The sequence below is a fragment of the Dendropsophus ebraccatus genome, chromosome 2 (assembly GCF_027789765.1).
Source record: "Dendropsophus ebraccatus isolate aDenEbr1 chromosome 2, aDenEbr1.pat, whole genome shotgun sequence".
Taxonomy (NCBI): Eukaryota; Metazoa; Chordata; class Amphibia; order Anura; family Hylidae; genus Dendropsophus; species Dendropsophus ebraccatus.
The window spans coordinates 151560044-151848401 of record NC_091455.1 but is presented as its reverse complement, the minus strand read 5'-3'; the positions used below and the strand labels follow the sequence as shown (position 1 = coordinate 151848401).

General features: G+C 43.6%; 1 protein-coding gene and 1 long non-coding RNA gene across 4 annotated transcripts; one reads left to right on the top strand and one right to left on the bottom strand.

Annotated features, from left to right (window-relative positions):
- Window positions 1–71688: 71688 nt before the first annotated feature.
- On the bottom strand, window positions 71689–262444 carry TNS3 (tensin 3). 3 transcript variants are annotated; one of them, XM_069958542.1, is made up of 32 exons: window positions 262239–262444; window positions 172454–172565; window positions 168111–168148; window positions 165394–165432; window positions 163647–163688; window positions 162841–162890; window positions 162156–162327; window positions 161345–161395; window positions 160593–160715; window positions 154247–154311; window positions 153057–153140; window positions 152160–152272; window positions 150505–150565; window positions 148302–148377; window positions 142552–142681; window positions 141009–141074; window positions 138984–139088; window positions 116209–117405; window positions 110699–110865; window positions 109548–109671; window positions 109383–109463; window positions 94964–95105; window positions 92388–92974; window positions 88176–88262; window positions 83976–84107; window positions 83234–83329; window positions 81602–81679; window positions 80939–81016; window positions 77666–77834; window positions 75582–75650; window positions 75467–75493; window positions 71689–74847 (listed from the first exon to the last, which is right to left on the bottom strand). In XM_069958542.1, the coding sequence occupies exons 1-32, from the start codon at window positions 262329–262331 to the stop codon at window positions 74706–74708; spliced, it is 4596 nt and encodes a 1531-aa protein (XP_069814643.1). In that variant the 5' UTR covers window positions 262332–262444; the 3' UTR covers window positions 71689–74705. The 3 variants fall into 3 exon arrangements, with proteins under 3 accessions (XP_069814643.1, XP_069814644.1, XP_069814646.1); XM_069958543.1 differs by lacking the exon at window positions 262239–262444 and adding an exon at window positions 248277–248389; XM_069958545.1 differs by lacking the exon at window positions 262239–262444 and adding an exon at window positions 177896–177915.
- Window positions 200818–210623, top strand: LOC138783621 (uncharacterized). The gene is made up of 3 exons (XR_011361724.1): window positions 200818–200864; window positions 206678–206775; window positions 210337–210623. It is a non-coding gene; the product is annotated as an uncharacterized lncRNA (long non-coding RNA).
- Window positions 262445–288358: the final 25914 nt, after the last annotated feature.

Genomic DNA, 288358 nt, shown 5'->3' with positions numbered 1-288358 from the left:
GCTGGTGCCATCATCACTGAAAAGCCCACCCGCCTGTCCGCTGACAGGCTGACATTTATAAAAATTAACAAAGCCTGGATTTCACCTGAATTCAACTGTCCACCCGGGGAAAGCAGCTGAACATGAAGATTCTTGGTATCTTCTCTCCTCCTACTCTTCCTACAATTCTCAGCCAACTGCCAAGTCTTCTTCTGCCATGCAGGGTCTGGCCTAATTATTTGGAGGCTCAATTGCTTCCTCACTCCTAATGGTTCTCTGTGTCCTCACTGCCATGCTCTGATGTCACACTACGTCTGCGGAGGAGCAGGACTGGTTGCCGGGGCCCGACGATCACTCCCACGCCAACCAGCCTGCTATTTTATTTATTTATTTTTTTGTGTAGCCATGGCCGTGGCCTCACCACCCCCGGTCGAGAGGCATCAAGTGTACCCTTGATGGTGAGTGCTGACTGACAACTGGCCTAGCCAGTTAGCTGTCAGCAGCCGGGTTCATGTCCACTACATATCCCAGCCCCTGGACTCACTCCAATTTTTGGGAGGCTCACTTGCTTCCTCACTGACTTGTAATGGTTGTCTGTGTGTTCAAGGCCCTGCTGTGTCTGGCCTAATTTTTGGGAGGCTCACTTGCTGCCTCACTTACTTGTAATGGTTCTCTGGGTGCTCAATGCCATGCTGCTTCTGGCCTAATTTTTGGGAGGCTCACTTGCTTCCTCACTGACTTGTAATGGTTCTCTGGGGTGCTCAATGCCATGCTGCTTCTGGCCTAATTTTTGGGAGGCTCACTTGCTTCCTCACTGACTTGTAATAGTTATCTGTGTGTTCAAGGCCCTGCTGTGTCTGGCCTAATTTTTGGAAGGCTCACTTGCTTCCTCACTCACTTGTAATGGTTCTCTGTGTGCTCAATGCCATGCTGTGTCTGGCCTAATTTTTTGAAGGCTCACGTGCTTCCTCACTCACTTTTAAGGATTCTCTGTGTGCTCAATGCCATGCTAGGTCTGGTATAATTTTTGGAATGCTAACTGGCTACCGCTTCTACCTTGTTCGCTCTGTTCTCACCGCCATGCTGTGTCAGGCTGAATTTTTGGGTGGTTCATGATATGCTTCCTCTGTTTTAATGGTTCCCCGTGTTCTCAAATTCCAGGGCTTCTTAAGAAGACTGTATTGTTCTATGTGTCCTCACTGCCTGATGCCACACTACGTCTGCAGAGGAGCGGGACTGGTTGGCGGGGCCCGCCAATCGCATCAAGTGTACTCTTAATGGTGAGTGGTGAGTGAGAGCAGGCCTAGCCAGCTAGCTGTCGGCACCCGGGTTCATGTCCACTACATATCCCAGCCCCTGGACTCACTCCAATTTTTGGGTGGGCTCACTTGATTCCTCACTCACTTGTAATGGCTTTTTGGAAGGGCCTTTACTGGCATCCATGTTGATTACTGCTGTGCCTGCCCTTGTTTTTTTTTTTTTTTTTATTATTTGTATAGCGCACACAGATTCCGCAGCACTTCACCTATCTGTATGTTTTTTGGTGTGGGAGGAAACCGGAGTACCGGGAGGAAACCCACGCAAACACGGAGAGAACATACAAACTTTTTGCAGTTGTTGTCCTTGGTTGTATTTGAACCCAGGACTCCAGCGCTGCAGGGCTACAGTGCTAACCACTGAGCCACCATGCTGCCCTTGCCTCCATTTTGCCTACTGCTGGGTCTTTACTGGCATCCATGTTGACTACTGTTGTGCCTGCCCTTGCCTCCATGTTGGCTACTGCTGGGCCTTAACTGGCATCCATGTTGACTACTGCTGGGCCTTAACTGGCATCCATGTTGACTAATGCTGGGCCTTAACTGGCATCCATGTTGACTACTGCTGGGCCTTAACTGGCATCCATGTTGACTACTGCTGGGCCTTAACTGGCATCCATGTTGACTAATGCTGGGCCTTAACTGGCATCCATGTTGACTACTGCTGGGCCTTAACTGGCATCCATGTTGACTACTGCTGACTACTGGTGTGCCTGCCGTTGCCTCCATGTTGGCTACTGCTGGGCCTTTACTGGCATCCATGTTGACTACTGCTGACTACTGGTGTGCCTGCCCTTGCCTCCATGTTGGCTACTGCTGGGCCTTAACTGGCCTCCATGTTGGCTACTGCTGGGCCTTTACTGGCATCCATGTTGACTACTGCTGACTACTGGTGTGCCTGCCCTTGCCTCCATGTTGGCTACTGCTGGGCCTTAACTGGCATCCATGTAGACTACTGCTGGGCCTTAACTGGCATCCATGTTGACTAATGCTGGGCCTTAACTGGCATCCATGTTGACTACTGCTGGGCCTTAACTGGCATCCATGTTGACTACTGCTGGGCCTTAACTGGCATCCATGTTGACTAATGCTGGGCCTTAACTGGCATCCATGTTGACTACTGCTGGGCCTTAACTGGCATCCATGTTGACTACTGCTGACTACTGGTGTGCCTGCCGTTGCCTCCATGTTGGCTACTGCTGGGCCTTTACTGGCATCCATGTTGACTACTGCTGACTACTGGTGTGCCTGCCCTTGCCTCCATGTTGGCTACTGCTGGGCCTTAACTGGCCTCCATGTTGGCTACTGCTGGGCCTTTACTGGCATCCATGTTGACTACTGCTGACTACTGGTGTGCCTGCCCTTGCCTCCATGTTGGCTACTGCTGGGCCTTAACTGGCATCCATGTAGACTACTCCTGGGCCTTTATTGGCATCCATGTTGACTATTGCTGTGCCTGCCCTTGCCTCCATGTTGGCAACTGCTTGGCCTTAACTGGCATCCATGTTGACTACTGCTGGGCCTTTACTGGCATCCATGTTGACTACTGCTGACTACTGGTGTGCCTGCCCTTGCCTCCATGTTGGCTACTGCTGGGCCTTAACTGGCATCCATGTTGACTACTGCTGACTACTGGTGTGCCTGCCCTTGCCTCCATGTTGGCTACTGCTGGGCCTTTACTGGCATCCATGTTGACTACTGCTGTGCCTGCCCTTGCCCAGCAGCACTCGAGTATCGGGAGATATTCGGTTCGAGTAACGACATGCAAGCATTTTAGTACTCGCTCATCACTAATTGCCTATTATTCACCACCTGTGTTACCACAGCACCTGGGCTGTATCTTTAAGACACCTGTGCAATGTTCAAACAGAAGTAAATGTTCCAGTGGCATTCCTAATGATGAAGAGAGTGGGGAGGAGGGACAGAGGGGGTGGTGCAAAGTTAGGGCAAATTACTTTTTTATGACAATAACTGCATCACCTGCCGAACGGACCGCAAGACAGATCTTGGATTAAAAGCAGCTATCCGAAGGTACAAGTGGTTTGGGGGGGGGGGGGGGGTCAGATTGTGGGTAGAGAGTTACTTTAATTGCTGGAGGTAACTAGCACCTAGGATCCATCTACAGGAAGCTGGGAGCAGCACAGGACCTCTGTACGGCGCCCTCCTCCCACATTTGAATCAGACACACATGATGAAATCACTTTTGCATGCATGGGGGAAGAAGAAAAGTGGGGCCTGCTGGTGAGGGAGCAAAAAGAAAGTAAGTATAGAATGTTTATTTTTATTTCTTTAGTTAAAAGTTGTTAAAGGAGAAGACCGGCGAAAATTGTTATAAGAGTATTGTATTGCCCCATAAAGTTATACAAATCCTCAATATACACTTATTATGGGAAATGCTTATAAAGTGCCTTTTTTCCTGCACTACTACTGCATCAAGGCTTCACTTCCTGGATAAAATGGTGATGTCACGACCCGACTCCCAGAGCTGTGAGGGCTGTGGCTGATGGGATGAGATGATGATGGCAGGGGGACACTGAGGGACACAGGGCACTGGAGGAACACTGAGCATCCATCTGCCATCATCCTCTCCAGCAGCCACAGCCCGCACAGCTCTGGGAGTCGGGTCGTCACATCTCCATTTTATCCAAGAAGTGAAGCCTTGATGCAGTATTAATTGCAGGGAAAAAGCACCTTTTAAGCATTTTCTGTAATAAGTGTATAAATGACTCCATATATACACTTTATACAGACCAATATCACTGCCATAGACTGACTGCCATATAATGACTCTATATAAACTATATACAGACCAATATTACCGCAATAGAGTGACCGCCACATAATATTAGTCTATGGCAGTAAAATTGGTCTGTATATAGTATCATTATGCAGTGATCAATCTATGGCGGTAATATTGGTCTGTATGTAGTATAAATAGAGTCATTATGTGGTGGTCAGTCTATGGCAGTGATGTTGGTCTGTATATGGTGTATATATAGTCATTATGTGGCGGTCATGGTGTGGTGCTAATATTGGCCTGTATATAGTGTCATTATGCGGTAGTCATTCTATGGTGGTAATATTGGCCTATACATATTGTGTTTTCTTCAATAATGGTATGGAGGTAATATTTGGTCCTGATATAGTGATTTTTTTATTATATTTTTTAAAACAATGCATATAAATAGTTTTTGTGCTTACACCACTAGCGGCAGTCTTGGCAAGGAGCAGCAGTCCCAGCATGTAGCGGCAGGCCCGGCCTGTAGCAGCAGTCCTGGCCTGTAACCTTCTGAACTGACTCATTGTGAGTAAGGGCCCTAATACACGGAGCAAAAAATTTCTGAATTAGGCCAATATCACTCTGTGTAATAAAGACAACAGTCATTAACTGATTATTGTCTTTTGGGAAGTTTAAAAATCATTGGCTCATTGGCAGCCAACATACAATACCCCCCATGTTTGTTTGCAGTGCCCTCATAAGGTACAATTAACTAAGCAGGCAGGCCACACAACTGATCATTATATTGCTATTGGCCACAGTGAGATGTGCAGGCGATAGCAATATATTTTACTGCCTGCACAAAAGATAAGATCAGCTGATGATTCTGTGTTAAGGCCCTTTTACACGGGTTAGTCATCAGCCGAAGGAGCATTTCTAGCATTGCTCCTTGCCAATAATCAGCTCTTTTACCAGTCTTAAAGGGAACCTGTCACCCCCCGTGCCGGGGTGACAGGCTCCCGACCCCCCGTTAGAGCCCCCTATACTCACCTAATCCCGCCGGGTCCCACTTCTGGAGGTGGTCGGGTGGGCGCGTGCTGAGAGATGAGTCCAACACCCATAGAGAATGACAGGAGAGTCCAGCGCTCCGTCATTCTCTATGAGCGTTGGACTCATTTCTCAGCCCCCCTGTGTAGCCCCCCATAGTATAGACCGCCTGTGTAGCCCCCATCAGTAAAGACCCCCTGTGTAGCCCCTCCTCATAGTATAGACCCCCTGTGTAGCCCCCCCTTAGTATAGACCCCCTGTGTAGCCCCCCCATAGTATAGACCCCCTGTGTAGCCCCCCATAGTATAGAACCCCTGTGTAGCCCCCACATTGCAGCATTTATGTGATAATGATAAAAAACCAAAATACACTCACCTGGATCCTGGATATCCCTCTGGTCTGGCAGCTTCTCTTGAAAGTTCAGTGAGCTTCCGGGACGCCGGCCCCGGTCTGGCAGCCGTGGCCTTTTAACGGCACGTGGGGCAGCCCCCCCGTATTGGCAATTGGGCAGCCCAGCGGGCATTTGTCCAGTCTTCCAGATTACCAATCCAGACCTGCTGATCATGTTCCCAAGTGTCCTCAGGCTTTGTCTGTTTGTTATGGCCAGCGATAGGTTGCTCAGCCAATCACTTCAGAGATGGGACTAGAAGTGAAAGCTGCAGCCGCAGTGACTGGAAGATCACACAGACAAGGCCTGAGGACGCCGGAGAACGTGATCAGGTAGTATATATCAGAGCTCCATTCTACCAGATTTGCACTCACTTATCTAGAATATCTGGCCATGTGGCCCTTAAAGTGACCATACACTTTTAATAACTGCTGGCTGAACAATCCTTCAGCTAACAATAATCTCTCCCACTTGGCCCCGTCCTCCCCATACACAGGAATGTTTGGCACAGCTGACTGTTCCTGTGTTCTCTGTAGGAGTGGTAAGTCATAACAGATCTGATGGCAGCTTGTCTCTCTGAGAACAGAGAGGTTGGATGTTGATTTTCCATCAAGCCTGACCCCCTCTTTCCACTGATATCATCTGTCAGAGGACTGTCCAGAGAGCCTCATACACCTTACACTGATGGTCGAATCTACCACAAGCAGCAGGTACCACCGACAAAAGTGTAAAATGTATGGGGACCTTATTTTGTTGCTACAATATTTCAGCATTTGGGGCCCCACCTTCAACTTCGCCCAGGGCCACATTTAGTCTAAAACTGGCCCTGCCTAGGGCAGTAGCCTGCAGGGGAGACACTGATTCCTCCACAAAATTTAATTAATTATGCTATGAGGCGTGGTGAGGAGTTTTGTTTGGTCTCCCTGCCGGATCTGCTGGTACAGTGGTGTGGTAGCTGAGTGGATCTAGGGTCACTTGGGCACTTGTCACGGTAACCTGAAGTGGCGTAGGACCCACCCCAGACAGTCTGGCGCCTCATCAGCACTTTGACGGAATACAGTTCAGTGCAACACAAAGAAACAATCTTGCAGCCGAGGTAGAGATCAGGTGCTTTTGAGAAAAGAGTGTCGCAGAAGAGAGAGCAGAAAAGAGAGGGTGCCTGAAGGGTATTGTCCAATGTATTAGTGTACTCTGCCTGGAACAGTTAGAGGTGTGTAAAAGAGATATAGAGAACACTTGTACTCACGTATAGACTTCAGTCTGACTGCCTTCGTCCTTACAGTTGCGAGCTTCTCGGCCTTTTAAGGTTGGACAAGCCTCAGGCCTAGTTCTCTGGGCTAAGCAGACTCCCGAGACTTCCCAGTCGTCCTACACTGCGCAGTGGAATAAGTAGACTTTTAGTAACTTTGTTTCACTGGGGTCAGTTCCTGTCACTGCTGAGGTAATTGCCCTACATGTTTAGAAAGGTTTCTGGTGTGGACAAGTTGATCCTTGTGTGGCTTTTCTTCCCTTGGTACTTTCTTAGCACTGCATAGTGGTTTTGTTACTCATAAGGAAGAATTTGTGGCTTACTTCCTTGTGTCTCTGTCAGAGGACCTGGCCGAAGCCAGGCCCTAGCTTAGCTTCAGCTGTTCTTAAGCGCATGCAGTTGCCATCAATAAATGGCCCTCCTAGTCTGGGCGGTGGCAGGTTAGTATTATTAGGCTGAGAAGGGTCAAAATAAATGGCCCTTCCCACCCTAGTTACTAGGCTGCCTCTGTTTGTTTTTTACCTAGCAGATTATGTAAAAAAAAGGAGGGGCATTTTTCTTTTTTAATTGTTTATTCATTTCAAAAAAGTGTGTAGGGTTTCCAGTCTATTCCATAACCAGACACATAAAATCAAACAGTTTTGCAATAACGGCCATTATTTGACCTTTTTTTTACATTGTGGGAACATGACCTAAATGTCTTGTGTCAGGACTGTGCACTGGCGTCCTGCACTGCCCAGTGGAATACGTAGACTTTTTGTAACTTTGTTCCATTGGGCTCAGTTCCTGTGACTGCCCTACATGTTTAGAAAGGTTCCTGGTGTGGACAAGTGGATCCCTGTGTGGCTTTTCTTCCCTTGGTCTTTTCTTAGCACTGCATAGTGGTTGTGTTACTCATAAGGAAGAATCTGTGGCTTACTTGCTTGTGTCTCTGTCAGAGGACCTGGCCAAAGCCAGGCCTTAACTTAGCTTCAGCAGAGACTTGCCCATATTTGCCTCCTCACACAGTGACTACAGACTAAAAACTGACTAACTCCTCCCACCATGAACTAACTCCTTCCTACAAGAGTCTGTCTGTGATTGGTGGGGCTGTGTGTGTGTGTGTGTGTGTGTGAGAGAGAGAGAGAGAGAGAGAGAGAGAGAGAGAGAGGAGAGAGAGAACAGAGGATAGGATAGAAAAAGGAGGGAAAGCACCTGCAGCTGTGAGTGGATGAGGAACAACACGTGACACATAACAGTTAAATGGGTTATCCAGAGCTACAAAAACATGGCCACTTTTCCCCCTACTGTTATCTTCAGTTCAGGTGCGGTTTGCAATTAAGCTCCATTTACTTCAATGGAACTGAGTTTCAAAACCACACCTAATCTGGAGACAACAGTAGGGGGAAAGTTGCCATGTTTTTGTAGCGCTGGATAACCCCTTTAACACTTAGCATCCTTCAGCCGTTCATAGAAGATAATAGACACTTTAGTGACCCCTAGAGGGAAAAACACTAATTGACGTGGATACTTCATCCCACGTGTGTGAACTTGAGGGAATTACCTTACTCAGGTGCAATAAAGACTTAGGGGCCCATACCTAGTCTGGGTGGTGGCAGGTTAGTATTATTAGGCTGAGAAGGGTCAAAATATATGGCCCTTCCCAGGGCTGGGACAAGGAGTTTTGGTGACCCAGACAGAGAAAGTAAATGGCGCCCCCCCCCATTCTATAGTCCCCACATACAGGATAGCCACCTGGCTGCCCCCACATAGTTTATAGCAGGCATCCCCAAACTTTTTACACAGGGGTTCAGTTCACTGTCCCTTAGAGCGGTGGAGGGCCGGACTATATGCTGCTGCTATATATGGTCTGCAGGGAGCCGCTGGGGGATGACACTGTCTCTACTTATGAGGAGGAGGTGGAGTAGAGACTCATACTGTTCATCTGTCCCTGGTCCAGGGGAGGAGCATTGGGGCCGGCTTATGATGTGTTTACACAGAGAGATTTATCTGACAGATTTTTTTAAGCCAAAGCCAGGAATGGATTTGAAAAGAGGAAAAATCCCAGTCTTTCCTTTATAACCCGTTCCCTGTTTTAGTCTGTTCCCAGGGCCGCTTCTGCCATGAGGCGGAATGAGTATTCCGCCTCAGGTGGCAGATTCTGTGGCCATGCAGGGGGCGGCAGATAGCCGCCTTGCAGCCGCTCACTTGTCCTGCGGCAGCCGTCCGTTCCCGCCACCAACGCTCACCGATGTCCCCCGCCGCGCTCCCTCGCTGTCAAGTCAGCAGCTTTCATGGTCCTCCAGCAAGTCGTGAGTGCCCGGGGTCAGCGGGGGCCGCGATGAGCTGGGACAGCGGTTATCGTTGGCGGCGGGATGGCGGCGATGACAGCCGCTGACTGACGGCGCGGGAGCGCGGCAGGGGACAGCGGTGAGCTTTGGCGGTGGGAGTGCTGCGGCAGGACAGGTGAGCGGATGCAGAGCTGGAGCGCGCGCGGGGGGGGGTTTCTTTGTATACGGGGGTGCCGGGTACGCATTGTGGTCTGGGGGGGAAGGGTCGGGAGCTAGTGAGGGGGCGGCCGCCTGCGGTTTGCCTCAGGCGGCGGAGACCCCAGAATCGGCCCTGTCTGTTCCTTATTTTGGCTTCAAAGATCTGTCAGATAAATCTCTCTGTGTAAACTCACCATTAGGATGGTGGAGTTGTAGTTCTATCACAGCCACACAGGAGCATGCTGGGAGTTGTAGTTCCTTCTCAGCCACACAGGAACATGCTGGGAGCTGTAGTTCTACCTCAGCCACACATGAGCATGCTGAGAGCTGTAGTTCTACCTCAACCACACAGGTCATGCTGGGAGTACTTTAGCCACACATGAGAATGCTGGGAGCTGTAGTTCTACCTCAACCACACAGGTCATGTTGGGAGCTGTAGTTCTACCTCTGCAACACAGGGCATGCTGGGAGCTGTAGTTCTACCTCTGCCACACAAGTCATGCTGGGAGTTGTAGTTGTACCCCAGCCACACAGGAACATGCTGGGAGATGTAGTTGTACCTCTGCAACACAAGTCATGCTGGGAGCTGTAGTTCTACCTCTGCCACACAGGTCGTGCTGTGAGCTGTAGTTCTACCTCTGCCACACAAGTCAGGCTGTGAGCTGTAGTTTTACCTCTGCCACACAGGTCATGCTGGGAGCTGTTGTTCTACCTCTGCCACACGAGTCATGCTGGGAGCTGTAGTTCTACCTTGGCCACACATGAACATGCTGGGAGCTTCAGTGCTACCTCTGCCACACAGGTCATGCTGGGAGCTCTAGTTCTACCCCTGCCACACAGGTCATGCTGGGAGTACTTTAGTCACAAATGAGCACGCTGGGAGCTGTAGTTCTACCTCTGCTACACAAGTCATGCTGAGAGTACCTCAGCCACACACATACATACACACACTCACATACATATACTCACCCACAAAGCAGTAGCTGTGGAAGAGGACACTGTCTGGGAGCGGAGGATACTCCTTATCTTTCTCTGTCGGGAGGGGACGGGGGTTGGGGCATCTGTCACTACAGTTGCACTTCTCCCCTCTCCTGATTGGCTCCGGAGGTCATGTGACATTGGTCAGAAGATTTTCTTCAGCTCCAAAGAGAAAAGAGGAGGAGAGCAGATGCCTGCCACTGCGGGGCTGGAGCCTTCAGCAGCTGTGGGGCAGAGCGGGGGAAGGGATGCTGCCATGGGTGAGGTCAGGTGGGGGGATTTTTACTTTAGCATACATTGCGCCCCCTGTAATTCACTAGGAGATGACACCCTAGGCCATCGCCTACCCTGGCCTACCCTTTGTCCTGGCCCTGGCCCTTCCCACTGTAGTGTTACTAGGCTGCCTCTGTTTGTTTTTTACCTAGCAGATTATGTAAAAGGGGCATTTTTCTTTTTTAATTGTTTATTTATTTTAAAAAAAAAACACACATAAAACCAAACAGTTTTGCAACAACGGCCGTTATTTGACCTTATTTTTACATTGTGGGAATGTCAAGGTGATGAGTCTACTTTTAGTCACCTTGCATCATATATGGGTCCCACAGCATGGATGATGCAGAGACAGTGGAGGGTTGTGAAGTTTCTGCCTCCATTTGTTTAAAGCGTAACTGTCATTTCAGGGTCATTTTTCTGAAAACATTAAATATCAACAGTACAAGCGATTTTAAGAAACTCTGTAATAGGTTTTATGTACTAAAAGAGTTTCCTTCTGTACTGAAAAAGCAATCTCCCAGCCTCCCCCCTCACATCAAATGAAGCAGGATTTCTGTCTCCTTTATGTGGCTATGGAGAAGGGAGGGGCTGTTAGGAGTGACTGAGCACGGAGGATTTCTGCACAGCACAACACCCTGCAATCTTCTCTCAGTAAGTTCATAGATAAGCACTGACCTTTCTGACCCCTGAATTTAGCATTTTAGGTGCCCAGAGAGTCTACAAACAGCTGACCTTCATGTCACCTCTTCCTGCTCCCTCATCTCCCTCGGCCCCTCCCCCCTCCATAGGCTTACAATGGAGAGAGCAGAACCCGTCTTCACTGGCTTCTCTGTAATGAAGACGTGCTTGCCTGATAATGCACAGATAAGAAGTCAGGGGGGGAGGCTGGGAGATTGCTTCTTGAGTACAGAAGGGGCTTTTTTGGCTGATAAAACCTATTACAAGAGTTTCTTAAAATCGCTTATACTACTGATTTCTGCAATAAAAAAAAACATGACAGTTACGCTTTAAGGCCATCATGATAGTCATCATCAGGACTTCCCTCGTGGGGTGTTTGGTTAGGGAGTATGTCTTCATAATCTGACTGATAGTCCCCCCTTGAGAGAGGAAGCAGAGTAGCAGGATTTAAAAGAGTACATCTCTGCAAGGTAACATATTCAGGCATAAGCAAGGAACATTGGAGACGCATTTTGCGCTGCATAGAAAGATGAGGTTGTTGAGACTGTTTGAGAATTGCTTGAAGATCGTGAGCAGCAAGAATAGTGAGTGGATGACCTAGAACAATGTCTTCAATCTTGTCAAGGAGGGCCTGGGCCGCTAGAACAGCTTTGAGGCATGTAGGCACTGAGCAAGCCACTGGGTCTAGTCTGCATGAGTAATAGTCAAGAGGCCTCATCCGATGGCCATGTTTCTGAGCTAAGACTCCAGAAGCATGGCCTTGATCTTCTGAGATTAATAGGTAGAAAGGCTGATTGTTATCAGGTATCCCTAGGGCAGGGGCTTCCAAGATCAGTTGTTTAAGTTTCCAGAAACAGTCTTCAGCGTCAGGGGCATATCTTCTTGTTTCCACAATGTCTTTGAAGGAGTCATAAAGAGGTTGCATAAGGGTGGAGGCATTGGGTATCCACTGACGACAATAGGTGATCAGACCAAGGAAAGCTTGGAGCTGTGTTAAGGTGGTAGGTAGAGGGATTGCTTGGACAGCTTTTTTGCGTTCTGCAGTGAGATGTTTGGCACCTTCTGATATGCAATGACCATGGAAGACAACTTTCTTGAGGCACCACTTAAGCTTGGACTTAGAAACTTTACAATTTATGGACGCCAAATGTTGTAGAAGACTGATGGAGTGTTCCTGGCAGGCAGATTCATCTGGAGCACAGAGGAGTAGGTCATCCACATATTGTAGTAAGGTTATCTCCGGGTGAGCCAAGATTCATGGTTGTAGACAAATCTGAAGAGCCTGAGGGAATTGATTGGAAGAGTTTTGGGCTCCTTGGGGCAATCTGGTCCAGGTGTATTGGGCCCCTCGATATGTGAAAGAAAATAGGTATCTGCTGTCCTCCCTCAGAGGAATGCTGAAATACGCGTTGGCCAAATCTATGACTGTGAAACAAGCCGCAGTAGGAGGGATTTGGCTGAGAAGGGTGTGGGGATTTGGTACCACAGGGGTCTCCAAAACAGTAACAGCATTCACAGCTCTGAGATCTTGAACCAAACGGCATTTGGTAGGTCTGTAAAGAGTGCCAGCATTCTTACATAGTACTTTTCCACTTACTCGGATTCTTCTTGAGAAGAGTCAGTAAGAGTAACTGAGGAGTCAGTCAGTCGATCTTTTGCTTATACCAGCAGTCTGTGGCAGAATTCCTCACCTGAGGAATAGCTAAGAGTATTTATAGTACCATCTTCTTTCAGAGCTGACTTAATAATAGGCCAAAATGAATCACTGGCCTTAATGCCGACAACATTACTGAGATCCTGCCAAGGGGCAGAATAGGTCTTCTGCACCTCATTTAGTCTCCGATAAAAATGCATGGGGTGCTTTTCAGGATCAAGCAACTGACTTATTAATTCGTTTACCTGAGTTGGAGTGAAAGGCACATATCGCGGACGCTCTTGTTCAATAGAGTAGGGTCAGGTGGTGGCCATGATGCTGGTGGTGGTGGCTGTGGTAGTAGCTGTGTCTCTGCTGCTGGTGGTGGTGGTGGTGGTAGTGGTATCTCTGTTGGTGGTGGTGGCAGTGGTAGTAGCTGCATTTCGATCAAAGGTAATGGTGACTGTAGTTGAGGTTGTGGTGGCAGTGGTGTTGGTGTCTTTGGCATTAATTCCTCTTTTATCAGGTTGTGAGAGGGAGCCATCACATTCTGCAAAGCAATTTTTGAAGGCCAAAAGGGGGTCTTGGGCAAAGTAATATCTTTTCAGGTCTCCACCAGTAGATCTGCCGTTTTAGGTAAGGGCACAACAATCCATACTTCCCCAATGTGGGAATAGGGTTATGTTTAAGTATTGCAGAAAGAATTGTGGAGGCACAGGATAACATAGGCAAGCCAAATAATCCGGCAGAAATGAGAGGTAAAGAGACAGATTTAAATCTCTTAATTTTAACCACATCAAGGATGTTGTGTATGGCTTGTTTCAATAAATGGACAGACACATCATGACATTGGGCATCATATATGATGCAAGGTGACTAAAAGTAGACTCATCACCTTGACAGGAACCTAGCCTAAATGTCTTGTGTCAGGACTGTGTGGCCGAGAAGGCACTGAGTTGGTGCAGTTCCAGAACCCTGTCTGAACACAGGTTTATTTTAGGTTTGTTAAGCCCCACCCATCTTGCTTGTTATGCCTTGGCATGAGGGTTAACCTGTTGCTGTGCAGATGAGCTGTGTGGAGGATCAGGGGCAGGTCCAATCAGCTGCTGGACTGAGTTCCTGATCCTCCATAAATAGTGTGTAATCCCAGCAGACAGTGATGGCTATTAATGTTCCTCCTAGGTTAAACATACTCTTGCTGTGACTTGTAGTTCTCATGACCGTTTTGCTCGATCTTTGACTTCTCTATCTGCTGCCTGCCTTGACCTTTCTGCTTGACTTTTGACCCTTTGCCTGACAAGTTTGTGCCTTTGCTGCCCGCCATTCCCGACCCAGACTGTTGACCACGAATTATTGTGGGACAGTGGGCAGGAACAGACAGGGCTCACTGTTATTGTGTATCTGTCTTACAGCCTTTGCCACCATCCAGTGCTAAAATCTTGTGAATGAATTATTGGCCAAACTTACTAAACACTGAAGAAAAACATAGTTTAGGCATAAGTTATGCCCACAATCACTGAACCCAATATTGGCCTGTTTTTGTTTGTTTTTTTTAACCCTTTTACTGTAAACAAAACAAAACTGTTAACTAAATTAAAATACATTTACTCAGTGTTTCAAAGAGACAAAATGATAAAGATTATATGGGAACTCAAATTATGTCATGGACCTTGCACCCAGAATTGAAAGACCCCATCACAGCTCTCTACTACATGCTCCATGCTTTTTAGCATGACAGTATACCTCATTCACACATCCCATAGGTTTCTATGGCCCTATTCACACATCTGCAATTTTATGTAAAGTGTATTGGAAAAAAAAAAAAAATGAAAAAAAAAAAAAAAGAGTGACATGCACATGAGTGATCATATACATGCCAGGTAGCAACATGGATCCAATCCTATAAAAAATAAAAAAAAAAGTAAAACTATATGGTAATTAGATGGTATTTGTATTACAATATGCAAACTAGATTTGCATTTCCTGGGAAATACATAGTGCTTGAAAAGAGCGCCCCTTTAATAGTGACTTCCCTTTAAGAGAAACTTTAACCCTTGATACCCTTCCCTTAAGAGCGACTTAGATACAGTCCTTTTAAGAGAGACTTGGGTACCGTCCCATAAAGAGTGACTTGGCTACCGTCCCTTTAAGAGAGACTTGGGAACCACTCCTTTAAGAGAGACTTGGGAACCATCCGGGTACTGTCCCTTTAGGAGTGGCTTGGGTACCGTCCCTTTAAGAGCGGCTTGGGTATGGTCCCTTTAAGAGCGACTTAGGTACAATCCCTTTAAGAGGGACTTGGGTACCGTCCCATAAAGAGCGACTTGGCTACCGTCCCTTTAAGAGCGACTTGGCTACCGTGCCTTTAAGAGAGAATTGGGTACCGTGCCTTTAAGAGAGAATTGGGTACCGTGCCTTTAAGAGAGAATTGGGTGCCGTGCCTTTAAGAGCGACTTGAGTACCGTGCTTTTAAGAGTTCCCTGCTACACAGCTGCCTCAGCTCTGCTACGTAGTGCGGGTGTCGGCTCTGCTACACAGCAGCCTCAGCTCTGATACGTAGATCGGGTGCCGGCTCTGCTACACGGCTGGCTCAGCTCTGCTACATAGTGCAGGTGTCGGGTCTGCTACATGGCTGGCTCAGTGCGGCTGCGTAGTGCGGGTGTCGGCTCTGGTACAAGGCTGGCTCAGCTCTGCTATATAGTGCGAGTGTCGGGTCTGCTACATGGCTGGCTCAGCTCTGTTACATAGTGCATGTGTCGGCTCTGCCACACATGACAATCTTACTCATGTCAGTGAGACAAAATAGTTAAGGACCTTCCATCTTCTACATCTTCTATTGGCCAATAGTGGACATGTGACTGTGTGGATGTTGTGAGGCATTGACTGAAAAGATCTTAGAATTTCTATTGGCTGCTCTATTTCAGCTATTTGCATATTTGCTGTGATTGGCTGTTAGCGTTTACAGTGTGGCCATTATTTTCAATGGGCCATTAATTCCTATGGGAAATTAGGGTCCTTTAAACGTAAATTTCCAAAAATAGATATCACACCTATCACCGCCGAGGGCTTCGTAACGCAGTTTGAATGGAGTCTGTGCGCAAAGCGGTTCGGGCTGTATTAATTGCAAAAAAATGGCTGGAAGAAGAAGAAGCGGAAGAAGAAGAATACAGATTACAATATAATGCTTTTTCAAGCACTATAATGAACAAAAGGTAAAAAATAAATAAAATAATCACAGAAGTTCTACTACCTGAATTCCAGCAATCATCTGAGGATTTGTAGTCAGACATTAAGCCACATTTAAAAAAAGAAAAAAAAAAAGACCAAGATATTTAGAAAATTTGTTAAATGTAAAAGTCAGACTGTACATTTCTAACTGGAATTTAAATTTACATTTGGTTATTACTAAGATTCAAATAATCTGCTGTTTTGCATATCAGCACATATTGTCATTCTACTCAGGGGCGTAACTAGAAATGGCTGGGCCCCATAGCAAACTTTTGATTGGGGCCCCCACCCCCTCAATCGACCACTACGCCATCAACACACTCAGCTCTACACAGGTTCTGTACACCATATAAATTACAGTACAGTTATATTAAGTGACTCACAGGGGACGTCTTCTCTGATCGGAGTTGTTTCCTTCATTTTCTTCTTCATCCTTCCTGGGCCATTAGAACTTCTCCGAGCCACGAATCCACAGAATCTGCCAGAGAAACATATTAGGCTCCTCACTATGGCACCATCCTCATCTCTATACAAACTGCACATCTGTATTGGCCCCTTTACCCCCTTGTTTAGTGGATAGCCCTGACACTATGTGATCCCCTTATAGTATATGCCCCTCTGTGTATTCCCCCTTACCGATGCCACCCTTGTTGGCCCCTTATAAATTACCCCCCGTGTTGTCCATCCCCCTTAAAGATGGTCCCCCATGTTGTCCCCCTATAGATGAACTCTCATTTGGTCCCCTTATAAATGCCCCCTCATGGTGTCGCCCTATAGATGGCCCCCTGTATTATCCCCCTATGTATACCTCCCTGTATAATCCACCATAGATTGGCACCCCTGTATTATCCCCCATAGATGGCCCCCTGTATATCCCCCATAGATGGCCCCCTGTATATCCCCCATAGATGGCCCCCTCTATATCCCCCATAGATGCCCCCCTGTATATCCCCCATAGATGGCCCCCTGTATATTCCCAATAGATGTCCCCCCTGTATTATCCCCCATAGATGGCCCCCCTGTATATCCCCCATAGATGTCCCCTTTGTATATCCCCCATAGATGGCCCCCTGTATTATCCCCCTATATATACCCCCCTGTATATCCCCCATAGATGGCCCCCCAGTATATCCCCCATAGATTTCCCCCCTGTATATCCCCCATAGATTTCCCCCCTGTATATCCCCCATAGATGGCCCCCTGTATATCCCCCATAGATGGCCCCCTGTATATCCCCCATAGATGTCCCCCCTGTATATTCCCCATAGATGGCCCCCTGTATATCCCCCATAGATGGCCCCCTGTATATCCCCCATAGATGTCCCCCCTGTATATCCCCCATAGATGGCCCCCCTGTATATCCCCCATAGATGGCCCCCCTGTATATCCCCCATAGATGGCCCCCCTGTATATCCCTCATAGATGGCCCCCTGTATATACCCCATAGATGGCCCCACCCTGTATTATCCCCCTTTGCAAAGCAGATAGAAAATAAAAAAAAAACACAACTCACCTAACTCCCCCGTCGGCTGTCTTCTCCTCTTCTCCCGGGGGGGCGTCCTGGGGATTCCCAGGCAGCACAGGTGTCGGGCTCAGAGTGGCTCAGTGTCCGCCGGGGCAAGTACTTCCGGCGCAGGGTGCATCTCTAACAAGTGCTCCTGTGCCGGAGGTACAGACTGGGGGCGGACGCTGAGCTCACCGGTACCTGTGCTGCCGGAACAGCAATACGGTTGCAAGGGGGGGGGCAGCATCCCCGGAAGCACCGGTACCAGTGAGCTCAGAGTCCGCCTCTAGCCTGTACACAGGACTGCTTGTTAGTGCTTGAAGTCCCTGCGCCAGAAGTACTTACCCTGGCCCCCGGCGGACGCCAAGCCACTCCGAGCCTTTCACCTGTGCTGCCTGGGAATCCCCGGGACACCCCTGGACCCAGCGGCGTAGCTAATGTCTCCTGGGCCCTGGTGCGAGAGGCCAACTTTGCCCCCCCCCTCCTTTCACGACCAAGTGATGCTATTGGTGTGTGTGTGTGTGTGTGTATAAATATTATATATATATATATATATATATATATATATATATATATATATATATATATATATATATATATACACATACACCAAGACAGATATTACCAATAACACCAGCATAGAAGAGAAAGTATTATCACTGTACATATTACCGTACATATTACTGCCATACTGTTACCGACCAAATCCTGTATACTGAGACCAATATTACCAGTAATACCAGTATATAGGAAGGAAACATTACTGCCACACCACAACCATCACCACCATATTGTTACTGACCAAATCCAGTACACTAAATCACCTCATCCAGTCATATAGAGGTGGCCCCAGCTCTACACAGGTTCTATACACCATATACATTACAGTGCAGTTATATCAGGTGACTCACAGGGGAAGTCTTTTCTGATCGGAGTTCTTTCCTTTTCATCTTCTCCATCCGTCCTGGGCCATTATGAGAACTTCTCCGAGCCACGAATCCACAGAATCTGCCAGACAGACATATTAGTCTCCTCACTCTGGCACCATCCTTATCTCTATACACACTGCACATCTGTACTGTCCCCTTTACACCCTCATTTAGTGGGTAGCCCTGACTCTATGTGACCCCCTAATAATATATGCCCCCCTCTGTGTATTCCCTCTCTCCCTATGTTGCCCCCCCAAATAGATGGCCCCTCTCACCCCATGTTGCCCTCCTTATAGATGGCCCCCTCTCCCCCCACCCTCCCTTATAGATGGCCTCCTCTCCCCCCCACCCTCATAGATGCCTCCTCTTCCCCCCCCACCCTCATAGATGCCCCCTCTTCCCCCCCACCCTCATAGATGCTTCCTCTTCCCCCCCATCCTCATAGATGCCCCCTCTTCCCCCCCACCCTCATAGATGCCCCCTCTTCCCCCCCACCCTCATAGATGCCCCCTCTTCCCCCCTCTTCCCCCCCCCCTCCATATAGATGCCCCCTCTTCCCCCCCCACCCTCATAGATGCCCCCTCTTCCCCCCCACCCTCATAGATGACCCCCTCCTTCCCCCCACCCTCATAGATGCCCCCCTCCTTCCCCCCACCCTCATAGATGCCCCCCTCCTTCCCCCCACCCTGCAGGCTGATAAAAAAAAAAAAAAAACTTAACTCACCTGACAACGCGCTCCCACGTTGATTCTCCTCCTGGTCTGTCCCCGGCTGCTGCGCGGCTGCCGGGGGTGTCGCGTCTTATCCCCAGCAGCGCGCATCCCAGAGCTCCCTGCGCGCCGGAACAGGAAGTCAGGGCCCAAGGCGCGCAGGGAGTTCTGGGATGGGCGCGCTGCCGGGGATAAGATGCGACACCCCCGGCAGCCGCGCAGCAGCCGGGGGAGCAGGACTCTTGTGACCGCAAGCAAAACAATGCTTGCGGTCACAAGAGTAATTGATCGGGAGGGCCCCGAGGGCCCCCCTTCGTGGCCACTGCCTGGACCCCAAACAGCTGTAGCACCTGGGAGGCCTGCTCGGCCGCCGGGTGCTACAGGCTATGTGAGCTCCGGGGGCCCGCGCCACGGGCCCCCGATACGGCGGGGCCCCGTAGCGGCCGCTACGGCTGCTACGGCGGTAGTTCCGCCACTGATTCTACTGTGTATCAGCAGGTGGCACTGTATTACCATGAATACTGTATTTTTGCCTTATACACCGAAAAATGTTAACCCCTGCCTGACCACTGCCCTGCTGCTAAATTTAAAAAACAAACAGTTAACTCACTTGGGGCCCGTTTTCCGCCTCCGCGTCTCCTGGCCCATTGCTGGCGCAGGCAGTGTGACGTACACTGACTGCACCAGGGATCCCCGGAGATGCTACAAGACGCTCGGCTCCCGAAGCTCTTTCAGCAGCCAAGCATCTCCGAGCTCCTCCGATGAGACGCTCAGCTGCTCAGGAGAGCTTCGGAGATCCCCGGCGCAGTCAGTGTACGTCACAAAGGGGCCAGGAGACATGCAGAGGCTGTGAACGGGCCCGAGGTGAGTTAACTGTTTGTTTTTTTATAGTGGTCGCCTCATACAGTGGGGATGTGGCCATTTTTGAGCCCCCCACCGTATGGGGCGACCACTCCCAATGTAAAAGATGATCCCTGTCTTATACGCCGGAAAATATGGTAGTAATAAAAAGTGTAAGGCTGGGTTCACACCATGTTTTTTCTTTATATTTAACATATATGGTTTTATACACTCAAAAACAAGTTATACAAAGGATTAGGGTTACCAAACAGGAACATCACAAGATCAAAAACACATTACATGAATAAGCTAAACTGCAGACTGGTACATGAGGAGAGAGGACCCTGCCTGCGAGGGCTTATAATTAGGGATGGTCCGAACCCGCTGAGGTTCGGGTTCGGCTGAACCCGAACGCTCGGCATCGGATTCCCGCTGTCTGCCCGCTCCGTGCAGCGGGCGGATACAGTGGGAGGACCGCCTGGAAAACTGGGATACAGCCTATGGCTATGGCTGTATCCCAGTTTTCCAGGTGTTCCTCCTGCTGGATCCGCCCGCTGCACGGAGCGGGCAGACAGCGGTAATCATTGCGGAGGGTTCGGGTTCGTACGAACCCCGTCCGAACCAGGTTCGGACCATCCCTACTTATAATCTTTGAGGTAAGGGGAGAGACAGAAGGTAAAGTGTAGCCAGTCAAAGTGTGATCCAGAGTTATTATAGGTTGTAGCCTAGTTTAAAGAGATGGGTTTTCAGGTTCCTTTTGAAGGTCTTAATGGTTGATGAAAGCCGGATGTGTTAGGGTACAGAATTCTACAGTATAGGGGAGGATCGGGCAAAATCTTGGAGGTGCTTGTGTGAGGTACATACAAGGGGGAGCACAAAGGGAGGTTGTTGGAGGATCAAAGGTTGCATGAGGGACATTAATGGGATGTTAGATCAAACATAAATAGATGAGACAGGTTGTGGATGGCCTTGTATGTCATGGTCAAAAATTTTAAATGAATATGTCAGCCAATGGAGAGCTAGAGAAGAGATTGGCAGAGGGGAGAGTCAGAGGCAAAGCGAGGGGAAAGGTGGATTAGTCGGGCAGCAGAGTTAGGGATAGACTGAAGGGGAGCAAGGGAGTTAGATGGAAGGCCAGAGAGGAGTATGTTACAGTAGTCCAAGCGGGAGATAAAAAGCATGTACCAGCAGTTTTATTGAGTCAGGGGTAAGAAAATAACAGATTTAGGAAATGTTTTTGAAGTAAAGGCAGGAGGACGAGGCCAGATTTTGAAGATACGATTTTAAAGAAAGGGTGGAGTCAAAAGTGACCCCAAGGCAGTGAAATTGGGGGACAGGGGACAAAGTGCAGTCATTGACTGTGATTGAGAGATTCAATGAAAAGGGTGGAGGGAGATGGGGGAAAGATGATTAGTTCGGTTTTGTCCATGTTAAGTTTTAGAAAGCTGGAGTAGAAGAAGGAGGATATGGCCGATAGACACTCTGGAATTCTGGATAGCAGGGAGTTGACATCAAGACCAGACAGGTAGATCTGAGTGTCATCAGCACAGAGGCTTGAAGGGATTCCGTGGGATTTTATGATGTGCTAGGCCAAAAGTACAGAGCCATGGGGGACACCCACAGTCAGGGGACAAGGAGAGGAGGTGGTGTGGAAGTGGGAGACACTAAAAGTGCGATTGGAGAGGTAAAAGGACATCCAGGAGAGGGCTGAGCTGGTGACATCAAGGGATAGAAGAGTTTGTAGGAGGAGAGAATGGTCAAGATAGGTCAAGGAGAAGAAGCACAGAGTGTCATTGGACACTTTGGTGAGGGCAGATTGCAGAGGTCGAACAGTGAGTTTGATAAAGATGGCAAAGGGTAGACATGAGATGGCAAGCTAAAGGGATGGCTTTTTAAGGATGGATGTGATAATTGCATGTTTATATGGCGATGGAAAGATGCGAGTGATTAGTGATAGGTTGAAGAGTAGAGATGAGCGAATAGTATTCGAAAGATTAGTGTTCGATCGAATATACGATCGAATATTCGAATCTAAATTAACTTTACTAAAACAGCTAAACAATTATTTAGCTTAGTTTTAAAGAGGTTATTCAGCGCTACAAAAACATGGCCAATTTCCCCCTACTGTTGTCTCTAGATTGGGGGGGGGGTTGAAACTTAGGGCCCTATTCCACCGGACGATTATCGTTAGCATAGTCGTTAACGATTAACGATCTCAAACGACCGCTATTGCGAAAGACCTGAAAACGTTCACTCATTTCCATGGAACGATAATCGTTACTTATGATCGTAATTGCGATCGTTTCTTCTTCCGTATTTCTTCGCTATTGCGTTCGTATCTATTGCGAACGACCGAACGATGTCTTATTCAATGCGAACGATTTGCGAACGTTTTGCGAACGAGCAACGATAAAAATAGGTCCAGGTCTTATAAAGCGATCAACGATTTCTCGTTCGGTCGTTAATCGTTACTGCATTTCAACCGAACGATTATCGTTTAGATTCGAACGATTTAACGATAATCTGAACGATAATCGTCCGGTGGAATAGGGCCCTTAGTTCCATTGAAGTAAATGGAGCTTAAATGCAAACCACACCTGAACTGGAAACAAAAGTAGGGGGAAAAGTGGCCATGTTTTTGTAGCGCTGGATAACACCTTTAATAAAGTTTACTGCTCCCTGGGAAAGCAGGGAAGCAATATTACAGGGATCGGTATAAACGGGGTTAGCGATCCCCGGCAATAATGCTGATTCCTGTAATATTTAATATTTAATTAATTAAAAAAAGTTTTGTTCTAAAAAAGTTATTTTTGTTGTTCAGTAGCTTAATTAAAATGAATCCATGCTTTTGCAATTAAATATACTGTTAATAAAAAAAATAAAAAATATGTATATTTATTTATTTATTTATTTGCAGTATATTTAATTGCAAAAGTATGTATTCATTTTAATTAACCTATTGAACAACGCAAATAACTTTATTAGAATGAAAATGTGTTTGATTAATTAAATATTAACTACTACAGGAAGCTCTATTGCCGGCAATACATATTGCCGATAATAAAGCTCAATGTAGTAATTAATACTTTACTTTAATCAAAACAGCAAATGTTTCTTCTAATGATGCTATTTTTTTTTATCACAATAGCAACATTAGAAGAAACATTAAAATTTATATATCCGCTCAGCTGATTTACTGAGCGGACATATAAAGAGCTGGTCCCGTCACACTAAGCTCAGTGTGCCGGGTACCGGCGAAGATAGAAGAAAGAAGAGAGAAGATAAAAGAAAGAAGATAGAAGACATTGGAGGGTGAGAAGAAAGCTCCCCCCCCCCCGCACTACACCCATCCCAGCAAATAAGGGGGGTGGACTCCCAGATGTATTCCAGAGGTGTTTGCATCACTTTCTAAAGATGTCTTGGACTTGGTGACCTCCAATTCGTTGAATCCTGATTTCCAGGTCCCAAGGATTTCTCTCCCATAGACTATAATGGGATTCGATATTCCATTGAATAGTCGAATATCGGGAGCTATTCGAATTGAATCCCAATATTTCACTATTCGCTCATCTCTATTGAAGAGAGGAGTTAGTGCTGGTACAATTGCTGAGGTAAGTTTGGGGATAAGGTGGGATGGGATTGGGTCAAGTGTGCAGGTGTTGAGGTGGAGGTTGAGGTCATGTGGAGAGTGGTTTAGCAAGGCATTGTTCAGTGATGATGGAGAGGTGTTAGTGTGGAATTGCACGGAACTGGCATGAGGGGGAGATGAGAGGACTGTAAGGGGAAACTTTCTTGGATGTCATCAATTTTCTGTTTGAAAAATGTGGAAAAGTCCTCTGTTGAGATAAGAGATGTGGGGGGTGGCAGTGAGGCTTGCTTTATGATGATGGTGGGAAAATCTGTAGAGAGGAAGTGCATTAGCCAAGTGGTGAATTGGTCAAGGAAGGTTGTGGAGCCTGGTGGTCGGTAAATGACGGCCACTTGGCGGTTGGAGGAGCAGTAGATACAGATAAAGTGTACTTCAAAGGAGGTGAGGGTAAGGGTAGGGAGAGGAGGAGTTGGGGTAAAGGAGCAGTTGTCCATTAGCAGCAGGCCAACAACACCACCCTATTTGTTTCAAGGGCAAGGGGTGTGAAAGATATTAGAGCCTACTGGGGGGGCAGTGCAGCAGGGGAAACCGTGTTAGTTGGGGTCAGCCATGTTTCAGTTAGGCCTAAGAATGAATGAAACTTTATTGCAGAGTGCAACTGAGGAAGGGACAGGGGGAGAGTGGGTGGGGAGGATGCATATGGTGTTAGAGGGGCGTTGTGGTGTAGAAGAAGATGGTGGATGAAGGGATGGCATTAGGGTAGATGAGAGCGAGTAGGGACGGCCAGGGTTGGGAGAAATGTCTCCCACAGCAAGAAGGAAAAAAGACACAGAAAGTAGGTATGAGTAGAAGAGGTGGTGTAAACGTTGGAAGCATTATGAAGTAAACGTTTTAATGTATGGGAAGAGCATAGCACGGAGGGGTCAGATCAGTGGGAAAAAGGGAAGGAGAAATAATAGGGTTTTGTAAATCTACCACTTTTGCTAATGCTAATACAGGTGAGAGTAAAGCCCACATACCAACAAACTAAAGACACAGTTCAGGGATCAACAAAAGATATAGTGCAATATGACTATGGACTAAATGGTGATACTGATGGAAACCGTTTGTTATTTTTTTGGAGTAAGATAAGTTAAATTATAGAAGTTTTCCTTATAATCATAGCAACTATGTTCACACCATTTCACACATGTATGTGTGTGCCTCAAAAGCGAAGTAGGCCATGATTTTTGAGTTCCACAAGTTAAACATATACGTGCAGGAAATAGTCCAAGTGACATTTGATATTATTTGGGACAAGTTTCCACTGAGATTACTTAAATGCTTGATTGATTTATTGCTAATTAACCTGTCTTTTGGTGCGTTTACACAGAAAGATTTATCTGACAGATCTTTCAAGCCAGAAACTATAGACTATTGACTAGACTAAGAACAGAGAACAGGTCATATAGGAAAGAATAGGATCTATCCTCCTTTCACATCCATTCCTGGCTTTGGCTTAAAAAATCTGTCAGATAAATCTCTCTGTGTAAACGCACCATTAGTTTGATTGTACCATTTGTTGTGCTGCTGTAGGAAGATCAGGAAAGGACACAGTACAAATGTCTACATTGTTATTGGTGGGTGGTGAGAAGGTCAGCACTGAAACTTGTATATCTATCACTAAACACTAGACACAAGTAAACACAGAAATCAGCTCTACAAGGAGAGGCACAATATCAGCACAACATCAGAAGAACAGGGGGCACTATCACTAACATCACTAAGTTATCTTAAAAAATATTATCAATTTCTATGGAGAAAATACTTATTTTCATATGTACTGTGGAAATATATTTCCACAGTATATTTTAATTAACTGCTTTATTTTTATAAACTTTTATGCCTATGTATATACTTGCATATCTATTGCTGCCATATTTGAGAATGTATGAACTGTGTGTAATAATCACCATTGGACACAAGGTGTCGCTGGTTCACTTCTTGTGCCATGAAGTAAATTATTCCTGTTTTTTTCACTTTTTGGCTCTATTTAGTGTCAAAAATGGATAACTCAATTCAGTCCATCTAGCTTTATTCTCCTTCTCTTAAGACAAATATAGCTAAGAAGTGGATGAATTTCTTTTAGAAGAATGATTCTGTCACATACACAGAAAACCTGTTCTATTACTAAGCTGTATTTGCTCCTGGTTTACAGTTGATCACAGAATAAGTGACCCTACTAAAGTAGCATTTATGTCAGAACTTGTATGCTTGGAAGGGCAATGACTCTCTGTGTGCAGCCAACTTACACCTGTCCTGTGCACTGTAAAACTGGCGAAAGTCCCTAACTATTATTAAATGATAGACCTGTAGGACAAATGTCTTTGACTTTCCTCTAGGTAGGGACTTCTGCCTTCTTGGCAGCAGCATAGCTATAGGCACTGGCGTAGCTACCATGGGGGCAGGGTACGCCGTCGCTATGGGGCCCGGGGGGGCGGGGCCCCGAGCCCCCGCATTAAAACGTGTGGCCTGCATTATTGCATCCCATCCATGTTGAGTGCTAATAGTGCTGAGCGTGACAGTGATTCCCGCTCCCATCCTCTGTCCCCCGTCCTCTGTCTCTCTGCGGCTCCAGCCCCCGTCCTCTGTACCCCTGCGGCCCCCGTCCTCTGTCTCTCTGCGGCTCCGGCCCCCGTCCTCTGTCGCCCTGCGCCCCCCGTCCTCTGTCCCCCTGCGGCCCCCGTCCTCTGTCCCCCTGCGGCTCCCGTCCTCTGTCCCCCTGCGGCCCCCGTCCCAGTTCTGTGTCTCCCTGTGCCACTGTGGCCCCTGTCCCAGTTCTGTGTCTCCCTGTGGTCCCTGTCCCAGTTTTGTGTCTACCTGTGGCCCCCCTTCCAGTTCTGTGTCTCCCTGTGGCCCCTGTCCCAGTCCTGTGTCTCCCTGTAGCCCCCCCATACAGTGTCCCCTGCAGTGTCCCCAGCAACAGGCATCCCATATAGTGTCCCCAGCAGCCCCCGCATATAGTGTCACCAGCAGCCCCCCCATATAGTGTCTCCAGCAACAGCCCCCTATACAGTGTCCCCTACAGTGTCTTCAGCAAATCCCCCATATAGTATCCCCAGCAACCTCCCCATATAGTGTCCCCAGAAGCCCCCCCCATATAGTGTCCCCAACAACAGCCCCCCCATATAGGGTCCCCAGCAGCCCCCCATATAGTGTCCCCAGCAACAGCCCCCATATAGTGTCCCCAGCAACAGCCCCCCCATATAGTGTCCCCAGTAACAGCCTCCCATACAGTGTCCCCAGCAGCAGCCCTCCACACAATTTCCCCAGCAGCAGCCCTCCACATAGTGTGCTCAGCAGCCCCCCATATAGTGTCTCCCCCAGCTTCCCAGAGCCAATCCCCACCCCCTAAGTGTGCCAGCCCCCCCCAATGTCCCAGAGGCCCCTGTGCAGCCCCCCCCCCCCCAACCTCATGACCTGCGGGGGCCCCACACCTCAGTGGCAAGGAACAACCATCACCCTCATCACATGACTGCCCCCCACAGACCAGAGAGAAGAGGGAGGCAGGCACAGATACCACACAGCTGACGGAATTCCGCGGACATTTTCTGCGATAATTCCTCAGTCTGAACCCACCCTTAGAGAGGACAATTCAGAAATCACCCCCAACCCATGCCATGAAACAGTCTAAAAGTGCAGGACAGTATCCTGAAGAAAGAGGAACTGATCCGGATAGAGCAAAGTTGCTAGAAGTCTACAAACTCTATCTCGCAGCTCGGGTGTCATCAGAGAACTCTCACATTCTGCTCATCCCAGGTGACAAGGTCTGGGGCTTGTGTCACCCTCTAGGATGGGTCGCCTGACACTGGTGGGCAATAGAACCAGCAAAGACTAAAAAGCCAAAACACAGGCACAAGTATTCCCTCTACTCTCAAGTATTCTACTTATTCTCCTTCTAAAGTTCTGGCAGAGCACAGTACTACATTGGGTTGGGACTCTCGCGACATCCTCCTCTCTACTTCTCTGAACCTCTTCTACCTCTCAGCACGCAACTCAGTCAGCATGGCTGTACTTCTCCTTAAGCTCTCAGCACAGGTCGTGTTACTAAAGATTAAAGTATATTATCAAGTCAAGATCCTACTGTATATCACTGTATTAGGCCTTCCTGCAGTAAAGAAGAGTTTATTTATTTTAACTGGACTCAGTGGTTATTCACTAAGCATCTACACAGCCATTGCATCTTCCTTGGGTCATCACTCCTTTCCGTGGGTGGTGGTACCAATAGTCCGGGTGGGTCAGAACTCCACTCCATACCACCGTGATAAGCGCCCAAGGGACCCCCAAACGGCCCAGCAGCTCACCAACCACAGGGGAAAGGGTTAAGCCAGCCTATGTGAAATAAAAGCAGGTGTGCCTCCATACCTGTGTGCCCAACCAGAACTGGCGTCACGACAACTTAACATCTGGCTTAGCCATAATCTGACCAACCGCCACAGAGGTGGCGTCACGCCTCACCATCTGGCAAGTGACCAGTCGAGCCTCCAAGCAGGGCGACACCACAACTGGATCACTGGTGCCTAGTGGTAAATACGGCCCTGCTCCTTGCCGCTGTTCCGGTGCAGTTAGTCATTTGCTCCATGGCCTGGTGAGACTGTTAGAAGCACTGCCCTCCCCAATAGCGCAGATCCGGGCTGCCCCCATCCAGTCAGGCCAGATGGCCGCTAGGGGGATGGGCAGTGCTTCTGACAGGTGCCCCAGTGCTCCTACCAATTTCACCAGGCTATGGAGCAAAAGGCTAACTGCACCAGAATAGCCCCAAGGAGGAAGGTAAGAGACATAGCTTCATACTCGGTGTCTCCTGCAGTGAAATCAGACGCCATGGTCTGCTGTCAGTTTTGATAGCAGCATTTAAATGGCTAATTAGCCTGCACAGCCGACCGGCTCTGCAGGCTAATAGCCACAGTCCTCAGCTGCTGATAGAAGCCAGGAGCAACGTCGTGACTCCATTCTGGACCCCCTTAATGGCGCCAGGACGTATGGGTGTGTCATGGGTCGTCAAGGAGTTAAAGGGATTCTGCCGCGAAATGGTTAAAAAAAATGTTTGGAATAATACCACAATTTTAGCACTAGCCATTTGAAAACAGCAGTGCCCCAGTGTTATTTAGCCTATTTCTTAGTCTCTCTGTTAGGCCCTGTTCACACTACGGAATCTGCGCTGAGATTCCGTGCGGAATTGTGGGTGGGGCCCAGTGTTAACCATGTGACCAGGAAGCTTATGTATTTCATTGCAGCCTTACCTTTGTTACCATAGATACAAGATAACAGGTGCTCTGATTTCTTCCACTACATAACCTGCATAAAAAAATAGTCTCTTACACACAACTGTAGTGATCTCACTACTAGTGCAATGATTTATAATTTCCCCAGGTACTAGATAGATAGATATTACCATACATCTTTCTATTTATGATAGATTGATGGTGGCACACCTGCTCTTATTTTAAAGGGTCGGTTACACCTTTACTTTACCTTTACCTACCTTTATTTTAAAGGGCCGGTTCCCCTGTGGTCAGTGACCTGCCGGGCTGCTATGGGGTCCCTTGGGTTGTTATCACGGTGGTCCAGAGTGGATAGTGACCCACTCGGACTATTGGCATTGCCACCCACAGAAAGGGAAGATGTCCCAAGGATTGCTTGTATACTGTGTTGGTGCGGGACAAAGAATCACAGAGTCTCTTTACCATAAATAAAAGCTTGTTTACTCGGGGTATACTTGTGTGCAGCAGAACATACAGCTTTACCTTGACAGAGTACATCACACTTGATAATACACTTGAAAATACAAGATCCAGATCTGTAATAGGAGTATAACGAGGAGTACAGTCGTGCTGACTGGGTTGTGTGTTGAAAGATACGTAGAAGAATCAGAGAAGCAGAGAGCATAGCGTTGTGTAGCGTTACTTGAAGAGAAACTGTTAGCTGCATCGTGTCTTGCTTCCTCACCATACAGGAACCTGACTACGACTACTACTGCTGCTGCTGGGGACCTGACAGAGGGTCAGGGCCCAAAAGAACCACTGTAGGGAGCGTTCTAGCTTGCATCCTTTCCCTACAGACTCCAATACGAAAGAACCTCTACACTTCCTATACCTATGTGACTTCTTTTCTCCAGCTTCCTGTAAGGTGGGCTGTGAATGGATGAAGAGTGCATAAAGAAGAAGTAAAGAGAAAGATGATAGGAAAGAAAAAGAAGATACTCCCATCAGTGGCGTAGCCACCGTGGTCGCGGGGGTCGCCGCCGCGACCGGGCCCGCCACAAGGGGGGCCCGCGGGGCCCCCCGATCAATCACTCTTGTGACCGCAAGCATTGTTTTGCTTGCGGTCACAAGAGTCTGGCTCCGTCTTTCCCACGGCTGCTGCGCGGCTGCCGGGGGTGTCGCGTCTTACCCCCGGCAGCGCGCGCATCCCAGAACTCCCTGCGCGCCTTGGGCCCTGACTTCCGGTTTCTGGCGCGCAGGGAGTTCTGGGATGCGCGCGCTGCCGGGGATAAGACGCGACACCCCCGGCAGCCGCGCAGCAGCCAGGGACAGACCAGGAGGAGTGAGAATCAACGTGGGAGCGCGATGTCAGGTGAGTTAAGTTTTGTTTTTTTTATCAGCCTGTACGGGTGGGGGGAAAGGAGGGGGGCATCTATGAGGGTGGGGGGAAAGGAGGGGGCCATCTATGAGGGTGGGGGGAAAGGAGGGGGCCATCTATGAGGGTGGGGGGAAAGAGGGGGCCATCTATGAGGGTGGGGGGGAAGGAGGGGGCCATCTATGAGGGTGGGGGGAAAGAGGGGGCCATCTATGAGGGTGGGGGGGAAGGAGGGGGGCATCTATGAGGGTGGGGGGGAAGGAGGGGGGCATCTATGAGGGTGGGGGGGAAGGAGGGGGGCATCTATGAGGGTGGGGGGAAGAGGGGGCCATTTATGAGGGTGGGGGGAAGAGGGGGCCATTTATGAGGGTGGGGGGAAAGAGGGGGGCCATCTATGAGGGTGGGGGGAAGGAGGGGGCCATCTATGAGGGTGGGGGGAAGGAGGGGACCATCTATGAGGGTGGGGGGAAGGAGGGGGCCATCTATGAGGGTGGGGGGAAAGAGGAGCAATCTATGAGGGTGGGGGGAAAGAGGGGCCATCTATGAGGGTGGGGGGAAAGAGGGGCCATCTATGAGGGTGGGGGGAAAGAGGGGGGCCATCTATGAGGGTGGGGGGGGAAGGGGACCATCTATAAGGGAGGGAGGAAGGGGACCATCTATAAAGGGGGGGAAAGGGGACCATCTATAAGGGAGGGGGGGAAGGGGACCATCTATAAGGGAGGGAGGAAGGGGACCATCTATAAAGGGGACCATCTATAAGGGAGGGGGGGGAAGGGGACCATCTATAAGGGAGGGGGGGAAGGGGACCATCTATAAGGGAGGGGGGGGGAGGGGACCATCTATAAGGGAGGGGGGGGAGGGGGACCATCTATAAGGGAGGGGGGGGGGAAGGGGACCATCTATAAGGGAGGGGGGGGAAGGGGACCATCTATAAGGGAGGGTGGGGGGAGAGGGGGCCATCTATAAGGGAGGGTGGGGGGAGAGGGGACCATCCATAAGGGAGGGTGAGGAGAGAGGGGGCCATCTATAAGGGAGGGGGTATAGGGGGCCATCTATAAGGGCGGGGGTAGAGGGGGCCATCTATAAGGGAGGGGGCCATCTATTTGGGGGGGCAACATAGGGGGAGAGGGAATACACAGAGGGGGGCATATAATATTAGGAGGTCACAGAGTCAGGGCTACCCACTAAATGAGGGTGTAAAGGGGACAGTACAGATGTGCAGTGTGTAGAGAGATGGAGATGGTGTCAGAGTGTGGAGCCTAATATGTCTGTCTGGCAGATTCTGTGGATTTGTGGCTTGGAGAAGTTCTCATAACGGCCCAGGACGGATGGAGAAGATGATGAAAAGGAAAGAACTCCGATCAGAAAAGACGTCTCCTGTGAGTCACCTGATATATCTGCACTGTAATGTATATGGTGTATAGAGCCTGTGTAGAGCTGGGGCCACCTCTATATGACTGGATGAGGTGATTTAGTGTACTGGATTTGGTCAGTAACAATATGGTGGTGATGGTAGTGGTTGTGGTGTGGCGGTAATGTTTCCTCCCTATATACTGGTATTACTGGTAATATTGGTCTCAGTATACAGGATTTGGTCGGTAACAGTATGGCGGTAATAGGTAATATCTGTCTTGGTGTGTGTGTGTGTATATATATATATATATATATATATATATATATATATATATATATATACATACAGTGGTACCTTGGTTTAAGAGTAACTTCATTTAAGAGCGTTTTGGTTTAAGAGCTCACAGTTTTTCAAAATTGTGACTTGGTTTAAGAACATTGCTTTGGTTTAAGAACTTCCTGTATTGGGTGGGAGCGCGAGTGGAGAAGGGGCATGGCCTGCATAGCGGGGTCTACAGCACTGTACTCTAAACACCTTCCAAATCATAGCAGATCCCCTTCAGGCTGGGGCTTACATCAGGGGACAGGACTGTGGGGGGGGGGGGGTAATCTCTCCATAGCTGTAACCCCTCTCTCCCTGGACAGAGAGTGCTGCATGTATGTGCCCACATCTGTACTGCTCATTCCTTCATGCTCCCTGCAGTCTCTGTCAGCCCTTGTGTTTCCCATGCTCTCCATTACTGTACAGTACAGAATAATAAATATATTTGGGGTGCGGAACCAATTGTCTGCATTTACATGATTTCTTATAGGAAAATTTGCTTTGGTTTAAGAGTGGATTTGGATTACAAGCACGGTCCTGGAATGAATTATGCTCATAATCCAAGGCACCACTGTGTGTGTATATATATATATATATATATATATATATATATATATATATATATATATACACACACACACACAACAATAGCATCACTTGGTCGTGAAAGGAGGGGGGGGGCCCAAGTTGGCCTCTCGCACCAGGGCCCAGGAGACATTAGCTACGCCCCTGACTCCCATAAGTTCACAGATCCATGTGACATACAAGCAAACAATAATCCTTTCTATACTTCAGCTTTGCAGTAACTAAGTATGCATACCCACAATAGCTGTTAGGATAGGGACAGGGAAACACAAGGACAGGTGAGCCCTGAAGCTGGCACCCGCCCCACTGCCCCTACCTGCTTGCCTCAGAAGCTCTAATATCAACGGACAACTGGACGGCAGTCCCTGATCTAACTGAGTGGAACACAGAACAAAACAAGACAATACACAACACAATAAAGGGAAAGTCAGGAGTCCAAGTCAAAACCAACCGAGCAGCAAAGTACAAAATCGTGTCCAGTGGGGTAGTCAAAGGGTTAATAGCCGAAGTCAGGTAACCAGATAATAAATGCAGGAAAGCGCTAGATCAAGTAAACTAGGAGCTAGATACTATTACAGGCAGGAACATGATACAAATGCTGGTACTTATGCAACCTGTAGTCCCAGCCTCAGGCTTGATTGGGGCTGAGGCTCTAGGTCCTGCACAGATACTGGTGAGTCAGCTGTCAGTCAACAATCAGTGAGCACACACACAACACCTAAGTTGATCAGCCAGGGGAGTGAAACCCTAGCCTCTGCTACAACATGGAATAGTAGAGCAGAGTAGGTGAAAAACAAGAGAAGCAGTCCGGCTGCTATGGACGCCGTAGTCGCGCCCACAACAATCGGCCTGAGCGGTTGTTATGAATGCTTTGGCCGCACACATCTGCGATGCCAGGAGCTGAATGCATGGCTCGAGTCCTAACAATAGCAACATCTAGTGGCAAAACTTTATCACTACTACATCACCATTTACTCACAGTAAGTACAGGCTTTTGCGAAGGGTGTAACCAATAGCAACACCCGTGGTCAAACACCACACATACATCTTTCTGTTTATGAATATCAATGGGCTGTGTGTTCCGGACGCAGGTTAAGGGCTGCAGCAGCCGCCTACCCTGTATCGGGAGGAGAATGAAGTCTGCCTCTGCTCCTTTGCGTATCTGCTCCAACGCAACCCCCCCGGCCGCAGGTTAAAGGACCCAGGGCCATAGCGGCCGGCCGTTCACCCAGCAACAGGGCGGAGGAGGATGTCTGGCTCTGTCCCTGCCCCCAGCCTCCTTCCAGCGCCTGCAGCCGCACTACCCAGCCAGCGTCAGGCCGGAGGAGAAGGAGGGGGATGCCATCAGACGGGAATCCCAGGCGCACTAATAGCAGACAGCTCATTGGCTGTCTGCCTTGTCAATCACCGCCACGCTGTTTCTTGCCACCCACGCGCTGGTGATGTCACACGTCTACAGCGGGGAGAAGAGGAGCTGTGCGCAAGCCTGCCAGATCTGTAGGTGAGTATAGGGGATCCTTTTTTTAATGAGTTTTGCAGCTACAGCCAGAATTCTTAAATGGAGGGGGTCTACTACTACCCCTAATACTGCTCCCACTACCATTCCTATTATTACCCCCACTCCTGATACTACTCCTACTCCCAAAACTGCTACTCCCCTTATCTACTACTACACCCCTCATCTTCTATGCTTCTACTGTTACTACACCCCTTATCCACTATGCCTCTACTACTACACCCGTCATAATTAGCAAAAAATAAATTTTAAAAAGAATCTTGAATCTTTAAATCTTGAATCGAAAAAGTAAAATAAATAAAATCGAGATTTTATGTTTTGCCCATATTGCCCAGCCCTAGTTCCAGCCATGAGGTAAGGATGGGAGTTGTAGTCCCAGCTGTCAGGGTGGGAGTTGTAGTTCCAGCTGTTAGGATAGGAGTTGTAGTTCCAGCTATGAGATCAGGATGGGAGTTGTAGCTGCAATTATGAGGTCAGGATAGCAGTTGTAGTTCCAGCTGTGAGGTCAGGGTGGGAGTTGTAGTTCCAGCTGTGAGGTCGGGATGTGAGTTGTAGCTGCAGCTATGAGGTCAGGATGGGAGTTGTAGCTGCAATTATGAGGTCAGGATAGCAGTTGTAGTTCCAGCTGTGAGGTCAGGGTGGGAGTTGTAGTTCCAGCTGTGAGGTCAGGATGTGAGTTGTAGCTGCAGCTATGAGGTCAGGGTGGGAGTTGCAGCTGCCGCTATGAGGTCAGGGTGGGAGTTGTAGTTCCAGCTGTCAGGATAGGAGTTGTAGCTGCAGCTATAAGGTCAGGGTGGGAGTTGTAGCTGCCAATATGAGGTCAGGGTGGGAGTTGTAATTGCAGCTATGAGGTCAGGGTGGGAGTTGTAGCTGCAGCTATGAGGTCAGGGTGGGAGTTGTAGCTGCTGCGATGCCCTGGCCCCTGGGGGGCACTTCCGCAGTGCTGGTGTTATGAGCGGGCAATGACCGGGGCAGCTGCAGGGGTTTTACTTGTCACGGTATAGGCCTGAGGGCAGCACAGCTGTAGGGCCGGTCTGTGGAATCTGCGGGTGATGATGGGCATGCGATTCTTCGCTGCACCTAGTCAGGGCACCAGTTAGTGGACACCAATGCCAGGGTTCAGTAACAGCGATTTTATTATAGATGAGGTAACTAGTAGCAGCAGTTCTGTCCGGATGCAACCGGGTATATAGCAGGCTTTGACAAATAAAGCAGGAGTGGTGCTGCATAGGCTGTGAGAATACGTGCCGGATGATGGGAGTAGGAGTATGAGAGAAATAGCGTTGCTGGGTGGATTAGCTTGAGAATAATACTTGCTGTGAATCCTTGCAGCGATGAGGAGAGATAACGGAATGACACCCAGATGAGAGAGAAGAATCCGGTCACTTGAGCAGGCAGATACAGCCGAAGACTTGAATACAGCAGAGCACCTGATCCACACTTCTAGTGGGGAAGTGGGAGCTGCAGAGAAGCCCAACTCCTCTGAGGCAGGGGAGGGACGACACACATCCTCCTTGCTTGGAAGCCGGGGGAAGACTAACTTGTTAGGAGGAAGTGGGAGGTCACATGGTTGCTCCTGGCCAGAGCTAGTCGGCCATTGGAGGAACCATGGTTACAGGTCACGTGATCAACAGCCTTGCATACCACTGTACAATGCAATAATACACAGGAATACATGAGAATACACATGAGAATGCACATTACCAGAGAATACTAGGGGAAAACCAGCAGCAGTTGCAGTGCAAACACTTACCAGAACAGGCATTGACACAGCAAGAGAAATGGCCATAATAGGAGTAGTAGTCTGCATGTTCTGGGACACTGCATACCTCCCTAGCAAGTTTGAGCCGACCTCGGCGAATCTAGAAGGCAGCAAACATGAGTAGACTGGACAATCAAACAGCAGGAATGAATGATGAGAGTGAGTGTGATGAGGTGTGTGTTTCCCACGCCCAAGGAACAGGTGAGAAGAGAGAGAGGATGAGAAACCCTAGTGTTAGGATCCGGACAGCAGGACAAGACAAACAGTGAGCCCTAAGCTCAGCCCCGCCCACTGTCCTCTACCTATTTGCCACAATCCGCCCTAAAATGGCGGCGAGCAACTGGGCGGCAGTCCCTGCGCTGGCTAGGTGGGACACAAGGACAAGACAGACAGACAAAACACAATAACGAATGGTCAACAGTCCGGGTCACAACAAACGGGCAGCAAAAGTACAAAATCACAATCCGAAGGCAAAGTCAATATACAGGCAGTATGGTCAGGGGCAGGCAGCAAACAAGAATGGTCAGAAAGGCAAAGCAGGGTCAGAATCAACAGAGCAAGAATAGAAACACAGAACCAGGCAGAGACAAGCTCAATATCCGGCAAAGATATCCCAGACTGAGGTAGTTATATAGGAGGCCAGGGTTCTGATCCAGAACATAATTGGACCATCCCCCTGATCTCCAAGCACAGACAGCTGAGAACAAAACAGATCCACTGGCAGGAAGACCTGTCAGTCACAGCAGAACCAAAACACAGATTAACCCTGACATGGCCAGACAGAACTCAGCAGGTGAAGTCGGGTGTGTCTCCCAAAGAGAGCAAATAAACCAGTGTTCAGACACAGCAAAACAAAACACAGAACAGAATAAGAGAATATCAGCGCCTTCTCGGCCGTACAGCACGAGCAGAGGGGCGCATAATGCTCCGCAAAGATACAGTCCTGACACCTAGTGTTAGGAATTCACCTAGGGGTGCCTAACGTACTCTGGCGACCAGGTAGCTAGTGCGTGAACCATCTGACGTGTAAGCCAGGACAACTTAACTGCTGGCGGGTGACCCTCCATATTCCAGCCAGTTAGACAGTAGGTTTTCTGTTAAACGTGTTACCCTACTGGAAAAGAGAACTGTGAAGACCTGTGTACTACCTTAGCGTGTCTGAGTAGTGTCTTGGATACCTGGAAGAGAAAAGAACAAAATAATAAAAGCAAACATACATGGGGAGCTCCCTTTCATACCACTCAATCACACACACAAGCACTCCACAGGCCAAACACACGAAAAGGTATCCAAGGTGCGATATGTATGGACCAGTGTGAAGGTTAGGTATGACTATGTGTTATAACTACTGTGTTGGGACAAGACAGAGGCGAACAAATACTGGAAACAAAAGGAAGGGAAACAAAACAGACAACAAATACTGCGAGATCTTGAGGAGAACTGGCTCACATGAATCTGAATGAAAATCTGAGAAAAATCTGAATGAAAATCTGAGAAAAATCTGCATACGAACTGGCTCAACTAAATCTTTCCAGCTATAGATATGATAATAATACACAATACTGAGACTGGATAAGAAAATACACTCCTACATAATCTGGACTTTCTCTGAGGTATATATATATATATATGTACTAACTTCCCTTACTCAGAGGAGGAGCTATCTGACTTAGACACTGGAAAATATACAGTTTTACAAAAGAGGCGCTCTACTCTGAGGCAATCTATGTAACCTTGTGCTTACTCAGAGGAGGAAATACAAAGACTTCGATAACACTGGAATGCAATAGTACAATAAGTGCAATAATACCCTGTGTGGAACACACAATCACAGGAAAGTGCATTAGGAAGGAATGGGTTAAGTGTCTCTGTTAGGTAGAGTCTCTTTTAGGCAATTAGACATCGTCCATGTAAAAGGCTCTGGGACAGGCACTAGAGAACCTTTTGTTATTGTAAGTGTCCATCAGCTCATGGCTGGTTAGTACAGGGAACTTGGTCAGGAGGACCAGGCACGAACTTTGAACGTTGCAGGAACTGGAACAAAACAGTTAGACAACAAAAACAGTTAAGGACTCATCTCTGTAGCGGAGTGGAGGAATTCCTCTGGTAGAGCGCTCAGACCGTCTCAGCGGAGGATCCTCTTCAACAGTGATTGGTGCAGGTACAGGTGGAAGATCACCCCCAGTGTCTGGTTGTAGAGATGGAGCTGTTGGAGGCACAATTGGAAGTGGAGGGGCCACTGGAATGGGTACAGGGACCGCTGGATAGCCTATGGCCATGAGGAACGGTTCAACTTGGAACATTTCTTCCAGAGAGAGAGGTTTAGCTGGAGCTGCTGGGGGAGCCGGAGGTGTGGATGCAGGTACCGGACACAGTGCTGTAAGGCCCTTTAGGTCCTCCTTAGTGCAACGTTTTATCCTATTCCGGTGCACCGTCTGTGGGGCTAGCCCTAGCTTTTTTACTTCATACACATCAGTCTCTGGGTAAGGGATAGAAGAGATGACATAGGGCTCAGGCTCCCAAAGGCTTTCAAGTTTGTGAGAGCGATGATATTTCTTTAGCCAAACTTTATCTCCCACTTGTAGTGGTGTGGCATTCGCCCTTTGGTTGTAGGAATCCTCTTGGCGCTGCTGAGCTTCCCCCATCCTCCGGTCAACAATTTCCCGGCATCCTGGATTCTCCTCTGATGCTCCCGAACCCAGTCAGTTTCAGGTAGGGGGTTGAAGGTGTCAGGAGCTTGGACTCCAAGAGCACGGTCCTGAGGAAGCTGGCCTTGGCGGCCGAACATCAGGTAGAACGGGGAGTAGCCAGTGGAACAATGAGTGGTATTGTTATAGATCTCCACTAGTTCATCCAACAAGTGGGGCCACTCTACTCTCTTCGTCACTGAAGCCGTTCGGAGCATGTTAATAAAGACCTGGTTAACTTTTTCACACAGACCATTCCCTTGAGGGTGATAGGCCGTGGTACGGAGCTTCTTACATTCATGGTAGGCACACAGCTCCTGGAAAAGTTGCGACTCGAAGGCCGGACCCCGGTCCGTCAGCAGAGACTCTGGGCACCCATAGTGCTTTACATACTCCTTGTAAAAAGTAAGGGCGGTGGTCTTGGCGGTCAAGTCCCTGACAGGTACCACGACTACCCACTTGGAGTAATGGTCGACCATGGTGAGGGCGTAGGTATACCCGCATCTTGTAGGGGCCAGCTTCACATGGTCCAGGGCGACTAGCTGATTCGGCCGGTGGGAGGTGATTGGATGCAAAGGGGCCCTGACTTCTCTTCCCCCAGCTTTGGAGATATTACAGGCAGGGCACTCGGCACACCAGTTCTCGATGTCAGCCCTCATCCCGATCCAGTAGAACCGCTGTCGGATAGTGGCCTCCGTCTTGTGTACCCCGAAATGACCGGACCGGTCATGGTAGGCATCTAGCACCATCTTAGCGTCTCGTCGGGGAATGAGGATCTGGTGGCACCTCTCCCCGGAGACCGGGTCAAGAGAGTTCCGCAGGATCAGTCCCTTCTGTAGGAAGAGCCTCTTTCTTTGCCTCCAGAGTCGCCTTAGCTCGACATCAGGATAGGGCCTCTTTATCCGCATGGGGACCCGACCAGTAGAGAGGTAGTCATAGATCTCCCCCAGGACGCGGGACTCTTCCTGGATGGTCTGCCACCTGGCCAAGTCTTGCGGGGCCCTAGGTGGAGGCGAAGGCGTTTCAGGCCTAGCTGCATCAATAGCACTCTGGGTAGCGAACCTTTGGTAGAAGAGAGAAATTTCTACATCTTCCCAATCGCTGTCCTCTGGGGCCTCTTCGCCCTTGGGTAGTCGGGACAGGAGGTCTGCATTGACGTTAGCCTTGCCACTGCGGTACTTAATTTCAAACTGGAAATTGGCCAGTCGAGAAGCCCACCGCTGTTCCAGGGCGCCCAGCCGAGCAGTGTTGAGATGCGCCAACGGGTTGTTATCCGTATAGATGGTAACAGGGGTGGCAGCCAGGTAGTCCTTGAACTTTTCGGTGACGGCCCACACTAGGGCTAGTAACTCCAACTTGAAGGAGCTATAATTGTTGTCGTTCTTTTCAGCGCCCCGAAGACTCCGGCTGGCATAAGCTACAACTCTCTCTTGGCCATCTTGAACCTGGGACAGCACAGCTCCCAGGCCTTGGAAGCTGGCGTCCGTGTAGAGCCGGAAAGGAAGGTTATAGTCCGGGTAGGCCAGGATAGGAGGCGTAGTCAACAGGCGTTTCAGGGTTTGAAAGGCAACCTCCTGCCGTTCGGACCACTCGACGGGGAGCCGTCGGTTGTAGCTTTCTCGAGGGCAACCCCGGAGTAACTCATTGAGGGGCTCGCCCACTTGGGCAAAGTGGGGAATGAAGCGGCGGTAATAGCCGGCAAATCCCAGAAAACTTCTCACCTCCTTGACGGTCTTAGGGGTATCCCAGTGTTCCACAGCCGAGATCTTCTCTGGATCGGGTTGTATCCCCTCAGCACTCACAAAATGCCCCAGATAGTTCACTTGGGGTTTGAGAAGGTGGCACTTGGAAGGCTTGATTTTCAGGCCGTGATCGATTAGGACCTGGAACACTTCAGCCAGATGATGGACGTGATCTTCGTAGGTACGTGAATAGACAATCACATCATCTAGGTAGAGCAGGACACTCTGAAAGTTGAGATGGCCGAGACACCTTTTCATCAACCGCTGGAAGGTAGCGGGGGCGTTGCACAGACCGAAGGGCATGCTGGTGAATTCAAAGAGCCCCATGGGGGTGGTGAAGGCCGTCTTCTCACGGTCTTCGGGTGCCATGGGCACCTGCCAGTACCCACTGGTGAGGTCCAAGGTGGAGAAGTAGGCGGCTGACCCCAAAGCAGCAATAGACTCTTCGATCCGGGGCAAAGGATAGGCATCCTTGTGGGTGATTGTGTTTATCTTCCTATAATCCACGCAGAACCGGATGTTACCGTCTTTCTTTTTCACAAGGACAATAGGGGCAGCCCACGGACTCTGACTTTCTTGGATAACGTTAGAGTCTTTCATCTCCTTGAGCAGTTTCTTGACCTGCTGATAGCTGGCAGGGGGGATTGGCCGATGTTTCTCTTTGATAGGCAAATGGTCCCCAGTGTTGATCCGATGCTGGACCAGATTGGTCTTTCCGAAATCGAGGGAGTGTTTGCTGAAGGCCTCGTGATACCTTTTGGCCACCTTGAGGATGCCGTGGAGGTATTCAAGTGGGGTATTGGCATCGCCAATATGGAGCTCGTCCCACCAAGGGGCGAGAGCCCTGTTTGAGTCCCTTTGAGTGCCACGGATGGATCTCTGATAGGCAATGGTCTCCTCACAGACGATGTCCTCAGGATCGAGTTGGTATAGCATGGCCACGGTGGTGAACTTGGGTAGGTCAGCTGGGGAGTCTCCAAGGTTCACCAGACGGACAGGGACCTGACCATTGGAGACGGTCACCAGGCTTCTAGCGGCCCTGACAAGAGGTTGCCCCTCAATTTCAATAGCATCCAGAAGGGCCACATAGTCAGCATTGTTAAGGCCTGGACGGACCCTGCACCAGATGAGGAACTCACTGTTAGCTGGGATGGTGATCGGACGAGCATCTCTAGTGCGGACACGGCAGATTTCTCCTCGAGGATTGGCAAACTTCCGCTGAGCGGTGAGCACTTTAATGGTCTTCTGGACGGCTTGCCTGTACTGAGGAGAAGCACAAGACATAGAGGCATTCAAGGCATCCAACACTTCAGTGAATACATGACGGATAATATTCATGCCTAATACCACGGTCCCACTATCTCCCTGAGCCTCAGTAACAATGATACCCTGACGTGCTAGCTCTTGCTTCCCTATGCAGACAGTGGGTTCCCAGTAACCTAGTTGCACAATAGGACGACCATTACTAGCAATAAGTTTCAGACGGTATTTCTCAACTGGACCTAGGGTTCTCAGATCCCAATGTTCTTCAAACACATGCCTCGGGATAGTGGTAACCTGGGAACCTGTATCTACCAGAGCCTCCAGGGGGACTCCGTCCACCCAGAGAGTCACATGCGGGCATTGTGAGAGGAACCTTGAGAACCACTGTGCTTCCTGCGGGCCTGGATCTCGACCTCCTGGGTGTTGGCCCTCGGACCCAGGGGTAGCCCGTTTAACTGATAGCATTGGGAGCGGTAGTGTCCATGTCGCCTACAGTGGCGGCAATAGGGGCGCTCAGGGGATCTAAGTCTCTGTGGAGGAGGCCGATCGGGAACTGCATACTAAGGGCAGGGGTCCTGTGGTGGTGGAGGTGTTGGATAGGCCCCTTGTAGCCCCCTTAGGGCTTGGCAGAGAGAGTCAACCACTTGCGTAAGGAGAGCAGGGATTGCTGGTGAGCTAGCCGGGATAGACTGTTGGGCAGCTTGTATAGCGGAAACCGGCGGAACCATAGTGGGCACTGGAGGTGAGGGTATAGATCCCACCGGGTCCGGCCAATCTGAACCTGGAGTACAGCCGGCACAGGGATTGTCAATGCCAACCACCCTCAGAACCAGAGTCTTGAAGTCCAGGAAAGGCATTGTAGGGTTTTGGGCAGCTAGCATACGCAATTGGCTCTGGATGAGTCTAGAGTCCACCCCCTCTATGAAGCGGTCAGTGATCATACTCTCCACAGCCGAGGGGTCTATGGTATCAACCTGTCTCAGGGCCCGGTAGGCAGATTGGAGTGCTAGTGCATAGTCTCTGAGGGTCTCACCTGGCCTTTGTCGTCAGTCATAAAACTTAAGGCGGACCTCCGTGGGTGACTGTACCTCAAATTCTTTACTCAGCCGGGCCAGGATCTGTTGTACATTAGCTTTCTCCGTAGCTGGCCATGACCGCACCTCCTCTGCAGCGGGACCCTCCAGTTGTCCTAGCAGCAACTGCACCTGCTGAGTGGGAGAGAGTGAGACAAGTTCAAGGGTGCGGGAAATTTTTTCCTTGAAATCAGCCAATGTGTGGGGTTCTCCTTTATAACAGGGAAGGTTGTTGGGCCCAATGAAGAACGGAACCGCTGCGGTAGCCATAGCAACGGGAGCCGCGGGTGGCGCCCGGGCCATCGGCGGACTGCCGGACCCGTCAGAGTCACTGTGATGGCCGGTGGACATGATGAGGGGTTCTGGTGCAAAGCGCCTGGAAGAAAGCAGAGGCGAGGAGAGCTTGCGGGAACAGCAGGCACCGATAGGCAGGGTGTCCGGGGCCGGGGAGGGATAGGCCGGAAGTCAGCACCAACACTTCCGGTGGTCCGGGCACAATCTCCTTCCTTCCTGCAACAGAGGCTTGGATACTGCAGGGCCGGGGCGGAGCTGGGGCGGAGCTTGAGCGGAGCGCGCGCGCGCGCGAAGACGGTGCGTCACCAGCTGACTTGACCCCTTAGCAGGCCGCAGCGCGGCAATAGCAGAGTCTCTGAGGATGATGAGAGGTAGCAAATATGAACACCGCGGGGTGTACGTATCCTGTTCGTGACGCCAAAAAAAATGCGATGCCCTGGCCCCTGGGGGCCACTTCCGCAGTGCTGGTGTTATGAGCGGGCAATGACCGGGGCAGCTGCAGGGGTTATACTTGTCACGGTATAGGCCTGAGGGCAGCACAGCTGTAGAGCCGGTCTGTGGAATCTGCGGGTGATGATGGGCATGCGATTCTTCGCTGCACCTAGTCAGGGCACCAGTTAGTGGACACCAATGCCAGGGTTCAGTAACAGCGGTTTTATTATAGATGAGGTAACTAGTAGCAACAGTTCTGTCCGGATGCAACCGGGTATATAGCAGGCTTTGACAAATAAAGCAGGAGTGGTGCTGCATAGGCTGTGAGAATACGTGCCGGATGATGGGAGTAGGAGTATGAGAGAAATAGCGTTGCTGGGTGGATTAGCTTGAGAATAATACTTGCTGTGAATCCTTGCAGCGATGAGGAGAGATAACGGAATGACACCCAGATGAGAGAGAAGAATCCGGTCACTTGAGCAGGCAGATACAGCCGAAGACTTGAATACAGCAGAGCACCTGATCCACACTTCTAGTGGGGAAGTGGGAGCTGCAGAGAAGCCCAACTCCTCTGAGGCAGGAGAGGGACGACACACATCCTCCTTGCTTGGAAGCCGGGGGAAGACTAACTTGTTAGGAGGAAGTGGGAGGTCACATGGTTGCTCCTGGCCAGAGCTAGTCGGCCATTGGAGGAACCATGGTTACAGGTCACGTGATCAACAGCCTTGCATACCACTGTACAATGCAATAATACACAGGAATACATGAGAATACACATGAGAATGCACATTACCAGAGAATACTAGGGGAAAACCAGCAGCAGTTGCAGTGCAAACACTTACCAGAACAGGCATTGACACAGCAAGAGAAATGGCCATAATAGGAGTAGTAGTCTGCATGTTCTGGGACACTGCACTGCCGCTATGAGGTCAGGGTGGGAGTTGTAATTGCAGCTATGAGGTCAGGGTGGGAGTTGTAGCTGCAGCTATGAGGTCAGGGTGGGAGTTGTAGCTGCCGCTATGAGGTCAGGGTGGGAGTTGTAGTTCCAGCTGTCAGGATAGGAGTTGTAGCTGCAGCTATAAGGTCAGGGTGGGAGTTGTAGCTGCCAATATGAGGTCAGGGTGGGAGTTGTAATTGCAGCTATGAGGTCAGGGTGGGAGTTGTAGCTGCAGCTATGAGGTCAGGGTGGGAGTTGTAGTTCCAGCTGTCAGGATAGGAGTTGTAGCTGCAGCTATAAGGTCAGGGTGGGAGTTGTAGCTGCCAATATGAGGTCAGGGTGGGAGTTGTAATTGCAGCTATGAGGTCAGGGTGGGAGTTGTAGCTGCAGCTGTGAGGTCGGGATGGGAGTTGTAGTTCCAGCTTTGAGGGCACACAGTTGGGGGAACACTACCATAAACCAGTCATTTAGTAGAGGATAATGACACCATAATTGTCCTATAACACACAGCAATTCTCTGCCTAATCAGATATCGCCCCATGTTACATCATCATGACCAGCAATCAGCTCGCTTGTCGGCTGATTGTGCACTTTAAGGCCAGGTTCACACACAGGGTAAGACACCGACCGTTTTCTGACCCAGCCATGTCACAGAACGGCCGGTGTTAGTAAAGTTTAACTGCAGTACCACCCGGATGATCATCATTTCTGTTGAATTGGGATGCGGATGCACCTGTGTGCGCCCACATCCCAAATCACCATTGCAGACAATGGAGAGTACGGCCGGAGCCGCACTCTCCATTGTGTGAACTGTCAGGCTTGTGCGGCCACTATTCAATAAATAGCAGCAAAACAAAACTGACGTGTCACTCCGGCCCGGATTCCATTGTCTGCATCACAATGTAAATTATCAATAAATAATGGCCATTGTTGCAAATTTCAACAACAGCCTTGATTAATTGATAATTTACATTGTGTGAACATAGCCTAAACCTGTCCACCTGTATCCACCATTGGCTACGCATTTCTCTGTGTAATGGGAGGGCAGAGAGGGTTTAACTATTATATGGAGACACAGAGGGGGGTTTAATTACTATATCTGGTTGGTTACGCACAGAGAGGGTCTATCCTCCATATATGGAGGCACAGGGGGGGGGGCTTATCTACTATATGAGGGTACAGATTGGGGAGTCTTTCTATTATATGAGGACATAGAGTGAGCCTGTCAGCCTGGCTCTAAATACTATGTGGGGCATAAAGTGGGCACTGTTATAGTGTGGAGCAATAGAGATGGGGAGTGCAGCCTCGGACTGGGCCACCGGGGAGCCAGGGGGTTCCCAGGTGGGCCCCAGCAGAGCAGGCTCAGACAGCGTGAGCTAGCTGTCATCTGACTGGGGCCTGGGTGATCTTTCCCAGTCAGATGACAGCAAGTCCCAGGGCCCCCTGATACAGGCAAATGCATGGACAGCTCTCCTAGGGCCCTCAGTGAGCCCCAGCACACTGGTCCTCCTCTCCCTGCCATGGATGCTGGTGTCGGGATGTGCAGGAGGCTGCAGCTATGACAGGAGCTCTGGCTGCTCTTCTCCTCAGTCCTGCTCTGACAGAAGGGAAAGAAGTTCTTTTCAGCACCCAGGAGGTCAGAAGTGGAGCTGTGGCTGAAGAGTTGTCTGCTGTCCTGGGGTCTAAAGAGAAAAAAGCTCCAGGGATACTGCCAGGTATGGTGGATAATGGGAGGTCTGACATGGGAGGTGCAGGGTGACTATACTGTATGTGTGATGTGTGACTGAATCTGCAGTGGGTGTGTGTATATAGAGTGTGTGTGTCGGGGGGGGGGGGGGGGGTGCAGGGTGTATATATGTGTATTTGTGTGACTGAATCTGCAGTGTGTGTGTGTGTGTGTGTGTGTGTGTGTGTGTGTTTGGGGGGGACGGGGTGCAGGATGTATATATGTGTATGTGTGACTGAATCTGCAGTGTGTGCACATAGATATAGTGTGTGGGGGTGCAGTGTCTGTATATAGATATAGTGTGTGGGGGTGCAGGATGTATATATGTGTATGTGTGACTTAATCTGCAACGTCTGTGTGTATATAGATGTGTATATAGATATAGGGGGAGATTTATCAAAGGGTGTAAAATTTAGACTGGTGCAAACTACCCACAGCAACCAATCACAGCTCAGCTTTAGGCAGTGCTGAAAGGAAAGAGGAGCTGTGATTGGTTGCTGTGGGTAGTTTGCACCAGTCTAAATTTTACACCCTTTGATAAATCTCCCCCATAGTGTGTAGCGGTGCAGTGTGTATATCTGTGTCACATCAAAAGAGAAAGACTTGTCACATGGAGACACCAGCGCCCCACCAATAAATGTAGCAGCCAAAAAAAATCTTTATTGTAAATAGTATACAACATGCAAAAACACCAAAAGATAAAAACCAGGAGGCCATGATAAGTAACAAACAGCCCCTCAGACCAACCGACCCCAGTGTGAACAGGAGAAAAATAAGAATTCTAATGTAATACTCCAATACGTGTGTAACCAATACAACAATGTAGTGCTGGTCTATGTTAGCATATATGTACCATGCAGCCTACAAACATGATACATATATGCTTGTATACGGCAGCAGTGCATTGCTGTATTGGAGTAGTACATTGTACCTCATTTTTCTACATTGTGTCTCGTTCATATTAGGGCCAGTTCACACAGAGTAAAATGGAGTCTATGGGAGGCTCACGTGCCTCCTCTCTCCGCACAGAAGAATGGGCATGTGAATTCTTCCAAATGGAGAGAGGAGGCCATAGCCTCCCATAGACCCCCAGTATGACACACAGGCTGGCGAGATTCTCAGCCGCAGAATTCCACCAGTTTTACTCCATGTGAACAGGGTATGAGTCACTATGTGGTGGTAATATTTGTCCCTGATATATTGGTAATATTGGTCTTTTTTGGAGTGTGGGTGTGTCTAATTTTTTGTTCTATCCCCTATTAGTGCTGCTCTGGGGTCACTTCCATACACTAAGCCCCCACAGAACTATTCTGTGTATTCTGCTGCAACAGCTGCAAACACTACAACTCCCAGCATTTACTGACAGCACACAGTTCTCAGGATATGGTGGGAGTTTTAGTATATCTGAATAGAAAATCCCCTGATAATAGCTGGTGCTGTATATAGAATTATTGATGGATCTTCAGGGCTGATTGGTTGTATCAGATTGCAGCCACCAGAAGCCTCTAGACAACTCACTTGTTAAAGGATTTTCCTCTCTGGAACTACAACTCCCAGTATACCCTATGAGCTTCATAAGTGTAGGGCATTCTGAGAGTTGTAGTTTGACTAACTGTGAACACAGATCAATCCAACATAGAAATGGGTCAGCATGTCGCTTCTCAACAGTTCTTCATTGGTGGGTCCCCAGGGACATTTCCTCTGGTGGGCCCCAAGTAGTCCAGTCCGACACTGGGGGAGTGTATAGAGGTGAGGATGGTGCTGCAGCCATGAGTCTAACATGTTTCTCTGGTTAATTCCGCATAGACTATTCATAGACTGGAGTAGTCTTTGTGATGGCCGGGCCAGATGGAGATGGAAAGCGAAACAACTTTGATTAACAACACATTACCTGCAGTCCACACAGAGAAGAAGCCTTAGATGTAACTGCACTAGAATATGCTGCTGGTATTATTAGTAATATTTGTTCATATAGTGGATTTTATTCAGTGACTGTACAGGACACAGGTGTCAGCTGTGGCCCTCCAGCTGTTACCATCATGATGTAGTTTTGCAGCATCTGGAGAGCAGCGAGTTTGATCCCCAGGTATAGTGGTATTAGTTGCTATGTTGTCATTAGAGATGAGCTAATCTACAGTAGAATGAAGTGAAACTCTTCATTCCGATCTGCATTCAGCTCATCAGGCTGCAGGCTTTGAAGTCTGCTCTGCTTGCTGCCGCTTCTCCCCGGGTGCTGGGATCTAGTTTCCCAGGACTGGATCCATCTTTTCCCCGCACTTGGGGAGGAGTGACACAGAGTAGAATAGCCCACAGCCTGATGAGCAGAATGCAGATACAAAAATGAGGCGCTTCACTTCATTTGTACTGTAGATTCGCTCATCTCTAATTGTGATGATGGCGGTGGTCATGGTGCGGAGGTATTATCTGTTATACTGGTATTGTTGGTAGTAATAGTCCCTATATAATTGTGATGATGGCGGTAGTCATGGTTCGGAGGTATTATCTGTTATACTGGTATTGTTGGTAGTAATAGTCCCTATATAATTGTGATGATGGCGGTAGTCATGGTGCAGAGGTATTATCTATTATACTGGTATTATTGGTAGTAATAGTCCCTATATAATTGTGATGATGGCGGTAGTCATGGTGCTGAGGTATTATCTGTTATACTGGTATTGTTGGTAGTAATAGTCCCTATATAATTGTGATGATGGCGGTGGTCATGGTGCGGAGGTATTATCTGTTATACTGGTATTATTGGTAAACAAAAAAAAAAAAAAAAAAAAAAAAAAAAAAAAAAAAAACTTGCACAACCATTTACAAATATACAAAAAATCTTTATTAGAGGTCAATCAATTCATAAAAGCAAGTAAAATAACACATGGGATAGAACACAGAGGTCAAAACCAGAGGAGGAGAAAGACATCAGTGTGGCATCACATAATTAAATGGAAAAAGTGGGTAGTTGTTACAGTATAATCATATTAGAACACTACCATCTAGTGGTCATTGCTGTTATGGCACAAAACCAGGATTCTCCAGCCTAAAAAGCAAGTAGTAACTAGCAAATACTCAGAAATTGTATTAAAAAAAATCAAATCAAACTGCTAAGGGAAACTGTATGTAATTCCAAAGGCAATTTCTATTAATATAGGTAGGTGGATATAATAGTCAGCCCACCATAGTATACCCGGATTATACACTTATGCCATATATACTATCAATGCCACAAACCACCACTGAGGTCCTACCCCCCGTCCAGCACAGCAGCCCGACGTACGTTTCGCTCACTTCATCAGGAGCTAATGGACTCACTTCAAGTACTACAGCTATATATACATACATACATACAAAAACACACCTATAATAAATTGGTATCACTTACAACGTGTGGATGATAGACTCGGATACAACAAAATGGCGGAAGGTACCGGAAAGAGGAAGTAAAAAAGCCAAGGGCCAATGATTTATAAGAGGAGAGCCGGAGATCACGTGACACCAGTCCGGGACCCACATAACCGCCCACTATGCCTGTGTATATATCAAAGCCCTTCCCCTGATGTACAATCACTACTAGCGTACACGGCGTTTGTAATCCAGCCTCCCTTCCGCCTACGTCATGGCGTACAAGCGTGCGTTTCATATGCGTTCCACCAGCAAACTAGATGGCACGCACGGACATAATGCCGTGCGCGTCAGCTAGCGCATGCGCATTACAACCAGTAAATGCCGCAGCACACCACAATGCAACGTAGTAGAAGCTACACAATCCCATGCACATATTATCAGTGGGGGCCTTATTAGATCTACAAAAAATTAATGAATACAAGGACAATTCCGGGTACACAATGCCCTATCATTACGGTCATATACAATGTCTATATTTACTCATACAAAATAAATACATAAAGTGACCAAGTGCTAATAATTTATTATTTATTTGTATATGTGTTATTATGTATTATGTGTTATGTATTTACTTTATGTATTTATTTTGTATGAGTAAATATAAAGACATTGTATATGAGCGTAATGATAAGGCATTGTGTACCCGGAATTGTCCTTGTATTCATTCATTTTTCATAGATAGATAGATAGATAGATACAGCAAGTCCTCACATACAGCAGTCAGAAAGAGCTACTGGAAGCTGTAAATTTCTTTCTATATAGAGGACTAGAGTGTTTTCAGGGTTCTGTACAGATAACACAGGGTCCCAGAAAAATAAAATGAAGCTGCCTTCACCTGATGCCCAAAGGGGGAACTCATCCTGGCACAGGTAGAGAGCAGCACAGGACATGTAGCATCACACTGTATTGTAGAGAGGAGATACTAGACATCTAACCACTGCATGCACTTCACTAATACTGGGACTTTACCAGTAAAATGGCCATTTTCATTGGTCGATCAGCTAGTTTTTTTTTTACATGTGCTGCAGATCAGGACTGTCTGTAGTATTGTATGTTGAGTCTGGTCTCAAGTTACGATGGTCCAGAAAGGAACATTGTATGTTGAAAATATTGTATCTTGAGGCTATTGTAAGTTGAGGGATCACTGTATAGATTTATAACTGAAGAAGATCGATATATAACTAGATTTGCCTTTCCCGGGAAATACATAGTGCTTGAAAAGAGCGCCCCTTTACCAGTGACTTCCTTTTAAAAGAAACTTTAATCCTGGGTGCCGTCCCTTTAAGAGCGACTTGGGTCCCATCCCTTAAAGAGCAACTTGGCTCCCATCCCTTTAAGAGCGACCTGGGTCGCTTTAAGAGCGACCTGGGTCCCTTCGCTCTAAAGGGACCCAGATCACTCTTAAAGGGACCCAGGTCGCTCTTAAAAGGACCCATTTCGCTCTTAAAGGGACCCATTTCGCTCTTAAAAGGACTCAGGTCGCTCTTAACCCCTTAACGACATCGGGCGTAAACTTACGCCCTGGCGCCATGGTACTTAGTGCATCAGGGCGTAAATTTACGCCCGATGTTTCCCCGATCGCTGCGTGTTCACACACAGCGGTCGGGGAAGATGGCCTGCTATAAATCATAGCAGGCCATCATAGCTTCTCGGCACGGGGGGTGGTTAACACCCCCCGTGCTTACGATCGCTGCTATAGGCTGATCAATTCAGATCAGCCAATAGCGGCGATCGGAACCTTTCCGGGTCATCGGTGACCCGATGACCCGGAAAAAAATGGCGGTCGGTGCTGTCCGAGGACGGCACCGACCGCCATTACTGTAAAAAGTAATGTTGATCGCCGTGCCACCGGCCCGATCGCCGTGAACGGCCGGCCGGCCGTTCACGGCGATCGGGCCGGTGGCACGGCGATCAGAGTCCCACAAAATAGTAAATACCTGCCCTGGACCCCTCAGCTAGGTAGCCGAGGGGTCCAGAGCAGGTATTTGTACATTACTCACCTGTCCCGGGCTCCTGATCGGCGTCTTCCGGGTTCGCGGCGTCCTCCGTCATTCCGTTCGGTCTTCGGGTCTTTCCGCCGTTCCCCGTCGTCTTCTTTCGGCTATTTTCGGCTCCAGCCTCGTCATTTTCCGGATTTTGCGCTCTGCTGCCCCCTAGCGGCTGATATGTGTAATACACTTATCAGCAGCTACAGGGATATTCAGAATATAAAAAAAAATTATTTTTTTTTCCCAAATTTTTTTTTTTCTATTTTCCGCACCCTATCGCCGCTGAGTGTTGATCAGCATCGCACGAAAGTGCGCTGCTAATCAGCAACTCCTCCTTTTTGGCGTAGGGTGTTTTTTTTCTATATTCTACTGCCACGGTCTGCTTATAAGTGCCGCACATTGCGGCATTTATCAGCAACTCCTTTGTTGGCGTAGGTTTTTTTTTTATACTTACTGTAAAAAAACACGTAAAAAACACTACATTACACCACACTACATTGAATAAAGTTTGACACTACACCACTACATACCCCATATACTAGTCCCCGTATAAAGATGGCCCCCAGGGTGTTTTCGGCGTCAGAGGGATACGTTATTATTGCCTCCGACACCAAAACAGCCAGTGAGGATGAATGGGGGGATCCATCTTTCCTCCATTCATCCTCATCATCCAGTGACGTGTCTGGGGGTAGCGTAGCGTACGCTGCCCCCCAGACACGTCTTTTCCGCCAGTACCGTCCCAATAAGAGATGACGGCATGGTGTGAAATTCTACACACTCTGTGACAGTACCTCTGGGTACACTTACAGATTTCGGGTACGTGCAAACTGCGGAATGGCGAAGGATAACCCTTTGTGCATTCCGCAGCTGGCACCCACCGGCGGACTGATGCGGGCGCATGTCTCCACCCGTGTCATAGACTCCATTCTATGCACGGGCGGAATCCGTCGTCCATCCAAAGAATGAACACGTTGGACGGAGAGCGGAATCCGCCCGTGCATAGAATGGAGTCTATGACACGTGTGGAGACGTGCGCCTGCATCAGTCCGCCGGTGGGTGCCAGCTGCGGAATGCACAAAGGGTTATCTGTCGCGATTCAGCAGTGTGCACGTACCCTTAGAGTGTATGTAGGAAGGGACACCCGAATCCAGCCCCCAGATGCCCCCTTCCCCCCCATCCTTGGAGTTAGTGGGGAGATCGTCCGGGAACTGATCTTCCCACTGCTGGATAAAGGTTACCACCTGTACGGGGATAACTTTTATACCAGCACCCCCTCTTCCGGTCCCTCGCTGCCTGAGCTACTGTAGCTTGCGGCACGATCCGAAAATATCAGAAGTAGTAATAGCGCCCTAATATTTAGCAGCCATGGAGCGGACCCAGCACTTCTGGATATGAAGGACCCCGTATCGCACCAGGACAACATTTTCCAGGTGACGTCCCCCACACTGGAGAAAGGGAGACCCCAGAAGAAGTGCAGAGTGTGGGGTAACAGGGGGATCAGGAAGGACGCCATTTTCCCGTGTGACACCTGTCCTGATCCCCCCGGCCTCTGCATACTGGATCGCTCCAAGGCGCACCACACGTCACTGGGGTTCTACATTATCTAAATTCTGTCCCTTATTCCTATTTCAGGGGTCACGTTGATCCGGGGATTATTCTGATCGCCATTATGGAGTCAGGGAGGAATTTTTCCCCTGTGATGAGGCTACTGTCGTCTGCCTCACGAGGGGTTTTTGCCTTCCTCTGGATCAACACAGGTTGAGTTTGATGGACACCTGTCATTTCAAACCTTATAAACTAATAATTGGCCTAATACCCCCAAATAAATTAGAATTGTCCCTTTTCCCCAGCTAAATAGGTATGGCCGCCATTCCCATTAGAGGAAGCCATGATGCAATTACAAAGCCTCTGTGCGGCCAGGACAGTAGAAACCCCCCACAAGTGACCCCATTCTGGAAACTACACCCCATAAGGAATCTAAGAAGGGGGCAGCGGGGATATGGCCCCCTGGTGACGGCCACATTTGGGACGTGAAAATGAAAAAAATTGTATTTTTTATTTTCTCGGCACATGTTCTACGTAAGTGCCCGTCACCAGTGGGGTCCATATGCTCACTGCACCCCTTGTTAGATTCCTTATGGGGTGTAGTTTCCAGAATAGGGTCACTTGTCGGGGGTTTCTACTGTCCTGGCAGCACAGGAGCTTTGTAATTGCGACATGGCCTCCATCCTCCATTCCAGCCTCTAAATGGCGCTCTGTCCCTTTGGTGACTTGCCCTGTGCCCATATGGCACATTATGCCCACATGTGGGGTATTTTCGTACTCAGGGGACACTACCCTACACGTTTTGTGTTCATTTTCTTTTTTAACCCCTTGTGGAAATGGAAAAAAATCAAGGCTAGACCAACATTTAGTGTAATTTTTGTAAAATTTTTACTCTAAATTATTAATCTTGTCATGTTTTTTCATTTTCACAAGGGGTTAAAAGATAAAAAAAAAACATTTAATGTGTAGAGCAATTTCCCCTGAGTACGGAAATACCCCACATGTGGACATAAAGCGCCATGCGGGTGCAGGGTGAGCCTCCGAAGGGAAGAAGCGCCATTTGGTTTTTGAAGGCTGGATTTGGATGGAATGGATTTCGAGGGGCCATGTTGCATTCAAAAGGCCCCTGTGTTGCCAAGACAGTTGAAACCCCCCACAAGTGATCCCATTATGGAAACTGCACCCCTCAAGGAATGTAACAAGGGGTGTAGTGAGCATATGGACCCCACTGGTGACGGACACAAATGTGGAACAATGTGGCGTGAAAATGAAATATTACATTTTTTACACTATAATGTTGGTTTAGCCTTGAATATATCATTTTCACAAGGGGTTAAAAGAGGAGAAAAAAAACAAAATGTGTAGCGCAATTTCCCCCGAGTCCGTAAATACCCCACATGTGGACATAAAGCACCATGTGGGCGCAGGGCAAGCCTCCGAAGGGAAGGAGCGCCATTTCGTTTTTGAAGGCTGGATTTGGATGGAATGGATTTTGAGGGGCCATGTTGCATTCAAAAGGCCTCTGTGTTGCCAAGACAGTTGAAACCCCCCACAAGTGACCCCATTATGGAAACTACACCCCTCAAGGAATGTAACAATGGGTGTAGTGAGCATATGGACCCCACTGGTGACGGGCACAAATGTGGAACAATGTGGCGTGAAAATGAAATATTACATTTTTTACACTATAATGTTGGTTTAGCCTTGAATTTATCATTTTCACAAGGGGTTAAAAGAGAAAAAAACACACAATATATGTAGAGCAATTTCCCCCGAGTCCGTAAATACCCCACCTGTGGACATAAAGCGTCATGTGGGCGCAGGGCAAGCCTCCGAAGGGAAGGAGCGCCATTTGGATTTTGGAGGTTGGATTTGGCTAGAATGGATGATGAACGCCATGTCGCATTTACAGAGCCCTCGTGCTGCCAGGACAGTGGAAACCCCCCACAAGTGACCCCATTCTGGAAACTGCACCCCTCAAGGAATCTAACAAGGGGTGCAGTGAGGATATGAACCCCTTGATGACGGGCACATTTGTGCCATGAAAGTGAAAAAATGAAATTTTTCCCTTTCACGTCACATTGTTCCACATTTGTGCCCGTCACCAGTGGGGTCCATATGCTCACTGCACCCCTTGTTAGATTCCTTGAGGGGTGTAGTTTTCAGAATGGAATTACTTGTGGGGGGTTTCCAGTGTCTTGGCAGCACGAGGGCTCTGTAAATGCGACATGGCCCTTGAAATCCTTTTCAGTGAAATTCAGCTTCCAAAAGCCAATTGGCGCTCCTTCCCTTTGGAGGCTCGTCCTGCGCCCCCTTGGCACTTTATCGCCACATGTGGGGTATTTCTGTACTCAGGAGAAACTGCGCTACACATTTTTTGTCTTTTTTTGCCTCTTATCCCTTTAAGAAAATGAAAAATTGAAGGCTAGAACAACGTTTTAGTGTAAAAAATAAATTTTTCTTTTTTCACGCCATATTGTTCGGAAAATCTGTGAAGCACCTGTGGGGTCCAGATGCTCACCGCACCCCTTGTTACATTCCTTGAGGGGTGTAGTTTTCTAAATGGTGTCCCTTTAGGGGTGTTTTTTAGGTTTTGACACCCCAGAGCCTCTGCCAACCTGAAGTGGTACAGTCAAAAATGACCAAATATAACGGAGGCGTTGAAATTCACTAGGCGCTCCCTTATATCTGAGGCTTGTGGTTGCGTCAAATAGCGCAATAGGGTCACATATGGGGTATTTCTATAAACTGCAGAAACGGGGCAATAATTATTGGGGTGCATTTCTCTGGTAATAGGTTTATAATTATGAAAAATATTGGATTACAATAAAATCTCTGCACAGAAAATTAAAATTTTCAAATTCCTTACACACTTCGCTTTTATTTCTGTGACTCCCCTAAAGGGTTAAAACACTTTCTGGATGTGCTTTTGCAGAGTTTGGGGGGTGCAGTTTCTGAAATGGGGTGCTTTGTGGGGCTTTCTAACATACAGGCCCCTCAAATACACTTTAAACCTGAACAGGTCCCTAAAAATATCTGATTTTGAAATTTTACTGAAAATTTGGAAATTTGCTGCTAATGTTTTAAGCTTCCTATCGTCTAAAAAAAATGAAAGATAGTTTAATAAATGCCGCCAATATAAAGTAGACATGTTGCTAATGCTATTTAATATATAATTTATGTGGTATAACCACTTTCTGTATACGCAAAAAAGTTTCAAAGTTGGAAAAATGCATTTTTTCACATTTTTTCACATTATTTGGTTTTTTTTCATAAAGATTTGTTATGAGTATCGACTCCAATTTACCAGAAATGTAAAGTACAATATGTCACGAGAAAACAATCTCAGAATCAGCCGGATAGGTAAAAGCATCCCGAAGGTATTAATGACTAAAGTGACACTGGTCATATTCATAAAATTTGTCTCTGTCATTAAGGCCATTTCAGGCTCTGTCCTTAAGGGGTTAAAGGGATCCAACTAGCTCTAAAAGGGACCCATTCCGCTCATAAAGGGACGCATTCCGCTCTTAAAGGGACCCATTTAGCTCTAAAAGGGACCCAGGTCGCTCTTAAAGGGACCCAGATCGCTCTTAAAGGGACCCAGTTCGCTCTTAAAGGGACCCATTTTGCTCTTAAAGGGACCCATTTAGCTCTTAAAGGGACCCATTTAGCTCTTAAAGGGACCCATTCCGCTCTAAAAGCGACCCAGGTCGCTCTTAAAGGGACCCATTCCGTTCTTAAAGGGACATATTTCGCTCTTAAAGGGACCCAGGTCACTCTTAAAGGGACCCAGGTTGCTCTTAAAGGGACCCATGTCGCTCTTAAAGGGACCCAGGTCGCTCTTAAAGAGACCCATGTCGCTCTTAAAGGGACCCAGGTTGCTCTTAAAGGGACCCATTTTGCTCTTAAAGGGACCCATTTCGCTCTTAAAGGGACCCAGTTTGCTCTTAAAGGGACCCTGGTCGCTCTTAAGGGGGACCCATTTTGCTCTTAAAGGGACCCAGGTCGCTCTTAAAGGGACATATTTTGCTCTTAAAGGGACCAAATTCGCTCTTAAAGGGACCTGGGTCGCTCTAAAAGGGACCCGTTTTGTTCTTAGTGTCAAAGTTTTTATTAAGGAAGATTTAATGCATACAATAAACAGGATCAAGGCAAAATCGCCCCACGCAGGGGGGATAAAGTACATTGGATACCTCCTCTAGGTTTGGAAGAAGAAAACACAAGATCAGGGAAGAGGAAACATAAAACAAACAAACAAACAAACAAACGGATATACCGTATTAGCATACAAGGTCGTTCAAGTGCCTGCAGGGTTTAAACATGAAGGGTAGTAGAGTCCCTTGGGGGGGGAGGGGGGAGTGGAGGGTTCAGCTCATGCATAGGTACGGAGGATTCCATCACTAGGAAGCTAGACGGAGCATTGAAAGTAGGGATGGGGTGGTTGCGTAGTCTAGCCATGGTTGCCAGACTGGGGTGTATCGTTCGAGTGTGTCAGTACGGGTGGCTTCAATTTTTTCATAGAGCATGATTACATTCACCCTGTCAACAACTGCCTGGACTGACAGTGTGGGAGATCTCCATTTGGCCGCTATGTGGATTCTGGCAGCCATAAGGACGTGTTGGAGTAGTTTATGTTGTTTGAAATTAGTGAAGGGAAATTTGTCACCTAGTAAGAGTGCTGATGGCCTTTTAGGGAGGGCTTTGTGAAGCAGGGAGGAGAGAATTACCAATATAGAATCCCAAAAGCTAGAGAAAACAGGGCAGGTCCACCAAGTATGCAGTGTATTGCCAGTATCTGAGCAGCCACGGAAACAGGTCGGTGGCACATGGGGATAGAATTTATGAAGGAGGCTGGGCACATAATGGACCCTATGTAGCACCTTAATCGAGGATTCCATAAGGGACACTTGCCGGCTTCCTTTAGTGATCTGTTCACAGCAATGATCGCTCTGGGGATAGTGTAAGAGCAAGGTCAGTTTCCCATTTGATCATGAAAGGTAATTTGGTCTGTGTGTGTGTGTGTAGGGGGGGGGGAGTTGAATGTGGAATAAAGATCGGAGATTATCCCCTTCCCAGTTGGGTCAGAATGGCAAATGTGTTCAAATGATGAGAAGGAGGTGCTAGTGTTGCCTTGCCATGGGAGGGATTCGAGAAAATGGTAAATTTGGCGTAGTCTAAACAGTTCTGAGGGCGGAACGAGGTGGTCTTGGCGAAATCTGTCTAAAGGGACTAATATGGAGTGTTGCGTAAACTTCTTGAGGGTGGTCAGATGGTTTTCCGTCCACCACCGAAATTCTGAGGGGGAAAGGCCAGGGGGGAACATAGGATTGCGAAGTATTTCTAGCATAGGGGAGGGGTTTAATTGCAATTTGTACTGGAAGCGGAGGGTTCTCCAGAGAATCAGTGAATGGTGCGTTAATGGGGACTTGGCTTTCAGTTCTCGTGGGAGAAGACAGGTGGACCATAGTAAGCCATTCAAGGAGTAGGGTTCCAACAAGGCTGATTCCAAGTGAACCCAGCGGGGTGCATTTTGTCGGGCGGAGATCACAGAAAGTTGGGCAATACGAGCAGCCTTATAGTACCTGTCAAAATGAGGAACTGAGAGGCCTCCCAGTCTATTGTGCATAATAGATTTAGCTATACTGGCTTTAGCATTGTTCCAAATAAATTTGAAAACTTGTGCTTGAAATCTATGGAGGTCATGGGCAATTATGGGTATTGGGAGGGCCCTGAATAGGTATAGCAACCGGGGGAGGGTTACCATTTTAATTGCATTTATCCTGCCGACCCATGATAGGGAGGGGGAGGACCACTGAGTCAACTCTTGGGCCAAACGACTAAATAAGGGGGTATAGTTCCATTTATAGACTGACGCCAGTGTTGCAGGGATATTTACTCCCAGGTATGTGAGGTAATGCTCTCTAAATTGGAAAGGGAATGTATCTATAAGGTGGTGTCGCTCTGGAGGGGCAGTGTTGATAAGTAAGGCCTCAGATTTAACTACATTAACTCTAAGTCCAGATAATGTTTCAAAGGCGTGGAGGAGTGAGAGGAGATTTGGAACAAAGATGAGAGGGTTGTGGAGGGTGAGGAGAAGGTCGTCCGCAAAAAGGCTGCATTTGTAGGTTTGGTCTCGCATGATAGGTCCCTGAATGTCCGGGTGCATTCGTAGGGTTTCATTGCTAGAGCAAATAGGGCTGGGGAAAGACGGCATCCCTGCCTAGTACCTCTGGTGATAGGGATTTGGTTAGGAAAGCTAGAAGGGAGTTTTAGGAATGCTGCAGGTGAGTCGTATAAGAGCTGTAGTGCTTTAACAAAGGGGCCTGAAAAGCCTAGTTTTTGTAAAACTTGGAAGAGATATGGCCATGATAAGGAGTCAAAGGCTTTCTCTATATCGAGTGCCAAGAGAAATAGGGGGCGCTTGTTCAGGTGAGCGGCATGGATCATATTGAGGGTGCGGCGTATATTATCAGGGGCTTGTCGTCCTGGGATGAATCCTATCTGGTCTTTGTGTATTAGTGAGGGGAGTAGTAGGTTAAGTCTCTGGGCTAAGATGGAGGTGAAAATTTTCAAATCAATGTTGAGGAGGGAGATAGGCCGATAGTTTTTAGTCTGCAGGGGGTCCTTGTTAGGTTTTGGGATGACAGTGATTAATGCTGTGTAAAATTCAGGTGGCATTTGCTTTCCAGCTAGGATGTCATTATAGGCTGATTTAAGGTGAGGTATGAGGAGGGTGGAGAACTTTTTAAAATAAAGGGCAGTGAGGCCATCTGGGCCCGGGGACTTCCCGTTTTTTAGGTGTTTTATAGTGGCTGCTATCTCTTCTTCAGTTATATCCCATCCTAGTGAGGTGGCCGCTTCAGCTGTCAGTGTGGGTAGACATGCGTTTGTAGGAAAGTTGTAATGTCAGGTAGGGAAGGAGGAGTGGGTTCAGAATGTTTTGTAAATGGTGTCAGGGTTAGACGTAGGGGAGCCTCTCGGTCCATTTATCTGGTATATGGTGTTGAGTTTTTCTTTGGAAAGGAGTTTTGCTGCTAGTAGTTTGTCTGGTTTGTTAGCAAACCAATAGTAGGTGGCTTGGGTCCACCTAATGGCTTTTTCAGCTCTATTTGTTAGAATGGAAGCTAACTGCATCTTAATAGTTTTAATCTGTCTATGGAGGAACAAGGAGGGGGCATGTTGGTTTGCAATTTCTAGGCGGTGTAGTTGATGTTCTAAGGTAGTTTGCAGTTTGGTTCTCTCTTTCTTCCTTTGCGCTGCTTTTTTAATTAGGGTGCCTCTGACAAAAGGTTTATGAGCCATCCAGACAACACTGGAGGAGACATCCGGCGTGGTGTTAATACTAAAGTAGGAGCGCAGATCAGCCTCTATTTCAGACCTTACTGTCGGGTCTGTCAGCATGGCCTCATTGAGTCGCCAGCGGAATGGAGGTGGAGAGGTGGTGTTGAAGAGGAAGACTGATAAGACACTGTCATGGTCTGACCAGGAGGAGACCACGTGCCTATAATACAGCAAAGATGGAAGAGCTGGGGAATTTGTGAGGATCATGTCAATTCTTTAGTATGATCGGTGGGAAGGTGAGTAGTAGGTGTACCCTTTGTGTGGGCCATGCGATTCTCTCCACGTATCTGTCAGGACGTGTGTTTTAATAAGTGCGTGAAATCTGGCCCGGTCTGTCTTGGACAAGTCGGAGCGGGTGGCAGTTGTGCTATCTAGAGATGGGTTCCATGTAAAGTTAAAGTCTCCGCACCAGATGAGCGTATGATATTGTAGGGATGCTAGTTTGCGTAAAATATGTTGGAAGGTGTGGAACGGCTTATTGGGGGGAGCATAACTATTCACTATGCAGACCGTGTGTGACATGAGAGAACCAAGCAATATGATATATCGGCCTTCAGTTTCTGCTATTGATGAAGTAATTTGGAGCGGAAAGGAATTTTTAAGAAGTGTAAGGGTTCCTCGTTTTTTTCGTTCATGCGTTGCTACATAAAAACGAGTATAGTTCTTGTGGAAGTACCTGGGTTGTGAGGTGTTAGAGAAATGGGTCTCCTGAAGACATATGATGTCTGGGTGGTGTTTACTGTAATCAGTAAAGGCTTTCCGTCTCTTTTGGGGTGAGTTGAACCCTTTAACATTGTGGGAGAGTACCCTGCACATGGTTAAGAAGTGGAGGAATGTTGCTAAGGGAGCTCATGAATAGAAAGGGGTTAGAGTTAGGGACCTGCACGGTAAGGAAGGCATTGTAAAATCTAGACCTAAGCAAAACAGTATATGACCAATAGATAATGTAAAACAGATGAAAAGTAATAAACAGCGTAACAAAATGGGGTGGTGTGAGCACCCCGATAGGAATGCCAGAGGACATCAAGTGGGTCGGATGTCGTGCATCTGGCATTATATTGGGCAGCACAATTCACAACTGCCAGGGTGACCATGTGAAAAAACAATAGAAAACAAACGAGGAAGTAGAAATAGAAATCAGTCCAGTTCCCCCATTAGACTCCCATAGCAAATACCTGAGGGTCTGCAATGTTGGGTTTATGTGGAGTATAAGGCAAGAGAATCTGGTGGTCATTGCAGACTTGGAAGTCTATGAAGGTTTACACCTTCTTGGAGTGGGATGAGGGAATGGTAAACTCACAGTTCTGAAGTTCTATGTTCGAGATGACTGGCACGTTCAGTCATCAGGTGGTTCAGGATCCCGCAGAGGTGTCTGGGCTCGTCCCACTGCTGTCCAGGTTCTGGCAGGTCGTCTTGGTTCAGGTGGAAGTGGATCTTGGGGGTCCATCGGGATGTTCAGTCTTTCCAGTGTCTGTCGTCCATCTTCCAGGGTGCGAATGGAGTGTTGGGAGTTGTCATGAAGAAACGCCAAAGTGAACGGGAAATTCCAGCAGTATTTTATGTTGGCCTTTTGCAAAGCCATGGTGATTGGCCTGAGTTCTCGGCGCCTGGCTAAGGTCATCGGACTTATATCAGCAAATAGTTGCACTGCACCCGGCACTCCAGGTAGAACTGCAGAGTTTCTGGACGCTGCTAGGATCATATCTTGGGCTTCGGCATGGTGTAGATTGAGAACAACGTCCCTAGGTATGTTTGGGTTTTGGGGTCTGCCCAGTGCTCGGTGAATGCGGGTAATGCGAAAGGTCTCTGGTGGTAGCTGAGGTAACAGAGCGGAGAAAAGGTTAAGGGCTGTCTCTTTGAGGGCAGTTATGTTTTCCGGGAGGCCTCTAATTCGAATGTTCGCTCTACGAGACCTGTTTTCAAGGTCTTCTAACTTTAGCTCAAAGGCGGCGATCTTGTGGTCTTGATCTGTAAGTCGCAGCTTGTCTTCTTCTAGAGCATCTGCCACTTCGTCCATACGTTGTTCCAGGTCTGATGTGCGTTGGCCCAGTTCATGTATTTGCTTGGTAAAGGTTTCCACAGCAGCGGATAATTCCAACTTGAATGTGGCCTGGATAGATTGTAAAAGTTCTGTGGTAGAGATTACCGAGCCATCTGTTGGGCGAGTGGTCGATGTCGTGAGCTGTGAATGTGGGGGGGGATGACGACGGTGAGGTGGAAGCCATGTTGGGGCGTGTGTTCTCAGAGGCTGAAGAATAGAATTACTGTAGAGTACGGGTGGTAGCAGTCTTGGAAGATGTACGTTTATTCCGGTTCATATTGCAGAGCAGTGAGTAGCTTCAGTAGAGCATCGAAGATCGCTACACGGTCACATTAGGCTGGCAGTTGGGGGCAAAGAGCTACTGGCTACATTTAGCTTGCCAGATGTTGCACGTGCGCCCGTTACATCCTAAGAGAGCGTGGGTACAATTAATGTAAGGAAGGCACTACAGCGGACAGAAGTGTCTCAGAGGAGGAAGGTGGAGCAGTAGGGGTAAGTTGTTGCGATAACAGCTCCTTCTGCGGGAATGTTCTGTTATATGAGACAGGTATAGGTAGTAGTCAGCAGGTGACCGCAGGACTCTGTGGTGCGAGACCGCAGGTAGATAAGGACTAGCAGTAAAAGCGTGCTAATGGGAAGTTTCTTACCCGTGTGAGTTCTCTTGTAGATGAAAGTTGTTGGTACTGGCCAGTGGGTGGCAGCGGAGGACTGTAGATTGGGACCGCAGGAAGATCTCAGTTAGATGAGGCTTTGCGGTAGGAGCAGGTTATTAAGAGACCTCTTCCCTGTGTCACTTGTTCACTTGTAGATTGGATTTACTGGTAGTGGAAAATACGTGGCATCAGAGTGCTGGAAGATTGTGAGAAAGATTCTAGCCCCTGTATTAACTTGTATAGGGGGCAGTGTCAGGTTATGGCCAGAAGGTGGCAGCAGAGAGCTGGAAGACTGTGGTAATGGTTCTAGCCTCCGTATTAACTTGTATAGGAGGCAGTGGCAGGTTATGGCCAGAAGGTGGCAGTAGCGCACTGTAAGTTAGGATCTAGTGTTCCCAGTAGGAGATTTCTAATAGATGTGGCCTGGCTGTGCAGTCGGCACAGTCACCAGGGTGTCAGTTGCTGTGTCACCAGGCCACTGGAGTGAAGGGGGAGCTCTGCAGGTGTGGAATTCTGTGCCAGTGCAGCACTGCAGGTTTGGTGCACTGTGTCAGTGCAGCCCCCGGCAATTCCAAGATGGCGGAATTCGCGCCAGTTCTTTTCCCTGTAGTTCTGTGGAGAGCCCAACTCACTGTGTTCCTGATTGCTGTGGGGGCCTCCTGGGGATGATCCGACCTGGAGGTGAGCTGATGTTGTCCCTGTGGCTTCTCTGCACTTGCGCGAGTCCGGGCGTACTCCCGACCGGAAGTGTGTGGGGCCCGGCTTGCTGGGGCTACTAGAGGCCGGGGCTTCAGAGCAGCAGGTAGGCCTCGGCTGGAGGTAGTACAGGGCTGGGTCGGGGATCTCCTGGCTGTGAGCCCTTGTGATGCAGGGGGGCTGTGATGGGTTTGGGGATGTTTGGAGTGTGGGAAATGGGGTAGAATAAGGGAAAAGCTGCAGAGCTGCAGAAAGTGCGTCTGGCAGTCCCATTTTGTTCTTAAAGGGACCCAGGTTGCTCTTAAAGGGACATATTTCGCTCTTAAAGGGACCCAGGTTGCTCTTAAAGGGACCCATTTCGCTCTTAAAGGGACCCAGGTCGCTCTTAACCCATAGCTGCACCAGGACGTTACTGAACGTCCTCGTGCCGCTATGGGAGTTCAGAGGGGGGTCGCGCGGCAACCCCCCTCTGAACTGCCGTGATCCCGGGTGCCGCATGTAGCCCGGGATCGCGCCTATTAGCGAGCACGGTCCGATCGCCTTGCCCGCTAACTAAGTACTTAGAAGCAGCTGTCAAAGTTGACAGCTGCTTCTAAATACTTGCTCATCTCCATCCCTGGTGGTGCGATTGCGGGGGAACGATCCCCGCATCCATCCCGGGCCGGGGTCTGCGCCGTAATGGCGCTGATCCCGGCTCGGCATTCTATTGCTTTTGGCTGCAGCAGCCAAAAACAATAGAACACCTATCTCATGGATTCATAACTATACTGCATGGATCTCTATGAGAGATCAGAGTGCATATACTAGAAGTCCCCCAGGGGGGCTTCTAGTATATGTGTAAAGTAAAAGGAAAATGTATTTTTAATAACACAAAATCCCCTCCCCTAATAAAAGTCTGAATCACCCCTCTTTCCCCATTTTATAAATAAAAATAAATAAATAAATAAACAAACATGTTTGCTATCGCCGCGTGCGTAATCGTCCGAACTATTAATTGATCACATTCCTGATCCCACACGGTAAACGGCGTAAGCGCAAAAATATCCCAAAGTGCAAAATTGCGCATTTTTGGTCGCATGAAATCCAGAACAATTGTAATAAAAAGCGATCAAAAAGTCGTATATGCGCAATCAAGATACCGATAGAAAGATCACATCATGGCGCAAAAAATGACACCTGACACAGCCCCATAGACCAAAGGATAAAAGCGCTATAAGCCTGGGAATGGAGCGATTTTAAGGAACATATATTTTCTTTAAAAGGTTTTAAATTTTAACAAGCCATCAAATCAAATAAAAGTTATACATGTTACATATCGTTGTAATCGTAACAACTTAAGGAACATATATAAAAAGTCAGTTTTACCCTACGGCGAACGGAGTAAAAACAACCCCCCCCCCCCCCCAAATAAAAAAAAAATCTTTTTTTTTTCAATTTCACCACACATATAATTTTTTTCTGGTTTCCCGGCACATTTTTGGCAAAAATTACATCTGCCATAGCAAAGTACAATTAGTTGCGCTAAAAATGGGCTCATTTGGGTCTCAAGGTGGAAAAATGCAGGCGCTATGGCCTTATATACACGAGGAGGGAAAAACGAAAGCGCAAAACTGAAAACTGGCTGTGTCCCCTAAGGGTTAAAGGGACCCAGGTCGCTCTTAAAGGGACCCAGGTCGCTCTTAAAGGGACCCATTTTGCTCTTAAAGGGACCCAGGTCGCTCTTAAAGGGATCAATTTCGCTCTTAAAGAGACCCGGGTCGCTCTAAAAGGGACCCATTTCGCTCTTAAAGGGACCCAGGTCGCTTTTAAAGGGACTTAGGTCGCTCTTAAAGGGACCCATTTAGAGCGACTTGGATCCTTTTAAGAGCGACTTGGGTACCGTCTAGAGATGAGCGAACCGAAAGTACGGCATTTGATTAGCAGTGGCTGCTGAACTTGGATAAAGCTCTATGGTTGTCAGGAAAACACGGATACAGCCAATGTTTATATCCATGTTTTCCACATAGCCTTAGGGCTTTATCCAAGTTCAGCAGCCACAGCTAATCAAATGCCGAAAGAACGGCTTGGGTAACGTCTCTTTAAGAACGGCTTGGGTACCGTCTCTTTAAGAGCGGCTTGGGTACCGTCCCTTTAAGAGCGGCTTGGGTACCGTCCCTTTAAGAGCGGCTTGGGTACCGTCCCTGCTACATGGCTGCCTCAGCTCTGCTATTTTATTGACTGACCTCTGCTACTTATAATGGTAAAGACCATTGCTCGGTTACCATGACAATCTTACTCATGTCAGGGAGACAAAATTGTTAAGGACCTTCCATATATTACATCTACTATTGGCCAATAGTGGACATGTGACTGTAGATGGTGTGATACATTGCCTGACGAGACCTTAGAGTTCCTATTGGCTGCTATATTTCAGCTATTTTCATATGTGCTGTGATTGGCTGTTAGCGGTTAGAGTGTGGCCATTATTTCCAATGGGCCATTATTTTTTATGGGAAATTCGGGGTCTTTAAACGTAAATTTCTTAAAAACGACAAATCCGATCTAAACGAAAAATAAATAGCACACCTCAAAACCCTGAGGCCTTCCCCTGTTCCCCTGTGGACAGTGTCCTGCCGGGCTGCTACTGGGTCCCTTGGGTTGATATCACGGTGGGCCGGAGTGGTGTAGTGACCCTCCCAGACTACTGGAACTGCCACCCACAGAAAGGGGAAATGTCTGTGTTGGTGTGGGGTGAAGAACCACAGAGCCTCTTTACCATAAATAATTTCGTTTTTGCTATGAAAGTAATTGTGTGCAGCAGGTAATACAACGTTCCCTTGACAGGGTACGAAACACTTAATGAATCCCTTAATAAAACACTTGATAAGACACTTGACAATTCACTCAGTAGTACACTTAACTGCGACATCTAGTGGCGAAAGGTGTAGGTTTCTCATTGGCTGCTAAAATCACATGACCATCTCATATATATATATCACTATGATGTGTTCTGGGCGCCATTTTCTGCTCACTTATGTGCTGTACAGACTGCTCTCTGTCTGCTTGCATGCTGCTATTTAGCTTAGCTAGTGGGGTGTTTAACAAGCTTGGGGACTTAGGGAGAAGCATAGACTTAGTTAGATAGCAATCTATGAATCAATATAGTTTCGGCACTACCAACCGTAGGAAAAACCGCACCATATAAACAGTCCCTTGATCCTCAATAAACGCAAGTGATGCTCAATCAACAGGTTGACTTTATGAAGAATCATTCACTGTAGGCACTTGAAAAGTTGAGGCACTCACCACCGCGTCTTCATAAAATAAATTTCTTTTATTCACATAAATGCAGGTACATGGATACAGACGAGTGAATGGGCGACAGCCTGTTTCGCGTGTCTAATTACCATGCTTCCTCTCAGCCCTCCCCTAAGTACTATACAAGATGCTGGTAAAGCTGGGTGACCGCCATTGTACTGACTACTATACAAGATGCTGGTAAAGCTGGGTGACCTCCATTATACAAGATGCTGGAAAACTGAGAGACCTCCATTATACTGACTACTATACAAGATGCTAGAAAAGCTGGGTGACCGCCATTATAGTGACTACTATACAAGATGCTAGCAAAGCTGGGTGACCACCATTTTACTAGATGCTACGAAAGCTGGGTGACTGCCATTATACTAACTACTATACAAGATGCTAGGAAAGCTGGGTGACCTCCATTATACTGACTACTATACAAGATGCTAGGAAAGCTGGGTGACTGCCATTATACTGACTACTATACAAGATACTAGCAAAGCTGGGTGACCACCATTTTACAAGATGCTAGGAAAGCTGGGTGACCTCCATTATACAAGATACTGGGAAAGCTTAGAGACCTCCATTATACTGACTACTATACAACATGCTAGGAAAGCTGGGTGACCTACAACTGCCGCCTCAACTCTGCTACATCACTACCTTACTACCTCGACTCTGCTATGTCAATACCTTACTACCTCAACTGTGCTACGTCAACTCTGCTACATCACTACCTTACTATCTCAACTCTACTATGTCACTCTCTCAACTCTGCTACCTCAGTTATCCATTGAAAGGAATGAAGTTTTTTACCCTCTTAATTTTTTTTCTGTCATTCTTAAAGCCAAATTTTCTTCACTAAGTTGTTCCATGTATCCAGTTTTCTGGATTGTATTTCCAGCTTCTACTCACCTGTATAGGTATAAAAATTGACCCGAACAATACACATTTACTTTAATGGGGTTCGAGTTGAACCTCAAACCGAACACCACTACGGTTCGAGGTTCAACTCGAACATTTTACTGTTTGATCATTACTAGTAATGGGGAGGGGGTGGGAAACGTATATGGGGGAGGGTAGTATATAGGGAGCATTTTATGTGAGACCATGGGGAGCTCTATATTAGTAAGCGGAAACTATATGTTATGAGAGAGCAGGACTATGGCAACAGTAAAAATTGTGGGATTGCTGCATAGTGTGTGTGATATGTTATAAACATTGTCAGTACAGAGATCTCCCCCATATATACTTATATCAACTCAGAGGGCCCCCCGGATATTTTAGGACCCTAGCAATGCCTCTGCCTATTATAAGATTGTCCTTTATTATGCCAATAGCAACCAATGACAATTCAGCGTTCAAATATTAATGAGCTCTGGTAAAATGAAAGCTGGTAATAAGACTGTTTGATAAATCTCCCTAATACCACTTTCAGAAGCCTTGCTGTATGCAGCTCAGGTCAAACATGGCCGAAATAGCATGGAGGGTCCTTTTACATGCCACATTACGCAGCCATCTCTGAACACAGACAAGCGACGGCGCCCACATTACCTTTTGGGTGCGTTCACATGTACATGATCTGAAGCAGGTTTGATGCTGCAGATATCAATGTAACTAAATAACTGAGCACAGCATTAAATCTGCTGCGGATCCTGTACGTGCAAACTCACCATTAAATGGCACAAGGCTGTGCTGCATGAATAATCAATGTTATCGGCCACACGTCTCCTGTTTACACAGGAAGATGAGTGGCCAATAACTATCATATTTATGGCTGCACAAAAAAAACAAGTCAGTCGTCAAGTGAGGTGTAGATTAAGGGGTGTACATTACAAAATGGTCACCTCTTATAGGTTATGCATATGCAACATGGCGTCCTAAAACCTGCCCAGCAATCTGCACTAAAAGTGGTGCTCCTCTTTCTCTAAGCCCTGCTATATGCCCAAGCAGCAGTGTATGGTTATCACATGGGGTACTGCCGTACTCAGGAGAAATTGCGTAACAGATTTGGGGATTTTAACTAACACTTTGTTCCTTTTTGAAAATAAGTAATTTGAAGATAAATGTACATATTTATTTTTATTTTATTTTTTCATTTTTACTGCATAATCCCTGCCTGAAAAATCTAGATGAAAAAACTACAGCAGATCAACCCTGTGTGAATATATTTATAATCCACAGTAGCAGTAGCAGACACTAACAAAATGGTACTGTTGTAAAGAAAAAACCTAACCCCCCTCCTTTTACACACAACCACAAGAGGAAGGGAGGTGTGAGGTTACTAGCAGGAGGGGGGAGGCCTAATTCTCTCCAATAGGATGGGTTCACACTACGGAATCTGCACAAATGTTTCGGCGGATTCCGTTGCTCGTACCCGCTTGCGGCAGCGCGCATCTCCACATGTCAATTCTTTCGGTGGACGGCGGAATCTGCCTGGCCATTGAATGGTGTCTATGGCATGGGCGGAGATGCACGCTGCCGTGAGCGGGTACGAGCAACGGAACTTATCAGTTGTGTGAACCCACCTTTACAATACTTAACTCCCTTATAACATGTAGGTGAATGTCATCTAGACATAGTGATTTGTCTATTTTGATTTTATTTTATCCACATTGAACCTCATCTGCCAAGTGGACACCCAAACATTCAATGTATCAAAGTCAACCTGTAATATCTTCACAACTTCCGCAGACTGTACTGTACTACAAAACTTGGTGTCATCAGCAAATATAGAACATTGCTGTTAATTTCATCCTCAATATCATTAATAAACAAATTAAACAGAAGTGGGCCCCAGTACTGACCCTTGGGGTACACCATGCGCAATGAAGGAGGAGCTATCCTCCGAAATGTGCACGGGAGCTGTGGCGTGTCTGGGCGTCCTGAGAATTTTAATTGCACATTAGCTGTGAGTATTTTATATAGTGCTTGTACTACAAAGAATAAAGAAACTTTTATATTGAAGTTCACTATCTTGAGTATTGGTACTTCTAAGGAGGAGCTGAAGTGTATGAAGATACAAATAATAATTACAGAGCAAGTGGTGAGTAACCATGCTTTACCACACATACTGTGTATATATTGGATGGACGGAATGGCGTCCTAAGTGTGTGGATATATGGCTGGATGCTGAGTTTTGACTATTGGTGTATTATTGTATTTTTACTCACGAAGACTAATTCTTCTCATAAAATGCAGCCACATAGCCCTATTACACACAGATTTATCTAACAGATCATTGAAGCCAAAGCCAGAAAAAGACTATAAACATACAACAGGTCACAAAGGAAGATTGAGATTTCTCCTCGTTCCAAATCCATTCCTGGCTCTGGCTTTAAGAATCTGTCAGATAAATCGGTGTGTGTAATGGGGCCTTTATTTCCTTGTTCTGTTCCTGCTCAACATCCATGTAAAATGGAAGTTTAAGAACACCACCAAAAAAAAAAATTATATTTCACGCTACAGTGATATTATATCATGAAAGTAGGGCATTTAAGTAGAAGCATTTAATGGTTATTTCCTCAGCACTGTTGTTGGCTTTTGTTTTAATAGTTTTAAGTATACCCCATGTCATGTGCCCTTGACCATAAACTATAGCTTGACAAGGACGACTGAAGCTGTTCACAAGTCGACTTTTCATCTGCTGAGGCATAACATCTCACACTTCTTGAAGAGTGCCTTCAGGTCAATAAGGGGTATAGAGTTACTAGCCTCTACGTGTCAACTTCCACAGCAGATCCCATAGGTTTTCTATAGGATTCAGGTCTGGAAAAAGTGCAGGCCACTCTGTTTAAGGTACCCCAGTGTCCAGCAGCTTTTCCCTAATGATGCAACCTCTTTGAGCTGGAGCATTGTCCTCCATGAAGATGAAATTACCCCTGTGTTCATGCATTTTATAACTGGTATACTGTATAGGAGCAAGTGGTGTACATGGTGCTCTAATGTACTGTATATAATAATGGCCATAATGTGTAGACAGGGGCATAGCTGGGATTCATGGGGCCCCATACCAAGCAACTGTATGGAACCCCATGAATTCTGTGCAGGCACCCCCTCAAAACGTACCAGGGGTACTGATGCCAGCCACTGTGCTGTGTGGCACTATGTTTTTTTTTGGGGGGGGGGCTCTGTGGTTCGGTGGAGGGATGATGGTTGATGCTGTGTGACTCTGTGGTCTACTATCTGGCGGCAGGTGGGGCTGGGGCTTTGGTGCTGGTGACCGTTGTGTGACAGGGGGGAGTGCCATTGGTCCACTGTGCGGCAGGGGGCGATGCTCTGTGATCAGTAGCTAGTACCTTGTGGGCAGACCACACTTTGCCAGGGGCCCCCTTGCTGCACAGGCCCCATAGCAGAAGGTAGAAGATAGCAAGAGGCGCCAAGCAGCTATGAAAATCTTGAACTATTACAGTTACATGTAAAGGAGATCTATGGAAAATATATAAATTAATCATAAAACAGTGGGGTTTTACAGAAGGGACATATTCAGAAGCCAGTAGTCCTCCGCTTTGGGGGAGGGGCACACAAATCTGTAATACAGTCATAGGGCCTGCAAGCCGGATACAGAGGATGGCCAAAGATCTGTATTCTCCTGCTCGAAACAGTTACTGACAACTAGATGGAACTAAACAACTTCCTTCAGGGCATACAACAGCTGATAACTAGTGGAAGGCTCAAATGGTTTAGATAAATCTCGATTACAGATCTATGCAACTTCCTGGCACCAGCTGAATAAAAAACAAGTTTCTTTTCTTTGGAGTACCTAATTATACGAAAATAGGCTTTTTTTCTCCATAAAATGTGTCACACCCCTTTTATTGCAGCCTATTACCGTTAAAGTTATTGAAAATATTTAAACAAAACTCATTATACTGAAAAACACAAAGACAAAATGACGCAGTTTTAAATTCACATTTTATTATAATCTAAATAAAGTTGATATTTAAATGTTGAAGTAAAGGACTATACATAGAATGTGTAAAGCATTCATTTTTACATGGTGGATACATTTGTACAGAAGAAATAAGAAAAGAAGTAGCAGAGTAAAGTATATATATATATATGCAATGACAGAGGATGATAAATACACTGGCTTTATATTATTTAAACATGGCTTTTAGCAAATTTGCATTTGTATGTAATAATACTGTGTAATAGCAGTATACCTAAAAAGCAGGATTACTGGCACATATTTGATTCATACTCTGTGTAAAAAATATCAAAGTACCTGTGTAAAATCTAATAAGACTACAAAGTGAAGTGCTGAAAAAGTAAATTGTTTTCAACCAGAATTTTTAAATGAATCCATATTCACATTTCTCACCTACTGTTAATTCTGTGCAGCATTAAAATATTTCATATAAAAAAATTACATGGTAATATACCATTAAAAGAAGGCATACACTACAAAAGCGTGTCAACATTTTAAAAAGTACACTGACTTCAGGTTGGTCCATAAGTGGATTGCTGGCTTATCAGAAGCCCAGGATTGGCAAGACCAATATCTTTAGAACAGGAAACGTAACACAAAATAATAAAACAATCTTTGTGTTAACATTGAATAAAAATAATTACAGGACAGTATTATCAAAGTAGAAGCAGGACACACTGCATCGTTAAAGAATGTATGTGAGTGCTGCAACTCAGAACAGAAACAACAAAGTGTAACAATCAAAAACATCTACAATTGCAATCATAAACTGATTATTTCTGTATTTTTTGTTTTATATTGTACAAAAACCGATTTAATACAAAGTATAAAAGTATCACTTTCAAGAAGCTGCCCACTTTTTTTTATTTACCCCTGACAGCAAGTTTGGATTTATACCTACCCAACATCATTCAGATCCCACTGGCTCGGACGATCTTTTAGATATACATTTATGGCAGTGACTTCCCACCTCTGTAGATTCGGGACAGCCAGAAAATAAGGTGGGAAAGTCTTGTGGGCACCAGCAGGAAAATAATACCGCCCCATGGGAAGGCAATCAGCCCAGATAAGTATATGCCCAAGCTTGCTGCTGGGTGGAATAAAAAATGGACTGTTTCTTTAAAATCTTTACAATCCTACTAGAAATTAAAACGTATGGTTGTGATTGACAATGGCAAAGAGGCTGAAGTACCTTAACCACTCTCCTTTTTTAAAATTCATCATAGCCATTATGTAGCCAAGGATGTGGAGAAAAGAACGTACTATTATTAGCACTGCCCAACAATAGCAACAAATGTCTCAGGGTTTCAGGATCATATAAAGGAACATATTTTTAGCTTTTTCTTGCTTTAAAATGTATTTTTGTAATTTTTAATAGTTGAAATAATATTCCCATATTATTAAATGGGTTATTAAATATGTTGTTTTAGCTGAATACAGCATAACATTAAAGGAGGAGCATTAATAAATGGTTGTGTGAGAAATGATTCAGGATAAGTTGTATTTTATTGCTAAAATTACTCCTGTAACTGTACATTAGGAATCCAGTGGCCTGTGACTGAGAAATCTTAGTGTTCTCACTTATATAGGGATGGCTCATAACCCCGGTTAGTAGGGACTGACTTCAATAAAATACAACTTGTACCAAATATTTCTCCCACAGAACTACATAGTAGTTTCTACAGGTCTTCCTGCTCTATAACATTCTACTCCAGATCAGAGAGCATGTTCAAGTAACAGGTTTTGTATGCTAGCACTGCAGTTGTTTCATAGTAGTCCAGGCATTGGAATATGAAGTAAGTACCTTGTGAAAACTGTAATTTAATCAAACAGACAGATTTATCTGACAGACTATTGAAGCCAAAACCAGGAACAGACTATAAACAGAGAACAGGTCATAAAGGACAGACTGAAATTTCTTCTCTTCTAAAATCCATTCCTGGCTTTGGCTTCAAAAATCCGTCAGATAAATCTCTTTGTGTAAACACACTATTAGGATATAATGATCTGATTGACAAACATTCCAAAACCACTGATCTTTTAACTAATATTGATAACTTCCACTTATTTCCCTTCAGAGTTTCACTTACAATAAGCTTTTAGTGCATTAACTTACTTCAACTGTCCTTACAATATAATGATAGTTCTCGACTCAATTCTCTAAACCACTTGCACTTACCATTTACATGCTTAAACATTCTCTTTACTTCCATAGTTAACTCACCTATCTGCAGATCATCATCTTTCAAAACCTGGATTAACCCTTTTTAATGCAACAAAGTGTTGGCTTGTTTGTTTTTACCGCTGTATATATGATTAACCTTTTGTTTTCTAATCATTTTCAATAGTAGATTAGGTTTTAGAAAAGAAAAGTCTGTCTATCAGGTAGACTTAAGCCTTATTCACATGTCTTGAGTGCAGCCCACAACTGCAGACTGCACTACAAATTTGCATCAGTAGTGCTCCATGCTTCACTGAGCACTACATAGAAGATGACGATCTGTGCCACAAAGTTGGGTCCATTCTAGGACTTGTTCTTTTTCTTCTGCTGCATGGATCATGGCCCCGTACACACATTTGAACAGGGCCACTGAAATCTATTGTCCACAGCTGCATGTCCGCAACTGCGCACAGAACCACTGACGTGATAATAGGGCCTTATAAAATAATATAAAAATGGCACTTTTTTTATTATAATGTATAAGGAGAATAATTTTATGATTTGTTTTCTATGTAGTACAGAAGAGTGACAAAATGTTTTTATATTTTCTGGACCCATAATACTGAATGTTTAAATGACCCAACACACGTCAAAATATGAGTAGAAATTTTTGAGTCATCAAATTTTTGATACAGGTATTTCCTTTTTTACTTATGGTCTTTGTCTTGTAATTATTAGTATTTCCGTAACTGCTTTTAGGAAGATACAAAGTATTGTGATTAGTTCATTGTCCTTTAAACAATTAAACAATAGGAGAGCAGATTTACAATTTTTTCTGAGAACCAATCATGACCTTTGACACAAAGTTTACAATGGCACTAGCAGGTTGCTCTGGGTCGTGTTCAGCAAAAAGATGGCAGATGTTGTCGTTGCCATTGCCCTTTCTGGCTACAAAGCCAAACACCCTGTTTAAAAAAAAAAAAAAAAAAAATGCAAAATATTTTTAATGATGGTATACATGTTTTTACATTCTGCGGAGAAACATATTTCATACATGCAACTGTGTAAAAATATTCTGACATTAAGTCATAGTTAAGCCAAACAACATTTAGACTTTCAAGCAAATTACAAGCAAATATTTCCTTGCAAATGAGCCAAAAGTATTTAAAAGTAAAATATAATATAAAAAAATATAATAATAATAATAATAATTATTATTATTATATACATACACACACATATATACAAAAATAGTATTTCAATAGTCAGCTTTTTGATCAGTATTTTTACAAGCAAATCCAGGAGTGGGTTAAAGACACAGAAACTGGGCAAATCTTTCAATTATAATTTTTCTGACAGCTCCACTCCTGATTTTGGCTACACATACTGACCGAAATACGTGTGAAAATAGCCTACTTCTGGAAAGTTTTAAAAAACACACAGGGAAGATATTGTTAAAACTGCACAGCCATTAAAAGAACAAATCATATTGGTTGGGTTTCAGCTTTCCTCTGTATTGATTAAATAAAGATTTTTCTTATCTATACATTCATACATTTGATTTGATGTATTTTTTTTACTCACTTTGCCGATAGTCCATCTCTTGTCCATCTGAATGTGGAAAAAGCATACAAATCATAAACATGGCTTTGTAAATATATAAATAAAATAAAAAAAAGAAAATGGAAAAAGTTCTCACTTTCTGTCCTGAGGATCCAGGGCACAGAATATGACAGTATTAACTGGATAGTGTCTTCTGAAGAACAGTCTGAGAAAAAAAGGAAAGAAGAAACAAAATGTTACAAATATAGTACACTGTAGGTCCCATGTTTAAAGCGTACCAGTTACTAAAAAATTATTTTGACACATCACAGGGACATGTTAAAAGTTGGGTCAGTTGGGGGTCTCACTTCAGAGACCATACTCATAACGAAAATGAGCGGGGAGCTGCACCCAGTAGTGCACATGACTTGTATTGGAGTCGTATGGACTGAAATTAATATGAGCAGAAAGAGAAATGCACTACTGCGCAATTCTCCTAACAGTAGGGGCCTCAGCAGTAAGACCCTAACTGATGAAAGCTTTTGACATGTTCCTAAATGGGAGTGCCCATTTAATATTTTAAAGTGAATCTGTATTGGCATGTAGCCAGTGGGGGTTGACCTTTCTCCAAAGCTGGTATTTTGGAGAAGTAGATGTTTTATTTCTGTGGCAAGGCGGGGAGTTAATGTGGTGAGGCCTTGAGCATCAGTGCCTGGAGAGGCGCACTGCATGCCAAGAGAACCAATGCTCTAGGCCAGTCATGTGAAACTCTGTCCCGCGGGCCAAATCTAGCCTGTAGTGCCATTATTTTTGGCCCACTGATCTTTTCAATTGCTGTATTAAATCTGGCCCGTCTGACGTTGCAGCAGATTATAATATGGGTGGTCCTGACAGCCGCTCGGACTGGCTACTATATAAGAGACTATGGGGGAGGGCTGGCTACTAAATAAGACACTATTGAGGAGGGCTGGCTACTATATAAGACACTATTGAGGAGGGCTGGCTTCTACATAAGAGACTATTGGGGAGAGATGGCTACTTTCTATGACTATTGGAAAGAGCTGGCTATTATATAAAACTATGGGAGAGGGCTGGCTACTATATAAGAGACTATTTTAGGGACTGGCTTCTATATAAGAGACTATTGGGGAGGGTTGGCTACAATATAAGAGACTATTTTAGGGACTGACTTCTTTATAAGAGACTATTGGGGAGGTCTGGCTACTATATAAGAGACTATTTGGAGGGCTGACTAATATATAAGACACTATTGGAAAGGCTGGCTACTATGTGGGACTCTGTAAGCCTGGCTAGTATGTGGGCCACTATGGGGGGTGGGGGCTACTAAATGGGGCACAATTATGGGATTATCTACTGCTTGAGGGATATAATGGGTAACTACCATGTGGGGACAATAACTTTAGGATAGGCAGTGCCAGAAACGCCACATGAAATCTTCATTAAATATTGGCCTGCGACTTTTTCCAATTTTTTAATTTTGGCCCACTGTGTATTTGAGTTTGACACCCCTGCTCTAGGCCATGTTACATTGACTCTCCACAGAAAAAAATAAAAAATTCTCTAAAGTACTGGCACCAGAAGAAAGGCCCAACCCCCAAACTGGACACAGTATACAAGTTCACTTTAACAATATGTACAGGTGAGCTATGACCATCATATAAAACAACCAAAAGTAGGCAATAAATAAAGAAAGAGCTGTTTTAATTCCATGGACACTATATTATGCCCTTCTTTGGTTGGGACTATATTATTTTTTTTCCATCATTGACAGCCACAGGCCCCACAGCAGCATAATAGCAAACAGATTAGCAAACAGAAGCAGAATAAGCAATGTTAGCAACAGTATGAACTGCATAAATAAATGAAAGAAAGCCATCTTACATAATTCTCATTTTTTTTTCACCTAGCCTTTCCCACCAAAGGAAAAAAAAAACATAAAAGCTATGCTAATTTACTACTAAAGACGATAAAATATTACACAGTAATAATTAATTAGAATATATAGAAACATAGAAGATTGTAGGCAGAAAAAGACCACTGGGTCCATCTAGTCTGCCCTTTTAGTATTTTCCTTATTATCTTAGGATAGATATATGTTTATCCCAGGCAGGTTTAAATTCTGTTAATTTACCAACCACATCTGCTTGGAATTTGTTCCAAGCATCTACTACTCTTTCAGTAAAGTAATATTTTCTCACAAAATGTTTCCTGATTGCTTACTTCCGTTGGTTATCTGTTAGGGTGATTCCTTGTGCAGACACCTTGAAATGCACCACAGTAGAAATAGGAGGGGGGTCTTGAAGCTGAGTTATACTCAGTGCTTTCTGCACAGCTTGATATCCTGTAAGCGACTCCATTTCCACTGAATTCAGATACCAAACATTACAAGCTAAAAGTGAAAAATAACAAAGTATTATTAAATATGTATGTCACACATTCTTAAGTGCTTCATCATTATATAATTATGTATATAACAGTACAGGAGTAAGACTAGGTTCACATTTGTGTTAGACGTTCAGTTACAGCATGCAGTGCAATTTCATCCAGTAAAATGCCAAGAACCATGATTGATCCCATTAAAAATAATGTGGCCTGTCAGGTGCTGTTGGTGTAGAGCATGCAGCAGAACTGACACTGATGCCTTTTGCTGTTCTGCCTCTATGAAATAGCAGCAAAAATGGGAAAAAAAGTTAAAGTAGCCTTAAGAAAACATTTGGCGTTCCCTTAGTCACTGAACAGGCACAGCGCAAGTTTTTTGTAAGCTAAGGCAGGTTTTTGTGAGTAAACCTGAAAGGTTTTCAGTCTCCTCTACGAGTATCCAATATGTTACAGGGCAGCTGTTTAAAGTGTGATGTTGTGGCAGCAGAGTTAATGCAGATTGTAGTCTATTTTAAAATGATGGTTTTCAAGATGCTTTTGAAGGTTTTGTTGGTGGGGGAGAGACAGAAGTGTTAGGGTAGTGAGCTTCAGAGTACGTGGGAAGCACAGGAGAAACCTTAGAGAAAGCTGTGCCAGTAGCGATCAAGGGGAGAGGGAGGGAGGGGAGAGGTAGTGGGTGGCCTTGTAAGTCATTGTTAACAGTTTAAACTAAATTCACTAACCAATAGGTAGCCAGTGAAGGGAGAGGCAGATGTGGAGAGAGGGGAGGGATGGTTTAATGGGGTGGCCGAGTTAAGGATGGATTGGTGGGGAGCAAGGGTGTTAGATTGAAAGCCTGCGAGGAGCATGTTGTAGTAGTCGAAATGGGAGATAAGGAAATGTGTATTATATTGGGCCATTTTATACATTTTATATTAGTTATTATATTAGAGAGTCATCTTTTAGATGCTACTCAGTTGATTGGACATGATTTAGAAAGACACAGTCCAGCCTATATACGGTCGCACAGTTCAGAACGTATATAAACCAACAACTAAGCCATAAGGTGAAAAGAACTGCCTTTGGAGGTACAGGTCAGTAGAAGTTACACTAACAGTTGACAAGAACACAGTGACCTTCATTTATTCATAAAGTGTCATTGTCGTTATAGGTTTTAAAATCTAAATCTGAAAGTGATATAAAGCAAGTTTGCAATTTACTTTCACTATTTATTTATTTTTTTTGTTATCATGGAAAACAGCACTTTCTGTGTTTAGACTCTTTGAAAAACACAGGGAGTCCCGGTCATCTGGACACAGAGAAGGCATCAATCATTTTACTGATGGACACAATGAGCCTTGACACTCTGTACAGGTCAGACTTCATCTTTTTAGTCTCTTTTTTTTCAACAAGCACAAGACTAAAATCTGCCTTCAGGAGACTGGACCTGGATTACTGGGAAGTACAGCTTTGTTTTACAGCATGATAACTAAAAAACAAATAATGAATGTAAATTGAAAACTTGCTTTATTTCAAGAAGACCTATTTGGAGTCTGAAAGGATTTTCTAGTATGGGGAAATTGGCGTCTGTCTCATAAGGTGTTTTGCCTTCCTCAGAACACATGGTAATAGGGTAAACTTGACTGACATTTTTTTAAGTTTTTTTAAGCCGATTAACTATGTAACAAGACTACAACAAAACGTGTGTGTGTATATACAAAATATATATATATATATATATATATATATATATATATATACACACACACACACACACACACACATATATATATACAGGAACAGCTAAAATAAATGATAAAATCTATTTCTACAAAACCTTTCGGCAAAAAAATTTGACACAGGCATGTAGCGTGACACTTAAGCTGAAATCTTCATGATAACTAAATTGTTTAGATAAGAAGAAAGGCATCTGCACATTTTCAGGATGTGAAATGTAAACAATTCTCTACAGAAATCCAGCAATGACTTCAAAATTATTTTATCACAAATGTATTATCGCAAACAGGAAATGACCAGTGGGAAAACGCAAATGTATGTATAAATGCAATGCCTCAATCTTAAAAATGAACCAAATGCCAATGTAAAGTGTGCATACGCCTGTTTAAATAGTGCCATTTGTATAACGACACTATGCTACCAGGACAGGTGTACTTGTAAAGATGGCCATAACCACTAAATAGTTTGGCCAAAATTACTACTAGTTGGAGTTGAGGGTGGGAAAATATGCAGCTGTCAGATACTTATGGCCCTTCTTATGTTTAAAAAAATAATCGCACCAAATAGATAAAAATCACCCAGTCTTATCCATATGCAGTCTCTCCAAGATGCCAGGGAGTTTCTGGCAGCCCTGTGTGACATCAGATTGTTGGCAAATCCTGTCAAATCAGCTGAAGCCAGTCAAAAAATTCAAATGTCCATAGCCAAATGTTGCCCAGTGAGCATTATATAGGCTGATGGAAGATAATGTACACCAAATTCAATGGGATTGCAATGGCTGTACTAAATGTTTTGCCTTTACAAGGAAAAAGGTAGTGATACAAAGCGCCACTTAATGACTTGGATCAAATAGCAATAAATAGTTACATGTAAAGCTATGATTGTTTCGGATCTTGGTGCTTAGCCCCTACAGATCGCTAGAAGAAGCGGGTTATAGTGCACAGTTAAGGACTCCCCTTGCTGCTGCAAGACATGGACTTTATAGACTTCCTATAGAATTTGTCAGAAGTTTTTTGAAGTGACAGTAATGCTCTAAGAGCTTACTTACATTGTTGGTATTACCGTAGAATGCTTTGCAAATCTGCAGCGTATCTTGTGTAAAAGCACCCTAACGGTATGTTGACATGGTGTATTTTCAGGTGTATTCACACTCATGTTAGGATTCAAAGTAACCTGTAATGTTATTCTCCTTAAATTACATTGAATTTGGTTTATTTTACAGGCGAAAAATGAAGACACTAAACACACTTGCAAATACACATATTTCAGGAGCCTTTCTGCCTTGAATTGACACGCTTGGCAGGTATATAGCTACCTCTATTTTACACCATGTGATAAAAAGCCTATCTGAACAAATTCAGGCCTAGATGGGAGTACCTCAGTATTCCAATGACTTACCTGCTCCTTGTTTGAGTAGCTCTGCAGCTGAGTTTGCAGCAGTCTGGGGAGTTGTCTCGGCAATCTCTTCTAAAGGATCTAAAAGCAGATTGTATCATTAAGTCTAAATGGTACTAAGTATAATCACGAGGTGGACCATAAAATTATTGACAAATATTGTTTGCAAACCATTACATACATTCCTAGTGTCAATATAGTTTTATATTCCATTTAGAATGAACACTTTTATACAAATATTTTTTTCACTGCACCTCTGGACTGTTTGTTATACTTTCTGCAGCAACATGAAGATGTTCGTGGTGTTTGTTTCACTCCCCATACACTACTGGGAGTCAAATGAAGGGCTTGAAAGGAATTTTTTTTTACTGGACACAAGAATAATATTTATCACTCATGGCTTTCCTCCTTTTCTTTCAGGAATGTGCTCACTCCCATGTTTTTACTCTAACACCCTTAATAGCACTAGGCAACCACCTGTTGGAAGTGAGTCTATGCCACAGATGACAGTAAAGCTCTGCCACAGCACTGTATTTACAGCTTGCCTGAAAGGTTTCAAAGAGAACTACCCACTCCAAACCCTCCATCTATGAGCTGTTTAGCCCCCTTTCCGCTAGCATTGTTAAAGTAATATAGAAGAAAGCAGTATACTAGTAATATACATACCTTTATCAGGGATAAGTAATTTACATGGCAGTGCCAATGGTGTGATTGAATGCTGATAAACCAAAGCTGTCAAACTCCCTATAGTTAAAAGAAAATACAGGTTAAAGATATGGTGTCAGATAGACACCTAGACAGACATACTAGATAGTGTAAGCCTACTATGAGGTCATTCCTACCACTCACCTTAAAAGTAGAGTAGCCTTAAAGAGAATCTGCAGCAGTGTCAATTAGACGGGCTTAGAGCACTCATGCCCTAGGTCTGCAGGATGCCTAATGGATCTCCCTTTTCGCCCTCCTTGTCTTCAGCAATGTCTCCAAGAGAGATTTATCCTCTGAAGCACTGATGGCTATGGCACATGCACTTCTGAAGAGAAAGACAAGGAGGGTGGAGAGGAAGACCCACGAGGTGTCACAGGCCTAGGGTATGGACGCTTTAGGCCCCACCTCATTAAAACTGATCTTTCAGATTACAAATGTTTTTTTTACCCCAAAGAAGGCACCAAGACCAATTGGAACCCCACAAGGGAAAAGGACTTGAGGTCAGCTAACCAATGGTACCTGTGGTTGAGGGGTTGTAGGTGGGTACAGATGTGCTTTCACTCTTCTGTAATCTGATGTTTTTATCAAGTCATTGGACTAATTGCCATTAAAAATGCATTGTTACCACCTGGAACATCAGCACATGAGCCTCTGGCATCTCCTGGCTCGACCTCGAGACACCCAGAGCTGGCAGCGGTGAGCTCCCTAAAGCCTACAATATAGTTGTGCCTTTGCTTAGCACAACTCGCCCAGGTGAGCATATTGCTGTTCACCACTTGTAGCCTTCACTGACCTGTGCTTGGATACTACACTAGAAAGCACCCCGATCTCTCCTTTTGTTTTGTAGTCTTCATAAATATGCAACTCCTATTCCAACATCAATATTACCACATGACAACTCAAACTTTTTATAATTCAGCATAATTCAGATATTCGTAGTGCACAGATTTACAGATATCTGCCAATCATTCTGCCATGCTTACATTTGTTTGACATCTCAATAAAAAGGTACTGACTTCATATTATATTAAAGAGGTTGTCCAGTGAAACATCTTTATTTTTAATAAAACTAGATGTAATGTAGATAGATTAAAAAATGTCAAAGCCTTATTGCACTTGTAGACTACTCAACTTCTGGTCAGGAAACTGTTACTTCTCTATTCTGTATCAAGATGTCAGAATGTGACACGTGACCAAAGTCAACTGATATTCTTCTGTCCAGTGTTTTAGGTCACACCATCTCCACACTAACCTCATATTGTCTTCTCCCCTAGCGGGGCTGGAGAAGCTACAAAGAGGATGTTATTGAGACAAGAACTAAGCTATCCATAAAGCAGACTGCTGCAAGGTAGGGCAAAAATATTGGATACATGGGGCACAATATGGGATATATAGCGCAGGCACTACAGTGAAGATAGAAGGGATAAGAAATACCACAAAAGGGGGCAAAGCAACATCGTCCAACGTCAAAGATATAAAAAATAAAGGGCAAAAATATAATCTAGTCAGAAAATGGCAGAGAAAATATGAAATCCCTGTTGATAAGAGACTTGTAAACTGTTGCATAACGAAAGGTACAGTAAAGGCACTTACCAAAATACGGCTCATTGGGGCATCCCTTCAAACGGACACCTTTCTGAACGCATTCGATTAAGAAGTGTCGGACAAGTTCATTTGTCATATCTCCACCTATTGAGGGTGAAGGAAGATTTAACTTCATTACTATACTATGTGCGTAGACAGGAAACATATTTTGACTCCTAAAACCCACCAAGTAGTACAGCTATTAAATGGGTCATGCAATTCACTGGCAGTGACTTGTATACAAACCCTAGCTGAGCTCATATTGCCATTAACTTACACATAAGTGCAGTATGGCCCTCCTCTTCTCGATTGTACAAATTGCACTTCCTATTGTGCTATATGACTGGAAAAGGTCACTGCTACAGGAAAGGACCTAATTTTTGAGGTTACTACCATCCATAACTTGGTTATCTCACCAAGAAAACCCCCTGTCCCCTGTTTGGATGAGTTATCTTCTATGTGTTAGTAAGAATGGCTTTATTTGGGCAAACCCAATGCATTAACATATTATACAGATAACAAGGAGATGATGAGATGGCGGCAGCATTACTCAGTGATTTCAGCTGCTTGGGTTAAAAAAGGCTGTGTTCTCTTTTAAAAGCAATCCTTGTCCATATACCAACAAAGTGGAACAAAGTATCCTATTTATTTATAACTGCAGGGGAAGTTAACTCTTGCAAGAAGTGTTATCAAACAATATTCAAAGAAAATCATATTCAGAAAAAGGTTTATTCAGAAGATAGTGCGGTACCTTTCTTGTTAAGCTGTACAACTGATGGAGGTGGTGTAGCAACTTTCATAGCTAGTCCATATGCTCCTCTGAAGGAATGGCTGTCTCTAACAATAAATGAACCAGGTTCCTTGTCCTTAAGAACAGCAATAGCTGCAAGAAAATGGAAAAATAATAGAAGTTACAGTAGCCAACAGCAAAGAAAACTGCAGAGAAGTAGAACATTTATTGCTACAGCCCCATTCTTCCACACAATACATTTTCACATAATGAAATAATATAATTCTATAAGTGACAGTAAGATAATCCTCTAATCCCAAATATTTCTCCTACAATAAAGCAATGGTGGTATAAGAGAAGAAAAGGAAGAGAGAAAAACACCAACTTCTGCACTGAAATATTCCTGGCATTGCAATTCCGTGTAGCTGATCTAACAAGTACAAACATGCTATCATTTCTACAAACAAACTCATTGAAGAGAGAATGGTATGCTCCAAAAATGCTGTGCCAGTATGGACAAGTGTGGCAATGTTTCCATGACCAGCGCAACTCACTTAGCAGCAGACTGCAGTTCTTCTGCTATCTATGTTACTAATCAAACACTATATACACACACACACACACACACACACACACACACACACACACACACACACATATTATAATATATATATATATATATATATATATATATATATATATACACACACACACATATACATATATACACACACATACATGCATACACACACTGTATATATATTTAAAATAACAAATATATATAAGCAAAGAAAACTGATCCAAGGTAAGACCTTTCAGGGCGATTTAAAGGGGTATTCCCCCCCAAAAATTTTTTCAATTAATACGTTGCCCACCCGTAGCTTTCCATCTTTCCAATATAAAGTTATTACGGATTCTGCACAGTTTTGCTGTTATCTAGAAGCACTCACCCCCACCGTTTGCATAGAATCATCAGCTCTCAGTCCACTCTGACACGCTTCCTGCTCCTGGCCCTGACCCTCCGAGACGGCATCACGTGTCCTCCCTCTCTTCAATGGGCTGGCTTCTAACCCTGCCTATTGAAGTGAGGGAGTACACTGACAGATGCTGCTGTCTTCCGACTGCCTCTCCTCAGGTCACCTGTGTGCCCCCTCGCCCCTGAACACACCTGTGCCCCCCCCCCCCCGCAGCTCACCTGTGCCCCCCCCGCCCCCCCTCCGGGACTCACCGGCACCACAACCCCCGTTCTCACCCGCGGCATGACCACCCCCGTTCTCACCCGCAGCACCTCGGCCCAAGACCCCCCCCCCCCCCGTCTCACCCGCGGCACGACCACCCCCGTTCCCACCTGCAGCACCTCGGCCCACAAACTCCCCCCCCCCCCCCCCCGTCTCACCCGTGGCACAGCTCGCAGCGGCGGTACCAACACCCCCGGACCCCACACAGCTCAGTACAGCCCCGGGGGGGTGCTATGGGGCGCTCACTAATCGTCCGACCCCCCCCCCCCTCCTCCTATACCAAGTACATCCCCCCCCTTCCGATACCGAATACATCACCCCCTCATCAGATCTGCAGCACCGGGCCGTCTCAGCTTCCATCACAGCAGCTGCAGCAGCTCACCATGCTTTGTCCCGCACAGAACGCTGTGAGCTCCTGCTGTGATGGAAGCTGAGACGGCCCGGTGCTGCAGATCTGATGAGGGGGTGATGTATTCGGTATCGGAAGGGGGGGGGGATGTACTTGGTATAGGAGGAGGGGGGGGGGATCGGACGATTAGTGAGCGCCCCATAGCACCCCCCGCATCCCGGCAACCAAGCAAAGTAGCCGGCGGCGGGGGGTGCTGTACTTAGCTGTGTGGGGTCTGGGGGTGTCGGTACCGCTGCTGCCAGCTGTGCCACGGGTGAGACGGGGGGGGTGCGAGGTGCTGCGGGTGGGAACGGGGGTGGTGGTGTCTCCCCCCCCAAGCCTTCACCTCCTCTCCCCCCCCCCTTCACCTACCCCCCCTTCACATCTCTCCCCCCCCCTTCACATCTCTCCCCCCCCTCACATCTCTCTCCCCCCCTTCACATCTCTCCCCCCCTTCACCTCCTCTCTCCCCCCCTTCACCTCCTCTCTCCCCCCCTTCACCTCCTCTCTCCCCCCCTTCACCTCCTCTCTCCCTCCCACCTCCATCACCTCCTCTCTCCTCCATCTTCACCTCCTCTCTCCTCCCTCCTCCGTATAGATATATAGGGTAATTGTACTTTGCAACTCAACCCACGGCACCCCCCCCCCCCCCCCACGCACGGCTCACCGGCTGACCTGCGGCCCCCCTCACTCAAATAACACAACTCTGCTATGCAACGCACACAACTCTGCTATGCAACGCACACAACTCTGCTATGCAACGCACACAACTCTGCTATGCAACGCACACAACTCTGCTATGCAACGCACACAACTCTGCTATGCAACGCACACAACTCTGCTATGCAACGCACACAACTCTGCTATGCAACGCACACAACTCTGCTATGCAACGCACACAACTCTGCTATGCAACGCACACAACTCTGCTATGCAACGCACACAACTCTGCTATGCAACGCACACAACTCTGCTATGCAACACACACAACTCTGCTATGCAACGCTCTCAACTCTGCTATGCAACGCTCTCAACTCTGCTATGCAACGCTCTCAACTCTGTTATATCTTGTGGATATCAGCTCTGCTACATCATGGACCAATCAGACGTAAGCATTGCATGATGGGAGATGTAGTTTTCTGGCTGGAGCCATGTTGGATATAGTTCGGCTTTCTAAAAAACTTGTAACTCAGGAACGGAAGCAGCTAGAAAGACGGGAGACGGCTCAAAATTCTCAGGGGGACTTGGTGAGTAAGACCAGCTAGGTTTGGGAGCATTTTTTTTTTTTTTTTTTAGCTCTTGGGGGGAATACCCCTTTAAGCAGAGCCAGGAAAAACAGTATGTTACACTGTCTCATGAAATATCCATTCTGCAGATTCAGCACATCCTGCAGTTTTACTGTGTCAATGTCAGTTTGCTTCTACAAATCTTTACACACTGGCCTTGTTATATTACCTACCAGATCAGTCATCTACTAAGCTTTTATGCAGGGGGTACACTTTGACTTTATGGACTGCTACTGATTGATTTTAATATTGAGCTACAGCTGCAGTCTACAGCAATACAATGAGTTGCTATTTTTTGGACTACAGCAATCAATCAATAGTTAAAAACCACTAGTGTTACAAAAAGTCACAGTGTATGCTGGCCTTAAACTCAGGTTAATAGAATTATGGAATTAGAAAAACAGTTTTTTTTACTTCCCAGAAACACTGCAGTTCAGTACACATACAAGTGATGACAATGTATCTATTATTATTTAAATTTCTGTCTGACACAGATCTTCACCACTTGAAGTGTATCTACCTTTTGCTGTACAAGTTATTATAGTGCTTGAAAAAGCAATATATTGTAATAGGTATTCTTCTTCCAGCTATCCTTCTGCATTTAATACAGCCCGAACCACTTTGCGCACAGAGTCCATTTGAACTGCATTTTGAAGCCCTCGGCGGTGACTGGTGTGCTATTTTTTGTTTTGATTAGATTTGTCATTTTTAAGAAATGGGGCGGTACACAAGCCGCTCTTCAAGGGGCGGTACACAAGCCGCTCTTCAAGGGGGGCGGTACACAATCCGCTCTTCAAGGGGCGGTACACAAGCCGCTCTTCAAGGGGGCGGTACACAAGCCGCTCTTCAAGGGAGGGGGGGGGGGTATACAAGCCACTCTTAAAGGGGGCGGTACACAAGCCGCTCTTCAAGGGGGCGGTATACAAGCCGCTCTTCAAGGGGGGGGGGTATACAAGCCACTCTTAAAGGTGGCGGTACACAAGCCGCTCTTAAAGGGGGCGGTACACAAGCCGCTCATAAAGGGGGCGGTACACAAGCCGCTCTTAAAGGGGGCGGTACACAAGCTTGTACTGTTGATATTTAATGCTTTCAAAAAAATTACCCTGAAATGAAAGTTACGCTTTAAGGGTAGAAAAGATCTGAAATATCAGCAAGCTGCAACATCCTACATCATAGCTCTCCTGACAATGAAATGCAATGCTGTCATCTAGATTTTACAATGCAATACAGCAAATTACATGGCGCATACCAATACAACTGCAAACAATCTAAGGGGCTGCAGCAATGGTAAATAAAGAAATAAATATACCTTGTTCTCTTGAAATATCAGGTTTGTACCAGAACTTGGAAGTGTCCTGCACAAATTTTACAGTCATGTGTTTATCTGTTGAATGTTCTGCAAAACAGAAAGTGAGACATATAATATTGATATATCTAAAATGGATCAAAGGCAGGTAAACACCGAAAAAAGAAAACAATGACTGCATTCACTATAAACCAAATAAACAAGCAAGCAGTATTCAAGGAAAAATTAGGATGTATGATGACAGTTCTGTACAACTTGAATACGTCTTTCCCTCCCATAGGGGTGATGAGCCCATTAGATTAGAAATAGTGAGGGAGACTTTATTACACATGCAGCTGGACAATTCTGGACAATTTGTCCAAATAAAACAACAACAAACAAACATACATTGAGTTGAATGTATTATGTATTATAGATGTCTGACTTTGCTCAATTAAGGGGAGTGATGTTGACAAAATGGGGATGACAAAAAAGATGCCGCTTGACAGGCGTCTTTTAGGACGGCTGTAACTTTCATTCGAAATAACGGTGGTTATTTCATAATGGCAGCCATTATTTGTGCAATCACAGGTATCATTATAAAATAATAATGGCCAAAAAAAGATGGTGTGGACACATAGCTTTAGTCAGTTTTATGTAATTCCCCCCTTAAGAAAGGAAACACCTGTAGTCAAAATTAATGTTCATCCTGGTAGTAACCACCATTAAATTCTTCCTTAAAAAGAACAGGTCAGGCTGTACAAATTCTGCAACCTTTTTTAATCAGAATATGTGCCTCAGTTCACACTGGAGCTTAAAGGGATCTAGTAACAATTAAAACTCCGTCCAAGCCGATTCTAGAAGTCAGGATGCCTAGGCCTGTTTCACAAAAGTCCAAACCCAAGAACCCATGACTACATATAACGTAAACGTCCAAGACAAAGCAGCAACAGAATTGCTTGGGAAAGGCCTTTTTTTGGGACAAATGTTCCTGCTATATTTTTTATAGTGGATGCCCATGCCATATACTTCATTCTATGGTCAGGTGGATTTTGCCATCCGTCCAAAGAATGAACCTGCCCAAAAAGGAATCTGCCCATGCATATATTTTGTGACAATATAGGGATCTGTTGCAATTTGGACAAAGTTTGGTGATAGAGTAGAGGATCACACCAGGTTAGGCACAGAATGCCCAGTAGTGCATTAGACTTCACGACTACAATTTGGGTAAAGGTAGCCACAAAGATCAGGTCTGCATCTGCAGATCACCGTGGCTGATCTTGTTTATTTAAAACCTAAATCATCCACAAACAAATCTAATGTTACACTTCAATTTAGCCATAATGAATGTAGTAAGAGGCTGTGAAATACAGTGCATGGCCACTTTCACAGTTTGATAATATGGGAAATTTTCTGAATTACTAGAAAACAATAGAAAATAAAAAGGATGTTGAGTGGTTATACCACAAATAGCAATGAATAACTCTATTCAACACTGGCCTCATTAATATTATGACTTCATGAGGAGCACTAAGTGAATGAGAACTCTGTACACAAGGGCTTAGTTATGCAATGTACATATCTTTGTAACCCAGACTAAATACTGTATGTCCTACAGATTACAAGAAAAATACGGACACTATTGTACAGGTAATGATATGGTAATATTTTCTAAATATCAAAACAATATACTATATATACTACAAGCATTTTGCATCAAAAGGTGAATATTTTTGCTAAATCTTCCAATTCCACCACAAATGACCAGCTTTTAGTGATCCCTCTCTACTACCATGCTTTTCAGTATTGTGGAACCCCAGAGTAAAATTTCAGTAATGTCTATAACAGGCAACACTTCCACATGACTGTCTTCCGTAAGTCTTCTCTGTGTCTAGCTGCACATTCTATGCTATGGGGTAAACTTCTTTCTTCATCCAAGGTAAGCACTTCCCTAATCTTTTTCCAAGATTTCTTCTACTCCTGCTTATTTTTTTCTCTTAGACATAGCCACATACAAAGGGGTATTTGGTTGTTGCAAACTTTCCAGAATATGCCAAGTGCATTTTACTGAATTTCACTGTCTACGATTAACTGTTGTGTTATGCACAACACAATAAACAAATGAAATAATAACGTCGATAGCCTTGGCATACCTAGTTGCCCAGTCCTTTAAGTGAACCTGTCACCATGAAAATGCTACCTAAGCTATAGGTATTAAGCTATAGAGCTGAAGGAGCAGAGCAGATTGATGTATAGTAGAGATGAGCAAACTTCGAGCATGCTCGAGTCGATCTGAACCCGAACTTTCGGCATTTGCTGAACTTGGATAAAGCCCTGAGGCTATGTGGAAAACATGGATATAGTCATTGGCTATATCCATGTTTTCCTTTAAGCTTTATCCAAGTTCAGCAGCCCCAGCTAATCAAATACCAAACGTTCGGGTTCGGATCGACTCGAACCCGATCCCGGTTCGCTCATCTCTAATGTATAGCTTTATGGGAAAAAACTTGGTTTAACATATAATTAATTAATTAATGTAATTAATTAAAATCTCTATAAGGGGGGGGGGGGGAGAGGGGACCATCTTTAAGGGGGGGAGGGAGAGGGGACCATCTATAAGGGTGGGAGAGGGGACCATCTATAAGGGTGGGAGAGGGGACCATCTATAAGGGGGGGGGAGGGGACTATCTATAGGAGGAGGCCATCTATAAGGGGGGGAAGGAGCCATCTATAGCAGAGGGGGCCATCTATAAGGCGAGGAATGGGCCATCTATAGGAGAGGGGGGCATCTATAGGAGGGTGGGAGGGGGGAGAGGGGGCTATCTATAGGGGGGCAATATATAAGGGGGGGAAGGGGCCATCTATAAGGGGGGGCATCTATATAGGGGGGAAAGGGGCCATCTATAAGGGGGGGAGAGGGGGGCATCTATAAGGGGGGGAGAGGGGGCCATCTATAAGGGGGGCAACATAGGGAAGAGGGGGCCATCTATAAGGGGGAATACACAGAGGGGGCATCTATAAGGAGGCTACATAGTAGGCAGCATATACTATAAGGGGGGATACACAGAGGGGGACCATCTATAAGGAGGCTACATATAGGGCATACACAATAAGGGGGTCACATAGAGTCAGCCTATCCACTAAATGAGGGCATAAAGGGGCCAATACAAATGTGCAGTTTGTAGAGAGATGAGGATGGTGCCAGAATGAGGAGCCTAATATGTCTGTCTGGCAGATTCTGTGGATTCGTGTCTCGGAGAAGTTCTTATGATGGCCCAGGACGGATGGAGAAGATGAAGAAAAGGGGAGAACTCCAATCAGAGAAGACACCCTCTGTGAGTCACCTGATGTAACTGCACTGTGATGTATATGGTGTACAGAACCTGTGTGGAGCTGCGTCCACCTCTATATGACTGGATGCGGTGATACGTGTATAGTGGATGTTATTCAGTAGCAGCGGTGGTTTTACTCAGTATGTGGGGGTATTAGTAGCAGCGGTGGTGTAAGTCAGTATGTGGTGGTATTACTCAGTAGCAGCGGTGGTGTTAGTATGTGGTGGTAATAGTCAGTAGCAGCGGTGGTAGTCAGTATGTGGTGGTATTAGTCAGTAGCAGCGGTGGTGTTAGTCATTAGCAGCGTTGGTGTTAGTCAGTATGTGGTGGTGTTAGTAGCAGCGTTGGTGTTAGTCAGTATGTGGTGGTGTTAGTCAGTATGTGGTGGTGTTATTCAGTATGTGGTGGTGTTATTCAGTAGCAGCGGAGGTGTTAGTCAGTATGTGGTGGTATTAGTCAGTAGCAGTGGTGGTGTTAGTCAGTAGCAGCAATGGTGTTAGTCAGTATGTGGTGGAATTATTTGTTACTTGTTATCTGGTACTTAGTTTTATTGGTCTTAGTATACAGGATTTGGTCAGTAACAGTATGGCGGTAATATGCATGGTGATAATATTTTCTCTTCCTATATGCTGGTGTTATTGGTAATATCTGTCTTGGTGTGTGTGTATGAGTATATATATATATATATATATATATATATATATATATATATGTATACATACACACACACATACACATATATATATATATATACCAATAGCATCACTTGGTCGTGAAAGGAGGGGGGGTAAGTTGACCTCTCGCACCAGGGCCCAGGAGTCATTAGCTACGCCCCTGATTAGGATAGGATGGCTGCTAATGCTATTCTATAAATATTGTTATATGATACCCAAAAAGACATTACCTTGGATAGGAGATTCGCTTAAAACCTTTGAAAAATCAGGAAGCACATTAGGAAACGGAATGCTGACTGTGCTGCCACTGTGCGGACTTGAAAATCCACTGGAAGAAGGAGACACTGAACCAAATGAACGTTCCCCTTCAGAAATCCTCTTTTTCTCAGGAAGAGGTGGTTGTGAATGGAGATTTTTAACTACATGCTGTAAGACTGGACTGCCTTGGTTTTGGGAGTTATTACTGTCCAAGGAAAAAGTGGTTCTTAAGGGTTTTGGAGAACCATTTGCACTTGAGAGAAATGACACCTGCTTCTCATCCAACTGAGGATTATTGCTGGCAATAACATGACTGTCAAAGTTCAAATAGGCCGGGATATTTCTGCTAGCTGGGTGCTCCTGGAGCTCTGTATGTGCAGGATCTGGAGCATTCATCATATGAAAATGATGTGCAGGGGAGGAGTCCTGGGTCAGAACTGATCTCTCTGATGTATGCATGTCACCTATTAGTGACCTATTTCTGTTCTTCAGTGAAGACTGGTAAGAGAGTGTTGCCTTTGGTGTATTTTCCATCCATAGATTTTCAACTTCTGAAATACTACGAAAGAAAAGAAGAAAAAATGAAAACATTTTTACAGTAAAATTCTAAAACAGAAATGATCTTTGCAGATTTTTCAAAAAAAATGTAATAAAAAATTAAGTAGTTTTTTGACTATGGGCTGTATTATATGGCCTGATCAATATAGTAAATGTTTACTGAGCCTATTACACGGCTCTATTATTGTGCATCAAGGGCTGCACGGAGATCATTAGCAATGTTTGTGCAGCCCTTGCGTCCAATGTGTAATAAAAAAGTATATACGCTACCTTTCCACGCTTCCCGGTGACTTCCTGTCTTCTCCATGCTCCCACAGCCTCCAGTTGAACTTCAGAGATGGTCTCTGAAGAGACAGACCACACAGCCAATCACTGGCCGTGGTGATCCCATCTCGGCCAATGATTTGATTGAGACCAATCTGAAGTTGCAACGGCAGCTGCGTGGAGAGGTAATGTATGAAATGTATTTTTTTTTACACTGGAGAAGTTGAGTATTGAGTATCTGAGTATTGTATTGCCCCCCAAAAGTTATACAAATCACCAATATACACTTATTATGGGAAATGCCTATAAAGTGCTTTTTTCCCTGCACTTACTACTGCATCAAGGCAGTAGTAAAAGTGGATAAAATGATGATGTCACGACCCGACTCCTAGAGCTGTGCGGGCTGTGGCTGCTGGAGAGGATGATGGCAGGGGGACACTAAGGGACACTGGGCACTAGAGGGACACTGAGCAGTAGTAAGCATTTCCCGTAATAAGTGTATATTGAGGATTTGTATAACTTTTGTGGAGCAATACAATACTTTAATAAAAATTATCTCGATCCTCTCTATAACTTCTTCGGTGCTAGTTACACTGTCCTTGTTATCTTAGCTTAGAAAATGGCCTGTGACTGGCTTGCCCAGTCACCTATAAGCACTTAGAGATTCCATGTACAATGACTGGAACATTGACAAATAAAGCACTTGTTGCCTCTCGTGTTACTCCCAGTCATCCTAGTCTGTAAGCTCTTGAGAGCAGGTCTCTAATTTGGTATTTTAATTTATTCATTGTATAACTTAATATATAACCTGTAATGTATTTATATATTTAAATAAGCGCTGCGGAATCTGTTGGCGCTATACAAATAAATAAATAAATATTATTATTATTATTATTATTATTATTAGGTTTTACTGTGGAAAAAAAGTGTAGTAAAAAAAAAAGTTTTAAAAGTATAAAAAAAAATAACTTAGATCCCCGCCCCCAATAAAAGTTTAATATACCCCTAGCCAATTATAAAAAAAAAAAACAACAACAAATAAACAAACATATTATATATTGTAGCGTGCGGAATTGTCTGATCTATTAAGATATTACATTATTGTTTCTGCACGGTGAATGGCATAAAACAAAACAAAACAAACAGGATTGCTAACTTTTTAAAGTTATATATCAAGAAAGAAATTCATAAAAAGCAATCAAACTTTTTCTGTTACACTAATATGAAATTAATAAAAACTAGAGATCATGGCGCAAACAATGACTTCCCAGCAAGCCCTGTAGGTGGAAAAATAAAAGCGCTATGACTTTTAGAAGGCGGGGAGGAACATTGCATTAAATTGTCCCGGACTTTTGTGCATTAAAGGGCTCTGTCTTAAAGGGGTTAAAGATGTGATCAGCCGATGATCATTGTTTTCATTACACGGATCGATGATCCGCCAAAACTATCTGATTCAGAAGATTATCGGTCCGTGCAATAAAGTCCTAACATAGCAATATAGATAGGACAAGACTTATTCACAATTATCAGGCTTCTGAAGGCTCCTGGCAGAGATATTATGTGGCAGGCAGGTTAATGCTATTAACACTTTATATGGTGACAAATATAGGTTAATTTTTAATCACATAAACAAGCTGGGATTGATTATATCATGATCTGAACACATTGTAATAATTTATAATTATTTATGTCTTTGTAACTGGACATATTCAATAAAAACAAGTACCTTTCTTCTCTGGTTGCAGGAGATGCAGTTCTTTGCACTGAAGACCTCTGTAATTCAGTCATGAAGAACACGGAGTTTGTTCCAATTGAACTCTCAGAAGGGAGACCTCTTTGCTTAAGCCCTTCGCTGTAATTTGTCATATCTAAAGCAAGCACAAGGTTTGCTGGAATTATTCTGCTGTCCAATATATGCATACTTCAATTTACATAAAATACAGTATACAGTAATTCCACCTTCTAAAATTGCAGTGAACGCTTGTCTTCTGGAAAAGTAGACCACTCCAACAATTGAAAAAAAAACTATTGAAAGAAAAAGTAATTAAAGCGACTCTGTTCCCACAATCTGACCCCCCCCCCCCCCCCCCCAAAAAAAAAAAAAAAAAAAACACTTGTACCTTCGGATAGCTGCTTTTAATCCAAGATCTGTCCTGGAGTTTGCTTGGCAGGTGATGCAGTTACTGTCCTAAAAAACTACTTTTAAACTTGCAGCCCCGTGCCCTACGGACGTGTCCTAGATTGTGTATGCATTAGGCTGACACACTCTCTCTGTCCCTCCTCATCGTTAGGAATGCTCCAGGCAGATTGTCTCCTATTCCCCACCTGTGTCAGCCCGGCACATGAGCTGGATCGTTAAGTGCAATGTTCAGACAGGAGGAAATGTTCAAGTGGCATTCCTAATGATTAAGAGGGTGGGGAGGAGGAAAGGAGCGGTGGTGCAAAGTTAGGGCACAAATATTCTAAGCCACGTCCTTTGGGCATGGGGCTGCAAGTTTAAAAGTTGTTTTGTAGGACAATAACTACATCACCTGCCAAACGGATCCCAGGATCTTGGATTAAAAGCAGCTAACCAAAGGTACAAGTGGTTTGGGGGGGGGGGGGGGGTACAGAGTTGCTTAAAAAGAATTCAATATCAATCATATAAGTATCTGGCTGGTGTATTTAGAGAGGTTTCACTGTACTGTTTATTTTAATAGGTACTCAGGAGACTCAAAGAACAAATGTTTTGCTAATACAGTGCTTTAATATAGTTATAGTACTTTGTAATATAGCTTTATTAAAAAAAAATTATAATTATTTTTTCCCTACAATTCATCTTGTTAGATGGCAGCAGTAAGGCCCCTCTGCTGCCACCAACATGTCTGTAGCGAACTGCAGTACTATGTAAGCTGTGCAGTTCCCAATCCCCTGCTCTGATCAAGCGCTGCTGTATAGTGCTGTACAGAGCAGGGTTCCATTCCTCTTATGTACTGTATCTTCGTATATACAGTATCCGGGGAGAGGGCTGCCCAACATGATCACTGTGTGCAGAAGCCTCTGCACACAGAGTAGTGACTGCCATCACTGCTCACTCTGTTCACAGTTCTAGCTGAGTGAGCAATGATAACAATCCCCTGTCACTGTGTGTGGCAACCTCTTGCCCGGGCATATAAGAAAGGAAAAATAAGACCCCGCTCTGTATAGCTCTGTGCAGCAGCAACTGATCAGAGCAGGGGACCAGGGATTAGACAGCCCTGCAGTTCCTAACATAAACATTGCTTGCAGGAGTGGTAGATAGAAAACTATACATTTATCTTATTCCAAAGTAATATAACTTTATTAAAGTAATGTATTAGTAGGGGAGTCAGAATAACCCTTAAAGGTAAGGCTGGGGTTAAGGAGCTTTCAAGTTTTTATCATTAGGTAAGGTATAGCATTAGAGCAGAAGAGATCAAAATGTTCTGAATGTCCAAAATAGATTTATACAAACCGAATGTGTAACTGAATTTGGGGCCATACACAGACACCCTGCGTTCTGAGCATTGCAAGGTGGTTTTTCATCAAAACGCAATCACACTGGGGAGTCTGAAGATAACTACTGCTATATGATTGCAATGGCAAGTATACAGCCAACAAACACATTCAGCATGCATTTAGCATAATTCACTAGATTTATGGTACACTTGTATTAGTATTCATGCTCACACACACTTTGAGGCCTCTCGAAGCAAGAACACTCAATTAAGCAGTCACATTCCATAGATTCCAGATGCTCTGGTGCTCAGTAACTTAACACTCCTTAACCAGACTTAACTGTTAATGGGATACTATCATAATCTCTACTCATCTGACCATAAAAAAAACTAACTAATCAGGTAACGAGCAAGAAAACAAATTTTAAGAAGCATTCCACATTATTATTTTTTTATTTATCCCCCGGCAGCAGGCTGGCGTATATACTCCCCTTCTCCATGCTGCGCTGCCCTGCTGTGGTGATTCTGTGCATAAGTTGGCTGACATGAAGGAGCATGTGACCATGCCTCACCCCCGTGGACACTGAGGGCCGAGCAAGATCACATAATCGTCCGTTTTGGCTATCTTTTGAACATAATCACCACAGAGCAGGACAGTGCTGTCAGTAAGTATTGAGAGTATACTTATACTGTACACTGAACAATTTTTATGTGTAATTTCAATGAGAGTTTAAGCTTAAGTAGTGACAGGGCATAAGAAATGATGAGAAGCCCAAAGTGAATTTGTCACAAACATTTTTTTTTAGTTTATTTTTTACAGATTAGAGCCATGTTTTACTAAATGTTTTAACAACATTTAATGATATGCTTTACAGCAAGCTACTTGGACATAGACACAATGAACATCTCCAGAACCTATTCTTTGTATAGAGCACTTCGGGAACATATTGGGCAAACATGGCCATCTCATTATATAGACGGTTGGTAATAATGATCATGATCTTTATTAGTGGATGACTTTATAGTGAGACGGTTGTGTTAGTCTGATAGTGGGAACATAGCCAAACTACATAGTGCAAACTACATATTATAATGATTTTATAGTATCCAACTAATCCATTTCTAACTAAAGATTCTCTAATCTATTGTGTTTTATTACTGGTAAATATATACATTATTGTCCTTTTTAAGTCTTCTTGTGTTTTGTATCGTACTGTATTTAGCTACTACAGTGGCAAACAACAATCCCCCCCCCCCCCCCAAAAAAATAAAAATAAAAATACAAGTTATATCACAATAAACATAACCACCCCTCAGGTAATAACATCTTCTCATGTAAGAACAATAAGTTTGGATAATAATGTGGCACGCCTAGTTGTGTCTTTCCTGGTGTTCTATTTAAATCCAACGCTATCAGCCGTACATAAAACAGATATGAAACTTTCCATGTAAGCTCTCACAACTGTGAACTTGGCTAGACACAATGAACACAATGAATTAATAGAACAAAGACAGTAAAATGATTACTAAATCTTTTATTTTAAAATAACGTAAGGATTTAATTTTAACCACATATGGTTTCCTTCTCGCCTTTTAAAAGTCATACGTTTTAATTTTGTATTTACAGAGCCATTTACAGATCATTTCTGCAAGAACAGATGCACTATATGATTCCATTCATTTTACCATAAAATATGCTGCAAAACTTGAAAAAAAACAAAAAACTGTTGAAATCTAAAATATAGTAATTATGAGCTTGCGTATACTGCGCAGTGAACACACCCGCACACGGCAAGTTAAAGCCTTTAAATGCCAGTCAGGGCAACCTCAGCATCTACAGGGGATAGAGGGCTCCCTCTATAGCCCATTGGTTATGCCATTATGCAGTCGTAGGCTCCCCATGGTTGCGATGGCAGCCACATGTCAAATTACAGCCTCTAGTCTGCCAGCTATAGAAGCTTTTGAGGCTCTGTTGCTCTGTTATTTTAATAACAGAAAAAACAACAACTCATATATAATAGTATCACAATCATTGTGACGACCTATAATATAAAAACCTGATGAGGGTCTGATTGTGACCCTGAGTGATCATGGAATTGGATTAGTACTCTAGAATTTGATTTCTAGAAATCCTCAGTTACAGCACCACCATATACTGACCGCATATCCTATGGGGACAAGAGGTTAAAAGCTCCTCCCCAGAGGGTGTATAATAACAAGGCATTAACAAACATAGTAACCAAGAGAAATAATATAAAGGGGCTGTCATGGAAAACTGTTAAAAAGTAAATTACCAGTAAGACCTTTATTTCCTTTTCCCCCATTCATTTGCCATGACAGCACCACCAAAGAATACCTAATAACAATGGCGAGACCACACCTTGCACAATCTTCCTACCAAAGGACAGATCTTCCACTGACAGCCTGTCAAGGCGATAGAGCTTGGTAAGGGCTCTATTACACAGCGCGATCACCTGCAAATCTGTGTGATGCAGACGTTAGCCCTTCCAGCAACGGAGATGGAGACTGCTCACATGGACTGTGTCTTTAGGTCCTAAGGATGAAGTATTCTTAGAAATCTCCCTTCTTGTATTTTTCTCCTGAAACTAGACCATGACATTTTGGTCTATATGCCACTATTCTGAAACATTTAGGTGCTTACATTCCTTCTAAACTGAGGAATTCTTATTCTCTATAATTGGGAGGGTTTTAAACAAGTATAATCCTAGAATCCTAGAATATATGGATTTCTGACACTACTTTCAGTAAAAAAGATGGATCAAGACACAAAATGTAGTGCTGTCTCACCTCTGCTGCTGACTGGCTGATTGGGCCTGCCACAGCTCGCTTCGGAACCCCAGAAGCAGACGGACACCAGAGACTGGAGCAGCTCATCTAATTGTTTTCACCCTTCCCGGGCAGTGCCAGGAAGGGCATTCTGGACAGACAACCCCTCTAAGATCCCAGATGTGAAAATTATGCTTGTTCTTTGGATAAAGTCTATATCTGCATCATTACAAAATCGCTTATTATTGACAGGCTAAGTCTTGGTCAATATAAGAGGGAAAAGAAGACACTTGGACCTTCAGAATACTTGGCTTAAAACCTTTTCTAAAGCGTGACTGAAGAAAGCCACACCAACATAAAGAGAGTCAGGAGAAAGAGGGCTGTACCAGGAATAAAATGTTCTCCAAATTTTGCTGTAAATGGTATTAGTTACCATTTTCTTTCTATGCTGAATAGACTTGAATACACTGGACGACAGATCTCTGGCTTTTAAGATTGACTCAGAAGCCAAGCCGCCAGTTTCACGTTTACTGGATCTAGGTGTACAACAGGACCATGGTGTAGAAGGTTTGTCTTTACAGGGAAGCAATAAAGGCCCTATTACACTGAACAATGATTGGCTTTATTTGGCCGATTATTGACCATTCAGGCCGATAATCATTCAGTATAATGACACAAGTTGAAAGGCAACGATCAGCCGGCATGCATATTGAAAGATAGGCGACCGCCACTGACTTCAATGGGCCACACTAATGATCCTTAGGCCTCCAGCTGCTTCCAGCTTGCTGTCGGTGTGTGAAATAGCACAATGCAGCGAGCAGGTAAAGCCAAAGCCGGGAATGCATTTGAAAAGAGGAGAAATCTTAGTCTTTCCTTTATGTTCCTCTGTTTATAGTCCATTCCTGGCTTTGGCTCAAAAAAAGCTGTCAGATAATCCGTTGGTGTAATAGGGCCCTTCAGTTTATCAATCCAAACAGCTCCTTTTGGAGCAGAATGGAGCCACCAGGATCAGGAGGAAAGCTTCCCTCTGGGACTTCCTCAATACCAGCAGGAGAATAGGAACAGTAAAATTCTAACACAGAGCAAAGGCATCCTCTAGACTAGAGAGGGTTCACTTTTATTTAGGTAAAAGAAAGATGGAACTCTCCAATTCTTTAGGGTAGTAAAGAAGTTTAATGTCTGAAATTCCCCACTTTTCTGTTATCAGCTACAATGCTTGATCACTCAAGGATCACTCTCCCCTGGGGAGACTACTTGTCTCCAGTTCAGGTGTGGTTTGCAATTAAGCTCCATTCACTTCAATGGAACTGAGCAGCAAAACCCCGCCCAAGCTGGAGACAAGAGTGGGGCTGTCTCTGGAAGAAAGTGGGCATGTTTTTGTAGCGCTGGATAACCCCTTTAAGATTCAATGAGCTTTTTAGATTAACTGCGATCACATACATTTCTGCTCAGAAAAATATTTTGATGATTAAAATTTTCCATGATTTAAATGGAGCTCTGATGACATAATAATGCCTCTGCAGTCACACTGTCCAAAAAGACCAACACACTGGAACCTTGAATTAAAGGGGTGGTCCGGGCAGCAGAAGGCGGCTGACGCCTTCTGCTCCCCTGCCCTCCCTTCTGTGGGTTCCACTTCTCAGAGGTAAGCCTTCTGAGATGTGGTTGGGGCCAGGGGAACACTCCGATCATTGCGTTTGTTGGTGCAACCATGCCCACATGTGATGTCTAATAGCTGCACAATGTGGTGTCACACGTTTAGATACATGACAGCAGCTTCAAACAGGAACACTCAGTTCCCACAGTAATACCCCTATAATCACATGACTTATCCTGTGGCTTTTTTAGCACCAGCGTTGCTCAAGACTACACCCCTAAGAACTGCATTTCCATACACCTTCATGTTTCTAGTGGAAAAGAAAAAGTAATTTTAATGGGGTACTCCAGTGGATATAAAATATTTCCAAATCAGCTGTTGTGAGAAATTATTGTAAATTACTCCTGATTAGAAATCTCAAGTCTCCCAGTACTTATCAGCTGCTGTATATCCTACAGGAAGTGGTGTATTCTTTCCAGTCTGACACTGTGCTCTCTGCTGCCACTTCTGTCTATGTCAGGAACTGTCCAGACCAGAAGCAAGTACCCATTAAAAACCACTACTGCTCTGGAAGTTCCTGTTCCATGAACAGAGGTGGCAGCAGAGAGCACTGTGTCAGACTAAAAAGAATACACCACTTCCTGCAGGACATACAGCAGCTGATAAGTATTCAATTAGATTTTTAAACAGAAAGTTATAGTGATTTGTAAAGATCTCTGACACCAGTTAATTTAAAACATGTTTTTCCACCGGAGTACCCCTTTAAGATAATGTTTATAATCCTAATACTACAAGAAAAAAAATTCTAATGCTAAAAACTTTCCTTAAACACTTGTGGGCTCTAAATGCTCACTATAGCTCTGTACCTCAATGGGGTGTAGATAAAAGAATGAAGTAACTTTGTGGGGGTTCCACTGTAATAAAACTACAGTATAAGGGCACCATAAATGCACATTTTTACCATTCATTTAAGAAACAAAGAATATTCCTGCATATCTGGACCTTTTTGATCATTTATGGGCAGTGCTGACATATAGGATTTATTGTCACTGGTGCAGCCCTTTGTCCATCTGGGATATCCTCTTGCTATATAGATGACCTGTATCCCTTCCTTTGGGGTGAAATGCATAAAGGTGAGTATTCTATTTGTTCAGCTTATGCTGACATCTTTTATAGTGGTATCACATGAGGTGCTGCCTCTTGCCTGTTTTCTCTCTCCACACTAAAAATGCACATGACATTCCAAAAACCATTTCAGCAAATCTTTGTTCCTTCCTATCTGAGCCCTGCTGCGTGCCGAATTTAGGATCACTTGGGCATATAGTAATGGTACCACGGGGGACATAGCAAATGAGCATGAGCAAAACATTTATCTATGCTAAATATGCAAAGTGGGACTTTTTTTTTATTCTGAACCCTATTGTATGGCCAAAGAGCAGTTTATGACCCCCATGTGGGGTTTCGCCACAATTGGGAGAAATTAAGTAACAAATTTTCTAAGAAACGTCTATGGGGGTAAAAAGCTCACTACCATCTATATAAACTCCTTGTTGGTGTAGTTACAAAAATGGGGTCTTTTGGAGGTGTTTCTTATGTTTTGGCATCTGAAATCCTTTACAAATGCAATAGGTGCCAAAAAACACCCTAATAACAAAGGAGGATCCAAAATCCACAGGGTGATCCTTTAGTTCTGAAACTTGAGTCAGTCAGCACCCAATGGCCACACATGGGATATTTCTAAAAACTGCAGATTCGGAGGAATAAATATTGAATTACATTTGTCTATGAATATCTGCTACAGAAACAAATGGATTACATTTGCAAGAGACATTTTTTCTGTGAATTAATTGGTTAATCAAGTTCCTAAATCCTGTAATCCTAAAGGCATGTTTACAAAATAACGCAATTGTAATACAGACATATTATAAAAATAAATTAGATTACACAAAAAAAACTAAACAAAAAACAACAAATACCCCTTTAGGATGGGTTCACACATAACAGAATTGCAGCGGATTTTAAACTGCAAATTCGCAGCGAAATCCGCGGCAATTCCCACTACTATCAGTTTGAATAGGTTTTCATACTCGCAGCAGAATTTTCATCCTGCTGCAAGTATGTAAACACTGTCTCCCTTAACCTGCCTCCCTGGTGAATACTTTACCTGTCTCTGGCCTGCTTTTGTGGCTCTGGGCTCCCTGATGTCCCTCTCAGCCAATCAGTGCCTACGGCAGGACAATGCACTGATTGGCTGAGTGGGACGCCAGGATGCCAGTAAGCAGGCCAGAGCGCGGACCGGTAAAGTATGATGTTGTTTACATACTCACAGCAGGATGAAATTTTGCCTCAAACTTGCAGAGTTCCGCTACAATTCTGTTACGTGTGAACCCACCCTTAGGGTGGATACACATACTCCATTTAGAGCAGATTTCTTGTAATGAAATGCACTGCAACACTCCATTCCCAGAGCAGATTTAATTTAAATAGTAGAAATTTTACAACTTAGCTTAGCCGACACCATGCTTACCTATTCGTGTTCCACAGGCGCGCTGCCACAAGCTTCTTGGTTCCCTGCATACTTACAGCCCATTCAGCCAATCACTGCACTGCCAGTGATTAGCTGAGCGAGTTGTCACTGAGCAGGGAACCAAGAACCATGCAGAAGTGCGCCAATGGAACGCAGACAGGTAAGTTTGGTGTCGGGAGCCAAGTAGTAAATTTCTACAAGTCTATGTCACAATACATTCTTGCAGTGGAGAATGGAGTGACATAGACCTTAATAGATAGCAGTATGGCAGCCGATTTTACCGCAAAACTCGCAACGTGAAATTCTCTGCGATACCAGTATGTGTGAATCCACCCTTAAACTTCTCTATATTTTAGTTTGCAAGCAGTGGATATAAAATATTGCACTTTTATCTAAAGATGTTAAGCATTATATGTGTTACTTAAACACTAGACTCCACCAAGTAACTAATCGAAACAATTAAAAGAAAAGCCAGTTGACTTTAGCAGGGCCTACTCCTTTCTGGAATGCTGTCAGCTGTTGGGGCATCTCCTACAGTCGCCTGGGTGATAGAATGACTTGACTTATGGCCCTCCCCATGACAAATAAAGCCTCTTTGTAACAGCTGTTCAGGACAGTGCCCTTCAGCTCTCTAGCTATTTGTTACAATACATTATTGCACATTGCAATGGTTCGACTAGAAAATATTTGAGTATTCTTCAAATAAAAAAACACTGTTGAAAAGTTAACAGCTATATGCCACATTATAACATGATGTAAAAGATACAATGTTTACCATATAACGCCAAACTAGACTATCACTAGCAGCCATGGAATTTAGCCGCACAGTCTACATCCAACAATAAAGACACTCGTATGCATATAAGAGCTTCAACAAACAAATTAAATGCTCTAAAAGAACTGTGTAAATGTCATACAGCAGAAGTACAGATAATATTTCATAATCGACAGACATTTCAATCCATCATAACAAGGCAAAGAAACAACGCCAAACGCACAGACTTACACATCCATCACCCATTCTGCAGGAATGTCATCAATCCAAGAGACAGCTTGAAGGAAGTGCAAGGACACAAACCTACCAAATGAAGCAGACATTCCATATGCAGCTCAGCAAATGAGGGGAAAGCAGCAAATTCGTTACTTTGCCTTAACAATAAAAGTCACAGGACTATACAGTATAGATCAATAAGCGGCTGTTAGGGCAGAGGCAGCTCCTGCTGATAATCTCTTCCACTTCACAATGAAGTTTCTTGCACCTCCTCCCACTGACCGTCTGGGAACAAACATTCTAGCAAAGGATATTCATCTAATCAGCTATTAGAAGGGTAAGGGCAGCACCAGCCTCTCTCTAATAAAGTCACTGCTAAACCCAGCAGAGGAGTTTACGCCAGGCGGCCGGAAAAGAATCCAGCAATTGTCTAGAGCTGCTGTGTGCTGACACTGCCAGCCAGAGATTTCCCCTACATTCAGTCTAGCAGAACTCCGCCTTTGAGCTTTTTTTTTCTCATCTCAGAGTCCTGCTCCCTAACCAGCTCAGATACACACAGCACGTTGTTTCTCATGCTCCCATTCCACATCTACCAATGGGCTGACTGTGCTGCAGGGCAAAGGCCACATCCTTCATCTAAATTCATAAAATTATAGCAATGCAACCCAAAAGAATGTCTAGGCATGGCTTGTGTTCTGCTAAGCACAGAGGGAACATTATTGTGGATGGACAGAAAATATAGCATTATTTCTTGAGTGTGGTTTTCCAATGTCTGTAATTTCACAATGCCTATTGTATATAGCTGCATTTAGGTTTGTAGTACATAGTAAACAGTGTATCATACACAATTATTAATATACACTATATGCATTAAAGTGTGCATGTTGTACACACCCTGAGAAGATAACCTTCACATCTAATCTATTACCACTATGCCCTACTGTTGGATCACCATGCAGTTTGTCCATAGCATATTAAAGCCTACAGCTAATCAATGTGGCTACCTACCGTCACTTCCATTACATATAAGGGGGTTTCTTACCAGGCTAATACCTGAAGCATTGTAAAATATAGCTGCAGATGCTTTAGCTAGAATATAACCAGGAACCTGAGCTGAATCCGTACGACTCAGGGTGCCATTATTATTTAAGTAGTTCACGTCCAGGAAAACACTTGGTGGTGCCTGACAATACATTTCCTCTACAGATTGTTCTTTTGTCAACTACAGGGAAGCAAAGCAACAAAAAGGATGTGTGGGGGAAATGGAGCGACTTTAGTTTGTAAGACACTAATATATTTATAAGGTCTGTTAGCTATATAGTGCATAGGAAAAGCAATACAGCATTTCTGCGAGTACAAAGCAACCACATTCATATTCCAACAAGTGGAAGAGTGTTTTGTATAGAGACCAGATCAGAATAACAAAGAAATATGAATAAAGATTTCCTACATTTACCTTTCCAGAGCAGAAATGGCATTAAAGGGGTACTCCGGCGAAAATTTCTTTCTTTCAAATCAACTGGTTTCAGAAAGTTACATAAATTTGTAAGTCTTCCCATAATTATCAGCTGCTGTATGTCCTGCGGGAAGTCGTGTATTCTTTTCAGTCTGATACAGTGCTCTCTGCTGCAGCCCCTGTCTGAGACAGGAACTGTTCAGAGCAGTAGCAAATCCCAATAAAAAAAACCTCTTCTACTCTGAAAAGAGCACTGTGTGAGACTGAAAATAAAAGACCACTTCCTGCAAGAAATATAGCAGATGAGAAGTACTTGAAGACTCAATATTTTTAAATAGAAGTAAAATTGCAAATCTATATGACTTTAGGAAACAAGTTGATTGAAACAAAAAGATTTTTGCTGGAGTACCGGAAAGCACTGCTGTAACAGGGAAAACCATCAGATAATGAAGCTGTGTAGTAACCAGTGAGTGCACTGGCATACTACTGGTTAAAAAATGCATTACCACTGAAAGCAGAAAATGAACAGGAGGTAACACCATCACATTTATTTATTGCTGGATCAGAGGGGTTATCCAGGATTTAAAAAAAAGGCACAGCTACTTTCTTGCAAAAACAGTGCCACCCTTATCCCTCAGGTTGTCTGTGGTATTAGAAATCAGCTCCATTCCCTTTAATGGAACCCCACTGCAGAACCACATCAAAAAAGAGAACATGAGTGGTGCTGTTTCTGCAAGAAAGCAGCCATGTTTTTCTAAGCCTGGATAACCCCTTGAATGATGCACACACCACATGTCCCGTACACATTGGTTTTAATTAAAAGTTGAATTTTTCACATATAATAAGAACAATGTGGATCAGGAACCTGGCGCAGCTCACTACATATTGCTAGATAAGAAGCTGTTAAATATATAGGTGTGAACTAGGAGGCTTTAAATAATAAAACTCAGGATATTAAAGTCTTTAATCTACAATGTACTTTCACCCATGGTATGTATTTGTTGCCACCCAGGAGCTTCAATGGATAGCTGCATTACACTAGTTTGCACTGCATTATACTCTTTTTGTACACACTAGTCCAGATTTACCATTGCTTGCTGGGTGTCCGACATGCAGACCACATTATGGTTCTTGATAAATCATTGTACATTTACAAAAGGCTTTCCCTGTTTATTCTTGTATTGTTGGCACCAAAAAAGACACCAAGTAAATTATTTGGGCTGATGCATAAATATCAAGCCACAGCCCCTTTCCATAAAATACAAAAAAAAAAAAAAAACCTTTGAACATGAAGTGGTCAAAAAAGTGCCACCCAAACAATCTACAGAAACCGTAAATGCTGTGTACCAGCCACCAGCTGGATATGGATATGATTGCCTTACATAAGCACGAAGTTTAAAGGGGTAGTGCGGCGGTAAAGAATTATTCACAGAATAACACACATTACAAAGTTATACAACTTTGTAATGTATGTTATGTCTGTGAATGGCCACCTTCCCCGTGTCCCACCACCCCCACCCGTGTACCCGGAAGTGTGGTGCGCTATACATACCTGTCACGTGCCGACTCGTCTCCGGTCTTCAGTCAGCGATGTAGTCTTCGGACGGCCGGGCCGAATCCCTCCGAGCGTCCTGAGTGCAGGCCGTCCTCTTCAGCGTCATCAGATGCTCAGCCGCGATTGGGTGAGCACAGTTTGGCTCAGCCAATCGCGGCTGAGCAGCCGATGACGCGGCAGAGGGCGCCGGCACTCAGGACGGACAGAGGGATTCGGCTGAAGACGACATCGCTGACTGAAGATCGGAGACGAGTCAGCACGTGACAGGTATGTATAGCGCACCACACTTCCGGGTACACGGGTGGGGGTGGTGGGACACGGGGAAGGGGGCCATTCACATACATAACATACATTACAAAGTTGTATAACTTTGTAATGTGTGTTATTCTGTGAATAATTGTTTACCGCCGCACTACCCCTTTAACCCCTTAGCGACCCATGACATATCTGATACGTCATGGTGCCGCAGGGGGTGTTCAGAGCGGGGTCCCGCCGGGACCCCGATCTGAACGGCACCGATCCCGGCTGCAATCTGCAGCTGGGCAGTGCCTCTATTAGCCGGCGCGGGTCCCGTTGCCGCGCCGGCTAATTAAGCCCTTCAATGCAGCTGTCAAACCTGACAGCTGCATTGAAGTGCTTTATGCACACTATCCCTGGTGTCTAGTGGCACGGATCTCCCCCCCGCGATCGTTCTTCTGCCCGTGCCGGGCCTCAGCCTCGGAATGACGCTGATCCCGGCTCGGCAATAGATTGCTATGGCCTGCAGCAGGCCATAGCAATCTATGACCGATCTAATGGATCTTTGCTGTGTATATACACAGCATTGATCTCTATGAGAGATCAGTGCTATGTATATACAAGCCCCCCAGGGGGGCTGCTAGTGTATGTAAAAAAAAAAAGTAAAAAAGTGTTTTTATTAATAAAAAATCCCCTCCCCTAATAAAAGTCCAAATCACCCCCCTTTTCCCATTTTATAAATATAAATTAATAAATAAATAAATTAATAAACATATTTAGTATCACCGCACACGTAATCGCCCGAACTATTAATCACATTCCTGATCTCGCACGGTAAACGGCGTAAGCATCAAATCCAGAAAAAATGTAATAAAAAGCGATCAAAAAGTCGTATATGCGCAATCAAGGTACCGGTAGAAAGAACGCATCATGGCGCAAAAACTGACACCTCACACAGCCCCATAGACCAAAGGATAAAAGCGCTATAAGCCTGGGAATGGAGCGATTTTAAGTGACATATATTTGTTAACAATGGTTTGAATTTTTTACAGGCCATCCGATACAATATAAGTTATACATGTTATATATCATAGTAATCGTAACGACTTGAGGAGCATGCATAACAAGTCAGTTTTACCATAGGGCGAACGGCGTAAATGCAAAACTCCCCAAAATCAAAACAAATTCATTTTTTTTTCAATTTGACAGCGCAATTGATTTTTTTTCCGGTTTCACAACATATTTTATGGAAAAATTATGCCTGTAATTGCAAAGTACAATTGGTTTCGCAAAAAGAAAGCACTCATATAAGTCTCTAGGTGAAAAAATGCAAGCGCTATGGACTTTTAAACATAAAATGGAAAAAGCAAAAGCGCAAAAACGAAAATTGGCTTTGACCTTAAGGGGTTAAATAGACTGTGTCAGGAATTGTAGTTCAAAGATCCCAGTGACAGTCAGACCCCATTATCTTCGTAGAATAAATGGTAACTGACATATGTACATCTTTAGCATTATACTCAGTCTCACGCATGTGTCTTACCTTGTCCTGCTGTATACATCTCTGAAGGGCTGTAGAACTGCCCGGCTTCAATCATTTGAGTAAAGTTTGGAGGTGTGCGCACTGAAAAACATGTACAAGTTTATATATGTACAAGATAATGGAACTAGGTTCAGGACACAGACACTCATGAAACTATTTGCTCACCATAAGGGGTTTCAGGTGAAATAGGGAAAGCGGGTGTAGGTGGAACAATTTCACTATCATTTTTTGAACAACCGAAAATGCCATCTACTTCATCAACATCCCCCTGGTAGCTGGAAAATGATTCCTTTAATGAAAAAAAGTGGGACAATATTATTAAAAACAAAATAACAAACAAAATTTTGTTAGTTGTTTGAGCGTTCCCTGCATACACATGGAAAGATTACTGCTTAAATTCGAATAATATAACAATTTTGTGCATGATAATATTTCTATGTAATAGGGCATGGGAGAGGACGGGCTGAGCAGGACAGGAGGAGGCTGGCTGGGTGAGCTAGACTAGAGGGGAAGGGGCGGTACAGATGAGGCGGACTGGGCGGGATGGAGTGGTGCTCCCGGACCCAGGCGACGCCCCAAATGCTCTTAATCCCCACATTTGCATAGGGGCAAGAACCTACTCTTAATCCCCACATTTGCATAGCGGCAGAACCTGCTGATAGTGCCGCTTTAACTTCATTAAAGAGGTACCCTGGCCTTAAAATTTTCTTTATTTATTTCTGCCTTTTACGTCTCAGGATCCTTCTCAGATGTCTTCAGGTCAACTTGTGCAGCCAATCACTGGGTGCGGGGCTGTCCACTCTCAGTTAAAGACTGGCTGAGGGGGCTGTCACTGCAGAGACAAGTCCATCTCAATGACAGCATCGTTCAGCGGGGGACCTAAAGACAGCACAGTAAGACTCCAAGGGAGCACCGCTTGAAGTCTTTACTGATATGTTTTATGCTTAAAGGTGTAGTACAACTAAGAAAACTAGGTCTAAACTGATGCTTTTTACAAGATAGAGACTTACTAATCTACTTTCTTTTAATAGTCTGTTGCCATTGTTTACGACCCATTTTTGGGCATTGACTATGTTGGAACTCTTCTGGTCTATCCCATTAGGTTTTAATTTCACTTGCAAGCAAAGGGGATTATTGGAAAGTATCTGCACTGTTGCATGGCAACATCGGGGTCACAGTGTGGTGCTTAACTTTTATGTGCATTGTTTCCTGAGATGTCCATTACGTGACCAAACACCAAAACCACGAAGAGAAAACCTTTCCAGTGAGGACGGAATTAAGCTTGTAGTATAATCTCGATAAGATATCCACAATACCTCTTTGGACTGTGAGTGTCCCATGGCAGCAAATGACCTGGGTGTAGAATCTTGCTCTGGAGACCTCTTCCATTCATATCTGGCACACTGCGGATCTGAGGCATCATTGTCATACTGACCAAAACTAAGCTTTCTGGCTCTGGTTAGTGAACTGCTGTTGTGTGATCCTGTGAGAACAAATATTATAATAACTTGCCATGTATATAATTTCCAAACAAATGTGCAATTCCTGGCCCAATGCCTCTAAAGAAAAAAACTAAGCATCCATTTTCCTGTACATCCTGACCGCAGAATGTTATTGACTGTATACTGTGCATTGCCATCCCTCGGAGGCTGTGCCCAACCTTTGGAATCACCCATGTTTGTAAATGCAATTATGGCTTTCACATAGATTGTTTTTACTACTGCTTATTCAGGTTGTGGCAGACTCTGCTGTACGGTCTTTCCATTCCTTTGATTTAATGTAGACCAGCATTTGTTTTGCTAACCATGTACATCATCTCCATCAAATCATTTTGTGCATTGAACCTTTCTGGTATCAGAAGATGTAAAGATGAACTTCTACACCAAACTATTCCTAGGCAGTGTTCCCTGCCCCCACTCATTTTGAAACCTGGGCAACAGATCTATAAGGATACTCTTGAGACAACAAAAATGTTCCATTAAGGCGAATGAACAGTGTTTTTCATTTAGAAAGTCAATGCTTTTAACAGACAAGAAAAGGGGTTCTCAAGAACATTCCTTCAAGCTCACTAAGTGAATTGATCTTGAAAATACATCTATATAATGAAAATCAATAGAACAATAAATCTTACAACAAGTAATTCTTCATCTGTCTGTGGAGATCAGTACAAACAAAATTAATAAATTCTTACTCATCTATAGACAAGTGCAATAGAGAAAAGTAAAAACATATGGGTAGGAACACTAAGAGCATGCACAGTCTGGCTGTATTCACATGTACTGGTTCTGCCATAATTTTTACAAGTTTATTTTCTTTAGTCCATCAAAAGGAAGATGGCCCATTGAAATTTAAACTGCAGAACGAAAATGTATGAGAGTTGTCCTTAGTGGACAAACAGATGCAAGCTTTCATAATTCCAGAGGGCAGTATTTTTCTTATTCTTAGGGGCTTATTTTATGCAACGTATTTGGTGGATAGGGCTTGTCAGAGCAAAACCTAAATTTGTTTTATGGCTGGGGATTGTATAACATTAATAAACATGCTATACTTACCTCTGAAGGTTCCCCACAGCTGCCATGCTGAAGATCCAAACCCTCTTCTAGTCTTTTCTAACCTAGTTCAGGGTGTGTGTATTTCCACAACCAAAGAACCTGCCTGCTCTACCAATCAGTGACTGGGACAGGATAAGACCAATCAATCAGAGGACAGAAAGATATGCAACCCCAGAGAAGCGGAAGCCAGATAACGATTTTAATAGCAAAAGTTTTGATGAGTCTACAGCAAAGACAGGGACTGTAAATTGTCATAAAACTTAAGAATGTAAAGTGGGGATTATATACAAATACTATAAGGGCCCTATTACACCAACAGATTATCTGACAGATTTTTGTAAGCCAAAACCAGGAATGGATTTGAAAAGAGGGGAAATCTCAGTATTTCCTTTATTACCTGTTCTCTGTCTATATTCTGTTCCTGGCTTTGGCTCAAAAAAATCTGTCAGATAATCTGTTGGTGTAATAGGAAGCTTAAGCTACAGCACAGTGCCGCAGCAACGCCACAACGAGTGGAGTGCTTACATTGGTCACTCTACTAGTTGATTTAGCTGAATCATCCAATCGCTGCCCACTGTGGAGGGGCTGCTACACTGTGCTATAGCAACAGGTAGCCTACCCACCCTAACACCCATTCCCCCCCCCCCCAAAAAAAAATAAATAAATAAATAAAATAAAATAAATAAAAATAAAATAAAAAGCTAATTATTTGGGGCTTATAAACATTTCAAAGCACTTGAAAATTACAAGCATATCTAGAACTAAGCTGTGACTTTCTGTTCTATCTACGGTGATAACAGGAGGCAGCTGTTAAATGTACAGCATTATAGTTGTTTCCATTTTCTGATTGCATTTTGTTTTTAAAGGCGATATCTACAGAGCAGGAAAAGTACTGCCTTTTCTGCTCTCCAGCACTCCACTTCCCTCTCCGCCCATCTGTGCAAGTAACTTCCAGGGACAAGGGGCATGGGAGCATGTTGCAGGCAGTGATGAATAGCTGCCTGATGTTACCAATGTCACAGCGACATTGGGAAGCAATTGAACGTTGTGTGCGGATGTGATTTCAGTCACACACAAGGCTCACAAAGCCCCTGCAACATGCTTCTGCCCACTCTCCTCTGCGGAAGTTACTTGCATAGATTGATGAATGGAGGAAAGAACGAATGGAAAGCAGAAAAGGTAGGAGCTTTCCTGCTCTCCGGATATCCCTTTTAATACATTATTATAAGCCTGAGATGTTCTTTTTTTTAAAAAAAAAATTAAAAATAAAATTTAGTGATATCCTTTACAGCAAGTCCCATGGATATGGACATAATGAACACCTTCAGCCCCTATTCCTTATATTGGACAGATTTACAAGCATGCTATGTAAATTCTGAGCTGCTGCCCAGACGTCATTCTACAGAGGAGGGGAGGCTAAGCATTTTTTTGTCTTTTTTATCCACTGGTGTCACCTTTCGCTGTAATTCTGTACAGTTCACTTTACAGCAGCTCTCTTCTTGTCATCACAGGCAGAACAGGAAGTCTCAGCACAAAGGAAAACTCTGGGTAGCCTTTTAAAAAAATAATAAATTCTTAAAAGTTGAAGGTTCTCACCTATGTTGCCCCTGACACTCCTAAAGGGGTAGTCCAGTTTTACAAAATTATATACCTTACACTGCCTAACCAAAAGTTATATAAGGTTGTAATATACATCGTTTACATATTTGCATTGCCTGGCCCCGTTTTTGTATGATTGACTCACCGCCGGAAGTTAGTTCTTTTTATAGTTCTCCTATAACTGTCGACCACCGCTACGTCACTATTCCGTCATTTCGAGACAACGCGTTATCTCTGTAGTCCAATCCATGTGTAATCACGGCGACATCCTCATCACCGCCTCCTTCTTGCTTCAGCACCTCCCCCCCTGCAGTGATTGGCTGAAGTCAGCCACAGAAGTTCAGCCAATCACATAGTACGCTCTGGGCATGCGTACTTCCTTCTGTGCGTCCCATGCGCACTTGAATATCCCTCCGCCCATCAATTCCTCTTTCTCTTTGGGCTCCAGGAGGATATGTGGCAGGCTGTTTGAAGTGAGAGGAAATGCTGTGCAGGCTGCTGTCCTGCAGGCGGCTGCCGGACCTCAGTTGCGAGGGGGTAGTGACTACCCCGACTGCAGCTCCTGTCGTGGATTGTGCTGCTGCCGCCGGTTCCCCCCCAGTCAAACAGTGGATTGTGGACCGGGAGATGGGCATGACACTAGCATGACACGCCTCCATTCTAGCTGCGGGTGCGTGTACAAGTGACAGGCAGTAATGTGGGCGGAATAATTAGCATGAGGGGCCGTCGATGTGGGCAAAGAATTCCAGCACTTGGGCGTGACTAACAAGTGCAGAGGATGATGGGTGATGACATGGCCAGACAGGAAGAAGCAAGATTTACAGCCTGGAGGAAAGGGGGGACTGTATGGACAAAACAGTGGTATATATGGCGATGAATCAGTCTGATACAATGGTATGTTAAGTTCATAGCAAGCTAAGAATGAATAGTTTTTTTTTAGCAAACGCTGGATAACCCCTTTAATGCTGTTTTACAGTAGTCCCAATCCGCTGATGCAATTTTCTACCAACTGTGTATAGCTTGCTGCTCCTCCTCCCATGCATTGCTCCCAGTAGTCTTTGCCGGGCACGCTTAGAAGGTCCTGTTTCTCCCACTCTCATAACCTTGCCCGTCCGTGCTCCGGCCTGGTCCGTTGCTCCCTGACGTTTTGCTCAGCCAATCAGTGCACTGTCCTGATGCAGCCACTAATAAGCTGAGCGGGACGTCTAGGAGCCAGGAGCCAGGAGCCAAAGAAGAAGGCCAAAGCGCGGATGGGTAAAGTATTCACCGAGCAGCGGTGGGTTAAGGGGATGAAAAATCCGCTGCAAGTATGTAGACCCATACAAAATGACAGGACACAGGATCGCAGTGTGAAATCTGCTGCAATACTGTACATTTGAAGCTACCCTAAAAGTAAACTGTTCTATGCAGCTGTCATTCACCTAACTACTTTAATTTTATATAATAGAATAATTTTTAAAGGGGAACCATCCGCAGGTTAGATGAATCTAACCGCTGATTTCATCTCCGGCGCAATAGGGAGCTGAGGATGAAGGAATGCCTCTTACCGTCATCCTCGGCGTTGTTCCAGTGCAGTTACTCCACGGTTCAGTAAGATCTTTAGGAGCATTGGGGCACAGTTAGGAGCACTACCTTGTCCCTATAGCGCACCGATAGATGCACCTCCGGCCGGTCCTGTCCCTTTCTGATAATTAATGTGGTGGGCCGGTTATTTAACATGGGTGTGGGGCTGTGCTCCTAATGGTGCTCCAGTGCTCCTGACGGTCTTTCCGAACCATGGCGCTAAGGACTAACTGCATTGGAACGGGGCCGAGGATGAGGCTTACCTTCATCCTCTGAGTCTCCTGCACAATACATGTATATATGTATAACCCAGTGAAAATAAATGTAATTTAATTACTAACTAATAATTAAGATTCTAGCAGTTAGCTAAAGTATTCCAGGTTCAGCTTGTTCATTGTGTCCCTAAAAGTTTAGTTCTTTAAAGTGTAGCTGTTGTTTCAAAATTTAAATCAACAGTAGATGTAAAATAAAGCAAGTTTCCAATATACATCATGTTATCATGCTGTGAAACAAAGCTATACTTACTTGTATCCAGGTCTTTCAGAGCTCCTGAAGGCAGCTTTTTTAGTCTTATGCTCGTTCAAAAAAAAAAGAGACTAAACACATGAAGTCTGACCCGTACAGAGTGTTACGGCTTAATGTGTCAGTCAGTCACAGTCACATGACTGTCTTCTCTGTGAGAGCAGATGACTTGGAAAACACGGGACTTCCTGTCGGGTCTAAACACAGGAAGTCCTGTGTTTTCCACGATATCTAAAAAATAAATAAATAAAATAATGAATGTAAATTGCAAACCTGCTTTATATCACATCTACTGTTTATTTAGATTTTAGAAGTGTTTAATTTCTCTACTTGTTGTCACTAAATGGGGAACCTTTGCTGTTCCCTCCAGGTTAGGAAAATCTCTCCTCATACAAAATGAAAGTCCTGCATTTTAAAAACCATCACATGGCCAAGACAGACTTCAGTCTCTGGAACAAAGAAGCTTACAATTCAATGACTGCAGGCTGGGAACTTTAAAATGCAAAAGAACTGATGCAAAAGTAAATTGAAAAATTGCAAGTTGTTTTATTATATGATTATACCTTACCCATCTTAACACCATTTCTTACCTTCTTGAAATAGCTTTCGCCTTCTTTCTGCATCTAAAGGAGTATGGAGACCACTGCTGTTCACATCAGCAGCCAGTATGCTAGCATTTCCGGTACTGGAGTTCATCCGAGTTGGAATTGGCTCAAAAGTTGGATCCAACTCCAATATTAATTTATTAAGCTGCTCAATTGACTGGTCAATATCGAGAGTTGGGGAAGATGGTGTATCTTCACTGTTTAGTTTAACTCCATTTGGTGTTGGTTGTGATGACACTGACTGCTTGTTAACTTCAGGAGCTATGTCCTGCACAGCGCTTGACATACTTCTTTGCACTGTATCTCTGTGATTATACACTCTGCTTGATACCGGCGAGACCTTCGCTAATTCAGGTGTATTCGATGTGGAGGAAGAGTCCAGTGAAGTAGGCATGCCAAAACGATTTTCATTATCAGCACTATAGCTGTATTGCTGTGAACTGACCATTTGCTGTTGGCGTACCCAGGTTTGAGTAGAGTAATTGCTCTGCACATAGGGAGGAGGTTGTGCTGTTGGTTGTTGAACTTGCTTTGGTTCATGGATGGTGTACGATCTTTCATACATATGGTCAATGCTGATACCCAAGTCAGGCACTAAATTATGGCTTTGTTCATCTCCAGTGTTACTGCAAAATCCATCAGAGAGCAAGGAATTCTGACTGCTCTTATGGCAGCTAAAGTTGCCAAGGTTGTTTGAATGTTGGCCTTCTGATGATGATAAAGTACCTATGCTGTCCACACTGTGTAAATCATGGTTTGGCATTTCGTCATCTAATATGTCGGTTTCCCTTTCTTTGATTCTTGTGTTTCCATTTACATGAATTTGAGCTGGTACTATATGGCGTGTCCCACTATACTTGTTTTGAGCATCGGTCATATCCTTCAGTGAGCTTGTTGGGTTGTTCACCCCAAACCCACTTAGAAGTTGATCCAGCTCTGCCTTTTCTTTTGGACTCAAACTTCGCTTGCTTTTTGATCCAAGCTTCTCTTCTGTTCTTTCAGTTCTAACTGAAGCAGTAGAGTGACCGGAATCACTACTAACAGATAACGTATGATCACTATGATCAGGACTGCTTGTCATGGGAACTTCAGGCTCAATAACTGTAACCGATCCATCTGTAAGACTTTTCTTTCTAACTTTGGCATATAAACTTCCATCAAGAGGTCCCTGGGTGTGGGGTACTGTAAAAAGTAGAAAACAATTTTAAACATTGCTAAGGATTTGTATTTTGTATTTTTTTTTTATTAATTTCCTTTGGTTTTATCAACATCCCTTTTTCTTAATATGAAGGAATCATCATTGTTTACTTCCATGGTGCAAAATATCTGTTCTGGTCATGTGATGCTCATAAAAAAGCTCTGAGAACTGTATCGTAGCACGATGTGTACCTGAGTGTCCTCCACATGACCATAAAAGATTCTTATTCCCCGGAGGTAAACAATTAGGTAAACTATTCAACTGCAAGAAGATCCTGGAAGCCATGGAAAATTGATACAGATTATATACGGATAATAAAGAGCTTATGCTTACCTGTCTACACTCCCTCAATGTCCTCCTGTGGTGTCGCTGGTGTCCTCTGCTGACTGCTGAGCCTCCACTTCCAAGACAGATTGGCTGAGCAGGCTGTCACTACCGAGACACATTCGACTCGGAAGTGGAGGCGCTGCAGAAAGCAGGGGACACCAGAGGAGGACACTGAGGGAGTGTGGACAGGTAAGTATAAGCTCTTTATTGTTTTCGACATAACAGTAGCAAGAAATTAAAAAATGCCTAATGCTGGACAAATATATTTATGAATAAAGTTGTAGAGAGATTGCACAGTAAAGTGCCATTGGCAGATGCTATTAAGCTGTGTAAAGTGTTTACTACAATAGATGACAGTGCACTGTTACACATTGATCTGGATAGGTTGGAGGGTTGAACTGAGATGTGGGAAATAAGGTTCAACAATGATAAATGTAAAGGCCCTATACATGGAACGATTATCGTCCGTATTGGGCTGATATTGGCCGATAATCGTCCTGTGTAATAGAAAGGGGTCATTTGTCTTTTAACATGTCGAAAGACAAAGACTGTGAAAGCAGCGATCTGTTGCTGTCACTCCGTGGAATAGGAGCAACAGCAGCAGACCGCCGCTATCGTCTGTAGGTTGTCCGGACAATCTAGCGATCACACGGGCAGCCTCCCCTCGCCCCCCCCCCCCTGCACTCACCCGCTCGCTGCCGCCGCATGTAATTACGGCGGCAGCGAGTGGAGAACGAGAAGCAAACGAGCACTTACTTGTTTGCTCCTCCAGTCGCCCCGTGTGATAGGGGCTTAAGGCTATGCATATGAGGACAAAAAAAATGGGCTGGGATTACATACTATATGGGAAAAGACTATGTAACATTGACATGGAAAAGGACCATTGTCAGGCAGCTACTGCCAATGTAGGTATGATCATGAGGTGTATCAAAAGGGCCATAGGTGTGCATGACAACGAAATAATTCTACCATTGTACAAATCACTCGTCAGACTGCACATAGAATATAGTGTAGAGTTTTGGTCAACAGTGTATAAGAAAGACAGAGGAGCTAAAGAAGGTTTAAAGTCATAATAAATGGAAAAGGAGGGATAGAAAATAGAAAAAAACATCTGAGGGGTGATCTAATAACTGTGCATAAAGATATCAGGAGGCAGTACAAAGATCTCGCCCATTATCTATTTATACCCAGGACTGTATATGTAGCAAGGTGACATTCTCTATGTCTAGAGAGAGAAAAAAATCTACCCCAGCACAGAAAAGATTTTTTATTTTACTGTAAGCACAGCCATGGTGAACTGTATAAAAAAAATAATTCAAAAGGAGCCTGAATGCATTTCAGTAGTGTAATAATATTACTATAATACTACTAAATTCTAAATTAGGGAGAATGATTGTTAATCCAGGGATTTATCCTGATTGCCCGTAGTCGGGAAGGAATTTTTCTCCCTTAAATGAGGCAAATCTTGGAGTTTATTTGCCTTTCTCTGGACCAGTAGTATAAGGTAACAGGCTGCACTTGATGACATATGTCTTTTTTCAGCCTTACAAACTGTAACTATGTGGGTCAAAGGGGTAGTGACTCTCCTTAAGGCCCTATTCCACCAACAGATCTGACAACAGATTATCTGCCAAAGATTTTAAGCCAAACCCAGGAACAGACTATAATCAGAGAACAGGTCACAAAGGAAAGAATGTATTTCTCCTCTTTTCAAATCCTCTCCTGGGTTTGGCTTCAAATCTTTGGCAGATAATGTTGGTGGAATAGGGCCTTTAAAGGGAACCTGTCACCCCCCGTGCCGGGGTGACAGGCTCCCGACCCCCCGTTAAGAGACCCCTATACTTACCTCATCCCGCCGGGTCCCGCTTCTGGATTCGGTCGGGTCCCGGAGATCTCAGCCGCTGCAGCCCGGCGCGCGCGCTGACAGATGAGTCCAACGCTCATAGAGAATGACGGAGCGCTGGACTCTCCTGTCATTCTCTATGGGTGTTGGACTCATCTCTCAGCGCGCGCGCCGGGCTGCAGCGGCTGAGATCTCCGGGACCCGACCGAATCCAGAAGCGGGACCCGGCGGGATGAGGTAAGTATAGGGGTCTCTAACGGGGGGTCGGGAGCCTGTCACCCCGGGACGGGGGGTGACAGGTTCCCTTTAAGGAGAGCCCGTCATAAAGACGTGTGGAGACTTACAGACCATTGCTGCTCCACTGAGAATTCTGGGAAGAAAGGATTGCAAAATAGCTCTCACACCTCTTGAGCAAAGAGATGTGAGAGCTATTTTGCATCTTTTCTTCCCAAACTGTAACTATCTAACACAAAAACTTGAAGTAAGCAATAGGTTATTTTCTGACAACAAAATCCTTTTAAGATTTTTTTAATCTGTTCCTTGAAAGAGAATTTACTAAGGGGACAATTACACAAAGCGAGTGTCATCGTACTTGGCCGACTACCGACTGTTCCAGCCGATAATCACTTCGTGTACTATCTCCTATAGGATCCCTGGACGATCTAAAAATGGTCCAGTCAGTCCCTCCCGCAGCTCCTCATGGCCCCCTACTCTGACCCGCTCACTGTTGACAGATTGGCGCTCGTTTGCTCCTTCAGATTGAGCCGTGTAATATTCCCCTAACGCTGCAACTGGCCAATTTGTAAATATAGTTTGGGACACTCCAGACTATGCAACCGAATAAACTCAATTCTCATTTTCTTGGCCCATATCTTATCCTAGTCTCATCTCTGCTGATAGTTCACCTGTCACAAAGAAATGCAAACAACTTCACTTGTACTCCACAACATGAGAAAACAATTACCCGCATTCTGTTTACAAGCAAGACATAGGGCCCTATTCCACCGAACGATTATCGTTTGTATAATCGTTAACGATTAACGATCTCAAACGACAACTATTGCGAAAGACCTGAAAACGTTCACTCATTTCCATGGAACGATAATCGTTACTTATGATCGTAATTGCGATCGTTTCTTCTTCGCTATTTATTCGCTATTGCGTTCGTATCTATTGCGAACGACCGAACAATGTCTTATTCAATGCGAACGATTTGCGAACGAGCAACGATAAAAATAGGTCCAGGTCTTATAAAGCGATCAACGATTTCTCGTTCGGTCGTTAATCGTTAACTGCATTTCAACCGAACGATTATCGTTTAGATTCGAACGATTTAACGATAATCTGAACGATAATCGTCCGGTGGAATAGGGCCCATACTGAGGCTTCCCTACGAACCTTTGTAGACAGGAGTTAACTACTAAAGATGGCCAGGCTTTCAGACAGCTGTTCTCTGAACAACTTGTTGTCTGTGAAGGTTGTTCTCTTGGATGACAATGACATAAGACATAAAATGACGATTCAAACAAAAGAATGGATCTATGTCTGCTGTGATCTGTGACCTAGTCTGGGCTTTTATAATTCACATTCAAAAATTAACCCATGGTGTTTTGATTTTTTTTTTATTTTCTTTGACAAATTGTTAATAGATGTGTTGCAATTTTCCCCACTGATTTCAATGGGGGAGTAAAAATTGCAGAGAAACCTACACCAGACAGTGCTAACTTCTGTGGATTTCACTGAGGATTGTCTGCAGATGTGCTGTGGAAATCTTCAGTCAATCAAATCTGACCCATGTAAATTTAGGGTGAGGCCATGTTCACGCACTGTATTTTTTCATAAAACAATGGCCAATGTTGAAGGTTGCAACAACTGCCATTGTTTACTAACCGTGCTTAATAGAATGGCAGTGAATGAGACAACAGCCGTAGTGTATACAGTGTTCAATGTGGCTGCAGAAAATAATCAACATGTGTATTTTCTACAGCCGCAGTTCGATGAACACTGGCTATAGAAAATAGTCTGTGCTCACAGTGTAAAGTATGGCCCCTGTATAGACTTTACACTGTGGTCAATGGTCAATTGGATTGCGGGCACACCCAAATGTGCACGCATTCAAATTAAAATAAAATGATGTTCATCCGGCCAATATAAGACAGTGGATGTTGTTTAAAACCGCCATGTCAAACAATGGCCTTTGTTCTCACATAGTGTGAACAGAGATTTTAAAGGGTACCTATCAGTCTGCTTGAGTGGCAGAATATCTTCTCAAAACACAGTTAGGTACGCAGTATGGAACTGCTGGAAGCGCCATAGACTGCATTGTACTTAGCAAGAGCTGAGACAACCATGTGATGGCCAGCAGGTTCTGTAAAATGGGTCAATATTGCAGTCAACATAGCACCAAATGCCTCTACATGAGTGTTTATCAATTTCAATCCCCCAACCAGAGAAAGCTTTGAGGATTTCCTTAGTGTTTTACATGTGATATACTTAGCGCATCAGGTGCCACAGGTGTTTTTTAAATGTAAGATCCTCAAATCAAGACCTGTTAGTACCTGAGGACTGGAGTTGGGGAACACTCTGCTACATAACTTGTATGGGAGCATGCATAAGACAGATGCCCATTAACATAGGCCAGAATGATCCAACAGACATTAAAACAAGTTGTTCAACTACACTTTAACAGGTTTGTCCACACAATCCTCTGCCCCCGCACCTGTTTACTAGGCATGAGGGCGGAGATGCAGCAGCATGGAGACACACTGCCTCTGCCCTTTTCCTAGCCAATCACGCTTGGTTGGCAGCCTGAGAGCTTGGAACTTAATGCAAAGCCCAGGGGCTGGGAAGAGGTCGGAGGCGGTTTTCCGACGCTGTGCTGTCCAGTGCTGTGGCCGTAAGCTCTAAGGTACTGGGGCCAGCCCACGCTCCCTTTTAAGCATGCTTAATCAGATTTTTTTGTACGACATTACTATTGATCTTCTAAAATGTACAGTGCATTTGGTTTTCAACAAATGCCTTCTAAATACAATAAAATGTGAAAAAATGACAGTAGTAGGTCTTCTGCTGATTTTAGGATGCTAACCTGGTTAAATTGTTAACTTAATGTTAGTGAATCATTATCAAGGAATTGTAATTTAATTTCAATTTGAGATAACTTATGCATAAAATGTGGTCAGGCTGGGCTAAAAAAAAGAAAAAAAAAAAATACCAAAATGAACCTTTACCACAGAAAAACAGCTCTATAATATAAAACTATGGATCTTGTTTCCTTGAAAACTGCTGTTCACAATGTTTTCTTTTAAAACAGCTAGACCAGGACAGAATACAGGAAGTGAGGGTAGGGGCTTAGCATGTCCTGTGTGCAGGGGAGCCAGGGGGCTGGGTGGCATGGGAGGGGGGGGGGGGGGGCTGGGCTGGCAATGCCTCAAATACTCCTAAACCCCAAATTAGCATAGGGGCAAATGTCCAAAATACGGAGGAGAACAGGAGAATTATTAACAGCCCTGCAGTTATAAAGGTAAAGAGCTTCCTTGGGCAGAATCTGCTGATAGGGCCGCTTGAAACTCGGCAGGCATGCACATATCCACGGCAACCCAATCTTTTGGAGATAATTGCATTTGCACACTGGTCCTGATAGGTCAGCTGCATGACAGGTATTCATACAACATACAATATAATGGTAAACTCAATTTTCTCGAAAGTAGTTACAATATTACCCCTTTTTTAGTTCTAAAACTGTGAAATTAGATTGGAGATAGTTTTCTCTCTACCATAATGTACTATAATTTTAACGGCCACAACTGTATGTCTAATACATTCCTGCAATCATTACGTGACATATATTGTAGATAGAAGTAATTACAGTTTTATATTTAGAAAAACTAATAATCCACGGATTTAATCTAGCTGGCGACTTTAATGTACATATGCCCATTACAGCGCCCTTCTAGAAACTGTCCCAACTGTGATGCAGGACAATACTTAAACTTTGAAATAGTTGTCCCAAAATTGGCATTATGTATAATCTAGCAATTAATTATTATACATTACATGAAGATGTCATGGCATGACTGGTACATGGGGGGAAGAGGACTCTATAAAATCTATTAAAAAAAAAATCTATCTATCTTTATTTATGTGTACATATTCCTTTTTACTGTAATAGTCATCTTTTCTATTCTTTTTCTCTTCAAGAATTTAAATGTGGGCTCCCTCTGTCTGTGGGGGATTTGTATAGTACTTGAGTATAGCTGGTTATTAGTGGTTTCCATTTCCGTAGTAAACAATGTTACAGAGTTCCAGAATGACCAGTAGTATGACTTTGTATAAAAACAAAAAGGCAATAAAATCTAATAATACAATGCTGATTGCATAGACTTTATTTCAAACGACAAATATGTTACAAGTGTAAATAGCTGTTCTTTAGTTGAAAACTCTTAAGCAGTGCAACCTATTTTAAAGCACACCACACAGAGACAGTGGCCATGTTCCCATCTGTATTTAAATTCCAATGGCAACATGTAAGCAGGAAGGGAGTTATGACCTCCAGGAATGTTGTAAGTCATTAAAACATCAAACTTAAAACTCTGTCAATGATTTACCATGGGACTCTTGTCCAGCAGAAAGCAACAAGACTTTTAGTAACTTAAATTCTTAGTAGAAATCTATCAACACATCCAAAATAACATACTAGTAAGATTTCCAGCAGTGTTAGTGTTCTGTAAGGGGCATCCCCTGTGAAACACTGGGTGATACATATTTCTTGCTCTACTGTTTTAGTCTTTAAATGTTGTATTCAAGGAATGAATAAATCAATCTGATGCGGGTCAGTTCTTCTACCTAAGTTAAAGCTACAATGACTGATTGATAGATATGCAAAACAGGACTTAATCACACAATTTATATACGTGCATACTCTACATGTATAACATGAACACCATTCTAAACATTTACTGATGTACAGTATAAAAATGCAGGTATCTTTTATCATCAGACTCTATGACTGTTATGATACCTGTTGTATGCAAATGCAGACCTGCCAGGATCAAACAACAAAGCTGTAATAAAGTTCTATTGTCATTACAACATGCAACATACAAACAATGCTGAAACAACAAGAAAATAAAACAGCTTACGTGACTCCACTTAAGCTCTTCAATTGGTTCCTGACGTTTCCTGTCTTGAAACCCAAATACCTGAAGCAAAGCTTTGAGTAAAATACCTTCCTTTCTTCCCCTCAGAACTTCTCTGACGTCCCACAGCTATCCCCTTTCCAGTCATTCACCACTTGTGAAAACAGTCAAACATAAGCCAGCTAGGCAAACACATCCAAGGCTGAATTGTACACAAAGTATATCAGTGCAACAAGCGCTAGCAGTTGCTTTCCTGGCCTCACAAACTGCAGAAAATATTTCAGACTTTCCGGCATAAGACCACCCCCCCCCCTCTTTTTTTTTTTTTTGCTCTGTTCTCCATACCACTCCCCAAAGATTCCTGCAAAATATATTAAACCCTGAAGTGCACAAAAGCTTCTTACCCTCCAAGATGACCGAAGGAATGTGGAAAAGTACAGCGCACTCTGCTACTTGTAATAAGTGGACATCATGATGCACAGAAAGGGTTCAGACGGAATAAAAAAGTAAACATGAAGGCGGAGAGAAGAAACCCTAATCAGATTGACTGAAATAGGAACTCTTGGAACAGAAAAGTAGAAAGGGGGAGGTGAGGGGAGCCCAGGAGAAATGTGAAAGTGAGCCTGTAAGCTATTTCATTCAGGCAGGCTCCACCTCTAGCAGATATGTCATTTAACCATATAAATGCCTCTTCTATGATCTCCTAGCTTACCCACGAAGTATACATAAACATGGGGTAAAAAAATGTTACCCTCCCCCTCCACACAGAAAACTAAAACAAGCCTGCATATTAGCCAGCTGCAGAAACCACAGAGCCATAGTGGCGGATAGCAAGTAGTTTTAAAGGCACATTTGCTTGGCTTTCTTGCTTACAAATAATAAAGGGCAATAATAACTTATCTCAATCTCTCCGTTATCCTAAATCTAACTACTACAAACAGATGCGTTTAATAGAAGGATTTGTTTGGGTAGCAAAACAAAGTGTCCAGAAGTATCTTCCACTGAGTACTAAAACTGGATTCTATTAGTAACCTATATGGCAAGAGGGACATTTAATCAATAGACTTTTTTGCAGTAGAGAACTTTTGCTATGTCAATCCATACAGTAGAAAAAAAAAACAATACAGTACAAGAATGCAATTGTATCCAAAACAGATGTAGCTTTGGTTTTTTGTTTACATACAGTTACGTGTATAAAGGGGAGAAAAATACTCAAAACTCTATGCCAAAAGCATGGTGTGAGGGGGCCTGATAGGGGGCAGCAGGGACAAGGAAGAGTTGTCTTTGGAATAAAGAGCAGACTGTTCTATGGTATTGACAGCCATCATAATAGCCCCTTACTTTTCTTATCGATAGTAAACGCTGCCTGCATTCAGATGATGGCATCAGCAAATGTGTTTCCCCACTAAATCTCTTCTCTACTACCTGAATAACATTCTATCTGTAGACCACCAGTATATGTCTCCGAAAGGAAGTCAATTCTGGTCCGAGATATATTTGAGTTAACCTGCCTACATCCTCAATAGTCACAATGTATGAAAACCTAGGGAGTCCTAGTAAACTATGGGACTTTAGCAGCCACACTGCTTACCCCACCGCAGATTCCATCACTTTTCCTTTATGTATACAATTTTGCCCAGCATCATATAACAAATAGGAATAGAAAATTACCTTATTTTCCCCTCATTCTGAAGCCGAGTGATGCGATGGTTCACATTAACCATGTAAAATTCAGCTATAAATCCAGTAACAAAAGGCAAATATTTGGCCAATATTTTGGCAAACAAGGCATGAATTATAATTCCATAAAAACAAAGCTTGTAATCTGAGGGCTTCACAAAGGATGTACAGAATTCCACTTAAGTGTCATTCTACTAAAGAATGCATGTAAGAATGCTGTGCTTGTTCCAGTTCTCATAAGTCTTCATTGGCAGGCTCCTCTAATGGCCTAATGTGGTCACTCAAGATGCGAACTTTGACCTGAACAAGCTGGCCCCTATTCGGCTCCTAAATTGTAGCTCTCTTTTTGATTGAGTGTTTGCTGGAAAAATAATAGAACACCTCAGATCCCTTTAGTGTATAAAGTACCTTTCCTCCCACACATCATGTCTTTACATGTAGGATGTATTTTATAGGAAGAATGCTCATTCTCAAAGCAAATATTACAACTGGAGAATTAGTACAAAAGAACAAACTTTTACACCGCAATAAACTATTTGTCTTAAAAAACAGCTGTCTCTTACTATAAAAAGCTCACCAACATTTCCATTCAGCAATATTATCTCTGCTTCAGAAGTTTTTATCCATTGCTCAAATAATGTACACATATTTTATATAAGTCTCAACTATATAATTATCTGGGAGAACGATATAGTTCAGCCAAATTACAGCCGTACATCATTGTTAATAAATGTTTAATATACAGTGTGTTCTCAGGGCTTGTTTCATTTACATTTGGCAATATATAGTAATAAAAATCATCAGTATGGGAGAATATATATATTTTTTTTTTCAAACATATGTTTATTTATCCAAGACAAATTCACAGAAGACAATAGAACAGTCATCGGCAAGCATATATGGCAAACAGAGTTTTGTCTAGATAAAATTTTTGTTTTTCTTCCCCAACATACAAGAGCCAACCCCGCCCTACCCCCCCCCCCCACCTCCCCCTTCCCCCCCTATGCCTCCCTCTCAACCCACCCTTTCCTGTGAAGTGAGGCACAGGACCTAAGCCTCAGGTCCTCCAACAACTTAATCAGGGAGAATATTTTAATAGTGACACTAGGTAAAGGTCAGATCACCAATAGTTCATATAGTGATGTTCCAAGCGATTTGTCAGCATTTACATTTTACTATCTCCCTTACACACTTCAGCCATTTAGGGTGCGTTGCTCACATCTACAGGATCTGCAGCAGATTTGATGCTGTGTTCTGTTATTTAAATGAAATCTGCTGCAGAAAATCAGCTGCAGATCCTGTAGGTGTGAACGCACCATTAAAGTGAATCTGTCAGCTGCCATCCATGCCATTCAAGTGTCACAGAGACTGTCCTCGACCTGTGATCTGCTGAAATCTGGAATGCCTCCTCATTCCCTCCTATGCCTATCCCTTCTTGATTGACAGTCAGCTGGAAGCTGAGCCATGGGCAGGGATGATAGGGCGAGCGAGGAGGTGTTACAGTTCAGAGGCTAACAAACGCCTCTTTGATTCTTTGCACCAGTAAATAAAAGCAATTTTCTACAATTAGGGAGGCACAAAGATATAAAAAGGTACTGTGTGTCTCTTTCCAACGAACACATATCTTATAGTGTCAGAAGTTTGGAACGTGAATTGCAGCTGACAGATTCCTAGTAAAACAACAATACAACCAAGTAATGAGGGTGGTGAGATGTAGAGACCTGCACCGCTCCAAATATTACACGGTGTGGAATGGATCTGTGGAACGGTCTTGAGCCAGACAGTAACTGTGGATACGGCTGCTGGGTGGGGGTGCAAACTACAGAGGCAAGATCTATCAAAGTTCGGGAATAGAAACATGCAGTAGTACCCACCCGTACTTCAGCTTAGCGACTTTACTGCATCCACAAGTTGCGGGGAGGGGAAGGGTTCAGGTGTGTTCGCGTCCTGGTCGACAAAGGGGGCGTGTCCCCGAAACGGCCGTCCCAGGACGCGAACACACCTGAACCCTTCCCCTCCCCGCAACTTGTGGATGCAATAAAGTCGCTAAGCTGAAGTACGGGTGAGTGCTACTGCATGTTTCTATTCCCGAACAACAACCAAGTAATGACTGACCCGTCTGAGAGGCAAGAATTTTAGTTTCATCACCACTGGGTTCAGTCGCTGAGTGTGCTCTTACAAAGTCTTAGGGCCCGATTCGGCTGACTATTGCTTTGTGTAATAGAGACAACAATCGGCTGATTGTCTTTTAGGTTTGGACCTAAAACAGTCAGGCGCCGACCGAGCTTCGCTATGCCATAGCGATGCGCGGTCGGCGCCCAATGCAGACTGCTGACGGTTCCCCAAACCCCTGACACCTTACCTCTCCCCGCTCCCTGTCTTCTCTCCTGTGCTCCGCAGCTTTCTGGTCCCGGCAGCTGCAGCGTCTGAGTGTCCTGTCAGCTGACAGGTCACTCAGCCAATCACAGGCCACGGCGCTCCCGGACGATCCTGCCGCCAGGATCGGGAATCTGCGGAGCACAGGAGAGAAGACTGGGAGTGGGGAGAGATAAGGTATCAGGTGTTTGGGCAAAGGCTGCATGGACATTGCTAACGATGTCCATGCAGCCCTTACTGCCCAATTATCAGGCCGTCTAATAGGTCCAGAAAAGGTAAAGACATGTATAGATTTAATTGTTAGTCTCCAGAATACATTTTACCTATCTGGATGACCCCTTTAAGTATACAACTGCATAGTGATATGGGGAGTAGGCCCCCATGTTTTGTGCATGTGTGCTGTGAATAAGCTAGGTTCCATCCAGTAGCTCAGGAACAACTAAAAATTATAGAGGGAGCCTGCAGAGAGTAAATGCTGCATACATGTTATATAAAGGCCACTAATAGTGCTACTATTTATGCTCATGACTTCTTTTGTGAAAGTTACCTGAAAGAACAGGTACACTTTAAATACACAAGCTACTAGGTCAAGATGGCAAAGTCCTATGAGTCGGACCTGAATATCATTACGGTTTTTACATAGTTCCCAGGCATCACTTCTAAAAATTAAATGGAAACCTGCACATCTGTGGGGTGGAGTCATCCAAGCAGCTGCAGTTTATTACTAAAGCCAAAATTAGAAGAAATTCTGCTTAACATCCCAAGAGGGGACCTATCCCACTGTATAATGAAAGCTTTTTCCCGATTACATGTGTTTCTTCTTTTAAGCTGAATAGACAGTAGATGGGTAAACAAACAAAATTATGTGATACAAAATAGCAGTTCTTAAGAAGGCTGCTGTATAGGCTAACTGTGGGATACATAGTTTACAGACCCCAATGGCATAACCGTCCATATAGCATGTGATCATATACTGCAAAGTCATGGTAGCTTCACCGAAGAAGCCAGGTAGTTTGACTTTGGACTCATCCTGCCTAGTTGGATACCACTGCTCAAAATGAGGAATGGAAGGGGGAGGAGGGGGGGGGGGTGGCACAGAAACCTTTTAATTTGAAGGGAATGAGGAAAAATAACCTTACCTTAACCCTTTCCTAGCCTTGTCAGCACAGTCTTACAGTAAGAAAGTTCTGTGTTGTCTATAACAGCCTTTGAAACTTTAGTGAGCAGGCGCGGCAGAAGTGTAGATTCCCATGGAAACCCTCATGTTTCAGCAAGTTTTATGCACTGGTCCTATTAAAAGGGGTTGTCCAGGCTTAGAAAAACATGGCCACTTTCTTCCAGAAACAGCACCACTATATTCCTAAGTTAGGGTGTGGTTTTGCAACTCAGTTCCAATAAATTGGATGGAGCTGAATTGTAATACCACACACACCCAATAGACAGGTGTGGTGCTGTTGTTGCAAGAAAGTAGCTATGTTTTTTCTAATTGTGGATAAACATTATTTTTAAAATAACTGGAAAGATATACAGATTTATAAAAGACAGCTGTCGTATGCTCTGGAGGAAGTTGTGTACTCATTGCAGCCTTACATGGTGCTCTCTGCTGCCACCACTGTCTGTGTGAGGAACTGTCCAGAGCAGAAATTTGGGAATTCGTTACTGCTCTAAACAGTCCCTGACAAAGACAGAGGTGGCAGCAGGGAGAACTAAGTCTGATTGCAAAGAATGCAGTACTTCCTGCAGGGCATACAGCAGCTCATAAGTGATTGATGGTTCACATTAACTCCCTATTACACGGCAATTATCTACCCAGTGAAACAAAATCGGGCAGGTACCTCCCTAAGCGATCAGCACGGGTTTAATAAAAGCAAAGAAGCAACCAATTCTTATTAGGGGGCTGCAGAAAAGGAGGAGAATCAACAGAACATCACAAATTACCATATGAAGCACTGTTTGTAACAGCAATGTCTATGCAGAGGAGCACATTTTGGTTTGTGCTGTGTGAGAGAGGAGAACCTTAACCTTTTATAGTTGGGGAAACCCTTGAATGTACCATCAGGTATATCAATGCTATTTTTTGTAGTTTAATCGATCGGGGGGTTGCTGGTAGCACGCTCCTTTTTTTGAATTGCCATCCGGTTCCTGCACTCAGCTCCAGTCTTTTCCTGTGCACCAGCCTGCCCCAGAGCACAAGTGGCAGGCCTGCCATCCCCCAGTGCGGCGATATCCCTCTGCTCTGTGACGCAGCTCCATTGATTTTAACAGGGGGAGAGAATATCATTACACTGGGGGCAGCACCGCTGGGGCGGGCCGGTGCTCAGGAAAAGCCCGGCAATTCTGCCACCAGCATCCGTGCACCAAAAGATTACCCCCTTCAGGACCGGGCTAATTTTTTTTTTGCGTTTTTGTACCAGCCGTGGTCTCGGGTTACACATAGCACCCGGGATCGCGGCGGTTCAGAGTGGGGTCGCTGTGTGAGCCCTATGTGAACTCCCCCTCCCGCATCAGGACATAAATGTACTGACTGATGCGGGAAGGGGTTAAGCTAAAAAAAAATTGCTGGTATGTACCTGATGGTACGTGCTCTTTAAGTCTGGTTAATAAAGAGGTTATTATTTTACTGTTCTTTTGTGGAACATTGAGAAACGTATAAGATAAAAAATAACCGAAATGATCTTCATCTGCCCATATAACCACTTACATTGTACATTGTAACCACTTACAGTGTAACCAAACAAACAGACAATGCTGGTAAGGACACAAACATAACTGCAGCATTGTTTATAATAATTTGGTCTCAGAAATCAATTACCCTGATACTCAAAACAAGGAAGGAAACAGCATCTAATATATTGTCTTTCCTTTCCAGCAAAAGAATAGTGTCTGTCTCCCATCATATAAAGGAATGCATAGTAAATTTGGATGCAGACAAATCAGCATTCCATACAACGTGTCATTCGATCAGTCACACTATGAGTAACTGCAAGACGTTCGAGATACAATGGGGGAGAGTTATCGCAGTCTTACAGTAAGAATGTTCTTGTTTGTCAATTTGGACAACAATGTTTAGTGCTGCGGAATCCGTTGGTGCTATACAAATACAAGCATTATTATAATAACCAATAACAGCTAAGCTTTCATTTTAAAAGGTGACATGTGATTGTCTGCAACACAGAAAATTCCTACTGTAAGACTTTGTGATAAATCTCCCCCACTATATATTAAATCATGGTCTGCATGATTTTTACTGTAAATGTAAATTGGAAGGAGCTAGTCACTCTAAACTACTGTAATCTATGTTGTAAGAATCTCAAGACCTCATGAAAAGAGTTCATGTAATGAAATCTCTCTTAAAAAAGAATAAGAGCCTGTTGTGGACCTATATCAGTAAATGTATGACTTGACAAAAATCCTTTGTTGTGACCAAGTACAGATTTCAGTGCTAAAAAACAATCGTATGAATCAGAAAGAAAAGAATGACAAGAATAGATTTTATCTACTTCCAAATGACAAAAAATACAAGCAAATAGAACATGATTTGTTATAGAATAAACCCATGTAATATACCTCAAGATAATTTTCTTTTCAAATCACTGTCACTGTCAAAAGTGTCACTGTCATTTAACAAAAAAACTTTTCAATGTTTTAAGTTTTAATTAGTTGGTGTCTGGATGTTCAGACCCCCACAAATTGCTACAAATAGCTAGAAGAAGCATTTGGCTAAGCGCTACTCTCACTAGCTGGCTGCGGGAGACAAATTCTATACTAAGTGCACAAAGCCCCTGCTGGAAAGCCGGAGACAAAAGCACTCAGCCAAGCACTTCTCCTGGCTCGTCCTAGTGATTATTTGGGCTCTAAATACCCAAACCCTGAGCCATCAAAACTAGAAATGAGTGAACCGGGTTCGGGTTAGAGTCGATCCGAACCCGAACGTTCCGTATTTGATTAGCTGGGGCTGCTGAACTTGGATAAAGCTCTAAGGTTGTCTGGAAAACATGGATACAGCCAATGACTATATCCATGATTTCCACATAGCCTTAGGGCTTTATCCAAGTTCAGCAGCCACCGCTAATTAAATGCCGAAAGTTCGGGTTCGGATCGACTCGAGCATGCTCGAGATTCACCCATCTCTATTCAAAACTTTTTCAAAAACTGTACTAGATGAAATGTGCACTTTGTATAAATGCGCTCATTTATAGTGTTAGAGGTTGTATTCCATATATTCTGAAATAAAATAACAAAACACATGCGGAATGCATTCAATTATTTTTTTAATTACATTTTCACAAAAGAAAGAAGCAACCTGCCCCTGCAAAGGCATTTGCAATGATACAACCATCAAGACAGGGTATGGCACAACAACATAGGTAACACACTACAAGATAATTGACATAGCATATTACCATGGGCTGAGGCCCTAAACATCAGTCCCAACCAAGGAGGCTGGGAGAAGAGGAAAGAGAATAGAGAATGGGGGCGGAGAGAAAACCGAAGAAAGAAAGGAAAAAGAAAAAAGGAAGGGGGGAATGGAGCCCATCCCTGAGCTACAAGGGTTTTATACTCATCGGTGTCCATAAATTGGACCCACTAGAATCAGATGTAAAAAAAAAAAACGGTTAGACCAGTCATGCATCTGAGCTATGAACCATCTGATGTCCTTAAACACATGGATATGTGAGGAGGGTCTGGGCAGGGCCACAGGCTCTGGCAGCATTGACCAAATGACGGAGGTTAGAATGACGGTATGTTTTTACTGGAATCTTGGACATGTTTGTAGGAGGAAGAGTGCACAGGTAAAAGGAAACTAAAAGTCCGTAAAGGTATAGACTAAATGCCATACTTCCTTCCAGAAGGGGGTCAGTTTTGGACCGTTCTGGAAAGTATGAAGGAGTGAGCCTTTGTCGCCACAGTCCCTCTAGCACAATGATGAGATATGCAGAAAGAGACTGGGTGAAGGAGGTAGGAAAGGCAACGGAAAAGAGAAAGTGGTGGAGTTGTAGAGCCTTCCATAATCCTTTACGAGCAGGAATCTGGAAAGTCCTTGAGTGTGGAAAGAAGAAGCCAGGAGGGGGGCTCTGAGAAAATTACTAGGCCTAAAGTTGTCCGCCTTGGACTATGTATGGAATGAAGAATCCTCCAGACATGAGGGTATGTCCAGGTTTCGCAATACAGGGAAGAGTGATGAGGAGACATGTGAGGGGCAATAAACCCAGATGAGGAGACATGTGAGGGGCAATAAACCCAGATGTGAAACGTTTTCCAAAGTGGGAACTATGGTGGGACCCTGCAAAGATAGAGGGCAACCAGGGGGCTGCGATAAGGGAGATCAGGGACATAGCGGATTCTAGCCAAGGTGGACGCCACATGTTAACAACATTTTGCCATGTGGTATATGTTCTGTTAGGGTTAACAGAAATCATTGAGATGGTACCTAGCTTGACACCTCCCAGAGCAGAAAGCATCTGCCTCTTTTTTTCTGTTTCAATGAGTGCTGTATAATATTACATGCAGGGGAAACATGTGGCTGCCTGCAGCAATGTTATAGCAGCTGGACTTCCTGGTGACAGGGTGGCTGCATTTAGAAAGGGGGTTGTCCTGTTCAGGCAACCCCTTAAAGTACAAGACATCCTGAATTTTTTTGCGCCCTCCTCTCTGTCTATACGTTAGTACTCAGGGAATCTTTTTGTTTTTGCAGCCGTCAAAAACCTGTCTAAAATGACTATAGTAAGCTACAGTAAGCTCTTTCACCATCCAGTTTAGACAATATTTATCCCTATATTTCTCTGGGTTCAGTCTCTGCTTTGGCAGCTCTTAACTAGTGAGGCCAAATGTGGATTGGAATCTTGTTACTCAAAGTTTTAATCTCCTTGGTCTCATGTTTATACATGCAATTAAGATAGAGTCAACCATCCATCACATTCTGATCATTCTTACATGAAGCATATAAACAAACATGGGATAAATTATAGAGGTAGTTCATAGGTAACAAGAAACCACTCAGCAGAGTTAGACACAATACACCAACAAAGGAGGAAAAGAATACTGCAGCATACTACTAGGCGCAGCTCAGACCTTTCCTGAAAACTTGTGGCATAAAATGCAAAAATTAAAAAAGTAATCTAATAAACGTTGCTTACTAAATCAAATCACTCAACTGCAGAAGGAAGAATTTAATTTGTTCTTGTCTCTCTGCATGCTAAGGGTAGTATTACACTGGCCGATGGGGGCCCGATAATACCTGTAAACGAGCAGCGATCTGCTAGATGGTCGCTTTTTTTACTGGACCTATTACACGGCCCGATAATCGTTAAACAAGGGCTGCAGGGACATCGTTACCAATGTCCTTGCAGCCCTTGCTTAACTATATACATTACCTATCCACATTCCAGGGCTGCTGCTGCGGTCCTCCTCTCCACGGGTCCCGCACGCTCTAACTTCAGAGTGGCCTGTCAGCTGACAGGCCGCTCAGCCAATCACAGGCCGGGCGGTCTGTCAGCTGACAGTCCACTCTGAAGCTAGAGCGCATGGGACCCGGGGAGAAGAAGACTGCAGCAGCAGCCCTGAAACGGGGATAGGTAATGTATATTGTCAGTCGCCGGCCGCGCATCTCTATTACACATAGCGGTACGCGGGCGACACCGGGTTGATTCGGCCGATTATCGTTGCATGTAATAGTACCCTAAGGGTACCCCCCCGCACACACACACCTACCTTTTTACATAGATGTAGCTGTATGAGTTCTTCTTTTATATATTGAGTTCTTCTTTTATATATTGAAATACTTGAAGATTGTGGGCAGAAAAAGACCACATGGACCATGTAGTCTGCGATATTATTTTCATTATCATCATCTTAGGATAGATATAAGCTGTAATTCATGTTCCAAAGTGCTGACACTATAAGCTGTTAGGCTACACATGTGGTAAAATGCTTTTATTGTCTGGTACAAGGAGTTAAAGAGGCTTTTCCAAGCTCCTGAATAGCTTCAAGCTGGAATGCCTCCTCTCTCCCCTCCAATATGTGACCCAGCTTCCAGGTGTCAATTACTATATAATAAAAGCATTTACTGTATGTGTATTTTGGAATCTCAGATAGATATATAAAAGTACCATGTGTCTCACTGGCCTAACAGCTATCTAACTGTGTCAGCAGCTTGGAACGTGAATTGCAGCTGACAGGTTCCTTTTAAATTCACTTACAATGGGTTTAACAACCCCATTGTAAGAAAACGGTACCTACTATATTAGTGATATATACAGAATTAAAGATGCTATGCTCACCACGATCCTCCGATGTCCTTGGGTCACTTGCTAAACGTTCCCACCACTTCCAAGACATAGTCATCTTGGCAGTGACAGCCTGCTCAGCCAATCACCGAGACGGGACAGTGATTGGCTAAGTGTGCTGTCAGTGTGAGTCCTTCTCAGAAGAAGCAGTGGGATCATTCCATGGGGAACACCACCTAAAACACCACAGGAGGACACCAGGAAAGTGTGGTGAGACAAGAATAGCATTTTACATCTAACTTTAATGTGCTTTTACTTTATGTATTTACTGATGACTTTTTACATTCTTATTAAGTGTGATATATCTATAAACTAGCACACTACAACTGGGAAAATTACTATGCATATTCTGTATAAAATGCTGGAAAGAACTAAAATTAACTCCAGAGTAAAAAAAAAAAAAAAAATGTTTTTAAATCAACTAGTGTCAGTTACTGTCTAAAACAGAGTTTTTTTTATTACAGTGGTACCTTGGTTTAAGAGTAACTTGGATTAAAAGCGTTTTGCAAGAAGAGCTCCCAGTTTTTCAAAATTGTAACTTGGATAAGAGCATTGCTTTGGTTTAAGAGCTCCCTGTACTGGGTGGGAGCGCGAGTGGAGGAGGGGCATGGTCTGCATAGCAGTGTCTACAGCACTGTTCTCTGACCCAGGAAGTCTCCCTCACCTTCCAAATCATAGCAGATCCACTTCAGGTTGGGGCTTGCATCAGGGGACAGGACTGTGGGGGTAATGTCTCCATAGCTGTAACCCCTCTCTTCCCAGACAGAGTGCTATGTGTATGTGCCCACATCTGCCCTGCTCATTCCTTCATGCCCCCTGCAGTCTCTGTCAGCCCTTGTGTTTTCCATCCTCTCCATTCCTGCTATAATGTGCCTGCACTCACACTCAGCCATTCACACTGCTGTATAGAGAAGTTTCTCTTTTCTAGCTATTGTACTACGCTACTGCATTACGGGGATCTGCAGTTCCATCCTGTATCTACAAGCTGCAGCTGTTTTATGCACTTACTATACAATATACACAACATGCTGATTGCTATACTTACAGTAACCTATAATATCACATATTTAGCTGTTTCTAAATGTTTGTTTCATCTGTTTTACATGTTATTCAAAATAAAAATAAAAAAAACATTATTTTTGGGGTGTGGAACCAATTTTCTGCATTTCACTGATTTCTTATGGTACAATTTGCTTTGGTTTAAGAGTGATTTGGATTATAAGTGGGGTCCCAGAACAAATTATGCTTGTAATCCAAGGCACCACTGTATTTGCTACTGCTCTGGACAGGTCCTGGCATGGACAGAGGTGGCAGCAGAGAGCACAGTGTCACAATGGAAAGACAACACCACTTTCTGCAGAACATACAGCAGCTGGTAAGTACTTGAAAGATTAATTTTTAATTTATTTTTTATAGAATTATACTATATAACAAGATGTCTGTCTTTGCCAGATAGGTTTCCAAAGTGGGAACATAGCCTAAGACTGCTATATTTATACAAGAATGCTTAATGTGGACATCAATACACAATTTGTAAGGGGCATCTCACTACTTTTTGGACCTGCTCTCAACATACAAGACATAAGTGCTCAGCTACTCTCTAGCCAATGATTGGTTCAGCAGTCATTCCATGTATCAAGCAGGGACCAGTGAGTACTGGAAAGGTAGTGCTAGGGTAACAATGAACCGAGTAACCCCTTTATTTTATGCTGTAAGAAGCTGCTGACGAGTTTACTCTAAAATAAAGGTAATGTACAATAGATTTGTTTGTTTTTTAACATGAACCCATAGATGCCTTTTTTATTGCAAACCAGGGCTGAGATATAAAAAATATGCAAACTAGGGGATAACGCCCACAGGGCCGCCTTCTGGACCCCAAAGCTAAGTACAGTTCAGCCCTTTTCACTCTAAACTAACTTTACAGTGGCAGACAGAAGCCTGTACTCTTACCCTGACCCAATTGCTTGTGACGACACCTGCGGCATATGCACGCTTTTCTGCTCTTTTCCCGGTGGCCTCCAACTGTGATGTGTCTAGCGCAGTTCGTCTCTAAAGGCAGTTGGAAGAAGGAGGAGTGAGAATGCCCGCACTTACTGGCGGGCCTGGGGGTGTTGGTTTAAAGTGAAGTATAAGAACTGTCCAAGGCAATTGTCAGCCTAGAGCAGGCATGTCCAAACTTTTTTCGAAGAGTGCCAAATTTGATGAAGTAAACATGTGCGAGGGCCGACCATTTTACATGCTACATGCTATATGCTTTATAACACAGGCAGATAATAGCAAGCTGGATACCTGGGGGGCCGTAAAAGTTCGCAAATGGCCCTCCGGACGGACTTTGGACATGCCTGGCCTAGAGGAATGCCCCAGGGGCTTAATCTTCTAATTCGTGTATTGTTTATTTCTCTTTCATCTCCGCACTGGATTGAATGGCATTTTCGGATTCAGGATAAAAAGCCCGATTGTACACTGCCTTTAGGGTGCATTTACACAGAAGCCAAAGCCAGGAACGGACTTGGCTTCAAGAAACAGTCAGAAACATCTCTGGGTAAATGCACCCTAGTTTAGGCAATAAAAATATATGGACAGATCCACTATAGGCCACCTGAATAATTTTTTGAGAGGAGGGAATGGAAAGCAATTTTGGTTTTGATCACTGCATTGTTTGAATAACATGTTCTCAGCACAGATAACTTTCACGTTTAGGGAAAGATCAGCTTTAGCAATTCAGTCCTAGCACTATACAAAAACAAAACATAAAAGTCATATCTGACATTAACACCAAGACATGCTCAATATCCAATAGGGGAAAGGAATTTTATTGTTTATAAGTTCATGCTGCTTCTCCAAGGAGAGAGATAACTGAAAAGATTAAACTAAACACTCATATAGAATTCAGCCTTAAAGGACACCATACTAACCTTCTCCACTCAGACTTGTATTTTCGTAGGAATCCCAGCGTATCAAAGGATCACAAGTATTGTAGTCAATAGTTATCCCCTGATTGTTCTGAAGGTTTGCAGTGCCTGTAGAAAAGGTTTTTATGTTTAGGTCCCCCAAAAATAATAAAATGACATTGTTATGTAGTGGTTTATTTTGTATGGGAAATACAAACACACAAAAAACTATACAAGTTTGGCATTGCTGTGTTTTGTCAATCTGCCTCAGAAAAAAAATCATAAGAGATCAAAAAGCCATATTATATTATATATTATATACACACACACATATCAATTTAAACTATACATCTTCCTGCAATAAAATAAGCCCCAAATCAGCTCTATTAGGCAGTTTGTGCCAATAGAAATCGTTTAAAAAAAAAATGCTAATTTGGTATTCCTCTAACCGCAGTAGCCCAGAAAATACATGTATTATGTTATTCTCACTGCACGCTGAATAGCGTACGTTTATTTAAAAGAGAAAAATGAAAGATAGTTTTTCCAATTTAAGAACTTTTGATGTTTTTTCACAAAAAAAACAACCAAGATAGTGACCAAATTTTGCAACTAACAAAATACAAAATATGTCACGAAAAAATGAAAAGAAAAAAAAAGTTAGAATCGCTAGCATATGTTAAAGCATCATGGAGCTATAACTGCATAAAGTGAGACAGGTTAGATTTTGAAAAATGAGCAAGGTTATTAAAAAAGTTGTCCTCCCCTATCTACAGAATAAGGAGCTACAAGCAAGAGAGATTGCGGGGGTCCGACCTCCGTACCAGCCCCCGGCTCCTACATGTATGTTGTGAATACAGAAGTGGGTACAGCATGTCCATACAATGTATTCTGCATGTCCATACAACGTCACCCAAATCAAATAGTTTTTGTAATCATTTAATACTATTAAAAAAATTACATCTAAATAAATGGCCTTTGCCATATTTGGTCCCTCTCTAACCTCTTATATTTTTCCTATTTGTGGATAAGTGAGAGGGCTCATTTTCTTGAAAGATGAGCTATACCTTTTATTGGTACCATTTTCAGGTAAATTGTGTTTTTGATCATTTTTTAACCCATGTTTTTTGGGAGGTGAAGTGAATAAAAACCAGCAATTCTAGCATCAGGTAACTTTTTGTTAACTTTAGTATTCCATGTGGAAGGCACAACGTGTTTTATAAATTTAGGATCTAGGGGGAAAAAAATTATATATATATTATATATAATTTCTTAACATGTATTTATAAGAGGTTCATTTTAATAGGGCTTCTATTTCACTGTTTTTATTTATTTTTTTTAACAGCAAAAAGTTTTTCTTTTCTGATGCATGTCATCAGATGTGGAATCTAAACATGAAATCTGCATCCCATCTTGGAGGTGTGAATGTAACCTAAGGGCCCTATTCCACGGGACGATTATCGCTCACATACTCGTTAACGATAAATGATCCAAACGACCTGAAATCGTTCACCCATTTCCATGGAACGATAATCGTTACTTATGATCGTTCTTGCGGTCGTCTTGTCGTCGCTATTGCGTTCGTCACTACTGCAAACGACCGAACGACATCTTATTCAATGAACGATCTTATTAAACGATCAACGATTTCTCGTTCGGTCGTTATTCATTAACTGCTATTAAACTGAACGATTATCGCTTTGATTCGAACGATTTAACGATAATTTGAACGATAATCGTCCCGTGTAATAGGGCCCTAACAGACTCCTCACAAGTTTTTTGCCAATTTTTTTTGTTGCAGTTGCAAATAACTAAAGTGCATTTATAAATAATCTGCCTCTCTGTGTTCCTAATCTTTAGGTAATACATTCTGAACAAAACATTTCTCATCTTGTTATTCCAGCTATTTTTGTTTTACACGCTATGGAAAACTACAACAAAAAATATAAATCTTTCAAGACCTTTAGAGTATCTGGACTCAGGCCAGAAACATTTGAGAAATAAAATTAAAGAAGAACAATTTCCAAACTAAGATGGATAAACAATACCTACCAACAATTTTTTCTGGAGTTGCGGAAAACACTAGCTCAATTTTTCCAAAGTCTGGAAATCTGTCATCTATTATATGTAAAAGAAAAAAAAGTTATAAAACATAAGCAATCCTAAAAGTCACATTACACATTATCAAGCATAATACATGATTCAGTAACGTGGTTTTATCAGGAAATGGATGAGTCATGGTTGCACCATCTTAAAAAGCAGCATCTGTCATCAAAAGTTTCTGTTTTTGTCCACATTATTTTAGAATTATCTCATAAACAGATTTACAAGACATGGGTGACTTTGCTTCACATAAATTAAGCTCATATCCTCCTGAATTTCTTCTCATATATATTTACTAGGGTCCTGTCCTAGACAAGCCATTTTATAAAGCATAATATTAGTGTCATCATATAGAAACATAGGAGATGATTGTCAGCAGAAAAAGACCAATGGGTCCATCTAGTCTGCCCTTTTTAGTATTTCCCTTCTTATTTACTTAGGATAGATATATGTTTATCCCAGACAGGTTTAAGTTCTGTTTTTGTAGATTTACCAACCACATATGCTGGAAGTTTGTTCCAAGCATCTACTACTCTTTCAGTGAGAGACAAGAGATACTGAGACAAGATAAATAGTTTAACCTGTTGTGTTACTTTTTACATACTGTATAGCTGTACCACCATTATGGGGGGCACTTCCCGACTCTCCTCCATGGGAAGAATCAGCAGTGTTAAATTTCACTTGGCTGATCCTTTTTATTTTGGGAGATAAGCCACAGCCAGAGGAGTCTATCAGTCAAACTGAGTATAAAGGGTAACCATAAACACCAAATGCTTTTTTGGTCCAACCTTATCCCTGATAATATCAGAAGATCAATTCTAATGTGTATGGGCACCATACTGTAACAACCTCTCTCCCCATCACTTTTTTTGCCATGGCAACTGATCCATGTTGTCCCTATACTTAGTTATAAAATGTATACAACATTCAATAAAAACTTTATATTGCTATGTCCCAAACAGCTTATTCGCTTATACAAAGTCATTAAAAAGGTAGTTCACAGCTGTGATATTCTTACACTAATGGCTTACTAAAGCCTTGCTGGTCTTCATAGAGCTTAGTACAAGATAGATAGATAGCTAGATAGATAGATAGGTACAGGGCTGATCCTGGGGTCTCTGCCACCTGAGGCGAACCTCAGGCGGCCGCCCCCTCACTAGCGCCCAAAATACCCCCCACCCCGACCCGCAGCAAGCCTAACCCCCGGACCCCGCCCCACCCCCCTCCCGCCCCAGAGACCCGATCGCCACAGCGCTACCCCGGGCACTCACCACAGCGCTGCAGTGGGACAGGTGAGCGGCTGTAGGGCTGCTGTCATTTTTGTTAAGTGAACTTAACAAAAATGATAGCAGGGGGAACATTATGCCGCTCCTGCAGAACCTGCATTATGCCGCTCCTGCAGAATCTGCCGTCTAAGGTGAAATACTCTTTCCGCCTCATGGCAGAAGCGGCCCTAGATAGATAGATAAATACATCATGGTAATGACTGCACCTTTATTTGCATGATCTAACTCTTCTTTTCCAAAAATCAGTCGATGGCCATGAACAGCCCCTGTATGAAACTGCAGCCTGAAAATGACATCACGGGTTACAGAACGATATTTCTTGTGGTAACATTTGATCTGTCAAAGTAAAAGAAACATAAACTCCATTGGTTTGTCAGCTGAAATATGATTGGTATTGTTCCATGATTCCTTTTTATTACATATATTTGTCTGTTTAACCACAACCAATTGGACTATTAGTGGGTTACACTACTCTGGATTTCAGGAGTGTGTGTGTACAAAAAGAAATCTATTAATGTAACCAACAATGTGATTCAGAAGAAAATACAATCACTGTCTCCAAATCTCCAAATGGGAAATAAAATATGTATTTTGGCAATAAATAAGTATATTTTGAAACAACTATGGAGCGACATTATTTAGAATTGTATCTGGTAAAAAATTAAAATAAAAAATAATAGTAATAAAATAAAGCGGTTTTTTTAACAGCATTTCCAATGTATTATTCTTTAGACTTGGGTTTGGGGCCTTCAGGTTTTGGTAAAATCTGTTATCACATTTACCATTCCTTCAGACAATATCTTTGAAGTCATTTAGATAAAACTTCAATATCTGTTGTGATAAAGGTTTTTAGATATTTGTTTACATCCTCCTCCTGACAACAGAAGATCTATGTTTGTTGGAATGTATTTGATGTTTCACAACTTGCTTTGTACTCCTCCATTCAGGATGCCGGGTAGTCTAGCATACTTGGGCTATACAACCATCATAAAACCATTTTAAAAGTTGGACAGCATAGGTTTAAGCTAAATGGAGTCAGCAAGTAACACATTGTCTAATCAAATATTACCAAAATATACTGAGTGAATATCAACCAAATGTTTGGGCATTTGAAACCATCTTTGGCTGTACATATATTCCTTATAAGAAACAGCTTCTTTTCTCTGTAAAATAAGAGGTATATTTTGGAGAATTTGACCAATTACAAATATATTTGAAGGCAGGATGTATAATGCATGTATGATGCAATACACATACATCCCCCAATACAAATGTGAACAGTCTATTTTTTTTTTGTAATTTTGAGGTGTATGAGCTATTGGGTGTATAGTATGGTAATCCTTCCATTATAGCCATGCCTCTTGTTTGCTGCAATCCAGCAATTTAACCAGTATTATTATTGATAATAGAATTACATTGTGCAGTAAAAGAATTACATTGTGCAGTAAAAGAATTACATTGTGCAGTAAAAGATAACAGAAAATCAGCAGGATTCTAAATGACCCGGAAACAATAACAGATAATTAACAGCAAACTTTCAGTTCCTGAGGTAACTATTTATCTACTGAAAAGTTGTTAGAGGTGTTGTCCATGCAAAATAAAAAAATTATAGGACAGCAGGAGGAATGTAAAATAATTAACAGGCTATGCTCTCCCGTCCTGGTCCCCAGCAGCTGTTGCACCACCACTCCCTGCAGTCTGCTGGTCTCCTCCATTCCTGGTTCCTGAGGACTCACATCACTATAGTAACTACCCGCTCAGTCACTGATTAACTGGGTGGGCATAACCTATGGGGATGACTGAGGAACCAGGGCATAGAGGAGACAAGAGGAGGCCAGGGAGTAGCAGCTGGGGGCCAGACCAAATGAGTACAACTTGTTTATTATTTATACACCACTCCCTGCTGTCCTTAATTTTTTATTTTGCTCAGACAACAGTATTAAACATAGGTAGCTTTGAATGTGGGGGTGTTCTTTCGGGTTCCTTAATCTCAAGGTGAACAACTTGCACTTGTTCTCAACAATTGTCTCATATTGGTTTTGGGACATGCTCTGTATTTCTTTTTGGTCTGAATACCCAATAAAATGTTTTTTTTTTTGTTTTTTTTTTTTTTGGGGGGGGGGGCATAGGCAGCTCATGGTATATTAAAATGTGAAGGACAAGGGAACACCTAAAGAGACTGTTGCTAGGTTTATGATCAATGGGCAGCATAAACAAGTATCAATGATAAAAAAAAACATCTTTGAATTCAACCCTTCTCGTCATAGAGGGCACAGAGTATAGGGCAGTAGTATTCTGCATTCTCATTCTGTTCATGTGCTTAGTAGTCCATAAAATTCATGAGGATCCACTCAATCTATCTACTGGTAACTGACTGGCAGCTGTTTATGCTGTATAGGCAGACAAGCTGTCAATCAGCAGCCTGTGGGCGGGGGAATGGTTTGGCACAGTGCTTGTTCTCATCCTATATCAGTAATACATCATTGTAATCAGCGTGAAGCAGCATAAACCTAGTGAAAGATTCCCACAAAGGAGACCGCATAATCAAAAAAGGTCCTACTGTTTATGCTAAATATATATATTTTTTAATTTTTTAAAGTGATTTCAACCTGCAACCAGTGGCGTAGCCACCGTGGTCGCGGGGGTCGCCGCCGCGACCGGGCCCGCCACAAGGGGGGCCCGCGGGGCCCCCCGATCAATCACTCTTGTGACCGCAAGCATTGTTTTGCTTGCGGTCACAAGAGTCGGGCTCCGTCTTCCCCCGGCTGCTAAGCGGCTGCCGGGGGTGTCGCGTCTTACCCCCGGCAGCGCGCGCATCCCAGAACTCCCTGCGCGCCTTGGGCCCTGACTTCCGGTTTCCGGCGCGCAGGGAGTTCTGGGATGCGCGCGCTGCCGGGGATAAGACGCGACACCCCCGGCAGCCGCGCAGCAGCCGGGGACAGACCAGGAGGAGTGAGAATCAACGTGGGAGCGCGTTGTCAGGTGAGTTAAGTTTTGTTTTTTTTATCAGCCTGTACGGGTGGGGGGAAAGGAGGGGGGCATCTATGAGGGTGGGGGGAAAGGAGGGGGCCATCTATGAGGGTGGGGGGAAAGGAGGGGGCCATCTATGAGGGTGGGGGGAAAGGAGGGGGCCATCTATGAGGGTGGGGGGAAAGGAGGGGGCCATCTATGAGGGTGGGGGGAAAGGAGGGGGCCATCTATGAGGGTGGGGGGAAAGGAGGGGGCCATCTATGAGGGTGGGGGGAAAGGAGGGGGCCATCTATGAGGGTGGGGGGAAAGGAGGGGGCCATCTATGAGGGTGGGGGGAAGGAGGGGGCCATCTATGAGGGTGGGGGGAAAGAGGAGCAATCTATGAGGGTGGGGGGAAAGAGGGGCCATCTATGAGGGTGGGGGGAAAGGAGGGGGCCATCTATGAGGGTGGGGGGAAGGAGGGGGCCATCTATGAGGGTGGGGGGAAAGGAGGGGGCCATCTATGAGGGTGGGGGGAAAGGAGGGGGCCATCTATGAGGGTGGGGGGAAAGGAGGGGGCCATCTATGAGGGTGGGGGGAAAGGAGGGGGCCATCTATGAGGGTGGGGGGAAAGGAGGGGGCCATCTATGAGGGTGGGGGGAAGGAGGGGGCCATCTATGAGGGTGGGGGGAAAGAGGAGCAATCTATGAGGGTGGGGGGAAAGAGGGGCCATCTATGAGGGTGGGGGGAAAGGAGGGGGCCATCTATGAGGGTGGGGGGAAAGAGGAGCAATCTATGAGGGTGGGGGGAAAGAGGGGCCATCTATGAGGGTGGGGGGAAAGGAGGGGGCCATCTATGAGGGTGGGGGGAAAGGAGGGGGCCATCTATGAGGGTGGGGGGAAGGAGGGGGCCATCTATGAGGGTGGGGGGAAGGAGGGGGCCATCTATGAGGGTGGGGGGAAAGAGGAGCAATCTATGAGGGTGGGGGGAAAGAGGGGCCATCTATGAGGGTGGGGGGAAAGAGGGGGGCCATCTATGAGGGTGGGGGGGGGAAGGGGACCATCTATAAGGGAGGGAGGAAGGGGACCATCTATAAAGGGGGGGAAAGGGGACCATCTATAAGGGAGGGGGGGAAGGGGACCATCTATAAGGGAGGGGGGGGGGAAGGGGACCATCTATAAGGGAGGAGGGGGGGAAGGGGACCATCTATAAGGGAGGGGGGGGAAGGGGACCATCTATAAGGGAGGGGGGGGGGAGAGGGGGCCATCTATAAGGGAGGGTGGGGGGAGAGGAGACCATCCATAAGGGAGGGGGTAGAGGGGGCCATCTATAAGGGAGGGGGCCATCTATTTGGGGGGGCAACATAGGGGGAGAGGGAATACACAGAGGGGGGCATATATTATTAGGGGGTCACATAGAGTCAGGGCTACCCACTAAATGAGGGTGTAAAGGGGACAGTACAGATGTGCAGTGTGTAGAGAGATGGAGATGGTGTCAGAGTGAGGAGCCTAATATGTCTGTCTGGCAGATTCTGTGGATTCGTGGCTTGGAGAAGTTCTGATAACGGCCCAGGGCAGATGGAGAAGATGATGAAAAGGGAAGAACTCCGATCAGAAAAGACGTCTCCTGTGAGTCACCTGATATATCTGCACTGTAATGTATATGGTGTATAGAGCCTGTGTAGAGCTGGGGCCACCTCTATATGACTGGATGAGGTGATTTAGTATACTGGATTTGGTCAGTAACAATATGGTGGTGATGGTAGTGGTTGTGGTGTGGCGGTAATGTTTCCTCCCTATATACTGGTATTACTGGTAATATTGGTCTCAGTATACAGGATTTGGTCGGTAACAGTATGGCGGTAATAGGTAATATCTGTCTTGGTGTGTGTGTGTATATATATATATATATATATATATATATATATATATATATACACAGTGGTACCTTGGTTTAAGAGTAACTTCGTTTAAGAGCGTTTTGGTTTAACTTGGACTTGGTTTAAGAACATTGCTTTGGTTTAAGAACTTCCTGTATTGGGTGGGAGCGCGAGTGGAGAAGGGGCATGGCCTGCATAGCGGGGTCTACAGCACTGTACTCTAAACACCTTCCAAATCATAGCAGATCCCCTTCAGGCTGGGGCTTACATCAGGGGACAGGACTGTGGGGGGGGAGGTAATCTCTCCATAGCTGTAACCCCTCTCTCCCCGCACAGAGAGTGCTGCTATACTGTGCCCACATCTGCCCTGCTCATTCCTTCATGCTCCCTGCAGTCTCTGTCAGCCCTTGTGTTTCCCATCCTCTCCATTACTGTACAGTACAGAATAATAAATATATTTGGGGTGCGGAACCAATTGTCTGCATTTACATGATTTCTTATAGGAAAATTTGCTTTGGTTTAAGAGTGGATTTGGATTACAAGCACGGTCCTGGAACGAATTATGCTCATAATCCAAGGCACCACTGTGTGTGTATGTATATATATATATATATATATATATATATATATATATATATATACACACACACACACACAACAATAGCATCACTTGGTCGTGAAAGGAGGGGGGGGGGCCCAAGTTGGCCTCTCGCACCAGGGCCCAGGAGACATTAGCTACGCCCCTGCCTGCAACTGCCCACCCCACCCGACCCACACACACATTTTACCATCTTTATTATAAAGTAGCTCTGAAAGGAGGGGTTCGTTTCGGATTTAAATGGATGCACACAATTGCATCTGTTTTTGCATCCAATTTTTTCCCATAAAATGGATATGTTAAACAAAACTGCAAAAATGAAGTGTGAACCCTGCCTAAGCCTAATAATCACAGACACGATTTACTGACACCAAAAATGTTGATCTGACCATAACCATAACAATTTTCGGTGACAGTAGTAGTATTTGTATAACAGACAATTTTATTTTGAGGAAACAGAAGCTTTTTTGCCAATGGACAATTCCCATTTGAACCTTAACATCACATTGGCATGTGTTGCATCCACTTACCATAATGTCCCCCTTGATGAGCTGAGCTGGCTCTACAGCAATGCTTAATCTGTTTTGGTTTCCTGGTCCAACGTTGCTGAACAATAGGAAAGAAAATAAAATATCAGGGGGTGGTGGTGGTCAGGTAACATAAATGCTTCCCCCTCTTCTCTGCTAGTACAAGTAACCAGCACTTGCTTAACCAACAGAGAGCTGCTTCCTAAGAGGCCAGCCAGTTAACACAGACCATGCTCCACTGAGGAATGAAGGGGTGCTGAGCGAATTCACAGCTGCCCAGACTGCAACACTCCATTCAGCCTTTGAATAGGTATAGGTGTTCTCCAAGCTGCCAGCCACATAACAAAGCAGTGCAGGGCGATAAGTAAAATGGGCACGCTCACAAAAAAAAAAAGAAAACTTGTTATGTCATAGACAAAAGTTTTTACTGGTCTGGTGTAGTGTCTTCAGGAGTCAAGGGGCCATATTCAGTGACAGGAGGACAAAAAAAACCCCAAAAACTCAGCATTATGACATCTAGGAGTAAGGGCTCGTTCACACTGAGCAAATTCAGCAGAATCACGCCTGCCTCAGTTTCAAACAGTGTGTCTAAGGGAGGCCTTGTGTGCCTCCGCTTCTTTCGCTCTCCGCATAAAGAATTCTTTGAGTTGAGAGCCACAAAGAGTGGAGGCATGCTAACCCTCCCATAGACATAATGATTGACACTGAGGCAGGTGAGATTTCGACGAATTTGCTCAGTGTAAAAAGGCCCTATTAGTAATAGTTTGAGAAATAATTGCTCATGTTTATCCTCTCAGGATACCAGATAGGGGTATGGGAAGGAACTATTTCTGATACTGATGAGGAACTGGGTCTATGGGAATGGGATGTATGATTATTTTTTCATTGAGCTCTACTCTTCTATCGCCAGGCATACTGTGCCCTGAAGTAGAGCTCCCAGAGGTCCAAGGTAACAAGATGTTAGAATATCTGTTGATGGGGTGTCAGCTGTGATGGCAGGAATATCTGTGACATCACATCTCATAATGTTATTATTAAATCACAAGGGTGTATTAAATGTACATCAGGGCGGCCTGACTGGGGGTCTGATGACCTGAGATAACAGCTGCCAGTCCTGTGGTCAGGACACAACATTATGCATGTAATACATTCTTGGGAAACTTCCTACGACTGTGTTGCAATCTCAAAGACTACAGGGTTTTTGTCTTTGGACAATACATTTGTGTTTGAAGTGTCCCTTTTTTGATAAGCTTTGGAAAGTCATTCAGCATATATTTCATTCCGCCGTGGCTGCACCAGGTCCTCTTTACAGATAAGCATGAATACAAAGTAGAAATGTGTTGCAAACCAGAAGTATTAGTAGGAAAAAATGGTAAAAGCAAAATATGTGTTAAAAGAAAAAAAAAAATCACTAATCTCAGTTTAAAGTAGACCTGTCATCCATAAAAGAAGGCAGACCACTTCTAGGTTGTGGAGAATTGCTAATCCCCAACTAACTAGGAGTCTGCAGTATCACTGAGGTATGGAAGGAATCAGGGAGGAGTGAGGCAAACATTTTGTTTATATCACTATATTATACCAGAGTAATACACTGCGTTTTTGATGAATTTTTGTAGTGCCAAAATATACAAAAAAAACTATACAAGTTTTTCCTTTAGGATTGACAACTGGCTTTGTCTAAGGGGAAAAACTATAAGACAAAACCCTGTTTATATGAGCCAATAAAGCCCATGGAATCTATAGACGGGGCCTCCCATCAAATCTCCTTCTATAAAGAAGAGAAACCACTGAAGTGGGGGTCAGAGTATAGTAAGATGCAGTTTCCCCAAGCAATATCAGTATGTGCCATATCAGGAGGCAGGTAGTAGGTTATTTACCAGTGGAAAGCTACAGTTCTTTTATATAAAAGGTTACAATCAACATGTAATATTTAGAAAATGTGTAAAAGGATATGAAAATGTGAAGAGTCAAAGGGAAAAGCAAACCTACATTTGGAATCTGTACACAAAGAAGCGTCTGTTACATCAAACTGAGCCAGTCATTCAGTGCATGGCATTTCAAATGGTTGTTAGGCCACAAACAACAAAGGGGGGGGGGGGGGGCAAGGATAAAGAGAGAGAGACAGGGAAACTCCAGAACCAAAAAACAAAACCACACTACACATTAACCTTGATATACTGGTTAATTTAATGCAAAAAATACTCACTATATTCCTGATGTATACACAGGTTGCATCGCCTGGTAAATTTTTATGAATGGTCGACACACTGCAAGATAAACATTTTCACATTAATTTAAGCATTAAAACAGTGTATGCTGCTGTCTTTAAACATAACTGTTTTGGTTTTTTTTTGCGCAGAAATCAGTAGTATAAGTGATTTTAAGAAACTCTATAATAGGTTTTATTAGGCAAAAAAGCCTCTTTCTGTACTCAAAAAGCAATTTACAAGCCTCCCCGCCTCCTTTCTTATCTGTGCATTATCAGGCAAATCCGTCTTCATTACAGAGAAGCCAGTGGAGACGGGTCGAGGGACATGAGTGAGCAGGAAGAGGAGACATGAAGGTCAGCTGTTTGTAGACTGTCTGGGCACCTAAAACGCTGGATTCAGGGGTCAGAAAGGTCAGTGCTTTTCTAGGAACTTGCTGAGAGAAGATTGCAGGGTGTTGGGCTGTGCAGGACTGCTCCTTGCTCAATCACTCCTAACAGCCCCTCCCCTCTCCATAGCCACATAATGGACACAGAAATCCTGCTTCTAAAGTGAGGGGAGAGCTAGGAAAACAGCTTTTTCAGTACAGAAGGAAACTCTTTTAGTAAATAAAACCTATTACAGAGTTTCTTAAAATCGCTTGCACTATAGATATTTATTGTTTTCAGAAAAATCACCCTGAAATGACAGTTGCGCTTTAAGCTTCGTCTACACAGGTGTACTCTGCAACTGTGGACCCACAAGAACAGACTGTATATGACACAATACTGCCTATGGGCCAATGCACAAAACTGAAGATGCCACCAGACCATAAGAAGATAGAACCTGCACTAATATGGTCCAGGCGCATTTCACTCTAATCTCCTTCACAAATATACGGTCCGTGACACATCCATTGGCCATTCAAAATCATGGGCCGTGCATTTACGTTGCATTATAATCTTGCCCGCAGTTATGTATGTCTGCAGCATTTTTTCCAAAATCAGATATGAGTTAGGTTGGGTTCACATTGCCTTTTTGCAATCCGTTTTTTTCATCAGTCTTTTGCAAAAAAAAAAAAAAAAAAAAATGATGAAAAAAACCCAGATGCATTTGTGTGCATCCGTTTTGATCCATGTTTCCATTGACTTCAATTATTAAAAAAAAAAAAAAAAAACACAGATCAAAATGCTTCCATTTTTTTAACAGACACAAAAGTCAGCTACGTTTTGTTTTTGTGTACGGTAAATAAAAATAAATAAATGGATCCGTTTTGATCCTTTTTTTTTATAACAGAAGTCAATGGTATGCATCAGTTTTTTTTCATCCGTTCTTTGCAAAAAATAGATGAACAAAAAAAAAAAACGGATTGTAAAATCGCAGTGTGAACCCAGCCGGGCTTATTAGATTAGGGGAACCAGGGAGGTTTTGAAATGCCTCTTTGACACTTGGCATTAGAGAATAAAAGCATTTACACTATTATAGTCTTATAAGTACACATAAGTATGGCCTGCGCTTTATATACACTAATGATGTACAGATACTGACAAGGATTGTGGTCTCATGTTCTTATAGGTGAATTTTTTTTCTCACTTGGGCTTGGATGTGCATTTAATATTTTTCAAACCTCTAGTGATCAAATACATATAATTGCTTAGAAACTTTAAATACTTACATCCACCTGCATCAAAATTCGGAATACCATGGAGAATGACGTAATGCAAAAAGAGAGGGGTGGCATTCATCTTTTCCATCCCAGATAGCAGGCCATTTAGAAAATTGACATACCTAAGAGAAAAGTAGCATAATAGTTAACATGTGGGTCCTTTTGGTTGTTTGGATGACATTTTGGCAACAAATGTCACACATGTGAATACGTTTTCATAAGTGTAAGTTCTTTACATGAGATTTGTAAAACTATACTCTAGAACTAGAAGTCTAAAAGTAGACTTCTTTAACAACCTCCCCCCCCCCCCCCCCAAAAAAAAAAGTATTACTTGGCGCCCCAACACATTTTCAGGGAATAGTAGCGACAAGCTAATACAATGTAAGGGTATAAACCCACACACCGTATACACAGCGTATTTACTGCTGCGATACGCAGCAAATACGCAGCAAAAACGCAACAAATACGCAGCAAAAACGCAGCAGATTAGATCTAAATAACTGAACTCAGCATTAAATCTTCACCATCAAACTGCTGCGTATTTGCTGCGTATTTGTTGCGTATTTGTTGCGTATTTGCTGCGTATACGGTGTGTGGGTTTGTACCCTAACTGGAATTTTTCTTTACCACAGATGTCTCCATGTGAAAGTTTTAGTTTGCAATAGCATTGCAGTGCCCATAAGTACATTTATAGCATATAACAGGAGTTACCCATTTATAGAACATGTATGTATTTATGTATGACATAAATTATGCTCGAGGTGATGTTCACACAAGGATTTTTACCGCAGAAAGGACAGCTGGATGGCAATTAAATGATGAATTACTGCAATTGCAGTAATGCAATGAAAATGCATATGTGAACATAGCCTTAAGGTTGCAATAATACATCACTGGAACACCAACCTTATTTGAGATGGCTGCATGAGCACCGATACCTTATCATCAAAAAACTTCTTCATAGCAAATCGGTCTAAAGCTTGATCGGCGCTGAAAAACACGAACACGAAGTCTACTAATACATATATTACATTATTTAACATTTAATGAAATTACTGATCCCTTAATATTCAGGCATTCCTAAGAAGCGGGAACACGAGTGCTGCTGTTTCTAGAAGAAAGCAGCCATGTTTTACTAAACCTGGATAAGCCCTGTAAGCACACCCTATTAAACTTAACAGGGTTTTCTGGCCAAAATAGACTGATAAGCTATTCACTGAATTACTCATCAGCCACTAAATAGCAGGGTGCCAACACCCAGCCCCACACAGTGAACAGAGTGGGAAGCAGCTTGTCTCTGTGCAGCTGCGTCATCCCATAACTGCAGCTTAGCTCTTCTTCACTGAGAATTTTTGGAGTTTTTCTAATTCTCTATTTACAATCTATATTATAAAATAATTCTGGCCACTACTCTTAAAGGGAACCAATCAGCACATGGCTCCCAGCAGTAGAGTATAGTCACAGCTCTCTGCTTGTCAGCACGCAGTTTGGGGATGATTGATAGGCAGAGAGACCCATTAGTGGTCTCTCTGCCTGTCAGTCATCCCTGCACTGTGCTCTGACAGGCAAAGAGCCGTGACTAGTCACAGGTGGCACCCTGCCCAGATGACTAGTTGCCACCCCTCTCCCGGCCTTGAACGGCATAATAAAACAACTTTTTTCCCCCATATAAAGCTACTGCTGCAGCTGATATGCTCCGCGAGCTGCACAGTAGATCTATACTGTGCAGCTGGGAACCATATCAGCACAATCACACTGATTGGTTCCCTATAAAAATCAACTGATATTTCCGGTTATGTCTGGGATGATAAGAAAGAGGCTATGAGAAACCAGACTGTACAGCATTACAGTGAAAGGACTGGAGATGTTCATTGTGCACATGTCCATGAGACTTGCTGTAAAGCATGTCACAAAATGCTGTTAAAAACAGCCCAGTAAAGATGATTGCCCCCGTAATAATGTACAATAATTTACAAATAAATATAATAAATAAAACAAACATGGTTTCCGTATCTGGCACTGATAATTCAAACCTAGGTAATACATACTGAATAGGTCACAAAAAATACAGAATACATGCAAATATGATCACTTACCTTGCAGATACATTTGTAAAGTGCATATATGATGATATCACTACACCAATTCTTCCTTTCCCACCCTAGGGGGGAAAAAAACACAATATAGTGGAGTCTAATAATTGACATAGGTGATGGCAACTTTTGTTACCCTTAAAAATGTCTAGCCCAAAAATTTTATGGCCTTATGGTGCGTTTACATAGGCAGATTTATCTGACAGATCTTGGAAGTCAAAGCCAGGAATGGATCTGAAAAAAGGAGAAATCTCATTCTTTCCTTTATGACCTGTTCCCTGTTTATGGTGTGTTCTTGGCTTTGGCTTCAAAAATTTGTCAGATAAATCTGCCTGTGTAAATGCACCATTAGATGACCTGATTCCCCAACTTTGTTTTTATTATTTTGCCCCCCCCCCTTTCCCCATTCTCAATATATAGGAATTTCACTATTTGGTTAACTATCTATACTCACTGAATAGTCAGGTAGGAAAAAGCCTTATTACACTAGAATTAGACGGTCACATTAAAGTGTCACTGTCCTAATAACTTTCTAAATCAGTAGTAGATGTGATATAAAGCAAGTTTGCAATTTACATTCATTATTTCTTTTAGTTATCATGGAAAAGACAGCACTTCCTGTGTTTAGACTTTTGTTCTTTTTTTAAAGAGTTTAAAACACAAGGGGGAGATTTATCAAACATGGTGTAAAGTGAAACTGGCTCAGTTGCCCCTAGCAACCAATCAGATTCCACCTTTCATTTTCCAAAGAGTCTGTGAGGAATGAAAAGTGGAATCTGATTGGTTGCTAGGGGCAACTAAGCCAGTTTCACTTTACACCATGTTTGATAAATCTTCCCCAAGAAGTCCTGTGTTCCCCAGGTCATATGCACTCACAGAGAAAGCAGTCATATGATTAATGGACACATTGAGCCGTGACTCTCTGTTCAGGTCAGACTTCAAGTATTTAGTCTCTTTCTTTTTTCAACCAGCACAAAACTAAAAAGCTGCCTTCAGAAGACTGGACCTGGATTTCTGGTAAGTATAGCTTTGTTTTACAGCATGAAAACATAATTTTTATAGTTATTTTTTTCAAATAATATACACTACCGTTCAAAAGTTTGGGGTCACCCAAACAATTTTGTGTTTTCCATGAAAAGTCACACTTATTCACCACCATACATTGTGAAATGAATAGAAAATAGAGTCAAGACATTGACAAGGTTAGAAATAATGATTTGCATTTAAAATAACATTGCTTGTACATCAAACTTTGCTTTCGTCAAAGAATCCACCTTTTGCAGCAATTACAGCATTGCACACCTTTGGCATTCTAGCTATTAATCTGTTGAGCTAAGCTGGAGAAATTGCACCCCACGATTCTAGAAGCAGCTCCCACAAGTTGGATTGGTTGGATGGGCACTTCTGGCGTACCATACGGTCAAGCTGCTCCCACAACAGCTCAATGGGGTTTAGATCTGGTGACTGCGCTGGCCACTTCATTACCGATAGAATACCAGCTGCCTGCTTCTGCTGTAAATAGTTCTTGCACAATTTGGAGGTGTGTTTAGGGTCATTGTCCTGTTGTAGGATGAAATTGGCTCCAATCAAGCGCCGTTCACTGGGTATGGCATGGCGTTGCAAAATTGAGTGATAGCCTTCCTTATTCAGAATCCCTTTTATCCTGTACAAATCTCCCACCTTACCAGCACCAAAGCAACCCCAGACCATCACATTACCTCCACCATGTCTAACAGATGGCATCAGGCATTCTTCCAGCATCTTTTCATTTGTTCTGCGTCTCACAAACGTTCTTCTTTGTGATCCAAACACCTCAAACTTTGATTCATCCGTCCAAAACACTTTTTTCCAGTCTTCCTCTGTCCAATGTCTGTGTTCTTTTGCCCATCTTAATCGTTTTCTTTTATTGGCCAGTCTCAGATATGGCTTTTTCTTTGCCACTCTGCCCTGAAGCCCAAAATCCCACAGCCGCCTATTCACTGTAGATGTTGACACTGGTGTTTTGCGGGTACTATTTAATGAAGATGCCAGTTGGGGACCTGTGCCACTTGGACGCCTGTTTCTCAGACTAGAGACTCTAATGTGCTTATCTTCTTACTTAGTTGTGCAACGCGGCCTCCCACTTCTTTTTCTACTCTGGTTAGAGCCTGTTAGTGCTGTCCTCTGAAGGGAGTAGTACACACCGTTGTAGGAAATCTTAAAATTCTTAGCAATTTCTCGCATGGAATAGCCTTCATTTCTAAGAACAAGAATAGACTGTTGAGTTTCAGATGAAAGTTCTCTTTTTCTGGCCATTTTGAGCGTTTAATTGACCCCACAAATGTGATGCTCCAGAAACACAATCTGCTCAAAGGAAGGTCAGTTTTGTAGCTTCTGTAACGAGCTAGACTGTTTTCAGATGTGTGAACATGATTGCACAAGGGTTTTCTAATCATCAATTAGCCTTCTGAGCCAATGAGCAAACACATTGTACCATTAGAACACTGGAGTGATAGTTGCTGGAAATGGGCCTCTATACACCTATGTAGATATTGCACCAAAAACCAAACATTTGCAGCTAGAATAGTCATTTACAACATTAGCAATGTATAGAGTGTATTTGTTTAAAGTTAGGACTAGTTTAAAGTTATCTTCATTGAAAAGTACAGTGCTTTTCCTTCAAAAATAAGGACATTTCAATGTGACCCCAAACTTTTGAACGGTGGTGTACGTAAATTTCAAACTTACTTTATATCACATCTACTGTGGATTTAGATTTTGAAGGTTATAACAACAGGTACACTTTAAACACAGCTCTACACTACCATAATATGGTCACATTTATGACAGCTTTACACTAGCATAATATGATCACATTTAGGACAGCTTTACAATAGAATAATATGATCACAGTTAGGACAGCTTTACAGTACCATAATATAGTCACATTATTGCATCCAAGGGTGGCCGCCAGTCTGATGACCTGAACTGAAAGCTACTGATGACCTGAACTGAAAGCTACTAGTTCTGATAATCAGTAACATGGTTCTGCTGGAATTTCCAGCTGTAACATGGACACAAAATTCTGTCTGCATTACGCTTGTGTGAAATGAGCCTTAGGCTATGTTCACACACTGTAAAATAAAGGTAAAATAAGGCCATAATTTTTAGGTAAAAAAGTAATTTTTTTTTATATAATGCGCTCCATTGAAGTCAATGTAATGGCAGTGCACACACCAAATTGAATAATGGCTGTTATTGATTATGACCGTGCAAATAGTGAACATGCTCAACATACACGACCTGCTTTTGCTTTTTCACATGTTTAATATTGACTCAAATTTTCATATTTACCTATTCTTTTACGGTGTGTAAACCTATCTTTAAAAGGGAAGGTTTCATCAGAAAATGGCATATTAAGGTTTTTTTATTTTAAATATATATTCTATTTGCTGTCTCCTTTGGTCCATGGGGCATGCTGTAAAGTATACCTCTAAATGCTGTTAAAATAGCTAAGACAAGATGGCAGCCGGCACAAGGATGTACAAAATAATTAAATAAAAATAAAATATATATATATATATATATATATATATATATATACACACACACACACACACACACTCACCGGCCACTTTATTAGGTACACCTGTCCAACTGCACGTTACCACTTAATTTCTAATCAGCCAATAACATGGCGGCAACTCAGTGCATTTAGGCATGTAGACATGGTCAAGACAATCTCCTGCAGTTCAAACCGAGCATCAGTATGGGGAAGAAAGGTGATTTGAGTGCCTTTGAACGTGGCATGGTTGTTGGTGCCAGAAGGGCTGGTCTGAGTATTTCAGAAACTGCTGATCTACTGGGATTTTCACGCACAACCATCTCTAGGGTTTACAGAGAATGGTCCGAAAAAGAAAAAACATCCAGTGAGCGGCAGTTCTGTGGGCGGAAATGCCTTGTTGATGCCAGAGGTCAGAGGAAAATGGGCAGACTGGTTCGAGCTGATAGAAAGGCAACAGTGACTCAAATAGCTAACCGTTACAACCAAGTTAGGCAGAAGAGCATCTCTCAACGCACAGTACGTCGAACTTTGAGGCAGATGGGCTACAGCAGCAGAAGACCACACCGGGTGCCACTCCTTTCAGCTAAGAACAGGAAACTGAGGCTACAATTTGCACAAGCTCATCGAAATTGGGCAGTAGAAGATTGGAAAAACGTTGCCTGGTCTGATGAGTCTCGATTTCTGCTGCGATATTCGGATGGTAGGGTCAGAATTTGGCGTCAACAACATGAAAGCATGGATCCATCCTGCCTTGTATCAACGGTTCAGGCTGGTGGTGGTGGTGTCATGGTGTGGGGAATATTTTCTTGGCACTCTTTGGGCCCCTTGGTACCAATTGAGCATCGTTGTAACGCCACAGCCTACCTGAGTATTGTTGCTGACCATGTCCATCCCTTTATGACCACAATGTACCCAACATCTGATGGCTACTTTCAGCAGGATAATGCGCCATGTCATAAAGCTAGAATCATCTCAGACTGGTTTCTTGAACATGACAATGAGTTCACTGTACTCAAATGGCTTCCACAGTCACCAAATCTCAATCCAATAGAGCACCTTTGGGATGTGGTGGAACGGGAGATTCGCATCATGGATGTGCAGCCGACAAATCTGCGTCAACTGTGTGATGCCATGATGTCAATATGGACCAAAATCTCTGAGGAATGCTTCCAGCACCTTGTTGAATCTATGCCACGAAGAATTGAGGCAATTCTGAAGGCAAAAGGGGGTCCAACCCGTTACTAGCATGGTGTACCTAATAAAGTGGCCGTTGAATATATATATATATATATATATATATATATATATATATATATATATGGAAACATATTATAACTAGAGATGAGCGAACCTTGAGCATGCTCGAGTCGATCCGAACCCGAACTTTCGGCATTTGATTAGCGGTGGCTGCTGAACTTGGATAAAGCCCTAAGGCTATGTGGAAATCATGGATATAGTCATTGGCTGTATCCATGTTTTCCAGACAACCTTAGAGCTTTATCCAAGTTCAGCAGCCCCAGCTAATCAAATACCGAACATTCGGGTTTGGATCGACTCGAACCCGAACCCGGTTCACTCATCTCTAATTATAACATACATATGTTTGAATCTGATGAGTAAAGAAAAAAAAAGAAACTGAGCAGATTATATATCTTTATGGGAAAGAATTAACTATAACTTGTAGTTTTAGAAATCTCTGATCTTTTCATGCTCAGGAGTCCAATTCAATGAGTGACACCGCCCACCGGACTCCTTAACGCAGAATGATTAGGGATTCCAATCAACACTGAATCTTTTTCTCACAAATATATATCAAGCTGCTTAGTTCTCCCCGCTCTATAACATGATAGGGATAGATCAGATATATTTTTTTTAAGGCTAATGACTATGCTCACATATGGCATACATTGCAATACCCTTTACCTGAAGTTTCTCTTGAAACATGACTAAAACAATGTAAAACAGATTATAGAATACCATAAACACTCAGGCCTCAGTCTGTAAGCCATATTGTACAAGGGGACAGCATCCATGCAAAAAGAATCCATGTCCTTTAATCATATTTGGTATATTTCAGTATATGGTTTATGATGTCAGAGGGGTTCCTGGATGCAGTGTACATATTACTACACCCTATAATTTTAGTTGACAACTGAGTGTTCTGCAGACATTTATATATCTGGAGGTTAACTCTTTGCATTCTTAATGTGACAGCCACATCTACAGAAGCATTACTGAACCTACAGTATCGCCAGCATTCAAATTTCAGTTTAAGTTTAGTAAAACAACGGAGATGTTACAACCAACATGTGGACAGTTTAATACCAGCCAACTATAATACAAATTTTTTACAGAGGTTGTTGTCAATGTTAGTCTTAGGCCCTAAATCGATAGAGTCCCTAGGTAGGTTTTATACTATGTCTTTATGAATGCAGCAAAGAGCAGTTTATTAAGGCCCTATTGATATTTCCTGCTCACTGCACAGTGCTGTTATACAGACAGAGAGCGGGGGTCAGTGGGGGAGGCAGATGGAACTACCCTCACATCGTTCAGTGTAATAGGGCTTTTAGAGTCTGAATGACAGCCACAGTAGGTGGAACTACCACCATTATACAGGACTGAATTTACAGTATCATAGGGATCTATATTTGGTTCAGTGCAACTACTGGTGAACCACAGAATATAGATAGTTTATCACACATGCATGTTATATCCTAGGTTCACAAGAAGCAGTAACATACACCTGAAGAATATAAAAAAAAGTAAAATAGCAAAGCAGGTGTATGTTAATAATCCTCATCTTACCCTGCAATGAATAACCACCACGTGCAGAGGGTCACTATTCAGCCATGATTCCATTGCCTTACAGATTGTGCACATTTTGTCCAGCGGGGGAGCATGTAGATCAGGCCAACCCAAGTCCATTACCTTGATGTGAAATGGAAATAAATAAAGGAATGTTATTCTGCTATATTGCAAACACAAGAGAATATGCAGATGTTGTCCTTAGTGTGATTTGAACCCAAGAAGCCTTGCAGGGTAAAAGTGCTAGCCACTGAGCCACAGCTATAAGGTTGTTAGGGGCAAGTAAAGTATATAGCCTGTGACCCACAGACAAACTGTGACTATAGGAACTGGTGAGCGGAGGACTCCAAAATGCAATGAAACAATGTATTCTTGTTATTGTAACTTTCATTGTGAAAACAATATAAAACTTATTTTAGTTCAGAGTGAAAGTAAATTAAAAGAAATTAACAGGACAACTACATAGTCTTATACATGCTGCTATAAGCACAAGCATACAAATATTAGTACAGCTTATACAGAACAACTCTCTTTTGACTACCATGAGATCACAGCAGAATGAGAGGAGTGCAGGTGAAACCTCAGACCTGTAAATGCTCTTTCCACTCCTATCCTATAGGTGTGAGCAAAAGGGTGGGCAGGAAGATGGTCAAAGCCATTGACAAGGGTAGAATTGTTTTCTTATAACTTCTGCTGGCAACTTATAAGCGTAAATATTGAATATTTTAATAAAATTCTTAAAAGCCACTTACCTTAGTGTTAAGCTTAGAAAGATCATAGCGTTTTTCTGAAAGATTCAATACCTGTATTACAAAAAAAAAAAAAAAAAAGTTAAAGCAATAATGCATGTGTTTGTCACCTTCCATATAGCACTACAAACTAAGCTTTTATTCCCCCCAGCATAGTGGCCTATGCCTGTGCTAGGAACTACAGTTTATACTTCATGTGCAGCTTTGGGCTGGGTTCACACTACGTATATTTCAGTCAGTATTGTGGTCCTCATATTGCAACCAAAACCAGTAGTGGATTAAAAACACAGAAAGGATCTGTTCACACAATGTTGAAATTGAGTGGATGGCCGCCATATAACAGTAAATAACTGACATTATTTCAATACAACAGCCGTTGTTTTAAAATAACAGCAAATATTTGCCATTAAATGGCGGCCATCCACTCAATTTCAACATTGCGTGAACAGAGCCTTTCTGTGTTTTCAATCCACTCCTGGTTTTGGTTGCAATATGAGGACCACAATACTGACTGAAATATACGTAGTGTAACGAAAAAAAAGGGATGCATCACTATGACACAAAAATCAGAGGTCAGACGCATCAATCATAAAGTGATGGTGGTCACTATCGATAAAATATATAGACAAGCTCAGCTATGTAGCCAAGGCAAAGACACATCTTTCCTCTACTAAGCAATGCTGTCAACGGCTTACACTGCTGATGGTTAGGAAAACTAAATAATATGAAACTTATGGACAGAGGGAATGGCTTCTTCTTGCCCAGTTGTTATACGTTGATACATAATTTTTGCATATTCAATACTGTTAGTTACCAAATAATTGTCTCCATGTTTCGATTTGAGCATCTGGGTTACATCCTGGAGATTATGAAGGTACTTTTCATCTGAACAGCCACTCGGGAACGACACGGATATAATGCGCTCTGTTATAAAGGTGAGGTCAAGTTCATAACCTTCTTCCATGATTCTGTCAAAGTCCAAGTTTCTGGGGAAAGAAAACATTGTCTAAGTATATAATACCTGCACAGGGACCACTCAAGCATGAACACATTGGATAAGAGTAGCAATAGGTTTACATTAGTTTTTGCCATTCTGGTTTCCTCAGTTGTACAAAGCACATGTCATTCACTGAAACTTTTTACTACTATCCACCTAGAGACAATGTGGAAGACAACAGCATGTCCGACCAATAAGATGCTCAGTCTACCCTACATTCACTACCAAGGTGTGCACCCTGCTGAGGAAAATTACACAAGGTGAAGAGGGGAAATGTTCTGGCACAAAACTAACAGGGTGCGTCTGCATGAACAAAGGAAGACAGAAAGAAAGAGCAAAGCAGAAACAAAGAAAGATTTTACAGCATGGAAAGGTCATCACAGGTTTACAATACCTTATGGAAAAGAACAAAATGATGAAGCTCAGAACAGCTGAAACAGGAATTCTGTATGCAAACAAGGAATACACACATAAACACACCAACAATGTCCCGGGGACTTACTGAGACAGTCTGTCACAAGAAGACGACCTTTTTGAAAAGCTGTTTGATTCCTGATGAAGAAAAACACAATAGTAATACACAGTATGGTAAGATACTATAGCTGTAATATGATACTGATGTCTGTGAAAACAAAATACATAATCCTCCCAGAAGGCCCCTGTCATACTAGCTGCAAAAGAGCAAGATTAACCAGACATGTGCATTGGCATGGGCAGAAAAAGGGGTTCTCCACTTCTGCATTACAGTCTGTACAGTTATTTTATTCTCCACCAGCAGGGGGAGCTTGTAAGCCAGGATTAGCAAAATGTTGAAGAATGCCTAACACTGGACTGTAACTACAGCCAAGCTTATTCTGCAACCCAGACTCTATAGCAGCCTAAAAATCTTCCATTAAAAAAAAAAAAAAGTACAAGAATTGCATAAAGTCGATTATTACTTTATAGGTTGTGGGGGAAGTCTTATCACTAATACAACCTGCAGCTAATCTTGTCCTTCTAAAGAGGACAACCTCCATTGTGTCTGCTCCCTTTATGTTATCCCTTACATTATGCAATCGGACAACGTGGCCCTGGGAGCAACAAGTTGTGTCTGCTAGTGTAAAGTCTTGGGGCACAGGTAAGGAGTTCTGATTTAACAGCATTGTTATACACATTACAAAACTACCAGCATTTCTACAGAAGTGTCATAAATCATATTCAGGCAGCATGCCAGATACAGGATTCATATTGCAGGGATTCATATACTTCTGTTCAATGATTCTAGAAAAACTGTTCTAATAATGCTGATTAGGGAAAGTCAATACCTACCAAATCGGTCACATGACTTGTGCACAGGTCAATCTTGTTAGGCTGAAAAGGAAGATATAAAAAAAAAAAAAAGACATTTAAAACATATAGACAGACTTTTTTTTTTTTTTACACGTCCTAGCCACACGCAACGTGCACAAGGGCAACACTGGCATAAAATTAGCCTTGTTGCCAACAAGGCCACTATGGGACACATGAGGCCCATTATGAAGAATAACATCACCAAGTACACATATTTAAGCACACTCTAGAACATCAAACTAAAGGGCAAGTTCTGTATACAAGTTCAAAATACAATTGTGCAGTAAAAAATGCTGATTACCTACATGCAACTGCATTATGTAGCCTCCCATAGGGGTTCACTCACATGTACAGGACATGCTGCAGATTTGATGTCGCGGATTGAAAGTGATGTCGCAAGTTGTTGTTACAAGACACAGAGATAATGCAATGTATATATGACAGAGTGGTTAAAGATTTGAACAATTTTCACTTGAGTTTGCAAACCTCTGCTGGCAATAGTGAAAATAGTGAGATATGGCTACTCAGCTTTCTGTATAACTGGGTGACCTATTAACCTTACATATAAAAATATTAAATTCACAGCTAAAAGTGAAAAATAAAGTAAAAAATAAAATAAAACTGAAAAATACAGTATAAACAGTAAAAAAAAAAAAAAAAAAAAAGGTGTATACTGAGTACTAAGATAGATAGATAGATAGATAGATAGATAGATAGATAGATAGATAGATAGATAGATAGATACCAATATATTGTAGACAATTCTGAGTTAAGTGATTAAAGTCTTCCAGGTAATTACTCCCAGATGTGGCGGCATTACTGTGCTGATTACTGGGATGGGGTCAAACCTCCCCCACCATGCCTTCCCTGACATAAAGGTTCTGATTGCCCAGGTCTGTTACCCTAGCAATGATTAGTGGCCTACACGACAATAGTGATATTCATGACAGTAATGAACATGAACATAGAATATAGACAAGATTGAAGAACAGGCTTGTGAGCATGACACAACCATTGCTATTTAGTAATGTAAATCAAGGTTGTAGCTGCCAAGAGACCATGCAACTTATCTGTTTACAAGGAAGAATTTAAGAATGAATGATTTTCTTCTTCTTTTTTCCCACAAGACAGAAAAGCTGATTCCATGTTCTCCCAGCCGTTCTGCAAAGTATAGTGACACTACCTAGCAAGTTCCATGCAAAAGCTCTTTTCTAATTAATAGGGTCTGTGCACCAACTCTATTGAATTGGTACATTTGTCTCCACTATCAAAGCCTTCAGCGTTTGCAGCGTCTCTTTACGCCAAGCTTTGCGGAGACAACGGGAGAGCAGTACAGGTGTAGCACTTTGAGAATGAATAACAAGCAGAACTCTGTGGATTTCAAAATCTGCAGCTTGTCAATTAAGTTGTGAATCTATTTTCTGGATTACCTCTACAGATTTCCCCACCTTTCAATGTGGCAGAAGCGAAATCCATAACAAAATTTGCCATGGAAAATTTTTGATTACACTGAGGTCGTAAGCAATACTGCAACATTATCACAGTTTGCAGGCAACACTATGTTACCATGGTAGTAAATCAGCACGTGGAGAATGCTAAATACGGTTTTCCTTTTCCTGTTCACTCCTATTTAGCAATGTTTTACAATCTTTTCTGTATCCTTTATTGTTTTCTAGAAGTCCAATGTTATAATCCTATTAGGTAAGATTATTAAATGCATACTTACCAACTCATAATTTACAGGAAGAGAACACGGAGTCACCACCTAAAGGAAAAAAAGAAGATAACAACATTTACTTGAAAGTTCCTGAGCAAACAAACTCTAGGACCTTACTATGCGTTTATATTAAACCGCTGTGCTCTATTGACTTCACTTTCATATGGGAAAAAGCTGTATTAGAAAATGCAGTATAGTATAGGAAGATTAAAGCATACTATTTTTATTAGCCTTTCCCCCCCCCCCCCTACCTCTATTAATCTGATGCAACGGCGTGCAGTGGGTCAGGTTACCACTTCCTTTCCTAGTAGGAACTCCTGCCATGTAACATGATCCACTCAATGCTATTTATTCTAAATAATTTGGCCTTATGTGAACAATCAGCCTTGGCTTACCAAAACCACTGGCTCCGGTACAGCCAGGATCTGGAATCAATCCACAGCACCTCACACTGAATGAAAACAGATGTCTGTGTCTAGCCTGCCTGCTTTAGGGCACGAAAAAAAAATAAGGAGGGGTGTGTATGTCACTGCAGTGACCACAATTGAGCAATGAAAGTGGTGATATGGATTCGCTCCTTCTCCTACATGGAAGCAATCGGAATTATAGTTCTCTTGCTCTAGTTTAAACCTGTAACAACAGCTTATTGCTTACAGTATAAGTATATAACAAAAAATATATGATTATACTAACTATAGCATTATGATGCACAGAAAGGCAGGAGCAGCCATTGTTACAGGTTTAAAACTATTTGACCATACTAAATATACAACCTTGATTTCTTTGAAAAAGAAGTGCATTGGAGAATGTGAAATCTTGGCAGTTTTACCTCAAGCTTTCAGGACCATCCATATTAACTATACAGTTTGTGGATTTATTCCAACATCTAAACCACGGCTGGTAGGAAATCAGGCATTTACTTAACAATTCAGGTTGTAATCAGAGCGACCATAGAAATCCACATCTGGACTCTATAGAGAAGCTGCTCTGATTGAGACGAAACCTATAGAGCCACAAGTAAGTGCTAACCTGTGTAAAATGTACACGAGTTAAGGTGGTATTACACGGGCCGATGGGGGCCCGATAACACCTCAAAACGAGCGCTGATCTGCTAGATCGGCGCTCGTTTACTTGGACTATTACACAGGCCGATAATCATTTAACAAGGGCTGCAGGGACATCGTTACCGATGTCCTTGCAGCCTTTGTTTAAACTCTATACATACCTATCCAGGTTGCAGGGCTCCTCTTCCTCTGTGCTTTTCCCCGGGTCCCGCACGCTCCAGCTTCACAGCGGCTTGTCTCAGCTGACAGGCCACTCAGCCAATCACTGGCCGCGGCGGTCCCGGCCTGTGATTGGCTGAGCGGCCTGTCAGCTGAGACAAGCCGCTGTGAAGCCGGAGCGCGCAGGACCCGGTGAGAAGCTCAGAGGAAGAGGAGCCCTGCAACCTGGATAGGTATGTATTCTTCTTTGCATATCGTCAGCGTCGGCCGCGCACCGCTATTACATGTAGCGGTGCGCGGTTGGCGCCTGACGATTATAGGTCAGAACCTATATCAACGATCAGCCGATGACAACGATCGTTGTGTTTATTACACGGAACGATAATCAGCCGGATAGGGCCGATTCGGCCGATTATCGCTCCGTGTAATAGTACCCTTAGACTACTCACAGAAGTACAGATAATTTCAGGATATCATTATTCTAGGTTTTCTACCCTGACTCACATACTTGAGACCCTTATCTCTTGGCCAAAAAGCAAGCTTTAGGGCCCTATTCCACGGGATGATTATTGTGTTTGGATAACCGTTAAATCGTTCGGAACGAATCGATAATCGTTCGGTTGAATAGCAGTTAACGATTTAACAACGAACGAGAAATCGTTGATTGCTTAGTGAGACTTGGACCTATTTTTACCGTTGCTCGTTCGCAAATTGTTCGCAGTAACGATAAGCGCAATAGCAACGACTAGATGACCGCAAGAACTATCATAAGTAAGGATCATTGTTCCGTGTAATTGGGTGAATAATTTCAGGACGTTTACATTAGCGGTCGTTTAAGATCATTAACGCGTTTGTTTATCATTAACAATTATCATCCTGTGGAATAGGACCCTTATGGCCCTATTCCACGGAACGATTATCGTTCGTTTTCGGACGATATCGACCGCTACGGACGATAATCGTTCCGTGGAATAGAGTGCAACGATCAGCCGACATCGTTCATGTCGGCTGATCGTTGCAGTCGCTTGTTTTTCAACATGTTGAAAAACAAGCGACTGATATAGCAGCGATCTGCTGCCGTCGCTCCGTTGAATAGGAGCATCGGCAGCAGACGCTGCTATATCCTATGGGCTGCCCGGACGATCAGCGATCCTCCGAGCAGCCCCCTCGCCCCTCCCGCACTCACCCGCTCGCTGCAGCCGCGTTGAATAGCGGCGGCAGCGAGCGGCGAACGAGGAGCAAACGAGCGCTAATAGCGCTCGTTTGCTCCTCTAAAACGACCCGTGGAATAGGGCCATTAGCCATCACTAGATAACATGATATAATAGAATACACAACATGAAAACAAAAGACAAATTCCTGTGGGTCCAAGGGGGAGGGGGGGTAAAGAACTGCTCTATACCAGTAATTCATACCACAAGGTGGCAGTGAAAAGTTCTAAAAGTGCATCATCTACATTTGGGTATAGGAACACAGAATTAAAGCATTCATATATAAACTTACCTTTGCTTCACATCTCTTGTGACAGACATACTTGCAAACTAAAAAAAATGCAGTGGAAACACAGCCTTAGAAGGGGTATGTTAAGCGGTAATGGTTTCCTTGCTAAGGAAGCCAGTCCATTGAATGACACAGAATGATCAGGGATTTCAATCAACAAGTAACACTGAATATTTTTCCACAAAGATATATATCAATCTGCTCAGTTCTTCCTGCTCTGTAACATTATAGAGATAGATTAGATACCATTGTCTTGGTGACAGGATCCCTTTAACGTATACCACCAGTTGTGGTAAAAAATGGTGCAGCACTGTGCACAGTATAACTTCTCTGTGTAAATCTATTATGAATTTGGTGCCTTAATAGGCTTTTGTACACCTGGAGACAGGAGCTATGGAGACATGACCTGATCTTTGTTTACAGTCTGTTTCTGGCTTTGGCTTTAAAGGGAACCTGTCACCCCCCGTGCCGGGGTGACAGGCTCCCGACCCCCCCCCCCCGTTAGAGCCCCCTATACTCACCTAATCCCGCCGGGTCCCGCTTCTGGAGGTGGTTGGGTGATGAAGATCTCAGCCGCTGCAGCCCGGCGCGCGCTGAGAGAGGAGTCCAACACCCATAGAGAATGACGGAGCGCTGGACTCTCCTGTCATTCTCTATGAGCGTTGGACTCATCTCTCAGGGCGCGCTCCGGGCTGCAGCGGCTGAGATCTTCATCACCCGACCACCTCCAAAAGCGGGACCAGGCGGGATTAGGCGAGTATATGGGGCTCTAACGGGGGGTCGGGAGCCTGTCACCCCGGCACGGGGGGTGACAGGTTCCCTTTAAATCTTTGGCAGATAATCTGTCAGATAATCTTTCTGTGTAAATGGACTCTAATGGTCCTTTTACACGGAACGATTTATCGTTCGAATTTGCACGATAAAGATCGAATTAGAACGATAAACGTTCGTGTAAACGCAGCGACCGGTCAGACGACGAGCGATAAATCGTTCATTTTCATCTTTCAACATGTTCTCAAATCATAGTTGATCGTTCGCAAAGATAGACTTAAACGATCGCATAGCGAATTTTCCGTACGATGTATCGTTCCGTCTAAACGCTGATCGTTATAAAACAAACATCGTTCATTCAAAATCGTTAATCATGCGATCGTGCGAATTATCGCTCCATGTAAAAGTACCATTAGATACGGGTGGATTGGGGGGGGGGGATGATAAATTCCTCCCTAAGGGTCTATTTACACAGAAAGATTATCTGCCAAAGATTTGAAGCCAAAGCCAGAAATAGACTAAAAACAGAGATCAGGTCATAAAGAAAGGCCTGAGATTTCTCCTCTTTTTCAAATACATACCTGGCTTTGGCTTCCAATCTTTCGCAGATAATCTGTCAGATGATCTCTCTGTGTAAATGGACCCTAATGCTGGGTTTACACGGAACGATATTTCGCCCAATCGAACGATTAACAATTTTGAAGCAACAATTTTATTTTTATAACGATCAGCATTTAGACAGAGAAAAATCGTTAGAAGATTTGGAAGAAAAATCGTGATTGCGATCGTTTAAGCCCATCTTTCACATAGGGTGAATCTTTGAAAGACTGTTTACACGAAGCGATCTGCGAATATTTAGCGAACGATGGACGACGATTTAGGAACATGTTGAAAGATCAAAATGAACGATTTTTTGCTGTTCGTTTGCTGTGTTTACACAGAACGATTATCACTCAAATGCGATCGTTATAGCAAAAATTCGAACGATAATCGTTCCGTGTAAACACAGCATTAGTGTTGTCCATATCCTGCAGATCCAAGCCGTTACAAAAAAAAAACAACTGTGTGGATCAAATACAATGACTGGTTTGTAGCTTAATTTACTAAAGACCCCACTCAGTGCACTGGAGGCAAGCCCAGCACCCCCAGATCACAGATATCGCCTACTCTGGGTGATGCGACTCCTTCAGAATCAAGTCTGGCTGAGCCACTGAGGTCACCTACTACCAGTTTACATTAAAAAATATACATATAATGTAGGCGATGTGGTACATTCGCTTTAAGGAAAAGTATAAAGTATGTTGGCAAATTTATTAAGAGTCAATTGAGTGTGGCAGTGGCCGTCACAAACAGAAATCTATACCAGCTATTAGCTAGCACAGATTTCAGCTACAATTTACTTTATTTTCTTGCAAGACAATAGTGGTGGAAAGTCCTTGATAAATTTGCTACATAATGTATTAGAGAGTTTCACAACTGTTAATAACTGTTGGCCACTTTATAGTAAAATTGTTCAGTGTACGGTATTAGTAACTGTACTCACAGCACTTACTGAAATCAGACTCCCCTCCTCCAGGCTGTGCTGCCCTGCTCTGTGAGAAGTCTGTCCATAAGATGGCTGACATGGAGGAGCATGAGATAATGCCCCATCCCCAGTGTTCTCCACAGGCATATACAGGCTCAGTGGTGGACACAGGGTGTTGGGCATGGTCACATGCTCCTGGTCAGCCATCTTATGGCCAGACTTGTCATAAAGCACGGCAGCACAGCCTGGGGAAGGGGAGTCTGATTTACGCTCCATGAGTTACACAGGGACCTGATTTCAGTAAGTGCAGTGAGATTTCTGCATTCCTATAGGAAAACAACGGCATCTTCATTCACTTGCGTTGGGTGGAAATGAGGTCGTTTTCTCGACCAGCTTAAAAGGGGTAGTGCGGCGGTAAACAATTATTCACAGAATAACACACATTACAAAGTTATACAACTTTGTAATGTATGTTATGTCTGTGAATGGCCCCCTTCCCCGTGTCCCACCACCCCCGCCCGTGTACCCGGAAGTGTTGGTGCGCTATACTCACCTGTCACGTGCCGACTCGTCTCCGATCTTCAGTCTGCGATGTCGTCTTCAGCCGAATCCCTCCGTCCGTCCTGAGTGCCGGCCGCCCTCTGCCATGTCATCGGCTGCTCAGCCGCGATTGGCTGAGCATAACTGTGCTCAGCCAATCGCGGCTGAGCAGCCGATGACGCGGCCGCATCATCAGCTGCTCAGCCGCAATTGGCTGAGCCAAACTGTGCTCAGCCAATCACGGCTGAGCATCTGATGACGCTGAAGAGGGCGGCCGGCACTCAGGACGCTCGGAGGGATTCGCTGACTGAAGATCGGAGACGAGTCGGCACGTGACAGGTATGTATAGCGCACCACACTTCCGGGTACACGGGTGGGGGTGGTGGGACACGGGAAGGTGGCCATTAACAGACATAACATACGTTACAAAGTTGTATAACTTTGTAATGTGTGTTATTCTGTGAATAATTGTTTACCGCCGCACTACCCCTTTAAGAGAGACACGTAAATATTTTATACTAAACAATTGTACTATAAAGTGGGCAACGCCTTTAAAGTTGATACTTGAGAAAGAAGTCAGATTGACTTTAAAACGTGTTGTCAAATAAATTAATTTATTTTTTTCAATACTTTTACATTATTTTTGGACCTGCGCCCATTGCACCTTTATTGGAGTGGGGGTATTTTAACCTAACCCCTTTAAAGTGAATCTGCCAGCTTAGTTAGTTAGATAGCTGTTAGATCTGGGACACACATGAAATCTTTCATATTTCCCTGTGTGGTTCAAAACCACAGGAAAATACTTTGACTCCTTGTACCAGAGCATAAAAGAGGCATTCCCAAGCTCCTGAAATGCAGCAAGCTGTAACACTTCCTTGTTCCCCCCTTCCATACCTGACCCTGCTTGGGACACCAGGTGTCAATCAAGCAAAGAGGGAGGAAAAGAGGAAGCTTCCAGCAGATCATAGGCTTGGTAAAGCCTCTTTGACTCCTTGTGCCACAGAATAAAAGCATTGTTCTACACCCTAAAAGTACAGACAGATATCTAAAAGGTACCATGTGTCACCTTGCAATAACAGCTAGATATCACTGTGATCAGTTGGGAACATGAATTACAGCTGACAGATTCCCTTTAATTATACAGCATTATGCTTTATCACCTAAAACAGGAAAATATCTTTTAGTCCAAAGACATTCTGTACTGTATTATACATTATTTAACACAATAGATCACCACTAGAATCAATGGTGGTTAAACATTGCTGAGAATTCATTGCATTCTTGCTGGATTGTTGTCGTTGTAGGAAAGTTAAATCCAGATCCTTTAGTTACATATTGCACACACAATACAGAGATTGTGATTCTACAATTCCAGTCTCTATTTGTCATTGTTTTTTATTAACAGATTCAGTCAATCATTTGCAGCGTATATGCACTTGTGCTATAAAGTATTTTACTGTCTAAAAAGAAGGAACTACAAGCAAGAAATATGCTGAAAGTAACTTGATACCTCGGCATGATATTCCCTGGTCACTCACAGGTTGCTTGCAGACGGAGCAAGGCTTTGACTTCCTGAAATATTTCTGCTTAAAAGTGTGAGAGCTCGGAGCAATATCTTCTGGCTACAAGACACAATCACAAAACAAGAGTTATTATACAGTACATAGCTGAATCCGACTGGTGTGCAAAGAAAAAATACATGATGAGAACAAAGAACATAGAACCAAATCATAGAAACATGGAATCAAAAACAGAGAACCAAATCATAGAAACATGGAATCAAAAACATAGAAATGGTCACCACAATAAACATAGTAACTTGCCAGATGCCTCAAACTGTAAGGAATACAGTATAAGAAACAATATGGAGTAAAGTTCTTCAGTGTCTGACGTTTAGTTACATTAGGAAGCCACTACACAGAAAAAAAAAATTCCAAGATCTACAAAGAACAGAGGCAGAATTGTACATTTTAGCCAAACAGGATAATAATAATAATAATAATAATAATAATAATAATAATAATAATAATAATAATTTTTATTTATATAGCGTGAACAGATTCTGCAGCACCTTACAACAGGACACACCAAACAAAAGCAATTCAGGTTTCTGTAAGGGTAGATGGATTTATCATGCACCATATACGCAATGAAGTCTAATAAGTGAATGTTTCATGTCCACATCATCTGTGGACTAGTGACTATAGGACGTCAATTTAAAACACAGCGGACAAAATCACAGTTGACAGTGAAGTTTCACCTGTGGATGAATGGCTTTGATTGATATGCCCTGCAATTCACTCTATGTTCCTTCTCCTGTCAAATGTTTTAGACTATGATCACGAGAATGACGAGATTTGGTCAGAGAACACAGACTGGACTTTAACCACCAAGAACAAAATCACAATGTGATCATTCAGTTACAAAGAAATTCTTACCCCCTACATGTCAGGCATGCAAGCTAAGATACGTCTGTACATAGAACTGTGTATTATAACAGAAAGGTCAGATGTGAATCACAAGACATAAGACAACTAAAGGTAAGGAAAGCAATAGTACTAGCAGCAAGCAGCTGCTTATGACTCTAGATCAGAACTTACGATGCAGAAAACAGATCGCTCCAAAGCTAACCGAAATGGAGTCCGCTCGCACCTCATCCTCTCCTTCTCTAACACAGTCCCTTAGTCCAAGCAGCTGTAGTTCTATTCAGGTGGGAGAGGCTAGAACTTCATAATTATGACTTCCAGCAGTACAGACCCGCTTTTCTATTTTTTTCCCCCTCCTTAGACACAGCGGAGTGCCCTACTCTGACCCTTACGTATATGAAGCCTAAAAGAGGAGTTCAATTAAGTGACAACTGAAAGGCTTCTTTATGATGAGCTGGGCCCCCTGGTTAGAAAACCTCTAGAGAATGGACTACACATGAATGTCAATACTGCAAAGGCCACAGCAAGAAACTACAATAGACTGAGATATTTTGCTGCCTCAAGGAAAAAGTCAGGATTTACATTTTTTTTAATTTAGTTTCAGAATATCAGAAATAGTAACATCAAAAAAAAGCAAAATAGAGAACTAGTGGCAACAGGCTTCCTCAAATGATCAGCAATGTTATTTTTTGAGCTACCTTCAACCAAATTATGTCAGCAGAAATGTGCCCACTGTACAGCTATGCCACTGTGTACCATGAAATCACTGGATTCCCACTGACATAATACAATAAAATGCGTCGGTAAAGGTTTTACAACCTAAAGGGGCATTCACACATTCTACAATTACAGTCTGAACACAGACTATGTGCTACAGACCGGATTTTGGAACTCCGAAACAGTTTAAATCTTTGTGCTATTGTAATAACACTACTGCGTGGCTGTGTCAGTACAGTAGCGCAAAGATTTTCATTCATGAATGATTCATGAATGATGATGCTGGGAACTTCAAAGTCCGATCCGTAACAAATCGCCTGTAATTACGGACCGATCACAGAACGTCTGAATGCTCCCCAAAATGCTTCAATGGATTAGAATAGATTCTGAAAAAGAAAAAAAATGACCAAAACTAAATAAAAATAAAAGTGAGGCACTTATTTGAGTTCGACTCTTATGCAAGTAGATAAAAGGCGTCAAGATCAGTTTTGTTTGGAAAAAATAAAATAAAACTGCATAAAAAAGGTACCGTTTGTTTCTGTTCATGTACACATTATCGGGGTCAGTTATAAGTATAAGGTAGAGATGGTCCGAACCTGCCGAACTCTCGGCAATGATTCCAGCTGTCTTCCACCTCGGTGGAGAGGGTGGATACAGCCGGAGGACCGCCTGGAAAACTGGGATACAGCCTATGGCTATGGCTGTATCCCAGTTTTCCAGGTGGTCCTCCAGCTGTATCCACCCGCTGCACGGAGCGGGCAAACAGCGGGAATCATTGCCGAGAGTTCAGGTTCAGACCATCCCTAGTATAAGGCTTTCACTGGGATCTTCAGGACTCATAGATACCCATTTGATTTTGGGTCTGGGATTTTATGGTTCAGTTCTAAACCATGATTCTAGTATGTACAGCCTTAGAGATGCTAAATGAATAACAATATTGGAAAACAAAGTATTTGAACAAGGGTTCAAACATAGTCTACTAAATGGAATAAATTCAGTTATTTGACTTTGTGGATGAATATGTCGGCATACCGTCCTGTTGGTCCCTTCAAGAAGTGCGAGTGTGAGCTGCATTCTCACGTTCTGTAGGTAGACAGTTTGGCACAGACTGAACTTTTGGAACTCCCTGCATCATAATTCATTATGATACAGTGAGCACTGAAACAGTTATAGCTCTGCGCTACTGTACTGATGCAGCCTGATGGTGAACAAACTATAAACAGAGAACAGGTCGTCAAGGAAAGACTGAGATTTCCCCTCTTTTCCAATCCATTCCTGGCTTTGGCTTCAAAAATCTGTCAGATAATCTGTCTGTGTAAACACACTATGAGACTAAATGGAAGGATAAGTAGGTAATGGGGTTTTAAGTGTGAGGGATAGGGACAATAACATGGATCAGTTAACAATATAATATATTTCCATGGATTCCACAATGGATTTAGCCAATGGAAAAATCTGTCACATAAATATTACCTAAGGGTATTAGAAGAGCAAATGCACAGCAGGAAGGCCTGTAAAAGGCAACTATCACAGTAATGTGAATATTCTCATCTATAGGGGGCAGTATTATAAATAAACTATGAACTTGCGGTGTACTGTAATATACTGAGGGGTTGTTGCTTGGTGGTGTAGTGGAACCTTAGGGTTCACCTTTTGTAACCTTCCTGTCACGGTGGGGTCTGAGGGTGCCAGGGCCCTTCTTCTCTCAGCATATACACAGGGGAATATCTTTAACCCTTAGACGACCCAGGGCGTATAGTAACGCCATGGACCTAGGGCGTAACTATACGTCCTGGGTGTTTCTCCGGCTATGAAGCGCACTCCGGACCTCAGCGGTAATGACAAGCTGCAGCGATCGCGCTGACGCGTGTCATTAACTCCTTAAGTTAAGCTCAGTGTAAGTGACAGGGGAAGTCCCCTGTCACTTACCGATCGGGACCCCCGCAGTGTGACTGCGGGGGTCCCGATCGTTAAAACGGGCCGCCGGAGGTCTCTCACCTGCCTCCGTGCGGTCCGATCGGCGATCTGCTACACTGAGCCTGCACAGGCAGGCTCAATGAGTAGATCGCCGATAACACTGATCAATGCTATGCCTATGGCATAGCAATCATCAGTGTAGAAATTAAAGTACTGTATGTAAAAGTCCCCCAAAGGGACTTCAAACGTGTAAAAAAAAGTTAAAAACACTATTACACTACCCCAAAGCCCCTCCCCCAATAAAAGTTGAAATCACATCTCCCATCCCATTATATAAATAAAACATAAAAATAAATAAACATATAATATACCGTAGCATGCGTAATTGTCCGATCTATTAAAATATAATAAGAGTCATTGCAAACGGTGAACGGCGTAGACGAAAAGAGGGAAAAAAGTGCGTGGATTACCAATTTTATGTTACATTATATATATATATATATATATATATATATATATATATATATATATATAAAATTATAAAAAGTGATCAAAACGTCCGATCTTCACAAATATGGTATTAATAAAAACTAGAGATCATGGTGGAAAAAATGACACCCCATACAGCCCTGTAGGTGAAAAACTAAAACAGTTATAAGCGTCACAATAGGGCCATTTTATTAATAATTAATTGCCAAAAAAAAGGATTTCATTTAAAAAATATATATAACATTAGAGAATCTGTGTAACCTGCATATGGTTGTGTTCGGACTGACCTATAGAATAATAGTATCATGTCACTTTTACCATATAGTGCATCACGTAGACACAGGAACCCCCAAACGTTACCATATTGCATTCTTTTTTACGATTTCACCAATTTATATCTTCATAAATAATAATTTTGGGGTTCCAGCATACATGTTATGGTAAAATGAAAGACGCCATTACAAAGTACAACTATTCCTGTAAAAAAAAAGCCCTTACGTGGCATTGTAGATAGAAAACTGAAAGTGCTAGAGCTCTTAGAAGGGGAGGAGGGAAAAACAAAAACACTAAGATTAAAATTTGCGCGGTCCACTGGGTCATTTTGGGCCTGGTCCTCAAAGGTTTAATATAAGTCTTTACACAGTAGGGGTGCAGGTATGTGGAAACTTTACTTGAAGAATAACTATGTACAATCCGATAGAGGGGCATCTGATGATGAATATCTGCTGGCTTGATCAGAGTCTTTAGCTTCAAGGGGAAGGGTTATCTTGGTTACTACAACTTGGACTTGGTAGATAGATAGGATTACAGGAATAGTGTAGACAGACCTGTTCCAGAGACTTTGCGGTTTCCAGCCTTTATAAAGGTACATGTGAATAGATACTTGAAGTTACTGAAAAGACTTAAAAGAAATGACGCTGTCAACGCTCGCTAGCAAGTAGGAGGAAGACGCATGAACACACTGACTTGAGAGCCAAGAAGATATGGACGGTGAATTGGTGAACCTCTAACACTTCACCAATCCGACAGCAGGCACTAATACAGAGAATGTCCTGCTGAGACTTTGAGGACACGTGGTAATCCTTATAGCTGCCTGGAAACAGGTTAGGAGACAGAACCTCAAGCCTGACAGGATTACTGAGGTGATGCAGGGAGGTTAGATGTGACTCTGGCCAAGCCAGACTACCAGCTTTCCCCTGGCCAATCACTAGAGTCTAATGGGTTGCAGGGGAAAAGCACTGATCAAGCTCAACACTTGTTTACAAACATATAAAATGACCAATCAATATTCTCCTAGTGGGTTGCTATGGAAACTGTAATAACAATTGTACCACTAGAGGCCAATACATAACAGCATATTAAACAAATATATGACAGAAAACAATGTTCATTTAATACATTACCACAAGAGAGGCCAGGAAAAGACACACACACACACAGGCCCAAATACAGACAGTCCAAGGTTGCCAATGGCAACAAAATACCTCCAGACATGTGACAATATATACCGGACTGGGCCATTACAAACTAATGCTATGCTTACAATCAATCCTTTAGCTTCATTAGGCCACTGCAATAACAAAGGTTTAACACTTTAACCAAAAGCAGTAGTAGTAGATGCTTGGAACAAACTTCCAGCAGATGTGGTAGGTTAATCTTCAATAACTGAATAACTGGGACGAATATATATATATCTATCCTAAGATAATTAGAAGGGAAATACTAAAAGGGCAGACTAGATCTTCTAGATGTATGTTTCTAATTAAAAAGAGTAAGAAATCTTAGATCTGTTTGGTAGGTAGAGCCCGCTTTACCTCCTGGAACTTTATACAGATGCAGATGCATGAGCATCTGTAGAACTGCACACACCCCTGCTGAGGCATGTGAAAGGTTTCTACAAAACCATTTTCAAGACATTAAAGCGGTGTTTTAAAAAAATATATTGCTTTATTACTTTATAATATACCTTCATTAATATAATTGTATACCTCTTTGTTAATATATCAATGTCCCTCGAGTGGCAACACAGGCTTCTCTACTGCCACCAATGTTCGTGTTGGGAACTATATGTAATAAGAATATACAGTACTCAATGGAAAGCTGTCACTATTGCTGTGTACAGAAAACACTGCACAACACTTAATTCTAACTATCACATGTTTTTGCTCTGCTCTAGCCCTTAGCACAGGACAGGACACTGCTCTGTATCATTGCCACTGTACGGAAGAGCTTGATCGCAGCAGGGGATTGGGAACTGCAGGGCTTAGATAGCTCTGCAGTTCCCAACACCAATGTTGGTAGAAGCAGAGGGGCCTGTGTCACCCCTTACTGCTGCTAGTCAACAGAAGTTGTACAAGCATAAATTTTATATGTATTTTAATCAAGTTATATTACCAAGAAATATAACTTTGTAAATGTGAATTCAAAATAAATAAAACTTTCACTGTCTGAAGTACACCTTTAAAGTGATACAGGAGGGCCTTTTACCTTAAAAAGCCGAATTCTTTTTAGCTTTAGCTTATATATAAGTCCACTAAAAATTCTGCTTGTGTCACCTTTCAGATTTTTTTCCTTTCATACATTGTACAGAACATATTGCAGTAAGCGTGAATGGTTCCGCACTTACACACTAAATTGACACTGTGTCTCCTTAAAAAAATAAAGTGCCCCCTTAATAAATTCTATTTACTGACATATTAAAAAGGAAGAAAAGCCACTTGTTCTAAACCTATGGTACATTAACCCTTTAACCACTATAAAGTGAAATTAGGCAACACAAATTGTCAATTCATATATTAATCTGACCTTAGTAGTCAGGTAAGCAGTCCTACTCACTGACTGACAGCTATCTGTGTATAAGTGAGCCTGTAGAAAGAGCAGTCAGTCACTGAGTAGGAACACCCACCTTATTACTTAGCCAAGAATAGGAAGAGACACTTCCAGGTCTGAGAGATCCGTCACGAGAACATTTACTGCCTCATCAGGAGCATGCCCAGGTATACAGGGAAGTCATACAGGCACGTGGAGGCCACATACACTACTGAGCCTTATTTCCTTGTCTTGAGGCATTTCCACTGAAATTGGATCAGCCTGTAATTTGATTTTTTTTCCCTTTGATTTGAGTCCAGACCTCCATAGGATATTCATTTTATTTTATTTTTTGTTCTCAAAGCATTCCAGTATGTAATACACCTTATCACTCATATAAGCAGTACTTCAGTTTCCTACACAAAAGAGGGCAATGAGTTACAGGAGCTTGGCCTTCATTCTTTTGTTGTCAGAATCCTTCAGGGTTCCAGAGATTGGCCCACCACTGATGACATTATTAGAGGACTATACAGTAGGGACACCCCTTTAAAAGAGATTGACTAATGCCAGGTAAGTTTCCCTTACTGGCTTTTAGTTCAGATTGTCAGCCAGTCTGTCTCAGTCTGTCTAAATTCCAATTTGGACTAAAAGGAAAAGATGTGCTCAGGCTTGGAAGCTGTCACTAATATGCTTTTCTCTAGCTCATAGTACAAGAATAAGGTTTTTAGTTTACAAAACCAAAAGGAGCTGAACCTCTCAAAACAGTTTCCTAATGCAATCCTTATTCTTTTACATTTAATAAGAAAGAATAAATTCACTGACACTAATCCTCTAGCAGAGGTGTGTTGGTTCTTCACAAGTGGCAATCCAGTTTTATCACTCACATATAAGATATAAGGTACATCTAAAGCACCTGACCTGTATCTGTACCACCACTAAAGTAATAGACATGGTGGTAAAGCCCAGGGATGGACTGAGAATATCCTCGGGTCTTTATTTTAATAGTACAGTACTAGAAGGGGCTTAGGACTGAGGTCTAAGCAGTCCCAAGCCCCTTCCTCTTTGCCTTCCTGCTGGAGTTTTTCCTTCAATGAATCTAGGATATATTTTTCCAGACTTCATTATCAATAACCAATTGATCCTAAAGTCTGAATCTGTGACTATTAGGTAATATAATAGTTTAACGCAATGTCTTATTAAGCTTATGAAGGAGAAGAAGGTCATCTCTGGGAAGCTATCAGCATTCTGTATAAATATGGCACTAAGAAGTACAGAAAGGTAAGAATCGTTCATATGACATTTGAGTTTACACTGCAGTAATGCTATATGTTCTAGGTATACGTTTGTACCTTGTCAGAAATGAAATGCAGGCGTACACAGTGGTGCCCTGCGGCAGGCCCATTGACTCTCCAATCTGCAGGCAACAGGTTATAGAGCAGGAGGAGCCTCTTCATTCTCTTGGATCACCTAGTACTAAGTGTGCTCCTGTTTCATATATCAAATTTTTAACTAGAAGCACCAAAGGAAAGACTGAGATTTCTCCTCTTTTCAGATCCATTCTTGGCTTATGTTTATCCTAGGAACGCCCAAATTGCTCAAATTTTCATTTACTGTAGACTTACCAACCACACATGCTGAAAGTTTGTTTCAAACATGAACTACTCTTTAAGTAAAGTATTATTTTCTTGCGTTGTTCGCTCCCCCCCCCCTTCCCCCCAACGGCAGCTTATAGGGAGAACTTGGCAATCTACAATATGCAGACTCCAAAGGCATTTACCACAGTGGTAATAAAGTTAGCCTTGCTGAAATGCAAAAGACACCATATCTTTGTAATCCCATATATGCTTATGTGCATGAGGTCTTATAAAGGTTTTACCATTTCAAGCATTTATGGGATATCCATAGAAAGTTTAACCCCTTCCCGCATAAGAACAAGTTGGCACGTTCATTTTAAACCCCTGTTGCCGAATATCCACGCACTGGCACGTCCATGGACGAAACAGACACTGAAGATGTTGTGTGCGCCATTTACGAGAGGGACTGGCCACAACTGTAGGGACCAGAATCACATCTCGATACAGATAGTTAACAAACAATTCCAACACCAGTCCCCCAGTCCCTGGCTGCTTTCTGGTTTCAGAGGTGAGCTGGAGTGTGACGTCCCAGGCCTGCTCAGCCAGCCAATCAGTGGCCGAGATTAAAGTTTGGATTAAGTTAAAGCATGACGGAGCTATAAACACAAAGTGAGATAGGTCAGATTTGAAAAATTCTAAAAAAAAAGAAGAAAAAAGCACATGCAAATGAGCTTTTGGATGCGGCAGGAGCGGGTCGGGCCTCCCGAAGATGACGTCTTTGATGGGGTTGGTCGACAAGGATCAGGTATGTATACTGCACTACACTTCCGGGTACACGGGCAGGGGAACACGGGAAGGGGGCCATTCACATACATAACATACATTACAAAGTTGTATAACTTTGTAATGTGTGTTATTTTGTGAATAAATTCTTAGTGCCGCACTACCCCTTTAAGGAAAATATGGCTCCCAGGGGTCTGAATTATATGCATGTGCTTTCCACTTTTAGTAGTGTTGTTTTTTTCATGCACTAGTAGTGCACTCATGCAGTGATGCCAGATATTATCTGTGGTGAGAGATTTGATAAACTGGCCTGGTCCTGAAACTTCTCCCAGTTTCCCCGGACCGGATCCATTCTTTCCCAGCACCTGGGGAGGAGCGGCAGGGAGCGGAGTAGACTTCAAAGCCTCGCAGCCAGATGAGCAGAATGCAGATAGGAATAAAGCACTTTGCCTCATGCCTACTGTAAATTCCCTCATGTCTAGTTTGTATTATAAAGACATATGTCAGTAGACTGGTATTTTGGCATGCATTGGATTACACATGCATGGATTTACACACACACACAAAAAAAAAATTATTTCACAGCACTGAAAGGAAATTCTAAAATCCAATTAATATAAATGCTGATATGTAAACATTTTTGCTTTGCAGCAAGGTATTCATTTTCTGTAAAAATGTTTGTTAAATATATTTGAAAAGTTCTATGGAGAAGAGACTTCAAAGAATTCCACTTACAGGAATGAATGAACACGAAATGAAGATATGTGTGGGCCACGGGTAATGGTTCAGATTTATAAAAAGGAAAACAAACAGCAGTAGATCTAAATCTGCCTTCATTTTACAAGCTATAACAAGCCGGCCTCCAGATGGAAAGGATCAAAGTGTCTGAGTCACTTCAAATATTAATCCCCTTAAGGAATGCTTCCCTCTTCTGTGCTGTACCGGGTTTCCCTCAATAAAAGAGAAAGGGGCACAGACAGTTCAATTCTTCATCTTCTATACAGTAAAACAATACAACCGTTCAACAAACAGAATTCATGCACTATAGACAATAAGGGCCCTATTCCACCGGACGATTACCGTTCAGATTATCGTTAAATTGTTCGAATCTAAACGATAATCATTCGTTTGAATAGCAGTTAATGACTAACGACCGAACGAGAAATCGTTGAACGTTTAATAAGACCTGGACCTATTTTTATCGTTGCTCGTTCGCAAATCGTTCACATTGAATAAGAAGTAGTTCGCAGTAGTGACGAACGCAATAGCGATGACAAGATGACCGCAAGAACAATCATAAGTAACGAATATCTTTCCATGTAAATGGGTAAACGATTTCAGGTCTTTCATAATAGCGGTCGTTTGGATCGTTTATGGTTAACGATTATGCGAACGATAATCGTCCCGTGGAATAGGGCCCTAAGAGACGTTACCGATTCTGAGGAATACTGCATATTAACAACAAATAAATATGAATCTATGTGTATCTGACGTAAAACACAACAATAAACCAGGCACGTGGCACAAATCAATACACGGCATTGGAAATACAGAAACTGAAACCTAATAAACTAAACAGTTAATATGCTAGTTGAAGCGAATGTATCACCAGTACATCGCTTTTTTGTTTTTCACAAACCGAGTCCCGGTTCCCACACACGGCGTCGGGTCTTTTCCGGGGTACCGGCCAGGCAGGAAGGAAAGGAAGCTGGCCCCCCCCCCAGTGTGAAAGTCTGCCCTCCGTTCTGTGACACAGCTATATTGATTCTAATGGAGCTATGTCACAGAGGAAAGAGGGTTTCGTCACACTGGGGGCTTCTGGGCCCGCCTCCTTTCCTTCATGCCCAGCTGGTGCTTGGGAATAGACCGGCCTCCGCGTCTGTTCATGTAAAATTCAAAAAAGCAATGTACTGGTGGCACATTCGCTTTAAGGCTTTGTTCACACATTTAGTTTCTCATATATTTATGCTACTGTTATTTTACTACCTTTAGCAACAAAAGAGTGCTATTTATACCAAGAGTTTGCAAAAACTGCAGATAAATTTTCACTGCAGAACTTTACTGCATAATGTCAACGTAAAAAGGCTGCAGTACTGCGAGAGTGCTGCAATGAAACTGCAATGTGTGGAAATACACCCTTACGTTATTGATTTTAAGGCTATGTTCCTACACAATTTTTTTTTTGCTCAGTATTTTGCAACCAAAACCAGGAGTGGATTGAAAACACAAAAAGGCTATCTTCCCACACTGTGGTGATTTAGTGGATAGCCATCATTTAACAGCAATTAATGTCTGTTATTTCAAATGGTATAATAACGGTAATTACTTGCCGTTAAATGGCAGCCATCCACTAAATTTCAGCAGTGTGTGAACAGAGCCTGTGTTTTCAATCCACTCCTGGTTTTGGTTGCAAAACACTGAGCAAAAATATGGAGTGGGAACATAGCCTAAGTATGTAACGTCCTATTGCAGTTAAGGAATTCAAGGGCCCTGTACAAGCTTGGACTTCTAGGTTTTTAGAGACAACAGAAGTGCCACAATACAGACCAAATAGTTGCGTTAAGGGGGCATTCACAAGTTTTATGGTTACAATCCCTGCACGGAAGATGTGCTACGGACAGGAATGTGAAACTCCCGTAATCACAATTCATGCGTGTCAGTATTGAAGAGCAAAGATTTAAACTGTTTTGCAGTTCCCAGCATCAAAATAATACATGATGCCGGGAGTTCTGCTTTCAGGTCTATAGCACATCTTCTGTGACTGCTAAGTGTAGGATTAGAGCAAAATGGGGCAAAAAGTCTGTGTTCAAACTGGAAAATCCCTAATTGTTTATAACGCAAGTAGGAACTGCGTGGAAACAAAAATACCAGCAGTTGCTGGGAAACTATAATTTTACAGCAAGGGCCCTATTCCACGGGCCCGATCAACAGTGTAAACGAGCGCCGATCTGCTGGGCCTATTCCACGGCCCGATGATCGTTTAGCGAGGGCTGCAGGGACATCGTTAACGATGTCCTTGCAGCATACATTACCTAGCAGGGCTTCTCCTCCGCTCCATCTTCCTCCCTGGGTCCTGCGGCGCAGTATCAACTCTGGAGCGGCCTGACTGAGCTGTCAGACCGCTCAGCCAATCACTGGCTGTAGCAGTCCCGGACAGTGATTGGCTGAGCAGTCTGACAGCTCAATCAGGCTGCACTGAAGCTGATGCTGCGCCGCAGGACCCGGGGAGGAAGACGGAGCAGAGGAGAAGCCCTGCTAGGTAATGTATGCTGCTTCTTAAATCGTTGGTCGCCCGCCACTCATCGCTATTCCACGAATCAATGCGCGGTGGGTGACCGATGATTTTAGGTTTGGGCCTAAATAAACAATCAGCCGATGACACGATCATCGGCTGATCATTTTCTCTATTCCACCGAGCGATAATCGTCCGAATCTGGCCGATTCGGCAGATTCTCGCTCCATGGAATAGGCCCCTAACTTTTAGGCAGATATGCTCCATCTGTTCAAAGAAGCAGCTCAAAATACTGTGTGTGTTAACACAGACTAAAAAGCAGACTTTCCACCCAAGTTGCATTACATCTCATGTTCACAGAAAAGGGAAAGTAGGAAACAAAGAAACAAAGTACCTGTATTTGCTGTACACACCATCACATGATGGCCTGTATATACTCTGTGTGTATACTCGCACAACAATCAAGCCATTGACATTTTGTTTTTTCCATCATCAAGGTGAAAAAGTCACCTAATGAAAACACAAAACAACTTTGCGGGCTGAGTACAGAAGCATGCTCTGCTGGTATGTTGCAGCAATATCAATGGCTTAATCAGGCCAAATTCCTTTCAACAATAGCTCCAAGCTTAAAACTTACTTTCCACTCCAAGAGATGAACACTAAAGGCTCTCAGTGTTTGCATGCTAGGTTTTGTGACACCAAACACGTGTTTAAATGTTTCTGTATCCCCTACAAATCATTTTCAGGACTGTCCTTATAACTAACAACCTTTATATGTAGAAATTATAAAGCCTCTGCTTTTATTGCAATGTGGCATATTTAGAAAGGGTCTGGGTGCAGCCGCTCATAGGTCATAGCTGATGAATTTGCTTTCATCCTCTGTGCTACAATGTTTACCTAGCTAGAGACACAAAACCCTTGTGCTGCCAGGATATAGCCACACAGGCAGATGTCACCTTTATAAACAAGTCAGCTCAACCATCCCTACATTTCCTACATTTACACCGACACAACTCATAGGTCTCAGGAATATAATTTACTGGGAGGGCTAACTACTGGGATGACTATCTAAGTGGGGGATAGGTACAAGGGGGATTCTACTTACTGGGCGGAGGCACATATATTGGGCATAACTGCTTATATGGGGCACAGAGGGGGCAATATGTTAAGCAATACAAGTGGTGCCTCAAACACGGTTAAAATAGTACCTGAGGCGCCTGCAAGCTAAAAAAAAATGGTAATTTTACTGGTAAAGTCCCAGTATTAGTGAAGTGCCTGCAGTGATTGGCTGTCTAGTAGCACCTTCCTACAGTACATTGTGATACTACATGTCCTGTACTGCTGTGTGTGTCTAGTATCTCCTCTCTACAGTACAGTGTGATACTACATGCCCTGTACTGTTATGTGTGTCTAGTATCTCCTGTACAGTACAGTGTGATACTACATGTCCTGTACTGTTATGTGTGTCTAGTATCTCCTCTCTACAGTACAGTGTGATACTACATGTCCTGTACTGCTGTGTGTCTAGTATCTCCTGTACAGTACAGTGTGATACTACATGTCCTGTCTGCTGTGTGTGTGTCTAGTATCTCCTCTCTACAGTACAGTGTGATAGGTGTCCTGTACTGCTGTGTGTGTCTGGTATTCAGTCTCTATAGTATAGTGACAATATACAGTACAGTTTTCCATAGAGTTTTGGCCTCAAGATACAAAAATTATTAACATACAATGGTCACCCTGGGACAAATCTAACCTGTGACAGCCCCCTATTGCTTATGGGGCGCCAAGGAGGAAAGCATGTCTCCTACTTTCCCGCTCTGCATTGTTTCCATGCAGTGTACTCCATGTTCCGGAGCACCGTTATGAGCACTGCCCCGCCCCCATAGTGCCCAGCCAGCCTTCTTCTTCTATCGGCGCTTTGGGGGCAGGGCTGTTCTCCAGACCAAGAATAAGGCTGCATTCCCACGTTCCGACGTGGAATGCATGTACCGGAGTCCCCCTGCGCCCGGACAGCATCTGTAATTAGATGCTGGGAGTGGGGGAGACTGTATTCATAAGCGCCGCGCTGTAGTATCAGCACCGCGCGGCTGATTAATTACAGTGCGGCGCTTATGAATAAAGTCTCCCCCGCTCCCAGCATCTAATTACAGATGCTGTCCGGGCACGGGGGGACTCCGGTACATGCATTCCACGTCCGTGATCCGTCACGATCACGAAACGTGGGAATGCAGCCTTACACTGCTAACAGCATGAGAATAATGCAGTAAGACACATACACCTTCCTCCTCTGCGCCCCATGCAAAATGGGGGGTTCTCAGCAGGTTAGATTCATTCAACCTGCTGATAGTTCCCCTTTAATGTTGTAACTAAAAGGACCACTGTATATGAAAGATGTGTCTCCTTGTTCAATCTAAGGGCCTTTTTACAGGCAAAAGCGCCAAACTCTGTGCTTGGTGTTCTTTTGCTGTGCAACTAATGCTGGATGCATCACTGTGGCTGCACATCACCTGTTTACACCATGCAGTGTGCAGCCAACTATAATGCAATCTGCAAATGGACAAGAGTTTGCTGATCTTTTCACACTATTATATACTATACATTACATTTTGTAAATCCTGTTTGAAGAATACAGAGCAAGCACTGGATGCTTCACTGGAAATGATGCTCAAGTGTGACATAATAATAATGCTAGAAAAAGACCCTAATTATGTTAGAAAGTATAATTCTGGCCTATAAGGAGATCTTATAATCCTGCTTAAACATCAGTTTGGAGCAGTATAAAAAAAACAAGCCTTTGGGCTAATAGCAAACCATTAGCATTTACAGACAGGGTGGGTAATCACTAACAAAATAGTTGCGTCTGCTCATCTAAGATTATCAGAGATAGCAAGTGACTCAAGAGAAGAGAAATGCAAGAGTACATTACAGAGGCTGGAAACTATGCTACACCGTGGCTTCTTGAGAGTAAAATACAACGGTCTAGTTCAGACATTGCATCTACACTTGCAGACAAAGAAAAATAAAAACTTAAGGCCTTATTACAATAAGCAATTATCGTCCGTATTCAGACGATAATCGCTTAGGCCTTGTCTACATATATCAGGAGAAAAGCATTGGATGGAAACGCATCTCTGAACTGATCCCATTGTTTTCAATGGGACAGTTCGGACGATGCATTCTCACATTAGTGCCGCCGGACCGACCGCGCGTGAGAACACTGCTTGCAGCGTTCTGATGTGTAGTCAGCTCCCTCATCTGGCACCACATCCATTAAAGTCTATGGAGCGCAGAAGGCATGCCGTGTACATACGCATGCATTATGCATCCTCTGGCTTTTGCCTCCGGCACTCCAAGAAGAGCTGTCCCTGTCTCTGCCCCCCCATTAACCCTTGTGAACCTGGCCCTTCAGTAAAGTCGCCCCTTGCAGGAGCAGCAGCCCCCCCAGCTCCTCTGTACAGGTGCAGCACCCTTTAGGACAGGGGTAGGGAACCTTGGCTCTCAAGCTGTTGCAAAACTCTCATCACGTTGATTTAAAAGATTTAAAAGATTTTTTTCTTTTGCTGCTGAACAACCCCTAAGAAAGCTGAGTTATAAACACTCAGGGCACTATTGTACAGATCCAGCTGTTGGACTCTTCCTGTGGACAGGCAATAAGTTATTTTAACGTGGAATACCTCTTTAAGCAATGCAAAGTGTCCATAGTATTTACATTAAGTGGACCTATAGTCAGTATACAAATGCACAAATGTGTCAAGGGGGTGTGACTATGAGACTGTGGGACGATAATCAGTCTCAGGGGGTCTGACTATGAGGCTGTGGGACGTTAATCAGTCTCAGGGGGTGTGACTATGAGGCTGTGGGATGTTAATAAGTCTCAGGGGGTGTGACTATGAGGCTGTGGGACGTAAATCAGTCTCAGGGGGTCTGACTATGAGGCTGTGGGACGTTAATCAGTCTCAGGGGGTGTGACTATAAGGCTGTGGGACGTTAATCAGTCTGAGGGGGTGTGACTATAAGCCTGTGGGGCGTTAACCAGTCTCAGGTTTTTTAAACATTGTTATACTAACAACAGACACCTATAATGCAACAGTTATGAAATTAAGATAACTATGTAAATGTGTGAACAAGTCAATGACTCACTTTCACCAAATCCCAAAAAAGATAAAAAAGCCATACTCTGCTCTTAAACCTGCTGTAAAAGTACAAAGGCACTATTGTATTCAGAATTGTATACAGGTCCAGTTATCTTTCTGTACTGGAGCACAACTGTTCTTTCCTTCACAGTCAGCAGCGATTGCGTGCCCCATGGGTGTGTACCTTTCCCCGAGTGTGCAGTCAATATTTACTCTCTATTTTTATACAGATTAGAAATGAACAGATAAAAGGATTTCAGAAGCCGACACCTGGAGAACAGTTTCTTTCCCCCGCCTACTGCCACAATGCAGAGATGTAAGTAAACACCATCTCCGTAGTAGGTAAAGTTCAGTGATTTCTCAGTAGCAGTTATGCATATATAGGAAAAAAATTAAATAAAAAATAATATATATATATTAAATTATATGCAAAACATTGGTTTTTAAAATGAGAACTTAAATCTGTCCGTTGTTAGTTTTGTTTATTTTATAAGCAACAGTCATTGTTTTGCTGTAACATGATTTCATCTTCCTTAAATCCATTATAGGTACACACGGAGCAAAAATTGGCAAATTATATTTAGGCTATGTTCCCATATAGTAAAATACATCCGTAATTTTGAGCGACAAATACAGCTGTTTCTTCAATGTAATAATGCACTCCATTGAAGTCTATGGGAATTGGTCTTCAGTGCACACACAGTACAGAAAATGGGCTATAATTGAGTGTGGGCATTGCAAATGGGATACAAATCAGCAATGTGATTCGTAGTTTGGGAAAAATATGTTTGTAGTTTGATAGTTCTACATGTGTCAATATCAAATATGTTACTTCTCCTGGAATTTAGGCAGCATTCACAGGTTTTGGGAATACGGAGCACATCTTCCATGCATGGACTGTATTCACAGAATGTGTGACTACGGCCTTAGGGCTTATTCCCATGTCCCATATTGTACGGATGCTATGGAAGGGGAAGCCCTGTAATCAAGTGTTTCCCTGATATGTATCAGCATCATGCTGGGAGCGAGGAAACTGTTTAAATCTCTGTACTAAATTGTAATGAAGCAGTTGCACGGCCCTGTCACTACAGTGCCAAGGAGATTCGAACAGTTTCCCAGCTCTTGACACAATATTGATACAACATGCTGGACAGGGAAACACTCCATTACAGGGCTTCCCCTTCCATTGCATCCGTACAATACAGGACGTGATAGAAAAATCTGGGGGCAGTGCTCATCCAAACAAATAGAAATAGGGAGAAGCCTTCACTCACCGGGTGATAGTGGGTGAACTACTCCCCCACATCACCGAAGGCCACAAAGATTCAAACTAGTCGTCAATCGCTCCATGATATCCCAAGGGGGGAGCAGGCAAATCCATATCCCAATGGCCAAAGTATTAGACAGTGGTATTCTCAAGTACATTAAATGCAAAAACAAACAAAAGGATTGCATTTTGGACTGTAGGAAATCGAGATAGGGCTATGGTAACAAAGCAAGGGTTATACTCACTGCACCCTGGGGGGCTGATCACATCAGATCCCCCCCTCCAGGTTAGCATATCGATACAACACAATAGTATCCATAAATCCAAGCAGGCATTTTATTCCATTAAAACCTATCCATATCGATATGCTAACCTGAAGGGGGGATCTGAAGTGATCAGCCCCCCGCGGTGCAGTGAGTATAAAGCCCCTATTACACGGGGCAACAGAAAGGAGCAAACGAGCGCTGTCATCGCTCGCTTGCTCCATGTTCCCCGCTCGCTGCAGACGCTATTTCACACGGTGGCAGCGAGCGGATGAGTTCAGGGGGGAATGTGGGGAGCTGGGGGGGGGGGCTGCCCAGGTGATCGCTTGATCGACCGGGCAGCCCATAGAAGATAGCAGCGGTCTGCTGCAGTCGCTCAGCAAAACAGGAGCGTTGGCAGCAGACTGCTGCTATATTAGTCGTTTATCAGCCGACATCGTTCATGTCGGCTGATCGTTGCCTTCTATTACACAAGACAAGTATTGGCAAAATACAGCTGATAATCGTTTTGTGTAAAAGGGCCTTAACTCTTGTTCTGTTACCACAGCCCTATCTCTTTTTCCTTCAATCCTGAGCACAATCCTTTTGTTTGTTTTTGCAAATACAGGACGTGTGAAAAAGCCCCTTAAGCTTTTTTATTTGCAAAATGTGAAAAGTTTTAACATTTTAAAAGCTTTTTTTTTTTTTTTATTGGAGACTATCAAGTAATCATTCAACTGCTTAGACTTATACAATGACCAGCATTGTTTAGCTGCTAAAATCAGCACTTCATTAAGAGAGTCAACACAAGAGTGTCAGAGGCCTTCAGAAGTCCTCCAGTTGCCATGTTAAGTAAGCGGCACCACACCCTGCATTTCAGGGGTGCTGATTGCAGGTCTGGCACGGTAGCCACCTGTCAGACACCCACCTAAGGGTGCCTTCACACCGTATCGCTGCGTATTTAACGCTGCGTTTTTGGTGCGATTTTTACATGCGAGTTTTGATTTTCACATGAATATCATGTGAAAATCAAAACTTGCATGTAAAAATCGCACCAAACACGCAGCGATAAAAACGCAGCAATAAATACGCAGCGTTACGGTACGTGTGAAGCTACCCTAAATCTTTTTGATTGATTTAGGTTTGATAGTTTTGTTTCTCAAGATGAGCTGTGATTGGTTGGCCCCGATTGCTAAATCTGATGGTATGTTTACACAGAGCGATTATTGTTCAAGCGACATGCAAGAAATCGATCGTGGGCTTTCAAGATTTTCTCGAATAGTCGCTGGTTGCTCGCTGATAATTCGCAAACCACTTAATTCAAACAGTCTTTCAAAAATTCACCCTAGTGTGTGAGATGGCTTTAAGCGATCTTAAAGCGATCGTAAAATTGATTTTTTAAAAACTTTTTATTGCTTTGTCTAAACGCTGATCCTCATGGAATCCAAATTGTTGCTTCAAAATCATTAAACAATTGATTGAGTGTAAACAGACCAAGAGCCGTTTTCATGCAATTCTGTCTTTAAAGTGACTCTGTACCCACAATCTGACCCCCCCAAACCACTTGTACCTTCGGATAGCTGCTTTTAATCCAAGATCTGTCCTGGGGTCCATTCGACAGGTGATGCAGTTATTGTCATAAAAAACAACTTTTAAACTGGAAGCCCCGTGCCCAACGGTTGGGGCTTACACTGCGTATACATTAGGCTGGCGCAAGTTCCAGTGGCATTCCTAATGATGAGGAGGGTGGGGAGGAGGGATGTAGGGGTGGTGCAAAGTTAGGGCACAGATACTCCCGTTTGGCACAGGCTGCAAGTTTAAAAGTAGTTTTTTAGGACAATAACTGCATTACCTGCATTTTTTCATTGATAAATGTCCCGTAAGTCTCCAAACACAGTATAATGCCCTCAAAGTGCTCCCACACAGTATCAAGTGCCTCAATACATACATAGTTATGTTATAACATTATTCCCACTATACACTGATTACATAGTTTCCAAACTGCTAACGAAAAAAACAAAGACATTACCAATGAAACCACAACATAATACTGCCACACCATGACCACTATCACTACAGACCCTATAACAGAGTACAGCTACATCCAGTGACTCACAGGGGGCATCTTCTCTGATCAGAGTCGTTCACTTTTTCTTTTTCTCTCCATTTTGCCTGTACCATCTTGAAGTCTTCTCCTGGCCTTGAATCCTCTTTCCAGAATCTGCCAATGGAATATTTTAGGCTACTTAAGCACACAGTAGTTAAATCCCCTGTCCCCCTATTTCGTAGTCTGGACCCTCTGTGAAGCCCTTATATAGAAGGTGGTCCCCTCTGTGCAATCATCATATGATATGTGCCCTCCCCCTCCTGTTGCAGGTCCCTATAGTTAAAGGGAACCAATCACGAAAAAAACGTCCATAAAGCTAAGGAAACGTGCTGGTACATCAGCCAGCACGCTTCCTAAACATCCCCCTGTACCCCCCGTGATCCCCTCTATTAGTCAGTATTCGTACTTTAAGTCCCGCGCTGTATGTAAATCTCCGCCAAGTAGTCACGGTGGGCGGATTTAGTCATTGTCCTGGGCGGCAGGAAGCGCTTTAAAGTGATTTGAAAGTCGTGCGTTCCACTTACGTCAGCCGGGGCCTGCGTTCCACGTCGGTGGCGTGCTGATGTCTTCAGGACGCTGCGCATGCGCAGTACGGAGGGAGACAAGACCGATGTACTGCGCATGCGCGGCGTCCTGAAGACGACAGCACGCCACCAACGTGGAACGCAGGCCCCGGCTGACGTAAGTGGAACGCACGACTTTCAATCACGCCCCTGTGGGCGTGATTACAGTGCCTCCTGCCGCCCAGGACAATGACTAAATCCGCCCACCATGACTACTTGGCGGAGATTTACATACAGCGCGGGACTTAAAGTACGAATACTGACTAATAGAGGGGATCAAGTGGGGGACAGGGGGATGTTTATGAAGTGTGCTGGCTGATGTACCAGCACGTTTCCTTAGCTTTATGGACGTTTTTTTCGTGATTGGTTCCCTTTAAAGCGACTCCGTACCCACAATCTGTCCCCCCCAAACCACTTGTACCTTCAGATAGCTGCTTTTAATCCAAGATCTGTCCTGGGGTCCGTTCGGCAGGGGATGCAGTTATAGTGATAAAAACAACTTTTAATTCTGCAGCGCTATGTCTAACGGCCGGGGCTTACATTTGTATATGCATTAGGCTGGCACAACCTCTCTGTCCTTCCTCGCCACCCTCCTCATCATTAGGAATACTCCAGGCAGATTGCTTCCTATTCCCCTTCTGTGTGCATAATGAACATGGGCTGGATCGTTAATACACCTGTGCAAAGCTCAAACAGCAGTAAATGTTCCTGGATCATTCCTAATAATGAGGAGGGTGGGGAGGAAGGATGGAGAGGTGGTGCCAGCCTAATGCATATACAAATGTAAGCCCCGGCCATTAGACACAGAGCTGCTGGATTAAAAGTTGTTTTTATGACAAACTGCATCCCCTGCCGAACGGACCCCAGGACAGATCTTGGATTAAAAGCAGCTATCCGAAGGTACAAGTGGTTTGGGGGGGACAAATTGTGGGTACGGAGTCGCTTTAAATGCTCCAGGCAGATTGCCTCCTATTTCCCACCTGTGTCAGCCCAGCACATGGGCTGGATCGTTAAGCACCTGCGCAGAATTAAGCATGGAGGAAATGTTCCAGTGGCATTCCTAATAATGAAGAGGGTGGGGAGGAGGGACGGAGGGGTAGTGCAAAGTTAGGGCACAGATACTCCCGTTTGGCACGAGCTTCAAGTTTAAAAGTTGTTTTTTAGGACAATAACTGCATCACCTGCCGAATGGATCCCAGGACAGATCTTGGATTAAATGCAGCTATCTGACTGTACAAGTGGTTTGGGGGGTCAGATTGTGGGTACAGTCTCGCTTTAAAGGCCCCTTCTGTGCAGGTCCTATCGTAATGGCCCCCAGTGTGCTCTCCTTATTGTAATTCCCCTTCATGTGCTCCCCTTAAAGTAATGTCCCCTCCCCATGTGTTCTCCCCATAGTAATGTCACCTCCCCAATTACTCTCCCCATAGTAATGCCCCCCTCCCCATGTGCTCTTCCCATAGTAATGCCCCCCTCCCCATGTGCTCTCCCCATAGTAATGCCCCCTCCCCATGTGCTCTCCCCATAGTAATGCCCCCTCCCCAAGTGCCCTCCCCATAGTAAAAAAACTCACCTTACCAAAGCTCCACCGCAGCAACATCCCTCCCCGCACCTACCTCTGTTCCCCCATGCTCCGACAAAGACTTTGCGTCGGAGACGCTGCCATTACCGAAAGTCCCGGATGCCAGCGCACACAGAAGTGAATGGGTCACTCACCCTGCAGCCATTGGCGCCCACTGCAGGCTGTTCTTAACCTGGCGGCATCCCCTTTTGATTGATGGGGTGATGCGCCTTGTGCGGTCACACACCCCTACAGCCACAAAACACAGAATGAAGACCCCCCCTTCCCAAGCAAATTGATTTTAGGTAGTTTCAAAACTGGGTTAGACAGGTAACCAATGCTATATGCAGCAGGGTTTTTTTTTTTTTTTTTTACTTCTACTTGGATTTCCCCTTTAAGTGCAGTAGTGGTGTCTCTGGAGGAAAGTGGCCCTGTTTTTGTAGCGCTGCATAACCCCTTTAAATAAGTTCAAGGGTGGCCTGGATGCCTTTCTTGAAAAATAGAAAATTACAAGTTATGGGCTGTAGATTTCTAGTGATATGACATTTGATCCAGGGATTTATTTCCATTGCCACGTTTGGTGTTGGGAAGGAATTTTTTCCCTGACATGGGGCAATAGGCATCTCCGTAGCTTCACGCGTACCGGATCCGCAGCGGATTTCAAGCTGCGAGTTTGCAGCGAAATCCGCTGCCGATCCTGGTAATGTGAAGTTGAATGTGTCCTATGACTGCAGCGGATATCCGCTGCCAGTATGTGACCCAGCCCCTTTAACCCCCTACCGTCAACAGCCCGCAGCCCCTGGCCCGGAGCATACATTACCTGCTCAGTGCCGCGGCTGTGTGTGAGGCTCCCGGCTCCCCTCACTCCCCATCAGCCGATGAAAATTCTGCTGCGGATATGTAACTGCATAGACCTTCACACTACCAGGATCCACAGTGGATTTCGCTGAAAACTTGCAGCGTGAAATCCGCTGCTGATCCGGTACGTGTAAAGCTACCCTTAGGGGACTAACACACACACCGTATACGATGCGTATTTACTGCTGCGATATGCAGCAGAAACGCAGAAGATACGCAGCAGATTAGATCTATATAACTGAACAGAGCATCAAATCTGCTGCAGATCTGCTGCGTATACGGTGTGTGTGTTTGTACCCTAAGGTTACAAACACACTTGGCGGGTCTGCAGCGAGTCTCCTTGCTGCGTATTTGCAGCGAGACTCTCTGCAGATCCCGGCCCTATACTTTCAATGTAAGACAAAATCACAGCAGGGATGTACATCCCGGGGGGTGCGGGGGGCGATCATGCGACCGGGGGCTGCGGGGGGGCGATCGTATGGCTGGGGGGGCGATCATGCGGCCGGGGGGTGCGGGGGGCGATCGTGCGGCCGGGGGCTGGGGGCGATCGGGGCTGCAGGGGGGCGGGCAGGATATACATTACCAGGTCCCCGCTCCTGCTTGCTTCGGCGGCTCTCATTGGCCGGGCGGGCCGTGAAGACACCGGGAGCCCCGAAGCAAGCAGGAACGGGGACCCGGTAATGTATAATGTCCGGCGGCTAGGGGGTTAATGGGGAGGGCTGCAGACAAAATCGCAGCAGGGATGTACATCCCTGCTGCGAGTTTCTCTGCTAATGAAAGTATAGGGCTGGGATCTGCAGCGAGTCTCGCTGCAAAAACGCAGCAAGGAGACTCGCTGCAGATCCGGCAAGTGGGTTTGTACCCTAAGGGTACAAACACACACACCGTATATGCAGCAGGTACACAGCAGATTTGCAGCAGATTTGATGCTATGTTCTGCTTTGATGATATGTTACACACATGATTTGCTGATTCACGCAGCAAATACGTCAAGTGGGTTTGTACCCTTAGGGTACAAACACACACGGCGTATACGCTGCATATTTACTGCTGCGATACGCAGCAGATTAGATCGAAATAACTGAACACAGCATCAAATCTGCACCATCAAATCTGCTGCGTATCTGCTGCGTATACGGTGTGTGGGTTTGTACCCTTATTAGGGTACAAACACACACAGCAGATACGCAGCAGATACGTAGCAGATTTGATACTGTGTTCAGTTATTTAGATCTAATCTGCTGCGTATCGCAGCAGTAAATACGCAGCGTATAAGCCGTGTGTGTTTGTACCCTTAAGGATTTTTTTGCTTTCCTCCGGATCAACACAGTATATAGGAGGAAGTCTTGGCTTTTTTCAACTTTATCAACTATGTAACTTAGCAACTATCTGTAAAGAAGTAACTGAAAGAAATTCTGAAGATGATATTATGAAGTTTAAAAAAAAAAAAAACTACAGACAACACAACTTCGAAGGGACACACATCTTTCAACAAATTAAGGGCAAAGTAAACATTCACATTGGATCTGTATATAAAATATTAACAATATTGCTATATAATACATTATAAAATAAGTTACGCAAAAAGGGTGTATGCACACAGAGTAAATGTAACAGATAACTCAGCTGAGAATCCGTTGCCCCACCCCCCGCGCTCCCACTTGAAGTTCCGACCATCACATAGACTCCATTCTATGCTTGGGTGGATTCCGTCGTCCACTCAAAGAATTGACATGCCAATTCTTTGGGCCGATAGTGGAATTTGTCTACCAATAGAATGGAGTCTATAGCATGAGCGGAGAGCCAAGCGGCAGCACGCAGGGGTGAGCGACAGAATCCCAGCTGCGTTATCCGCCACATTTACTCTGTGTAAATATACCCAAGCTCAACAAGTCACATCCATTACCTACATCTATGGTCTCATTCTGATATATTCAGGTGTCAGGTGTGCTAGGCACTTCCATTCATTACCATAGACATACAGCTCATTGATGAGTAAAACCTGTGTAATGCTCTGGTTCACCTGTGGTGACGCTGCAGGAGAACTAAACACTTGCTCCCAGGAGATCCCTAACAGCTTACAGCTGATCCCTGGGGATTCCAGCAGAGATCCAACCTGTAATAAGCCTATGGTTAAAGCGCTTCAAAGTAGACAACCACATGACATAGAACACTATAGCATTATATACGTTAGTATCTAGTATAAACATGTATAACAGATATAATATCAATCTGTTCTAGAGCAAGAAAGCAACTAAGGGGCCATTCAAACATCTGCAAAATGCTGTCCGTGGCTGTGTCAGTACAGTAGTGGAAAGATTCCATTTCAGAGCCCCCATTGTCATAATGATACATTATGCCGGAAGCTCTGAGGTCCTGTCCGCAAAATACTGTCCGTGCACAGGCAGTATTTTGCAGACATGTGAATGGCTCCTAAAACTTATGAACCAAAATAATAAAAGATGGAAAAAGAAATAATTCTCTTTCTTATAAAGCGTCAGTGGTTACTAAGAAAAAAGCAGAAAAAAACCCCTGTACTTTCCTGCCGCAGCAATATGCAGAACTTGATTGAAACAGTCAGTTCCATGTGAACAAGGCATCACATGACAGCTAGCCTAACAGCTGATGCACCTTATCCTAAGACTTGTTTTTAACTCTTTGAAGCATTACTGTAAATCTGAAAAATAAAAAACATTCACGTAATGTCATACACACAAACGTTTTGATCTATTCAAGTCTCACTAGAAACAGCACTCTCATCTCATTGCAGGAGGTATACTGTAAATTAGTCTAAGGAGCGCGTCATCTGCAATGAGTCGGACTGAATGGCCAACTGAGGAATGAAGTATACAGCCATGTGCTTCTCCTAACTAGATTTAGCCACTGAATTGAGTCTCAGCACCGGAACCAAAACTCTTGAAAAGATGCTGCAACTGTTTTGGAAAACTGGCTCAGCCATCGGGAGTTGAATTCTGAGCGTTTGGATTCGGCAATGCAGTGGAACTCGGACACTTAGACGGAACGATTATCATTCAAATTTGCGCGATAACGATCGGATTCGAACGATAATCGTACGTGTAAACGCAGCGACGAGCGAGAAATCGTTCATTTTGATCTAAGCGCTGATCGTTATAAAAAACACATCGTTCATTCAAAATCTTTAATCGTGCAATCGGGCGAATTATTGCTCCGTATAAAAGCACCATAAGGCTTTCAGGGCAATATTACTTCTAAAAATTTAGGGCACTGGGACAAACCTGTCAGATCCCTGCTGCACACACACCAGCTTTCACATTGTGAAACAGCGTCCGTTCTGTGACCCGTCTGGTGTTATTAAGATCATCGGCCGGAATGATCTTCAGTATCTGTTTAATTCTCATGAGGGTGCACCCATGTGTGCCCCCATCCCAATTCAAAATTTTACACAATGGTGAGTGCGGCTAGAGCCGCACTCTCAATTGTGTGAACTGACATGTCTGTGCGGCCGCTATTTAATGAATAGTGGCCGCCCAAAACTGATGTTTTCGTGCAGCCACTTCGTACAGTGTGTATACGCTTTAGCCGGGATTCCATCCATTCAAATACAACGTATGTTTTGCATAAATCATGGCCATTGTTGCAAATTGCAACAACGGCCGTCATTTATGTAAAACATATGCTGTATGAACATGGCCTCTGGCTGTATCCATGTTTTACAGGAGAAAAATACTGAGCATTGTGATTCGGACAAACATTGCTGAAAGTGACTGCACCACCAGGCCCAGGCTGAAGCACTGGAGGCGGACCGACCCACCCTTAGTGGGAGGAAACCCTAGCCCCTCTATGATTGGGTTCCATTGATTCTAATGGAGTCACGTCATGGAGGGGCTGGGGTTTCTTCCCACTAAGGGTGGGTCGGCCCGCCTCCAGTGCTTCAGCCTGGGCCTGGTGGTGCAGTCACTTGAACCTAAACTTTCAGCAAGTTGGCTCATGACTAGTGACAAGCATAGGCTTCTGAGTGTTCTCCTTTGGTCTATCCCATACTGCATGGAGCTAATAAACAACCTTAAACAGCACACATGCCATATACAACTGACTGGTGGTTTCCAATCATGAGGTGTGGATGTGGCAGCTCCAGCCGTACCCAGAGTGCGCTCCTCCACCTCTATTATAAAAGAGTCACCCACAAAGATCCAGGATACATGACATCACCAGAAGTGATATATAGCAGTAGTGGATTATAATAGGGGCGTTTTGGGCGGCAGCCCGGGACCCTGAGCTCCTGGGGGGGCATGACCACCCAAAAAGACTTATACTTTCAATGGTGTACTGTCTCCTGGCTACACTTCTGCCATGATTTGCAAAAAAATCACAGTTTTTAATGGCAATTTTGCACAAATCAGGACATCATGACATTATCTGTCCTGTACTATGAACGCCAGGCTAGTGCTGCCATAGTTACAGTGGGGTGGGGGGGCCCAGGCTTGGTGAACAGCCCGGGGCCTATGTTAAAGTTAATCCGCCCCTGATATATATATATATATATATCCAACAAAATCCTTCCCAGAAAGGAGCAGAACCCACTGTGACATCTCCACATCTGGAGCAGCAGTAAAGCGGCACACTGCTACCTGAGACTCCTCCAAGGAGAAGACAAGGAGCACATTCCCCACATTCCTCCCAAGACATCTCAATATGTAAATGTGATTGGTAGAAAGACAAAGGGGCCTAATGCAGACAGCAAGACGCCCCCACCCCGGGGCACGGTGACAACAAGCGACACAAGTCATCCTACTAAACCTACAGAGCTGACAGCTGGCACAATGGGCAGCCACAGATACACAGGCGAGGTGCCAGACCATTGTGCCAGCCTAGGAGCTGTCAGGGTGCTGCCGGGCACTATCGTCCCTACAGCAGGAGAGCTCCGGCCGCTGGCTGTCACTGCGCCCCCAGACTGGGCAGCCCCTAGACAAGTGCAGCCCCCGCAGCCCCTACCTGCTCCCCGCAGCTGCATCACACAGAGTGGTGCAAGTAGATCTCAGTTCACACAGTCCAGGTACCGGGGCGGGATCCTCCCCTCCATGAAGCTTCACAGCTCACAGTACAACTTCTGGCACTCACCAGCAGGTAAACTCCGCACAGAGATCCCAGCAGTCAGCCACTAGCTGCGGGATCCCAGGATCTGTGAGGTCAGGACCATGTGATCAGTCACATGGGACGGAGGGGGTGTAACTAGGTGCAGTACAAGTTCCTGTATCTCATGGACAGGTAAAAGAATAAAGTGGAATACAGGTATAATGGGTGAGCTCAGCTAGCTATGCTCAGCAGTGTGCTGTGTGTATGAGCAGTGTATTCAGCAGAGCTGTGTGTATGAGCAGTGTATTCAGCAGAGCTGTGTGTCTGTGCTCTGTATTTAGCAGTGTGCTGTGTGTATGAGCGGTGTATTCAGCAGAGCTGTGTGTATGAGCAGTGTATTCAGCAGAGCTGTGTGTCTGTGCTCTGTATTCAGCAGAGCTGTGTGTATGAGCAGTGTATTCAGCAGAGCTGTGTGTATGAGCAGTGTATTCAGCAGAGCTGTGTGTATGAGCGGTGTATTCAGCAGAGCTGTGTGTATGAGCAGTGTATTCAGCAGAGCTGTGTGTCTGTGCTCTGTATTTAGCAGTGTGCTGTGTGTATGAGCAGTGTATTCAGCAGAGCTGTGTGTATGAGCAGTGTATTCAGCAGAGCTGTGTGTATGAGCAGTGTATTCAGCAGAGCTGTGTGTATAAGCAGTGTATTCAGCAGAGCTGTGTGTCTGTGCTCTGTATTTAGCAGTGTGCTGTGTGTATGAGCGGTGTATTCAGCAGAGCTGTGTGTCTGTGCTCTGTATTTAGCAGTGTGCTGTGTGTATGAGCGGTGTATTCAGCAGAGCTGTGTGTATGAGCAGTGTATTCGGCAGAGCTGTGTGTATGAGCGGTGTATTCAGCAGAGCTGTGTGTATGAGCGGTGTATTCAGCAGAGCTGTGTGTCTGTGCTCTGTATTTAGCAGTGTGCTGTGTGTATGAGCGGTGTATTCAGCAGAGCTGTGTGTATGAGCAGCGTATTCAGCAGAGCTGTGTGTATGAGCAGCGTATTCAGCAGAGCTGTGTATATGAGCAGCGTATTCAGCAGAGCTGTGTATATGAGCAGCGTATTCAGCAGAGCTGTGTATATGAGCAGCGTATTCAGCAGAGCTGTGTATATGAGCAGCGTATTCGGCAGAGCTGTGTGTATGAGCGGTGTATTCGGCAGAGCTTTGTGTATGAGCGGTGTATTCGGCAGAGCTGTGTGTATGAGCGGTGTATTCGGCAGAGCTGTGTGTATGAGCGGTGTATTCGGCAGAGCTGTGTGTATGAGCGGTGTATTCGGCAGAGCAGTGTGTATGAGCGGTGTATTCAGCAGAGCTGTGTGTATGAGCGGTGTATTCAGCAGAGCTGTGTGTATGAGCGGTGTATTCGGCAGAGCTGTGTGTATGAGCGGTGTATTCGGCAGAGCTGTGTGTATGAGCGGTGTATTCGGCAGAGCTGTGTGTATGAGCGGTGTATTCGGCAGAGCTGTGTGTATGAGCGGTGTATTCGGCAGAGCTGTGTGTATGAGCGGTGTATTTGGCAGAGCTGTGTGTATGAGCGGTGGATTCGGCAGAGCTGTGTGTATGAGCGGTGTATTCGGCAGAGTTGTGTGTATGAGCGGTGTATTCGGCAGAGCTGTGTGTATGAGCGGTGTATTCGGCAGAGCTGTGTGTATGAGCGGTGTATTCGGCAGAGCTGTGTGTATGAGCGGTGTATTTGGCAGAGCTGTGTGTATGAGCAGTGTATTCAGCAGAGCTGTGTGTATAAGCAGTGTATTCAGCAGAGCTGTGTGTCTGTGCTCTGTATTTAGCAGTGTGCTGTGTGTATGAGCGGTGTATTCAGCAGAGCTGTGTGTCTGTGCTCTGTATTTAGCAGTGTGCTGTGTGTATGAGCGGTGTATTCAGCAGAGCTGTGTGTATGAGCAGTGTATTCGGCAGAGCTGTGTGTATGAGCGGTGTATTCAGCAGAGCTGTGTGTATGAGCGGTGTATTCAGCAGAGCTGTGTGTCTGTGCTCTATTTAGCAGTGTGCTGTGTGTATGAGCGGTGTATTCAGCAGAGCTGTGTGTATGAGCAGCGTATTCAGCAGAGCTGTGTATATGAGCAGCGTATTCAGCAGAGCTGTGTATATGAGCAGCGTATTCAGCAGAGCTGTGTATATGAGCAGCGTATTCAGCAGAGCTGTGTATATGAGCAGCGTATTCGGCAGAGCTGTGTGTATGAGCGGTGTATTCGGCAGAGCTTTGTGTATGAGCGGTGTATTCGGCAGAGCTGTGTGTATGAGCGGTGTATTCGGCAGAGCTGTGTGTATGAGCGGTGTATTCGGCAGAGCAGTGTGTATGAGCGGTGTATTCGGCAGAGCTGTGTGTATGAGCAGTGTATTCAGCAGAGCTGTGTGTATGAGCGGTGTATTCGGCAGAGCTGTGTGTATGAGCGGTGTATTCGGCAGAGCTGTGTGTATGAGCGGTGTATTCGGCAGAGCTGTGTGTATGAGCGGTGTATTCGGCAGAGCTGTGTGTATGAGCGGTGTATTCGGCAGAGCTGTGTGTATGAGCGGTGTATTTGGCAGAGCTGTGTGTATGAGCGGTGGATTCGGCAGAGCTGTGTGTATGAGCGGTGTATTCGGCAGAGTTGTGTGTATGAGCGGTGTATTCGGCAGAGCTGTGTGTATGAGCGGTGTATTCGGCAGAGCTGTGTGTCTGTGCTCTGCATTTAGCAGAGCTGTGTGCCTGCGCTGTGCCTTCAGCAGAGCTGTGTGCCTGTCCCATGTGTGTATTCAGCAGAGCTGTGTGCCTGTCCCATGTGTGTATTCAGCAGAGCTGTGTGTCTGTGCAGTGCATTCAGCAGAGCTGTGTGCCTGTCCCATGTGTGTATTCAGCAGAGCTGTGTGTCTGTGCTCAGCATTCAGCAGAGCTGTGTGTCTGTGCTCAGCATTCAGCAGAGCTGTGTGTATGAGCAGTGCATTCATTGTATTGGAACCACAGAGATTACTGAGTGCACATCTATATCTCTTACCCCACAAGATGCTTAAAGAGGATGTACCATCAGGTACGTACTCTTTAATCTGACCCAGGGATAGAACGGCGCCGTCATGGGGAAGTCTGTGCCGCAGTCCGTTTTTTGAACGGCATTGTTCTATCCACGGCCCTGTATGACGCGGCTCCATTGATTCTAATGAAGCCGCGTCATAGAGGGGTCATAGAGTGGGCCGCGGACTGCGGCACTGGCTTCCCTGTGACTGCGCTGTTCTATCCCTGGGTTAGATTAAAGAGGATGGTACCTGATGGTACATCCTCTTTAAAGGGATTCTGTCAGCTCCCGGGTCGTAACTAAGGTGCTGACAGTGTGCTGTTGCTGGCAGTCCCCTAGTGAGCATAGTAACTTTTGGTAATTTGTCCATGCAGTGGGTTATACACACTCCTTCGATAATGAAGACTCAAAGTGTTGTTAGGTACAGCACGGGTGCTGATAAATTCTCTTTAAAATTCTCTTTAAATAATACATAAGTATAAGGAGATCACCAGTAGGCAAATAACTTTGTAGAAACCACCACTGTCATTTAATGGCAAATATTTGCTGTTATCCTAAAACAATGGCTGTTGTATTGAAATAATAGCAGTTATTTACCGTTATATGGCGGCCATCCACTCAATTTCAACATTGTGTGAACAGAGGCTTTCTGTGTTTTTAATCCACTCCTGGTTTTGGTTGCAATACTGACTGAAATATACTTACTGAAATATACATATACTGACTGAAATATACGTAGTGTGAACGCAGCCTTGGCTGTATTCACACGTTCCATGTTCCGAACGGAACTGTGACGTGGATGCTTGTAACAGACTCTCCCCCGCTGGGCAGCATCTGTGATAAGATGCAGGGAGTGGGGGAACTGTACAGATATGCGCCGCGCTGCAATGAATCAGCCGTGCGGCGCATATCTGTACAGTCCCCCTGCTCCCAGCATCTTATCATAGATGCTGCCCGGGTGGGGAAGGGTCCGTTACAGGCATTCCTTGTCCTTGTTCAGTTAGGAACATGGAATGCGTGAATGTAGCCTTATGTTCACACTGAGCAAATCAGGCGGAATCCCCCCCGTGCTCAGTGTGTCATTGCCCGTCTATGGGAGAGTGTGCGCTCCTCGGCTGCCGCGGCTCTCCTCTGAGCGGAGAGGGGAGGATGCGGAAGCGTTTGCACACCCTCTCATTCACTCACTGTAGGACACTGAGCAGTGCCGTGTTTGCTCAGTGTGAACATACCCTTACTAGTATACCTCATGCTGGTGGATTCTACAGGATCTGCTCTCTTCTGCAGGAAGATCTGCTGGTTTCTGCAGTAACTGAAGTGGGATCTCTGTTTGATGCCTTCTTCCCCTAATGCAAACTCCAGCTACTGTGTCTCCTCTATCACTGTAATGAGTGGGTCTGTCGGATAGATGTGTCGTTAGCATACCACCTATGTGAGCATGGAGTGTTCCGCTTTAAAATCATCAGCAATGCTTTTTGGCATTTGTAAGCATCAGTGTTCATGGGTATAGGGTCCGGTACTGTTTGTGATAATCACTAGAAATGTGTGAACTTGTAGAAAGTTCTGCATCATTCACCTTCTCCAGGAGGTGGAATTCAAATGCTGATCGTTCTGGTTCATGCCAACCTGAGATAACCCAGAAACGCCATGAATAATGATGTTTACAAATGCCAAAATGAAAGCATTGGCGATGATTTTAAAGGGGCCACTCAACCCTCACATAGGCTGCGCGCTAACCACGCATCTATCCCATAGACCCCCTCATCAGAGGGAGAGAGAATCAGCACCTTTAGGGTAGCTTCACACGTACCCGATCCGCTGCGATTTGCAGCGAAATCCGTTGTAGAGCCAGGTATAGTGAAGTTCTATCGGGTCCCATACCTGCAGCGGAATTTTCATTGAGCTGCAAAAATAGGACCCGGCCTCTTTAACCCCTGCTGCTCGCAGCCCCGGCCCAGAGCATACATTACCTGCAAGGTACCGCGGCTGTGTGAAGCTCCCGACTCCCCTCGCAATGATTGGCTGATAAGGAGCAAGGGGAGCCGGGAGCTTCACACAGCCGCTGCGCCGAGCAGGTAATGTGTGCGCTGGGCTGGGGGCAGACATTCCGCATCCACGAGAGTAAGGAAAATAATGAAGATTATACTCAGGGCTGGCCTTAGGGCTGTGCGACCCGTGCAACGGTACAGGGCTCTCACGTCTGTTAAAGAGGCCCCAGGACCTGGTAAACCCGATCAAATGCCGGGGCTGCCGCCGGGTTTTGCGCCTCCTCTTTTACTAGAAGCATGTCTATGATGACATGCTTGTAGTTAATTAGGACGCCTTGATAGACAGTGCAAGAAGCGATTGGTTTCTCGAGCTGTCAATCACCCTTGTGGCCGCAGGCGGCAATATGCTTGCGGTCACAAAAGGCCGCTGTGTAACCAGAAGTGGGCTGGGTAAACTTTGAGTGTGGTGCGTGCACACGCACTAAAGAAAATCCGGGTCCCAAAAGGTTCTGAAGCAGAGAGCCTCTGTGTATCAGGCTGCTAGCATTGGAAGACAGAACATGTCGTGCCTGGAACTCACAGAAGGGAGAAGGGAGAAGCTGCTGGGAGCGGATAATAGGTATTTATTTCTTTATTTTACTCTCACCATGGGGGCGCTATGATACAATACGTTGGGGCAGCACATAGGGTGATAATGTATTGGGGCAGCACACAGAGGACTATAATGTAATGGGGCAGCACACAGGGGGGATAATGTATTGGGGCAGCACACAGGGGATGATTATATATGGGGCTGCAGAGAGGGAATAATAATTCATTAGAGCAGCACACTCATACTATATGGGGACTGCACAGAGGGGCACAGGATATAGCTAACTATTATGTGAGGGCACAATGGCCATTAAATCTATATGGGGGGTAGAGAAGCGGCCTAGCTACTGTATGTGCTGGAACAAGGAGACTAAAATGTTTCTCTGGCAGATTCTGGAGAGAAGATTCATGGCCAGGAGAAGATGGCCCAGGCAGAATGGGGATAAAAAAGGAAGATTGAATGGCCCAGATCAGAGAAGACGCCCCATGTGAGTCACTAGCTGTAACTGCACTCTCTTACAGGGTCTGTAGTGGTAGTGATAGTGGTCTCGGTGTGTTGTAGTATTATTGGTAATAACTTTCTGTTTTGGTTTGTGCTGTTCAGTAGCAGTATTGCTTATATGTAATCACGTATGGTAGTAATATTTATCGCCAGCAATAAATGTGATACTTAGTGGGGGCACTTTGAGTGCATTTTACTGTGTGGGGAGGCTAAGAGTGTGCCCTTTTTGTCATATATTTAGTTGATTATGCGCCGTGTCCAGGAGGGGTGGGGCGCGTCTCTAAACTGTCTCTAAAGTGAAAGGCCAACAGGTCATTGGCTGAGCGTCCTGTCACTTCAAAGATAGGACCAGAGGTGTGAGCTGCAACTGCAGTGATCAGGGAATCCCACAGACAAGGATGGAAGACACCCTGGGAATGTGGGCAGGGAAGTACAAGTACAAAGGCCACATTCACACGTCCATTGTCCTGTCTCCAATTGCAGACAGGACATAGGACCTCTGTTATTCAATGGCCCCTTTCAAACTTCCATACGATCCATGCCGAAAAAAATAGGACATGCTGTAATGTGGACCCTTATTTTCGGCATTGACTGCTCTGCTAATGATGTGCTATGTGAGCAGCCCATGAAGCATGGGCTGCATTATGTGCGTGTGAATGTAGTCTAAGGGGAAAATTTATCAAAACCAGCATACTCGTACGCTGGTCTTAAATTAGGCCCCATCCCCTTTTCCCTGGCCGGATTCACTAACAGTTGAATTTACTAAGTTGAATTACAGAATTATAATGGATCCAGTCAGTCACTAGTTGCTCTAAATGTGGCAGTTCTGGAAGCCATGTTTACATATATTTGGCGTTAGGAATCCACTCTACATGGGAACACCAGAGGCAACAAGCTGGTCATATTTCATCTGACATCCCACATCATGTACCCCACGGGCCAAACCTCTGGTTAACCTGCCAGTGTGATTGCATTGTATCTAAAAGCACTTCGTGCAACGTTATTTTGATCTGGAACAGCTAGATGATAGAGGGCAACTATGCCGGATGGCCAGATGTACGTAACCCTGGCATTTCAACTTTTAAAAAAATACCTCAGACCTAATAAACCCCCCCCCCCCCAGTGCACCAAACATCTCATTAGCATATTACATAAACTGCTAACATCCCAAAAATCACTTTCATCCTCAGTGCCCCATGAACTATAGGGACGTATCAGGTTTCCCTTTAAAATTTAATTTACCCACAGCAACCAGTCACATCTTAGCTTCCATTGTACCACAGCTCCTTAGTACAGTTAAAGGGGTTATCCAGTGCTACAAAAACATGGCCGCTTTCTTTCAGAGACAACACGACTCTTGTCTCCAGTTCAGGTGCGGTTTGCAATTAAGCTCCATTCACTTCAATGGAACTGAGCAGTAAAACCCTGCCTAAGCTGGATACAAGAATGGGTCTGTCTCTGGAAGAAAGTGGCCATGTTTTTGTAGCTCTGGATAACCCATTTAAATAATTTCTCATACACAAACTTAGGCTTAGATTTCTCAAGCTGCCCACAGGTTTTTTTTTCCACAGCAGCCAATCACATCACTTTTTTTTGGCCGTTTCACCAGATTGGCAGCAAAACTCGCACCGTGAAATCTGCTGAGAACTCGCCATGTGTGAACGCACCCTTAAAGGGATTTCCCACCTAAGAGCTAAAAAATTAAATCCTAAGTTACAAGTTTTTCTAAAAGCTGATCTATATCCAATATGGCCCCGGCCAGAAAACTACATTTCCCAGCATTCCCTAATTTGTCCTCTTGCATACTGCCCACTGCTGTCATTACTATTGCACAGTAAACACATGGCCATGGATACTGCAGATTATGGGGGTGTACTGCTACCAAAACACCAAGCCACCTGTCCCATCTTACCTCCAAACCACCATCAATAAGGACGCCACAGCAGCCTTTTCTTAAAAACATACAAAGTTATAACATATTTAAATACTGAAATACTCCCAGTATCAACAATATGTATAACATATGTAACACAACCCAAACATACTCGAGAAGGTAATGGATGGCCCTTACAGCAATATGTCAGAGAATTCCCCTGTCACATCGCTCCAAGGGTTGAAAATTGTATTCCTCCGCCTAAGCGGTAATTGGCAGGAACCATGACACAATTACCAAGCCACGTAACTAAAGAGAGCTGCCACCCCTCCAGTGTGACTTCCACACCTTATTACTCAGTGCCTTCCACAACCACCCCACTGCCAACCACCCACATACCATCAAATGCAACAGGGCAAGCGGGCTGTTGTCTGGTTCGGACACATGGAGAGGGGAGTCCTACCCCTCTCCTCCTATCTGACCATCTGATTGGCCCCTGTCCCGCTACCTCACCTATCCTGACACTAACCTATGCTGCGCCTGTTCTAGCCCTCCCTGCACTAGCCCTCCCTGCACTGTTTTTTTTTTCACTGATTTTGCATCACATTATCCCAGTATGTATTCCATACTAGCTGATGATGTAGCAGAGCTGACGCGCACATGGTGTAGCTATGTACTGCATATCAGGCATCTGTTTATCATGGGTGTAAGTTTAGGTTTAGATCTTTGCTTGCTTACTGTGAATGAAAACATTCTAGTTCCATCCACACATAATTTAAGAACATCCATAAAAACTTACAATATAGAGAGCTGTCACACAAAGACATGTACATATGCCTGCATTCACTGACAGCAAGCAAAGATATAACTATAACTTTTTATATTACAGAAACCTAGGCTTAGGTCTAAAGGCCCTATTCCACCAACAGATCTGACGACAGATTATCTGACAAAGATTTGAAGCCAAACCCAGGAATAGACTATAAACAGAGAACAGGTCATAAAGTAAAGACTTGCAGAGTTATGAAATTGCATTTTTCCTTGAAAGCTGAAATGCAATAGAAGTAATGTAATGTAGAAGCATGCATCTTTCTTTCTTGATTCATTGATGTACAGGACTAATGGTGCCATTACAGAGACAGATTTATCAGACATATTTTTGAAGCCAAAGAAAGGAACAGACTATAAACAGAGAACAGGTAATAAAGGGAAAACTGGGATTTCTCCTCTTTTCAAATCCATTCCTGGCTTTGGCTTCAAAGATTTGTCAGATAAATCTGCCTGTGCAAAAGCTCACAGTTTTTAGCCCTATATGTCAATTAGTCAAGGAAAGGATTGGTGGGAGAGAAGGCATGCATGCTGTGGCACTTCAGCTGAAAATATCAGACCTCCCTTTATACAGAAAGACAAAAGGATGGTTTCAGATATGTAACAATAAAGAATAAAATGTTGAAAGGTGTAAGGAAAATTTGTAACTCTATCGGAAGTTAGTCATCTTTTGGAAAAATGTCAGAGTGGAATGGAAATGCCCAAATGTTTGTATAGAGTAACCCCTGAGGATATGCCACTAATCATGTGGGAATTATAAGCAGAGATGCCAACAATTACATAGACATAATAATATATACAGTTTAGTCACATTTTTCTAATTGTTGCACAAATTCCTTTAACTAGCGAATGCATCTGAATCGGCCTTGCAGAAATCCCGCTGAAGAAACAACCTTATTAAGATAAATGGAATGGATTTCTGAAGCAAAACTGCTACAAGACCAATATGAAGATCTGATCTGTATTGTATCAGTATTTTATCTGAATTGTGTCCAAAGTGTAGTTCCCTTCCTTGCCTGGAAAGTAGCCCATCTACTCTATGGTAATTAGAATGCAATATTGATGCTATTTTATCTATTATATGGTCGTAATTTGCATTCGTATTACATACATTTACCAATACAATGTTGAAATAGGCATTATTATGTGTTTCTGTATAACTTCATTGTTTGCCTCACAGGGGAGCTAGTATAAGAGGAGACATTGCCAGAAGGTGATATTCTATGGGGACTTATGATTCATTGTGGGTGGAATTTGCCAGAGGCAAATTCCTATGCGAGGTGATGGGGGATTTTTTGTGTAATTACCAGGAAACTTTACAAGACTGAACAATGTTATTTCACTGGTTATGTGGAAGCAAAACTTATTAGGCATTATTTATGAAGCATATTTTAGAAACAGATTGGCAGTGTGGCATACACAATTCACTTTACCAACTCAGCCTGACACAGCATGGCAGTGAGAACACAGGGAACCATTAAAACAGAGGTAGCATATGATGAAACACTCCAAAATTTAGCCTGACACAGCATGGCGGTAAGGACAGAGTGAACAAGGTGGAACCGGTAGCCAGTGAGCCTTCCAAAAATTATACCAAACACAGCATGGCATTGAGCACACAGAGAACCAAAGTGATTGAGGAAGCAAGTGAGCCTCCCAAAAATGAGGCCAGACACAGCATGGCATTGAACACACAGAGAACCATTAAAAGTGAGTGAGGAAGCAAGTGAGCCTCCCAAAAATTAGGCCAGACACAGCATGGTATTGAGCTCACAGAGAACCATTAAAAAGTGAGTGAGGAAGCAAGTGAGCCCACCCACAAATTGGAGTGAGTCCAGGGGCTGGGATTTATTGTGGACACGAACCCGGGTGCTGACAGTTAACTGGCTAGGCCAGCTGTCAGTCACCATCAAGGGGACACCTGATGCCTCTCGACCGGGGGTGGTGAGGCCACGGCTAGACAAAAAAATAAAAATAAAACAGCTTGCTGGTTGGCAGGGGCGCGATCGGCGGGCCCCCGCCAACCAGTCCCTCTCCCCCTAGACGTAGTGTGATGTCAGAGCATGGCAGTGAGGACACAGACAACCATTAGAAGTGAGTGAGTAAGCAAGTGAGCCTCCCCAAAATTAGGCCAGACACTGCATGGCATTGAGCACACAGAGAACCATTAAAAGTGAGTGTGGAAGCAAGTGAGCTTTCTAAAAATTAGGCCAGACACTGCATGGCATTGAGCATAAAGAGAACCATTAAAAATGAGTGAGGAAGCAAGTGAGCCCACCCAAAAATTGGAGTGAGTCCAGGGGCTGGGATTTTTAGTGGACACAGACAAATAAATAAAATGAAACAGCTGGCTGGTTGGCGAAGGTGTGATCGACGGGCCCCCGACAACCAGTCCCGCTCCTCCGCAGACGTAGTGTGATGTCAGAGCATGGCAGTGAAGACACAGAGAACAATACAGTCTTCTTAAGAGGCCCCGGAATTTGAACGAATACACTTTCAATCCTTTAAAGAGTCTCTAAGAGACGGCAAATGCGGTAGCCTGTGTATTTAAAAAGGCTACAACATCCAAGGAAGGAAAGAAGCTACTGGTAAAAGGCCTGGTCAATCTTGCCTTCAAAACGGCTAAAACATCGAAGGAAGGTAGAAGGGGCTGTTAAGCAGTTTGAGCACCGCCTGTTGGTGCTTACCCACGGCAGTGCTGCTGCTCCTAAAACTAAAATAGCCGGATTATGGCTAGATTTAGCCTCACACCCTCATGCAGTTGTGCGTGAGAGGCATCTCTTTGGAGGTAGGGACGAAGAATAACAATACAGTCTTTTTAAGAGGCCCCGAGCCAAAAAATGAAAGGACGGCAGAGAACACCCGCAAGTTGACATCCACAGATTGTCTGGTACGAAATGCACAACACAAGGATGCTAAATTAGGATCCACCATTATCACTGTCTGTTCCTTTGAACAGTGGCGTGTATCTTGGAGATACAATAGATGACCAGACAGCCCTGCAAAATAGCACTTGAATTGAAGTCGATTTGATTTTAAAATGTAGATTGAAGGTTAGAAAAAAAAAAACATAAAGTGGTCATTACCGGCCTTTAGATGAGGCAGGCGTGGAACCTCACAAAAATTAGGCCTAACACAGTAGAGTAAGATAAAAAAAAAAAAAAAAACAGCTGGCTGGTTGGCGGGGGCGCAATCAGCGGGCCCCCGGCAACCAGTCCCGCTCCTCCGCAGATGTAGTGTGACGTCAGAGCATGGCAGTGAGGACAGAGAACCATTAAAAGTAAGGTAGCAAGTGAGCCTTCCAAAAATTAGGCCTGACACAGCATGACGGTGAGGACACAGGGAACTATTCAAACACCGGTAGCATATGGACCACCCAAAAACTTAGCCTGACACCACAGACCAAGATGGACAATACAATTATGGCTAGATTTAGCCTCTCACCCACATGCAGTTATGCGTGAGGCATATCTTTGGAGGTAGGGACGAAGAATATCAATACAGTCTTCTTAAGAGGCCCTGGAATTTGATTTGAACGAATGAATACACTTTCAATCTTTTAAAGAGTCTCTAAGAGAGGACAAGTGTCTATTAAAAAGACTTGGTCAATCCTGCCTTCGAAAAGGCTACAACATCCAAGGAAGGTAGACGGTACTGGTCAAAGGCCTGGTCAATCCTGCCTTCAAAACGGCTACAACAACATCCAAGGAAGGATAGAAGCTACTGGTGAAAGGCCTGGTCAATCCTGCCTTCAAAACGGCTACAACATCGAAAAGAAGTAGAAGGTACTGGTGAAAGGATGGCAGAGGACACCCCTAAGATAAAATGACATCCACAGATAATATGGTTCGAAATGGACAAGACAAGGAAGGTAAATTGAATTGGACTCTAGCAGTTGGGGTAACATTCCCTGCATCATGTGACTCCCCACTTCTCCCCCCACCGTTGTTTTGAGTTTGATTTTGATTTTGAATTTGACTGTAGCAGTTGGGGTTAGTTCAACTGGTTGACTTGCGGAAATGCGCACAGATGCGGTGCACCTTGGTGAGCAAGTCAGCATTATTGGGGTAAGTTTTAAGCAACACTAGGTTAAAGACATGGGCCAGGCATGGTACATGTGTGAGGCTGCTGAGTTGCAGAGCCGCCACCAGGTTCCGCCCCTTGTCACACGCAACCAAGCTCATTGCTAATTACACACGAACCCGGGATGCCAGTTAAGGCCCAGCAATAGCCAACATGGAGGCAAGGGCAGGCATAGCAGTAGTCAACATGGATGTTTTAAAGAGTCTCTAAGAGAGGACAAGTGTCTATTAAAAAGACTTGGTCAATCCTGCCTTCGAAAAGGCTACAACATCCAAGGAAGGTAGACGGTACTGGTCAAAGGCCTGGTCAATCCTGCCTTCAAAACGGCTACAACAACATCCAAGGAAGGATAGAAGCTACTGGTGAAAGGCCTGGTCAATCCTGCCTTAAAAACGGCTACAACATTGAAAAAAGGTAGAAGGTACTGGTGAAAGAATGGCATAGGACACCTGTAAGATAAGATGACATCCACAGATAACATGTTTTGAAATGGACAAGACAAGGAAGGTAAGGGCAGGCACCGCAGTAGTCAACATGGATGCCAGTGAAGTCCCAGCAGTAGCCAACATGGAGGCAAGGGCAGGCACACCAGTAGTCAACATGGATGCCAGTTAAGGCCCTGCAACAAGGAGGCAAGGGCAGGCACACCAGTAGTCAACATAGATGCCAGTAAAGGCCCAGCAGTAGTCAACATGGATGCCAGTAAAGGCCCAGCAGTAGTCAACATGGATGCCAGTAAAAGCCCAGCAGTAGTCAACATGGATGCCAGTAAAGGCCCAGCAGTAGTCAACATGGATGCCAGTTAAGGCCCAGCAGTAGCCAACATGGAGGCAAGGGCAGGCACAGCAGTAGTCAACATGGATGTCCATTACTGCTCTGGTCAATCCTGCCTTAAAAATGGCTACAACATTGAAAAAAGGTAGAAGGTACTGGTGAAAGAAAAGCATAGGACACGCGTAAGATAAGATGACATCCACAGATAATATGGTTTGAAATGGACAAGACAAGGAAGGTAAGGGCAGGCACAGCCGTAGTCAACATGGATGCCAGAAAAGGCCCAGCAGTAGTCAACATGGATGCCAGTGAAGGCCCAGCAGTAGCCAACATGGAGGCATGGGCAAATACACCAGTAGTCTACATGGATGCCAGTTAAGGTCCAGCAGTAGCCAACATGGAGGCAAGGGCAGGCACATCAGTAGTCAACATGGATGCCAGTTAAGACCCAGCAGTAGCCAACAAGTAGCCTTCTACCCTCAGCACCCTTTCGATTTTCAATTTGACTGTAGCAGTTTTGGTAACACCCTGCATAATGTAACTACTCACTTCTACCCCCGCCACCACCCTTTCGATTTTCAAGTTGAATGCAGCAGTTGGGGTAACATTCCCTGCATAATGTGACTCACCACCTCTCCCCCCACCGCTGTTTTGATTTTGAATTTGACTTTGATCCTTGAGGATCTGGCAATTGTCTCATGCAAAGGGATCACTTGAGGGGTAGTGTACTACAAATCCCAGCAATACAGTGTAGTACCTACTAGTTTAGGGGGGGCTGTACGATACAATCTGGTAGTGGCTGGACCTAGACACACGCTGGGATATCCCCTTACAATGAGCAGTGAAGTTTTATGCAGGTGTACTACAAATCCCAACAATACAGTGTAGTACCCACTAGTCAAGGGGGGGCTGTACGGTACAATCTGGTAGTGGCTATACCTAGACACACGCTGTGATACCCCCTTACAATAAGCAGTAAAGTTTTATGCTGGTGTACTACAAATCCCAGCAATACAGTGTAGTATAGTTTAGGGGGGGCTGTACGGTACAATCTGGTAGTGGCTGGACCTAGACAAACGCTGGGATACCCCCTTACAATGAGCAGTGAAGTTCTATGCAGGTGTACTACAAATCCCATCAATACAGTGTAGTACCCACTAGTTTAGGGGGGGCTGTACGGTACAGTCTGGTAGTGGCTGGACCTAGACACACGCTGTGATACCCCCTTACAATGAGCAGTGAAGTTTTATGCAGGTGTACTACAAATCCCAGCAATACAGTGTAGTACCCACTAGTTTAGGGGGGGCTTTACGGTACAATCTGGTAGTGGCTGAACCTAGACACACGCTGGGATACCCCCGTCCAATGAGCAGTGAAGTTCTATGCAGGTGTACTACAAATCCTAGCAATCCAATGTAGTACAGCAGGACCACAAGCCCCAAAATCAAAAAAGAGTACACTGAGCACTTCTTAGGGGTCTGTATGCAACACCTAATGTCCCCTTTCTGCCAGCAGCCAATCACCACAGTGTGCTGGCTAAATCGTGGTAGCAGTACTGCAAGTCCCAGCCGGCAATCTGTAGTAATACAATAAAAAACGCTTTTAAGCCCTGAGAAGGGCTGTTTGTTTGTATTGCTAGTATTCCCTGCCTACTGGAACGCTTAATCCTACACTGACGCTCTCCCTGACCAGCAGCAGCTCTGTCCATGATCTCTTCCAGCACACGTCTAAAGCGAGCACTGCCGGCTGCACGTTTTATATGGCAGGGTCATCTGATCTGGCCAACCAATCGCTGCTATCGAAATGTATGGGTCCCACGTGATCGCAGGATGTACCAAAGAGTCTCCTGCATGATAAACAGCGCCCAAACTTACAGAAAACGGATTATGAGATTTTCTAGAGTATGGCGAGATGCTCGTCTGAGTACAAGTACCATTGAGTACCCTAATACTCGATCGAGTACCAAGCTCAGACGAGCATGCTCGCTCATCACTAGTAAAGTGATATATATATATATATATATTTGTTTTCTCCCCTATTAGTGCTGTTCTGAGGTCACCTCCACACCCTGAGCCTTTACAGATCTATGTATTCTAATCTCCCACAAAGCATCCAGTGTAGCAAATACAACAGCTGCAGATACTGCAACTCCCAGCATTTACTGACAGTCTGCAGTTCTCAGGAATGATGGGAATTGTAGTACATATGACACATGACCGTCTGATAACTGCTGGTGCTGTAGATATTTATTGCTGGACATTCAGAGCTGATAGTTGTGACCCACAGATTGTCCTTGCCTGTCCCCTGGCTACTGCTGTAGGAATTGGCCAGGGACACTTAATCCATGTGATGGATCCTTAAAAACAGTGATGGACTGTGGTTTAAAGACACTGGTAAACTTAGGAAATAGAACCTAGTGGAAACTGATTGGTGCCAAATTCATCTCCAAATAAGGGTTTATTGGACCTTTGGAGCCCATTATCCTGCTGGGGGCTAACCGAAGAATATCCAGTAGGCCAAAATGCTACTTAGGGCCCTCTTCCACGGGACGATTATCATTCGCATAATTTTTAACGATAAACGATCCAAACAACCGCTATTGTGAAAGACCTCGTTGCGAAAGAATCGTTCACCCATTTACATGGAGCGATAATCATTACTTCTAATCGTTCTTGTGGTCGTCTTGCCGTCGCTATTGCGTTCGTCACTACTGCGAACGACCAAACGACATCTTATTCAATGCGAATGATTTGCAAACGAGCAACAATAAAAATAGGTCCAGGTCTTATTAAATGATCAACGATTTCTCGTTAGGTCGTTAATCGTTAACTGCTATTCAACCGAACGATTAGCGCTTAGATTCGAACGACTTAACGATAATCTGAATGATAATCGTCCCGTGGAATAGATCCACCAAAGCAAAACCTGCTCTGCACAGTGTCTCGCAAAACAAAGCTGTACGTTAATGTGTGGAAAACCAGCCCAACATTTATGTTGCTACTTTAGGGTGGAGAAAAAATCTTTTATAGTAAGTGTAGTAAAAAATGTGACCTAAGTCCTATCATTTCCTGCGGTCATGCAGAGGTGAACTGCCTGCAATATCATAGCTGTAGTTAACAGCGTAGGGTTGTGATTGCACAACTATGTTTATCAGTGACAAAACACACGTGTACTAGGCCGTCATCCATCATATACAGTATCTAGGGGAGCTTTGTTGCTGGGAGGTGTACCGTTTATGGGTTTACTGGACTACAATCCATGAAATAACTAAGCATAACCTTTGGACATTTTTACAATAACATTTTATCTGTGTAATAGAAAACAATTCATAAAAGAAGTATGTTCCTAATAGTAATAAACATTAAAAATGCTAGAAATTAAAGCTTCTTTTGTTTAACAGAATTTTGAATTTTGTACAGAATTTCATCCAGTTAGCTTAATTCACAATGACCCTGACCTTTAGCTAAAGACACTTGCTGCATATGCTTTTAGTCACCAACCTTTTTACGCCTTAAGGCTGGGTTCACACTACGTATATTTGAGGCTGTATGTTTGAGGCTGTATAGCAACCAAAACAAGGAGTGGATTGAAAACACAGAAAGGCTATGTTCACATAATGTTGTAATTGAGTGGATGGCCGTCATTTAATGGCAAATATTTGCTGTTATTTTAAAACAACGGCTGTTATATTGAAATAATGGAAGTTATTTACCGTTATATGGCGGCCATCCACTCAATTTCAACATTGTGTGAACAGATCCTTTCTGGGTTTTCAATCCACTCCTGGTTTTGGTTGCTATGAGGACCTGACATGAGGACCAAATACAGCCTGAAATATACATAGTGTGAACCCAGCCTAAGGCTGGGTTCACACACTGTATACTTCAGGCAGTATTTGGTCCTCAAGTCAGGTCCTCATAGCAACCAAAACCAGGAGTGGATTGAAAACACAGAAAGGATCTGTTCACACAATGTTGAAATTGAGTGGATGGCCGTCATATAACGGTAAATAACTGCCATTATTTCAATATAACAGCCGTTGTTTTAAAATAACAGCAAAAATTTGCCATTAACTCAATTACAACATTATGTGAACAGAGCCTTTCTGTGTTTTCAATCCACTCCTGGTTTTGGTTGCTATACAGCCTCACAAATACAGCCTCAAATATACATAGTGTGAACCCAGCCTAAAGGTGTTATCCAGCCTTATACAATTAATAACCTATCCTCAGAAATATGATGTTAATTTCAATATGCAGCAATAAGCATGTTTTTTCTTCTGTTGGTGATCGGTGTGGAAAGCCCTATACACCTTACAGCGGCGTAAGGCAGACAAAAGTATAAGGTCCATGGGGACCTTTAGAGCCTATTGTAGGTAATAATTTGATTGCGTACGTAGATCAAAGCAATACATATGCATTGTACTGACCTATTACATTGGCGCTCTGCTTGTAAAGTTAGGGCCCTTACATGAAACAATTATCGGCCGATTCGGGCAATTATCACTCTGTGTAATAGAACAATCAACAGTTGGTGGTCTAGTACCATAGTGGAACTCAAAAATAAATGAAAGCATCAGAACATTTTAATAAAATTTTGCTAATCGAAAATACCCAAAAAATAAACAGTGAAATAAATCATATAAAATTGTAACTGGTATCATTATGTTCATAAAAGTACAAACTAATAATAGGAATGCTACTGAAACATTTTCTACATGCTGAACACTGCACAGGTGGTTAACGATCCAGCCCATGTTCAGTATTCACACAGCTGATGGATAGGAGACAATCTGCCTGGAGCCTTCCTAATGATGGAGAGGGTGGGGAGCAGGGACAGAGGGGTGGTGCAAAGTTAGGGCACAGATACTCCCATTTGGCATGGGCTGCAAGTTTAAAAGTTGTTTTTTAGGACAATAACTGCATCACCTGCCGAACGGACCGCAGGACAGATCTTGGATTAAAAGCAGCTATCTGAAGGTACAATTGGTTTGGGGGGTCAGATTGTGGGTACAGAGTCGCTTTAATGGTAGCGCTTTACAGGCATGTGTCCTGGAGAAATACTGACATATACCAGTCCAGTTAAATGGACATTGTCTTGGCCTCTGTTAGTTAAATAGATAAGACACGTGGTTAAGTTAATGTATTGAATGTATACTTCAAAAACAGTGTGAGCACATAATGGTTAATTTGAAAGCATTCAATTTGCGATCTTTTGTAAAAAAAAAAAAAAAAAAATTACCATTCATAAGGATGTAATTTTTCTGGGTGCAGATTATTCTGTTGTATACATATTTGCCATGTGTGGAATAATCCTTAAACTTTTTGTCTCCTTATTGGAGGATTGGGAGCTGTTAGGTGAGTGTAGATGCTTGAACTTGTTTATTATTACTCCATTTATTATTATTACATATTACTCCAAATGCTTTGTAATTGGGCAGTGCAAATAAATATAATCTACAAATATGTTTATATTATATTATAATATTTTTATTATTATCATTAATAATAATAATAATAATACATATTTATAATTATATTATTACACCAAAAGCTTTCCCAGCGTTTACTCTGGGTTTTCCCATCTGTTCCACTGCTTCCATTTTAGTACGTTTAACTTTAACGTACACATTAAATGGACAAGAAAAATGCAGTGTACAACTAGCCTTACAAAGCAAAGTAGAACGTCAAAAACAAGTCTTCCTGTACAGAAATTTTTACCCACAGCATTAGAAAAGAGAAATTCTTGTTATCTACTACTGTGTAGTGTGTATATATATATATATATATATATATATATATGATAACATTATGTACCTCCAAATTTCCATTGACGATTTGACCATTTGAACATAGCACATAACATACAAAACAGACAGAAGGTTATTGATGGTCTATGTACTTAGTACATTCTGAAAGAATATATTAAAAACAAAAAAAATGTAATTTTAAACATTGATGCAATGTTCAGATATAAAAAACGCCCAGTGTATAGATCAGAGCGAGGTTGTAACTGAGCAAGGTTGTTCACTTACACTCTGGTTTCATGATAAGTATGTATTTGTGAATCGCAGGAAATGTCCTTTATGCTTTTTACTTCCTGTGTCCGCTTTTTGACTTTCAGCTCTTTCCTTTTTATCTACAGTTTGGTAACAATGAAAATCTGGGAGTTTCCAGCACCATTCCAATGTGCAGGCTACAGTATCATGTTTCACATTTTACATATATAGGAGCTTTACGTTCACCATTATAGTATCCTTACATATAACACAGTATTACCACTATTTACCATATTCCAACAATTGGCTTGTAGCCAGCATAGCGTGGCACATTAATGACATTGCCAGCTTAAACAAGCATGTCATGTTTTTTCCATGCATGGTAATCTAGTGATAACTTTTTAAAGTAAAACAATGAATCATTTGTTATTATAGTGTTCATGGTCACAAGCACCATCTTATTATACACTTGGATATGGAAAATTAGTTACTAAAATGAAGAAGTCTGCCACATGATGATAACTTGTCACTTCAATTACTTGAATACTTTGCATCGACCATTCAAGGGGAATAAACCACATACATAATTGACATGTTTACTTCAGATATCACGCAAGATGAAAGCCTATATTTTCCACCAATCTGGTTGGCCAATATTACAAAAAAAGTGTTTTTTAAATACAGTCTCTAGCATGATTAATCTAGTCCCACACACATAAAAAGTTTGTTCTTCACACATATGCACCGACTCCCCCATTAAGATGCACACTTGGCGAAACTGAGCATGAATCCTATTTGAACAGGAAGAATGAGGTAAGCAGCTGCTACACACCTTCAAAGCAGAAAAAGAACAGCACAGAGTGAACCTTTCTAAACTTTGTCACCTGTCACTTACATTGTTCCCATGTACATTTAATTGTCCTGTGCCCCTTTAAAGTTTACAGGAGTTAATTAGAGAAACCTAAGGCATCACAAAGGGAACAGATAATTGGACAAAATCCAATCTGTCCAACGTGTATTTGCTCTGTGCTGCAGCCTGCATGCTCGCGCCATCTTCTCGGTCTGCGCTTGTGCCACTGATGTCTGTGATGACCGCGAATGTGGGAAGAACATGGCCATCGGACATCAGTGGCACATGCGTGGACCAGGAGGATTGTGCGAGCGTACAGGATACCTGGCAGCACAGAATATTCATGGACAAGAGGGAGAAGAAGGGAGTGCCAGAGTGCGACACAAGTGCTACACCTTGACTCCTCTTTGACTCTTCATTACAGTAGGAGAAATTAAATTGTGCTGCATCGCCTCCACTGACCAATTAGGCAAAGGTAACCTGCTAATTTGTGAACTGCTACTAAATGCACACGGTCAGTACATCGGGTCATGTCTGGGTGCTGGCAGATTAAAGGGGTATTACAGCAAATAAAAATATCTTTTTTACTTTTACATTTCTTTCTTAAAGTTATAAACTTTGTAATATAACCTTATTAAAGAAAAGGGTTGATACAGACACAAGTCCTGGTCCCAGCAGAGTCACATATGACCAATGCTGCCACAAGCAGCATTCACACTACTGGGCCTCCCATGATGTCTAGTCTAATACATGGGGAAGCGGCCTGTGTCACTAGCACTGAAGCCATGGCTCACTGAAGCACAGTATGGAGGTGTCATTGTGTCACACTATCCTGCTTTTATGTAGACATGATATGGTGGTATGCAGTCATTGTATGGAGGTGTACATTTTAATGGTGATATTGAAGGGGTTGTCCAGCGAAAATCTTTTTATTTTAAATCAACTGACATCAGAAAGTTATATAGATTTGTAATTTACTTCTATTAAAAAAAATCTCAAGTCTTCCAATATTTATCAGCTACATATATATATCATGTAGGAAATGTTGTTTTATTTTCAGTCTGACACAGTGCTCTCTGCTGCCACCTCTGGCCCAGACAGGAACTCTGTCTTGGTTTTATATAAATCCCCATAAAAAAACCTCTCCTGCTCTAGACAGTTCCTGTCTCGACCAAAGATGTAAGCAGAGAGCACTGTGTCAGACTGAAAATAAATATTTCCTGCGTTACATATAGCAGCTGATAAGTACTGGAAGACTTGAGATTTTTTAAGTAAATTACAAATCTGTATAACTTTCTGATATCAGTTGATTTGAAAGAAAAAGATTTTCACTGGACAACCCCTTCAATTAATTGTAGGTAAGGGTCTTTTTAGATACACAAGCAGCGAGATCAGCACTTGTTTGCAGTGTCTTTACATAGCACAAGAAACCTAGCGGTCGGGCTGCACAAATGATCCATGTATCATTAGTGCAGCCATTGAAACTTATAGCACGGATATACATATATCCATGCTGCAATTTTCCATATCCCACAGCAATACATACTTACTGCTGCTGCTGTGATCTGGCATCCTACCATTCTTCTGTCCAGCCGGTGTGTCTTCAGGCCCGTCTCCTCCAGAATGATTGACAGCTGGAGGGGGTGGGGGCTAAAGACACAGTTGGTGGAATGGAGAGCCAGAGAATAGGATGCGGGATCACAACAGCAGCAGTATGTACTGGTGTGTGAAATGAAAACTGATAGCATGGATACATATATATCCATTTCCTTTATCCTCATTGTGTGCTCTAAGGCCTGCTCTAAACACATGATTAGCTGAGCATTTTGCCCATCCTCAGCTGATTGCTGTCACTTTTACAAGGGATGATTATCGCCCGCAGGAGCTCCTGGTCGATAATCGGCCTGTGTAAAATGCCCATTAGTCTCCTCTATATATTCAGAGTCTCCTTTATTAACACTGAATAGTTATCATGTAGATAATTGGAGGGTATAAATGCCATTACTGGAGGAGTGTTCTGGCCTAGTGCCTAAGGTAGAGGATAGCAAGACATGCAAATATGGCCCAGGAAGCAACAAGAACTCCCTCCCTAGGCTTGCTGCTAACTGTGGCACATCCTGGGTTGGTTTCCTAAAGTAAGGGCCCAGGAAGATGGTGTAGAGCCAAAGTTAGCGACACAATCCTGATGCTGGCTAGGCCAGGCCACATATCATAACAGAGTTGCCTACTGCCTGCTGAGGGTGACTAGGTAGTGCACAAACATCAGAGTGAGTGCCTACTCTCCCCCTGCATTGCCTATTTTGTACCACATGGTGAAAGCCGTGAATTTAAAACATAAAATATTAATGCAAAATTGCATTGTCTGCATTCCCACCAAAAAATACAAGTTATATAAGCCCCAAAATGGTGCCATTAAAAAGTACAACTTGTCCTGCTAAAAACAAGCCCTCATACTTTGGCAAACAAAAAATTTAATGTGATGGAATATATATATATATATATATATATATATATATATATAAATACATTGGGAGTCCCTTTCAGTAGTTTGCCTTGGGCAGCAGAGAGGTTATGTTCACTGCTGTCCACAGCATATGGCTCAGATTAATGTTTTTACTTTTCAATAAACTGTGGAGGTGATTTTTCACACAGTTTTACAGTAGGGATGTTCTTTGTTGCCTATAGAAACCAATCACATGTCAGCGTTCAAATATTATTGAGCCCTGGTGAGAAGAAAGCCGAGTTATGATTGGTTGCAATAGGATTATTTGTCCAGTTTCCTCAGTAGTCCCAAGCTGTAATGTCATCACTCCTCACAGGGGGGTATTTAGAGTATATACTGAGGAACTTGCCCATCATGTCTTATTATTGGTTATCAGGATGATGCTGGTCCTGTCACATACATAGTGCAAACAAGTGTGCTATTCTGCTGTACAGACAGCACTATAACAAGCCCCCCCCCCCCCCCCCCCCCCACACACACACACACATACATACACACACAATACTTTCATGACTTGCCAGTGAGAGTTAGGTGGAGGTGACATATTGAACTAACACTTCGACAGTGAGATGCTCCATTACTCTCCATAGTCTCCCCATAGTGATGAATGGGGGCTCAGTGAGTGCAGTCATATACAATGACTGAAGGGTTTGAATGGAGAAGTACAGTATGTTCTTGTGTATCTTCACATTGCTCTATAAAAATGCTGTTACTTTATAGATAGCTATAAATTATATCAATATGCATAAACCTTTATATTGTGTATATACAAAGATAAGTAAAACTGACATCTTAATATGCAATAATACCATATGCCTGCATCTTGGCTGTATCCATGTTTTCAGACAAACCCAAGCATGCTCAAAGTTTCCTCAGCTCTAGTGTATATCTATATAGAGCATTTATCATCTATTAACCAGTACCCATCTCTCCTCACCAGCATGCCCCTGGTAAGAAGCTGTTTGTATGTATTATAAAATGGCAAATCCTATCACTCTGATCAATGGGGCCTCTGCTACGGGGTCCCTAGTGGTCTAACATTTGGTTGTCTTATCCGAAGAATGTGTATCTTCCTGCTCTTTACATACCTTAATCTTGAATTCATGTTCTGTGTTGAGGTACATAACATAGTAATCCATAGCGGCTCAGCATGCCAGTGTCCACATCTTGTAAGAATACCCAGTGTACTGCAGCACTCCTTTCATGTAATTCACAGTACACAGTTCTCCTTTTTAAGAAGGTTGCAAAAAAATTCAAATTGAAATTAAAACAAAATGTGACCTTATAAATGAGGAAATGATGTACTTTCCATTTGCTAGTGGCTATGTTACAATGATCCTAAGCAGACCACATTGTTCCCCTCTTTGCTTGGATAACAAGAAGGACGTTGTCGAAAACTGGCTGCAGCTGAGGAAACGTAGCTTTTCCTCTTCAAGTGGGAGGGTTCTGGATCACTGAATGGTATGGTAACAATAACAAGGAAACTAATAAAATTTATCTTTTTGGTTGGTTTGGAAAGAGATAACTTCAGTTTTTGATTAAAAAAAATCATGTAGCTGAAACAATGTACAAGGCAGATAACAACATTGTATGGGCCGCGATTGGTCAATAACATTTTAATATATTTGCATCTAATATAAGTCAAATTATTGACTTGAATTGAAGGATATTTTACACAGAACCAGAATCTGTTTCTTCCACAGAATTGGTGTGTCTGTCCCATACTACCTTAGGCTGGGTTCACACTACGGAATTCTCGCGGATAATGTCCGCGGAATTCTGCAGTATGTCCACAGTATGGTGTCTATGGAGCCAGCGGAAAGGCGCGCAGCCGTGCGCGCGGACATACTGCGGAATTCCGCGGTCATTATCCGCGAGAATTCCTCAGTATGAACCCACCCTAATCCTTAAACATTGAGACAAAATAGGATAGTGTCTGTGAGCATGTCACACTGAACAGCATCAGTAGCCACCTACAATCAGTCTTTGTAGTCTATCCCTTCATGACCAGTGTGTTTTGGGCTTTGATGCCCAGAGCATGATCTTATATCTTAGAATGCTACATTTAAAATGCCTTTTTTAATTTTATTTCCTAGTTTATTTCAGTTTTCTCTTTTTCTGTAAGACATTTTGCATTTAGATTTTTATATTATATATACACAAAACAATGTTTATCTATGCACTAAGCCTCCTATATTGTTCTTATTGGCACTGAACATATGGAATGATTGATATGGTAGTGCTAGTGACGACCATATGATGCAAACATATTTGGTGGATGTTTTAGATCACATAATTCCATACTTTGAACTGAACAGATTTTTAGTATATTCAATATATATTTTTATCTTGGGCCACAAATCCTTATATGTATATTAGCTTATTCTTTTTCCAGTACCATACAATTTCTTATTGCTTTGCAATACAGCTTTAATTTTGTCATTAACTACCATCTACTATGGATATGGATAACAAGATAGTATGTTTCATGGTGTAAAGTATAAAAGCAACGCTGTTTTTTTAAGGGTTGTTTACCAGTCCTTAGTATAGCTCCTTGTACTGACATCTTGTGGCTAATATAGAAATTGCAATTTATTAGATACATTAATACATTTTTATAAAATCATAAAAGAAAAAAAAAATTCACATGAAAATAATGGTTCAGACCTTCTTCAGTCATCATAAGCTGATAGTGATTTCCATTATATTCTACATACATTGTTTTGTGAGGTTCACACTGTATTTTCCTGTCTTTTTCACGTCGTCTTTCTGTTTCATTTCTTCCATATAGAAATACATAGTTCATACCACTTTCCGCTTCCGTTTTTTTACATTTTTGTGTACTATCAATGGGTTACAGATTGTGCTGTTTGGCACGCAGGAATACACTATTTCTACCGTCCATCAATGCATCTATTTTACCTTTTTACATATAAGATACCATTGAATAGGCCCAAGGAGAGTAAATAAATAGTACCTTTAGCTTGATGGCTGGCTGTTTGCACTGTTAGAAAATCACTGTTTTCTTTTGCACCTCAACTGTTGCAGAGGCGGTGCAAAGACATGGCAGACATGCTTCTCCCCTCCTGCCCTGTATGACTGATGTATAGGGCTTGGCCTCCGGCACTTGGAGTCCTACCTTGAAGTCCTACCCACATGCTGCTGTGGCTTGGTGGTACCACTTTAGTGACATTTTAGAATCCTCCTCCATTAAGATGATTGTGACCTATCTACCAGTATTTGTACCTGATACAGAGCTCACAGATCCCCTTTAATTCAGCCCACTGGTTTTTAAGGTTGATGCAAATAAAAAAATTGACGTCAGTATGTGAAGTGGTTTGTCAACATTAACAACCTTCTAGTTGAATTGTTGCCTTTCGAAGCATGTATTCTTAATGCACTATATGCATCATTTAGCTAAAGCTTCAAATTTATGCAAGAACCTGACTCAGAACGCTGGACAGCATCCAACATAAGAACCTGAAACTTTTCTGAATGTAGGACACGGCAATGAAAGTGGCATATAAATAGGGTTACAGATTTAGTGTCTCATAACAGAAAGATAAATAGCTGGTTTAGATTGGAACATCATGATATATTTAAAAGAAAAATCATGTAGGCAACAACTCTCTTGCTGCTCCCAAGCTTTACCCTACATAGCACTATAAAGAACGTCCCTGCTCAAGCAGCTGTCCTCATAGAGGAAGTCCTGGAGACATGAAACTCTGAGCTTTCAGGTTTTATGAGGAAGTCTGTTCTGAGGCTCTTACTTAGATTGCATTCTTTTTTTTACTTTTCTATTTTTTATGGTGGTCCTCTATAATGTTGATTTTGAGTTTTTAAAATATAGGCCCATTACTTATTGCCTTATTAGAAATGATTTTACAAACTGCTTAGCAAAATACGCGGTACATATTTTTAAGGAAAAATGCAGGATGTACTCTGTTTTAATTTATGTACCATTTATTAGTTTCTTGCCCTCAAAATTCCTTCTTTCCCTCCTCATTCCCATGATGCCTCTGCCTTTCCAGAGTCCCATCACAATGCACTTTCCTAGCTTTATCCTAATTGCAGCAAGTAATAAATCAGTGACATACACTTTTTTTGTCCTCCTAGGCTTTAGGGTAGGTATTAGATGGGCTGATGGCGGCCCGATTAATAATGCAAATGAATGCCAATCTAAATGCCAAGCTAGATCGGCGCTCATTTACTGAGCCTATTACATGGCTTGATGATCTTTAGCAAGGGCTGCATGGACATCGTTCGCGATCTCTGTGCAGTTCTTGCTCTAAACTTTCATACATTACCTCTCTGCGCTCCTGGTCTTCTCCTGCCATCCACTTTCACTCCTGGCGCAGTGGCTGCAGCTTCACAGTGGCCTGTCTGAGCTGACAGGCCACTCAGCCAATCACTGGCCATCCCCCAGGAGGCAAGCAGAGGGCAGGAGAAGACTAAGAGTGCAGAGAGGTAATGTATAACAGTTTATTCAATCATTAGCTGTTGGCCGCGCACCGCTATTACACGTAGCAATGCACGGTTGACAGCTGATGATTTTAGGTCCGGATCTAATGATCCAGATTTTTGGGCCGGATCTAATCAGCCAATGATTATTGTCTCAATTAAACAAAGCGATAATCAGCTAATTGGGCCGATTATTGCTTTGTGTAATATGGCCTTTATTCACATGTCCGCAAAATTTGTCCATAATTGTGGACTCGCAATTACGGACAAATTAAGGACTCACAGGTTTCTTTGTGTGGATTAACACATTCATGAATAGGCTGTAATCTGATCCGCAAAAAAATAGGGCATATGGTAGTGTAGACACGTAATTGCTAAATGGGTGACTGTCTATAATGTAGTGGTCCATAAATTGCTAGCAGGCATAAATAATGGCAGGAATCTATGCTCCGGCATAGATTCCTGTGCCTGCCATGTGGTCTCCGCCGGATTTACTAAGAGAGATGGTTTTATTTATAATTTATAAAAAAAATCTTCCCCCTACACTTTTGAATTTCCCCTAGGCTTATTGCTTGTGGTCTCCAAAGAGTGAACCTTTTTTTCTCCAGGCGGAGACAATGCCCCCTTGTCCTTTGAGGGGGTTTTACCTGGAACATCTTTTCCCCATTTTTCTTGTAGGGGCCATTTATATATTTAAATAAGTTAATCATATCTCCACTAACGACTAAATAAATGTAATTCTTTTAATCTCTCCTCATGACAAAAATGCTTCATTCCCCTTATTAGTTTAGTTACCCGTCTTTGTATCCTTTCTAGCTCTAGGAAGTTCTTTCTATGAATCGGTGCCCAGAACTGAACAGCATACTCCAGATGAGGCCGCACCAAGGCTTTATAAAGCGGTAATATTATATCCCTGTCCCGTGAGTCCATGCCTGTTTTAATGCATGACAATATCCTGCTGGCCTTAGAAGCAGCTAACTGACATTGTGTGCTGTTCTGTAGTCTATTATCTACAAGTACACCCAGATCCTTTTCCATCCGCGACTCTCCCAGAGTAACTCCCCCCAGGACATATGATGCATGCGGGTTATTAGTACCCAGGTGCATAACTTTACATCTCCACATCTTTACATCTCCACATCTCCATAACTCCACATTGAACCTCATTTGCCAAGTGGATGCCCAAACACTCAGTGTGTCTAAGTCATCCTGTAACATCTGCACATCTTCCATAGACTGTACTATACTACAAAGCTTGGTGTCATCTGCAAAGATAGAAACATTGCTTTTAATTCCATTCTCAATATCAATAATATACAATTTAAACAGAAGTGGGCCAGACCATTGGAATACACCTCTTATAACTGGGAATATGAGTAGGAATAATTGATGACCACTCTCTGGGTACAATCATTAAGCAAGTTTTCAATCCAATTACAGACTAAACTTTCTAAACTAATAAACACCATAAAAGCTCCAAAAGTACAAGTTTTCTTGCAAAAAAACAAGCCGTTATATAGGCTTATAAATTTTAGTTCTTGGAATGCAACAATGAGAAGAATGAAGAAAACTATTTGGGCATTAAGGCCTATATTTGGCATGATCACTAAGGGGTTAATTAGAGAGAGTCTTAAAATCACCTATGCATAGCTGGAAATCGGGGTCCTGTGTCCCCTTTTATTTATCATTGCATTAATGTGATGAGAAGGTGTTTGAACAGAGCGGTGGTCAAGCATGGACCCAGCTGTTCAATTTAATATCTCTAGGGCTGTACTATGGATAGGCGATGTAATTCAAGAATCTAATATTGTCAACATGAAGGAGTTAAAATATATTCTGAAATTAAGCAATTTATAATTGATTTACCTGACCCAGTTATTCTGCAGGTTATTTTCACACAAAATACTTTCTAGTTGTATTTACCTAGCAAAACGTATGCATCCCCCCAACCTTTTATTTTCTTTGTATAATCAAGATTTTAGTTTGCCATTCTCTCATCATGTTCATAGTCCTAAGCCATGTGATAGTCACAAGGGCCATATGCACAGGTTCTGTTGCTCTAAGCAGTTGCTAATTAATGCTGCTAAACCTAATAGTCTCCCTGTTATGGTCATCTGTCAGGAAACGCAAGCTAATTACAAGAGGAAACATTCATCACCCCTTCAAGGCATTTCCCTGCTCACTTCCACAATCTGTCCATGATAGAAAAACTCTTTGTTGTGCCATCTTTTCTGATAAATGATGTCCTCTTAGTTTTCCATTTTTTCCATTTTTACCATTAATGCCTAATTAAAATAGTTTGAAGGAAGGACAATTGGTAAACTGGCTATAAGACATTCGCTCATGAATTTCTGTGGTAAGACTGGCCGTTCCAATCTCAAAGAAGAACTCCTGTATAATGATCTGATGAAAAAATGAATGCTGGTTATGATAGACAGTTGTATAAGAAGAAACTTGAGTCCAGCTATAGCTGAAGCCATGAGCTAGCAGTTTTCTTTTTTCTCACCATCAGCGTGCACAAATAGTGATATCATCCCCCAAAGAACGCCAATGCATTTGGGATGCGTTATGCATCCTTATTCATAGCCATAAATAAGGGTGCATAACACACTCAAAACGCATTGCGTTAGTTAGGGGTGATATCGCTTCTTTACTGACCATCCTAGTCACTGTCTGGTCAAGCAGTCAATCGATCCGCCCAACAGTCACATTGCAGCTGGGGGAGACAGGTACACAATGTGCCCGGATACTGGACGAAAATGACATTGGCCGTCAGTGAGATCTGTGAGTGGTGCAACAAAGGCACAGGAATGGGTAAGTATACTTTATTTATTATGTTCCCACAAACCCTTGCTTTCCTGCTTTCTTTTTTTTATTTTCATGGAACGCTTATAATGCCTTTGCACAAACATTTGTTACTTTTTTGTACTAGTTTTCGTCTGAAAGCTTTTTGTAGCACATTCACACACTAAGAAATGGGCAAGGATTAAGGGATAGATTCCACACCCAAATCCTGCTAGAAACCTCTATGATTCTCTAGCTAAGCATAAAATAATCCACTGAGACAAACAATTGTGCTGTAGATTTAAATGGAAACGATCAAAAGGTTAGAAGCTTCTAACCTGCTGATATGTCCCTATAACACACTGGGCACTGAGGATGAAGGTAAGTTTCTTATTGTGATCCTTGGTGCAGTTTTCGTATACTTTGTAGTTTAATCCATATGCTAATGAGATAATTTGGTGCAGTGGGGGAGGGACTACTGCCCTGATCTGCCCCTAGCCAGCCCACCCTCTCTAATAAATACTGGGGCGGTGCTCTGTAGTGACTTCACTCCAGCCATCATTACTGCACATCACTGAAAATCGGGGCAGCAGTAGTCCTGCCCCGATGCAGCAAACAGCATCATTAGTAAAAGGATTAAACTACAAAGTACACGGAAACTGCACTAAAGATGAGGGTAAAAAACTTAATTTCATCCTCAGCACCATGTGTGCTATGGGGACATATCAGCAGGTTACATACGCTTCTAACCTGCTGATAATTTTCCTTTAGGGGTAGATTCACACATTCCGGTGTGTGTGAAGGCACCCTTAGCCTGAAATTTCTGCTATGAAATTGTTTGAAAAACCAGTTGTACCCAATGCAAGCACGAAGCAATGAAATGGCCTGTGTTCAATCCACCATCTTTGTTAGAAATCTTGTTAGTGGATATATATTAAACCATCTTTCATAAGGAGTAAAATACACATTTATTCATCATTAGTAGTCAGTCCAAAGATATTGTACTTCTCTAATTCAATTGGAAATTCAATTAACTTTTACATGGAAAAAAAGGTATATTGTTTGTGACTAAAGATCTGAATTAAAGAGGCTTTAGTGTATAGGGAACTAAGCAACAGAGTCTGAATTTCCAGTAAATGTACTATCACTCCCAGACACTGCTACCCTGCTCCTGACTCCCCTGGGACCTGGCATGTGTTCTTCAAGGTTTATGGCATTTGCAGCCTCTTGCTGCCTGTGGCATGGAAGCATTAAATACTCGCCACTATTTATTAAGGGGAGTCATTTTGCATGTGGTTATATATATTATGGGACACAGTGAATATTATAAAGATTTTCAGGGGATCGTTTTGTGTAATACAAAAAATTTCAAGGGATACATTGTGCATTAGGCTTTTTTTCGCAATTAAAAAAAAAAAGCTTTTGTAGTGAGTGTCAAGCAATGGCCATTATTGCGCAACAAATTGCATTGATTTCAATGCAAAACAGCTGGAAATAATTGACATGTCAATTATTTTCACAGCCATACCAAACAACAGCCGTTGTTTATAAATTTGTGTGAACAATGGCCGTTATTTGCATTGACTTCAATGCTACACATTTATTTATTTTAAAAAATATGTTGTGTGAACCCACCCTTATAATGAACTTCAGGGGCCCACAGTGTATATTATAATTGTATTTGTAAATACAATGTATATTTCAGGGAGCCACAGTGTGTATTATAATTGAAGGGGTATCCTGGGCAAACATTAAGCAGTGTGACCATCACCTAAAGATATACAACTTCTAATGTACATGCATGTCAAGTTTGGTATCCTTGCCCACTTTTTTCTGTGTGCCTCCCCCACCTGTAGTTCTGTTGTCCAGAAGAGATGATTACTGTCACATCTCACTCCTTTGCAGCAGGTGCCATATTGAGACGTAACTTTACAGTGTTGCGTTACTGGATGTAGGTGGGATTGTCAGGTGGGAGTGAGGCGGGGCAGCTGTATGGAGAATGAGTAAATCCCCATATAGAGAGTTTAAAAGAGGCGAAGCTTAAAAGAGTGGAGCTTACTCAGATAGAGCCTCCTATGACAGGGAAGCTAAAGAGAGCATGAGAGTATCCCCATGCTGCAGTGGCAGAGTTTAAAAGGGGCGGGGCTGCCCCATCTCACACCCACCCCATTCCGCCCCCTGGGTGCAGGATTACCACCCACATCCTGTAATGCTGTAAGGTCACATCTCAAGATGGCACCTACTGCAATGGTGTGAGACGTGACAGTAATAATTTCTTCTGGACCACAGGACTATGGTGTGGAAGGCACACAGAAAAAAATGGGCAAGGATGCCAAACTTGAAATGCATGTACATTACAAAATTGTATATCTTAAGGTGATGGGCACACACACATACAGGAACCTCTTGTGTCTGTCTTCTTACTTGTATTTCACATTCATTTAGGACAACAGTGGATGGATCAATAGGTCCTCAGATAGGAAATGCTTCAGATAATGTATAGGAGGAGGAAGAGCATATACAGCTCTGTAAATACAGGTCTCTCACATCTACAGGCTATTTTGCTGTGTTTTCTCCCCGTCCTCTCTGACCGGATATTTGCAGACAGCTGTAGGAAGCTCAGGACCTCAGGAAGAAGACTTCTTAGTGTCCAGGATTCACTGAGGCTACAGAGCAGCAAAACGTATGTTCCTGTGTGGTCTTCACTTATCCCTCTAAAGCAAGCTCCTGCACTGTGAGCAGCTGGGTCTAAAGAGAGATAGGCCTCACTGCTGCACTTAGTTACTTACAAACACAGAGTATGTGCAGCGCACTTTGTGTCTGTCTAAGTCCAAACTAGGTACAGAATGTGCACAGGCGGGCAGCAGGAATTCTGGCAGCTGAGGCAGAGAAGGGCCCACTCCAGTCCAGGCCTGCCTATTACGCTTTCTTGACTTTAACCCTGCTACACCCACAGGAGCCCCTAACATAGTGGGAGAGATATAAAGTTGGCTGAATTCCCAAGTAGAGTTTACAGCAGGAATAGGAAGGCTATACTGTACACTAGACAAGAAGTGGGTAAATAATAACAGAACAGACAGTTTGCATCAAAAGTAGAAAGAACCCACGATAGACCACAGAAAGGTAGTAAAATAACTACCAAAATATGTTCATTTATTAGACAGTTAAAAATAAGTATTATCTGAAAACCCTGAAAATTATTTTTGTTACATTTACATTCTATCATTGTTTAATTCTATGTTCTAATTATTGTTTGTATAGTACTTAGTGCCAAATGTTATAGACTAAGGAAAATCCAACAGAAACATTTAGTTCACCCTAAGGCATTGTGTTATCCATCACTGCACCATTGAGTTGACAGTTTGAAAAAGCAACATGTGTGCAACGCAGTTGTTAGGATCAACTTGTGACATTCTTGTAATGTCTTATTTAATAAACTTATTGAAGACCCCAGTGAATAAAGTTGCTTTATACTGAGGGTTAGAAATAAGAAAAAAGCCGACTTTTAAACTTGTCATATATTATATATCAGTTTTAGGCTTACATAATATTCCAGAATGTATTCTTACAGTACATAATTGGTATGCTTCTCATTTTGTCGGAAATAAACAAATACTAAACATCAACATGATGTCAATGGAGATTCAACCCTTCATGTATGTTTAACCGCACAATGTGGCTGATCAGTCATCCATAAGATCGTTCCTATGAACCATCCTATTAGCATCCTATTTTCTTTTTAACCGAACACATTACTTTGCCATCAGCCATTGTGGAATTTACAAACGCTAGTCATTTTGAAATTTTCAGCTGTTTCCACCCGACTGTTTTCTCACATGTATGGACAGATTAAAGGGGTTTAAAAGTGAATGAATTGTCTCAGAAAAAAAAAAGAAAAAATATGGTCCCAAAATAAAGGTACCAATGGGAAAATTCTTCTCACGCGACTTTGATGAATAAACTCTTGGTTGATTCAATTGCCTCTTATTGCTGGAAAACATTCCTATTTCATGTGGAGTCTCGTTGGTCACACACAGTCACTTGTGCTTGGTGAAACAGTAGCATGCAGGGAGGCATTTTACTTTCACAGTCACAACAGACTTTTTAGGCAGCATCTGGCGTGCTGAGAGACATCTAAGAACTTAATGAGGACATATTAGAAGGCCAGATATTCTCACAGCTAAATGAGGTATTTCATCACTTCCGAAATTTGACTGGGCCACCCATATTGATACATTTCAATGTTGCACAGTTGCATTAGAGTTCACATGTTTGTCCTACAGCCTGTATTACTAAATAGATGGCATTATTTACAGGTAACTGATCAAGTCACTATGGACCTACTCTATATAGCTGTGTATGATTTTATTTCACTTCCAAATTGTGTCCTTTTGTGCATATACAACAGAAATGTAACTGCCTTGCTGACCATAAATGTCACGGCCGCGGTGTCTTCCCGTGCTCCGGGCCGCCGCCGCGACCTCTCGATGCAGCCGCCGGGGTCCATGTGCAGGGACCCGGCGCTGCTACTAGTTCAGCCCCGGGGGACGCCTTACCTCGCCCCGCTCCTGTCACCCGCTGTGCCGGCCTCCCAGGGCGCGCGCGCGCGCCGGCTGTCTCAGATTTGAAGGGGCAGTGCGCTCCTAATTGGTTTTAGTGTCTATCACTCCCCTATAAGTTCCAGCCCTGCCCCCTTCCAGGTGTTGGAGCCTCTACATGCTTCCCATAGCGTTTGGCCCAGCTCCCTGTTGTTCCTGATTCCTGTCCGCTACCTGGTCCCTAGTCCTCGTTTCTGGTTCCTGCTCCTCTGTTACACTATTGCTCCTGTGTTCAGCCTGTCACCTGCGGTTACGCCTACAGACCTCTGCCAGCACCATCTCCTGCCTACTGCTCCTGCCACGCCTTGGCTGCCGCCACTAGCAACCAAGCCAGGGGTAGCGACCTGGGGGTCGCCTGCCGCAGCAAGTCCATCCCGCCTTGCGGCGGGCTCTGGTGAAAACCAGCGGCCCCTTAGACTCCGCTCCCTGGTGAGGTTAGTGCCATCGCTAGTGACGGTCCAGTGGATCCACTACTCCAGGCGTTACAATAAACAAGGGAACCAGCTACTAAACTAGTCATTTCCTGAGACTGTCATAATGAAGTTCATATTATGAAATACACACAGCATACACATTTATACAGATCAGTGCAAGTTGCATATACCCATATGGAATTATTTCCCCCTAACAGTGGCTTATGTAATTAGAATTTTATTATTTTTCAGAGAAAATAAAAACAGGAGGTGAGCAAACCTGCTAAAAGTTCAGGTTCGCACAAACCCGAGCGATCAGCACTTGAATCCCGCTGTGTGGAGAAGGTGGATGCAGCCTGAGGACTGCCTATAAATGTATCCATGTTTTCCAGCCATTCCCCGGGCTGCATCCACCTTATTCAGGCAGCAGTATTTGATTATATCTGTTATATAATGTTTCTTTTGGGACCTAAATAATTTGATTACACACCACTACGGTGTTATTGGTAGGCCTGGTAGGTTTTGTCCTCTCCAGGCATGGGGATCCAAATGCCAACCGTTCGGATTTGTGTGAACCCAAACTTTCGTCAAGTTTGCTCATCTTTTTTTTGTTATATATGGCTGTCATACCCATCCAACCTGATCAGCTGCCCTTCTGCTGTCTCTCTGTCTCCGCTTGTCACAGCTTCTTCATGGTTCCGAGACAAGTTGTCTCAGCAGTAACTGTTCTCTCAGCCAATCACTGGCCACAGTACTGTCAGTTATCACAAGAACCAGGAAGAAGTGGGGTAACAAGCTGGGACCAAGAGATGGCAACATTTTGATGAGAAAGTTGTCAACAGAAGCCTATTAGACTCCATCTGTTATTTTTTTTTTATTTTTTTTTTTAAGATTATTTTAGTTAGAAAAAATTGAAATTTGCAATGTTGAGCTGTGCCATTTCCAAAATAGCATTCAAAGCTATTTAAAGCCAGACTCCCATTCCAACTGGTGAGGGGTTTGCTGCCTAATGCTTCCTAGTAGAGACTGAAAGGAAAGGCGACTGGGATTATGGAACCAGTTGATCTGACGCAGTGCTTCCCAACCTTTTCCACCTCGGGGCACCCCTTGGAAAAAAAAATTAGCTCGGGGCACCCCTACTAAATAATGTTCTACAAAATAAGAAAACTGTCATACAGTGACTCACAGGTGACGTCTTCTTTGATCTGAGGCGTCACTTTCCCTTTTCCTCTCCATGCAGTCCAGTCCTCCATGATGATTTCTTCCAGCTACGTTTCATCTTTTCAGAACCTGCGAGACAAACAATTTAGGCTCCGCACATTTCTAGCAACTTCCTTTCCTTTCTCCCTCCTGTAGGCTCCCAAAGTAACTGCGCTGTTTGGTGTTATGTGCAGTAAAGTGAGTAGGAATGTGGGATGCCCCCTGTATGTAGGATCCCCTGCTGTGCCCCCATGAGCTAATAATACCCCCAGAGGTGCCCCCATGAGCTAATAATGCCCCCCAGAGGTGCCCCCATGAGCTAATAATGCCCCCAGAGGTGGCCCCCATGAACTAATAATGCCCCCAGAGGTGCCCCCATGAACTAATAATGCCCCCAGAGGTGCCCCCATGAACTAATAATGCCCCCATGAGCTAATAATGCCCCCAGAGGTTCCCCCATGAACTAATAATGCCCCAGAGGTGCCCCCATGAACTAATAATGCCCCCAGAGGTGCCCCAATGAGCTAATAATGCCCCCAGAGGTGCCCCCATGAACTAATAATGCCCCCAGAGGTGCCCCCATGAACTAATAATGCCCCCAAAGGTGCCCCCTATGAACTAATAATGCCCCCAGAGGTGCCCCCATGAACTAATAATGCCCCCAGAGGTGCCCCCATGAACTAATAATGCCCCCAGAGGTGCCCCTCATGAGCTAATAATGCCCCCAGAGGTGCCCCCTTTGAACTAATAATGCCCCCAGAGGTGCCCCCTTTGAACTAATAATGCCCCCAGAGGTGGCCCCCATGAACTAATAATGCCCCCAGAGGTGCCCCTAAAAAAAACAAACATCCTACTCACCTAATGCACACTGTGCAGGCAGCAGCTCTCCTCCTCTTCTCACTCCATCTTGCGAGCCGCAGGGACGGGACCTCCGGCAGGCGTGATGACGTCACATCATCACGCCTGCCGGAGAGGTCACGTCCCGGCGTCCCATAGGCTGCTGGTATGAAGTGCCGGCAGCCTATGGGAGGGAATGCAGGAGGAGGACGCTGACAGGTCCTGCTCCTGCATTCTGCCCGCTTTAATGTTCCGCCCGCTCACTGTGCAGGCAGAACATCAAAGTGATCTGTGCATCCCGAGAAGCTGCGCGGCCGCAGCTTTTCAGGATGCTTAAAAAGACAGTGCACTTTTCCCACCGGGATCTCGCGGCACCCCTGGCGGGTTCTCCCGGCACCCCAGTGTGCCGCGGCACCCTGGTTGGGAAACGCTGATCTGAAGAATTGAAAACAGTGTAGTTCGCTGTATTCACTTAACTCCCACTCTAGAGACAGTTTGGTATCAGCAGTATGGAGAAAAGGGCATATAGATATCTGGAAATGCTGGTTTATTTAATTGATTTTTTTTTTCCAGATATTCTCATATTTAAACAATTGTGAAAAGAAAATTTTCAATTTATAGGGCTTGTGCATGTAACTCAATCGGCAAAATACATATCAATGATAACCCAATTCTATTCTGTCAGCTGTAACTTCACGTCTCTCAGGCATTAAGAGTTTTGTGACAAGTACCCTTTAATAAGCTTTAATAGATGAAAAAAAAGAAGGGCATTTTGCTTGATTTCTTCTGGTAACTGGTCTGGAGGCAGAATGTACAACAAAGAATGGGAGTCCCCAAATCTAACAGGATAAATTGTGGATCTAATCTCAAATTACTAACAGGATAAAAGCTACACAGCCTCACAGGGTGACTTTAGGTGAATACAGCTGTGCAACACATATACATAAATATACATAGTGACATCTAGTGACAAAACGTATACATAACTGTATCACCACTTTACTTTCGAAGTACAAGGCTTTTGCAAGGGGTGTTCAAAACAGAAACACCCGTGGTGGGACACCACACCTACTGTGTTGATCCAGAATGACAAAAAAAACCTCACTCCTATCCTGCTCCCTGTGCTCTCTATTTTTAGTAATAACAGATGCCATATCTGATGCTAAAATAGAGAGCACCAGGTAAGGCATCAGATGTCTACTGATACACAGCACATCTGGCACAATAGATCAGACACAGCTATTCTATTCCCTTATGTTGCCCCATTGATACTTGCCCATCCGGCTTCCCTGTACCTCCCTAGTAATAGATGTGTTGAAAAAGATAAGGTCTGTGGGATTTTGTGGGGCATAGCAGTGTTATAACGCTGATATGATGGGAGAACAATAGTGTTTTATATTGCATCCACAGTAAACGTGAATGCTGATTAAGTTCTTATGGATGTACACAGGCATAGGCCCGGGCACCTCCTCTGCCACCTGCCTAATACTATCATTGTACCAGGCTTTCCAGCAACCGCAGGGAATAGCAAAGTTAGCACAGTCCAAGCACGGCTCTGCTATTGCCTGCTGCTCCCCAAACCTAGATACAGATTATTTGCTGTTGGCTGAAGTGCAGACAGGCAGAAACTGAGCAGCAAGAAGGAATAGCAGAATTGCACTGCACCGGCTCTGCATCTTCTCCCACTGCTGTATGTTGGTAAATAGCTTTACTGGATGCTGTATCTGACAGAGGCATTGCTACTTTCACTGCATCTATGTCCCCTGGGCGCAGATGCAGTCACATAAAATGGCAGGGAAGGAAGCCGTCAGCACTCTACTCTGCTGAATGTGAGTAAGCAGCAAAAAGAGACGCCACCACACACTTAATCCATAAAAAATGTGGGATGAAACATAGTTAGGCCATGTTCACATTCAGTTTCAGATCACTAAGTTACTGACGTTACTGATGATTTTCATTCCTGCTTCATTCCCGTTAGCGATCCTGGCCGGAGTGTATACTATGTGTATACACTCCGACCGTGATTCTATAGATGGCAGCATTATGTAAGTTTCATATTAATCCCGACCGTTGTTGCAAATCAGCAAAAATGGGCATGATTAATATGAAACTTACAATGTGTGAACATAGCCTTATAAACCACTAATGCCTGTACCTTTCCAAAGATAAGTTCTTTATATCACTCCAGATCTTTACTGGAAGAATAAGTACTCACGATTAACAGGACAATGGTATAGGTCAATAGTACAGCATACAAGTAAGACTAAAGGCTGACATGGAATCATCCTGACGCCCAGACACACCACTCATGCCGCAGACATTTAGGAGGTGTACAGGGTAGGGGTCCGAATAGAGCAACTTTAAGAACATATTTTTTTTTAAACAAAAGCTATATAAGTTGGGTGTCATGTCCCCCCATTTGATAAAATATGTGATGGCAGTATTTTTTTCCACTTCACAAAAAGATTTTTTCTGTACAATGGTATGGTTTATGGTAAAATGAAAGGTGTCATTAGAAAGTACAATTGGTTCTGAAAAAGACTGACATCTTGACAGCAAAGAGGAAAATATGAAAATGCAAAAATGAAAACTGGCTGAGGAGAGGTTAAAAAAAAAAACACCTAAAAGTTGGACCTGGACAATGACTAGCTGTACCGTCTCATACTGTGCACACTGTTTAAATAATGTCACTCAGATCTCTTCTTTCATATTCTGTAGTTTCATGATCTCCATATAAGGAGACGCCCGAGGAGCCACTCTGCGCTAAATCTCTGTCTGTTTGTCGGTAAGTCTGTTTTCCCAGATTTGGCAGCTGTTCCTAAAAAATATTCAACGCATTACTGGCCAAGTTGCTTAATGGTTATGAAACAATCCTGGCATAACAACTGCTGAAAAATATATTATCTGCTCTGAACTCTTGTACTTTTCATTGATCAGACTTTTCACATTTATGAATAAAAACCGCAGAATCTTTGTTGGCACAGAAAACAAGTAAAATACAAAGCTTAAGGAAGTGAAATAGTTTCCATTTTTCTTTCCAATAAATTTCATTAAGCTGCTTCATTTATTTTGTTATTCCACTGATTATTTTTAGTGCACACTATAAAAAAAATATTTTGCTCAAAAATGTTGTGATTTTTACACTTTATGCCACGCTCGCCACGTGGGCAGAGCTTGGGGTAAAGTATGCATGCCAGGAGGCACAGTTTACATCAATGCCGTTTTATCACAATTTGCTCTAGAGGTAAAACCCCAGTCCTAATAAATTGACAGTGTTTTAGTTAAAGGGAACCTGTCACCCCCCGGTGTCGGGGTGACAGGCTCCCGACCCCCCGTTAGAGCCCCCTATACTCACCTAATCTCGCCGGGTCCCGCTTCTGGAGGTGGTCGGGTGATGAAGATCTCAGCCGCTGCAGCCCGGCGCGCGCGCTGAGAGATGAGTCCAACACCCATAGAGAATGACAGGAGAGTCCAGCGCTCCGTCATTCTCTATGAGCGTTGGACTCATCTCTCATCGCACGCGCCGGGCTGCAGCGGTTCCCTTTAAGATTTGTGCAGATGCCATAGACATCATGAAACTGTCACTGGAGGACAATTAAATGGATATATAGATTCAAGGCTATGTTCACACTACATAACAGATCAGTTGTTCTGTGACCCCGGCCGGGTCACGGAACGGCCGGTCTATGCCCGGATCATCGCCGCCGGTACCTAAGTACCGGCCGGATGATCCGTCCGGCCGCAGAGCTCTGATGCGGGCGCATCAGCGCGTGCCCGCATCAGAGCTTCCCATAGCCTACAGTAAAGCAAGCGGCGGAGCCGCTCGCTTTACTGGGTGAACTGACAGGGCTTTGGGACAGGGCCGCATGGGATCCCGGCCGGAGCGTATACGATGTGTGTACGCTCCGGACGGGATCCAATTGCACATAAGGCTATGTTCAACTCCGCAAAACTACGGCCGTAGTTCTGCGGCGAGAACTTTGGCCGTAGTTTTATGTAGTGTGATTGTGGCCCAAAACTGTATTTTCTGTCCTCCAACTAAGATTTGTGATTTGCCTAAATGAAATTATATGGCACTTCAAGAACAATGGGGTTTGTTCAACATTCATGTATACTGCTATTAACAAAGTTATGTTATGTTAACTGTTTAAACCAACTTCACGGAATAGAAGAGGTAGCTGGTATGAACAGACATAAATTAAAGAAACAATAATCTGTCATGCCAGACAATTTTATGTCTGTTGTTGTTGTTTTTAATACTTCTGTATGATTGATTGCTTGATTTTTGCATAGCAAGTATTAATAAAGTCATCTTTTAAAAGACCATATTATGTATTTAGAAATTAAATCAATCACTGTTCCCAAGCCCTCCCATTGTTCTTCATAAGCCCTTCTCCTGATGACGGTGCGGGAGGAGCGACACTAGTACAGGGGCTTTGTGGCTTGTTTCATTTTAATTATCATTTGTGTCCAGCTTCTGCACATTTATAACCTATAGTATTCTGCAGCTAGGTATATAGGATTATCTAGGGACGCCTCTAGTGTTTCAAGGGCTGTTATACCACATATCACTAATATCAGCTAGAGTATCTAATGGGTTTTTAACCTCACAACTGTTATATTTGTTAAAAAAAAGTGAATGTGTAGTGAATAAAAGTAATAAAAGTTATCTTTTGTCAGATTGCTTCTTCTTCTGTTGTGTTATAGGAATATTAACATGGCCTTCACTAGGACCTAGTTGCCATGGCAACAAAGTGGCACCCAATAATCTTTGCATAAGGCCAATGGTGGGCCAGAGGGATTCCCCTACTTCTGTCTAGCCATTGACTGCAGCATCTGAAGGGTTAAGAGCCACTTTATATGGGTGTTTACTATATCACAGCCAGCACAGTCAAGGGGAATAGAGCATCTTAGTTACGAGGAGAGATTAAAAGAATTAAATTTGTTTAGTCTGGAGAAGAGACGTATAAGGGGAGATATGATTCATTTATTTAAATATATAAATGGCCCCTACAAGAAATATGGGGAAAAGATGTTCCAGGTAAAACCCCCTCAAAGGACAAGAGGGCACTGCCTCCGCCTGGAGAAAAAAAGGTTCAATCTCCGGAGGCGACAAGCCTTCTTTACCATGAGAACTGTGAATCTGTGGAACAGTCTACCCCAGGATCTGGTCACAGCAAAAACAGTAGAGGGCTTCAAAACCGGCCTAGACAAGTTCTTAGACCAAAATAATATAAATGCATATGTATAGAACCTATCACCCCTCCCCCTTCCCTGTATCTATCCCCTCCTTGGTTGAACTTGATGGACATGTGTCTTTTTTTAATCGTATTAACTATGTAACTATGTAGCAGTCTGACACAGTGCTCCCTGCACCCATCTCTGTCTGTATTAGGAACTGTCCAGAGTAGTAGCAAATCCCCATAGAATACCTCTCCTACTCTCCAGACTGGAAATAATACACCACTTCCTGCAGGACATGCAGCTGCTAAATACTGGAAGACTTGAGATTTTATTAGAAGTAAATTACAAATCTCTGGCACTTTCTGGCACCAGTTGAGTACCCCTATAAAAAGAAGGAAACAAAAGAAAGATAGCCATCACCTTCAGGCAACAATACAAAATAAATCCTGCTTGTCCTATCACAAAACATACATTAATATGCCCTGGCTATACTGGTGACTGTTAGTCACCCAACAAAAACAATGGGCAAGATGTGTTACCTCACAGTATGGTTCAAAGTCTCAGAAGAGGCTTCAGCAGTCATTAGACTCTCCACTCCCAGAAGAGATATCCTTACAACAGCCACTGCACAGCTTAAAATAAAAACTGGTGTCACAGATCATTAGGGGCTTGGTGTCACAGATCATTAGGGGCATAGTGGCACAGATCATTAGGGGCTTGGTAGCACACATTAATAGAGGCTTGGTAGCACAGATCGATAGGGGCTGGTGGCACAGATCATTAGGGGCTTGGTAGCCCACATCAATAGAGGCTTGGTGTCACAGATCATTAGGGGCATAGTGGCACAGATCATTAGGGGCAAGTGGCACAGATCATTAGGGGCATAGTGGCACAGATCATAAGGGGCATAGTGGCACAGATCATTAGGGGCATAGTGGCACAGATCATTAGAGGTATAGTGGCACAGATCATTAGGGGCTTGGTAGCACAGATCAATAGGGGCTGGTGGCACAGATCATTAGGGGCTTCCCATGTGAGTTTTGCTCCATGTGAACTGGCCCTAAGATAAGATACTTAATAAAGGCAAAACCTAACAGTGTGTTTGTATCAGCAATTGATTTTATAAATACGATTCCAGAGCTGCTTATATACCTCCAACATAATTTACAATGGTATACATAGATTTCCATCACTGAAATACAATAATCAGCCACAACATTAGAGCCACATACTGCTGAGGTGGATAACATTGATTCTATTAAAACATCAGCTGTCAGTGGAATTACATACGCAGCAAGTGAAATTGGTTCTGTGTTTTATGCAGAAAAAAGGATAAGCAAAAATTGCAAAAAACTGCAAAAATTGGTTGAAAGAACATAACAAAGAGTTCAGGGTAATACCTTGGCCTACAAATTCCTCATATCTCAATCTGATAAAGCATCTGTGGCATGTGCTAAAAAAAACAAGTCTGATCCATGGAGGTCCCACCAAGAAGCTGCTAACTGCTTAGTGTCAAATATCTCAGCATACTTTCAATCATATTGAGGAGTCCATGCTTCAAAGGAACAGAGCGGTTATTGTGATATTAGTCTCTGGCTCCAATGGACTCCCAATTTAATATGCCCTATCTCAGGAAGTCACTAGGGCTAACTAAATAGATAGCCATTTAACTTGTCAGTATGATTTTAGGGTGTGGAAAGAAGTCAGAGCACTAAAATAAATCCATGCAAATACGTTGAGAACATACAAACTCTATGCAAATGTTGGTATTTGTTGGATTCAAACCCAAGACTGCAACCCAAGACTACTAACCACTATTGTGGGAAAATTGGAGATTAAAATAAATGTATATCTCCATATCAGTATGGGTTTATGATGGACTGGTCGTGTCAAACAATTCTCATCAGCTTTTATAAAGTTAAGCTCAAGAATCAACCAGGGTGACACTCTGGATGTCATATTATCTGATGTTTCCAAAGCAAAGTATTTAATACAATAGACAACTGTCTATCACACATGGATTTGGATAGGTACTAGGCTGGGACTGAGAGGTGGCAATGAGGTATAACACAGATAAATGTAAGGTTATACACATGAAAATGGAAAGTTAAAGCCAAAATGATTTATTAAATAGGAAAACAAGCGGTAAAACTGACATGAAATTACTTTTGACATTACTTTTAGGAGTTCTATAGTATATAGTTATATAGTAAAGTGAACCATCATTCCATTCTTGACTAATAAAGTAACAATACAGCCTGAGGCCATGTTCACAACTCATTAAACACCGGCCGTTCTGTGAACTGGCCGGGTCACAGAATGGCCTGTGTTAATGAAGATCATCCTGGCTGGTACTACAATATCGGCCGAATGATGTTCATTTGTGCTGAATTAAGATGCGGACGCATCCGTGTGCGCCCACATCCCAATTCACCATTAAACACCATTGAGAGTGCAGCCGAAGACGTACACTTCATTGTGTGACCTGTCAGGGATGTGCGTCCGCTATTCAATGAATAGCGGACAAACAAAACTGACATGTCATTTTTTTATACGGCCGCTAGAGATCCCAGCCAGAGTGTATACTATATGTATACACTCAGGCTGGGATTCCCTTAGAATGAAGTGCGCGTAAGTTGTGTATTAATCACAACAAGTTGTGTATTAATAAAACAACGACCGGGATTAAAGGGGTTGTCCATCGTGGGGGCTATTTTTTCATATGGCCGGGCAGGAGGTGGCTGAAAGAAAAGACGTCCACTCACCTCCCCGGTTCCAGCGGCGGGTCCCGCATCGTGTCACTCCGATGCCCGGTTCCTGGCCGGTTCCGGGTGTCTGACGCGGGCCCGAGACGTGACGTCTCAGGTCCACTCAGCCACTCAGTGAAGGAGGCGGGATCCCTCGTTGTTTGAACATGGCCTAATAATGCTTAATGCAATGTCTTCTTACATATATCCAAAGTGTTTCACATGCCATGCTTGTGCCCGAAAACATAGTTTATTTATTATCCGTACTGTATGCTAAACATCCATTAACTAAGCATCGGGGGGGATGATCAAAGTATGTTTTTGGATGGATAGAAGCAGGCCATGTGAAACGTGTGATATATGTAAGGAGATTACAGTAAGCGTATGATGACATTGTAAGACATTGCATTAAGCGTATGATGCTGTATTTTACTTTATTAGCCAAAATTGTGATGATTGGTTCCCTTTCCCTGCAGAAACCAGTGCCAGGCAGATGCTGCCAAGGAAAATAATTTCATTGGGGCCATAGATGTACAGGACAGAGATACAGACATAGAAAATGGTGGGGATAAACAAAAAAAAAGCTCTGATAAAATTCAAGCTCTAAATGGTTGCTATCAGCAAATAAGACATTTTTTTCATTAATTCTCCTATTGTCTAGAGTTTTGGGAAACTGTGCATAAGAAAACTATAATAGAGATGAGTAGGTTTAAAGATGGGCAACCAGATTAATAAAGGGAATGGGAGGACTGTAGTACCCAGAAAGATTATCCCAATTAGGCTCATTTAGTTTAGAAAAGATTATTGAGAAGTGACCTAATCACTATGGATGAGTAAATCAATACAGAGATCTCTCTTGTGATCTAATTTGTACCAGAACTGTATCCATAACAAGGGAGTATCCTCTACATCTAAAGAAAAGCTTTCTACAATAACATTGAGGCTATGCTGTGATACCATAAAATAAAAGCTGTATTTTAAATATAAAAATTAGCTCCATTGAAATGCACACTGCACACACAGTATAGGAACAAACACCATAGAATAACAGCCAAAATTGATTACGACCATTCACATAATGAACATACTCATTATTTACAACTTACATTTGCAAAATATGTCCTTTCCTTTCATTTCTTCACACACTGTTTTACTTTCACTCAAATATTATAGCCTGTATAGCCTGAATGGGATTCTTTATTGTAACAGCAGTAATTCTTTTAGCAAGGTGAGCAAAAAAAACTTCAGCCTTATGCCTTCATCTGGATGAACATTGCAGGATAATAGGTTGAAATGGTTATACTCTCTATTCTGACATCTAGAAGAAAGAGTAGAGGGGTGCCCACCTCTATGATGTCCATGTTCCCTAAGAGAGTGGGACAAACCATCCACCAAAATTTTCTGCATGTAACTGGAGGGATGTTGGTGCTGATGGCTTGCAGGTCTAGTAGATAATAAACATTACATTCACATATAAATATCTCAATCTTATTTGGTTAGAAATGCTTCTTAGCATATGAATTTTTATTTAAATTAAACCAATACCTTCTCCACCATAATCAATATAATCGGTGTTATGGTAATGAGACAGAAGGACAGATCTTCTTGTGAGGATGAGAGTAGCATCTCGCTTTGTAGAGACTGGAAAATAATCTCAGCCTCTGGGAAAAATGAAACAAGATAGATAGTAACAACGTCCAGACAAAAGAAGGATCTCCTCTAAAAGCTTCAGCAACTGTTACAAAGGCTCTCCGCTCTGCAGCTGAATGCACCACATAGTTCTTTCTTCTTCCATTTCATCCCATCTCATTTGGCTCATAATCCTTAGCAGTGTGAAAGAGCTATATGCCGTGTACAATTAAAGAGATCATATGAAGGTGAAGAACTTTTCTCTGTTGTGGTTTCTTTTTTCCTTATTGAATACCATGCATAATAATAAGGAGGACACTAGTTACAGAGAAGCTACAGAGATAATGTTGGTAGTTAAACAGCTAATGCTGTAATGAAATCTCCTGCGGCAGACTTTAAAGAAGCAGATAATGAAATTATCCCTCCAAATGATTTTTGAGGTTTTCCATTGCTTGCTCTTGATAGGAAAACACTACAGCTCTGAAAACTGAAAGTAAGAAACTGAGTTTGGATTGCTACAATTACAAAACTGAAAAGACTGATATGTCACTTTCGCTGCCATATATTTTTATTCCGGGTTATGGTGGGACTTAAAAGTTGTATTCCCACCTCAACTAATGTAGGTACACTTGTAGGGCTCTCACGTTAAAGGAGAAGTCCAGTTGTAGTGAAATTCTGAGAGCTTTCAGGGGTAGGGGAGAAAACAACAGTCAAGTATTGCTTACCTCTCTCTGTGCCCTCGAATGCGCTGCCTGACCGTCTCCATGTGATGATGTCACAACTCGGGGGGAATGCCTATCCTGGCTGATGGATTGCACATTCAGCCAATACGTGACTGCGGTGGCATCCCGTCTGAGTTACTGGCTGGCTGAGCTGCCAGTCCATCCACTGGATTGTGATGTCAGCTCTGCTGGATATCCCAGAGCCCAGTGGGGGTCCCAGAGCGGTGATTCATCACTGGAGAGGCACGAGGAGATGTGAGTTAGTATCATTTGTTAGGTTCTCCCGTGCCCTGCCGTTTAAAAAAATGTGTTTGAACCTCTCATTTAAATACTTTTGCAAATAAATAAATTTTTGCTTCTTTCTCCTGATATACAGAACCTTGTCTTTCCCTCCCACTGTGGACAGCTCATTGTCTAATTGTATTTACCCTTTTTACTTCTGCAATTCTTTGCAATTTATATAAAATGAAGTGAAGCTTCATCTTGATTACATACTTCAGGTCAACTGTACTGTGCTTTTGTTCAAGGCAGTGTTGACTTTTATACCAAAACACCAAAAAATATACAGTACACTTTTGGTCATTATGCTGCAATGTTATAGGGAATGTTTAGTTATTAAACTAAAATCATAGAAAATTCCCTTATATCTGTACCCATACAGCCATTTGTCCCCCCCCCCTCCTTGCCACATAACCCAAATAACAAAACAACATGTACACTAATGATCCAAATACTTAAAGGGGTTGGACACTTTTTAGTAAAATAGGTCAGTACAAAGTATTAGTAACTGTGCTCAATGTATATACTGACAGCAGCTCCCTGTTTACCTCATAGAGCTAAAATCAGACTCCCCTTCACCAGGCTGGGCTGCCCTGCTCTGTTTTGTTTCAGTCCACAAAATGGCTGACATGGAGGAGCATGTGACCATGCCCTGTCCCCTGTGTCCTCCATAGACATATACAGGCTCAGTAGTGGACACTGGGGGGCGGGGCATGGTCACATGCTCCTCCATGTAAGCAATCTTATGGACCAAAACACCACAGAGCAGGGCAGCCCAGCCTGGAGGAGGGGAGTCTGATATTAGCTCTATGAGGTACACAGGAAGCTGCTGTCAGTATATATATTGAGTACACTTACTAATACTGTACACTAAGCAATTTTACTAAAAAGTGGCCAACCCCTTTAATGTTAAAGTGGTTGTAACATTTATGTGGCTATGGGGGGTTTCACGCACACCATGTTTGGAAAATCACTCCAGCTTTTGTAGTAGTTTTCAATAAGTCTTTACAGCCAAAGGGAGATGAGCTGATCCGCCTCGATGCTAGATCCACTTCTTGCTCAAAACTTCATAAAAAAACGCAGGGGTGTTTAAAAATACATAGTAACATAGTAAATAAGGTTGAAAGAAGACAAGAGTCCATCAGGTTCAACCTAGGGAAACCCTACTGTGTTGATCCAGGGGAAGGCAAAACTCCCCATGAGGAAGAAGACAATAGCCCCACCACAGGGAGAAAACTCCCCACCCCCCCCGACTCCAATGGCGACCAGAATAATCCCTGGATCAACATATCACCGGATATCTAATGCCCATAACTTGTAATATTATATTTTTCAAGATAAGCATCCAGGCCTCCCTTGAACTTATTTAATGAATCGGCCATGACAACATCATGTGGCAGAGAGTTCCACAGTCTTACCGCTCGTACAGTAAAGAACCCGGGTCGATGCTGATGGTGAAATCTTCTTTCCTCTAGACGTAGAGGATGACCCCTTGTCATGGTTACAGACCTAGGAGTAAAAAGACCACTACAAAGATCTCTGTACTGCCCATTCATATATTTGTACATTGTGATCAGATCGCCTCTAAGACGTCTTTTTTCTAGCGTAAATAACCCCAAGCTTGATAACCTGTCCTGGTACTGTAACCCACCCATTCCCTTAATGACCTTTGTTGCCCTCCTCTGCACCCGCTCCAGTCCTTCAGCTGTGTCCTTCTTATATACAGGTGCCCAAAACTGTACACAGTATTCCATATGTGGTCTGACCAGTGATTTATAAAGAGGCAAAAGTATGTTCTCATCCTTAGCATCTATACCTCTTTTACATAGTAACATAGTAACATAGTAACATAGTAAATAAGGTTGAAAGAAGACAAGAGTCCATCAGGTTCAACCTAGGAAAATCCTACTGTGTTGATCCAGGAAGGCGAAAAACCCCTATGAGGCAGAAGACAAACGCCCCACCACAGGGAGAAACTCCCCCCCCCCTCCCCCCTCCCCCGACTGCAATGGCAACCAGAACAATCCCCGGATCAACGTATCACCAGAAATCTAATGCCCATAACTTGTAATATTATATTGTTCAAGAAAAGCATCCAGGCCTCCCTTGAACTTATTTACTGAATCAGCCATGACAACATCATGTGGCAGAGAGTTCCACAGTCTTACCGCTCGTACAGTAAAGAACCCGCGTCGATGCTGATGATGAAATCTTCTTTCCTCTAGACGTAGAGGATGCCCCCTTGTCATTGTTACAGACCTAGGAGTAAAAAGACCACTACAAAAATCTCTGTACTGTCCATTCATATATTTGTACATTGTGATCAGATCGCCCCTAAGACGTCTTTTTTCTAGCGTAAATAACCCCAAGCGTGATAACCTGTCCTGGTACTGTAACCCACCCATTCCCTTAATGACCTTTGTTGCCCTCCTCTGCACCCGCTCTAGGTCAGCTGTGTCCTTCTTATATACCGGTGCCCAAAACTGTACACAGTATTCCAAGTGTGGTCTGACCAGTGATTTATAAAGAGGCAAAACTATGTTCTCATCTTTAGCATCTATACCTCTTTTGATGCATCCCATTATTTTATTAGCCTTGGCAGCTGCTGCCTGGCACTGATCACTAAAGTTGAGTTTACTGTCCACCAATACCCCCAGGTCCTTTTCGGAAGTAGTTTTACCCAGTGTTTTATTATTTAGCACATAACTGTACTTATTATTTCTATGGCCCAAATGCATAACCTTACATTTATCCACATTAAACTTCATTTGCCATTTCTCCGCCCAAGCCTCTAGCTTCTCCAAATCCCTCTGTAATATGATATTATCCTCCTCTGTACTGATTACTTTACCCAGTTTAGTATCATCTGCAAAAATGGAGATTCTGCTCTGTAGCCCCTCTACAAGATCATTAATAAAAATATTAAAAAGAAGTGGACCCAACACTGACCCCTGTGGTACCCCACTAGTAACTAAAACCCAATCTGAATATGTTCCATCAATGACCACCCTCTGTTTTCTATCACACAACCAGTTACTTACCCATTTGCATACGTTTTCCCCGAGTCCCAGCATCCTCATTTTGTAGACCAATCTTTCATGCGGCACAGTATCAAATGCCTTTGAAAAGTCCAGATACACAACATCCACAGCCTCCCCCAGGTCCAGTCTATAACTTACCTCTTCATAGAAGCCGATCAGATTAGTCTGACAGGACCGATCCCTCATAAATCCATGCTGGTGCTGAGTCATAAGATTATTTTCATTAAGATACTCCAGTATAGCATCTCTTACAATCCCCTCAAATACTTTACCTACTATAGATGTTAGACTTACGGGCCTGTAGTTTCCAGGATCGCTCCTTGACCCCTTCTTGAATATTGGTACCACATTAGCTATGCGCCAGTCCTGTGGAACAATCCCTGTCGTAATAGAATCTTTAAATAATAGGAATAACGGTCTGTCTAACACAGTATTTAATTCTTGCAAAACTCTAGGATGGATACCTTCTGGGCCCGGTGACTTATGGATTTTAATATTTTTAAGGCGTTTCCCCACTTCTTGTTGTGTTAGGCAGGTGAGATTTATGGGAGGATTAACATTATCCCTAGTCATATCGTCTGTTATGGGATTCTCCTCTGTGAATACAGTAGAGAAGAATGTATTTAGTAGATTGGCCTTTTCCTCTTCCCCCTCCACCATTACACCCAGATTATTTTTGAGGGGACCAACATTTTCGGTTTTAAGTCTTTTGTTATTTATATAGGTGAAGAACATTTTGGGATTTGTTTTACTTTCTTTGGCTATCCTTCTTTCTGTTGCTATTTTTGCTTCTTTTATTTGCGTTTTACACATTCTATTCTTCTGTCTATAGTTGCTCAATGCTTCCCCACTACCTTCTTGTTTTAGTTGTCTGAATGCTTGTTTCTTATCATTTATTGCACCCCTTACAGCTGTAGTTAACCACATTGGATTTCTCTTATTTCTACTACGTTTATTCCCATATGGTATGTGTCGTTCACACGATTTACCCAGGATGCTCTTAAATATGTCCCATTTCTCTTGTGTACTTTTATTTCTGAAGGCATTGTCCCAGTCTATGTTCCCAAGGTCCTCTCTTAGTTTTTGGAAATTAGCCTTCCTGAAATTTAATGTTTTTGTAGCCCCTTTGCTAATCATTTTATTGAAGGATAATTGAAAACTTACTATGTTATGGTCACTATTACCTAGGTGACCCCCCACCTCTATTTTTGATATTCTGTCTGGCCTATTGGTTAAGATCAGGTCCAGAAGGGCCCCCCCTCTTGTTGGTTCCTCTACTAGTTGGGAAAGGTAATTATCTTTTACTATTTCCAAAAACACGCTTCCCTTCCTGGAGCCGCAGGTTTCTGCTTTCCAGTTTATATTTGGGTAGTTAAAGTCCCCCATAATAATGACTTCCCCCTGCTTCGCTGCCGCATCTATTTGTCTTATAAGAAGATTTTCTGATTCTTCCACTATACTTGGCGGTTTATAAATCACTCCTATAAGAATTTTATTATTCTTCGTCCCTCCCCTTATTTCTACCCAAAGAGACTCCACATTATCATCACTTATATCCTCCCGCACAATAGGCTTAAGGCATGATTTAACATATAGACAGACCCCTCCCCCTTTCTTATTTTTACGGTTATTTCTGAATAGACTATAACCCTGGATATTAACGGCCCAGTCATAGGTCTCATCCAGCCATGTCTCGCTTATCCCCACTATATCATATTTCTCTTCAACCATTATGAGTTCTAATTCCTCAGCTTTATTAGTGAGGCTTCGAGCATTAGTATACATACATTTAATATATTTGTCCATATTCCCTTTCCTTTTATCACTAGTGACTATTCTAACCCCTCCCGCCGCTCCACCCCCAGTTCCATAATCTAGGCCCAGCTCTCCATCTACTCTGTCTTTACTTACTATATTGTAGTTGCCCTCCCCCCCGGTCCCTAGTTTAAACACTCCTCCAACCTCTTAGCCATCTTCTCCCCCAGCACGGCTGCACCCTCCCCATTGAGATGCAGCCCGTCCCTACCGTAGAGCCTGTAACCGACCGAGAAGTCGGCCCAGTTCTCCATGAACCCAAACCCCTCTACCCTACACCAGCTCTTGAGCCACTTATTTACCTCCCTAATCTCCCGCTGTCTCTCAGGTGTGGCTCGTGGTACAGGTAATATTTCGGAAAATATCACCTTGGAGGTCCTAGTTTTAAGCTTCCTGCCTAAGTCCCTGAAATCATTTTTAAGGACCCGCCACCTACCTCTAACTTTATCATTGGTGCCAATGTGCACCATGACTGCTGGGTCATCGCCAGCCCCTCCCAGTAATCTGTCAGCCCGATCCGCGATGTGACGAACTCGAGCGCCAGGAAGGCAACACACTGTTCGACGATCCCGGTCTTTGTGACAGATTGCCCTGTCTGTCCCCCTAATAATTGAGTCCCCCACTACCAGTACCTGCCTGCATCCCATTATTTTATTAGCCTTGGCAGCTGCTGCCTGGCACTGATCACTAAAGTTGAGTTTACTGTCCACCAATACCCCAGGTCCTTTGCGGAAGTAGTTTTACCCAGTGTTTTATTATTTAGCACATAAGTGTACTTATTATTTCTATGGCCCAAATGCATAATCTTACATTTATCCACATTAAACTTAATTTGCCATTTCACCACCCAAGCCTCTAGCTTCTCCAAATCCCTCTGTAATATGATATTATTCTCCTCTGTGCTGATTGCTCTACCCAGTTTAGTATAATCTGCAAAAATAGAGATTCTACTCTGTAGCCCCTCTACAAGATCATTAATAAAAATATTAAAAAGAAGTGGACCCAATACTGACCCCTATGGTACCCCACTAGTAACTAAAACCCAATCTGAATATGTTCCATTAATGACCACCCTTTGTTTTCTGTCACACAGCCAGTTACTTACCCATTTGCATACGTTTTCCCCGAGTCCCAGCATCCTCATTTTGTAGACCAACCTTTCATGCGGCACAGTATCAAATGCCTTTGAAAAGTCCAAATACATAACATCCACAGCCTCCCCCAGGTCCAGTCTATAACTCACCTCTTCATAGAAGCCGATCATATTAGTCTGGCAGGATCGATCCCTCACAAATCCATGCTGATGCTGCGTCATAAGATTATTTCCATTAAGATACTCCAGTATAGCATCTCTTACAAACCCTTAAATACTTTACCTACTATAGATGTTAGACTTACGGGCCTGTAGTTTCCAGGATCACTCTTTGACCCCTTCTTTAATATTGGTACCACATTAGCTATGCGCCAGTCCTGTGGAACAATCCCTGTCGTTATAGAATCTTTAAATATTAGGGATAAGGGTCTGTCTAACACAGTACTCAATTCTTACAAAACTCTAGGATGGATACCTTCTGGGCCTGGCATCTCCCCACTTCTTGTTGTGTTAGGCAAATGAGATTTATGGAGATTTACATTATCCCTAGTTATGTCGTCTGTTATGGGATTCTCCTCTGTGAATACAATAGAGAAGAATGTATTTAGTAGATTGGCCTTTTCCTCTTCCCCCTCTACCATTACACCCAGATTATTTTTTGAGGGGACCAACATTTTCGTTTTTAAGTCTTTTTTTATTTATATTGGTGTAGAACATTTTAGGATTCGTTTTACTTTCTGTGGCAATCCTTCTTTCTATTGCAATTTTTGCTTCTTTTATTTGTTTTTTACACATTCTATTCTTCTGTCTATAGTTGCTCAATGCTTCCCCACTACCTTCTTGTTTTAGTAGTCTGAATGCTTGTTTCTTATCATTTATTGCACCCCTTACAGCTGAAGTTAACCGCATTGTATTTTTTCTATTTCTACTACTTTTATTCCCATATTGTATGTGTTGTTCACAGGATTTACCCAGGATGCCCTTAAATATGTCCCATTTCTCTTGTGTACTTTTATTTCTGAAGGCATCGTCCCAGTCTATGTCCCCTAGGTCCTCTCTTAGTTTTTAGAAATTAGCCTTCCTGAAATTTAATGTTTTTGTTGCCCCTCTACTAATCATTTTATTGAACGATAATTGAATACTTACTATGTTATGGTCACTATTACCTAGGTGACCCCCCCCCCCCCCACCTCTATTTTTGATATTCTGTCTGGCGTATTGGTTAAGATCAGGTCCAGGAGTGCCCTCCCTCTTGTTGGTTCCTGTACTAGTTGGGAAAGGTAATTATCTTTTACTATTTCCAAAAACCCACTTCCCTTGCTGGAGCTGCAGGTTTCTGTTTTCCAGTTTATATTTGGATAGTTAACGTCCCCCATAATAATGACTTCCCCCTGCTTCGCTGCTGTGTCTACCTGTCTTATAAGAAGATATTCAGATTCTTCCACTATACTTGGAGGTTTATAACTCACTCCTAAAAGAATTTTATTATTCCTCGTCCCTCCCCTTATTTCTACCCAAAGAGACTCCATTTTATCATCACTTATATCCTCCCACAGAATGGGCCTAAGGCAGGATTTAACATATAGACAGACCCCTCCCCCTTTCTTATTTTTACCGTCATTTCTGAATAGACTATAACCCTGGATATTAACGGCCTAGTCATAACTCTTATCCAGCCATGTCTCGCTTATCCCCACTATATCATATTTCTCTTCTACCATTATGAGTTCTAATTCCTCAGCTTTATTAGTGAGGCTTCGAGCATTTGTATACATACATTTAATATGTTTGTCCATATTCCCTTTCCTCTTGTCACTAGTGACTGTTCTATCCCCTCCCGCTGCTTCACCCCCAGTTCCATAATCTAGGCCCAGTTCTCCATCTTCTCTGTCATTTCTTGCTGTATTGTAGTTGCCCTCCCCCCGATCCCTAGTTTAAACACTCCTCTAACCTCTTGGCCATCTTCTCCCCCAACAGGCTGCACCCTCCCCATTGAGATGCAGCCCGTCCCTACCGTAGAGCCTGTAACCGACCAAGATGTCGGCCCAGTTCTCCATGAACCCAAACCCCTCTACCCTACACCAGCTCTTGAGCCACTTATTTACCTCCCTAATCTCCTGCTGTCTCTCAGGTGTGGCTCGTAGTACAGGTAATATTTTGGAGAATATCACCTTGGAGGTCCTAGTTTTAAGCTTCCTGCCTAAGTCCCTGAAATCGTTTTTAAGGACCCGCCACCTACCTCTAACTTTGTCATTGGTGCCAATGTGCACCATGACTGCTGGGTCATCGCCAACCCCTCCCAGTAATCTGTCAGCCCGATCTGCAATGTGACGAACTCGAGCACCAGGCAGGCAACACACTGTTCAACAATCCAGTTCTTTGTGACAGATTGCCCTGTCTGTCCCCCTAATAATGGAGTCCCCTACTACCAGTACCTGCCTGGCCTGCCCTGAACTCCTGTTTCCCACCTTACTGGAGCAGACACCCCCCTGGCTTTCAGAGGCAGTGTCCTGCTGCAGCAATGCCACCCCTAAATAAACATCCCCCTCATCCACCAATTTGGCAAACTTGTTGGGGTGTGCCAGATCAGGACTAGACTCCCTCACACTCTTCCCTCTACCTCGTTTTCTAACTGTTACCTAACTAGCTGCCTCTTCCTCCTGCATCTCCATGCTATCGCTTTCTCCCCGATCTACCCCTTGGAGCGCTTGCTCAGTGAGGAGCAGACCCCTTTCAGTTTGCCAATGCATCTCAATCTTTGCAGCTGCTCATTTAGATCCAGGATCTGGGCTTCCAAACCAGCAACATGCACACATCTCCCACAATGGTATGCACCCTCGATCGGTTGATCAAGGATTGCATACATCGCACAAGATGTACATTGAACCGCATTGTCAAATATGGAGCTCATTTTTATGGGAATATAAAGTATAAATAATAATAAAAAAAAAAAAAAACAACAAAAGCAAACAATTTGTTAAAAAAAACAATTTGTTCAAAGAAAACAAATAAACAATTTGTTTTTCTCTAAAACTCCCTGAATCTAAAGTCCCAGAATATTAAAGTCCCACACTTGACACAAAAACACACTTCAGATCAAAAACTTGCACGCTCCAAAACTCAATCACAATAGCAATATAAAAGAACTTAGCTAATACTGCTATTTAGGACTCTACTTATATGATAATTATTATTTTACTTTTACACAAAAGTGGACAGACATATATTATTATTATTATTATTATTATTATTATTATTATTATTATTATATTATTATTATTATTATTATTATTATTAATATCTTAATAAATAGACAATAAAACTAAATTTACTTAAAATAGACTTGTTATATGGTCTTAAGCACCTACATTGTTTATCTTGAAAGCCGAGACTCTAAAAGTAAGTAACACATTTGTGATCAGCCCAAAGCCTTCTCTAAAGGAATCCAGCCATTGTGTCCTCTCTTTACAGCCTTAATTGGCATCACATTTGAACCGCAGTGAGAATCCCCTGGAGAGAAGTTGCCAAAGACTTGTTTTGAATTAAAGTCCTAAATGATCCTTGCTGAAACCTTAGTAGACATAAACAGACAAAATGCAGCTCTGTGTGCTCTAATGTGGCTGGAGAGCTGACATGAATGTAATATGCTAGAATAAAGCTTTGTTCAATTTCAGAGGCACACCAAGTCTTGGCTGCACCCCTGAGATGCCAGCTGCAAACTTCATTTAATGTCTGAACAGGATGGTTTGTTAAGTAAGTATTTTGGCAATTATGTAACTTCAGTTTTATCTGAATTAAAATACTATTTTATTTACCTAAGAAGATTAAAGTGAGCTTGAAGGCATTTTCAGTGAAATGATAAGAAAAAAGTTATATGAGATCACTTACAATATACAGACAATGAGAAATCTGGAATATATTTCAACTCGGAAATTCCTGACTTATGCCACATAAAACACAGTTCTAAACCTTCAGCAAGCCTTGTTAGTATCTCACGTGTTTAGCTTTAGTAATAAACAATATATCCAAGTACTTGTTAAATGCATGCTTGCCAAGATTCCCATTTTGAAAGACAAGACTGGTTGACTTTATCCCAAATTCACCCAAACAACACTCATAAATGCTTAATTTGCAAACAATTTTGAAAGGTTTCAGCAATATTGCAAGATGAAAGATTTCTGGTACAACATTCACTAAGTCCAGAGTTTCCTACCTATGTGTTTACAGAGTGTTGACTTGAAGAGCTAGCATAAAGGGGCATTAACTTTTCCCCTATCCACAGGATAGGGGAAAAGTAATAGATCGCGGGGGGTCCAACCCCTCAACGCCCCAGCGATCTCGATATTGGACCCTGCGCTGTACTCGGCTCTTTCCTTCGCTTTATTGGAATGAGTAGAGCTGAGCATCGCGTGCTGACCCAGGGCTCTATTCATAACAGAGCCAGCGGAGTCCGATACGGAGATTGCCAGGGGGTTCAGGGGTTGGACCCACCGCGATTTCCTACTTTTAAGTAAATTTTTCACAGAATACCCCTTTAAGCTGGCACTTGTACTGTCAGCCACATTAAAGTAAATAGTTTTAAGCCATAGGGTTGGAAGACCTAAATTACATTTGAAGATGTGATGTCTGACGGCCTGAAGCATAAATATATGGGCTATGTTCAAATTTTTTTTTGGCCTTTGTTTGATTCTTAAAACAATGGCCACTGTTTTGAGTATCAAATAGTCTCCATGGTTTAGCATGTTTCAGTGTGGATGTCCATGTTCAGGTGGACTGAGTGGCCATTGGGTTGTGAATTTAATAGCAAAGACTGAAAGGACCGGGAAAAAAGAAAAAATGTGTGTGAACAACTAAAAATAACATCCATTGTTTGTAAAACACATCCGTGACATCATACCCCTTTAAGACTCTGTAAATGGCTTTACTTCAGTCAGATGGAATATAACACAGTAATAGGCCAGTCTCAGAATAGCAAACATGTATTGCTGAGTGTCAGCACTTCAGTTCTTAATGTAAACAAAGTTATTTTGTACTGATCAATGGCCACGTACAGTCACCCTCCAGTAAAGTCTGTGGGATGTATTATTACAGAATATTGCTGCTCTTCTCTTTCTGTCTTTAATCTGTTCAAAAGATTAAAATAAACTATTTATATCAAAAGTATATCATTCATAAAGTCATTATTATTATTAGTGTGTATGTGAGCTGTAGAAGTTTCTCCAGGGATCATATATCAAAAACAGAAATCACAGAGTTCTGGAATCCAATAGTTGATGAGTGAATTAAAAGGGGTTGGCCACTCTATAGTAAAATTGTTTAATGTACAGTATTAGTAACTGTACTCACTGTACATACTGACAACAGCTCCCTGTGTAACTAAAAGAGCAAAAATCTGAGCCCCCTCCTCCAAGCTTTACTGGACTGCTCTGTGGTGATTCTGTCCACAAGATGGCTGACATGAAGGAGCATGTGACCATGCCCCTCAATCCCTCCACAGGCATATAGAGGCTCAGTGGTGAACACAGGGGACAGGGCATGGTCACATGCTCCTCTATGTCAGCCATCTTATGGACAGAATCACCACAGCAGGACAGTACAACCTGGAAGAGAGGAGTCTGATTTTAGCTCTTTAGGGTACACAGGGAGCTGCTGTCAGTAAATGCAGTGAGTACACTTACTAATACATTACAGTAAGCAATTGTACTATAAAGCGGCCAACCCCTTTAAGCTTTTTTTAACCCAAGAGGTAACCCCTAGTAACCCCTAGTAGACTTGACCAGACTTGAAGAAGAAATGACATGCAGGAACCTGTTAACCGAATGTTATTATAGTGTTCTTGAAGCAGGGGGAACACTTACCACATAATATGCAATGTATCCAGAGGTTAGCTGCTTGTAAAGACAATATCTCTAAAACTACTGCAATACCGGAGCACTGTTGTTCTACTGAACTTAGATCATCACAAGACTCTATGCAATCCTCTGTGTTTGTCCTGATACATCACATTTCACACCACATTTGGTCAAAATGTTGACAGTAAACCAGTGGATATAAACATAAGTATTCAGATCTATACTGTACAGTCTTTGTTACTTCTCTGAAGTAGAAGCATGACGTAAAATGGCTTTTAACATATGTCTGGACAGGTTATGTCTTTTCTTTTTACTGATGTGCTACAAAACATGAAAGCTCAAAAAAGTATCCATTAAGTATGTAGTATATGTATATTAAAGGCGAAACATGTAATAAAGGGCCAAAAAGAATCAAACCCTACACTGGATATATGTAACTTCCAATCATCTCATAAATGATTACTCTCAAAGATGACGTCTCTGAATCATGCTGGTCTGGTGATCATAGTGTTAAATGGATATTGTTTTTCATAGCTTTTTGAAAAGTAATTTGAAACCAGCAAACTGTCCTTTTTTTTGTTAAGACACAGATGACACATAAAGTGTAGGTTTGGGAAATAAAATGTAATACTACATTTCACATTATAGTATAACATTTTATTAAAGGACCACTGGAAAAAAACAAGCAGACTAGAAATAAAGGTCTATAAGGCTTAAATGTGTATAAAAACAAAAAGTAAGATAAACTAACAAGTGTGAAGTCCATTTTACATCCAATATAAAACCCAGTTGTTTACATATCTGTAATGATTTTTTGGTGAAGCACTGCCCAGAATATATTAGGCAACTGCTTGAATAGCAATACACTAAAATATTCTTATAATCGGTCATACTCCCACTAGTGACAAATGGTTTACTGTGAAAATGTCAAATTTTCTGTCAACTTTCAGCAGGTTCTAGTAAAATGCTGTCTGTAGTACATTGTGAAGGGAAAGTGGCTATACTCTGATATTCACCTGTAAGTTATATTTTACACATCTAGGCTATGTTCACACACAGTAATATAAAAGCTAAATGTTTCCATAATTTTAAGTGAAAATAAAACAATGCATAACTAGGTGGTAAATAGAGAGCATGTTCATTATTTGGATGGTTGTGATCAACTACAGACATTATTCTATATGATGTGTGCACGGCTGATGTCCCTCAATGGAGAGCAATATTATGTTAAAAATACAGGTGTATTTAAGCTTAAAATTATGGCTGTATTTGTCTTTTATTTTATGGTGTGTAAACATAGCCATAATGTTAGTAATTCACAAAAACTGTATACTGCGGAAATGCTATTCAAGCAATTCTCTATCGTGTTGTGGAAATCATCTGTTTCCTATTACTGCTCGTTATACCAAAAATGTAACATAATATAATAATAACTACCAGCAGGGTCATTACTTATTGAAGAGAGGACATTCACCACAAAACGATTGCAGATTCCATACCATTGTCCTTATGATTTAATAACATCAAAATCTCAAATCAACAATCTCAGCAATTTCACAAGTTTCCCCAGAAATGTACTTAAAGACCATCCAAGTGCAGACAATACTTTTTTCCATCTTGCTGGCAATTTCCTAGCTGTTCCTAGTGTTCTTGCAGTTTGTACTATGTAGGTACCACAACAAGCACATGATCTACTTTGCAAGCACAACCACAGTAAGCCTCATGCATAAAATGATACTTTGGAGGGAAGCTCAGGCTAGATGCATTGTGAGCTTTCCTCTAGTTCAGCAGTATGATCCAGTAAATCAGTACCTGGCACAAGTGGGCACACCATACGCAATATAGCAGTGCTATACACTGCTTCACTACAATAGAGTTGTATTACCTTTTGAAGAGTCTGTTCCAGCAGAGGCAGATCACACTCGGCTTGCTTCTTGTTATTCTTCTTTCCACAGCAGGAAAAATAGACTCCTCTCATGTTTTTCCCAAGACACACCAGTATAATAATATATAGTGTTTACACAAGGCGGCACAATCCAACTTGCAGTGAAATGCTGCTCTCCATTCTGAGCACCAGTGCTGGAGATGTATTCACCTAATGCAAGCTAAAAAAAAAGTGATGTCAACTCACACCCCTTCTTTTCCACACCCATCAGCCTCCTAATCCTTCCAGCACAGGGATTGGCTGGCTCTCTCACCCAGGAGACCTAACTTGGCATTTCAGATGTCAACATGCGTTTCCAACACATTTCTGAACATTCATCCAGGGAGTGAGTGCACAAGAGAGCCCTATCCCTGCTGCAGGAAGCTTTGCCTAACTGCACCTTGCACATGGATGTCACATCATTGGCATGGAAATCAATATCTACCAATAAAAAGAAAAAGTAGACCATTTGTTGGTAAAGTCAAAGTCTATGTTCACAATAAAGGCCCTATTACATGGAACAATTATCGTCCGTACTCAATATCGGCCGTTACGGCCCATATTCGTCCCGTGTAATGAAAGGCAAAGATTAGCCGACATGAACGATGTCGGCTAAAAGTTGCTGTCGTTTGTCTTTCAACATGTTTAAAGACAAACGACTTACATAGCAGCGATCTGCTCCTAAGAACAGGAGCGGCGGCTGCAGACCACCGCTATCCCCTATGGGCTGCCCAGGCGATCTAGCGATAGATGGACATATTTTGCAAACAGCAAATGTTATTTTTTAGTTGTTCGTACACAGTTTTTCTTTTTCACTGTCCTTTTACTGTTTTTACTATTAAATTCAATGGACTTTTCAATTGAAGACACACCCAAAGGGCAATCAGTCCACCTTAACTAGAATAATGTACCAACAGCTGTCATTGTATTGATGGATGGCCAAACAACGAAATGATGGACGTTATTTTGACCATTTGAAAAATTAATAGACAAACAGGAAAAAAGTCATAGGAACATAGCCAAATAATGACTCTGCTTGTTACTAATGTGCTGCAGTGTATCTTTCTTTATATTCAATATATTATTTAAATAAATATCGGACAACCAAAACTAAAAGCATATCACTATTCACTTTTCTTTTAATTTTGTGGGGTAAAGGTAAGGGGTGCGAAAGTCAATTTTTAAAAAAATATTCACACTGTAAAAACTGACTAATTGATGGTCTGTCTAATCAGCTGCTTGAAGACGCAATAACTATTCTACAAGGGGCTGCTGATAAGGGCCCTATTACACCAACAGATTATCTGACAGATCTTTTTGAGCCCAAGCCAGGAATGGACTATAAACAGAGAACAGATCATAAAGGAAAGATTGGGATTCCACTCCTGGCTTTGGCTTACAAAAATCTGTCAGATAATCTGTCAGGCATCTTTTGGTGTAATAGGGCCCTAAGTCTTTGGGCCCTATTCCACCGGACGATTATCGTTAGCATAATCGTTAACGATTAACGATCTCAAACGACCGCTATTGCGAAAGACCTGAAAACGTTCACTCATTTCCATGGAACGATAATCGTTACTTATGATCGTAATTGCGATCGTTTCTTCCGTATTTCTTCGCTATTGCGTTCGTATCTATTGCAAACGACCGAACGATGTCTTATTCAATGCGAACGATTTGCGAACGTTTTGCAAACGAGCAACGATAAAAATAGGTCCAGGTCTTATAAAGCGATCAACGATTTCTCGTTCGGTCGTTAATCGTTACTGCATTTCAACCGAACGATTATCGTTTAGATTCGAACGATTTAACGATAATCTGAACGATAATCGTCCGGTGGAATAGGGCCCTTTGGCTTTATCAGAAAGAAAGGAGATAGGTAGATGAAACTACATTTATTCCACATACTCTCCACTGATTTCAACACACTTCTTACATTGGTATTCCAAGTTCCGTAAGCCTTGCAGAAACAAGAATTTTATAACTCCTCTGCTCTCATTCGCAGTGAATATCCCCTTAGACTCCGCCATTTTGTTTTCCTGCATGCCTAGATTACTGTTGCCAGTAGCTACAAACACAAAATTTGGAAAGCATATATTAGACCCATAAGGCTTTCATGTGATGTAACATTCATTACCATAGAAACAAAAATCGAACTCAAAGCCAAAGGCTTATCAGCAGCCCCTTGTATAATATTCTATTTGTAGACAACAAGCAAGTTACTGTAGCATTGTCCCAGTCACTTAAATGGAACATAACTAGCAGTCCCTTTACTAGTAGTATGATGAGTGTAAGTATGAGGCTTTTTAAACATTGAATGGACACTAAAAGTTATGTGGCCTCTAAATGGTAATGTTTAGCTTCGTTGGAATTATGTAAACTTTGCTCAAATCACTCAAAACAGTAAAAAAAAAATCTAGGATACTTTCCTTCTAGCCACAAGGCAATGTGCAAGACATCTTATAACAAAAAGTGTGTTTATATGAGCCCAAAAGGAGACTGCACCTGACAAACAGCAAAAATGTATATGTGAATATAACCTTGGACAAATAAAAATCTTGAATCATTTTTTATATGTTTTAATGTTAAGATGATTTTTCCGAGTTACCTGAGTGCTATTCAGACGGACTGCAGGGACAGGCACAGAGCAAACCAACATGTGGGAAATTCTGTGAACCTGTTTAGCATTTTGCGATGTTCTGCATTTTTCACAGCTGTCCATATAGACTGAGCTTTTTTTCTGCATTTTTAATGTGAGAAAAATATAACGAAACTATCCTTGCAAACAGCTAACCCTCAGGGTATGTTTCAGAATGCTATGATTTAATAGAATATTATATTTAAACAAGTATTTTGTAATGTGCATTATATGTGAAGGAAAGGTATGTTCAGACTGCTGATATGTTTCCATAAAGCTTTGTTGATTTTTAAAACCCCAACATTACAGGGGAACTCTGGAGAAAAAAAAATGTTTTAAAATCAACTGATATAAAAAAATGTACACAGATTTGTAAATTACTTTTATTTCAAAATCTCAGGCCTTCCAGTACTTATCAGATTCTGTATGTCCTGCATGAAGTGATGTATTTTTTCCATTATTAACCCAGAGCTGCATAAAGACGTTACTGAACGTCCTGGTGCTGCTAGGGGAGTTCAGAGAGGGGTTCACCCCGCTCTGAACTGCCGTGATGCCGGGTGCTACATGTAGCCTGGGACTGCTGCTATTAGCGGGCACAGTCCGATCGCCATGCCCGCTAATTAAGTATTCAGATGCAGCTGCATCTAAATACTTGCTGTCCCCTTACCCTGGTGGTCTAGTGGGGGGGATGCCCCCCCCGCGACGCGATCATGCGGGGTGTGGAGAGAGGTGTGTGAACCCTGCATCTGCTTTGGGCTGGGGTCTGGGGTCTGCAAGATTTTTGGTTGCATCAAATTTTTGGTTGCATCAAATTTTAAAAAATTGTAATAAAAAGCGATCAAAAAGTCGCATATGACACCTCAGACAGCCCCAAAGGATAAAAAGCGTTATAAGCATGGTAATAGAGCGATTTTAAGGAACATATATATATATATATATATATATATATATTAAAGGTTTTAATATTTTAAAAGCCATCAAATAAAATAAAAGTTATACAAATTACATATAGCTGTAATCGTAACAACTTGAGTAACATTTATAACAAGTCAGTTTTACCCTAGGCCTACCCCCCCCCCCCCCCCCCAAAAAAAAATAAAAAATAAAATAAAAATAAATAAAAAATAAAATAAAACAGTACCTGTCTAGACCAGGAGAGGTTTGCTATGTATGGACAGAGGTGGCAGTGACTTGATTGAATACATCGCTTAAAGACGTGGGTAGTGTACATATCTGTATGACTCACTGCCACCAGTTGATTCAAATTCAAAAACTTTTTTTTTGTCTCCAAAGTATCCCTTTGAGAACAAAACTTATGAAGTGAATGTGATAAGAGATGCGGGACTTCATTATACAGTGATTAAACATTTAGGCTGAATGGCTAGTACTCTTTATTGAAATACAGTTATCATGTACATGTACAATGTTACAAAGATAGCTACAAAGTCCAACTGTAACATTACAGTCACATAAATGCTGAATGATAGATCAAGTCACAAAGTAGGTGAGAAAGTTATACTGTTACAATCACAAATGTCAGTAAAAAAATGATAGAATTTTGTAGTCTCTGGTGTCCTAATTCAAACTTAATTTTATTTAATTGCTATTCCTCTCCATTCATTGACCATTCCAACATTTAATAAGTTGACTATTTTCTGAATTGTCAGATGGCCAAAACCTTAATTTCAAAAGCCTAATGGTGCGTTTACACAGGCAGATTTATCTGACAGATTTTTGAAGACAAAGCCAGGAACAGACCATAAGCAGGGAACGGGTCATAAAGGAAAGACTGAGATTTCGCCTCTTTTCAAATCCATTCCTGGTTTTGGCTTCTAAAATCTGTCAGATAAATCTGCCTGTGTAAACGGACCATAATTCACAACTCTTAGCATGATATTCACCCCCCCCTCCTCTGATCCTAGCATTCTCACCCCCTGAGCCTGGCATTCTAGCCCCCTGAGCCTAGCATTCTCACCCCCTGAGCCTAGCATTCTAACCCCCTGGGCCTAGCATTCTAACCCCCTGGGCCTAGCATTCTCACCCCCTGAGCCTAGCATTCTCACCCCCTGGGCCTAGCATTCTCACCCCCTGAGCCAGGGCCGTATTTACCACTAGGCACCCGTGGTCCAGTGCCTAGGGCAGCACCTTGCAGGGGGGCAGCAACAGGGAGCAGGGGGAAAGAAAACAACTTTAAAAAAAAAAAAAGTTTTTTAGTCTTCTACCTCCAGTTCAGACTTGCCAGTAAATCTGGTGTCTTTTTGAGGGGGAGGGGGGGGGGGTGTATGGTCGAATTATTCAGGCCTGGTATGGCGGTGTTATCCAGTCACAGTATGCTCTAATCATTGATTCATTGTAGAAATTTGTTTATGTTTTAGGCCGTTAAAAACCATGAAAAATGCGATTCAGACAATGTTCCTACATGTGGAGAAATGCATGTGACCAAAATCACGCCCCCCCCCTCCCTAAGATGGGGCGTCTTCAGGTCTAGTGCCTAGGGCAGCACCAGCTGATAATACAGCCCTGCCCTGAGCCTAGCATTCTCACCCCCTGAGCCTAGCATTCTCACCCCCTGAGCCTAGCATTCTCACCCCCTGAGCCTAGCATTCTCACCCCCTGAGCCTAGCATTCTCACCCCCTGAGCCTGGCATTCTCACCCCCTGAGCCTAGCATTCTCACCCCCTGAGCCTAGCATTCTAACCCCCTGGGCCTAGCATTCTAACCCCCTGGGCCTAGCATTCTCACCCCCTGAGCCTAGCATTCTCACCCCCTGAGCCTAGCATTCTCACCCCCTGAGCCTAGCTTTCTCACTACCTGAGCCTGGCATTCTCATCCCCTTAGCCTAGCATTCTCATCCCCTGCGGCTGGCATTCTCATCCCCTTAGCCTAGCATTCTCACCCCCTGAGCCTTAGCATTCTCACCCCCTGAGCCTGGTATTCTCATCCCCTGAGCCTGGCATTCTCATCCCCTTAGCCTAGCATTCTCACCCCCTGCGGCTGGCATTCTCATCCCCTTAGCCTAGCATTCTCACCCCCTGAGCCTAGCATTCTCACCCCCTGAGCCTGGTATTCTCATCCCCTGAGCCTGGCATTCTCACTCCCTGATCCCAGTATTTTCGCCCCTTGAGCCTGGAATTCTCACCCCCTGAGCTTGGCATTCTCACCCCTGATCCCAGTATTCTCACCCCTTGAGCCTGGCATTCTCACCCCCTGAGCCTAACATTCTCGCGCCCTCATCCTAGTATTCTCACCCCCTGATCCTAGCATTTTCATCCCCTAAGCCTAGCATTCTCACCCCCTGAGCCTGGCATCCTCACCCCCTGAGCTTAGCATTCTCACCCCCTGAGCCTAGCATTCTCACCCCCTGAGCCTAGCATTCTCATCCCCTGAGCCTAGCATTCTCACTCCCTGAGCCTGGCATTCTCACCCCCTGATCCTAGTATTCTCACCTCCTGATCCTAGTATTTTCGCCCCTTGAGTCTAACATTCTCACCCCCTGATCCTAGCATTCTCACCCCCTGATCCTAGCATTCTCACCCCATGATCCTAGCATTCTCACCCCCTGAGCATAGCATTATCACCCCCTGATCCTAGCATTCTCATCCCCTGAGCCTAGTATTCTCATCCCCTGAGCCTAGCATTCTCACCCCCGATCCTAGCATACTCACTCCCGGAGCCTAGCATTCTTACCCCCTGATCCCCATTATCACCCCCTGAGCCTGGCATTCTTACCCCCTGATCCCCATTATTACCCTCTGAGCCTAGCATTCTTACCTCCTGATCCCTATTATCACTCCCTGAGCCTAGCATTCTTACGCCCCCATCCTAGTATTTCCATCTCCTGAGCCTAGCATTCTGACCCCTGAGCCTAGCATTCTGACCCCTTGAGCTTAGCATTCTCAACCCTAAGCCTGACATTTTTACCCCCTCATCCTAGCATTATCACCCCCTGAACCTAGCATTCTTACCCCCGGATTCCCATCATCACCCCCTGGCCTAGAATTCTCACCCCCTGAGCCTAGTATTTTTACCTCCTGAGTCTAGAATTCTTACCCTCTGAGCCTAGCATTCTCACCCTTGAGCCTAGCATTCCAACCCCTGACCCTAGCATTCTTATCCCCTGATCGTAGCATTCTCACTCCTGAGCCTAGAATTCTCACCCCTTTAGTCTAGAATTCTCACCCCTTCAGCCTAGCATTCTCACTCCCTAAGCCTAGCATTCTAACCCCTTACCCTAGCATTCTCACTCCCTGATCGTAGAATTCTCACCCCTGAGCCTAGAATTCTCACCCCTTCAGCCTAGCATTTTCACTCTCTGAGTCTAGCATTCTCACTCCCGGAGCCTAGCATTCTCATCCCTTGAGCCTAGCTTTCTTACCCCTAAGCCTGGCATTCTTGCCCCCTGATCCTAGCATTATCACCCCCTGAGCCTAACATTCTTAACCCCTGATCCCCATTATCACCCTCCGAGCCTAGCATTCTTACCCCCAATCCCCATTATCACCCCCTGAGCCTAACATTCTCACGCCCCATCCTAGTATTCTCATCTCCTGAGCCTAGCATTCTCACCCCCTAAGCCTAGCATTCTCATCCCCTAAGCCTGGCATTCTTACCCGCTGACCCTAGCATTATCACCCCCTGAGCCTACCATTCTTACCCCCTGAGCCTAGTATTCTCACCTCCTGAGCCTAGCATTCTAACCCCCTGATCCTAGTATTCTCACCTCCTGAGCCTAGCATCCTCACGCCCTTATCCTATTATTCTCATTCTCTGAGCCTGGCATTCTCACCCCCTGATCCTAGTATTCTCACCTCCTGATCCTAGTATTTTCGCCCCTGGAGTCTAACATTTTCACGCCCTCATCCTAGCATTCTCACCCCATGATCCTAGCATTCTCACCCTCTGAGCACAACATTATCACCCCCTGATCCTAGCATTCTCATTCCCTGAGCCAAGTATTCTCATCCCCTGAGCCTAGCATTCTCACCCCCGATCCTAGCATACTCACTCCCGGAGCCTAGCATTCTTACCCCCTGATCCCCATTATCACCCCCTGAGCCTGGCATTCTTACCCCCTGATCCCCATTATTACCCTCTGAGCCTAGCATTCTTACCCCCTGATCCCCATTATCACTCCCTGAGCCTAGCATTCTTACGCCCCTAACCTAGTATTCCCATCTCCTGAGCCTAGCATTCTGACCCCTGAGCCTAGCATTCTGACCCCTTGAGCTTAGCATTCTCAACCCTAAGCCTGGCATTTTTACCCCCTCATCCTAGCATTATCACCCCCTGAGCCTAGCATTCTTACCCCCGGATTCCCATTATCACCCCCTGGCCTAGAATTCTCACCCCCTGAGCCTAGTATTCTTACCTCCTGAGCCTAGAATTCTTACCCTCTGAGCCTAGCATTCTCACCCTTGAGCCTAGCATTCCAACCCCTGACCCTAGCATTCTTATCCCCTGATCGTAGCATTCTCATTCCTGAGCCTAGAATTCTCACCCCTTCAGTCTAGAATTCTCACCCCTTCAGCCTAGCATTCTCACCCCCTGAGCCTAGCATTCTAACCCCTGACCCTAGCATTCTCACTCTCTGATCATAGAATTCTCACCCCTGAGCCTAGAATTCTCACCCCTTTAGCCTAGCATTCTCACCCTCTGAGCCTAGCATTCTCACTCCTGGAGCCTAGCATTCTCATCCCTTGAGCCTAGCTTTCTTACCCCTAAGCCTGGCATTCTTGCCCCCTGATCCTAGCATTATCACCCCCTGAGCCTAACATTCTTAACCCCCAATCCCGATTATCACCCTCTGAGCCTAACATTCTCACGCCCCATCCTAGTATTCTCATCTCCTGAGCCAAGCATTCTCACCCTCCGAGCCTAGCATTCTTACCCCAATTTCCCATTATCACCCCCTGAGCCTAACATACTCACGCCCCATCCTAGTATTCTCATCTCCTGAGCCAAGCATTCTCACCCCCTGAGCCTAGCATTCTCACCCCCTAAGCCTAGCATTCTCATCCCCTAAGCCTGGCATTCTAACCCACTGACCCTAGCATTATCACCCCCTCAGCCTACCATTCTTACCCCCTGAGCCTAGTATTCTTACCTCCTGAGCCTAGCATTCTCACCCCCTGATCCTAGTATTCTCACCTCCTGAGCCTAGCATTCTCACCCCCTGATCCTAGTATTTTCACCTCCTGAGCCTAGCATCCTCACGCCCTTATCCTATTATTCTCATCCCCTGATCCTAGCATTTTCATCCCCTGAGCCTAGCATTCTCATCCTGTGAGCCTGGCATTCTCATCCCCTGAGCCTAGCATTCTCACCCCCTGAGCCTGGCATTCTCATCCCCTGAGCCTAGCATTCTCATCCCCTGAGCCTAGCATTCTCACCCCCTGAGCCTTGCATTCTCATCCCCTGAGCCTAGCATTCTCACCCCCTGATCCTAGTATTTTTGCCCCTTGAGCCTGGAATTCTCACCCCCTGAGCCTGGCATTCTCACCCCTGATCCTGGTATTATCACCCCTTGATCCTGGCATTCTCACCCCCTGAGCCTAACATTCTCACGCCCTCATCTTAGTATTCTCATCCCCTGATCCTAGCATTCTTACCCCCTGATCCTAGCATTCTCACCTCCTGAGCCTAGCATTCTTATCCCCTGATCTTAGAATTCTCACCCCTGAGCCTAGAATTCTTACCCCATCAGCCTAGTATTCTCACCCCTGAGCCTAGCATTCTCACCCTCTGAGCCTTTCATTCTTACCCCCGATCCTAGCATTCTCACTCCCGGAGCCTAGCATTCTCATCCCCTGAGCCTAGCTTTTTTACCCCTAAGCCTGGCATTCTTACCCCCTTATCCTAGCACTATCACCCCCTGAGCCTAGCATTCTTACCCACTGATCCCCATTATCACCCCCTGAGCCTAGCATTCTTACCCCCTGATCCCCATTATCACCCCCTGAGCCTAGCATTCTCACGCCCATCCTACTATTCTCATCTCCTGAGCCTAGCATTCTCACTCCCTGAGCCTAGCGTTATCACCCCCTGAGCCTAGCATTCTGACGCCCAAAGCCTAGCATTCTCACCCCTAAGCCTGGCATTCTTACCCCCTGATCCTAGCACTATCACTCCCTGAGCCTAGCATTCTGACCCCCTGATCCTCATTATCACCCCCTGAGCCTAGCATTCTTACCCCCTGATCCTCATTATCACCCCCTGAGCCTAGCATTCTCACGCCCCCATCCTAGTATTCTTATCTCCTGAGCCTAGCATTCTCACCCCATAGCCTACAATTCTCACTATCTGAACCTAGCATTCTCACCCCCTGAGCCTAGCATTCTCACTCCCCGAGCCTAGCATTCTCATTCCCTGAGCCTAGCATTCTAACCCCTGAGCCTAGCATTCTCACCCCCTAATCGTAACATTCTCACCCCCTGAGCCTAAAATTGTCACCCCTTCAGCCTAGCATTCTCACCCTCTGAGCCTAGCATTCTAACCCCTGATCATAGCATTTTCACCCTCTGACCCTAGCATTCTAACTCATTGAGCCTAGCATTCTCACCCTTGAGTCGAGCATTCTCACCCTCTGACCCTAGCACTCTCACCCGCTGAGCCTAGAATTCTCACCCACCCCCAATCCTCCAGGCGGTGACCACAGTAGCGATCAAAGGACCAAAAAATCCCCCTAGGTGGTAGGGCGCAGGAGACAGGAGTTCCATTATAGTACAGGGTGCAGCCTCCTCAAAGACGACCAAAGGTCCTTTTCACAACTAGGGTCCTCTAGTGTGAACAAGCCATTATAGTACAGGGTGCAGCCTCCTCAAAGACGACCAAAGGTCCTTTTCACAACTAGGGTCCTCTAGTGTGAACACTCTTGTCTCCTGCGCCCTACCACCTAGGGGGATTTTTTGATCCTTTCATCGCTACTGTGATCACCGCCTGGAAGTCTGCTTTCACCCCTGCCTTGGCAGTGGGCCCCCCGGAGGAGCTGCGTTGACACCCAGACCTAAGCATTCCATAGCGTTGTGCCTATATTGTAGCACAACCTATTCAGCTGAGTGGGACTACCTCCCACACTGCCACACACACTTCGGAAAACACACTATTGCACTAGGGAGCGCCCCTATCTCTCTTTTTTCCACCCCCAATCCTAGCATTCTCATCCCTGATCCTAGCATTCTCATCCCTGATCCTAGCATTCTCATCCCCGATCCTAGCATTCTCATCCCTGATCCTAGCATTCACATCCCCGATCCTAGCATTCTCATCCCCTGATCTTAGCATTCTCATCCCCTGATCCTACCATTCTCATCCACTGAGCCTGGCATTCCCACTAAGCCAAGCATTCCCACCTCCTCAGCATGGAATTCCCACCCCCTCAGCCTGGCATTCTCACCACTTTTTAAATTTGACAATTCAGAAAAAGTACAGATAGTTAACAAGATTTTCTTGGGAGTGGAGGGTCATAGCAACAAAATAAAAAGAGCATTTACACCAGGGCACTCAAAGTTAATAGATCCGTTTTTGAAAGAGGGTGTCACTGCTGAAGCTCATAAAGGTGGGGCTTATACGTCACGACCCGGGTCCCCGCTCAGACCACAAAGCGCCCAGGAGACCATGAACTGGAGCAGGGGACAGCTGACCCCAGTGCTGGAGCTGGGGAGGTAAGAGGATGTTCAGCCACCTCCTCCCCGACTCTTTTGATAAAAATGTCTGATCCGGACTTCTTCTTTAACTTTGTAAAGGCACCTTCTGTTTCATTGTTAAAGGCGTATTTTGCTAAAACCTAACATCATATGTTGCTGCCCATTGTGAGATTAATAATTTATTCCATACTTATTTATTTAGTCTCCTTCCCCCAATTCTGATCCTACTGCTTAATGCTGAAGACAAACAAATGTATGTGTAAACTGTTCTCCTCCACCTTCCCCTCCTCCCCCCTGCCGTGACAGCACATGTAAACAAATCCCTGGCTGGCTGTATCTACAACTTTGTAGCAACTTTGTAATGCTGGGAGGGTTAGTCACTGTAAGTTAATCAGCAACTCGACGTACGACTAACTCTCCTAATAATAACCTAAGATTACAAAGTTGCAGATTAATGTTGTCAGCTTTTATCTTAATCAACTGATGTTAGCTTTCATGTATTTTTATAACATTTGTATATGTTAAGATTAACAAGTGAACCCAAAATACTGTAATACAGTGAAAAAAACTAATGTTCTTTGAAGTACATCTATGTATTTGCTAAATGCAGATTAATCATTCATCACCTTACTGTGACCCAAAGCTCAGACAAATAAACATCAAACCAGAATAATGAACCACAGGAACACAAAATGTTAAATTTGTACTAAAATAATATTCTAGCAGTATTTCTATTAATATCATCCACCCTTTTTCAGTCTTGTATTACAATAAAATATATAGATGTACACAAATATATTGAAAAATAAAAATTCTCTATATGGAGGTCAGCCTTTCTCACTAACTGCTGTCTAGCTGCAGGGCAACTAGCTATAGACGGAGCCTTCCTGCAATGCTTTGTCTGCTGAAGGAGACCAGGAAGGCTCATCCAGTGGCTATTTTAACATTACCCATCTGTCACTATAGAACTGAACATGTGTGTTTTTTAGATTTGTACAAAATTTAAGAACATCCATAAAATCCTGCAGATTGACAGTGTTGTTAATCCATCTTTCCACTCTACTTTTATCATTCACTAGCAGAATTACCCAGCTTCACACAGGTCTATTTTGTTTGACTGTTTGATCTTTTTGTATGGTTGTTAATGATAGGAAGTCAAAATATCCATGAAAAGAATCCCCCCACAAATAATTTCCCGGCAGGATTTTGTGGAAAAGATGAAAAAGTATATACCCTCCTCATCTTCTTCCTGAGAAGAGAAAGAAATTATTGAAAGAGTATATTTATATAATTATAGGAAATAGTCACATGCGGAGAGGAAGTGTAGGACCACACTTATACAGTTCTTCTCAGATTCTCTGAGGAGTAGGACACACAGATCAGGCATCCATGCTGTACTTAGCCAGAAGGCTGGCTCTGCTAGGTTCCCTGTCCGGGACAGACCAGCTGTAGTGGATTCGCGCATGGAGAACTCAGAGACTTTCTTTTTTATACCACTTACACATGAGATGCAATGCTAAACACAGCACCCGTCTACACCAGCTACACTATTCTTGGGTTACATTCCCCTTTCTGTGGGTGGTAGTACCGACAGTCCAGGTGGGTCATATCGCCACTCCAGACCACCGTGATAAGCTCCCAAGGGAACCACACAACCCGGCAGGTCACCGACCATTGAGAAGCAATATAGCCAGCCACACACTAAAGCAGGTATATGATCCCACCTGTGTGCTGAAATAGCACTGGTGTCATGACAGAACTGTAACCGGCTGAGCTATATTCCACCGACAAACCACCATAGAAGTGGTGTCACCCAGAACAACTCAACAGGTGACCAGTCGAGCGCAGCAGCTGCAGCCCACCACAATTGCAACCTGTTAGATAGACTGCACTTCTCTAAAAATGTCACTGCAGCCTGTGTGGCAGATCCTGCAACTCCAATAATGTGACTGCAGGCTGTGAGCAAATGTAATAATATTACTTCAGACTGTGAGATAGACACTACATCTCCACCTCTAATAATGGGACTGCAATCTGTGAGATAGACCGTGCTCCTCTAATAATGTGCCTGCAAATGTGGGACAGACTGCATACCTCAAATAAAATGACTGCAGCCTGTGAGACAGACTACCCACCTCTAATAATGTGACTGCAGCCTGTGAGACAGACCCGGCAACTCTAATAATGTGACTGCAGACTGTGGATTTTTTTCAGGTATACATGTTTATGAACACTAGGTGATTTGACAGAAAATGGATGGAGTGCATTTAAATATAAAGATGAGTTTCTATAAGGCTGCACTGCGTGAACAGTTGAGCTCAGCTAAAACATCTCTAAGGCTTATGAAGCAACTATTTCCTGGTCCTCTCCAGGCACCATGTTTCTTTTCTTTCAATAATTCTCTTCTCAGGAAGAAAATTATGAGGGTATGTACCTCCTCTTCTTCCCTATAGGAACCTACAGGGGAATCACTATTTGTTTCATGTGTTTGCCACGGAACTCTTTTGTCCAAGTGCAGGATTGACCCCTAGATGACCCTGGCCTTCCCCATACGTCCAGGATCTTCTACGAGTGTTCAGAGCGGGGCCACGGTCCCGGGTGCCGCATGTAGCCCTGGACCGCGGCTATTAGTAGGCATGGTCCGATCGCCGTGCCAGCTAATTAAGTAATCAGATGCAGCTGTCAAAGTTGACAGATGCATCTGATTGCTTGCTGTCAGCCATCCCTGATGTCTAGTGGGGTAAATCGCTCCCCCAGGACGTTGTCCCGGAGGAGCGATCTGCACATCTCTCACCGGCCGGGGTCAGAGCCATAATGGCGCTGATCCCGGCTCGGCACTCGATTTCTTTCAGCTGCAGTAGCCGAAAGCAATCCATAGCCTATCTAATGGATCTATGCAGTATAACTATACTGCATAGATCTCAATGAGAGATCAGTGTCCTTATACTAGAAGTCCCCAGGGGGGCTTCTAGTATAAGTGTAAAAAAAAGTGTTGTTAACCCCTTGATGACCGCGGGCGTATATTTACGCCCTGCGGCCGCCTCGGGGAGTTCAGAGTGGGGCCACGTGGCGACCCTGCTCTGAACCGCCGCGGTCCTGGGTGCCGCTTGTAGCCCGGGGCTGCGGCTATTAGCAGGCTTCGTCCGATCGCCATGCCCGCTAATAAAGTAATCAGATGCAGCTGTCAAAGTTGACAGCTGCATCTGATTACTTACTTCTGCTCATCCGTGGTGGTCTAGTGGCTGAGATCTCCTCCGAGGGAGGTTGTACCGGAGAAGCGATCCCTGTGTCTTCACCCTGCCGGGGTCTGCGCTGTAATGGCGCTGATCTCGGCTCGGCACTCGAATGCTTTCGGCTGCAGCAGCCAAAAGCAATCGAGTGCCTATCTCATTGATTTATGCTGTATTACTATACAGCATAGATCTCAATGAGAGATCAGTGTGCTTATACTAGAAGTCCCCCAGGGGGGCGTCTAGTATAAGTGTAAAAAAAAAAAAAAAAAAAAAGAGTCATTATTAATAAAAAGCCCCCTCCCCTAATAAAAGTGTGAATCACCCTCCTTTTCAAATGTCATAAAAATAAATAAATAAATAAATATATAAATAAACATGTTTGGTATCACCGCATTTTTGGTCGCAATAAATCCATAAAATTTTTAATAATTTTTTATAAAACTTTTTAATAAAAAGCGCTCAAAAAGTCGTATATGCGCAATCAAGGCACCGATAGAAAGAACACATCATGGCGCAAAAAATGTCACCTCACACAGACCCATAGACCCAAGGATAAAAGCGCTATAAGCCTGGGAATAGAGAGATTTTAAGGAACATATATTTGTTAACAATGGTTTGAATTTTTTACAAGCCATCAAATAAAATAAAAGTTATACATGTTACATAATCATAATGACTTGAGGAACATATATAACAAGTCAGTTTTACCTCAGGGCGAACGGCGTAAAAGAAAATACCCCCCAAATAAAAGAAATGTGTTTTTTTTTTTTCAATTTCACCACACATTTTTTCTGGTTTCGCAGTGTACTTTATGAAAAAATTCAGTCTGTCATTGCAAAGTACAATTAGTGGCGCAAAAAATAAGGGCTTATTTGGGTCTCTATGTAAAAAAATGAAAGTGCTATGGCCTTTTAAGCACAAACAGGAAAAAACGAAATTGAAATTGGCCCGGTTCTCTAAGGGTTAATGGATTAATGAAGGTACGACTGGTCTAAAAGGTTTTTAATATATGAGAATTTTTCAGGCAGGCAGTTCATGGCAAGTAAAGAAAAATAGCTGGGATGTTATGCAAAGAAATGAAATGTCTCCTCAATGGCATTGTGTCATCATTTTACACTGTGGTCACTTATACACACCATGCTTCCCCCTTAATAACTGCCTGTTTGAAAGCAAGAACTGCCACTACCATTTTTTGTGAACAGTAGGCCCTCGAGAGGTCTAAAACCAGGGCTGGACAAAAAGCAGCCCTGGCACCCAAACCCCGCCAGCTTACATATAGATCCCCAATTGTCTCAGATGCATTGTGCTGCATAGGTTTTTGCTTTACTTGGTCTTTTTCCTAACAATAGTTCATGTGTAACAGATGTTACACAAAAAAATAAAATATTGAGAGTGGAACACGGAAACACCTAATCACTCAGTCAGTAACAGGTACATTGGTGCCTTGGATTAGGAGCATAATTGGTTCCGGGACGGCGCTTGTAATCCAAATCACTCTTAAAACAAAGCAAATTTCCCAAAAGAAATCATTGAAATGCAGACATTTGGTTTCACACCCCAAAAATATAGATTTTTTTATTCTGAGTAACATGTAAAACAAATGAAACAAACATTCAGAAACAGCAGAATGTGTCATATTACACAGTTACTCTACAGTAATGGAGAGGATGGGAAACACAATTGTGGACAGAGACTTAAGCGGTATGATGGAATGAGCAGGGCAGATGTGGGCACATACATGCAGGGGGAAAGAGGCGTTATAGCTATGAAGAGATTAGCTCCACAGTCCTGTCCCCGGATGCAAGCCCCAGCCTGAAGTGGATCTGCTATGATTTGAAAGATTAAAGAGACATCCTGGGTCAGAGTACAGGGCTATAGACCCCGCTATGCAGACCATGCCCCTCACCCACCCCCCTCCCACACAGTAAAGGGAGCTCTTAAACCAAAGCAATTCTCTTAAACCAAGTTACAATTTTGAAAAACTGTGAGCTCTTCTAGCAAAACGCTCTCAATCCAAGTTACTCTTAAACCAAGGTACCACTGTATATGTTACCACTATACAAGCACTAATATAACCAATAACACCACCAAGCAGTGACCAAATAGTGATCCGATATCAGGTGTACACAGGTGGTATAAAAAGTAAAATTGTAAGATCCTGAAGACTACAGTAGAGAGTACATTTCAGGCAGAATACAGAACTATTATAGAGGATCTATCCGCTTTCTTGTTATACAAAAGACAAAAGTATTTACCATAAAATTGTGATTGAATAATTCTTGGATATTTTTCCCCACTTCACCAGACAGACCAGAACTGTCTAAAACCTTCCAAAGTGTCTGATTTACCTGATGTGCCAACTGGTGCAGACTGGTGCAGTCATTTAGCCATGCATAAAGAATAGAGGACGAACATTCATTTGTATTGAATATATTTATACACACATATCTAGGTTTAGCGTTAAACTTCTCTAACCCCTTAAGGACAGAGCCCAAAATGGCCTTAAGGAACGGGCCAATTTTCATTTTCTGCGTTTTTGTTTTTTCCTCCTCGCTTCTAAGAGCTAAAACTCTTTTATTTTTGCATCTCCAGGGCCATGTGAGGTCTTGTTTTTTCAGGAACAGGTGTTCTTTGTAATTGTGGCTTTCAATCTACCATAAAATTAAAGGACAACTCCCGCGGGACCCCAAAAAAAAAAAAAACACAGACACACACAGACACCATACTCACCATCTCTCCGGTGACGATCGCCACTCGATTCGCCCGCCGTCCGCCTCTCCGTCGCCGCCTTCCGCCATCCAGCGATGTCTCCAACTTCCGGGTCCAGGGGATGGAAAAGGCTGCCAGTGCGCTTGCGCACCGGCAGCCTTTTCATTGGCTGGAGCGCATCACATGGCTTCCAGCAAGCTCAGCCAATCAGGGCTGAGCAAGCTGGAAGCCATGTGATGCGCTCCAGCCAATGAAAAGGCTGCTGGTGCGCATGTGCACCAGCAGCCTTTTCATCCCCATTCACTTTGCATGAAGACGCCGAGGAGGAAGAAGACCCGGACCGCCCCTCGGCTCTGACGTCGTCGTCACCAGATGCCGCCCCGGAGAAGAGGACCGTGACGATCGTAATAGGTAATGTATACATTCCTTAACTTCCGGGGTGGGGGGTCGGGGGTCCGAAAGTGGGGGAAGGGGGCCAGGCCGGGTATTTAACCACATTACAAAGTTATATAACTTTGTAATGTGTGTTAAATGAGCAAAAAAAAATTTTTGTGGGAGTTGTCCTTTAATGATGGAATCCCCAAAATATCATTTATGGGGTTAATTTGGGACAAAAAAAAAATGCAATTCCGCAATTTTTTTTTCTTTAGGTCAGGTCTTTTGGGGGGTCTGTATGGGGCATCATTTTTTGCACCACAATCTCTAGTTTTTATTAGTATCCCATTTTTATTAAAAAAAAATCTGCGTTCATCTGCATTCATCGTGCAGTAATCCATTCATCCATTAATCGTGCAGTAATAATCTTGTTTTATGTGTTTTATTTATAAAATGGGAAAGGGGGGGTGATTTAGACTTTTATTGGGGGAGGGGCTATGATCTGTTTTTTTTTTTTCCAATTCAAATTTTTATTAAGAATTTTTCATATAAGAAAGACAAGTAGACAAGAGGAACATTTTCAAGGAACAAACCAGAGTGTACACTCGACAACTTCGACCGAAAGGGCCGTGGCACGGAAATAATAGTGCAAAAGTATTACAGTAACATCAACATCCAAAATAGTGAATGACAAGCAACTCAAAATCCGGCCCAACGTGGGGGTTTCATAAGCTTGGATATTTAAACAGAGGCCAACACTGAGGGGCCTATCGGCCGACCCACAAGAACATAAGAGCATATTGCACAAAACAGTAGCTAGGAGGAGTAAGCAGTGAGTGAACCGCGGGCTTCCCGGATGCCCCACAACATTGGTACCAGCGACAGGGTATGCCTAGAGGCCTACCCGCGACTGAGCGACCTGCTCTAAGGTTGCCCCAGCGCGGCTAACCTATATCTGGGGGAGGCAAGAAAATCCAGCCACGCCGCCCAGGTGGATGTATAGGCAGAGATTTCTTTTGGTGCGGAGGCAAGGAGGTCCTCCATGTGTTGAATGTGTGTGATCTCTTTGAACCACCCCTCCAGTGACGGGACATCCGTGGATCTCCAGTGCCTGGGGATCACCGTCTTGGCTGCCTGTAGTAAATGTCGTGCAAGGGACTTTTTGTATTTTTGTTGGGCCATGGGGAACATGAATAGTAGTACGGATTCAGGAGTGTTGGGAATGTGGACGCCCGTTATTTCAGAGATATTGTGCAGTACCGTCTTCCAGTAAGGCTGGAGACGGGCGCACCCCCACCATATATGGGACATGGTGCCCTGTGCGTCACCACATCTCCAGCACTCGTCCGAAACCGAAGGAAACCACTTATGTAGGACCACGGGGACCCTGTACCACCTTGTCGTGATTTTATAGCACGTTTCCTGTGCTTTCGTGGCGATAGTCGCCTTGTGGGTGAGAAAAAAACATCTGGCCGATTGCTCCTCAGTAAAGTGTTTACCCAGTTCCGCTTCCCACTTATCGCAGAACGGGGGTGGAGCTTTGTATCTCCCAGATATCAGCTGTCCGGATATGGCCGAGATTGAGTGTGTCGGGGGGGAGGTGGACATGCATAACCGCTCAAATTCCGTGAGGGGGCGGGATAACTGTTTCCCCCTTGACACCATAGAGTGGAAGTGTTTAAGTTGCAAGTAGGCAAAGGGAGCTCTCGCGACCGGGGTATCCTCTGAGAGGATAGAGGAGAGAGGTTTAAGGGAATCTTTGTCCAGGACATGGACAAAGCGCAGAGGGGTAGATTTGGAGAAGCCCAGAAAAGGGGAAGGGGAAGTCCCGGGGGGGAACTCAGGATGGTCAGTTATCGGCAGGAGGGGGCCTAACGGGTCAATCAGGGAGGGAGTCGGCCGCCCGGCATGGAGACTAGCCAGGGTATGGCGGGTGGAGAAAGACATGACATGAGAGTCTGCTAGGGAGGGGGACCACGTCCACGGGAGAGTTGCTAAGGACTTGGAGGAAAGTGACTGAGCCAGACGGACCCACAGCTTGTTTTTTTCGTTATGGATCATATCCAGAACTCTTGCATGTATACAGGCAAGGTAGTATAGGCGACAGTCCGGGAGTCCCGCGCCACCCATGAGCTTGGGTCTGGTCAGAGTCAGTCTGCCAAGACGAGGACTTCGGGAGGTCCAGACAAAGGACCCGAAGCACCGTTGGAGCTGGTTGAAGAAAGAGGTAGCTATAAAAATCGGTACGGTCTGCAATAAGTATAGGAGTCGGGCTATGATCTGTTTTTAAAGACATTTATTAATTTTTTTTACACTGTTGAAGTCCCCTTAGGGAACTTTTATGTGGATGCAGTTGATTACACAAATGCATGCATAAGTGTTAACAGTGATCTTCTGATCAGAAGAGTAAAGATCAGACTGCACAGAGTTAAGCTACATACCCCTAGCAGTCAAGCAATACAATTGGGACTCCCGCAGACACGCTGCGGGGTCCTGAGGTAAGTGACAGGAGATGGTCCTGTCACTTACACTTAAACACAGCAGTCACGGCGGCATCACAGTGTTTAAGGAGTTAATGACAGGCTACCGCATGATCGTGGTGGCCCGTCATTAACGATGAGGGCCCGGCTGCTGATTGCAGCTAGTCCCCACCTGCTAGGGAGCAAGCTCAACTTCTGAGCTTGCTTGCTAGTGTTACCACACTGACAGGGCGTACATTTACGTCCTCCTGCGCTATGGCCCAAGCGTTGAGGCCTTAAATGTACGCCCATGGTCATTAAGGGGTTAAGGCTATGTTCCCACTCAGTATTTTTACAAATACTGTGTTCCCACACAGTACTTGTCAATGAAAACCAGGAGTAGATTGAAAACAAAGAAAGGCTATGTTCACACTGTTGAAATTGAGTGGCTGGCCGTTATTTAATGGCAAATAACCACTGTTATTTCAAAACAACAGGTGTTGTATTAAAATAACTGCAATTATTTACTGTTAAATGGCAGCCATTCACTCAATTTCAACATTGTGTTAACATATGAAATATTCTAGTGTAAGAACAGTACTGTTAGGAAGAGGGGTGTGCAGCGAGTGCACTACTTGGTTGGCACCAAGAACCAGCAAATATGAGTAATAGAAGTAGTAGGCTCTCTAGCGTAACTCCCCTTAAATTATCCAAGTTAATATGTATAGTCTTAGATATATATCGTTTCTGGTTATATCATAAATGATTGATTATAAGTCAGAATTGTGTATAGAAATAAATAATTTTTATATTCATAAGATGAAACAAATAAAAAATAAAATTAACCAGTGAAGAATACAAGCAAAATTAAAAAACACACCTGTATCAAGATTCATAAGGCTCTACAGGCATATATATCAGTATATATATTCATAGTATGATAATCACAGGCAGGGCCGTATTAACAACTGCTGCTGCCCTAGGCACTAAACCTGAAGGCGCACCATCTTCACGCACTGATTGGCCTTACCAGACCTGACCAATACCACCATACCCCCCACCCCCCCTGGAAAAGACAACATATTTACTGGCAAGTCTGAACAAGAGGTGGGAGACTATAAAAATAAAAACAAAAAAAATGTTTTCTCCTTCCCCTGCTCCCTGGTGCTGCCCCCTGCAAGGTGCTGCCCTAGGCACCGGACCACGGGTGCCTAGTGGTAAATACGGCCCTGATCACAGGAGTATATATATTAAAATTCTTAGTGTAAAACACATATAAAAAACATAGCAAAGCTTGAAGGATGTTTCACAAAAAAAAAAAAATGACTATTTTCCATAAACGATTATAGCAGTAAAATCTTGTCCATATGCGAATCTGCAGGGCCCTTGCAGGCCGCAGTGGTTTGTAGTCACTGTTTATGGTAAATATAGAACTGTTCCTCTGTTAGTTTATTCGAGATTTATTATATCACTTATTAGTAGTTATGTTCGTATATGCAGAGGTAATACAGTTGAAATAGAATAAAAGCGGTGAAAGTACACCTCTCACCAGTCCGAAGTCTCTGTGTTTGCAGTATATCTGCGGCCGCAGTTAGTGAGGAGCATGTAGATGGATATGGAACTTCTCCTGCTCAGAGATCCTTCATTCAGGAGGTTCTCCACAGAGTATTCCGCAAAGATCTTGTCTCTCACATTTGTGGAGCTTCAGGAGGTATGTTTCATGTCTGATGGCCTCTCCCAATGTGGCTGGGTGTTCACCCCTGGCTGGGTGCTCAGATCTGAAGTGCGGACTGGTGATATATTGTGCACAATGCGTCTTTCTGCTATATATAACGTTGCAACTCTTATTAGACGCGTTTCAGCTTTGCTATGTTTTTTATATGTGTTTTACACTAAGAATTTTAATATATATACTCCTGTGATTATCATACTATGAATATATATACTGATATATATGCCTATTGAGCCTTATGAATCTTGATACAGGTGTGTTTTTTAATTTTGCTTGTATTCTTCACTGGTTAATTTTCTTTTTTATTTGTTTCATCTTATGAATATAAAAATTATTTACCTCTATACACAATTCTGACTTATTATAATCAATCATTTATGATATAACCAGAAACGATATATATCTAAGACTATACATATTAACTTGGATAATTTAAGGGGAGTTACGCTAGAGAGCCTACTACTTCTATTACTCATAATTGTGATAACATAGCCTTTCTTTGTTTTCAATCCACTCCTGGTTTTGGTTGACAAATACTGACCAAAATACTGAGCAAAAATACTGTGTGGGAACAAAGTACGTTCACACTTACCGGATCCGCAGCAGAAAAAATAATTTTCTGCTGTGGATCCGCTGCAGATTTCATTTAAATAACTGAACACAGCATCAAATCTGCACCATCAAATCTGCTGCGGATCTGCTGCAGATCTGCTGCGGATCCTGTAGGTGTGAACGCACCCTAAGGCTATGTTCACACTGCGCATGAATCCGTCCGTAGTGCGAACCACGAATATACGCACATAGTTTTGAGGTTGATGCGTTCGCTTGAAAGTATACGATATACGCCCACACAGTGCACACTACGTATGAGCTTACGGCCGGATCGTATACGGCGCCGTGAAAAATGAACAAGACCATTGTTTGAAGACGGAAACGTTGAAACTCACAGCCGTGGATTTCCATGCGGTCCCGTACGAAGTACTTATTTCAGCCAAATTGAACTTGATTTTTCGATCCAAAACGTTCTGTGTGGTTTACGGGGCTGGGTGAAGATTTCCAAGTAAATGACCTGTTTCAGATCGCTTCAAAACAAGCTAGGGAAGCATAACTCTACTACGGGTGTATGTGCGCAGTTCGTACGCATCCGGCCGCATGTCTATTTTTCCCACGCCCGTAGTTTCAGCCGCACATGTACGGCGGCGTACGATCTACGGACGGATTCATACGCAGTGTGAACATAGCCTAAAGGTGTTTTCTCATAATTGCCAACCCCTGATGCTGGTATGTAAGTTTTGTTTTGAGCAGTTTCTCTTTCTAAAATGTAAATTAAGTAAATCAAGTGATAGTGTAGAAGATTCAGTCACACTGTCACAAAGGGCATGTATGTTCGCATAGGAAAATATAGCGCTGATTTGCTACATTTTTGCCTTTTCATCATCCAAATAATTGTTTTCTCAGCATGAAAATCAACTTCAATTAACTCAAGTAAAAAGAGCTTTCACTGTCTACACAGCACTGAAAAATCTGAGTGCTGTACTCAAACCACAGGTTACCCTTCAACATGGCAGCATATTGACTTGTGTATATTTTGATGCTGTTTTTAGTGTGGATCAAAGGAGAATTAAGGTAGCATTAAAGGAGAAGTTGGTTGAGGGTGGGGGAAAGGATCAATTCAGGCAGGGGGGGGGGGGGGGGGGGAACATGAACACAGTATGTTTACTGGACCTTGTGCCTAAGCTGCACTGTATCACCGGGCTCCCAAACCGCGACGGATGTCACTTTCTCCTGGCTACAAGCTGCACTTGATACACTAAAAGAGCCTTTTTCAAGCCAGAAAAAAATCCTCCAGGCTACAAGATCCTTGCACCACAAAAAGAGAGGATCTCTGGAGCTGACTGCCATACTAAAGTAATTGCTGGAAACCTAAGACCTCTTCCCCACTGACAGAAAATAGAGTATACCCACCCAGCCTTCCATCACAATAATCTACCTCTTTGGTCACCTAGAAGTAGTGATCATGATTGCCTCTTTTGAAAATTCTTTTTGCTGACCAGTAATCCTATAAAATGTATCACTTTGACTTGGTTAAATCAGGTCAGACTATAATGCCCTCTGCTCTGTTTCATGTGCTACTGAGCCCCCTACCTACCCACCTATTCTTTGTCCAGTCAATGTCCTCCATTCTATTCCATTCCATTCTGTGCCCGGCCCCTCCCCCTTCTATTATTCTATTACAAAACCTCAGACCCTCTCTGAAGCCACCAGCCATGTGACCAGTGCCATTTTGAACCTATATCCCATGACTCTGCTGTACATCCTTAACTCTAGCACCCTGTCCTGGGGGCCCTATTCCACTGGATAATTATCGTTTGGATAATCGTTAACAATAAACCATCCCAAACGACCACTATTGCGAAAAACCTGAAATCGTTCACCCAATTACACGGAACGATGATCGTTACTTATGATCATTCTAGTAGTTATCTTGGTCGGTGAGGTGTCGGGTCCGTAGGTTTAGCCAGGAACCACAGGAGTCAGAGTAGCGGCGCTTCACGGCTTCAGAGTAGGCAGTATCAAAAGATGAATTTTATATATGTTTCTTAAAATCGCTCCATTCCTAGGCTTATAGCGCTTTTATCCTTTGGTCTATGGGGCTGTGTGAGGTGTCATTTTTTGCGCCATGATGTGTTTTTTCTATCGGTACCTTGATTGCGCATATGCGACTTTTTGATCGCTTTTTATAAAAAATTTTCTGGATTTGTTGCGACCAAAAAACATGGCGATACCAAACAAGTTTATTTATTTATTTTTATTTATAACATGGGAAAAGGGCGGTGATTCAAACTTTTATTAGGGGAAAGGTTTATTACTAATAACACTTCTAGTACATGCACTCTTATCTCTCATTGATCTATGCTGCATATAGTTATACAGCATAGATCGATGAGAAAGGCACTTGATTGCTTCCGGCTGCTGCAGCCGGAAGCAACCGAGTGCCGAGCCGGGACCAGCGCCATTACGGCGCAGACCCCGGCCGGCAGCAGACAGGGAGATCCCTCCTCCGAGACAATGTCCCGGGGGGCGATCTCGGCCACTAGACCACCAGGGATCGGGCTGCATAAGTAATCAGATGCAGCTGTCAACTTTGACAGCTGCATCTGATTACTTTATTAGGGGGCACGGCGATCGGACCGTGCCCGCTAATAACCGCGGTCCCGAGTGATAATCATCCCGTGGAATAGGGCCCTAACTGCTAAAAGTTGGACAACCTGTTCACATTAGTGAGTCCTACAATGATCACTGTAATTTTCCTATGTGCAGTAAGGGTATTTTTGTCTAATCAAACTATTTGAAACAATATTAAAAATAAGTCAATGTTATTAATACGTAAGAATGTGTTTATTACAAAATCCTATTTTTTCATCTGTTTGTTTATCCTACAGTACTTCCTCGCTGGCAATGGTGGGTTTTTAATGTGTCTATAGAAAGTGCTTTTGGTACAGTTGTACATGGGGTTTCATATTACAGACTTGAGTGTTTTTTTAACCTTTTCAGACTGCATTCACTAGTAAGTAAATACATTTGTGATTAAAGCCAGATGGCCAGCTTGGGACATAATAGTCTTTTGTAAAGTTATACTAAATATTGCTATTTTAAACCCAGACATTTTTAGCTTTCATAATGTGACATTTTAAAACATTTATAATGTCCAATTTTTCATAGTGTTCACAGTGAATAAATAAAAAAAAATTGAGAGAGAGAGGGAGTAAGTAATAAACAATAGACAACTAGAGGTATTGGGGATGGGGAACTTGTAGTAGCTCAGCAGTGAAAACCAGGTATATGAAGACAAAGTACTGCATACTCCTTTCTTACCTACTGTAGTACAATTTATCCTCATTTTCATTTTTTCTAGCATCTGAAACACCATATGCAGGAAGCAAACATAATCTTCCTGGCAGAAAGTCATGCATCTCTTTTCCTTTGGTGGGAGAGGTTTTTTGAATAATTTTTCCCAGTGGAGCATTGCATAGACTATAAAAACCCTTTTACATGGGATGATTATCGTTCAGAAAATCATTATATCATTTAAATTTACACAATAATCATCCTGTGTAATTGGCAACTGGTAACAGGCAACGATCGAAAACAGTTTGTGTGTTGTTGCTCGTTGTTTTCTATCTGACCCTAAAATCATTGCTAATCGTTTGCTGTAATTCCACGTTCATTTGTTGTAATTCCCCATTTGTTCATTAATCATTCATTGTTTCTTCTTTTGCTGGGATCAAATGG

What these genes read in the sequence shown, in the direction of transcription:
- TNS3 (XM_069958542.1), bottom strand. Translation starts at nt 262,331, where the DNA reads ATGAGAGGAGTCTATTTTTCCTGCTGTGGAAAGAAGAATAACAAGAAG. An exon ending in TGGTGGTTATTCATTGCAGG is followed by an intron (nt 154,312 to 160,592) that starts GTAAGATGAGGA and finishes TTTCCCCCCTAG; the next exon opens with GGTGGGAAAGGAAGAATTGG. An exon ending in CCCCAATGAGCCGTATTTTG is followed by an intron (nt 81,680 to 83,233) that starts GTAAGTGCCTTT and finishes TTTTAACTATAG; the next exon opens with GGAGTTTGACAGCTTTGGTT.